The 235,568-nt window shown below is 28.7% G+C and overlaps 48 protein-coding genes across 48 annotated transcripts in view; 16 read left to right on the forward strand and 32 right to left on the reverse strand.

Annotated features, from left to right (window-relative positions):
- The window catches only part of OCT59_008537 (uncharacterized protein), a gene marked incomplete at both ends in the record, with an annotated part of 1,311 nt that extends 288 nt beyond the window's left edge, over window positions 1–1,023 (reverse strand). Inside the window, 6 exons of the mRNA XM_066142547.1 lie at window positions 1–132; window positions 213–349; window positions 427–511; window positions 585–677; window positions 759–872; window positions 943–1,023. The exon at window positions 1–132 is cut by the window's left edge and continues 115 nt beyond it. Coding sequence (XP_065999418.1) covers window positions 1–132; window positions 213–349; window positions 427–511; window positions 585–677; window positions 759–872; window positions 943–1,023 — 642 coding nt within the window. The remainder of the gene's footprint in view (window positions 133–212; window positions 350–426; window positions 512–584; window positions 678–758; window positions 873–942) is intronic.
- Window positions 1,024–6,749: 5,726 nt separating this feature from the next.
- On the reverse strand, window positions 6,750–7,580 carry OCT59_008538 (uncharacterized protein; the record flags this gene model as incomplete). Its single annotated transcript, XM_066142548.1, has 3 exons — window positions 6,750–7,117; window positions 7,203–7,302; window positions 7,383–7,580. 3 exons carry the CDS (start codon window positions 7,578–7,580, stop codon window positions 6,750–6,752), a joined length of 666 nt encoding a protein of 221 aa, XP_065999419.1.
- Window positions 7,581–8,776: 1,196 nt separating this feature from the next.
- OCT59_008539 (uncharacterized protein) lies at window positions 8,777–10,187 on the forward strand (the record flags this gene model as incomplete). The annotated part of the gene is made up of 4 exons (XM_066142549.1): window positions 8,777–8,964; window positions 9,105–9,298; window positions 9,377–9,955; window positions 10,036–10,187. The coding sequence occupies 4 exons, from the start codon at window positions 8,777–8,779 to the stop codon at window positions 10,185–10,187; spliced, it is 1,113 nt and encodes a 370-aa protein (XP_065999420.1).
- A 4,451-nt stretch (window positions 10,188–14,638) lies between these two features.
- Window positions 14,639–16,344, reverse strand: OCT59_008540 (uncharacterized protein; the record flags this gene model as incomplete). The annotated part of the gene is made up of 7 exons (XM_066142550.1): window positions 14,639–14,641; window positions 14,703–14,739; window positions 15,339–15,382; window positions 15,629–15,637; window positions 16,024–16,060; window positions 16,138–16,162; window positions 16,269–16,344. 7 exons carry the CDS (start codon window positions 16,342–16,344, stop codon window positions 14,639–14,641), a joined length of 231 nt encoding a protein of 76 aa, XP_065999421.1.
- Window positions 16,345–20,669: 4,325 nt separating this feature from the next.
- On the reverse strand, window positions 20,670–20,870 carry OCT59_008541 (uncharacterized protein; the record flags this gene model as incomplete). Its single annotated transcript, XM_066142551.1, has 1 exon — window positions 20,670–20,870. One exon carries the CDS (start codon window positions 20,868–20,870, stop codon window positions 20,670–20,672), a length of 201 nt encoding a protein of 66 aa, XP_065999422.1.
- A 1,037-nt stretch (window positions 20,871–21,907) lies between these two features.
- On the reverse strand, window positions 21,908–22,228 carry OCT59_008542 (uncharacterized protein; the record flags this gene model as incomplete). Its single annotated transcript, XM_066142552.1, has 2 exons — window positions 21,908–21,997; window positions 22,070–22,228. The coding sequence occupies 2 exons, from the start codon at window positions 22,226–22,228 to the stop codon at window positions 21,908–21,910; spliced, it is 249 nt and encodes an 82-aa protein (XP_065999423.1).
- A 7,764-nt stretch (window positions 22,229–29,992) lies between these two features.
- OCT59_008543 (uncharacterized protein) lies at window positions 29,993–30,753 on the forward strand. Its single transcript, XM_025317812.2, has 2 exons — window positions 29,993–30,200; window positions 30,280–30,753. The coding sequence occupies exons 1-2, from the start codon at window positions 30,106–30,108 to the stop codon at window positions 30,389–30,391; spliced, it is 207 nt and encodes a 68-aa protein (XP_025177595.2). The 5' UTR covers window positions 29,993–30,105; the 3' UTR covers window positions 30,392–30,753.
- A 2,977-nt stretch (window positions 30,754–33,730) lies between these two features.
- Window positions 33,731–35,164, forward strand: OCT59_008544 (uncharacterized protein; the record flags this gene model as incomplete). The annotated part of the gene is made up of 8 exons (XM_066142553.1): window positions 33,731–33,764; window positions 34,050–34,105; window positions 34,199–34,264; window positions 34,344–34,397; window positions 34,474–34,489; window positions 34,698–34,896; window positions 34,955–35,018; window positions 35,093–35,164. 8 exons carry the CDS (start codon window positions 33,731–33,733, stop codon window positions 35,162–35,164), a joined length of 561 nt encoding a protein of 186 aa, XP_065999424.1.
- A 55-nt stretch (window positions 35,165–35,219) lies between these two features.
- On the forward strand, window positions 35,220–35,624 carry OCT59_008545 (uncharacterized protein; the record flags this gene model as incomplete). The annotated part of the gene is made up of 3 exons (XM_066142554.1): window positions 35,220–35,272; window positions 35,343–35,371; window positions 35,437–35,624. The coding sequence occupies 3 exons, from the start codon at window positions 35,220–35,222 to the stop codon at window positions 35,622–35,624; spliced, it is 270 nt and encodes an 89-aa protein (XP_065999425.1).
- Window positions 35,625–38,586: 2,962 nt separating this feature from the next.
- Window positions 38,587–41,902, forward strand: OCT59_008546 (uncharacterized protein; the record flags this gene model as incomplete). The annotated part of the gene is made up of 7 exons (XM_066142555.1): window positions 38,587–39,062; window positions 39,134–39,256; window positions 39,343–40,037; window positions 40,184–40,555; window positions 40,641–41,018; window positions 41,097–41,307; window positions 41,395–41,902. The coding sequence occupies 7 exons, from the start codon at window positions 38,587–38,589 to the stop codon at window positions 41,900–41,902; spliced, it is 2,763 nt and encodes a 920-aa protein (XP_065999426.1).
- Window positions 41,903–45,308: 3,406 nt separating this feature from the next.
- OCT59_008547 (uncharacterized protein) lies at window positions 45,309–45,545 on the reverse strand (the record flags this gene model as incomplete). Its single annotated transcript, XM_066142556.1, has 1 exon — window positions 45,309–45,545. The coding sequence occupies one exon, from the start codon at window positions 45,543–45,545 to the stop codon at window positions 45,309–45,311; it is 237 nt and encodes a 78-aa protein (XP_065999427.1).
- A 1,717-nt stretch (window positions 45,546–47,262) lies between these two features.
- On the reverse strand, window positions 47,263–47,493 carry OCT59_008548 (uncharacterized protein; the record flags this gene model as incomplete). Its single annotated transcript, XM_066142557.1, has 1 exon — window positions 47,263–47,493. One exon carries the CDS (start codon window positions 47,491–47,493, stop codon window positions 47,263–47,265), a length of 231 nt encoding a protein of 76 aa, XP_065999428.1.
- Window positions 47,494–47,651: 158 nt separating this feature from the next.
- On the reverse strand, window positions 47,652–50,140 carry OCT59_008549 (uncharacterized protein; the record flags this gene model as incomplete). The annotated part of the gene is made up of 11 exons (XM_066142558.1): window positions 47,652–47,692; window positions 47,761–47,907; window positions 47,968–48,033; window positions 48,121–48,216; window positions 48,275–48,401; window positions 48,469–48,674; window positions 48,789–49,170; window positions 49,285–49,704; window positions 49,773–49,835; window positions 49,910–50,014; window positions 50,084–50,140. 11 exons carry the CDS (start codon window positions 50,138–50,140, stop codon window positions 47,652–47,654), a joined length of 1,710 nt encoding a protein of 569 aa, XP_065999429.1.
- Window positions 50,141–50,281: 141 nt separating this feature from the next.
- Window positions 50,282–50,995, reverse strand: OCT59_008550 (uncharacterized protein; the record flags this gene model as incomplete). Its single annotated transcript, XM_066142559.1, has 1 exon — window positions 50,282–50,995. One exon carries the CDS (start codon window positions 50,993–50,995, stop codon window positions 50,282–50,284), a length of 714 nt encoding a protein of 237 aa, XP_065999430.1.
- Window positions 50,996–54,692: 3,697 nt separating this feature from the next.
- Window positions 54,693–55,391, forward strand: OCT59_008551 (uncharacterized protein; the record flags this gene model as incomplete). The annotated part of the gene is made up of 3 exons (XM_066142560.1): window positions 54,693–54,728; window positions 54,884–54,901; window positions 55,149–55,391. The coding sequence occupies 3 exons, from the start codon at window positions 54,693–54,695 to the stop codon at window positions 55,389–55,391; spliced, it is 297 nt and encodes a 98-aa protein (XP_065999431.1).
- Window positions 55,392–55,421: 30 nt separating this feature from the next.
- Window positions 55,422–55,658, forward strand: OCT59_008552 (uncharacterized protein; the record flags this gene model as incomplete). Its single annotated transcript, XM_066142561.1, has 1 exon — window positions 55,422–55,658. One exon carries the CDS (start codon window positions 55,422–55,424, stop codon window positions 55,656–55,658), a length of 237 nt encoding a protein of 78 aa, XP_065999432.1.
- Window positions 55,659–59,062: 3,404 nt separating this feature from the next.
- On the reverse strand, window positions 59,063–62,377 carry OCT59_008553 (uncharacterized protein; the record flags this gene model as incomplete). Its single annotated transcript, XM_025323139.2, has 7 exons — window positions 59,063–59,570; window positions 59,658–59,868; window positions 59,947–60,324; window positions 60,410–60,781; window positions 60,928–61,622; window positions 61,708–61,830; window positions 61,902–62,377. The coding sequence occupies 7 exons, from the start codon at window positions 62,375–62,377 to the stop codon at window positions 59,063–59,065; spliced, it is 2,763 nt and encodes a 920-aa protein (XP_025164349.2).
- Window positions 62,378–65,339: 2,962 nt separating this feature from the next.
- Window positions 65,340–66,604, reverse strand: OCT59_008554 (uncharacterized protein; the record flags this gene model as incomplete). The annotated part of the gene is made up of 7 exons (XM_066142562.1): window positions 65,340–65,527; window positions 65,593–65,621; window positions 65,697–65,760; window positions 65,835–65,884; window positions 65,957–66,023; window positions 66,490–66,500; window positions 66,579–66,604. The coding sequence occupies 7 exons, from the start codon at window positions 66,602–66,604 to the stop codon at window positions 65,340–65,342; spliced, it is 435 nt and encodes a 144-aa protein (XP_065999433.1).
- Window positions 66,605–66,642: 38 nt separating this feature from the next.
- OCT59_008555 (uncharacterized protein) lies at window positions 66,643–67,296 on the reverse strand (the record flags this gene model as incomplete). Its single annotated transcript, XM_066142563.1, has 6 exons — window positions 66,643–66,647; window positions 66,726–66,780; window positions 66,866–66,872; window positions 66,951–67,021; window positions 67,105–67,189; window positions 67,280–67,296. 6 exons carry the CDS (start codon window positions 67,294–67,296, stop codon window positions 66,643–66,645), a joined length of 240 nt encoding a protein of 79 aa, XP_065999434.1.
- Window positions 67,297–76,375: 9,079 nt separating this feature from the next.
- OCT59_008556 (uncharacterized protein) lies at window positions 76,376–77,641 on the reverse strand (the record flags this gene model as incomplete). The annotated part of the gene is made up of 5 exons (XM_066142565.1): window positions 76,376–76,753; window positions 76,825–76,942; window positions 77,024–77,144; window positions 77,214–77,393; window positions 77,458–77,641. The coding sequence occupies 5 exons, from the start codon at window positions 77,639–77,641 to the stop codon at window positions 76,376–76,378; spliced, it is 981 nt and encodes a 326-aa protein (XP_065999435.1).
- A 687-nt stretch (window positions 77,642–78,328) lies between these two features.
- On the forward strand, window positions 78,329–79,318 carry OCT59_008557 (uncharacterized protein; the record flags this gene model as incomplete). The annotated part of the gene is made up of 10 exons (XM_066142566.1): window positions 78,329–78,331; window positions 78,429–78,459; window positions 78,527–78,561; window positions 78,656–78,698; window positions 78,775–78,789; window positions 78,853–78,900; window positions 78,971–79,021; window positions 79,092–79,130; window positions 79,213–79,243; window positions 79,315–79,318. 10 exons carry the CDS (start codon window positions 78,329–78,331, stop codon window positions 79,316–79,318), a joined length of 300 nt encoding a protein of 99 aa, XP_065999436.1.
- A 63-nt stretch (window positions 79,319–79,381) lies between these two features.
- On the forward strand, window positions 79,382–79,945 carry OCT59_008558 (uncharacterized protein; the record flags this gene model as incomplete). The annotated part of the gene is made up of 5 exons (XM_066142567.1): window positions 79,382–79,456; window positions 79,530–79,568; window positions 79,704–79,716; window positions 79,789–79,823; window positions 79,889–79,945. 5 exons carry the CDS (start codon window positions 79,382–79,384, stop codon window positions 79,943–79,945), a joined length of 219 nt encoding a protein of 72 aa, XP_065999437.1.
- A 5,148-nt stretch (window positions 79,946–85,093) lies between these two features.
- OCT59_008559 (uncharacterized protein) lies at window positions 85,094–87,275 on the forward strand (the record flags this gene model as incomplete). The annotated part of the gene is made up of 8 exons (XM_066142568.1): window positions 85,094–85,427; window positions 85,505–85,564; window positions 85,906–85,959; window positions 86,028–86,047; window positions 86,130–86,171; window positions 86,425–86,618; window positions 86,873–86,997; window positions 87,163–87,275. 8 exons carry the CDS (start codon window positions 85,094–85,096, stop codon window positions 87,273–87,275), a joined length of 942 nt encoding a protein of 313 aa, XP_065999438.1.
- A 1,843-nt stretch (window positions 87,276–89,118) lies between these two features.
- Window positions 89,119–92,498, reverse strand: OCT59_008560 (uncharacterized protein; the record flags this gene model as incomplete). Its single annotated transcript, XM_025311196.2, has 7 exons — window positions 89,119–89,626; window positions 89,725–89,935; window positions 90,014–90,388; window positions 90,461–90,829; window positions 91,030–91,730; window positions 91,821–91,943; window positions 92,017–92,498. The coding sequence occupies 7 exons, from the start codon at window positions 92,496–92,498 to the stop codon at window positions 89,119–89,121; spliced, it is 2,769 nt and encodes a 922-aa protein (XP_025174000.2).
- Window positions 92,499–95,359: 2,861 nt separating this feature from the next.
- Window positions 95,360–95,926, reverse strand: OCT59_008561 (uncharacterized protein; the record flags this gene model as incomplete). The annotated part of the gene is made up of 2 exons (XM_066142569.1): window positions 95,360–95,555; window positions 95,853–95,926. The coding sequence occupies 2 exons, from the start codon at window positions 95,924–95,926 to the stop codon at window positions 95,360–95,362; spliced, it is 270 nt and encodes an 89-aa protein (XP_065999439.1).
- A 1,388-nt stretch (window positions 95,927–97,314) lies between these two features.
- Window positions 97,315–97,572, forward strand: OCT59_008562 (uncharacterized protein; the record flags this gene model as incomplete). Its single annotated transcript, XM_066142570.1, has 1 exon — window positions 97,315–97,572. The coding sequence occupies one exon, from the start codon at window positions 97,315–97,317 to the stop codon at window positions 97,570–97,572; it is 258 nt and encodes an 85-aa protein (XP_065999440.1).
- A 279-nt stretch (window positions 97,573–97,851) lies between these two features.
- OCT59_008563 (uncharacterized protein) lies at window positions 97,852–98,169 on the reverse strand (the record flags this gene model as incomplete). The annotated part of the gene is made up of 1 exon (XM_066142571.1): window positions 97,852–98,169. The coding sequence occupies one exon, from the start codon at window positions 98,167–98,169 to the stop codon at window positions 97,852–97,854; it is 318 nt and encodes a 105-aa protein (XP_065999441.1).
- A 7,941-nt stretch (window positions 98,170–106,110) lies between these two features.
- Window positions 106,111–106,428, reverse strand: OCT59_008564 (uncharacterized protein; the record flags this gene model as incomplete). Its single annotated transcript, XM_066142572.1, has 1 exon — window positions 106,111–106,428. One exon carries the CDS (start codon window positions 106,426–106,428, stop codon window positions 106,111–106,113), a length of 318 nt encoding a protein of 105 aa, XP_065999442.1.
- Window positions 106,429–106,521: 93 nt separating this feature from the next.
- OCT59_008565 (uncharacterized protein) lies at window positions 106,522–106,992 on the reverse strand (the record flags this gene model as incomplete). The annotated part of the gene is made up of 1 exon (XM_066142573.1): window positions 106,522–106,992. The coding sequence occupies one exon, from the start codon at window positions 106,990–106,992 to the stop codon at window positions 106,522–106,524; it is 471 nt and encodes a 156-aa protein (XP_065999443.1).
- Window positions 106,993–112,175: 5,183 nt separating this feature from the next.
- Window positions 112,176–112,469, reverse strand: OCT59_008566 (uncharacterized protein; the record flags this gene model as incomplete). The annotated part of the gene is made up of 1 exon (XM_066142575.1): window positions 112,176–112,469. One exon carries the CDS (start codon window positions 112,467–112,469, stop codon window positions 112,176–112,178), a length of 294 nt encoding a protein of 97 aa, XP_065999444.1.
- A 3,401-nt stretch (window positions 112,470–115,870) lies between these two features.
- Window positions 115,871–116,503, reverse strand: OCT59_008567 (uncharacterized protein; the record flags this gene model as incomplete). Its single annotated transcript, XM_066142576.1, has 2 exons — window positions 115,871–116,062; window positions 116,375–116,503. The coding sequence occupies 2 exons, from the start codon at window positions 116,501–116,503 to the stop codon at window positions 115,871–115,873; spliced, it is 321 nt and encodes a 106-aa protein (XP_065999445.1).
- Window positions 116,504–116,771: 268 nt separating this feature from the next.
- On the reverse strand, window positions 116,772–117,077 carry OCT59_008568 (uncharacterized protein; the record flags this gene model as incomplete). Its single annotated transcript, XM_066142577.1, has 1 exon — window positions 116,772–117,077. One exon carries the CDS (start codon window positions 117,075–117,077, stop codon window positions 116,772–116,774), a length of 306 nt encoding a protein of 101 aa, XP_065999446.1.
- A 491-nt stretch (window positions 117,078–117,568) lies between these two features.
- OCT59_008569 (uncharacterized protein) lies at window positions 117,569–118,655 on the reverse strand (the record flags this gene model as incomplete). Its single annotated transcript, XM_066142578.1, has 4 exons — window positions 117,569–117,790; window positions 117,870–118,056; window positions 118,131–118,293; window positions 118,652–118,655. 4 exons carry the CDS (start codon window positions 118,653–118,655, stop codon window positions 117,569–117,571), a joined length of 576 nt encoding a protein of 191 aa, XP_065999447.1.
- A 1,107-nt stretch (window positions 118,656–119,762) lies between these two features.
- Window positions 119,763–120,569, reverse strand: OCT59_008570 (uncharacterized protein; the record flags this gene model as incomplete). The annotated part of the gene is made up of 2 exons (XM_066142579.1): window positions 119,763–120,032; window positions 120,555–120,569. 2 exons carry the CDS (start codon window positions 120,567–120,569, stop codon window positions 119,763–119,765), a joined length of 285 nt encoding a protein of 94 aa, XP_065999448.1.
- A 77-nt stretch (window positions 120,570–120,646) lies between these two features.
- Window positions 120,647–122,379, reverse strand: OCT59_008571 (uncharacterized protein; the record flags this gene model as incomplete). Its single annotated transcript, XM_066142580.1, has 4 exons — window positions 120,647–121,457; window positions 121,529–121,639; window positions 121,711–121,948; window positions 122,031–122,379. 4 exons carry the CDS (start codon window positions 122,377–122,379, stop codon window positions 120,647–120,649), a joined length of 1,509 nt encoding a protein of 502 aa, XP_065999449.1.
- A 2,065-nt stretch (window positions 122,380–124,444) lies between these two features.
- OCT59_008572 (uncharacterized protein) lies at window positions 124,445–124,917 on the forward strand (the record flags this gene model as incomplete). Its single annotated transcript, XM_066142581.1, has 2 exons — window positions 124,445–124,837; window positions 124,915–124,917. 2 exons carry the CDS (start codon window positions 124,445–124,447, stop codon window positions 124,915–124,917), a joined length of 396 nt encoding a protein of 131 aa, XP_065999450.1.
- A 778-nt stretch (window positions 124,918–125,695) lies between these two features.
- OCT59_008573 (uncharacterized protein) lies at window positions 125,696–126,894 on the reverse strand (the record flags this gene model as incomplete). The annotated part of the gene is made up of 4 exons (XM_066142582.1): window positions 125,696–126,002; window positions 126,180–126,307; window positions 126,419–126,597; window positions 126,663–126,894. The coding sequence occupies 4 exons, from the start codon at window positions 126,892–126,894 to the stop codon at window positions 125,696–125,698; spliced, it is 846 nt and encodes a 281-aa protein (XP_065999451.1).
- Window positions 126,895–126,941: 47 nt separating this feature from the next.
- On the reverse strand, window positions 126,942–127,283 carry OCT59_008574 (uncharacterized protein; the record flags this gene model as incomplete). The annotated part of the gene is made up of 2 exons (XM_066142583.1): window positions 126,942–127,177; window positions 127,253–127,283. 2 exons carry the CDS (start codon window positions 127,281–127,283, stop codon window positions 126,942–126,944), a joined length of 267 nt encoding a protein of 88 aa, XP_065999452.1.
- A 3,670-nt stretch (window positions 127,284–130,953) lies between these two features.
- On the forward strand, window positions 130,954–131,268 carry OCT59_008575 (uncharacterized protein; the record flags this gene model as incomplete). The annotated part of the gene is made up of 1 exon (XM_066142586.1): window positions 130,954–131,268. One exon carries the CDS (start codon window positions 130,954–130,956, stop codon window positions 131,266–131,268), a length of 315 nt encoding a protein of 104 aa, XP_065999453.1.
- Window positions 131,269–131,325: 57 nt separating this feature from the next.
- OCT59_008576 (uncharacterized protein) lies at window positions 131,326–133,503 on the forward strand (the record flags this gene model as incomplete). Its single annotated transcript, XM_066142587.1, has 3 exons — window positions 131,326–131,935; window positions 132,024–133,014; window positions 133,095–133,503. 3 exons carry the CDS (start codon window positions 131,326–131,328, stop codon window positions 133,501–133,503), a joined length of 2,010 nt encoding a protein of 669 aa, XP_065999454.1.
- Window positions 133,504–137,438: 3,935 nt separating this feature from the next.
- On the reverse strand, window positions 137,439–138,218 carry OCT59_008577 (uncharacterized protein; the record flags this gene model as incomplete). Its single annotated transcript, XM_025332989.2, has 1 exon — window positions 137,439–138,218. The coding sequence occupies one exon, from the start codon at window positions 138,216–138,218 to the stop codon at window positions 137,439–137,441; it is 780 nt and encodes a 259-aa protein (XP_025164369.2).
- A 1,944-nt stretch (window positions 138,219–140,162) lies between these two features.
- OCT59_008578 (uncharacterized protein) lies at window positions 140,163–140,443 on the reverse strand (the record flags this gene model as incomplete). Its single annotated transcript, XM_025323135.2, has 2 exons — window positions 140,163–140,271; window positions 140,349–140,443. The coding sequence occupies 2 exons, from the start codon at window positions 140,441–140,443 to the stop codon at window positions 140,163–140,165; spliced, it is 204 nt and encodes a 67-aa protein (XP_025164367.2).
- A 6,989-nt stretch (window positions 140,444–147,432) lies between these two features.
- On the reverse strand, window positions 147,433–148,677 carry OCT59_008579 (uncharacterized protein; the record flags this gene model as incomplete). Its single annotated transcript, XM_066142588.1, has 7 exons — window positions 147,433–147,445; window positions 147,514–147,548; window positions 147,622–147,639; window positions 148,096–148,134; window positions 148,240–148,271; window positions 148,515–148,600; window positions 148,667–148,677. The coding sequence occupies 7 exons, from the start codon at window positions 148,675–148,677 to the stop codon at window positions 147,433–147,435; spliced, it is 234 nt and encodes a 77-aa protein (XP_065999455.1).
- A 3,088-nt stretch (window positions 148,678–151,765) lies between these two features.
- OCT59_008580 (uncharacterized protein) lies at window positions 151,766–151,996 on the reverse strand (the record flags this gene model as incomplete). Its single annotated transcript, XM_066142589.1, has 1 exon — window positions 151,766–151,996. The coding sequence occupies one exon, from the start codon at window positions 151,994–151,996 to the stop codon at window positions 151,766–151,768; it is 231 nt and encodes a 76-aa protein (XP_065999456.1).
- A 23,145-nt stretch (window positions 151,997–175,141) lies between these two features.
- On the reverse strand, window positions 175,142–179,926 carry OCT59_008581 (uncharacterized protein; the record flags this gene model as incomplete). The annotated part of the gene is made up of 15 exons (XM_066142590.1): window positions 175,142–176,020; window positions 176,096–176,253; window positions 176,407–176,566; window positions 176,635–177,021; window positions 177,109–177,314; window positions 177,432–177,501; window positions 177,587–177,729; window positions 177,907–177,976; window positions 178,039–178,089; window positions 178,153–178,542; window positions 178,637–179,023; window positions 179,107–179,240; window positions 179,418–179,487; window positions 179,573–179,781; window positions 179,872–179,926. 15 exons carry the CDS (start codon window positions 179,924–179,926, stop codon window positions 175,142–175,144), a joined length of 3,369 nt encoding a protein of 1,122 aa, XP_065999457.1.
- A 12,136-nt stretch (window positions 179,927–192,062) lies between these two features.
- OCT59_008582 (uncharacterized protein) lies at window positions 192,063–192,530 on the forward strand (the record flags this gene model as incomplete). Its single annotated transcript, XM_066142591.1, has 2 exons — window positions 192,063–192,372; window positions 192,460–192,530. 2 exons carry the CDS (start codon window positions 192,063–192,065, stop codon window positions 192,528–192,530), a joined length of 381 nt encoding a protein of 126 aa, XP_065999458.1.
- Window positions 192,531–224,181: 31,651 nt separating this feature from the next.
- Window positions 224,182–225,685, forward strand: OCT59_008583 (uncharacterized protein; the record flags this gene model as incomplete). Its single annotated transcript, XM_066142592.1, has 13 exons — window positions 224,182–224,203; window positions 224,285–224,311; window positions 224,412–224,468; window positions 224,551–224,596; window positions 224,682–224,724; window positions 224,803–224,841; window positions 224,917–224,944; window positions 225,058–225,084; window positions 225,181–225,221; window positions 225,307–225,358; window positions 225,441–225,470; window positions 225,538–225,571; window positions 225,649–225,685. The coding sequence occupies 13 exons, from the start codon at window positions 224,182–224,184 to the stop codon at window positions 225,683–225,685; spliced, it is 483 nt and encodes a 160-aa protein (XP_065999459.1).
- Window positions 225,686–231,116: 5,431 nt separating this feature from the next.
- OCT59_008584 (uncharacterized protein) lies at window positions 231,117–232,359 on the reverse strand (the record flags this gene model as incomplete). The annotated part of the gene is made up of 5 exons (XM_066142593.1): window positions 231,117–231,308; window positions 231,374–231,562; window positions 231,635–231,913; window positions 231,978–232,263; window positions 232,331–232,359. 5 exons carry the CDS (start codon window positions 232,357–232,359, stop codon window positions 231,117–231,119), a joined length of 975 nt encoding a protein of 324 aa, XP_065999460.1.
- Between the last annotated feature and the right edge of the window lie 3,209 nt (window positions 232,360–235,568).

Below are 235,568 nucleotides of genomic sequence, written 5' to 3' on the forward strand. Positions count from 1 at the left end.
TCCGCTCTTTCCGCTGACATTTGTATTGGTATTGTCAACGTCTGTATTATTATCATTTTTTTTCTTTCTGCTCTTTCCGCTGACATTTGTATTGGTATCGTCAACGTCTGTATTATTATCGTTATTATCAGACTTCAAGAAAAGTTTAAAAGAGATATAACTGAAGTTAAAAATATGTTTTTAACAAAATGCTTATACTATATATATTATACCTTATCTGATAAATCATCTGCAGTTCCACTACTACTAATGACCACTTTGTTTTTAATTTTATCTCTAGTGATCACCGATTTATTCTTTTTTAAAATAACTTCCGTTTCCTTCTTCTTTAGTTTTTTTTGGTGGGCACCTTTTATAAAATTCAAAAATTAATACGTATTTATTTTTATAAATAAATATAATTCAAAAGATGAAATTATTATTTACGTTTATTGTTCATCGAGCGGCGAAATAATTCTTTGATAGCCCAATCTCCTGTTGTTTTGGGAAAATGACTATTATTCCCTTTGAACTGAAAAAAAAATTTTGTTAAATGTATTATAAATGTATTGATTTAAAGTATGATTAATTTACAATATACTCACCTTCTCGATAATTTTTAATATTGCTCTCCTCTCCTGCTTTTCCCAGGACGTTTCAACATCGATATACGCTTCAATTAGGTCACGTATACTTGACTAGTAAAATATATAAAAGTTAAATCCTAAAATGATAATACATGAATTATATCAACAATTACATATTTATATATTACAAACTTTGTAACCATTAAATTCCTCATTAGTCAGGTTTAAAATTTTTGCGATATTAATGTAAGCACCGGTTGGTTTGGAAATTGATACAGTTTCATCCACCACTTTTTCTAGAATTCTCTATATTTATAATTAAAACTTAATGTTAAAAAGAGATCAAACTGCAATATAAATGCTAAAATTAACTTACATTTTGTTGAACAGGAAGATCTGACGATTTTTTTGATTGATTAAGAACGGTTATTTTATTTAATTTTTTGTTAGTAGCCATAACAAAAAAATCCAAATGTAATGAAGAGAAATTCAGATAGAACGAAGAAAACGAAGAAAAAAAGAATGAATTAAATTTCTCTGAATTTATATTAACTTGACGAGGTTTTTTTTTTAAAAAAAAAGGTAGAAACATTAGCGATTTTTCCTAAAAAGGAAAGATAAACGAATAATTTTTTTTAAAAAAAAAAGGCAGAAACATCATCGACATTTCTTAAAAAAGAAAAATACAACGATCAAATTTTTTTTCTAAAAAAAATTGATAGCGATATTGTGTACAAAAAAGGAATATAAAAGGGTTTTTATAACATCTATTTTTAGCTATTTCAACAGTTACGGTAGAGTTTTTTAAATAAAGAATAATAAAATGAATAAATGATACAAATTATTATAACAAATTATTATAATCGTGCGTGACTTAATAAAAATATGAAGATTTCACACTAGATTTAGTATTAATATTTTTTGGGAAGTTGTTTCCTATTTTTTTTTTTTTTTTTTTAAAAAAAAAAAAGTAGAAACATTATCGATTTTCTTAAGATTTTTTAAAAAAAATTGACAATATTTGACAGCAATATTGTATACAAAAAAGGAATACAAAAGTGACAATATTTGACAGTAATATTGTATACAAAAAAAAAATACAAAAAGGGGTTTTTCATCATAAGACTTCAACCGAAGACCAAAGTTTCTTAAAGCGATCTTTTTTTTTTAAAAAAAAAAGAACAATCTTTTTTTTAAAAAATGACAGCATTCAAAGTACAAAAAAGGAATACAAAGGAGGTTTTCATATCTATTTTAAAATTACACAGCCATTTTATCATAAGATTTTAACCCCTATAAAAAATTTTTATCCGAATTTTTCCATTATTTCTCCGTGTCTTCCATGTCTTCCGTAAAAATTCCGTGAAAATGATACATTCACGGATATCGAGATGAAAATTTCCATGATTTAAAGCTATTATTAATTCTATTAAAATGATACATTCATAAAAAAAAACATGGAAAGATAAAATACGGATCATATTTTTACAGGAATGTAATACTTATTTAAAATAATAGTTATTTAATTTGATGAATAATTGTTGACGTAAAAATATATTTTTTTTGACGACAAAAAAATAGTGATAGTATTACTGTAGATTAAGTGTTAGATCCTCGAACGAGGATAATTTTTTTTAAGATGATTAATCCGTCGTTAATCGCAACAAAATAAATGGATGTGTAACACTGGTGTAAAGATGTATGTAAAGAGATATGTATAATGCTTTTTTTTTAAAAAAAAAATAGGCAGAAACATTATCAATTGTTCTTAAAAAAAAAAATCTTTTTTTTAATACAATATTCGAAGTACAAAAAAGGAATACAAAAGGAGTTTTCATCTATTTTTAAATTACACAGCCATCTTAAAACGACAGGAATATTTGTGTACAAATTATTCCGAATAAAGATAAATCAAAATTTTTTAGCTTATAAAATCTGAAACATAAATTTTATGCAGTGTGAAAAAAAAAAGTATTTTAGTTTTTAATTTTTATAAATCTTGTATAGTGTAAAAAAAAAGTGTTTATTTTTTATAAATTGTGAAAAAAAAGTATTGGAAAAAAAATGTCGAATAATAAAGTATTATGTATATGTTCCAAATGTAAAAAAAAAGGATCAGATAATATTGGTAAATATGTGCATCCTACTACCAAATGGAGACATATTAAAAATGCAAAAAAGAATTATAATTTTAGCGACAACGATGATGATAGCGACGACGACGATAGCGATAATGATGATAATAATAATAATAATAACGATCATGAGGACGATAATAACGATAACGATAATGATGATAATAATAACGACCACGACAAAGACCACGATGACGATAACGATCACGATGACGACCACGATAATGATGGCGATAATGATGATAATAATAACGACTACGATGATAATAATCATGATGATAATGATGTAGAATATAAACAGTAAGTATTAAGGAGAATATTTCTGTTATTCGTTAACTAATAATGATTATTAAATGTTTTATATTATATTTTAATTGTAATGATGATAGGAGGAATGAATTTGATAATAGATCTTCAAGATCTCCTACTCCCGTTCTCATGGTAATTGATGATGATTGCTATGATGACAATCAAGAACACCATGACAATCGTGACAATTCTGATGAAAAAACAAAATCATCCACTGCAACTGAATCTGAATCTTATGAAAGTTTATATGATTCTTTTGATGATAATAATACGTTTGAAGTATTACAAAAAGGACTATATAGTAGCGATAATGAATCATCTGATGACGGTATTAATTTAACAGAAGGTAATATACGCAATATTTATTTATTTATTTAAAATTATTTATTATTAATGCAAATACATATTATTTGTAGGGTCTAATATTGTAGGGTCTAATATTAATAGTATTAATGATGAAGTTGCTAGAGGTTTACGTCTTCTTGAAGTAAAAACTCGACGAAATATTACTGATGCAGCCTTTAAAGAAATTGTTACTGCAGCTAGTGGTAATTTTACAAGTCAATATACACTAATAAAAACACTTAAAAATATAGTTCCTATTAAACCAATTTGGGTTGATATGTGCATAAATTCATGCTGCGCTTTTACTGGTAATTTGGAAACATTAAATAAATGTACCTATTGTAAAGCTGAACGTTATCAAGAAGGAGGACGACCAAGAGCACAAGTAGCATATTTTTCAATTCAGAATCGATTTAAAATTCAATATCAAGATCCAACACGCGCAAAACAATTACGTTATCGTTCTGAATATATTACCAGAGAAGATAATGGTGCTATTGGCGATGTATTTGACGGCTCACAATATAAATATCTATCCCAAGAGGGATATTTTCAAGACGATCGTGATATTGCACTTTTAGGTTCTGTTGACGGTTATCAACTATTCAAACAAAAATGTGATGATTGTTGGATAGTTTTATTTATTAATGCTAATTTGCCACCCCATCAACGTGTAAAAAAAGAAAATTTACTTATTACTTCAATCATCCCGGGTCCTAAAGCTCCAAAAAATTTTAATTCTTTTATGAAACCAATAGTTGAAGAATTATGCTTATTAAATGGTAATTTTAATTACATACATTATGATAAAACTTAATGATAAAAAAAATATATTAAAAATAATTGTAAATTTGTAAATTTGTAGATGGTGTTGAATGCTATGATGGTGCTACAAATGAGAATTTCCTCTTAAAAGTTACGGTACTTTCCTGGTCTGGAGATACTCCCGGATTGTCAAAACTTGCTTGCTTAACTGGACATAATTCATACATGGCATGTCGTTACTGTGATCTTCGTGGGATATATAATAATCATGTATATTATCCTACAACACCACCACCATCAATTGAAACATATAAAACTTATAATCCATCAGATTTACCAAAAAGAACTCATAGAGATTATATGATAAGAATTGAACAAATAACGACAATACCGCCATCAAGAACACGCGATACATTAATTTCTGATTTAGGTAAATAATAAATCTATTGCAACATAATTTTTTTTACTATAAAATTAATAATTATTATTTTGAAATAGGTGTTACAGGACGTAGTGTTTTATTAGAAATAGAAACAACTCGATTTCCTACATGTTTTCCAATAGATATTATGCATTTGTTTTATGAAAACATCGCATTATATATGTTAAAACATTGGATGGGTTGTTTTTTTAAAGATTCTATTCTTAATGATCAGCCATATGTAATTAACAACAAACAATGGACTGAGATTGGGATTGAAATGGAAACCGTAAGAAAATCCATTCCAACTGATTTTGGTCGACCACCACGAAATATCTTACATCACCATAATGGTTACAAAGCAGAGGAGTGGGCTTCATGGATAACCTTATATTCTTTACCTTTATTAAAAGATCGTTTGCCGGCAAATTATCTTAAAGGTTGGTCCTTTTTTGTTAAAGCTGTTCAGCTTTGTCAAAAACGAGTATTATCTTTACATGATCAAGAAGAAATAAGGAAATTATTATTGCTATTTTATCAACATTATGAACGGTATATATATTACAACATTTATTTTATTTATTGAATTATTGTTCTTTTATTAAAATAATATTATTTTTAGTTATTATTATCAGTTTTTGGCTGCCCGACTAAGTGTAATGAAAGTATGCTTTCATTATATTTTACATGTTGCTGATAGTATTCAGGATACTGGACCATGTTGGTCAACATGGCAGTTTCCTATGGAACGTACTTGTGGAATGTTACAACCGCTAGCAAAATCACGCCTCCATCCATATAAAAATCTAACAAACAATGTATATTTGTTAGAATTATTTAATAATTTGTGTTATTTTAGAAAATTTTATGACCAGATCTTTCCTCCTATATCTGATAAAAAATATAAAGAGCACTTGGTTTATACAAATGAGAATTATGAAGAAGAATTTCAATGGCCTTCTAAACCATATACTCTTACATTCCAAGAAGTTAAAAAAATAAAAGATCATTTATGTGTAATAGATGATCGTGCATCAGAAATGCGATTAAATGTATGTATTATTTTATTTTTGTTATTTTATTTTCAATTTTAAAATTAAATATTGACTAATATTTACATTTTTTACATTTTTTAGGATTTTGAAACCAACGGAACAAAATTTGGTCGTTTAATAACTTCCGATGGTCGAGTAATTGGGTCAGAATGGATACGTAGAAATAAAGACTGGGCACGAATTAATTACACTGTTTTGGTTAGTATTTAATGCAATATAATCATTTATTAATTTTGTAAGTTTTATTTAATAATTTTCATTTTAGACCCGTTTAGAAATTGACAAATGGGCTCACTTACCAAGTGCAATCCCAGAATTCGTAACTAAATCATTTTACGCCCAGGTTAATTATTATTTTTTATACGGTATATGGATCAGAAAATAATGCTAGCGAACGTAACATGGACAAATGAAGTTAATGAAGATTCATTAGGTACAACTTCCTTTGTAGGTGATGGTTCTACACAATTTATTGATGTTACTGCAATCAATAGATGTGTAGGTTTTATGAAATTGGAACGTAAAACATATATTATTGATAAGGAATGTATGGAAGAATAGAAATAAACAATTTAATTAAAAATTGTCAAATAATCTGAAATTGTATTACGCGCGATGTGTATGTCGGATTTCTTAAATAAAACTTTCTTAAATAAAACTGTAGGGAAAATTCTTATTAGTTCTTTTTGTATTGTAAATTTTATAACGCCCTATATTATACGTAATTTCAATCTAATAAAATTAGAAATAAACGTCTGCCTTACTTGCCGTTAAAATCTGAATAAGTATTTGCAATAGTTCTCAAATAAGTATAGAATTCTTTACCGATATCTGGACTAATAACAGACGTATTTATTATAACAGACTGCATAGACGACGTATTGTAATGTATTATAATAACGTTTATAAATAAAATTGTTTATAGTTAAATATAACAATTAGGCAGGCATTCATTTGGCCAATTTAGCCTTTATAATAAAAATCAGCGTTAATATTATAGCAATGATAATAATATAAAAATTTTTTTTATTAAAATGAATAATATTAATTAATTAATTATTAAAACGTTAATATATACTAAGAAATAAGCAATAATTATAATAATATGAAATTAATTAATTAACATCAAGCCTCGCAATTTAATTAACATTAATTAATCATCGTCGATTTCCCAAATTGCGAGGCTTGCGAGGCTTGATTGAGAACCTCCTTCTTCTTCCTCAAATATTTGAACCACTTCCTGTTCCTGATCCTGCTGCTGCTGTTGCTGTTGCCTTTGTTGATCCTGCTGTTGCTGTTGCTGTTGCCTTTGTAATTTTTGATCCTGATCCTCCTGATTCTGATCTTGATCCTGCTGCTGTTGTTGTTGGCTAAGTAATTTTTTTTGATCCTGATCTTGATCCTGATTCTGATCCCGATCCCGATCCCGATACTGCCGATTCTGATCCCGCTGCTGTTGCTGTTGTTGTGTTTGTGACCATTGCCGTTGCAATTGTGTTTGTGACCGTTGGAATTGCAATCCTAAAAATATTATTTAGAATTTAATATTATTTAGAATTTAAAAAAGAAATTAAAACACTTTACAAGATGATTCAAAAGTTAATACTTGGTTTTTTCCAAAACTTATTTCTGAATTCTAAATAATATCTTTCCCCGTTTCTTGTTATTTTTCCCCTCGGATCCTTAATAATAGATAATTCCATACTCTAAAGATTATAAATTAGTAAATTAGCCTACATTTGAAGAGATAATGACAATATTGTATAATATTATATTGAATATTTACCCGGCAATCCTTTACAATACCATGGAATTTTTCGCTCGCTTGACGTCCAGTATAAACTGTTTTGAATCTTTGGTTGATTTTTCCAGCGGTTGAGATCCACCAAGCTCGCTTGCAATTACCACCGCCAAGCGAGTGGTAATGTGCATTACCTTCTTTCCTTTCATCGATGAGCATTCTTACTTCGTCGTCGGTCCACATAATGTTAATTGAAATTGAAATATATTTTTTTTTTTGAAGAAAAAAAAATTTTGAATTAATTTTTTTTTAAAAAAAAATGTAAAATGGAAACGAATGAATTTGATTTAATTTTTTTTTTCATAAATTAAATAATACTTACGTTTTAATGATGTAATAAATATCAATAAATTAAAAAAAGTCTAATAAATAATATTACTTATTAATGATGTAATGAATTACTACGCTGATTGATCAAATTGAATTACTTATGTTTATGTGTAATTCTGCAATTTTACCCGCGACTCACCCGTGACTCACCCGCAATAATATAATACTTATAATATACTGAACACCGCGACTCACCCGCGACTCACCCGTGACTCACCCCGTGACTCACTCGCAACATTACTAAACACTTTATAACCATCTCTCTATAAAAAAAATTACACAAATTTGAACCTTTTTATCAATTGAAAAAAAGAATTTAATCACTTATTACTTTATCAACAGCGGCCTCAATTTCGAATGGTATGTGATTACAAAATGATGATCTAATACTCAACAGCGGCCGCCTCAATTCAAATATATTCGAATGGTATGTGATAACAAAATGATGAATTTACCTTAAGTGCTCGCTAGACGTTTCAATGATTTTGGTTTAGTTTTTAACAAAATGTAATACTTCATAACTAAATGTACAAGCATTTGACCTGACCACTGGTCTACCATTATTTTTTTGCGTCATTGATTTTTTAAATGCGCCATTTATTATTTTTGCGCTACTATTTATTTCACAATTGGATTTCTTATATGACCGATATGCAAAATTGCATGTGATATTTTAATAAATGTTTTGCACTATATGTGTATTCTGCAGTTAGCCCATTATTTTATTTATATGGTTAAATTTATAATACTAGATTATCAATTATTACGCCAAAATTCTAAAAAATACTATGTACGTATATATATATAATGGAATATTCCTTAATTTAGAAATTTACCATGATTTTAAAATTTTTTCCGTACAAAAAAAATTTTTTTCCATGATTTTTTACTAAAAAAAAAATTCCCCTAATTCCATGATTTTTAATTTTTTTTTACCTCCTTAAAAAAAAAAAATAAAATAAAATAAAATGGATTTTATTTCAAGTCTCTCACCTTTCTCGCGTCTCTCACCTTCTTCGTATCTTTCACCTCGCTTCTAATTCTAAAAAATGAATACCAATAATTATAATAATAATAATAATAATAATAATAATAATAATAATAATAATAATAATAATAATAATAATAATAATAATAATAATATTCTATTTGCTCATCAAACAACAATGCAGGAGTTTAAAGAAGGAACTAACTCTATTCATAAAACGACGCTTAACGCGCTTATTAATAACTTGCAGTAAGTAAAATAATTAATAAAAGAAATAAATAAAGTAAAAAAATAGATAAATAAATAAATAAATAAAAGAAAAATCTTTAATTATAATCTTATAATCTTAAAATACATTTTTTGTTTTTTTGACGACTTGTAATAAACAGACCACCAGTATTTGGAAGTGGGAGAACTTCTACGTTTAGTTCGTTCGGAGTACCTTCATTTGGAGCACCCTCGTTCGGAGTGCCTTCGTTTGGAGCACCCTCGTTCGGAGTACCTTCGCCTTCGTTTGGAGCACCCTCGTTCGGAGTACCCTCGTTCGGAGTACCTTCGTTCGGAGTATCCTCGTTCGGAATTGGTAATAAAATTAATAAAATTTGTTTTTTTATATATATATATATTTAACTTTAAAACAACTTCTATTATATTATTATAGCTGCGGCAAGAGTAGCAACAATAGCAGCAACGACCACAGCAGTAACAACAACACCAACACCAACCGCACCAACAACAACAAGTGCACTAATACTAGCTGCACCAACACTACCAACCACATCAACAACCACATCAACAACCGCATCAACAACCGCATCAACAACACCACCAATACCAACCGCATTAACAACTACATCAACAACCGCATTAACAACCGCATCAACAACCGCATCAACAACACCACCAATACCAACCGCATTAACAACTACTGCTGCATCAACCGCAACAACAGCAGCTATTGCAACAACAACAATAGCAGCAGCAACAACAACAACATATCACCAGTCATCAATTCCATCATACTGGCCTTTACAGCAGCAGCAGCAGCAACAGCAGCAACAGCAACAGCAACAGCAGCAACAGCAACAGCAGCAGCAGCAACAGCAACAGCAACAGCAGCAACAGCAGCAACAGCAACAGCAACAGCAACAGCAGCAACAGCAGCAGCAGCAGCAGCAACGGCAGCAGCAACGCCAGCAGCGTATGCAGCGCCGACAGCGCGAATGTTTTGAATCAACGGGTAATAAAATTTATTAATTTAATGTAAAAGTAAATTTTATAAATTATTTAATAATAAAATTTTTAAATTAATAAAAATAGGAGCTGTTTGCTATTATTGTAATGATAATCATTACATCTTCGCTTGTACTCAAATACCGAAAGAGTACAAAGGCCATTGCGTTAATTGCTGGGCGGACGATCATATGGTTATGAGTTGTAATAATGTTAAAATAAGAGAGCCTTGGCTCTAAATTTTTTAATTTTTTAACTTTTTTCTAATCTTTTTAATTTTTTAAGTTAGATTAAAAATTATTTTCTGAATCATGTTATGTTCTCGAACATTTTTCCGATTGGGGTCGGATAATAAAAGATTAATTAAAATATTCGATTGGGGTCGAATATTTTTCTTTTTCCGATTGGGGTCGGATATTAATCTTTTAAAAAATGTTCGATTACTATTTTTTTTTTGTCCGATCGATTGGGGTCGAATTAATTTTTGATTACTATTTTTTTTTGTCCGAGTCGGATTAATTTTTTTTAAAAAACGTTCGATTGGGGTCGAACCAATATAATAAAAAAAAATTTTTTTATAAAATTATATATTTATTTTCATATATATTATTTTTAATATTTTTTATTTATTTTTAATATTTTTTATTTATTAATATTATTAATTCGCAATTCGTAAAAAAAGTAAACATGAAAAAATTTACATTACATTTATATAATGATCGGTAGGAATAGTAGTGATAATAAAATGCGTTAATATTCGTTAATACCAATAATTAAATGCGTTAATACTAAGAATCTCTAATCGTTTTAGATCTAAACATGAATAACGACGATACTTGATGTAAAACTTGTTTCTATTAGTTAGTAAATAGTATGTACATGAGAGGTAACAGCAATCCGAAAGGCGCGTTACTTTATAAACTGGTAAACTTTATAGAATAAAATAACAGCTAAAGGAAACGAAAATAATGAGATATTACTAAGGTATACAAGGTATAGGTATCATGTATCATTCAGCGATATTAAAACAGCACCAAGTTATGTATGATAAGTTTATACGAAGTTTATATCAACGACGAAGTTTAATTTTCTAGATCTTTTATTAAAAATTGGAATAATAATGAATTTCTAAGTATTTTTCTATTTATTATTTTATTTAAGAATTTTTTTTATAATAAAACTTGCTTAGTAATACAGTATATAATAAAATCAATAAAATCAATAAAATAAGTTTCATATTGCATAAAAAATTTTTTTATTTAATTAAATTTTTTTATTTAATTAATTATATTAATACAGTATATTTATTATAAAAGATTATTAAGGAAAGGTAAAAAAATTAAGTAAATTTAGAATGTGACGAAGGTGGATAAGGAAATAACGCGAGCGTGATGGTAGTTGCAGATGGTATGTGTATATGGTGGCGGCGGCGGTTATTGTGGTGGAGGAGGAAGTAATTGTAGTAAAGGAAGTGATCGAAAAAGTAATTATAGAGACGGAAAAGGTAATCGTGATGAAGCGATTATTGTGATGTTTGCAGATATTTTCGGTTTTACTATAATATAAAAACTTGATACACGATTATAATATGGTTGAATTACGGTTAAATGGGTTAAATGATATTAAATGTATATTATAGAAACGCGGTTCTGTTATAATAAAATAACTTGATCGCTAATATTATTATAAATTATAAGTTAATTTAAAATAAATACATTGTAGGTAAACAGTCATATATATTACTTTTTAAATACATTCACAATTCACAATTAAAGTAAAATGATCTCCCATCGTACAATTGTAACGATTGTACTAAAATAAACGTATATTTCGTATATTTTCAAATATTGTACAATAATCGCACAATTTTTATATCCTAAACTTTTATTGCACAAAAGTTGAACGTTTTCTGTATACTTAATTTAAGTTTATTTTCAATTGTACAAAGATCGCACATTTTCAATACACTATAAAATCGACATGGCCATTTTTATCCAAAAAACTGCAATAATTGTATGATTTCCGCACGGACTTGAACAAATATTGCACAAAAATTGGATGATCTTTTTTCATAGGGTTGTTGTCTATTGTTAGCCAAATTCTGTAAATTAACACTTATATATTTCTGTTACTACCCTTCCGAACAGCATAAATCGGTGGTAACAGTGGTGTTACTGAATATATTGGTAAATAAGAGTCATATAGCTAGAGGTACTATTAAATCGTATACAGTTCACCCTCGCTATAGTGAATTTTTATATAGTGAATAATTTGCTATAGTAAAGAAAAACTCAGGTACGGATTTTCTATATAAATAATAATTCTTAATACAGTTCACCTCCGCTATAGTGAATCCCTTACTATAGTGAATCTTAACCTTCAGCCCATGAGCTTCACTATAGTGAGGGTGAACTGTAATCACACAATTACCAACGGGATTTTTACTCAATACTACCTATCCTGGTATTCCAGTATTGTTAGTTAAGAATGACAAGGTAAACAACTACAAAATATGATTAATAATAATACACGACAGGTATAAGATGAATTTTATATTAATATGCAGAAATAACAGGTTAAGGTTAACCAAAGTACAACGATTTTATTGAATAAACGTAGGATTATGAGTTTACAACAAAATGATAAAAAGTGATAGAGGTATATTTCTTAGAGTAATATAACTTAATATGACTCGCTCTATAACTTCAATTTAACTTATTCTATCGATAAGTTGGCAGAAGGTATATTTATATCTATTATCCATCTCTTTTCTGACATCAAATGCGAAATATAATCTATTGGTATCTGTTTCATCGCAATATATCAATGTAATTACAATAGGGATAATTCTTACTTTTTAATAGAACACAAATGACAAATTTAAACGGTAAATTACTATTGAGCTAATTATCCTACAATGTCTCTTAATAAAAATCGTATACATATAAACAATACAAATACAGAAAATAAATAATATAATATAATATAAACAATAATAAAAATAACTATACTAATACTACATATGTAAATATGAAATCAATATCATTTATTAAGTTAATCCAGTGTACACAAATCAGCGGTTGTATATCGACGTATATTGGCATATAACATTAGAAATCGACATGTACACAAACATAAACATACGTAAATCCATCGGATTGTCATACAACACCAGAAATCATGTGCGCAAGATTTCGCATAACAGCCGCAACACTATTAATACTTCTGCTAATTTCATACCTAAATGCAGCATAAATAATACCTTTTATAGTCTCCGGGAAAAGTATAACAAAAGATCCAGCTTATAAATATGTTGACGAAATTTTGGATTTGCAACAACATTAATTGGTTGGAAATCATCGATTATCCAGTCAACAAGAAATTGACGAAATTCTTGTTGATTTTTCTCTGAATAATGATGCTTATGCACCTTCATATCTTGCTCTTCTTGATCGTTTGACTATATTTTTTGTTTAACTTTTCAATAAGAATATTCAACCAACCTTTACGATTTTACCATTTTTAGTAATATCATGCTTATTTCTTAAATGATTTATTGCATTACTAATAGATCCACTAGACTTAATATATGTTTTTTTACATGGAATCTGACTAGCAGTATCAATAACTTTGCAAACGATTACTTGACGTAGTACACCTTATACTTCCTAAATTTCTTCATCCCAGTACGCCCAAACCCAGCTAGTTTTAGGTTTCTTATTTACTAATTTAACAGAACTTTCGGTCTCATTATCACTAAGTAATACTAGTGCATAATCAGGACTTTCAATCTCACTATCCTCAGTAGTGGTGGCAATAGTGCATTATTAGGATGCATTCATTTTAGCTGAAAGTATTTCTAAATTTTAAGTTCATCAAGTTTGATTGATTTTAATGATAAATTAAATGACATGCTTCCTGATAAAAGAAAAAATCAAGAACTTTTATATAATTAGTTAACTTTATTAATTTGAACTAATCTTCGAGAGTATACCTTTATATAATATTATTAATTATTTTGTGCAAACATTTTACTGTAAGAACATAGACAATGTTCGTAGAATAAATTTTTTAGACATTTCCTAGCAACAATGTTTCCACATCCCACGTTATCAGTTAATTCACATAATTCACATTACTTAGTATTACACTTTCTTGATAACGAAACTTCTAGTCAGATTCTCGCAAAATAATTGATCTTTATTCTTAAGTAAAATATTGCATCAAATCTTTATACATATTTACAATTGAAGTAATTTATTCTTATTCAATTTAATAAAAGAAAGCAATTTCTAAAAATAAAATGGTCAATATTATTATTAAAAAGAAAGAACACCAAAAAGAGAAATCTTACTAAACTATTTTGAAAAAAAAGAAGGAATGTTTAATACCATATCTAAAGGAAAGGATACTAAAATGAATTTGGCGAGGAACTTCTTGTTTCTTTTCCATCTAAGAATCGCTTCCAAGAGTCTATAGCAATTCTGTAAAAACAAATAAATAGAAAATTAGTAAATGTTTTTTAAATAAAAAAAAATATCACCCCATCTAAGACTCACCTTCCAAGTTGAATCCACAATCCAAGAGTCCATTCTACAGAAAGAACCGACGTTTAGTAAATGCTTTTGTAAAAAGACCCAATTCCATTCACCTCAAGAAGCTATTCCAATACCAGTCTTCAAGGTGATTGTCACTAAAAGAAAATAAAATGAACGTTAGTAACGTTCTTGGGATGACTCCCCCTTTCCAATTACCTCAATATTTAAGAAGCCATTCCAATAGCGGTCATCTCTATAAAAAAAGATTGTGCCGTTTGTAAAATGTAAAGAGATACAGACTTTCTCTTTTTATTTACCTCAATTCTCATAGTTCTCAAAGTGTATTCTCTTAAAAAAAAAAAAGAACGTCAATAGCGTTATTGATACTCTCCCCTCAGTTTCCATTTACCTCAAGAAGTTTCAAGGTGATTATCCCAAAAGAAAAAAAAGAACATTAATAATATTCTTTTAAAGAGTCCAGAACTCTCATTCTCCCATTTACCTCAAAGAACAATTCTCGCGTCAAAGTAACGTTTTTCTTAAAAAAAAAGCGAACGTTAATAACGTTCCTGAAACCTTCAAGTGGTAGTCTCTAATGGTTGTACTTTAAATTCAATAAGGGAAATCTTATACAATATATATATGCGATTGAAAAAAAATATTTTTTTTTATTTATATTTTATAAAAAATATTTTATTTTTAATTAAGAAAGAAACTGAAATTTTTTTGTTTTGTTTATAAAGGATAAAAGGGGTTCCGGATCTGATGGATGATCCGACATCATCCGATCTCAATCCGTCACCCGATCCGTTAAAAAAATGCTCATCCGATCTGATTCATCCAACAAATGACGGATATCCGAATTTCAAACGGATGGCAGATGTACCAATTTTATGCTTTTTTTTACCAAAAGTTCATTAGAAAAAAAATAGAAAAATTTCGATAAAAAAAATATCTTTTAGAAAAAAAATTTATTGCAAAGAAATTTCGCTAAAACTTTTGGATAAAATAATGTGCTAATGACGTATTATATTTGTATTATTAAAGATTCCTTTTATTCTCATTACCCTCTAACTGATGGAAAATTTTGGTACTATGATAAAACGTAAAATATTCGCAAACTGTACATAAAACGTTCTCACCTTAATTAACTTTAAATAATAATGTTAGCTGAGATGGAACAACAAAATGTTTTCTCGGCAAAGCATTATTATATTCTTTATCGTTATAGTAAGGTATCGAAATCCATGAGAATTCAAATATAGTATATAATGATTTTATTTCATCAAAAAAAGAAAGTGATTAAATTATTCGTAATATCCTATTTTGATATTTTCGTTTGCGTTAATAATTTAGATTTTTTTTGGGCATCGCGTCCGTCATATATTACGTACAACAAGTTCTCTCATTTTTTATACCAAGGTATTTTACGTTAAAATATCGTTTGCCCTTTCCAATTTTTCTTTGATGTCCGCTGGTATTTCGATAATATTTAATCTTATTGGAAGGACATTTGATACACTATATTATAAAATACCTTTTTTCTGAAAGACAAAGTATAAAACATGAAGAACCTAGAACCTACAAATGTTATTGAATATCTGAGAAAGGATGATGATACTATAGAAATTACATAAAGATTTTTTCTTACATTATTGTTATATTTTTCTTTCTTTCTTTAGAAACAAGGAAATAGACATTTTAAGAGGTTTAAAAAATAAAATTTTGTTTCGACTATTGTTAAAAAGGTAATGGAAAAATTTTTCGCCCATTTTTATAAACCTTTTTGTATCCAAATTAGAGTTGGAATGAATAAGTGCCAAGCTATTTGTATGATTTGGGCGTTTTTTTTTTGCATATTTAAATTTTTGTTTTTTTTTTGTGCGCGCTTTGAATTATAACCAAATCTTCCGAAATAAATTATCTGATGCAATTTGAATTCATTGAAATGTCTTTGTTCACATAAAACTTTAATTAAATTGTATTAATTGATCAGGTGACAATCTCTTTACAATTAAAATTATTGTTACACAAAATTAAACCTTTAACAAGGACTAAAAAATTTCTTTGTTTTCTTTATTTTTCCTTTATTTTCCTTTTTTAGTTTAATCAATTACATATCTGCAAGACAAAATAAATTGTTTGTTTAAAAAAATTCGAATTTTTTATTTTCTTTATTTTCCTTTTTAAAGATAAAAAACTATTAAACAAGCTCAACCAATCACTCCTCTAAAGAACAAAGCTCGAATAAATTAATTGTTAAATTACGTCGTTATATTAAAGATGAAAGAAAGAAATGTTTGAAAGTTTTTTTCTAATTATTTAAAGATAAACTACAAAGAATACCAAATTTATTGTTTGTAAAATTAATTTCGTTTTGTTGATCATACAGCCTATTTAATAATATTGAAAAAAATCAATATATAAATGGCTTCCCACTTGTTAAGAATTTCACCAATTCACCAATTCAACTAATTCAGAAAATCAAATAAAAATTTTTTAAAGAATAATTCTTTTAAATAAGAAATTAAAAATATCAAAACACAAAAAGATCCAAACGCTATAAAAATGAATTCGCGTCAAATCTTCTTTGCTCTCTTGATTGTGCTTATGGCTACTATTGTAACAGCCTCTCCTTTGAATTTAGATCAGTTAATTAAGAGGTAAATACAAATACAATATTAATACTTTTTAAAAATCAACGAAAGAAATCTATTAATTTTATTAATTTAATCATTAAAGAAAAAATGCTCAAAAAGACGAAAGTCCATCGAAAGAAAAAGACGGCAAAGTCAAGGCTAGTACGTTTGCAACTCATGAAAAAGGCACAAGTCACAAATAAAGGTAGAATAGCAGGCGGCGCCTAGTTTATTCATCATCATATTTTGTATATTAGAAACTTTTTATCAAACATTATTTATTCATTCTCACTTATTTAGTATTATTTCAAAGCATGATATAATAATTTATCGCATTATTGTAGATTATAGAATATTTTATATAAAAAAAATTTTACATATATAGTTACTAGTCATAAAGTCCTAAATTATTAACCTCATTCCCCTTCAATTTCAATTTCATTTCTTTTCTTTTAGAAATCATAAGTTTTTGGAAAACTTCGATATTGTTTTCTTTAAATTTTGTACCAATTTCTCTTTTAAAAGAATTAAATAGAAATGTGCTTTACCTTTATATTCACAAATAAGTGATCTTTTATCTTCCGCAACTGGATAAGGATTTCGTCATTTCGAAATTTAGTAATAGTATGTAGTTTTTAATATTTGTCCAGATTAACATCCGTTCATAGTTGACTTTACGTGGAATTACATCGCTAGTATCTGTTATATAGGTATTATCTGAGTGATACGGAAAGGTATTGCCGTATTGGCATCTCTACTCAAGTGATAAAACATTCACCACTCGCTCCTTTTCGTCTCATTACTCGAGTTATCTAGCTATAGTTAAAAATTAAAAAATAAATTAATTAAGAAATAATTTTCTTTAAAAAAATATTTTGAAACTCATCATTATCATAACTATTTATATTCATTGCAGAAACTTCATATTTTTAAACAACGTTGACACTGCGCCATAATCACGTGATTCATCTGTCGTTTTGTGCGTCATTATTGAACGTCATACGACGCGTTGCTTTTTTAATTTACCGTAAAACCGATTTCATTGTACCTATTTTACTATTGTAAACGTATAGTCAAAACGTAGTAATTTATTTTTTACAATGTTGTAAACGCACTTTATTTGCATATATATTTAATAAAGCAAACAATGTTATATATTACATACTACGCCAGCTAACTATTAAATTATTCATTATTAAGTATTGATAATATAATTCTTTATATAAAATGTATAAAAGTATCTGAAAATAAAATTATTTAATAAACATGTATTGCTAAAGGTAATTTGAAAAAGTCTGTAAAAATGAAACTTTTTCCTTAAAACGAAATAATCCCAATAAAGGGAGCCTCTTACTGAAATTCTACACGTTTAAGGACTCCAAAAAATAATCTGTCCAATAACAAGAAGTTTTGAAGAAACTGAGATCTAAAAGAAAAATAAAAGTAACATTAAAAATTTTTCTAATTAAAGAAAACAAAAAAAAGTAAGTTTCGCAAATAAATTTACCGTCTCCAATCTCCCCAATCAAAACCCTTCTATAACTACAAAAAAAAAGTAAAAATAAGGATGTTTCCAATACTAAGGAAAAGGTAAATTTCGTTACGAAACTTATAGTTACTGTAAAGTTTCGAATATGGAATAGAGTATTGGAATCTTGAAATAATAAGTAAAACAAGTAAAATAATTTTTCGTGATGAGAGAGCATTTTAAGTTCTTGTATCTGTTCTTCTGTATCCAGAATCAAAGTCAAATTTTCATTTTGATTCATTATATGCCAATAGTAATACAATTCCTGTCAAAAATAGTTCCCACTGAAGTCTTACATGTCAAAAGGTCCGGACATCTGAAAGAGAAGTATTGAAACATAAAACCTAAAAAAAAGAAAAAAAAAAGATGAAAAATTAGTTTAACGTTTCGTTAAATAAAAATGAAAAAAATTTAATTTGAAAGAATTTAGAAAAGTAAAAAGAAACCAACCGTTGGAAATCTCATACATCCAAAGGGAAAGAAACAAGAAAATAAAATTTTAGTTAACCGCCAGTTAACGTTTTGTCAAATAAAAAAAATGAAAGAAAAAAAAATTTAACTTACTACAAGAAATACAAAAGAACCGCCTAAAAAGAGAAGAAATGAACTGTTAGGAACTGTTTGTTAAAAGATGGAAGAAATAAATAAAAAACTTTACCAAGATGTCTCCCAAAGTAAATTGAAAGAACCATCTAAAGAAAGAAAAAAATGAACAATTAGAACCGTTCATTAAAAAAATAAAGATGAAAAAAAAAGAAAAAAAATCTTACCGGAATTCTGATATCCCTTCCTCTACCAATTTCTTCTTCATCAATTTTAAATTCATCATATTTAAAATAATGAATATACTCATTCTCTAGCTTTTTCTCAATCCATTTTTTTACTGAAGTTATTGTCATTTAAGTTATAATAATATACTTATTTTTTTTTAAAAAAAATCGGTATGAACTCTTAATTTCCATTGCATAATGCAATGATTTTTGTCTAATAAAGAAAAATATCAAAATATTGCTAAACGTTCCGCTAAAGATTTATTTTATTAGAGAGGGTGAAACAAGAGGAAGAGAAAAAGACGGGGAAGGGAAAGGGTGAGACTATGAGAAAGGAAAAAGGTTTGTTAAAGTTTTAAAAAAAAAGTGGCTGATCTGTTAAAATTGTCACGTTAATCACGTGATACATAATTTCGGCCTTTTCCCCGAAATTTGAATTTTTTTTTCCTGCTTGACATAAAATAAATTTGATTTTTTTTTTCATAATTTTTTTAGATATGTATATCCATTATTGCCTTAGGGGAATATAAAATAATAAAAAAATAAATGGCATTCAGAAATATTTTAAGAAATTATTATTAAATTTTTTTTCTTACATTTAATAGCTGATACTTAAGTACAAATATCTGCGCATAAAACAATTGATTATTTCAGTATAATATAGTATCATCATCGTTACTATGCAATTATAAGCATTGTAGTCGCATTTTCAACATCAATATTATGAAAATGAAAAAAAATAATACTTAAAAAAATTTTAATATAAAAAAAGCTATATTTATGATATAGTCACAATGTATCAAACAACGCAATCACAGTATTGTAGATGTATTGCAATTTCGTATTAACGTACAATGCATTGTTACGTTACTAAAATAGCAACGTGATACTACTACAATGAAAAAAATCACAGGTTTCAACAATGTTTTTTCTACTCATTTGATAGTCCATTGTTGGTGAGTAGCAGTAATTGTAATTAACATGGCCCAAAGGCTGGAATTCATGTCTGCACTTTTTACTTTATAATATTTAAAACAAAATAATCCACAAGGTGGTATTATAATTAACACGCAATCACCGCCGCAATACATCCGGTGTTTACTTTTGGTGTTTACAGTGCTACTAAAGCTGAAGTGCGTAAAACGCAAAATTTAAATCTTATTTAAAAAAATTTTTTCTTTGCTTAAACAATTTCTTTTGGATCATTACTAGTAGTTTGACGAGATCCATGTCACAAGTTAGCGAATTACACAATATTACTATTAATGCTGTATGTCCAAGTGTCACCGGTACTAAGTATAATTTTAAATTTTATATTTAAATTTATAGATAATGAATTTACAGTATTTAATAAGTCTCTATCAGGAACTGAAATGACAGATGGTGCAATTGGAGTTCCTGAATCCTGATCATTGGTGGTCACCAATTGATGACGTTGTTGAAGCATATTTTAAATGTATTTATAATCCAAAATGTGAAGTATTCTTATTTTATCATATTTTACTTTTAAAAGACATACATTTTGATGCAATTTCTATCTCTTTTAGAAACTTTTTTCAGTTTGGAATAAAGAAACGAGAGAAGAAGAAATGATACAAGGAAATTATATGCTCTATTTTATATCAAGAAAAGAAAAATCAAGCTAAAATGTAAAAGAAAATATTCATTATGAAATTTATTTTATTAAAAAAAATAGATGAGAAATTATTAAAGACAAATTATCATATTTCAGAATCAATTTTTATTTATTACTATTCGCTAACTTCATGCTAAGTGCTAACCATGTTTAAATATGTTGTACGGACACAAAAAAAAAGTTAGCATCAAACGTGAAAAGTTACATTTAATCACCCCTATAAAAAAAAATCATTCGGATTATATCATGTTTTTAAATAACTAGAAATTATTATGTGTATAATAATTGTATAAAAATGCACAATATTATAATTTATCTGTAAATCTAGGTGTATAAAAACGTACAAAACTACAATTTATCTAATAATTATATGATATTTGATTTATTTTTATAAAAACTAAGAATTTAGTAATTGTAAATAAAATGCACGTTTATTATAATGTCTTTTAAATTGCATATTATTAAACGTTATTATTGTGTATTTTATGATTTTTATCCAATAATTGCACAATATTTGTAACATTATTATTATGTATTTTTATCCAATAATTACGCAGTATCAACCTCTTTGTCTACGATATAAAATAATTTATCAATTTCAATAAAACCTACACAATGGTCAATAGTTGAGCATCTACAAACTCGTATGCTCTCATTCGTCTAATGTTTTTACACTAACATCATCTTCATCATTAACAGGAGATGTCCACTGGATGTAAGCTAGCATTACCTTTGATCCTTCAAATTCATAAGTTAAGTAATACCAACTATGGCGTAAAAGTCTTGAACTTCAAATACTGATGGAAGGTTGCATAAATATCTACTTCTATTTTTTCATAACAATATAATTACTCAAACTCTTCAATAGTTTCCATAGATTCTTCTACTAAATTACTCACAAATTCTATAGACTCTTCTAAACCATATATATTCAAATTCTTGATAATTTATTAAATCAAATTCAGATTGTTGTTGATATAATTCATGTGGCGGAGATGTATTTATTATACTGGATTTTGAATATGATCATCTTGTAAATCATTGGGACCTTGTATATTTCGTCTATCACGTTGCCGGTGTCGTGTTCGAGCAATTTTCGATTCCCAAGAGCTACCTTCCTTTTCCAATGAGTAAATTTGGCAAGTACACCAGACCAAATTCTCAGGCATTATGTTTTAATAAAAGAAATAATAATTAATGCAATTTTAAGTAAAATTTAATTAAGTTTATGATTTTAAATTTTTTATATTTTATATTCTTTTTTAAAAAAAAGAAACACATGTTACTAACAAAAAAAAATTCCCCCTAGTATTTCATACAAAAGTCATAAAGATATATGTAAATTTTATATTTAATTTTATATACAATATTTCGCGTTATTAACAAAAAAAAAAAATTTATATATATGTCGGTGAAACGTTTGTCGGTGAAACGAAAAAAATCGAATAAAAATATCCTTTTTTTAAGTACAATTGAAAATTAAATATTGTTTGTGTAAAATCCTATAACAAACAATAATAATCTCATTAAATATTGGCTGCTAATATAACAATTAGATATTATATAAATGCTAACTGATTTTGAAGCGTAGCAATTGACAAAGTATATTTAAACTTTTTTTTGATTTAAGTCAAAATATATAAATTAACTTTTTTCTTTTAACTTATATTGTAAAATTTGTATCTCAAGTTTATATTTAAAACAAGATGGCTTATAATAAAATAAAATTAAACAAAAACAAATATAAGTGAAGAGGAAGCAAACCAGTCCGTTGTAGATATTGAAACAGAAATCAGTAAACAAATTTCAGATAATGAAGACGATACATGAAACACGTAAAATATTCGCAAACTGTACATAAAAAATCACACATCATAATAACGGTACCATTTTTTTTTAAAAAAAATATAGTTATTTGACGGATGGAATAACAAAATGTTTTTCTCGGACGAAGCATTATTATATTCTTTATAGTAAGGTATCAAAATCCACAGGTAAGAATTCAAATATAGTATATAATGATTTTTTTAAAAAAAACAGTAATTAAATTACCCGTAATATCCTATTTTGATATTTTCGTTTGTGTTAATAATTTAGATTTTGGACATTGCGTTCGTTATATATTACGCACAAGTTTTCTCATTTTTTATACCAAGGCATTTTACGTTAAAATATCGTTTGCCCTTTCCAAGTTTTCTTTAATGTCCGCTGGTGTTTCGATAATATTTAATCTTATTGGAAGAACATTTGATACGATATATTATAAAATACCTTTTTTCTGAAAGACAAAGTATAAAACATGAAGAACCTACAAATGTTATTGAATACCTGACGAGAAAGGTTGACGAGGACGAGATGATGATACTATAGAAATTACATAAAGATTTTTTCTTACATTATTATTATGTTTTTTTTCTTTTCTTACTTTCTTTAAAAACAAGGAAATAGACATTTAAGAGGTTTAAAAAATAAAATTTTGTTTCGACCATTTAAAAAGGTAGCGGAAAAAATTTTTCAACCATTTTTATAAACCTTTTTGTATGATTTGGGCGCTTTTTTTTTGCATCATATTTAAATTTTTGTTTTTTTTTGCGCGAGCTTTGAATTATAGCCAAATCTTCCGAAATAAATTATCTGATGCAATTTGAATTCATAATATTCGAAATATTTTTGTTCACATAAAACTTTAATTTCTTTGTTTTCTTTATTTTTCCTTTATTTTCCTTTTTTAGTTTAATCAATTACACATCTGCAAGAAAAATAAATTGTTTGTTTAGCTCAACCAATCACTCTTCTAAGGAACAAAGCTCGAATAAATTAATTGTTAAATTGTCGTTATATTAAAGACGAAAGAAATGTTTGAAAGTTTTTTCGATAAACAAAGAATACCAAATTTATTTGTAAAATTAATTTCGTTTTGTAGGGAATACAGCCTATTTAATAATGTTGAAAAAAATCAATATATAAATGGCTTTCCCACTTGTTAAGAATTTCACAAAATCACCAATTCAACAAATTCAGAAAATCAAATAAAAATTTTTTAAATAATAATTCTTTTAAATAAGAAATTAAAAATATCCAAACACAAAAAGATCCAAAACGCTATAAAATGAATTCGCGTCAAATCTTCTTTGCTCTCTTGATTGTGCTTATGGCTACTATCATAACAGCCTCTCCTTTGAATTTAGATCAATTAATTAAGAGGTAAATACAAATACATTATTAATACTTTTTAAAAATCAACGAAAGAAATCTATTAATTTTATTAATTTAATCATTAAAGAAAAAATGCTCAAAAAGTCGAAAGTCCATCAAAAGAAAAGGACGGCAAAGTCAAGGCCACGTTTACAACTGGTAGATATGGGGATCAGGAATAATAGAATATTTTATATTAAAAAAATTTTCATATATAGTTAGTCATAAAGTCCTAAATTATTAACCTCATTCCCCTTCAATTACAATTTTATTCTTTTCAATTTCATTTCTTTTCTTTTACAAATAAGTTTTTGAAAAACTTCGATATTGTTTTCTTTAAAATTTGTACCAATTTCTTTTTTGAAAGAATTAAATAGAAATGTGCTTTACAAAAGTATCTTTATATTCACAAATAAGTGATTTTTTGTCTTCCGCAACTGGATAAGGATTTCGTCATTTCGAAATTTAGTAATACCAAATTTGGTATGTAGTTTTGTGTAAATTTTAAATAATTGGACTAATATCTGTCCAGATTAACATCCGTTCATAGTTGACTTTACGCGGAATTACACCGCTAGTATCTGTTATATACAGTAGATATTATCTGAGTGATACGGGAAGGTATTGGCATCTATACTCAAGTGATAAACACCTTTCGTCTTAGTACCCAAGTTAGAATCTAGCTAGGATAGTTAAGAATTAAAAAATAATTTAATTAAGAAATAATTTTCTTTAAAAAAATATTTTGAAACTCATCATTATCATAACTATTTATATTTTTTTCTACTCATTTGATAGTCCATGATTGGTGATTAGCAATGAAATAGTACATAGAGGTAAACAAATAAAAATTGAATAACTCTATAGTAACTAACAAGTCTAATGTAAAAATCATTTGTAAAAGTTAACAAAGTTTTTGTCTAGTACTTATAAAATTTTGCTAATATTTTGTGTATATTTCAGTTTATATTAACTCTATCAACTAATAATTACAATATTATTCTATGTATAAAATTTTGTTAATCCGAATCCGATGCTATATCACCCTTGTAATCGCTTTCGTTTTTTTCTTATTCGTTTATTATCTTTTGTCTCGTCTGAATCGTCCGAACTTAAATTATCTTCTTTTGGTTTTGTTGAAAGTAATGGCCTTAAAGTAGTCTTTTACTGAAATCTTCGTTTAAATTTTGTAAATTCTACAACAACCTTCTTACAGTTTCCGATATGTGATGATGGTTTAGTCGACGGCGCAGGCGCTGGCGTTAACATTAATTCAGTTTCTAATTGGTCTGTCGCATTAAATATAACTCTTTATCCACTGGAAAGTCGTTCGACTGTTGTGTAGATGAAGTATTTGTTGACTCAAAACGAACTTTTTTCGTTTGTCCCTTAAACTTATATTTTTCATTTTAGCCAAATAGTAATTCTTGTTGACTCTTTATTTGAAGTCCACATCCAAATTCTTCTTCCATCGCCAATTTATAAATCGCCTCCATCATTTTTGATTCGTTGTTAAAGTATAACAAAATTTTTACTTTTTATAAAATGTGCAAATACAACCAAAATGAGCTTTTGTGTATGACTCGAAGTTACATTTAATCACGTGATTATTAATAATCTAAAAAATTGGGTCATATTTAGATTATCCCGTATAATATTTGAATTGGGTAACATTAAAAAGTGTGATATTCTTACGTCCGATCTATTTCGTAAAAAAATCTTTAAACTAATACATTTCCAGTTAATTGAAATTTTAACTGGAATTCTAATGGATTAATACTAACATAATTGTTTTTACCACAACTAACCATTTCTATTAGATAGACAATAATAATTTTTTTATTTTTCAGTTTTTACCGTAAAAACCGAAACTACCTTTTTAGTCTAATTTTTTTTTATCAATTTCAGTTAATGAAATTTTTTTTTTTTGATTATCAATTCGTTTTTTTTTCAAACCGAAAAAAAATCTTCTCCCTTTCTTCTTTTAGTTTAGTTTTTTTCAAACTGAAAAATTCGTTTTTTCTCATTCTTTTTGTTTTTTTTATTAATAATCCGATTTTTTCTATATTATTTTTTTTCGATCTTTTTTTTCAGACTGTATTGTCATTTGTTTTTAAAAAAGTTTTTTTTTCACTCTTTTTGGACCGAATTATTGTCCTTTTTTTTCGGAATTTTTTTCGGTACTTACTTTTTTTTCAGATTCCTTTTTTTTTTTCAGAAATTTCCCTTTTTTTGAACCAATTTCTTTCTTTATCCTTTTTCTTCCCCCATTTTTTTTTCTTTTTCTTTCAATTTTTTCTTATTATTAAATAAAGAAATAAAATATTATATTAAATAATTATATTTATAAATCAATATAACATGTAGGAAAATTGACCGACTGACGTTGATTGAAAGATGATTAAGATTTTTAATTATATTGAATAAATTCATAAAAATCAAAAAAAATTAATATTTTTACAATATTTTATAATTAATTAATTGAAGAAATTGTTGATTTAATAATAGACTATTATAACCAAATCCATATCCAAAATTCTCTAAGATTTTTGAATAAAAATTTTAATTCAAATGGTTTAGTTAAATTAATAATTTATCGAATAATTGAGTATCAAAATAATAATAATAAATGAAATGAACAGATTTTAATACATTTAATTAATAAAAATATTTGTAGTATTTTCATAATATTAAAATTTTTTCGAAAATACTTCTAAAAAATTAATCAATTTTTATTAACAAATTATTACCATATTAAATTCCTAATTATAAACAAAAAACTATTGTCACCATCTTTAAATTTACTTGCTATTACATTATAATACTAAATTGTTCTATTTAAACAAACTCATTGGTCCCGGGAAGCAACGGGTGACTGCTAGTATGGACTAATTAAAAACTAGTACTACGTTACTCAACAGCAGAAATCCTATATAAACATTAACCGCCCTTATTTCATGGCTCAATATCGAGCTCCTTACGAACGATCACCTTTTACTCCACCAGGCGGGTCCTCTTACTACCTATAGACAAGTGGCTATACTTCTGGTACTCCCACACAACGTGCAGCTTATATGACTCCTAGACCAGGTTATGGTATACCTTTAGGTGATATATCACCAATGGCAAAAATTGACAACTCTTTTCATTAGAGGGATATCACCGGGAGCAACTGATGATTGGAAAAAATTCTCAAGGTAGTGATCAATTATTTAATTTTTTGGTGGGCAAATGAATGCTATATATCGATTCTTGTCAAGCTGTCAATGATTTTCCAATCGAAGGATGGAGATTTTAATGTACACTATATTATCAAATTGGATTCTTATGAACCTTGGAGCTTTAAACGAAGGCGTAAATATTTTGAAGTGCATTAAGAAAAAACTTTTATATAATTTTTTTACGACCTAAAACGCATATTATTTTGGATGCTAAAAACTTTTTTCCCAGATAGCTTTCGAATTTATCTTAGTCTTGAAAGCTTTAATGCGCTTATTGCCGTTATTGGGCGCATGAACATCTTCAGGTGTGATTTTATCAAATACTTTAGCTGACAATTTATTTTTGGTTTTTTTTTTATTTGATTATCTGGCGATTGCAAAGACTTGTGGTACATTAAAATCTTGGAAACGAGTTAAAGACTGACCAATCCGAAAATCCAAAGGTTTTTGAATTTGCGGAATATGCTGATGCTGATAGTGTACTGCGTGCTTTGCGTGTGAAGGTTCGGGTGATGATAAAAAAGTTAATAGTAAGCAATCACTTCTTGATAAATTACTTTTTGATCCTAATTCTTCCGTCATCTAAATTATATATATATATATACCATTTATCCACATATATTATAAGTAAAGTAGCGTTTTACAAAGATTATCATATAATTTTATATGTTTTTCATATGAGGCTTCAGTTCTGTCCGATCACTGATCAGCCTGTGTAACCTTGAGTTGGCCCCCCGTTTATTTACCTATCCCCTAGTTACTGTCTGAAACCACATCGTCACGTGTTGGATACCAAATTTGTTGTAATTTGATGACGATCACTTAACCGCATAGTAACAAATCACGGGTTTCTGCAATGTACTAATTAGAACCAAGCATTATTATTTGATTTTGTTTGGTATGTTATTAATACTTTATATTTTGAATAAAGGAGAATTTTGTCAAGACTGCGGTGGCAACGTAGGCGTAGTCTTACACCATGTGACGCATTACTTATTTTTCTAAATACTTTAATAATTCTATTTTCGTATTCAGTCATAACTTTTTTTTATTAAAAAAAAAATAATGTTGCTGGCGGATGGAATATAACAAATGTTTTTCTCGGACGAAGCATTATTATATTCTTTATAGTAAGGTATCGAAATCCACAGGTAAGAATTCAAATATAGTATATAATGATTTTAAAAAAACAGTAATTAAATTATTCGTAATATCCTATTTTGATATTTCCGTTTGAGTTAATAATTTAGATTTTTTTTGGACATTGCGTTCGTTATACACTATTACGCAAAATAAGTTCTCTTATTTTTTATACCAAGGTATTTTACGTTAAAATATCGTTTGCCCTCTAGTTCTAAGATATACTAGGAATACATTTATTCATTTATTTAATTATAAGTATTCTTAAAGCATCTTGTTTAATTCAATTTTTCAGCTGCGGCGCACCTACTGTATATAGTACTAGTTAAATATGGTTTATTGAAAATGTACCATAATTTATAATTAGAGCACTTAAGCAATCCTTTATTTGTTTTTTTCGACGAATTTTGTTAATAATATTAATAAATTAATTATTCTGTTGGCCATGTATTTACAACGGAATAGTATTAATATATATGATCCAATTCCAATTTTTCTTTAATGTCCGCTGATGTTTCAATAATATTTAATTTTATTAGAAGAACATTTGATACGCTATATTATAAAATACCTTTTTTGAATATCCGAGAAAGGATGATAATACTATAGAAATTACATAAAGATTTTTTTCTTGCATTATTGTTATGTTTTTCATTCTTTCTTTAAAAACAAGGAAATAGACATTTAAGAGGTTTAAAAATAAAATTTTGTTAACGGAAAAAAATTTTCATAAACCTTTTTTGTATGATTTGGGCTTTTTTTGCATCATATTTACATTTTTGTTATTTTTTGCGCGCGCTTTGAATATGACCAAATCTTCCAAAATAAATTATCTGATGCAATCTGAATTCATAATATTTGAAACACAAATTGTATTAATTGATCAGGTGATAATCTTTTTATTATATGGGGATCAATTAAAATACATAATGCATTATTATTTGTCGTTACACAAAATTAACCTTTAACAAGGACCAAAATTTCTTTATTTTCTTTATTTTCCTTTGTTTTCCTTTTTAGTTTAACCAATAACACATATGCAAGACAAAATAAATTGGTTGTTTAAAAAAATTCGATTTTTTTATTTTCTTTATTTTCCTTTTTAAAAGATAAAAAACTATTAAACAAGCTCAACCAATCACTCCTCTACAGAACAAAGCTCGAAATTAATTGTTAAATTACGTCGTTATATTAAAGATGAAAGAAAGAAATGTTTGAAAGTTTTTTTCTAATTATTTAAAGATAAACTACAAAGAATACCAAATTTATTGTTTGTAAAATTAATTTCGTTTTGTTGATCATTCAAGGGAATACAGCCTATTTAATAATATTGAAAAAAATCAATATATAAATGGCTTTCCCACTTGTTAAGAATTTCACCAATTCACAATTCAACTAATTCAGAAAATAAAATAAAAATTTTTTAAAGAATAGTTCTTTTAAATAAGAAATTAAAAATATCCAAACACAAAAAGATACACGCTATAAAAATGAATTTGCGTCAAATCTTCTTTGCTCTCTTGATTGTACTTATGGCTACTATCGTAACAGCCTCTCCTTTGAATTTAGATCAATTAATTAAGAGGTAAATACAAATAGAATATTAATACTTTTTAAAAATCAACGAAAGAAATCTATTAATTTTATTAATTTAATTATTAAAGAAAAAATGCTCAAAAAGACGAAAGTCCATCGAAAGAAAAAGACGGCAAAGTCAGGGCTACGTTTGCACCTAAAAAAGGCGGAGGTAAAGGTGGAATAACAGGCAGCTCCTAGTTTATTCATCATCATATTTTGTATATTAGAAACTTTTTATCAAGCATTATTCATTCTCACTTATTTAGCATTGTTTCAAAGCATGATATCAATAATTGATCGCATTATTATAAATTATAGAATACTTCATATAAAAAAAAAAGTTTACATATATAGTTAGTCATAAAGTCCTAAATTATTACTATCTTTCAATTTCATTTCCTTTCTTTTAGAAATCATAAGTTTTTGAAAAACTTCGATATTGTTTTCTTTAAAATTTGTACCGATTTCTTTTTTAAAAGAATTAAATAGAAATGTGCTTTACAAAGTATCTTTAATTTTTAAAAAACGTTGACACTGCGCTAAAATCATATGATTCACACGTCGTTTTGTGCGTCGTTATTAAACGTCATACAACGCGTTGCAAAAGTGAAAAAATGCACCGCCACTACACTTTTTTAATTTACCGTAAAAACGATTTCACTGTATCTATTTTACTATTGTAAACATATAGTCAAAACGTAGTAATTTATTTTTTACAATGTTGTAAACACACTTTATTTGCATATATATTTAATAAAGTAAACAACTGAATGTTATATATTAGTGAAAGGTATTGGCATCCCTATTCCCTACTCAAGTGATAAACACCATTCACTCCTTTTCGTCTTACCAAGTTAGTATACTAGTTAAGAATTAAAAAATAAATTAATTAAGAAATTATTTTCTTTAAAAAAATATTTTGAAACTCATCATTATCATAACTATTTACTATACTTTTTTCTACTCATTTGATGGTCCATTGGTGAGTAGCAGTAATTGTAATTAACATGGCCCAAAGGCTGGAAATACATTGAGGTAAACAATTATAAAAATTGAATAACTCTAGTATGACTTTGCAGAAACCTGTGATTTGCTACCAAGCAGTTACTAGTACTCAATCGCATCAATTTTGAATCGATCACGTGACGATAAATTTTGTGATGATTTCGAATGAATTTAAGTAATAAATATTTTCAAATCAGCTATCTTTATTCGGTTGTGTTTTTAGATAGTTTTTTAGTCAGGGCTCGAATGTTTGAGCGATGATTCTACATTGTGTTTTTTTTATAATTTTTATTAGTTCAATTTATTATCAATGTATTCTCCTGACTAACCTTAAAATAAATAAATAAATAAATAAATATTTTCAAATCATGTTCTACCCTATAACACGTTACAGTGTTGCTAAGGTGGTCAATGGGGAGTAATCCCCTTGACACACTGCAGTTGGCCCCAAATACCAATAAATACCTACTGATGTAGGTGGTCCGGGGTGGGTTTAGGGTGGCCCTAGTTGGGTCAGGTAAGACGAAAAGTAGTAGAGTAGGGCCGGTGTGTTGAGTAGAGTATTGTGATGTTTAGCGGTGTGTAACATAAGAGTGATACGAATAGTAGTAGAGTATGGTGGAGGTGTTGAGTAGAGTATAACGTGGATGTGGCATTATACTCAAGTGATAAATAAACACCTCGGCCCAAGCTCAGCCCAGCGTTTTGGCCGGGTGTCTATTCATCACTTGAGTATAGTTCACACCCTTTATGTTACACACCGCTAAACATCACAATACTCTACTCAACACACCGGCCCTACTCTACTACTTTTCGTCTTACCTGTAACATAAAGGGTGTGAACTATACTCAAGTGATGAATAGACACCCGGCCAAAACGCTGGGCTGAGCTTGGGCCGAGGTGTTTATTTATCACTTGAGTATAATGCCACATCCACGTTATACTCTACTCAACACTTCCACCATACTCTACTACTATTCGTATCACTCAGTTGGGTCACCCTAAATCTCTGCACCAGGGTGGCGCTATCTTCGGGCAGTTTGATTATAGCGTAGTTTAGATAGCGTTTGACTTTTTATTTTAATTTGTTCTTGTCTATCTTTCTGTAATCTTGTTCACATGGATATTAAAAAAAAAAAAAAAAAAAATAAATAAATATTTTCAAATCATAAAAAAATTATCATATGGATCTTAAAAAAGTAGTAATAGTACGAATTGAAAATTTTTAATCTATTAAATAATATTTGATGGCAAATTTAAATTATTTAAATTCTCATATAAGGCCGGGCAAAAAAATAATTTAGATTCTCGTGACCCGGCCGGGTCAGTTTTTCGAAAAATGGAAATTTTTTTTTTTATAGTAAAAATTTTTTATCACATGATTTTAAGTTTTTGGCCAATGTGCGTAAAAAAATTTTTTACATATGAACAAATTTTACATATATAAAAAAAAATGCCGGCCAGCTGGGTTATTTTTAAAATTTTATGTCACAAGAATCTAAAAAATTTTTTTTGCTCGGCCTTATATGAGAATTTAAATAATTTAAATTTGCATACTATTCTTTTTAATGAACACTTATTACTTTACAGAGATAAAAATTTAAATAACTTAAATTTGCATATTTTTTAATGAATACTTAACTACTTTACGAGGGCGAAAATTTACTAAGTTTATGCTAAATTTACAATTTATCATTATTTGAAATGAATTTCGGCCTGTACTAAATTTACATACTACTTAGTATGTATAGTACTAGTAGTTCCACCCGATATTTGGTTTTTTTTATAAATTAAGATATTAAGATACTGTTATGCCAGTTCTTGAATGCTTATGAAAATAAGCGTATATGTATGGTAAGCAAATAAATGTTAATAAACGCGTAGTGAAATAAATTATATTAAAATACTAATAAGTGTATCACTGTCGATCAATTTACGAATGTAACACAATAAAATAAATGTAAACTCAATCAAATGCGAATACGGTAACTAGATGATGAAGTATTTGTTGACTCGAAACAAACTTTTTTCGTTGGTCCCTTAAACTTCATTATATTTTTCATTTTTGCCAAATATTTCTTGTTGACTTTTTATTGAAGTCCACATCCAAATTCTTCTTCCATCGCCGAATTATAAATCGCCTCCATAATTTTGATTCGTTGTTAAAGTATAGCTATTTTTACTTTACATCATGTTATTACAAATAGCTTTGTGTGTAACTCGAAGTTACATTTAATTACGTGATTATTAATAATATGGACTACTAATTAAAACATGTACTACGTTACTCAACAGAAATCCTATATAAGATTTAACCGCCCAGCAGGACATTACGGCAGAGTTCCCGTTCTGATTTCTTCATTTATATTTATATTTAAATAGTATTTTACTTGCTGTCATTTCATGGCTCAATATCGGGCTCCTTACGAACGACCACCCTTTACTCCACCAGGCGTCCTCTTACCTATGGACAAACCTCGCGGAATGGCTATACTTCTGGTACTCCCACACAACGTACAGCTTGCTACTATATGGCTCCTAGACCAGTTTATGGTATACCTTTAGGTAGTATATCACCAATGGCAGCTCCAGGTTCAGATATAGAAAAATTGACAACTCTTTTCATTGGAGGGATATCACCAGGAGTAACTGATGATTGGAAAAAATTCTCAATTATTTAATTTTTTGGTGGGCAAATGAATGCTATATATCGAAGGGATGGAAATTTTAACGTACACTATATTATCAAATTGGATTCTTATGAACCTTGGAGCTTTAAACGAAGGCGTAAATATTTTGAAGTGTATTAAGAAAAAACTTTATATAATTTTCTTACGACCTTTTTCCCAGATATCTTTCGAATTTATCTTAGTCTTGAAAACTTATTGGCGCATGAACATCTTCAGGTGTGATTTTATAGCTGACAATTTATTTTTGGTTTTTTTTTTGATTTGCTTATCTTGCGATTGTGAAATTGCGGAATATGCTGATGCTGATAGACAGTGTACTGCGTTCTTTGCGTGTACTTGGTGTCAAAGCTTTGGGTGATGATAAAAAAGTTAATAGTAAGCAATCACTTCTTGATAAATTACTTTTTGATCCTAATTCTTCATCTAAATACCATTTTATCCACATATATTATAGGTTAAAGCTGATGAAAATACAAGAAAATACCTTGCTCAATATGAGGCTTCAATGGTCTGTATTAAACTATAGAAATAATTTTTTTCTTTTTTTTTAGCTATCATAATTGATGTCAATTATTGTCTTTCAGCATGATACAGAGTTAGGTAAAAATGCCTTGTTATCACGTTGTTGAAGACATGACTAAGCCACAGGATAGAAGAGATCTGTCACCTTCAATAAATTCGCAGCATGAAAATAAACTAGCTCATTGAACATCACCAGCTACAGAAATAAAAACAGAACATAGAGGAAAGATTTACCGGTTGATCTTCCTCCAGATCAAAAGGATCTTCATTATTTACTGAGAAATAGCATTCTTTCGAGAACGTGCTGCAGCAAGAGAACGAGAGCGTCAGAGAGAAGGGGAAGAACGAGCAAATCGTAGAGCTAAAGCTGAAAAAGAAAGAGAACGGTCACATGGAAGGGAAAATAGAGAGAGAGAACGTGAGAGAGAAAGAGAGCGGGTTCGCGATAGAGATCGAGATCGGCAATATAGACATTATCATCAACAGTAAATTTTGTTCCTGCAAGAGAATCAATACGCGAATCTTATATTTTAGACGATAAAGAAGAGGAACAACGCAGACAACTGAAGTTAAAAGAAAAACTGAAATGGAAATTGCTTTTAAATGGGTATATTAAATTATTTTTAATATTTTGTTTTTGGATTATATATATTGATTTTAATAATAATTATCTTATATTAGAGAGAAAGAAGATGGCAACATAGAGAAGAAACAATGGCAACAAATCGTGAACGTGAAGCAGAACGAGATTAGATGTTAGAGAAAAACAAATTCGAGATCGGGAAATAATGGCGAGAAAGTTAGCGGAATGGGCGATGACATTGAAGTTGATAGCGGTCAAGAAGAATATTACAAAGACAGGTATATCACATTCATATTGTAATCAATTTAACGGAGAAATTATGAATTTTAACTTTTATAATTTATGTAGATCCCGCTGGTGGTTCCATCGACAACAGAGTACGTGAATTGGCTATGGATGAGGCAGATAGATAGGTTGAGAACAGCAAGAAATTGTGCTTGAGCAACATCGATTACAAACACTCGAGAAGCTATGGAAGCAGAATTAAATAATGAAAAAGATATTTTAACGCTTGCCACAATTGGTGCTTCACAAAATAATAGCGTTAAACCAGAACTAACTCTTAATCTTGCATCAAAACGTCGCGCGGCATTTATGGCCCTAGCTGAAGATGAGGAATTTGACGATTAATAAGGTATTGAATCAAAACGTAAATGTCGCCTTTGAAATATAGAGAGCCGAAGAAAGGAAAAAGAAAATTAGTTAAGAATTTAATAGTGGCAACTATATCAACGGAATGTTAAATAGGAAGAATTAGATGAGGTAAGTTTCATATGTGGTTCAAAATTTTCTTCCTTTTTTTAAAAAAATCTTTGTTTTTATTAACATAAATAATAATTATTTCACAACAGAATGTTCTTAGCAAAAAGTTACAGCCATTTGTAAATAAAAAAAATTGTTGAATATCTCGGCGTACAAGAAGATGAATTATTCTCTTTTGTTATTGATCATTTATGTAGTAATAAAAAGCCAGCTGAAGACTTAATCAAAGAAATGATGATGGTATGTTGATTACTATTTGCACTAAATATCAAAGAGTAATTAATAAGCCAAATCATTGATTTTTTATATTCTTTGATTCATATACAGACTTTAGATGAGGAATCCGAGCTATTTGTAAAGAAAGAAATTATGGCGTATGTTAATTTTTGAAACGGAAAGTAAGACAAGAAAAATATAAAATGAAGATACAGCTTTTGAAAGGTTTTTAGAATGGGCTAGATAATTCGAAGTAATTCGAAGCAGTGGTACCATATAACACGTAGCCGGAGTTTTTTACGTATAGTATTGTCTATCGGATTCTTTTTATTAAAATGTGATATTCAAAAAATTAAAAATTAAATATAATGAAAATTCATAATGTTATTCTTTTATCAGTGGCAAATTGTTAAAATAATTACTTAAGAGATCTATTTATATTTATTTATTTATTTTTTTTATTCTATCATTTTAATGTTATCATTGTTATCATTTCTTAATATCCCCTAGTAAATTATATAAAGATATAATGCAGAAAATCTCAAGAACAATAATTACCTTACAAGCTTATTATCAGTATCGTAAAAACTCAAATATTACATTAACTATACTAATAATCTAGTCAAACTGAAATTCACTTTGAATTCGTTGTTATCACGTTTAGATAATTGAGTAAATATTTCACATATATTTTAGTAGAAATAACGATAGTTTTTAACTGTTGATATTTCACATATATTTTAGTAGAAATAACATAACTTGATTTTTACTTTGGCGTGATTATGCTATCTTTCTCATATGAAATGCAAAGCACGTGCTAAGACGTCATACTCGAAAAATTTGGAATATAAAGTCTAAAAACATTTATGTTTTTATTAAAAAGTATGATAACCGCAGTAATTACAGTGATATTGCTAATTTGAATGCACGATTGACTAGTCGATTTCAAGTCACAGTATTAAGAGAATAATTTTCTTTTTCTCCTCTTCACTTTCTTTATCCTCATTTTCATATTCTTTCATGAAAGCGAGAGATTGTTCGGTATATAGATAATGGATTTTACATATTGTACTAATTGTAGTATATATATATATATAATATTTATTGCAGTTCATCAATTTTAATTATTAATATAATTATTTTATAAATTTTTTAAATACTAGTAATTAAATTCTTTTTGGACAGTAATAATAAAGTAATAGGAATAAAATATAATTAATTTTTAATAGTAATAGAAAATTAACTATTATTCATAATTATAAGTTAAATTGAAATACTAATTAAACTAACCTTTGTAAAACGTAATTTCTGAAAAACTCCGTGAAAATGATACATTTATGAGAAAATAATTTAAGTAACTTGGATAATTTTCATGTTTGAGGCTATAAACTCCGTGAATATGATACATTTACGGAAATAACATGGAATAAAAAAACACGGAAAAACAGGAATAAGTAAATTATTATATATTTATATTACCCTGTATAAGTTTAAGTGTATTGTAACGAATGTAACGACTGTAACATGTTACGTGTAGCATGTCATGTCTCCGTAGTACGGATTGTTATCTTAAAATAGATCGGTTTAACCGGTGATCATGACAATAGGAATGTATCGTGTTAAAATTGTTCTATTTTTTATGCTGTGTTACCTCGCTCCCATTGTTTTACGCTAAATTAAGACATAAACTTTATTTCATGAATATCCTTCCATTCCCTTGCAATACTGTTCTGCTTCACTAGAGTCGTCTCACAAATGGTAATGGTTTCATATCTCCAGGTACAATAGATGAGGAATAATATGTCAAAATGTCAGCAAATTGGCTTATTTATTGCACCATTTTGCATCCAATGATCATAGAGTAATACACCAAAATGTCAAAATTTTCTGCCAGCAGTGATATCATAATTTTATCACCAAAATTATGATAAATTTTAATAAATTTAATAAATTTAATATTTTATTACTATATGTTTAAGTTCATGCTTATGCTTTAATTGCTTCCAAAATTTATTTGTACAAGGCAATGGACGTTTTACAACTCCTTTGATACCAAATGCATGTGCAATACCAAATACTAGGTTTCAAATTACTTTTAAAGATAACAATTAATTTTTCCATTTAAATTACTAATTAACTACTAATTACTAACTATTAATGAACTAATTCAAATTTCTATAATATATTTTCACAGTTTTTATAGTTAAAATTAATGTATTATACTAATGAAAGCTTCTGTAAAAAAAATTCTTTGCGGATAAAAAAAATGAAGACCGTGTGATATTGATCACCACGTTTTTTTACATGTTAATAAAGCAACGCAGATCAGTTTTTGAAATACAAATTTGGTAGTATAGTAATAGAAATGCTTTTTTTTTGAAACACATTTGATTATAATTTTTTTTTTGAAACATGTTTGATAAAAAGAAAAGTTATTAATAGTTAATAAATAAATTTAGATTATAATGATGAGAAATATATATAAATGTTCTGTTGTTCTGCTGTAATCTCTCAAGTAAAAAAATTATCAATTATCATTATCATTTTTCAAGTCTATCTCCCAAATAAAAAATTTATCAATTATCATTATCATTTTTCAAGTCTCTTAGTAAAAATGTTCAATTCAAAGATGTTGATCACCTTTGTCTGTTTATTATCCATCTGTTGCTTTTTTGCTTCATCTCAAAACGTACTATCTTCTTCTCAAAATATTTCATCATCTCAAACTACATCCCTTCAAGATATATCAACCCAAGATATATCATTTATTTATGAAGAACCAATTAATGGGTTAAAATTATATAATACTTACTCCTATAGTTTAGATGGTTCTTTGATAATTTGGATGGCCTTTGAAGATAAAGATCCAGCATGCATGTTACCTTATTTACATTTACGATTGATGGATAAAACAGGAAAAATAGAATATATGGATTTTAATTACACTCTTCCTGTGGAAGCAATTTGTCCCATTAATATGGATATTTTATCCTTAACTGATAATCATGTAATGATAGTTTATGTTAAATCAAACAATGGTGTTAAGGGAAAATATGGCATAATAATTAATTACAGGAATGAGTCTATAAAGTAAGTTTGAATGATGGAAATTCTCATTAATGAAAGTCAATAATAGTGATTTAATAATAACATTTTTTTAGTGAAATATATTTAGGAAATGCTAATGGATTTGTTGAACGTAGCATAGTACCATATAAAGGGTTTATTAGTATTGAAAAACCAGATAAAGAAGGAATAGCAGCATGGCATTGGTTTAGCAATCCGTAAGTATTTTTATGAATGACAATTAGTTTTTTTTTTTTGAAAATATTTTATTGTTTAGTCAATTAACTTTTTCACCTTATTTTAGAGATATTATAACAGGAGAAGTAGTGGGACATAAAAATGGTGAATTTCATGCACCAAATCTATTATCATATACCTTAGTTGATAGTTTAAATTTTTTATTAATAGATGGAGGGTTTGGTTTTATATATATTTTAAAATATAATGAAGCAAAAGGATCAGATCCAAATCTTCAATACTGGAGAGTATATGTATCTTTTCTAAGAGAAGGTACAGATTCCCCCACAATACCTTATCTGGTTTACCAAACCACTAAAAGATTAAATAATATAACAATTAATTCATGTACTGTGACTTATAATGCCGAAGGATATGTATGTATTATGGCATTAAATAATACAGTCATAAATAAGAAGAATAGTAAATCCCGGACTGAGATAAATTACTATCAGTTGAGATTTTTATCAACTGGGGCCTTAGAACAATTAAATAGAATTTCTAATCCAACAAATAGTAATACGGACATTGATTTTGAAATTTTATATTATGGAGGATTTCTTATGGAGCATATTCACAGTACAATGGATTTTTATCTTTTAGATGATAATGGTAATTATACGCAATTATGGGAATCTTTTGGACCAGAGTTCTTTCATTTTAATACATTTCATATAAATAATACTATTGTTGGAATAAAGAATCAGAATAACAATAAACTAGAGTTTTTATTAAAATCTATACCAAGATTAAATAATCGAAGTAAGCTTTTCTTTCTTTACATTCTATAAAAAAATTTTCTAGTTTTTATTCCAAAGAAACTCAAATACAGGGTCATTTTTCTGAAAAATTTTTTATAGGGTATATATATATATATTTATTTAATATTTTCTTTTTAATATCTGTAGGTACTGAATATGGTTGTCCTGTAATTGAAACAACAAAGCCAGCTATTAATGAAGTTGTTGATCCTTTGATTAAAGAAATAATGATCAAATATACCATTCCAGTAAAGTTATCTACTGCGAATGTTTCAATATTTCAACAAAGTGATGATCCCAGTAAACCAGATCTATTAAGACAAACATTTTCGGGAGATCATAAACTATGTACTGTTGGAAGTGACAACTATACAGTGCATATCCCAATTTTCGAAAGTACATTTAGTCAACCAAACTCCTCCTATTATGTGTTGGTTGATAATAATTTTGTCATCTCTCAAGAGAGAGATGAACCTTTAATAGGAATTATCAAAAAGAATATTTGGACATTTTCAACAGGTAATATATACATCTTTTTTTTAAAATTTTTAAATAATCGAATTGAAAAATTTATATTCTATCTGTCTGTTACTTTATTTATTAGAACCACTTAATACGCCAGTACAACATTCAAATTCAGTTACTGGATTACTTCGGTTAAATGAAGAAGGAAGTTTGAAATTTCTCCAAACAAATCATTCAGTATTTTTTAAGAGTATGATTCGAGAATTTTCTAAAACAATTCCAGTAACTGAACAGAGGATATCGACAAGTGGTATATGGAAATATGACACTACTTCTCCAAAAAAAATATTATTAACATTTAAAATAAATGAAGCTAAAGATGATCATATAATTGAACCAAACTCCCAAACAATATTTGAAATTTTAAGAACCTTGATCAAACAAAAAAGGTTTACTGCACTTTCATCTAATGAATATACATCTTTAATTGATGAAAGTGCACCATTTATAATGACCCGTAAGTGTGTTCATTAAATATTTTTGACATTTGTATTTGATTAATATTTTATTAAATTTTAATTCTATTACTTTACAGGAAATTATTTTGAAGAATATCGTTCATTGATTATAATATTTATAGTAGGTTTAGTTGTATTAATAATATTATATATTTTGGCTCGTCTAAAAAATCCTGAGGCAAAAAACTCTGTAATATTTGATACCTGGTTTATAATACAAGATTTTGCTGTGGATTTAGCATTTGTATTATTAAAAGTTAATAATACACCACATTTAAAAATCCCAACGTAAGAAATTCATTAATGTTATTTTATTTATATTATTTTGAAGATTAATTTAATTGATTACTAATTTTCTTATTTATTATTATTTAGTATGATATTCTTTATTTTACCTATTGTAATAAATATTTTATTTGCCATAAATATTTTTGTATCTGAAATGGCAACAAATCCTTTGTTCTCTAAATGGATTAAAGAGTCTCTGGCATTATCATCAATGTGCACATTATTTTCAGCCATTGATATACAAATATTAAGCACTTTATCATCGGATTTATTTGGCCTTAAAATATTTTCGATTCCTTTGACTCAAAGATCAAAAAAAATAATGCTTTGGGGTAGTATCATAAACATCTTTATTGAAGATGTACCTCAAATCATTATCCAAGGGCTATATTACAATAGTGTGATAACATATGATCTTATTCCATCACTTGCGATTGCATCTGGTGGATTAGTTATATTAAATAAATTAATTTTAAGATCATATCATGCGTTGATAAGATGGAATCATCGACGCGATAAAATTGAAGAATATAATAAAAATCGACGTTTATCCGCCGCTTCCATAAGATCCATAAGGTCAAATGTTGGGAATTAAAACAGAGAAAAAAAGACCTTGCCTCTACTAATTAGACAAAAAAAAATATAGGGATTGTACACCGCAAAAATATCTTTCGCTAGTTATTATTATTACTGGTTTTAAAAGTAGCATTAAATCAGAAGTATGAAGTGTCAATTCATAGAATGATATGAATACTAGTAATGAACATTATTTTGTAAATAGATTGTAAATATTTCAATTTTTTAAGTATTATTAATCTAATAAAATACTTTAGACTGCGCCGTCTGCCATAACTGATAAGAATTGTATTCTTTTTTTTCGTTTCTCAAAAAAATTTTTTTTTTTTTAGCATCGTTTGGATGAATACAAACAAAATGATTGATTTTCTTTAATTTCTCTGACTCTCAATTTCTCAAATGTCAACAAAATGCTGTTGTAGCCCACTCTGAATTTAATTTGCGATTTTCCATCCTTCTGGTAAATTTGAGCCATAAGTTCAAGGCGATAATCAAATACTAAATATGTCTCCAAATTTGGTTTGGGATATGATCACATTTTGGAAATTGTACATTCAAATCGAAAATTTCAATTTGAAATTGAAATTCTAACTTGAACGTAATTGCGTATGGGTTACAATATTTTAAAAATGCCCAGGTTACGTGTTGAATGCGTGTGATGTAGAAAATCGTAATTCAATAATGACCGTCAGTTATTTCTCCGTGACGGATAAATTAAAGTGGCGTAACTAATTTTATATACATCGGGAAATTTTTTGGGGGGGATAAATATCGATAATTATCACTTTATCGATAATTATCACATTTTATCGTACTAAATAAATCGATAATTAACGTATTATGATGATCATCGATAAACAACTGGAAAAATATAACAATATTTAACATTAATGATATTTATTGATAATTATCTGAAAGATATTTAATCGTATTAAGTGTTAAAAATTTTATCGATGAATTTCTATAAGATATTTAACATTAATGATATTTATTGACAATAATCTGAAAAATAAATAATGATATTATTAAGTGTTAAAAGATTTTATCAATAAATTTCTGTAAGTTATTTAATGTTAATGATATTTATTGATAATTATCTGAAAGATAAATAATGATATTAAATTTTATCAATAAATTTCTGTAGTGATAATTTATCAATCCTGTATAGATTTGCGTTATGTAACATGATATTTTAAATTAATTAAAAATAAGTACGAGGTTATTTAATAATCACGTGTATTATATCATGTGACACGACTTTCCGTTAGTTAAACTACTAAGACCGTAAGACGTGACGATAAGTTTATTTTTTTAAACTTTTTTTTTAGTTTAATTAACCATTTTCTTATACTCTTCTACCCTTCTTTTTCCTTTCTCCTCTCACACTTTCCCTTCACCCACTTCACCCTTTTTTACGCTTTCTTTTTTCTTTTTTCTTCTTTTTCACCTTTCGTTTCATTTCATTTTTTTCCATTTTTTTCATTTTCCCCTTCATTTTATCTCGTTTATTTCATTATTGTCATTTATTTCTTTTTTCTTGTTCATTTTTTTTATTTTGCATTTTTTTTACTCATTTTTGGTTATTTATTTCCTTTTTTATCTCTTTCCGTTTTTCCGTCTTTCTAGCCACCTTTATTTTAAATGATACCGTCTTTCCCTTTCCCCTTTTTCATTCTTTCCTTTTTCCTATTTCCTCTATTTTTCCCTTTTCCTTTTTTTGTTTTACCTTTCTCTCCCTCTCTATCGTCTTTCTTCTCTTTCACACTTCTCTTTCACTTAAATTAAACGCTTTTCACAACATGAAAAAAATTATAAATTTGGTCACGTTTTTGTTTTGGTAGATCTCTTGTGAAAAATGTTTTTCGTCTATAGTACTAATCTTTTTTTTTAGGTTTTGTCTCATTTTGACCTTCGGATGCCTGGGAACTTGTTTCTTTTTAGATGGTCAAAAAACACGTTAAAATTCAGTAGGAAAGGAAGGGGAGAATGTATTCATTGATGAAATATTTTCTGGATTTCATTTTTGGATTTAGCTCAGGATTTAGGTAAAAGTTCATTTCTTTTACTTTTTTTAGTTCTTTCAGGTCAGACGTTAGTGAATTTTTTTTTAAATATTTATTTTAACGAAACTTCTTGTAGGTTCTAGTTTCAACTTTTGGCGTTAGACTGGTAAGTCTCAAAGTTGTAACTTTGAAACTTAATTTTTTTATTTTTATATAATGAGAAACGTCAACTCACGTTTTTCTTTATTTTTGTAGGTTGTGGACTTTTGATTGAATGGGAAAGTGAAAACAGTAATTTTCGCAATACCTATTACAGGACTTGATTTATTTTATTTTATTAGAAAGAAACGCTTTCTAACGCATCTTACATTTTCAGATATGGTAAATTCCATAATTTACAAGATTTGCTAATATATTTTTTTATTTGAAACGTTTTCTAACGTTTTTCCTTTTTCATTTTTGTAGGTGTTTGGATTTCATTGGGTACTGGCTGATATGATCAGTTTCGAAGGTACTATTCGAAACTTTTTTTAAATTTATCTCTTTTAGCAAACTTTAATTAATGTTTATTTTTATTTTATAGACTCTTAATTGCTTTTTGGATGGAAAGTTTTATTTTTTGTCTTTTATTATTAATGAAACATTACTCTGTTTTTATTTGGCTTTAGACGATAGGTTTGGATGGGAGTTTATTGTAGAATTTTTGATTTTTTTAGTCTTTTTTTCTTTCATATTATTAAGTACTAATAAAATGATGTATTTGCTAAATAAAAGTGATTAGTGACATTATAGTTAAAAATCAATATATCATATAATTATCAAATGAATATATTTTGATATTTATTGTTTAAGGTTATAGTCCGATAATTATTTGTTTGGTTAAATATCAATGATTATCATTTAAGTTTAAATATGATAATTTATCACTGTTTATCCCTATCGATATTACTCAACGAGTCCGATTAATATCGATGTATGTCATGTGACCTTTTCATCGACATATCCCCTAGAAAAATTTCCCGATGAAGTCATTAAATAGTGACAAAAAAAATTTTCTGGAAAAACTCCTAAAAAATCAGACCATGTGATAAGCGTAGGATAATATCTGCCAGTTAATAGGCAATGAAAACTACTATTTTTTAAACTCATTTTTTTGCACACATGACTTCATACAATTCTGGATAAATATAATTATCTTAATAATATCTTAATAATAGAATTAAAATAATAAAAGCCAGGTATTATCTGAGTGATACGAAAAGGTATTGCTGTATTGGCATCCCTACAGACCTATTCAATTTATAAAACACTCACCACTCGCTCACACATAAGAATAATTATCAGATGTTGATAATCTATTGGATATATTATTAACTGACATACACTTCATCAATATGATATTTATTATATTCATATATTAGACTAGTTTAGATCTTTTGGAATTATGAGTAATGACTGCAAAAACGTAGGTGGCATGATATTTTCAACAAGATTAATAATATTTTTTGTTAGTTTTACAATGTCTTTGTGAATTTTCTTTGATTTATTATTGGTGGTGGTGGTTGTGTTGTTTCTGCTAGTAGTGGTAGAAGTAGTGGCAGTGGTGGTGGTACTGCTTGTGCTGTTGTTGCTAGTAGTGGTAATGGTGGCACTGATCATGGTGATGTTATTTTTTAATTTTATATTTTATTAATTTAGAATTAATTCCTCCTCCAAATTCTGAACTTTGGAACTAAATTCTTTTAATTTATTAAAGGTCTCAAAGTCAACAACATCATCAATCTGATTTTGGCGAACAGATATCAGATCATTTTCACATCTTAAACTAGCACATTCTGATGAATCCTTATATAACTTAAAATCATCATCATTCAATTTTCTTGTATTCCCCTGGGTAAATAATGTCTCTCTTAATGTTCTGGAAATTGTAGGCTTTATATTATTATTAAGAAAAGAAATAATTAGTTACATTCAATTTAATTGTTTGATACTATTACATTAATCCATTTTTAAAAATATATTATGTTTTTGAATAATACTACTTGTCTATAAATAACTCGGACTTCAAAGTATTACTCTCCACACTGAGAAGATATAGGATACAAAGCTCCATGTATCTTCCCATAAATAGATTTTTAAAAATGATGTTAAAAACAATTAATTAAAAAAATATATATACCGTAAAGTTTGTTTGTTGCTGTTATCTCTAACAACAACTCTAGCAACTTGTGCACTTCTTGTTGTGCTTGGACTTACGAATTGTTATGATCTTGATAAGCAGCTCATTGTCATAAATTATAAAAATGTGAGAAAAGAAAAATCAAGAGGTATTTATAAGATTGATGATCAAACCACAAATTTTGCCTTATACAATATCGTTATTATCATATTAAATCAAACTAATCCATGTGATGATCTGATAATTAAGATTAACTAAGCCATACATATCTAAGCCTTATTTGTTATAATGTAAGCCTTTAGCTTGATTATTCATTATGGGGCTTAAAAAAAGTTGGGTATCGGAAAAACCCATAAAGGTATTGAGTATTGTGATCAAAGCCACAAATTTTACGATAGTATTTAGTAAAACTAAATTCATGTGATGATCTAGATTTAATAAGCCATAATATATAAGCCTTATTTGTAATTAATGTAAGCCTTTAGCTTGACTATTTTAAGAATTTTCATATGGCTTAAAAAAAGTGAAATATATAATGATTGTGTAATTTAAGTAGTTTGTGTAATTACAGTTTGTTCAAATTTTTTTAATACGAACTTTTTTAACTTTTTTTGTAATTATACTACATAATTATGACACTGTACATGTAATTATTTGCTTAACAATTTCATTATTTATTATACAAGAATTATAAAATAAGACAGTTTACTAAAATAAATAGTGAGAAAAAAGAAACATTCCTTAGTAAATGATAAAACATTTTGTTTTTTTAAACATATCAAAGATATGATGATATCATGATTAATTCGTGATTCGTGTAATAACCGGAGAAAATTACTATGCTAAATCGGGGTAAATTTTTGTAGATCAAATAGTCTATATGAAAAATTGGCATTTTTGACGCATTTATTAAAGGATCACTAGTCATAGTTACACAACCAATTTATTAATTGTTATAATCATCATGACGTAACATTATCTAATTTCTACTTTATCGATGTTTTGATGAATATTTCTAACGACTTTAGTTTGAGGGAAAGGCTGATTCCAAGCTAACTTGAACTTGCGATTTCAATAATGGCAAATTTTAGATTTTACAATTTTTTATAATATTTTTATATATTCTTTTACCAAACAGTTTTTTATATTATTATTTCATGTTATTTTATTATTTCTTTATAAATTTATTTATTTTTATTATGAACTCGGTCCCCTTCTAACGTACCAAAGACATTTCTGCCATTTTTGGCGATGTTGTGCTGAATAACGAGATATCCAGCCTTGAATAGTTTGTAGTTTTGGTATTTCTTCTTCATCCAACTCTCTTTCTTCAACTTTATTTCTGAGATTTTCTAGCATATTAGTAGCGGTAAATCTTTTACTTTTATCAACATCCCCTTCCAAAAAATATTCTTCTAAAGTTTCCATACTCTTTTAGATATACGTTTTCCACCTCCTTTTTTACCATATTTTTGCTTGCTTTTGAACGCCCATCCAGACTCCAAGGGAAACTCATAAGTAGAATTCCTATTGAACAGTAAGTCTCTAATTGGCAAATAACTAATACGTGTTCAGAATAAGTATACTTACCATATAATATTTTGATTTTCTTGATTTTCGGAAATATCTTTTTCCAAACAAATAGTAATTAGCATTTTGTTTCAATATTTTTTTTTTTATAAATTCTTTTCTTACCATCTTGTATCATTTCTGTTTCATTAGCCAAGCCAAGTTCTAATTCCTTAACCAACCCATCTCTTTTAGCGGTGTTGATGACATTAATATTTCGTTTTTTCAATTCAAATAATAATCGTTCTCTTGTTAATCTTTTAGGATCAATACCTAAATCGGAGACAAAATGTGGGATAGATAATATTCACAAAAGCTGAAGAGGTAACGCACCTGAAATATTTGGCATAGCAATCACCCATTCATTTTTGGGAGTCGTATGAGTTGATGACGTAGGTTCTGGAATCTCAATTTTTTTTTTCTGCAAATTAGATATCTGTGCCGGTGAAAAATTTGTCTATTCTCCAACATTAGGAATCTCTCGACCAAGAATATAACCCGCCATTGATCCTTCTCCCGGCCAAGTCCATTCAAATAAATTAGAATTACCAGGAAGAGTATTCTTGGCTCTCTTATTTTGGTCTAAAGTAAGTCAGAAAGATAAAATATTCTTTGATTATTTTGTTTGATTTAATCTCACCTTTTGTTCGATTTGGTTCTAAATGTGCAACAGACGTTCTGCAAATATCTCTAATTGCTGTTTCAATATCAGCACCTTCCATTATATCTAATCCAAGTCGTACTTGACGTTTGATTGCATGGGTAATCTAAAATGTTGACACTTATTATATAGGTAAATGGCAGATCACTTATTTTATTTTATTTTATTAGTACCTGTGCATGATGACTGTCAATGGTCGTTTTTGCTTTACCTGCCTCTAAGAATATCCATTTCTTTACATTTATTTGATACCATTCTAACCAATTTCCCAAAATCATCATTAGGTCAGCATTATGATAATGAGGACCATTATCTGAAATAATTGTGATCCACTTTGGCTTATTTTCCAGTGATTCAATGACAGCATGGAGGGATGAAGCTGTAAACCAAGAGTCCTGACGCGTATCCATTGACCAATGATCGTAAGCATGAATATCAAGTTCTTGATGTCTGGACTTTTTTGTATACATAAGAATTGTATGTAAAGTTCAACCTTTCTTTCCAAAAAATTCTGCTTTTGTTTCTCTGGCACTTTTTGGAAGTATTTTCATTTTGTAATCAACTACTAATACAGCGCCATTCTCATCCAAATCCAGTAGATTAGCATTAAATTGGGCATTCAAATAAACTTTACGGACTTGATGTGCAAGATAATATAACAAATGGTTTTGATATTCATCAAGATCTTCGTGTAAATCTGTTGATAGCTGATTTTTAAGACGATTAAAAAAGGTAAATAATTTGGCACATTCTTGAGATGCATGTGTATGTTGTTCTGTACAAACTCCAAATGCCCATAGTAAACAATAACTAATACAAGGATTATGCTCTGTTATTCCTTTATTATTAACAATCAGATTTTTTTCATAATCTCGCTTCAAAAATCATTGTAACTGTTCCAATTCATCAAGAAATTCTTTCTAAAAAAAAAATAAATGATATGTTTAAGCAAATTATCTTTAAAAACAAGAATTTTATTAGCTAAGTACCTTTTTTACGCTGTCTATAAACTTATTTTCAATAAGCTTTCTAATATCAACAAATATTTCATATCCATACCGGCTACAAGTTGAACAAAGTCTGCCTAGATCTTCTCGATATATATATTCATTTCCTTGTAATTTTGTCATAAAGGTTGTACGATGAATTCCGTTAGGAAATTTGGCATGAAATTTTTCCCAGAGGGCTTGTTTGGTATCACGAAGGTATTTTATTGGTGCACCAGTTTTACTATCTGTTTTATATGAACTTATAACTACATGTGCTTTGTCATTGATAAATTTTTCAAATTCTTGCAATTTTTCACTAGGTAGCTTTTCACGCGTAAAAGAAGGTTTTTTCATTGAAGAACCACCAGGCCCATTAAGATGACAGTGTATACGTGCCTTTGATATCAAATCATTTGAAACCTAGTAATATAGAATAATTTAGAAAAACAATTATAAGGTTAGAAATCAACTACTTTATTAATTAATACCGATAATTGCTTTTGAAGTTCTTCATATTTGAAATCATTTGCTATAATAGATACTGTAGTATCCTTTGTTTTCCATCATCTCCTTTTTTATTGGTTGTTAGGCTTTCTTGAAAGCAATTCCAAAATGTGTTGGATACGTCATAAAAGTTTACTGGTTGTGACATCAAAAAGCCAAATTCGTATAGCTGTTTCAATACATTTTTTTCAATATTATGATTCAATGATCTCGTCCAAAATTCATACTATAATAATTATATACAATAATTAGAATTTTTTTTTTTTTTTACAGATGAACTATTATTTATATTTACCTTTGAATCCTGTTTTGAAAAAGGTGTTACATCATGACATCCTATATTGCGAAGCATTATTCTCCATGCATTTAGTTCACGTTCGCTAAATTTATGATCTAAAGGATATAATTGTTTTAGATTACTATGCAATTCAATTATCGTTCCCTGCTCCTTCCACTTGTTTAGAAACTTGCGCCAATCAACATTACTAATAGTTCATCGCTTGAGATGATAAGAATAAACTTCTTCCATAAGCACATCATTATTCCAATCGCTCAATGAACAAGAAGGAATTTTTAGAGTCTGAATCAATCGTTGTGTTATAGTGTTTTCAATTCCAAATAGCATTCTTCCAGTAAATGTTTTTAATTTGGCAACTTTTGTTCCTTGTTCGCTAAAAATTCTTTCCCATACAAGATTAGGTGTGCTTGCACAATATATTTTTTCAACTTCCATTTTGTATATTATTGTTACTTTACATACATCTTCAAATTCTTGAAGAAATAAACAACGCTCCTTTGCCAAATAAAACAAAAAACTTGATATAAATCCAACTCCAGCATATCCCCATTGATCATTTTCAGATCTCGCAATCCCAAATACAAAAACGCGTACCAGCTCAAGATTAACAAAATATGGACGAAATAAAACTCCTTCTAATAATTTTTTACAAATATCTGGCTTGTCAAAGCCCATTATCATAGGACCTGAAAATCTGGTTTTAGTATGAAACATTTGTTGATAAACTGTAGATATCGCGTTGGAACTAGAAATACTCGGCTCAGTAGTATAAAAAGATCCACAAGTGCAAATGTACCCTGGCTGTTCAAAATGTTCCCTATTACCTTTCACCACTGTTAAAATAAAGTCATGTCCACTTAAATGGGTTACTACTTTCATATGCAGACGAATAGGAACCAGAAATTCCATTTCTTGATTGCAAACTATCCACCATTCATACGAAAAAGGTCCGAAGTGTAATTCTGAATCAATAGTTCCCACAGAAACTAACTAAGGAAACATCATAATTTTTATCTTTTGTCATATTTGTAGAGTAATAACAAGTAACGCGAAAGAGTTTACATGGTTGTATTGGGTAACGCGAGAGAGATCTAACGGTTTTCTGTTTATTATATAAAACGATATATGTTCTTATCTCCGATCGACACTAATTAAATCACATGATTTTCTCTGATTGTTACACGAATCACGAATTAAGTTTGGAAGTAAATTTATTTTTATTTTGCGATTTTTACGTTAATTTTGATTAAAAAATTAAAAGCAAATTCTACTGTACAGCGCTGTATGCATAATTACTTATGATCGGTAAATCAGTATCGTATTTTTATTGCTTCAAGTAAATAATAAATTTTGAGTAAACTTGTTATCTTTGTACATCGGATGATCAGAACTCAGTCAAACATCAGGGGTATCAAAGTCCATATTTGCAAATATATAATATCAGTAAATACAATACATAAAATAAACTAGATGCAAGAATATATTGGCAGTTGAACCATAGTCTCTAGAGTTAAACTATCAATAATGACCAGCCCTATAAAAATTTTTTAGAAAATTGATCACATGTCTGAGTTCTTCTAGAGTAAAAAACTAGAAAAATAATTATATTTTTATTTTAACGTTATTGTTTAATTCATAGTTTCAGAATGCTTTGATGTTAAATTTAAACGAATCAGGTAAAATAATTTATTTGAAGTAATTTATTATTTTATTAATAATGAATGGTTTTCTTGTCTAATTTTATTCAATAAAATTAATCGGTTTTTTCGAAAATAGTCAGAGTATTATTTAATAAATTTAAGTTAGTATTTAAAAATTTTATTAACTCAGGTTTAATATTATTCTTAGCGGAAATTTTATGGTAGGTTCTTGAGATTCGAGACATTTAAAGATTTTTTCCTAGAAATATTCCGTCTGTTGAAACAAGTAATATTTTAATTTAGGTAAACGCGGTAAGATAATATTATTTATTAATTAAAGCTTTAATTTGTCAACTGCAAACGATCTGCAGAAAATGGGAATCTGGCGTGACGTCAAATAAAAGTAAAAAATTATGTGAAAAAATTATTGTAAAAAACAAATTATTTGAAACTTTGGGATGAGTATTATTATGTAAAAAAATATGAAAAAATTACTAATGATCGACATAAATTTGCATAAATGAATTTTTTACAGTAGACTCACGGATCACGAATTAAAATAACAGTTAACGATAATTACTTTTTAAAGAATATGAAATGAAATTGGAATTTTGACCGTTCTTTATGTTGAATTCAGTTACATAGGCCTAATACAGTAGCATCTTCACTTAAATACTTCAAATATTATAAATACTTTAATATGAAAATTAAATGTAATCATAGAACAAAGAAAAATTATCATATCCCTTTAACTTATTCAAATTCATAATATACTACGGATTTCCTTTATTATAGTTATAAAGAATAAGAGAGTGGTAATTAACGATATTACACATAGTGAAAAGTGCCTTAGATCTATTCCGACAAAATATCTTCACGCGATTGTGACCTGAATATCATTAAAATTATAGAAAAGCCTGATTGCCGACGGAATCAGATGGACAATAGTGTTTCTGACCTTATTACTTTAACTAAAAAATGATTAAGCTCGTTTCATATCATATGAAAAAATATACCTAACCGAGATTAGATCGGTCCATCACATTTATTTGTCATCAATAACGCTGTGTGTCTTGCTACATTTAAAGCTTTTCGATTCTTTATACGAACGGATCAAATTGTTAATTGCCGATTAGGAAATAAAGTTAAATTATTCATATCAAGAGAGGGAAATAATGAAAGTGGAGAAATGTATCATATCTTTTCGGTTCATCACCATGCTGTTTTTACATCACTATACAAACATTATTAACAGTACACTTTAATACATCTATTTATTAAAATTTAATACATCAGGAAATTTTTTTAGAGGAAAAATATCGATAATTATCACTTCATCGATATTTATCACATTTTATTATACCGAATAAATCGATAATTAACACATATTGATAAATAACTAGGAATATATAATGATATTTAACTATAACATATTTTATCTGAAAAAATCATAAGGTTAATTACCAATAATTTGTGATGTAATAATTATTGATAATAATCTTTGTAATCTCATGGTTAATTTCTGATAATTTGTAATATTGATAATTTATTGATAATATTTAGTTGGATTTTATAATTAAAAAAAAAATATTAAAAGTAAGTTACGAAAAAGAGGTAACGGTTCTTTATTTAACAATCACGTGTATCATATCATGTGACACAACATCTCGTTGGTTAAACTACTAGTAAGACGCAAACTTTTTTTTTAACTAAACATTTTTTACGCCCTTTCCCATTTCCCTTCCCCTCTCACCTGTTTCTCTTTCGCACCACTTTATCCTTTTTTATACTTTTCTTTTTCTTTCGTTTTCACCATTTGTTTCATTTCATTTTTTTCCATTTTTTTCATTTTGGCTCTCCTCTGTTTTTCCCTTCCCTTTTTTCGTTCCGTTTAGTCCCCTCTCCCTCTTCCTCTCTTTCATTCTTCTCTTTCAACCTTCCCTTTAATTTAAACACTTTTCTTAAAAAATTATAAATTTTTTTTTGTTACGTTTTCATTTCAGCGGTTTCCTTGTAGAAATGTAAGTAAATTTTTGGGATTTTAAACTTATTTTTTTCGCATTTAGTACTAATCTTCCTTTTTTTTATAGATTTTATCTTCATTTCAGCTTTCAGACGTTTGGGAATTCGCGTTTCTGTTTAGAAGGCCAAAAAATGTGTTGAAATTCGGCATTTTTTTCTTTGGAATTTTTCTTTTTTTTTTAGACGATTTTCTGGATTTATTTGGACGCGTGAGTCTCTTCGGTTTTTTGACTCAGGATTTTGGTAAGACACTAATTTTTTTATTAATTTTTTTTATTTTTAACGAACTTTACTAAAAGTTCTTTTTTAGGCGGTTCTTCGGCTCTTCAACAAGGAGATTTTGGTAAGACTATTATGATGATATTTTTTCTTTCTTTATTTCTTTAACAAAAGTTAACATTCATTTTTTCTTCTTTCTTTAGGCGTTTCTTTCGGTCTTGAAAAGGAGATTAGTGTGTTTAATTTTTTTTCGACTTGGGATTTTGGTAGGCTAATTATTATTACATGTACAGTGTCATAATTATGTAGTATAATTACAAAAAAAGTTAAAAAAGTTCGTATTAAAAAAATTTGAACAAACTGTAGTAATTACACAAACTACTTAAATTACACAATCATTATATATTTCACTTTTTTTAAGCCATATGAAAATTCTTAAAATAGTCAAGCTAAAGGCTTACATTAATTACAAATAAGGCTTATATATTATGGCTTATTAAATCTAGATCATCACATGAATTTAGTTTTACTAAATACTATCGTAAAATTTGTGGCTTTGATCACAATACTCAATACCTTTATGGGTTTTTCCGATACCCAACTTTTTTTAAGCCCCATAATGAATAATCAAGCTAAAGGCTTACATTATAACAAATAAGGCTTAGATATGTATGGCTTAGTTAATCTTAATTATCAGATCATCACATGGATTAGTTTGATTTAATATGATAATAACGATATTGTATAAGGCAAAATTTGTGGTTTGATCATCAATCTTATAAATACCTCTTGATTTTTCTTTTCTCACATTTTTATAATTTATGACAATGAGCTGCTTATCAAGATCATAACAATTCGTAAGTCCAAGCACAACAAGAAGTGCACAAGTTGCTAGAGTTGTTGTTAGAGATAACAGCAACAAACAAACTTTACGGTATATATATTTTTTTAATTAATTGTTTTTAACATCATTTTTAAAAATCTATTTATGGGAAGATACATGGAGCTTTGTATCCTATATCTTCTCGGTGTGGAGAGTAATACTTTGAAGTCCGAGTTATTTATAGACAAGTAGTATTATTCAAAAACATAATATATTTTTAAAAATGGATTAATGTAATAGTATCAAACAATTAAATTGAATGTAACTAATTATTTCTTTTCTTAATAATAATATAAAGCCTACAATTTCCAGAACATTAAGAGAGACATTATTTACCCAGGGGAATACAAGAAAATTGAATGATGATGATTTTAAGTTATATAAGGATTCATCAGAATGTGCTAGTTTAAGATGTGAAAATGATCTGATATCTGTTCGCCAAAATCAGATTGATGATGTTGTTGACTTTGAGACCTTTAATAAATTAAAAGAATTTAGTTCCAAAGTTCAGAATTTGGAGGAGGAATTAATTCTAAATTAATAAAATATAAAATTAAAAAATAACATCACCATGATCAGTGCCACCATTACCACTACTAGCAACAACAGCACAAGCAGTACCACCACCACTGCCACTACTTCTACCACTACTAGCAGAAACAACACAACCACCACCACCAATAATAAATCAAAGAAAATTCACAAAGACATTGTAAAACTAACAAAAAATATTATTAATCTTGTTGAAAATATCATGCCACCTACGTTTTTGCAGTCATTACTCATAATTCCAAAAGATCTAAACTAGTCTAATATATGAATATAATAAATATCATATTGATGAAGTGTATGTCAGTTAATAATATATCCAATAGATTATCAACATCTGATAATTATTCTTATGTGTGAGCGAGTGGTGAGTGTTTTATAAATTGAATAGGTCTGTAGGGATGCCAATACAGCAATACCTTTTCGTATCACTCAGATAATACCTGGCTTTTATTATTTTAATTCTATTATTAAGATATTATTAAGATAATTATATTTATCCAGAATTGTATGAAGTCATGTGTGCAAAAAAATGAGTTTAAAAAATAGTAGTTTTCATTGCCTATTAACTGGCAGATATTATCCTACGCTTATCACATGGTCTGATTTTTTAGGAGTTTTTCCAGAAAATTTTTTTTGTCACTATTTAATGACTTCATCGGGAAATTTTTCTAGGGGATATGTCGATGAAAAGGTCACATGACATACATCGATATTAATCGGACTCGTTGAGTAATATCGATAGGGATAAACAGTGATAAATTATCATATTTAAACTTAAATGATAATCATTGATATTTAACCAAACAAATAATTATCGGACTATAACCTTAAACAATAAATATCAAAATATATTCATTTGATAATTATATGATATATTGATTTTTAACTATAATGTCACTAATCACTTTTATTTAGCAAATACATCATTTTATTAGTACTTAATAATATGAAAGAAAAAAAGACTAAAAAAATCAAAAATTCTACAATAAACTCCCATCCAAACCTATCGTCTAAAGCCAAATAAAAACAGAGTAATGTTTCATTAATAATAAAAGACAAAAAATAAAACTTTCCATCCAAAAAGCAATTAAGAGTCTATAAAATAAAAATAAACATTAATTAAAGTTTGCTAAAAGAGATAAATTTAAAAAAAGTTTCGAATAGTACCTTCGAAACTGATCATATCAGCCAGTACCCAATGAAATCCAAACACCTACAAAAATGAAAAAGGAAAAACGTTAGAAAACGTTTCAAATAAAAAAATATATTAGCAAATCTTGTAAATTATGGAATTTACCATATCTGAAAATGTAAGATGCGTTAGAAAGCGTTTCTTTCTAATAAAATAAAATAAATCAAGTCCTGTAATAGGTATTGCGAAAATTACTGTTTTCACTTTCCCATTCAATCAAAAGTCCACAACCTACAAAAATAAAGAAAAACGTGAGTTGACGTTTCTCATTATATAAAAATAAAAAAATTAAGTTTCAAAGTTACAACTTTGAGACTTACCAGTCTAACGCCAAAAGTTGAAACTAGAACCTACAAGAAGTTTCGTTAAAATAAATATTTAAAAAAAAATTCACTAACGTCTGACCTGAAAGAACTAAAAAAAGTAAAAGAAATGAACTTTTACCTAAATCCTGAGCTAAATCCAAAAATGAAATCCAGAAAATATTTCATCAATGAATACATTCTCCCCTTCCTTTCCTACTGAATTTTAACGTGTTTTTTGACCATCTAAAAAGAAACAAGTTCCCAGGCATCCGAAGGTCAAAATGAGACAAAACCTAAAAAAAAAGATTAGTACTATAGACGAAAAACATTTTTCACAAGAGATCTACCAAAACAAAAACGTGACCAAATTTATAATTTTTTTCATGTTGTGAAAAGCGTTTAATTTAAGTGAAAGAGAAGTGTGAAAGAGAAGAAAGACGATAGAGAGGGAGAGAAAGGTAAAACAAAAAAAGGGAAAAGGGAAAAATAGAGGAAATAGGAAAAAGGAAAGAATGAAAAAGGGGAAAGGGAAAGACGGTATCATTTAAAATAAAGGTGGCTAGAAAGACGGAAAAACGGAAAGAGATAAAAAAGGAAATAAATAACCAAAAATGAGTAAAAAAAATGCAAAATAAAAAAAATGAACAAGAAAAAAGAAATAAATGACAATAATGAAATAAACGAGATAAAATGAAGGGGAAAATGAAAAAAATGGAAAAAAATGAAATGAAACGAAAGGTGAAAAAGAAGAAAAAAGAAAAAAGAAAGCGTAAAAAAGGGTGAAGTGGGTGAAGGGAAAGTGTGAGAGGAGAAAGGAAAAAGAAGGGTAGAAGAGTATAAGAAAATGGTTAATTAAACTAAAAAAAAAGTTTAAAAAAATAAACTTATCGTCACGTCTTACGGTCTTAGTAGTTTAACTAACGGAAAGTCGTGTCACATGATATAATACACGTGATTATTAAATAACCTCGTACTTATTTTTAATTAATTTAAAATATCATGTTACATAACGCAAATCTATACAGGATTGATAAATTATCACTACAGAAATTTATTGATAAAATTTAATATCATTATTTATCTTTCAGATAATTATCAATAAATATCATTAACATTAAATAACTTACAGAAATTTATTGATAAAATCTTTTAACACTTAATAATATCATTATTTATTTTTCAGATTATTGTCAATAAATATCATTAATGTTAAATATCTTATAGAAATTCATCGATAAAATTTTTAACACTTAATACGATTAAATATCTTTCAGATAATTATCAATAAATATCATTAATGTTAAATATTGTTATATTTTTCCAGTTGTTTATCGATGATCATCATAATACGTTAATTATCGATTTATTTAGTACGATAAAATGTGATAATTATCGATAAAGTGATAATTATCGATATTTATCCCCCCAAAAAATTTCCCGATGTATATAAAATTAGTTACGCCACTTTAATTTATCCGTCACGGAGAAATAACTGACGGTCATTATTGAATTACGATTTTCTACATCACACGCATTCAACACGTAACCTGGGCATTTTTAAAATATTGTAACCCATACGCAATTACGTTCAAGTTAGAATTTCAATTTCAAATTGAAATTTTCGATTTGAATGTACAATTTCCAAAATGTGATCATATCCCAAACCAAATTTGGAGACATATTTAGTATTTGATTATCGCCTTGAACTTATGGCTCAAATTTACCAGAAGGATGGAAAATCGCAAATTAAATTCAGAGTGGGCTACAACAGCATTTTGTTGACATTTGAGAAATTGAGAGTCAGAGAAATTAAAGAAAATCAATCATTTTGTTTGTATTCATCCAAACGATGCTAAAAAAAAAAATTTTTTTGAGAAACGAAAAAAAAGAATACAATTCTTATCAGTTATGGCAGACGGCGCAGTCTAAAGTATTTTATTAGATTAATAATACTTAAAAAATTGAAATATTTACAATCTATTTACAAAATAATGTTCATTACTAGTATTCATATCATTCTATGAATTGACACTTCATACTTCTGATTTAATGCTACTTTTAAAACCAGTAATAATAATAACTAGCGAAAGATATTTTTGCGGTGTACAATCCCTATATTTTTTTTTGTCTAATTAGTAGAGGCAAGGTCTTTTTTTCTCTGTTTTAATTCCCAACATTTGACCTTATGGATCTTATGGAAGCGGCGGATAAACGTCGATTTTTATTATATTCTTCAATTTTATCGCGTCGATGATTCCATCTTATCAACGCATGATATGATCTTAAAATTAATTTATTTAATATAACTAATCCACCAGATGCAATCGCAAGTGATGGAATAAGATCATATGTTATCACACTATTGTAATATAGCCCTTGGATAATGATTTGAGGTACATCTTCAATAAAGATGTTTATGATACTACCCCAAAGCATTATTTTTTTTGATCTTTGAGTCAAAGGAATCGAAAATATTTTAAGGCCAAATAAATCCGATGATAAAGTGCTTAATATTTGTATATCAATGGCTGAAAATAATGTGCACATTGATGATAATGCCAGAGACTCTTTAATCCATTTAGAGAACAAAGGATTTGTTGCCATTTCAGATACAAAAATATTTATGGCAAATAAAATATTTATTACAATAGGTAAAATAAAGAATATCATACTAAATAATAATAAATAAGAAAATTAGTAATCAATTAAATTAATCTTCAAAATAATATAAATAAAATAACATTAATGAATTTCTTACGTTGGGATTTTTAAATGTGGTGTATTATTAACTTTTAATAATACAAATGCTAAATCCACAGCAAAATCTTGTATTATAAACCAGGTATCAAATATTACAGAGTTTTTTGCCTCAGGATTTTTTAGACGAGCCAAAATATATAATATTATTAATACAACTAAACCTACTATAAATATTATAATCAATGAACGATATTCTTCAAAATAATTTCCTGTAAAGTAATAGAATTAAAATTTAATAAAATATTAATCAAATACAAATGTCAAAAATATTTAATGAACACACTTACGGGTCATTATAAATGGTGCACTTTCATCAATTAAAGATGTATATTCATTAGATGAAAGTGCAGTAAACCTTTTTTGTTTGATCAAGGTTCTTAAAATTTCAAATATTGTTTGGGAGTTTGGTTCAATTATATGATCATCTTTAGCTTCATTTATTTTAAATGTTAATAATATTTTTTTTGGAGAAGTAGTGTCATATTTCCATATACCACTTGTCGATATCCTCTGTTCAGTTACTGGAATTGTTTTAGAAAATTCTCGAATCATACTCTTAAAAAATACTGAATGATTTGTTTGGAGAAATTTCAAACTTCCTTCTTCATTTAACCGAAGTAATCCAGTAACTGAATTTGAATGTTGTACTGGCGTATTAAGTGGTTCTAATAAATAAAGTAACAGACAGATAGAATATAAATTTTTCAATTCGATTATTTAAAAATTTTAAAAAAAAGATGTATATATTACCTGTTGAAAATGTCCAAATATTCTTTTTGATAATTCCTATTAAAGGTTCATCTCTCTCTTGAGAGATGACAAAATTATTATCAACCAACACATAATAGGAGGAGTTTGGTTGACTAAATGTACTTTCGAAAATTGGGATATGCACTGTATAGTTGTCACTTCCAACAGTACATAGTTTATGATCTCCCGAAAATGTTTGTCTTAATAGATCTGGTTTACTGGGATCATCACTTTGTTGAAATATTGAAACATTCGCAGTAGATAACTTTACTGGAATGGTATATTTGATCATTATTTCTTTAATCAAAGGATCAACAACTTCATTAATAGCTGGCTTTGTTGTTTCAATTACAGGACAACCATATTCAGTACCTACAGATATTAAAAAGAAAATATTAAATAAATATATATATATATACCCTATAAAAAATTTTTCAGAAAAATGACCCTGTATTTGAGTTTCTTTGGAATAAAAACTAGAAAATTTTTTTATAGAATGTAAAGAAAGAAAAGCTTACTTCGATTATTTAATCTTGGTATAGATTTTAATAAAAACTCTAGTTTATTGTTATTCTGATTCTTTATTCCAACAATAGTATTATTTATATGAAATGTATTAAAATGAAAGAACTCTGGTCCAAAAGATTCCCATAATTGCGTATAATTACCATTATCATCTAAAAGATAAAAATCCATTGTACTGTGAATATGCTCCATAAGAAATCCTCCATAATATAAAATTTCAAAATCAATGTCCGTATTACTATTTGTTGGATTAGAAATTCTATTTAATTGTTCTAAGGCCCCAGTTGATAAAAATCTCAACTGATAGTAATTTATCTCAGTCCGGGATTTACTATTCTTCTTATTTATGACTGTATTATTTAATGCCATAATACATACATATCCTTCGGCATTATAAGTCACAGTACATGAATTAATTGTTATATTATTTAATCTTTTAGTGGTTTGGTAAACCAGATAAGGTATTGTGGGGGAATCTGTACCTTCTCTTAGAAAAGATACATATACTCTCCAGTATTGAAGATTTGGATCTGATCCTTTTGCTTCATTATATTTTAAAATATATATAAAACCAAACCCTCCATCTATTAATAAAAAATTTAAACTATCAACTAAGGTATATGATAATAGATTTGGTGCATGAAATTCACCATTTTTATGTCCCACTACTTCTCCTGTTATAATATCTCTAAAATAAGGTGAAAAAGTTAATTGACTAAACAATAAAATATTTTCAAAAAAAAAAACTAATTGTCATTCATAAAAATACTTACGGATTGCTAAACCAATGCCATGCTGCTATTCCTTCTTTATCTGGTTTTTCAATACTAATAAACCCTTTATATGGTACTATGCTACGTTCAACAAATCCATTAGCATTTCCTAAATATATTTCACTAAAAAAATGTTATTATTAAATCACTATTATTGACTTTCATTAATGAGAATTTCCATCATTCAAACTTACTTTATAGACTCATTCCTGTAATTAATTATTATGCCATATTTTCCCTTAACACCATTGTTTGATTTAACATAAACTATCATTACATGATTATCAGTTAAGGATAAAATATCCATATTAATGGGACAAATTGCTTCCACAGGAAGAGTGTAATTAAAATCCATATATTCTATTTTTCCTGTTTTATCCATCAATCGTAAATGTAAATAAGGTAACATGCATGCTGGATCTTTATCTTCAAAGGCCATCCAAATTATCAAAGAACCATCTAAACTATAGGAGTAAGTATTATATAATTTTAACCCATTAATTGGTTCTTCATAAATAAATGATATATCTTGGGTTGATATATCTTGAAGGGATGTAGTTTGAGATGATGAAATATTTTGAGAAGAAGATAGTACGTTTTGAGATGAAGCAAAAAAGCAACAGATGGATAATAAACAGACAAAGGTGATCAACATCTTTGAATTGAACATTTTTACTAAGAGACTTGAAAAATGATAATGATAATTGATAAATTTTTTATTTGGGAGATAGACTTGAAAAATGATAATGATAATTGATAATTTTTTTACTTGAGAGATTACAGCAGAACAACAGAACATTTATATATATTTCTCATCATTATAATCTAAATTTATTTATTAACTATTAATAACTTTTCTTTTTATCAAACATGTTTCAAAAAAAAAATTATAATCAAATGTGTTTCAAAAAAAAAGCATTTCTATTACTATACTACCAAATTTGTATTTCAAAAACTGATCTGCGTTGCTTTATTAACATGTAAAAAAACGTGGTGATCAATATCACACGGTCTTCATTTTTTTTATCCGCAAAGAATTTTTTTTACAGAAGCTTTCATTAGTATAATACATTAATTTTAACTATAAAAACTGTGAAAATATATTATAGAAATTTGAATTAGTTCATTAATAGTTAGTAATTAGTAGTTAATTAGTAATTTAAATGGAAAAATTAATTGTTATCTTTAAAAGTAATTTGAAACCTAGTATTTGGTATTGCACATGCATTTGGTATCAAAGGAGTTGTAAAACGTCCATTGCCTTGTACAAATAAATTTTGGAAGCAATTAAAGCATAAGCATGAACTTAAACATATAGTAATAAAATATTAAATTTATTAAATTTATTAAAATTTATCATAATTTTGGTGATAAAATTATGATATCACTGCTGGCAGAAAATTTTGACATTTTGGTGTATTACTCTATGATCATTGGATGCAAAATGGTGCAATAAATAAGCCAATTTGCTGACATTTTGACATATTATTCCTCATCTATTGTACCTGGAGATATGAAACCATTACCATTTGTGAGACGACTCTAGTGAAGCAGAACAGTATTGCAAGGGAATGGAAGGATATTCATGAAATAAAGTTTATGTCTTAATTTAGCGTAAAACAATGGGAGCGAGGTAACACAGCATAAAAAATAGAACAATTTTAACACGATACATTCCTATTGTCATGATCACCGGTTAAACCGATCTATTTTAAGATAACAATCCGTACTACGGAGACATGACATGCTACACGTAACATGTTACAGTCGTTACATTCGTTACAATACACTTAAACTTATACAGGGTAATATAAATATATAATAATTTACTTATTCCTGTTTTTCCGTGTTTTTTTATTCCATGTTATTTCCGTAAATGTATCATATTCACGGAGTTTATAGCCTCAAACATGAAAATTATCCAAGTTACTTAAATTATTTTCTCATAAATGTATCATTTTCACGGAGTTTTTCAGAAATTACGTTTTACAAAGGTTAGTTTAATTAGTATTTCAATTTAACTTATAATTATGAATAATAGTTAATTTTCTATTACTATTAAAAATTAATTATATTTTATTCCTATTACTTTATTATTACTGTCCAAAAAGAATTTAATTACTAGTATTTAAAAAATTTATAAAATAATTATATTAATAATTAAAATTGATGAACTGCAATAAATATTATATATATATATATACTACAATTAGTACAATATGTAAAATCCATTATCTATATACCGAACAATCTCTCGCTTTCATGAAAGAATATGAAAATGAGGATAAAGAAAGTGAAGAGGAGAAAAAGAAAATTATTCTCTTAATACTGTGACTTGAAATCGACTAGTCAATCGTGCATTCAAATTAGCAATATCACTGTAATTACTGCGGTTATCATACTTTTTAATAAAAACATAAATGTTTTTAGACTTTATATTCCAAATTTTTCGAGTATGACGTCTTAGCACGTGCTTTGCATTTCATATGAGAAAGATAGCATAATCACGCCAAAGTAAAAATCAAGTTATGTTATTTCTACTAAAATATATGTGAAATATCAACAGTTAAAAACTATCGTTATTTCTACTAAAATATATGTGAAATATTTACTCAATTATCTAAACGTGATAACAACGAATTCAAAGTGAATTTCAGTTTGACTAGATTATTAGTATAGTTAATGTAATATTTGAGTTTTTACGATACTGATAATAAGCTTGTAAGGTAATTATTGTTCTTGAGATTTTCTGCATTATATCTTTATATAATTTACTAGGGGATATTAAGAAATGATAACAATGATAACATTAAAATGATAGAATAAAAAAAATAAATAAATAAATATAAATAGATCTCTTAAGTAATTATTTTAACAATTTGCCACTGATAAAAGAATAACATTATGAATTTTCATTATATTTAATTTTTAATTTTTTGAATATCACATTTTAATAAAAAGAATCCGATAGACAATACTATACGTAAAAAACTCCGGCTACGTGTTATATGGTACCACTGCTTCGAATTACTTCGAATTATCTAGCCCATTCTAAAAACCTTTCAAAAGCTGTATCTTCATTTTATATTTTTCTTGTCTTACTTTCCGTTTCAAAAATTAACATACGCCATAATTTCTTTCTTTACAAATAGCTCGGATTCCTCATCTAAAGTCTGTATATGAATCAAAGAATATAAAAAATCAATGATTTGGCTTATTAATTACTCTTTGATATTTAGTGCAAATAGTAATCAACATACCATCATCATTTCTTTGATTAAGTCTTCAGCTGGCTTTTTATTACTACATAAATGATCAATAACAAAAGAGAATAATTCATCTTCTTGTACGCCGAGATATTCAACAATTTTTTTTATTTACAAATGGCTGTAACTTTTTGCTAAGAACATTCTGTTGTGAAATAATTATTATTTATGTTAATAAAAACAAAGATTTTTTTAAAAAAAGGAAGAAAATTTTGAACCACATATGAAACTTACCTCATCTAATTCTTCCTATTTAACATTCCGTTGATATAGTTGCCACTATTAAATTCTTAACTAATTTTCTTTTTCCTTTCTTCGGCTCTCTATATTTCAAAGGCGACATTTACGTTTTGATTCAATACCTTATTAATCGTCAAATTCCTCATCTTCAGCTAGGGCCATAAATGCCGCGCGACGTTTTGATGCAAGATTAAGAGTTAGTTCTGGTTTAACGCTATTATTTTGTGAAGCACCAATTGTGGCAAGCGTTAAAATATCTTTTTCATTATTTAATTCTGCTTCCATAGCTTCTCGAGTGTTTGTAATCGATGTTGCTCAAGCACAATTTCTTGCTGTTCTCAACCTATCTATCTGCCTCATCCATAGCCAATTCACGTACTCTGTTGTCGATGGAACCACCAACAAGATCTACATAAATTATAAAAAAGTTAAAATTCATAATTTCTCCGTTAAATTGATTACAAGATGAAATGTAGAATAAACCTCCTGTATTTGTAATAATATTCTTCTTGACCGCTATCAGCTTCAATGTCATCGCCCCATTCCGCTAAACTTTCTCGTCCATTATTTGCCGATCTCGAATTTGTTTTTCTCTAACATCTAAATCTCGTTCTGCTTCACGTTCACGATTTGTTGCCATTGTTTCTTCTCTATGTTGCCATCTTCTTTCTCTAATATAAGATAATTATTATTAAAATCAGTATATAAAATCCAAAAACAAAATATTAAATAATTTAATATACCCCTTTAAAAGCAATTTCCATTTCAGTTTTTCTTTTAGCTTGTCTGCGTTGTTCCTCTTCTTTATCTCTAAAATATAAGATTTGCGTCTTGATTCTCTTGCAGGAACAAAATTTACTGGTTGATGATAATGTCCATATTACTGATCTCGATCTCTATAGCGTTAGCGATCCCGCTCTCTCTCTCACACGTTCCTTCTCTCTATTTTCCCTTCCATGTGAACGTTCTCTTTCTTTTTCAGCTTTAGCTCTACGATTTGCTCGTTCTTCCTCTTCTCTCTAACGCTCTCGCAGCACGTTCTCGAAAGAATACTATTTCTCGGTAAATAACGAAGATCCTTTTGATCTGGAGAGAAGATCAGCCGGTAAATCTGTGTCATCATCCTTTTCTCCATGTTCTGTTTATTTCTGTAGCTGGTGATGTTCAATGAGCTAGTTTATTTTCATGCTGTGAATTTATTGAAGGTTGTAGATCTCTTCTATCCTGTGGCTTAGTCATGTCTTCAACAACGTGATAACAAGGCATTTTATCTAACTCTGTATCATGCTGAAAGACAATAATTGACATCAATTATGATAGTAAAAAAAAGAAAGAAAAAAATTATTTCTATAGTTTAATACAGACCACCGTTCCCGGTCTTGAAGCCTCATATTGAGCAATATATCATTTTCTTGTAGTTTCATCGGCTTTAACCTATAATTGTGTGGATAAAATGGTATTTAGTAGATGAAAAATTAGGATCAAAAGTAAATCAAGAAGTTGATTACTTACTATTAACTTTTTTATCCTTCACCACCAAGTACACGCAAAGCACGTAGTACACTGTCTATCAGCATCAGCATATTCCGCAAATTCAAAAACCTTTGGATTTCCGGATTGGTCTTTAACTCGTTTCGAAGATTTTAATGTACCACAAGTCTTTGCAATCGCCAGATAAGCAAATCAAAAAAAAAAACAAAAATAAATTGTCAGCTAAAGTATTTGATAAAATCATACCGGAAGATGTTCATGAGTGCGCCCAATAAGCGCATTAAAGCTTTCAAGACTAAGATAAATTCGAAAGCTATCTGAGAAAAAAAATTTTAGCATCCAAAATAATATGCGTTTTAGGTCGTAAGAAAATTATACAAAAGTTTTTTCTTAATCGCACCTCCAAATATTTACGCCTTCTTTTAAAGCTCCAGGGTTCATAAAAATCCAATTTGATAATATAGTGTTCATTAAAATCTTCATCCCTTCGATTGGAAAATCATCGTCAACTTATTGACAAGTATCGATATATAGCATTCATTTGCCCACCATAAAATTAAATAATTGATCACTACCTTGAGAATTTTTTCATCAGTTACTCCCGGTGATATCTCTCCAATGAAAAGAGTTGTCAATTTTGCCATTGGTGATATACCGCCCAAAGGTATACCATAACCTGGTCTAGATAAGCTGTGCGTTGTGTGGGAGTACCAGAAGTATAGCCACCCCGCGAGGTTTGTCCATTAAATTAGATTATATCAAATAATTAAATTAAGAGGTTGTTTAAATATTATCTATAATGGTATTAATTTTTTACTATCCTTAATTCTTATTATATAATTTTAGGTAAGAGGACCGCCTGGTGAAGTAAAAGGTGGTCGTTCGTAAGGTCGATATTGAGCTGTGAAATAACAGTAAGTAAAATGTTTTAAATATAAATTTTTTTTTTGAAAATTATTCTCGTATAAAATTATCTCTTCATCATCAGAATCTCTATTTTTATCCTTTGTTGTATAACTAACTCTTTTACGTTTATCCAATTACTGATACCTTGTGATTTCTCGAAATCTACTACTGCGTCACATCTCAGTTTCCATATTTTGTTGTAAACAAGCGTCATATTTATAGATCACTGATCATCAACAACCTTGTATCTTCAACCTTACAATGTTTGTACTTCCAAATTTTAAAATTAATTATTCCATGCGTAATCTCATATAATAAATTTTCCAACGGAAACAATCTTGATTTTAGCGTGATCAAATCATAATATTGCCTCCGTTCATCCCCATTTTCTATAAAGACGTTAACTGCTTCTTTCCATAGATCAAATAAAACACATGTTCCACTTCTTCATTGCATCTTACACATTTATTTGATGAAACCTCATAAACTCTCCTTTGATACAAAACATCGTAAGTTGGTCGATTGAATGAAATTTTTAATTCTAAAAGCTCTAGTTTGAGGATCCATCGCACTAGTTGATGAATTTATTACTTTAATTTCGTTACGAATTAGCATGAACGAAATTGGCCAATTAATATCGAAACTTATGTTAATAACAATTAATTGTTCTAATTGCTTTAATAGCATCATTTCTGCCTTCAGTTATTGTTAAGATAACTAACGAAGATCTTTGGCCCATTTTCTATAGTAACCTTCAATTATAAAATTATTCCAACGCAGATTATAATATATTACTCCAGATAATTCCAATGTCTAACATCGAAGATGCATTGTTCATAAGTTCCTTTTTCACTCCTTCAATTTTCACATTAAAATCTGATATATCTTAGAATTCATCATGACTCCAAATAACTTGTAATTTTTTTCCGATATTATTTGATATAAAAACTTTAATAAAGTATAGTTTTGTAATCTATTTCTCCTATTACTTGTCTCATTCTTAAATTTTTCTAATTCTATAATAAATTTTTTATTATTAATTTCGATGTTGACGTACTTATAGCAATAATCCTATAGTGATAATTAATGTGATTAAAATTCTTTTCATTTCGTTAACATTAATACTAAATTTTAAATTTGTATTAAAAATTTTCTTATATATCGTCGTAATTCTAAATTCAACGTTCCCCATTGTTTGTCTGTTTCCTTCTATATTGTTATTATATTTAAATATGTTTAAATATAATATAAATGAAGAAAACAGGACGGGAACTCTACCATAATGTCCCATTGAGTTATATTTTTAAATCTTTATATAAGATTTCTGTTGAGTAACGTAGTACAAGTTTTAATTAGTCCATATTATTAATAATCACGTGATTAAATGTAACTTCAAAAGTTTACTTTTTTTTTGTGTCCGTACAACATATTTAAACATGGTTAGCATTTAGTAAATATATAAGAATCGATAATTTGTGAAAATCATATCATTAAAATTGATTCATCCGCAAATTTAATAATTTGACGTGCTTTCTCATCTATTTTAAAAGAATAGGGAATAAACTAAATTTCATAATGAAATATTTAATATAATTTCCTTGTATCATTTCTTCAATTACTGGCGTGGGGTTTTCGAATTTTTCTTCTCTCATTTCTTTATTCCAAACTGAAAAAATAGTCCCTAAAAGAGATAGAAATTGCATCAAAATTGTATGTCTTTTTTTAAAAGTAAAATATGATAAAATAAGAATACTTCACATACCATTTAACTTTGGATTATAAATACATTTAAAATATGATGACATCAATTGGTGACCACCAATGATCAGGAACTTCAATTTCCTGATAGAGAGTATTAAATACTGTAAATAAATTTAATATCCTAAAACAAAAGAAATTGTCTAAGCAAAGAAAATAAATTTTTTTAAATTAAATTTAAAATTTGCGTTTTACGCACTCCAGCTTTAGTGGCACTGTAAACACCAAAAGTAAACACCGGACGTATTGCAGTGATTGAAGCCGTGTTAATTATACTAATACCACCTTGCGGATTATTTTGTTTTAAATACTATGATTGGAATGCAAGTTTCGTTCCTATAATAAAAGAAATCGTTATAATTATCTAATTGTTTCAGGGATAAATAATTGAATTTTTTTACCGTAAATTACACCAATAAGATTGATTTCTATAAGTTTTCTAAAGTGTGTTGGTTCTTTTAGTGAATCTTTCAACATTCCATTTTCAATATCCGTAATAGCAGCATTATTAATTACGATTTTAAAATAAAGTAGATAAAGTTAAATTCATTAAAAACTTTTTATTCACAATAAAATAAAGATTTCTTATAAATCAGCATAAACTTACATCAATTTGTCCAAATGTTTGTTTAGTTTTATCAAATAAGCTTATTAGTTCATTCCACTTGCTTACATCCGTCGGTTTTATGAAAAATCGCAATCATTTCTGACTTACTAATAAAAAAAAAGATATTATTAATTACTGATAAATAGATATGATATTACTTTTTTTTCTTACTTTACGTTAAATTCTTTGGCAATTTTCTCGCTGGCATCTTCATTAACATCAGCGATAACATTTTCCTCTAAAAATAAGTTTCATGATTTATATTTATAATTTTGTAGAATCGAAATTTATAATAAAAGTAAGCATATTACATTTACCCTTCATCGCTCGACTAAACGTGTCGCAATTGCTAAATAGTTTATCAGATAGATATATAACAAGATTATAAAAACATGATGAGATTCATAATCCTTTTTTTTTTTATTTTTTTTAAGAATACATACGACCAATTCCCGAGGACTTACCTGAATTAACCAAACTTCTTAATAAATTTAAAAATGTCATGAAAATTATATAGGGATCACAATTTTGGAATAAATTAAATAAATTACCAGTAAATAATAGCAACTTTCAGTTTCCTTTGACTTGTTGAGTAGTCATTACGAAAAAAAATAGGAAAAAAAAATATTATCGCAATGATATAATTCCGATGTTTGTTTATTTGTTCCTTTTAAAGTTCGCAAGTTCATGCACAAAAAAATTACAAAATTGGGCAAGATTTTGTTTTATGATACTTGAATTGTGCACCCTCAAAACGCGCATTAATGAAATAATAAATTGTAAAATTTTGTTTACAATGTATTTTACATTTTTAAACACTATATTATACATTTTTATATATTGTATTGTACGATTTTAAGTATTATATTACATATTTTGATCGGATACCATACATTGTATTTTTAAGTACATTGTATTAAAACATTAAACTATACGAAATTCTCTTTTCCACTACGTCGATTTTACTATTTTTAGTAGACGACAAAATTTGATGAACATTCTTAACGTCCTTATGTGTCTTATTTCCTATTACACTTATTACTAAAAAAGTTTAAAAAAATTTTAATACATGCTCGGGAACTTTTGTACATAAAAGATGCTTAATATTCAGTAAATTATATTTATTATATGTACATCTAATTTTTAAGTATTATCTTGAAAATAAAGTTTGAAAAAATTATATTTTAAATATCAATTATGAAAATTATACTGTATCAGATATAATATAAAGTTCTTATTGGAGATGCAGACAAAAATAAATCAAGCTTCTTAGATCCCCATAACCGTATTTAATATTACTAGGTATTATAAATATTGATAAAAATATGAATATATTTTTGTGTCTAGAATTAAAAATTGGATGGAAAAAATATATCTTCGCAAGTCAATATATACATTTCGTACTATCTCAAATAGATTCTATCACTCGAGGCTCTCTCATATCGCCGTGATTTTATCATCTAAGCAAGAAGTTATCAAGAAATTTCTCACAATCAGAGTAATACAAATATAGTAAGTAACTAGTCACAAGATTTTATTCAATAATAAATTTTTAAATAAAAAAAAATCTGATTACTAGTATATTTCATTTTACTACTATATAATTATAATATTGTAAATAATTGTTGAACTATATTTTCTAACCTTTTTTTTCTCTGAGGAATATTAATAGATTCGTGACTAACCTTGCCATGCTATATATGAGATTTATGCAACAAAATATAATAGAAATCGACAACGTATTATGGAATGATTTTAACCTAATATTGAAATGCCTTACCTTATACTTTATAATTTTGGTAATTCGCGAGAGATGGGAAGATTTTCATTAGATCGCGTAACACAAAAAATATTGGCGGTACGACGGTACGTCGGTACGTCGGTACGTTATAATTATTTTAAAGGAAAAAATTAAATAAATAGATCATCCAACTGAATAAAATTATAATTTCTTCACTAAGATCACAACGAATAAAAGACACAACGCTAGAATCACACAACAACTACAGTACATTAACCAAAGTATTCTGGGAAGCAGTAAAATGGTATTTTAAGACACTACATTACATATTTATATGAAAATACTCATATAAAGTTTATCTATTTATTATTATGTCGTATTATGGGATTTTTTTATAAAATTTATCTTAGACGCTATTTAAGTGAAATTTATATAAGAAACTATACTTGGGGTGAACAAATCTAAGATTCTTTATCAACTTAGATTATCTACCCTGCATAAAACTTTTTTAAATTTTTATAAAAACAATAAAAGACGAACGTGTCAACTTTTCAATAGTCGCAAAGAAACTTGAGATTTTGTGTCGTTGATCTCGTATTACATGACTTTTTGATAATTGAAACTAAAGACGTATGCTGGGTATAAATCATTTAAAGTATTGAAACCGATCATTGTTTTTTTGGATTTAACATAGTTTCTCTAGTTAAACTCCATCATATCCTATATCCTGCATATTATCAATAATAATAATAATATTTGAGATAATATTTATATAATCCTTAATTAAAATATATTTGACTATGTTACAGAATACACTTTGAAAAATTCATCACCAATTCTTTTAAATCTATCAAATGTTATATACATGTTATTCATTACAACTTTTTATATGAATTTACAGTATACTGACAGTATTAAATTTTAATAAACAGACGCTGTCAGCGTTATTGGTGACTATATTTCACGTCATTTTTTAGTGGTCAGAAACACTATTGCTTTTCTATAATTTTAAATATTTTAATGATATTCGGAATTTTTTTCGGTCACAATCGCGTGAAGATTGATATTCCGTCGGAATAGATCTAAAGCACTTTTCACTATATGTAATATCATTAATTACCGCTCCCTTATTATTTATAACTATAAAATTCGTAGTAATCTCCCGTTTGGAAAAAGTGAAATCTTTAATATTTGAATAAGTTAAAGGGATATGATGACTTTTCTTTGTTCTATGATGATTACATTTAATTTTAATACTAAAGTATTTATAATATTAGAAATATTTAAGTGAAGATGCTACTATATTACTACTGTATTACGCCTACAGTATATAACTGAATTCAATATAAAGAACGGTCAAATTTCCAATTTCATTTCAGATTCTTTAAAAATTACATTATCGTTAACATTAACTGTTAAGTATATTCATATTATAATGGTATGATAGTTAACTCAAATATTAAAAAACATTTTAAAGCTTCTTATCGCGTTTACCTAGTTTGAACCGACGGAATGTTTCTAGAAAAAAATCTTTAAATGTCTCGAATCTCGAGAACAGTGCGAGAACCTATATAATATTAATTCGTAATCCGCCTGATAAGCGGTGATCGACATATAGTATATACATTTTAAACGTTTTTCAGAATCCTTCTAATCTTACTTATTAAACAACTTCTAAAGTAATACTAAAGCAATGTCAAAGCAAAAAGAATACTCAGTTTCACTTATTTCTGCAGGAGAATTTATAGACAACTTGCATTATGGACCACTCAAATCCAAGAACACATACAATCCGATTTTCATACCGAATTGGAAGAGTTGAAAGGGTATTTGTTGTATTATTTAGTTTTTGTGTAGGCTATTATATTTTTGATCTGATTTCTACTTGGATATTTTTTTTTATAGGTTTGATTTCGACTTTTGATTTATTTCTTATAGGTAGTACGTTTTAGGATTTTATTTTGCGGACATCTTTTCGGTTCAGAATTTCTTTTCTTGTAGGTTTCTTTCTTTCGAATTTTTTTTTATTGTGTAGAATTCTTCATTCTGCTCGGACTTGATTTTTTTTCTTTTTTTTTTTGTAGGTAGCCTCGGTCCTTGGATTTTTCTTTTGTAGGTTCCTTCGATTCGAGCCTTTGAACCTTTCTTCTTGGTCCCGAGGGCTCGATGGTAAAGTATACAATTCAATCATAAGCCAGGTGTAGGCTCGACTCCTGCTTGGAGAACTTTGATCGTTTGTTGCTCTGACTTTAATTAGAACTTGGGCTTTGGGTTTTCTTTTGTAGTACTTCGATTCGAACTTGGGCTTTGGATTTTCTTTAAATTTTTTTTTTTATTTTAACGAAACGTTAACTAACGTTTCATTTTCTTTCTTTTTTTTCTAGACGGTCAGGCAGAACGCGAAGAGTTCGGTAGGGGTTTCGGCAAACTTTTATTACTTTTATTAAATCTTGCAATGAAACATTTTTAACATTTCGTTTTTTGTCTTGTAGGTAGTAGGTACTCCAATTTTTTTTCGGTTTCAATTTATGGACAGAATAGATGATTTTCGATCGAAATGAAACTCTATTTGATTTTGTTATTAACATTTCACAATTTTTTTGTAGATTATTTGGCTGGTAAATGAAACTCAATATTAAAATTTTTTTGTAGATCTTTCGGCTTAGTTTATGTTTAGACGGATTCGAATTTTGGAAATTATAGGTTTTGAAGTGAAGTCTTCGAAACTTTTTACTAACGTTTCTTTTTTTTTAAGTCTTGGTGTCGATCTAGGGGTTTGAGTTCGGTAAGAACGTTGTGAAACAATTTTTTGGGGTTTTTTTTTGACATTAGAAACATTTTTTAACGTTTCTTTTCTTTTCATGGACACTAGCCTAGCCTTAGAAATGACCTGCTGGTAAGTCCATTGGGAAGGGTTTTTTTGACATTGGCTTGAAGAAACGTACTAACGTTTCTTTTTTCTTTATTTTTTTCCTTCACCGTTCTCAACCTTCTCTCTCGCTCTTCCCACCTTACCCTTCTCACCTTTCCTCTCACTCTTCTTTCTCTCTTCCTCTTTACCCCTTCCTCTCTCTCTCTTATTTTCCCCGACCTTTCTTCTCTTACTTTTGTAGGGCGGAATTTCTTCATAAGTTTATTTATTATTATTAATTTTGGTTTTTTAATTTTTTTTTTATTTATCTTTCATTTTGTACAGTTATCGACAGATTTGTACTTCCTAGATCGTATTGGTAGGTTTTGTAGCGTTTCACTTCGAAACTTTTTTAAAGTTTTTTTTTTATATTACTATTCAGTTTAATTTTTTTTATTAATTTGTTTTTAACATTTTTGTAGGTTTCTACTTCATTGAACTTACTAGATCTTGAATGATAAGTAAGTTAAGAAACGGTTCGGGTTGAAACTTTTTTTCAAAGTTTTTTTTTTAACACCTCTTTTCTATTTTGTAGATATATTTTTCATTTTTAGGTCGGACTTGGACGAATTTGACTCGGAAATTTTTTATAGATTTCGTGAATTTTGGGAAGATAATCTTTAAGAAACATTTCATTAATGTTTCTTTTTATTTTTAGGTTTCGGCATCTTTTGGAACGGATGATGATATTTTTATATCAAAGACGATTTTTAACGTGCGTGTGGACCGAATTTTGATTATATTAGATAGTTGCTATAAACATGCAGATATTTAAAGTGTTTAATAAATTCAGATTTGTAACTAATATTAAAGCCAAATTAATAAATACTGAAACTAAATTTGGGTCGTCTTTAGACCATAATTTGACATAAAGTTTTGTGTCGAATATATTACTAATATTAGGTTGAATAAAAGAACGAATAATGACCAAATAATTAGTTTGAATATCAGTCATTATAAATTTTTTAAAAAAATTAAAAAATTGTTGTGATTCCAACTAATTTACTGCCACCACATCACGCGAAGCTTCAGATTTTAGAAAAGTTGAAAGTTTGAATTTGTGGAATAATGAAAAAAAAGCAATTAATATAAATATTTCATAACTGAAACTAACTTTTTATTAATTGGATAATTGCTATTGATGCTAATGTTGATCCAAAATTCTTTCAAGAAACTATTTTTTTTTATTCAATTTACAATGATTGGATGCACATTCGTTGTAATAAGTCACGTGATCAAACAACACATGACTATTCGATTAAAAAATTTTTTTGTTTAAATATTACCTACAAAAAAATACAAATAAAAAAAAGTTAAAACCGTTTTTAATAAAGAAAAAAAATAAAAAAATAAAAATAAAATTTTCGAAGTTTTTATTATATTAAAGAAATAGATCATTATACCTTCATGTCTAAGGGATTTGAGGGACCGACCACCTAAAAAAAAAGGAAACGTTAATGATCATTTCGTTAAAAAAAGATGAATTTTTTTTTAAAAAAAACCTGATATCTACCTTGAGATCCATTGTTAACGCAACTACGCGACTTTCTAATGATTACATTGTTAACATACAATAAAATCATGTGGTTATACGACCTTTTATTGTCTCTTTAGTAAATAATTAGATTAGATTTGCTTTTTTGTTACTTTATTTCTATAACTTGTCATTATATTAAAAATTTTAAAAAATAAATTTTTACATGAATAATATACAATTTGCAAGATATTTTGATAATAAAATTTTATTTTTATTTTTTCTTTTTCTTTTTATTTTTTTGATTAACATTTGATTTTCTTTTTTTTTGATTATTATTATTGTTGTTATTTATATGAATAAAAGATTCAGGAAATAAATCATTATGTGTGAAAAATACTAATGAATGCCTAACACCAGAACATGGAAGATTTCCATGTACTAATAAATTAGACCTAAATGCTAAAATATTTCCAGGTTTTAATTTTATACGTATATTAAGTTGTGGAAATATTAAATCACCACCTTTCCATTCACCTAATGGTACAAGCCAACAAAAACCATATTTATCATCATCACGATCTATATGACATCCACAGATAGTATTGAAATTTACAGCACACATTCCGAATACCTTAAATAATTTTTTAACCTAGGAATTTATAATAAACCAAAAATTAAGTATTTAATTTATGAAAATAATGATATTTTTTAATTATTTACCTGCGGTGGAAAGCAAAGATTACTTAAATTTCTATACATTGATGGATAATAAAATTCCATTATATTTGCGATATAATCTGCCACCTCATTAATTTCATATAGCATTTTGTCAACGCAACTATTAAATATTATAAAATAGTAATGTTTAAAATGCCAAATTATTATAAAAAAAATCAAATAAAAATGAATAAAAACATACCAAGAATGATTAAAATATTCATCATTCTTAACTTTACACATATAATCCTGGGATTGGTATACAAATTTATTATTGCTTCGAAAAATCCCAAAGTGCTGTGTAAAGGGTTGTGTTCCTGAATCTGATAGAACTTTTGATTAGTTTAATTAATTTAACGAAATAAAACATAAGTAATAATCATGTATTTTACCTTGAGATTCGTAATTAAAACCTTTAAATTTTGGTGGAGCATGGTTGAAATCATTGTGAATATGAGTCCAATATGTTTGAACAGCATGATCTGCATTTACAATCAGCTGCTCTTTTTCTTTTGGAACTTCAAATAGACGAAATAAAGTTGCTTTGTTCTCATCTATACAATGATAATTACCTAAATAGTATGATGGTTAATTTAATATAACAAATTCAAATACAAATTTAATTAATATATATACCTTCAATTGTTTTAAAATTAGATAAATCATAATGCATAGAAATAGAATCCACCGTTTTAAGATCTTTATTTTTTTCTCCAATCTGATTTATAACAACTGGTGGATATTCTTTTAAATCCAAATTGATATCATTTGGATTGTTTTCTTTATATTCTTTATATTCTTTATATAACAGGTTATGCATACCCAGTAAATAGTTTTCGTATAAATTTATACAATATATCATTATTTTGTATTAAATTTATGCCGATCCAAATCACATTAATAAAATGATTTTACTAAATCGCGTTAAATTTGTACTAAAATCGATATTTAAAAATGAAATCATACCAAATTTATAATACATATTTATTTAAAATATTTTCAAAAATAAATTCCATATAAATTTACATATATTTCAATTATATATTCCGTATAAAATCATTTGACCATAATTTATACAAATTTTGTATAAAATTTGTATTACTCCTTCTCTGCACTTAAGAAACTTCCTTGTTCTTTTTTACATGATTGACATTTACATTTTACTTTTATTTTTATTTTTATTTTTACATTATTTAAAATTTTTACATTATTCATATTAATTTAAAAATATAAAAAAAAAAATTTCGGGCCCCCCATTTATATATAAAATTATGTATCACGTATCACGTGATATTACATTAATAATTACCGCAGCTTCAGCTGCGGTATAGCGAAAAAAAAAATTAAGCTTTTTTGGCAAAGCTTAATTTTTTTTCTCTCTTTCACCTTTTGCTTCCCCTCTCTTTCCTTTCGCCTCCCCTCTCTTTCACCCTTTCCCCTTCCCTCACTCCTATCCCTTCTTCCTCTTTTTTCCACCCCTTCCCCTTCCCTTCTTTCAGAAAATAAAATGGTAAGTTTTGAAGCATTCACTTCAAAACTTTTATTTTTTAAAAAAATTAACTTTTTAGGAAACATTTACTAACGTTTCCTTTGTTTTTTTTTTGTAGTGGAAGCTAGTTTGGGAGCTTGAAATGGTGAGTTTAACTTAAATTATATATTTTTTTATTAGAAACGTTCTAACTGAACATTTCTTTCTTTTTTGTAGGTTTGGTTTCTGGGAATTTAGAAATTCAGAAAACAGTAAGTTTTGTACATTTCACTACAAAACTTCCATTTTTTCTTTTTCTTTTCTTTAAGAAACGTTCTAACTGAACGTTTCCTTTCTTTTTTGTAGGTCTTTTTAGGCGGTTCTCTTGGTCTCCTTAAACACGAATTTGGTAAAGTATTCAATTTTTTTTTACTATTTTTGTTTTAACGAAAAATTTCTAACAGTTCGTTATTTCTTTTATCTAGGCGGTTTTCTTTCTGGTGGGTAATTTTTTTTCATTAATTAATTTAATGAACTCTATTAATGGTTCATTTTTATCTTAGATTTTGCCGATTCTTATCTTTCTTTTTTAGGTATTGCCGATTTTCTGGGTGAGTGTGCAATTTTATTTTCATTTTATCTATTTGTCTTCACTACTAACAATCAATCTTTCTTCTTTAGGTTTCATTATTTCTTTTTTTATATTTCAATGTCTCTTTTATGGAAATAAAGGTGGGTTTTTTATTGTTCGTTTTTTTTTTTGTCATCTTTGATACTAAACTATTAAACTTTCTTTTTTTAGATTTGTCTTCGTTCCACCCTTCAAATGCATGGGATTTTGGTAAGAAATCGGACAATATTTTTGTTTCTATATATTTCTTTAATGAAACATATACTAACGTTTCAGTTTTTTCTTCTTTTAGAAGACCAAGTCTTTGAACGCGTAAAAACTCGGTAGGGTGGAGGGATTTTTTTTGAACTATTCTTTGAGAAACATTTATTAACGTTTCTTTCTCCTTTTTTAGGTAACCTATTCTTTGAACTTCCGAATGTGGATTTTGGTGGGCATTTTTTTCTTAACTATTTATTTTAATGAAACGTTTTCTAACGTTTCAATTTTTTCTTCTTTTAGATGGTTCTTCTGGTCTCTCTGGATGCGGCATTTTGGTAAGATTGTCATTTTTTTCTTGAAACTTTTATTTTGACGAACATTTTCTAACTGTTCTCTTTTGCTTTTTAGACAGTTCTCCAACTCTTTGGACGCGGAACTTTGGTGGGAGTAATATTTTTTTGTTTTATTCCGTCTTTTATTCTGTCTTTTATTCTGTCTTTTAAAAACAGTTGCTAATTTATTTATTTTCTTTTTTTTAGCAGCTTAGAAACATATCTTAGTGAGAAATCGACTTTCAGTTAGACACATGAGATAGGTAAGTTTGGAAAAAAAGGAATTCGAAACTTTGAAAAAGGTTTTTTTTAATATTTTTCTTTTTTTTTTGTAGAGAAGTTAGTTCCAGCTTGGAAACCAAAATCCCAAGTAAGTTTCGAAAAAGGAATTCGAAACTTTAGAAATAAGATTTTTTTTAACCTTTTTTTTTTTAGGCATCAAATGCTTCTTTAGATGGATTTATACAGGATGTGAACTTTCGTATAGATTAAATATTGATACAAAATCGATTTAATATAGATTTAGATAGTTGATACAATGAAGCTGAGTTAAACTGTATTATTATTTAAATAAACAATATTTTTAATTATATAGTATTAAATAAATATAAATAAATTTGGTACATTTATTGGCAAATATTTGGCTTATAGATGGCTCAACTTCAGAATGGTTTTGTAAAGTATTTGGCATAAATATAGTTAATATTAGAATGAATTTGGAATTAATTCAGAACAAATTAATTCAAATTTCGTGCCAAACGGGCTCATCCTTATATATTGTATATTTTAATATATATTCGGTACAAATTTATACAAAAACTATTTACTGGGATATATCTTATTTTTTTTTTATTGACTTTTTTTAATAGTTTTTTTGTATATATGTTCCTGGTGTAATGATAATGCTGGCTGTGAGGGCTGTGATGATGATGACGATGCTTCTGGGTGATACTGCTCCTGATAATCGACAAATCCAAATTTATCTGCATGTTTTAATAATATATCATTTAATTTATTTTTAAAGGAGGAAAATAAATTTCTACTTTTCCTTTCCTTATTTTTCACATAAGAATAATTCTCAGATGTTGATAATCTATTGGATATATTATTAACTGATACATACACTTCATCAATATATTTATTATATTCATATAGGACTACTTTATGTAATTTGGAATTATGAGTAATGACTGCAAAAACGTAGGCGGTATGATATTTTCAACAAGATCAACAATATTTTTTGTTAGTTTATCAATGTCTTTGTGGAATTTTTTTGATTTATTATTGATGGTGGTAGTGGTGGTTGTGCTGTTGCTGCTAGTGGTGGTAGTAGTGGTGGCAGTGGTGGTACTGCTTGTACTGTTGCTGCTAGTGGTGGTGGTGGTGGTGGCAGTGGTGGTACTGCTTGTGCTGTTGCTGCTTGTGGTGATGTTATTTTTTAATTTTATTAATTTAGAATTAATTTCCTCCTCCAAATTCTGAACTTTGGAGCTAAATTCTTTTAATTTATTAAAGGTCTCAAAGTCAACAACATCATCAATCTGGAAATTGTAGCTAAAAACGTCCGGAAAATGTTTATTTGTCTGGAATATGTCCGGAATATTGCAATATTCCGGACGTTGGAAAATTTCCATTTTCCGGAAAATGTCCAGAAAATGTCTAGGAGGGTTCAGACCCAGCGTCCAGAAAGTGTCCGGAATATTGCAATTTTCTGGACGTTTTCCGGACACACGGACATTTTCCGGATGTTTTAGCTACAATTTCCGGACATTTTTTTTTACAGGGCTGATGAATCCTTATATAACTTAAAATCATCATCATTTAATTTTCTTGTATTCCCCTGGGTAAATAATGTCTCTCTCAATGTTCTAGAAATTGTAGGCTTTATATTATTAAGAAAAGAAATAATTAGTTACATTCAATTTAATTGTTTGATACTATTACATTAATCCATTTTTAAAAATATATTATGTTTTTGAATAATACTACTTGTCTATAAATAACTTGGACTTCAAAGTATTACTCTCCACACCGAGAAAATATAGGATACAAAGCTCCATGTATCTTCCCATAAATAGATTTTTAAAAATGATGTTAAAAACAATGAATTAAAAAATATAAATACTGTAAAAGTTTGTTCATTGCTGTTATCTCTAACAACAACTCTAGCAACTTGTGCACTTCTTGTTGTGCTTGGACTTACGAATTGTTGTGATCTAGATAAGCAGCTCATTATCATAAATTATAAAAATGTGATTAAAAAAAAAAGAAAAAAAAAGAAAAATCAAGAGATCAGTGAAAGTATTTATATACAATATCGTATTAAATCAAACTAATTCATGTGATGATCTTGATAATTAAGAAATAACTAAGCCATACATATCTAAGCCTTATTTGCGATTAATGTAAGCCTTTAACTTGATTATTCATTATGGGGCTTAAAAAAAGTTGGGTATTGGAAAAACTCATAAAAGTATTGAGTATTGTGATCAAAGCCACAAATTTTACAATAGTAATAAAACTAATTCATGTGATGATCCAGATTTAATAAGCCATATATAAGCCTTATTTGTAATTAATGTAAGCCTTTAGCTTGACTATTTTAAGAATTTTCGTATGGCTTAAAAAAGTGAAATATACAGTATAATGATTGTGTAATTTAAGTAGTTTGTGTAAATTTCAGTTTGTTCAGATTTTTTTTAATACGAACTTTTTTAACTTTTTTGTAATTATACTACATAATTATGACACTGTACATGTAATTATTTGCTTAACAATTTCATTATTTATTTATTATACAAGTATTATTATAAAATAAGACAGTTTACTAAAAGAAAATATAAAAAAAGTAACATTTCTTAGTAAATGATATTTTTTAAACATATCAAAGATATGATGATATCATGATTAAGTTTGGAAGTAAATTTGCGATTTTTACGTTAATTTTGATTAAAAAATTAACGTAAAAAAAATTAAAAGCAAATTCTACCGTACATCGGATGATCAGAAACCAACATATAATCATAATATCAGTAAATACAATATATAAAATAAACTAGGATGCAAGAATTTATATTGGCAGTTGAACCATAGTCTCTAGAGTTAAACTATCAATAATGACCGCCTACACGGATCATTTCAGCTCCATAAAAATTTTTTAGAAAATTGATCATATGTCTGAGTTCTTCTAGTAGAGTAAAAAACTAGAAAAATAATTATATTTTTTATTGCTTAGTTCATAGTTTGAGAATGCTTTGATGTTAAATTTAAACGAATCAGGTAAAATAATTTATTTGAAGTAGTTTATTATTTTATTAATAATGAATGGTTTTCTTGTCTAATTTTATTCAATAAAATTAATCAGTTTTTTCGAAAATAGTCAGAGTATTATTTAATAAATTTAAGTTAGTATTTAAAAAATTTTATTAACTCAGGTTTAATATTATTCTTGTTCTTGAGATTCGAGACATTTAAAGATTTTTTTCTAGAAATATTCCGTCTGTTGCCCTATAAAAAAGGAATGTTTAGAATATATACGTAAAATATACAATATACATAAAATGTCTATAGAATGTCCATAAAATACTGTATATAAAAAATATACAAAATGGGCTCACTGTATATAAAATGTACAAAAAAGTATATGAGTCCCCTTTGCATATATCCTATGTATTCTATGGACATTCTATAGACATTTTATGTATAATGTACATTTTATGTTTATTTTATGTATGTTTTCTGAACATTCCTTTTTTATAGGGTTGAAACAAGTAATATTTTAATTTAAGTAAACGCGGTAAGATAATATTATTTATTAATTAAAGCTTTAATTTGTCAACTGCAAACGATCGGCAGAAAATGGGAATCTGGCGTGGCGTCAAATAAAAGTAAAAAATTATGTGAAAAAATTATTGTAAAAAACAAATTATTTGAAACTTTGGAATAAATATTATGTATTAAAAAAATATGAAAAAATTACATAAATTTGCAGAAATGAATTTTTTACAGTTGACTCACAAATCACGAATTAAAATGTTTTTTAATATTGTTAAAAAAAAAAATGAATTAACTATCATACCATTAGTATATCATATGAATACTTAACAGTTAATGAATGTTAACGATCCCTATAAAAAAAGAAAATTCGGAATTTGTCCTGAAAAGTATGGAAAATGTCCGGAAACTTTCCGTGCGTCTGGAAAATATTCGGAAACGGTCATGTTTTGGAACATTTTCCGGACGCTCGATTAAAATTTCCGGACATTTTCCATACTTTTCAGGACAAATTCCGAATTTTCTCTTTTTATAGAGGCGATAATTACTTTTTAAAGAATATGAAATGAAATTGGAATTTTGACCGTTCTTTTATGTTGAATTCAGTTACTTAAGCTGATAGGCCTAATACATTAGCATCTTCACTTAAATATTTCAAATATTATAAATACAATGTAATTACAGAACAAAGAAAAATCATCATATCCCTTTAACTTATTCAAATTCACCATATACTACGGATTTCCTTTCAGTTATTATAGTTATAAAGAATAAGAGAGTGATAATTAACGATATTACACATAGTGAAAAGTGCTTTAGATCTATTCCGACAGAATATCTTCACGCGATTGTGACCCGAATATCATTAAAATTATAGAAAAGCCTGATTGCCGACGGAATCAGAAGGACAATAGTGTTTCTGACCTTATTACCTTAACTAAAAAATGATTAAGCTCGTTTCATATCATACGAAAAAATATTCCTAACCGAGATTAGATCGGTCCATCACATTTATTTGTCATCAATAACGCTGTTAAAATAGTGTGTCCTGCTACATTTAAAGCTTTTCGATTCTTTATACATCAATGAAATTGTTAATTACCGATTAGGAAATAAAGTTAAATTATTCATACCAAGAGAGGAGAATAATGAAAGTGGAAAAATGTATCATATATTTTCAGTTCATCACCGTGCTGTTTTTACATCACTATACAACCATGATTATTAACAGTACACTTTAATACGTTTCATTTGATAATTAGCGTCTATTTATTAAAATTTAATACTGTAACATACTACAAATTAACGAATAAATTTTTTATAAATATAAAAAGTTATAATGAATAACACGTATAAGTTATACATAGTAATTATTGCTATACCCTATTATTTATATTATATCATAGAATAAAATAATAATACTTTTTTTTTTAAAAAAATATTTATATTGATATGTATATAATGTTAAAATATTTTTATAAAATATTCCCTATAGGATCACACTGGTTCTGTTTGACTGATAATTTCATATATTAGTTTAGAAGATAATCAAATATCAACTTGTATATAATCTGACTAATTTAATAGCAAGATAAAATAATAAAAAATCGACGTAACCGCTTATTGTGTTATATCAGTATGAGCCAATAATAATACATGTTGAATTGAGCCTGAGATAAACATTATTACTATTTTGGAGTGACTAATCCGACTGCTGCCCTCTATAAAAAATTTTCTGAAAAAAAACTCCGATGCACAAAAAAAAGTTAGCATCAAACGTGAAAACTGAAAAGTCACATTTAATCACGTGATTATTAATAATATGGACTAATTAAACTTGTACTACTGACGTTACTCAACAGAAAAATGGATCCCTATTCCCTACCAGGACATTATGGTAGAGTTCCCGTTCTGATTTCTTCATTTATATTTATACCTAATATTTTACTTACTGTTATTCATAGCTCAATATCGAGTTTCTTACGTTTTACTCCACCAGGCGGTCTTCTTACCTATGGACAAACCTCGCGAGGTGGCTATACTTCTGGTATTCCCACACAATCATGTACAGCTAATATGGCTCCTAGACCAGGTTATGGTATACCTTTGGATAGTATATCACCAATGGCAGCTCCAGGTTCAGAAATAGAAAGATTGCCAACTCTTTTCATTGGTGGGATATCATGGAAAAATTCTCAAGGTAGTGATCAATTATTTAATTTTTGGTGGGCAATGAATGCTACTTGTCAACAAATTGACGATGATTTCCAATCGAAGGGATGGAGATTTTACTGAACACTATATTATCAAATGAACCTTGGAGCTTTAAAAGAAGGCGTAAATATTTGGAGATGCGATCAAGAAAAAACTTTGTATAATTTTCTTACGACCTACAACGCATATTATTTTGGATGCTAAAATTTTTTTTCCCAGATAGCTTTCGAATTTATCTTAGTCTTGAAAGCTTTAACATGAACATCTTCCGATGTGATTTTGTCAAATACTTTAGCTGACAATTTATTTTTGTTTTTTTTTGATTTACTTATCTGGCGATTACAAAGACTTGTGGTACATTAAAATCTTGGAAACGAGTTAAAGACCAATACGAAATCCAAAGGGGTTTTGAATTTGCGGAATATGCTGTGTACTGCGTTCTTTGCGTGTACTTGGTGGTGAAGGTTCGGGTGATGATAAAAAAGATAAGGGAGTTGTTCCTCCTACTTTGGAGGAAGGTGTTAATGGAAATCTTTTGAATTGGAACAAAAAAATGATGATGCTGAGAAGAAATTTCATGAATTAGAAAATGGCAAAAAATTAATAGTAAGCAATCATTTCTTGGTAAATTACTTTTTGACCTAATTCTTCATCTAAATACCATTTTATCCACGCATATATATTATAGGTTAAAGCCGATGAAAATACAAGAAAATATCTTGGCTTCAAGGTCAAGAACGGTGGTCTATATTAAACTATAGAAATAATTTTTTTTTTTTAGCTATCATATTTGATGTAAATTATTGTCTTTCAGAATTACTATACAAAGTTAGATAAAAGTGCCTTGTTATCAGTTATAATCGTTGTTGAAGACATGATGACTACTAAGTCACAGGATAGAAGAGTTCTGTCACCTTCAATAAATTCGCAGCATGAAAATAAACTAGCTCTTCGAGCATCACCAGCTACAGAAATAAAAACAGAAGGATGATGACACAGATTTACCGGCTGATTTTCCTCTAGATCAAAAGGATCTTATTTATCGAGAAATAGAATACTTTCGAGAACGTGCTGCAGCAAGAGAACGAGAGCGTCAGAGAGAAGAGGAAGAACGAGCAAATCGTAGAGATAAAGCTGAAAAAGAAAGAAAACGTTCACATGGAAGGGTAATTAGAGAGTAAGAACGGGAGAGAGAAAGAGAGCGGGATCGCGATAAAGATCGAGATCGGCAATATGGACATTATCATCAACCAGTAAAATTTATTCCTGCAAGAGAATCAAGACGCGAAACTTATATTTAGACGATAAAGAAGAGGAACAACGCAGACAAGCTAAAAGAAAAACTGAAACGGAAATGGCTTTTAAATCGGTATATTAAATTATTTAAAATTTTGTTTTTGGATTATATATACTGATTTTATCTTATATTAGAGAAAGACGATGGCAACATCATAGAGAAGAAACAATAGCAACAAATCGTGAACGTGAAGCAGAACGAGATCTAGATGTCAGAGAAAAACAAATTCGAAATCGGGAAATAATGGCGATAACTGAAAGTTAGCGGAATGGGACGATGACATTGAAGCTGGTAGAGGTCAAGAAGAATATCACAAAGACAGAGGCATATATCACATTCATCTTGTATCAATTTAACGGAGAAATTATGAATTTTAACTTTTTTTATAATTTATGTAGATCTTGTTGCAGAGCACGTAAATTAGCTATCGTGGATGAAGCAGATAGGTTGCGTGAACAGCAAGAAATTGAGCTTGAACAACATCGATTACAGACGCTTAAGAAGAAAGAAAGCAGCGTGAAGATGCTATGGAAGTAGAATTAAATAATGAAAAAGAAATTTTAACGCTTGCCACAAATGGTACTTCACAAAATAATAGCGTTAAACCAAAACTAACTCTTAATCACGTCGCGCGGCATTAATGGCCTCAGCTGGAATTTGACGATGAAGAAGTGAAGGGATTGAATCAAAACGTAAACGTCGGATTTTAATTCCTTTAGAATATAGTGATAATGAGGACAATGAAAACAAAACCGAAGAAAGGAAAAAGAAAATTAGTTAAAGAATTAGTGGTAACTATACCAACGGTTTAGTCTTCAGAAAGTTAACCGTAATTAATAACTAATAATATGGTTTTGAGAGTTAATATTAAAGAATCTTTATCATGCTAAACGATAAAAATTAAAATTTGCGTGATTTATTAATTAATATACTTATGATAAGATCATAAAATTGTTCGTGAAAGCCTGAAAGGCTTTTAAAAATCAAGATTGTATGAAAATTTATTTGTTAAGATAAATTAATCTAAATAAATTAATAATTCAAGTCTCGATAAAAAAAGGCTCGAAAATAGTAACATTATTTGGTAATAATCCGATAAAATGCAATATATAAAATTAGTCACAATGATGTCACATTAACTAGACGACTTAGGTTGATATTTAATTTTTCAGTTGTCTGACAGGTCAATACAAGCATTGTCTTCCAAGAAGGATACATATTATACTTTCCAATACTGAAGATTTGGATCTACTGGATTTTATGATCATGATCCTTTTCGAATTGACACGCCACTTTAATTTATCTGTCACGGAGAAATAACGATTATGTACGTTCCTTATTCGGTTAAACGATGATATTGAGTATTATAGTATAGTTGACGAAAATCTATACAGTATAGTTTTTTCTATACAGTATAATTTTTTATTTATACAGTATAGTTTTTATCTAGTATACAAGTATAACTGAATACATCACATCCGATCAATACGTAACCTGGATATTTTTAAAATATTGTAACCCACACGCGATTACGTTCAAGTTAAAACTCTAAAGTCAGAATTTCAATTTCAAATTGGAATTTTTGATTTGAATGTACAATTTCCGAAATGTGATCATAACCCGAACCAAATTTAGAGACATATTTAGTGTTTGATTATCGTCTTGAACTTATGGCTTAAATTTACCAGAAGTATTGAAAATTGCAAATTAAATTCGGAGTTGGGCTACAACAGCATTTTAGTTTTGTAAAACTGAAGGAGACCCTTGTTTGATTCTTTATATAAAATTATATACGCATATCAGCAGATTAAAAATGGAAAGAGAAGAAAGGAAGAGGCATGTTGTACAAATTGAAATAAATGCAAAGTAGTATAACAATAGATTTTTCATAATCAAAAATTTTTTATTTCTTTTAAAATAAATTCAATAAAACTCCTGGTTACATTATGTTATTTTCATGTGTGTAATAAATTTCATGTGTAAGATACTACTATTCAGTTATTGTTAGTACACAAAAAGAAAAACATTTATTGGAGTCAAAGAAATTGAAGACAATAATCTTGTTCGTGTTCATCCAATAAATGATGCTCCAAAAAAAAAATTTTTTTGAGAAACGAAAAGAAAAAGAATACAATTCTTATGGTGCAGATGGCGCAGTCTAAAATATTTTATTAAATTAATAATACTTAAAAAATTAAAATATTTACAATCTATTTACTAAAATAATGTTGTTCATTATTCATATTCTATGAATTGACGCTCCATACTTCTGATTTAATGCTACTTCTAAAACCTGTAATAATAATAACTAGTAAAAGAGATTTTTGCAGTGTACAATTCCTATATATTTTTTTGGGAGGCAAGATCTTTTTCCTCTGCTTTAATTCGCAACATTCGACCTTATGGATCTTATGGAAGCGGCGGATAAATGTCGATTTTTATTATATTCTTTAATTTTATCTAGTCGATGATTCCATCTTATCAACGCATGATATGATCTTAAAATTAATTTATTTAATATAACTAATCCACCAGATGCAATTGCAAGAGATGGAATAAGATCATATGTTATCACACTATTGTAATATAACCCTTGGATAATGATTTGAGGTATATCTTCAATAAAGATGCTTATGATACTACCACAAAGCATTATTTTTCTTGATCTTTGAGTCAAAGGAATCGAAAATACTTTAAGGCCAAATAAATCCGATGATAAGGTGTTTAATATTTGTATATCAATGGCTGAAAATAATGTGCACATTGATGATATTACCGTAGATCCTTTAACCCAATTAGAAAATGATTTATTCGTTGCCATTTCAGATACAAAAATATTTATGGCAAATAAAATATTTATTACAATAGGTAAAATAAAGAATATCATACTAAATAATAATAAATAAGAAAATTAGTAATCAATTAAATTAATTAAATTAATCTTCAAAATAATATAAATAAAATAATATTAAATGAAATTTCTTACGTTGGAATTTTTAAATGTGGTGTATTTTTAACTTTTAATAATACAAATACTAGATCTACAGCAAAATCTTGTATTATAAAATAGGTCTCAAATATTACAGAGTTTTTGGCTTCAGGATTTTTTCGACGAGCCAAAATATATAATATTATTAATACAATTAAACCTACTGTAAATATTATAATCAACAAACGAAATTCTTCAAAATAATTTCCTGTAAAGTAATAGAATTAAAATTTAATAAAATATTAATCAAATACAAATGTCAAAAATATTTAATGAACACACTTACGGGTCATTATAAGAGGTGCACTTTCATCAATTAAAGATGTATATTCATTAGATGAAAGTGCAGTAAACCTTTTTTGTTTGATCAAGGTTCTTAAAATTTCAAATACTGTTTGGGAGTTTGGTTCAATTGCATGATCATCTTTAGCTTCCTTTATGTTAAATGACAATAATATTTTTTTTGGAGAAGTAGGGTCATATTGCCATCTACCACTTGTCGATAATCTCTGTTCAGCTACTGGAATTGTTTTAGAAAATTCTCGAATCATATTCTTGAAAAATACTGAATGATTCATTTGGAGAAATTTTAAACTTCCTTCCTCATTTAATCGAAGTAATCCAGTAACTGAATCTGAATATCGTACCGTTTTAAGTGGTTCTAAATATAGTAATGGAATATTAATTTTTCTATTTGATCATTAAAAAATATTAAAAAAAATGTGTATATTACCAGTTGAAAGCATCCAAATCTTATTACCAATTCCCATTAAAGGTTCATCTCTCTCTTGAGAGATAACAAAATTATTATCAACCAACACATAATAGGAGGAATTGGGTTGACTAAATGTACTTTCAAAAATCGGGATATGCACTGTGTAATTGTCACTTCCAACAGTACATAGTTTATAATCTCCCGAAAATGTTTGTCTTAATAGAGCTTGTTTACTTGGATCATCACTTTGTTGAAATATCGAAACATTCGCAGTTGATAACTTCACTGGAATGGTATATTTGATTATTATTTCTTTAATTGAAGGATCAACAACTTCATTAATAGCTGGATTTGTTGTTTCAATTACGGGACTATAATAATCAGTACCTACAGATAAAAAAAAATATTAAATAAATATAAATAAATAAATATATATATATACCCTATAAAAAATTTTTCAGTAAAATGATCATATATTTAAATTTCTTCAAAATAAAAACTAGAAAAATGATTATTTATCAGAGTTTTTTCCAGAAATTTTTTATAGGGTTGTAAAGAAAGAAAAGAAATTAAAATTAAAAGCTTACTACGATTATTCAATATTGGTAAAGATTTTAATAAAAATTCTAATTTATTGTTACTCTGATTCTTTATTCCAACAATAGTGTTATTTAGAGTAAACATATTAAAATGAAAGAACTCTGGCCCAAAATATCCCTGTGATTGCACATAATTGCCACTATTATCTAAAAGATAAAAATCCATTGCATCATAAATATTTTCCACAAGAAATCCTCCATAATATAAAATTTCCAAATCAATGTCTGTATTATTTGTTGGATTGGAAATTCTATTTAATTGTTCTAAGGCTCCAGTTGATAAAAATCTCAACTGATAATAATTTATCTCAGTCTGTGATTTATTCTTCTTAATATTTGTAATTGTATTATTTAATGTCATAATACATACATATCCTTCAGCATTATAAGTCACAGAGCATGATTTACTTGTTAAATTATTTAATTTTTGGGTAGTTTGATAAACAAGAGAAGGTATTGTGGGGGAATCTGCACTTTCCCTTAGGAATGATACATAAACTCTCCAGTATTGAAGATTTGGATCTATTACTGATGATTCTTTTGTTTCATCATATTTTAAAATATACATAAAACCAAAACCTCCATCTGTTAATAAAAAGTTTAAACTATCTACTAAGGTATAGGATAATAGATTTGGTGCATGAAATTCACCATTTTTACGTTCCACAACTTCTCCTGTTGTAATATCTCTAAAATAAGGTAAAAAAGTTAATCAACTAAACAACTAATAAAATATTTTCAAAAAAAAACTAATTGTTACTATTCATAAAAATACTTACGGAAGACTAAACAAACGCCATGTTGCTATTCCTTCTTTATTTGGTTTTTCAATACTAATGAGACCTTTATTTGGTACAAAGCTACGTTCAACAAATCCATTAGCATTTCCTAAATATATTTCACTAAAAAAAAATATTATTATTAAATCATTATTATTAATTTTCATTAATGAGGATTTCCATCATTTAAACTTACTTTATAGTAGACTCATTGCTGTAATTAATTATTATGCCATATTTTCCCTCAACACCATTGTTTAATTTAATATAAGTTATCATTATATAATTTTTAGTTAAGGGTAAAATATCCGCAGTAATGGGACAAACTGCTTCCACAGGAAGAGTGTAATTAAAATCCATATATTTTATTCTTCCTGTTTTATCCATTAATCGTAGATGTAGATAAGGCAACATGCATTCTGGTTTCTCATCTTCAAAGGCCATCCAAATCAGCAAAGAATTATCTAAAGTAAGGGTGAAGGTATTATAAAGTTGTAACCCATTAATTGGTTCTTTATAAATAAATGATATATCTTGGATTGATATACTATCTTGGAGGGATGTAGTTTGAGATGATGAAATGTTTTGAGAAGAAGATAGTACGTTTTGAGATAAAGCAAAAAAGCAACAGATGGATAATAAACAGACAAAGGTGATCAACATCTTTGAATTGAACATTTTTACTAAGAGACTTGAAAAATGATAATGATAATTGATAAATTTTTTACTTGGAAGATAGACTTGAAAAATGATAATGATAATTGATAAATTTTTTACTTGGGAGATTACAGCAGAATAACAGGACATTTATATATGTTTCTCATCATTATAATCTTGATTTATTTATTAACTATTAATAACTTTTCTTTTTATCAAACATGTTTCAAAAAAAAAATTATAATCAAATGTGTTTCAAAAAAAAAATTCAAAGCATTTTTATTATTATACTACCAAATTTGTATTTCAAAAACTGATCTGCATTACTTTATTATGTGTAAAAAAATGTGGTGATCAATGTAACATACACGGTCTTTGTTTTTTACTAAAGCTTTCATTAGAATAATATGTCAATTTTTAACTATAAAAACTGTGAAAGCATGTTATAGAAATTTGAACTATTCTATTAATAGATGTTAATTTAATGGAAAAATTAATTGTTTACATTTGAAAGTAATAATTTGGAACCTAGTATTTGGTATGCACATGTGTTTGGTATCAACTTTAGAAGCAATTAAAGCATAACTGGAATCATTGAACTTAAACATATAGTAAATTATGCACACAAGTAATATTCTAAAAATAGAATAAAATATTAAATTTTTTAAATTTAATAAAATTTATCATGATTTTAATGATAAAATTATGATATCACTGCTGGCAGAAAATTTTGACATTTTGGTGTATTATTCTATGATCATTGGGTGCAAAATGCCAAAATGGTGCAATAAACAACCCAATTTGCTGACATTTTGACATATTATTTGTACCAGGAGATATGAAACCATTACCATTTGTAAGACAACTCTGATGAAGCAGAACAGTATTCATAAAGTTTATGTCTTAATTTAGCGTAAACAATGATAGGTAACACAGCATAAAAAATGGACAATTTTTAACTTTTTAACATGAGACATTCCTATTGTTTAATTGTCATCATGATCACCGGTTAAACCGATCTATTTTAAGATAACAATCCGTACTATGGTAAGTTGGAGCATGCTACACGTTACAATACACTTAACTTATATAGGGTAATATAAATAATATAATAATTTACTTATTCCGTGTTTTTATTCCATTGTTATTTCCGTAAATGTATCATATTCACGGAGTTTATAGCCTCAAACATGAAAATTATCCAAGTTATTTAAATTATTTTCTCACAAATGTATCATATTCACGGAGTTTTTCAGAAATTACATTTTATTAGGTTAGTTTAATTAGTATTTCTATTTAACTTATAATTATGAATAATAGTTACTAATTATTCTATTACTATTAAAAATTAAAGTAATTATATTTTATTCCTATTACCATATTATTACTGTCCAAAAGAATTTAATAACCAGTATTTAAAAAATTTATAAAATATTTAAATAGTATATATACTTAAGTTTAGTCGTGCGATCAAATTAGCAATATCTATAATTACTGCGGTTATCGAACACTACTGTAGTAGTACCTTACCATACTTTTTATAAAAACATAACGAATGATAAGTGTTTTTTGACTTTATATTCAAACAAATTTTTCGAGTATGACGTCTTAGCACGTGCTTTGCATTCATATTTCATATGAGAAAGATATCGGCAAAATGCATAACCACGCCAAAGTAATAATGAAGTTAAGTTTATTCACAGTAAAAGTAACTTATCGATAATTTATTAAAATTCTCTCAATTATCTAAACATAACAACGAATTCTAATTAAAATATAAAGTGAATTTTGACCTGATTACTAGTATAGTTAATGTAAATATTTGGGTTTATTAGTACGATATTGATGATAACTGAAGCTTGTAAAGTAATTATTGTTCTTCAGATTTTTTGCATTATATCTTTATATAATTTACTAGGGGATATTAAAAGATGATACTGAACAATGATTCCCTATAAAAAATGTTTGTTTGATAAATATTCGGAATGAGGTCAATTTTCTGCTATTATACAATATTTGTTACAATTTAATACAAGATGCGGAGATTGAGAATTTTTAACCACATAAAAACATACAATATCATGATGAATGTCCAATAAATGTCAAATAAATGTTCGGAATGGGGTCGATTTTCCGAACAAAAAACCGAACAGTGTTTGGACAATATTTTTTATAGGGATAACATTAAAATGATAGGATTAAAAAAAAAAAATAGATCTCTTAAGTAATTATTTTATCAATTTGCTATTGATAAAAAGAATTATGAAGTTTTATTATATTTAATTTTTAATTTTTGAATATCACATTTTAATGAAAAGAATCTGATAGACAATATATATAAATTAAAAAACTCTGGCTACGTGTTATATGCCATTGCCTCAAATTACTTCGAATTATCTAGCCCATTCTAGAAACCTTTCAAAAGCTGTATCTTCATTTTATATTTTTCTTACTTTCCGTTTCAAAAATTAACATAAATAGCTCGGATTCCTCATCTAAAGTCTGTATCATATAAATCAAAGGATATAAAAAATCAATGATTTAGCTTGTTAATTACTCTTTGATATTTAGTGCAAACAGTAATCAACATACAATCATCATTCTTTAGTTAAGTCTTCAGCTGGCTTTTTATTACGTAAATGATCAATAACAAACTAATTCATCTTCTTGTACGCTGAGATATTCAACAATTCTTTTACTTACAAATGGCTGTAACTTTTTGCTAAGAATATTCTGTTGTGAAATTTTAATTATTATTTATGTTAATAAAAACAAAGATTTTTTTAAAAAAAGGAAGAAAATTATGAACCACATATGAAACTTACCTCACCTAATTCCTCCAAAGTCCTCCTTTATCCGTTGGTATAGTTGCCACTAATTCTTTAACTAATTTTCTTTTTCCTTTCTTCGGTTTTGTTTTCATCGTCCTCATTATCACTATATTTCAAAGGAACTAAAATTCGACGTTTACGTTTTGACTTAATACCTCCTTCATCATCAAATTCCTCATCTTCAGCTAGGGCCACTAATGCCGCGCGACGTTTTGATGCAAGATTAAGAGTTAGTTTTGGTTTAACGCTATTAAATTTGTGAAGCACACTGTGGCAAGCGTTCAAATTTCCTTTTCATTGTTTAATTCTGCTTCCATAGCTTCTTCACGCTGCTTTCTTTATTCCTCGAGTGTCTGTAATCGATGTTGCTCAAGCTCAATTTCTTGCTGTTCTCGCAACCTATCTGCCTCATATATAGTCAATTCACGTGCTCTGAACTGTTGTCGATGGAATCACCAACGAGATTTACATAAATTATAAAAAAAGTTAAAATTCATAATTTCTCCGTTAAATTGATTACAAGATGAATGTGATATATACCTACCTGTCTTTGTAATATTCTTCTTGACCGCTATCAGCTTCAATGTCATCGCCCCATTCCACTAACTTCCTCGCCATTATTTCTCGATCTCGAATTTGTTTTTCTCTAACATCTAGATCTCGTTCTGCTTCACGTTCACGATTTGTTGCCGTTGTTTCTTCTCTATGTTGCCATCATCTTTCTCTCTAATATAAGATAATTAGGGATCACCCAAAAATCCTGACGCTTATAATATCGACAGTCTATAATCCCGACACCAAAATCCCGATAAATGCAAATCCCGATTGAATCAAAATCCTAACAGTCAAGAATCCCGATAATCTAAAATCTTGACAGCCAAAATCCTGGCTGAGATTCGATCAGTAAAATTTGAGATTAGTTAATTTTTTTGATGCAATTGTTTCTAATTTTAGAAGATAAAGAATAGTTTCAGTTAGTAATCTAATAATATACTGTACATAATCCTTTTAACTAAGATAAAAATTTTTTTCTTTTGATTTCATTAATAATATAGTAACGTTAGTTAATTTGCATTAATATTAATAAAATTTGCAAACAATTTACCCGTTACTGCACCATTACATTTTTAAAATCATTATATTTTAAAAAAAACTTTTGGATTTTGATTGTCAAGATTTTTAACTGTCGGAATTTGTGACTATCAGGATTTGGATTTGGGTTTGTCGGGATCTTGGTATCGGGATTGTAGACCGTCGATTTTATGGTTGTCGGGATTTTGTGGTAATCCCGATAATTATTATTAAAATCATCAGTATATATAATCCAAAAATAAAATTTTAAATAATTTAATATACCTCTATAAAAGCCATTTCCATTTCAGTTTTTCTTTTAGCTTGTCTGCGTTGTTCCTATTCTTTATCGTCTAAAATATAAGATTCGCATCATGATTCACTTGCAGGAACAAAATTTACCAGTTGATGATAATGTCCATATTGCCGATCTCGATCTCTCTCTCTATTTTCCTTTCCATGTGAACGTTCTCTTTCTTTTTCAGCTTTAGCTCTACGATTTGCTCGTTCTCCCTATTCTCTCTGACGCTCTCGTTCTCTTGCTGCAGCACGTTCTCGAAAGAATGCTATTTCTCAATAAATAATGAAGATCCTTTTGATCTAGAGAAAGATCAGCCGGTAAATCTGTGTCATCATCCCTTTATCCATGTTCTGTTTTTATTTCTGTAGCTGGTGATTTTCAATGAGCTAGTTTATTTTCATGCTGCGAATTTACAGATCTTTTCTATCCTGTGGCTTAGTCATGTCTTCAACAAGGCACTTTTATCTAACTTTGTATAGTAATTCTGAAAGACAATAATTTACATCAAATATGATAGCTAAAAAAAAAAAAAAAGTTATTTCTATGGTTTAATACAAACCACCGTTCCTGGCCTTGAAGCCTCATATTGAGCAAGATATTTTCTTGTATTTTCATCGGCTTTAACTTATAATATATGTGGACAAATGGCGATATATATATATATAATTTAGGTGAAGAATTAGGATCAAAAAGTAATTTATCAAGAAGTGATTGCTTACTATTAACTTTTTTATCATCACCCGAACCTTCACCACCAAGTACACGCAAAGAACGCAGTACATTATCAGCATCAGCATATTCCACAAATTCAAAAACTTTTGGATTTCTGGATTGGTCTTTAACTCGTTTTCAAGAGTTTAATGTACCACAAGTCTTTGCAATCGCCAGATAATCAAATAAAAAAAAACCAAGAATAAATTGTTAGCTAAAATATTTGATAAAATCACACCTGAAGATATTCATGCGCCCAATAAGCGCATTAAAGCTTTCAAGACTAAGATAAATTCGAAAGCTATCTGGGAAAAAAGTTTTTAGCATCCAAAATAATATGCGTTTTAGGTCGTAAAAAAATTATATAAAAGTTTTTTCTTACAAATGCACTTCAAAATATTTACGCTTTCGTTTAAAGCTCCAAGGTTCATAAGAATCCAATTTGATAATATAGTGTACATTAAAATCTCATCCCTTCGATTGGAAAATCATCGACAACTTGACTTGTTGACAAGTATCGATATATAATAGCATTCATTTGCCCACCAAAAAAATTAAATAATTGATCACTACCTTTGAGAATTTTTTCCATACAATCATCAGTTACTCCCGGTGATATCCCTCCAATGAAAAGAGTTGTCAATTTTTGCCATTGGTGATATACCAAAGGTGTACCATGTCGTCGGGCTGGATGTGGGAGGTGCAAGCACCACCCACCTCCGGGTCTACGACCCGTCGCAGTACCTATATGGCCCCTACGGGGCTCAGGAATCCCCATATATCCGCCACAATCTGGGACAACATCTGGAACAAATATATATATCAAATAACTAGAAAACAATAGAAAAGGAAGCAATAACGGATATAATGAGAGGGTTGTCCCGGATGTGGCAGATGTGGCAGATGTTTCAGAAAAATTATGAGAGGACATCCCCCCAGAAAAAGTTTTATTTTTACCCCCCAGATCCGCCACATCCGGAACATCTGGAACAAGTCAGGATTCCGTCTAATAATCTGTTGGAAGCAGTGAGATAGCAAACCAGGTAAGTTAGCAGGTAAGCCCCTAGAAGGTCTATAGAGCCAGTAAGACCAACCCCGTCCCGCCCCCGTCAGAAAAAATAAGTAATTGAACAATGGGTATTGGGAATAGAGCATATTCAGATAAGTTTAGAAGACAGTACTAATCCGTTTTCCTCTTTTTTGCTTCCTTAAGGCATTTATCAATACACTGTTTACACGCGTCATCAGAATCTAAGATTTTCTGTCCAAGTTTTTTGCATTGCCGATTGTAAACCGTCTGATGTCTCTTAGCAGCGGTTTCTTTCTTTTTCTCCTTAGTCTTCTTTTTGATAACCCAGTCTACTCCAGTAAAAGTATTCTTATGCATACCACAAATTGTGCAGTCACCATGTAGCCGATAACGCCCATTTGTAGTCATATCTTGTATTTCACTAGCAGTCTCAGTTTCCTTCTTGCACTTTAGACAGTAAAATCGTGTCATCTTGAGATTTGAAGTCTGAAATCTTTCCTTTAATTTGTCGTAATATGTCACAATTAGAGAATTACTACAAGTACTACAGTCTATCCAGAGTACCAGCATGAATTTTAAAAGGTGAAGAGCATTACAACCTATACAAAAAGCCCCTAAAGGAAAAGTCAACAGAACGCCCAAAGGTAATTGTATGGAAACCAAATGCAACACATCAGGCAGATCTTGCAGAGATGCCAGTTGACCCCAAAGGATTCCACTATTTTCTCGTAGTGGTGGAAGTTGCAGGAAAGAGAGTCGATGCAGAACTCCTAAAGGATAAGACTGCAAATAGAGTTCTAAACGGGTTTGTCAAAATCTACAGAAGAAATCGTATCAAGCCTCCAACACACCGACTGGAGACGGACTCCAGATCAGAATTCACTAACGACCAGGTACGTGATTTTTTCCTGAACAGCCTAGGGGTAATGATGAGGTTCGGCGAACCAGGAAGGCATAAACAGCAATCTTATGCTGAAAGAGCTATCCAAGCCATCCAAGAACCCCTTCTTAAACGAATGGTAGCACAGGAGTTGAAAACTGGGGTGACATCCGTGGAATGGTCAGAAGATTTCCATAATATAGTGAGTAAAGTAAATGAACTCTGGCAGAGAAATCCCCCAGACATTCCGACAGGATCACCCAAAGTGTCAAAAAAGACAGACCTCCTCTCTGAAGGAACACGTGTCAGAGTCAAGTTAGATGAACCTATTTCTGTACTTGGTAACAAACTTCACGGAAAATTCCGTACAGGAGACATAAGATGGAACCCAAACATTTGTGTAATCAAAAAAATGATACTCTCACCTGAACAGCCTCCTACATATCTCCTTAATGGACCACATGGTCGATTAGGTGTATCCAAATGTGCATATATCCGAAAGGAATTGCAAGTAGTTCCTATTAATGAAAAGCCTCCACCTGACTCTGTGATAAGAGGACAACCTGAAAGATTTGTACCTGAGCAGATACTTCGGCATCGCATTAGAAAAGGTCAAGACCAGTATTTGGTTAAGTGGGAGCGATACCCAGATACAGAAGCCACTTGGGAACCTGCTGACCAGTTGAAGGAAGATATCCCTGACTTAATTCGCAAATTTTGGAAATAAAAAAAAATAGAAGAATTAAAGGGTCTTATTTTTTGTCTCCTCGATTCACGTCAGGAACTATTGGGATAAAAACATTCTTCCCATCACAGGTAAGGGCGACATGTTCACGTGATTCATGGACATCATAATTGTAACGTTTCAGACACGTCCGGCTCAATCCAATTTCCCTATGCTTGTATCCATCTAAAACTGCAAGATCCTCAGTGATAGCATAATCAGGGGTAAGTTTGATTGACACTCCCTTTACCATGCCGAATGTCCTACCTGTTCCTGGAGCACCAGATATGTTGTATGTAATACTCTTGTCGATATTCAACCCTAATTCTTCAGCAGCTTCTCTCTGAATAAAAGACGCATTAGCACAAGTGTCTGCTAAACACTGAATTGCTATCCCATTAACCTCTCCATCCAGTGCTAAAAGATCTTTAGTATTCTCCAAACGAGCTATATCAATATCCATAGGATCGTATTCCCTGATATCCTCTTCTTGTTCCTCCTCAGCTAAGTCATCTGAAATCTCTGTGACTTTTCTAGCAGACATCATCTCCTCCTGAAGAATCTCACGGAGTAATTTCCTAAAGTCTGCAGACCTTAACAGGCTTAATAAGTCATTCTTAGTAACAGCTTTTGCAGGTGTAGACTTACTACCAGTAACTTTTACAGGAATCTTAACAGGGGTTGCTTTGCCTTTCAAGGGTACACTAGAAGAGCTAACTGCTGTCTTATTTGGAGACGACTTAAGAAGTTTTGAGATACTCGAACCTACTTTTTTTTTGACCCAACACGAACCATATAGACATCACCATCTTTTTCTCTCAATTCTACCTTTTCACCAAAACTCACAGTATCAATGTCCATAGCATCATCGTTAAGATCGAGGTTTCTCATTGCTCGGGCCAAATCCAGATCATCACGTCTATCTTTAGCCTTCTGAAGTTGATTTGTAAGTATTTTAGACGTCCCACGTTTATATCCCATAATAAGATCAATAGCATATTGATGATCATCCAAAGTCCACTCAGGAGCATCAGGGTCATCACCAACATCAGGTTCTACATAACCATCATCCCAATCAGGATCCTGATGATCCTGAATAACACGTCTCTGTGGTTTTTGTCGAACAGGTTTAATCTGCTGTCTATAGACTGGTGGATTACGAACTGGCCGAGCCTGTAATTGTTTAAATTGCACCTGAAAATTCTTGGTAAGTTCTTCAGCCTGAGCCTTAAGCAACTCTTGTAATTGTTCTTGAGTAACCCCAGATGACTTTGATGTCAGTACGACAGGTTCCTGTTTTCCTAATGGAGGTTGAGTTACATCACTGTAATCTGCTCGAAGTCGCCGATTTCTATCTTGTAACCCCAAGTGCATTTCAGCCCTTCTCCGTTCTAAATTTCTCAGATGTTTAACCAAGTCATCAGGATTAAGATTGTGAAACCTTTCTGCTTCAAAAATATTATCAGCCGAAAGACCTCTAAAGAACTGGTCGATAATAAGATCATCAGTTAGTCTTAGTAATTTTCCAGCCCTCTTTACAGTTCTATAAAATGCATCAACTGGCTCATTTTCCTGGTAAAGACTGTTAAAACGGATACGTTTCTTTTCATCTAAAACAGTTGGAAATTGTGTTCTAAGCCAATAAAGCGCCTGATTAGGTTTAATACCTGGAAAAACTATAGGATGATTATTATTAACAGCAACACCAGCATCTGCAGTAGCCGGAGCAGCTCTATCTGTGGGACGAGCACCAGCTCTTTTCTAAGCTTCATCTCCACCCATTAAATCATGAGTAGGAATAAATGCTGCTCTAATAGTTACTAATGCATTAACTGGATCTCTTGAATAGATTTGTGCTTCAGACCCATTTACATAGGTACCTACATTTGGTCCTCCTACACCTTCTGGTATCACTAATGCTACAAAAGCAGCTAAATTAGCTCCACCAGCTGAAGTGATACCAGAAAGTTCCCAATTTTTTCCTGTAATTTCTCGATCAAACCATTCAGCTGCTTCACCAGCCATGCAGCTTCTAAGTATACCCATAGCTCTTTTCCAAGACTCTGGTGGCCCTCCAGCAGCATATGGGTTAAGATTAATAGTATCAAGATAACCCATATAAAGCCTAACAAATGTATCAATATCATCAGTAGCTTTACCCTCAAAAATCGGCAATCCTATCGCAGTGGTAGCCATATCGTCTCTAGTGGATTGTTTAAAAGAGGTGGAGGAGGGTTCAATTGTCTAATTCGAAACCATTGTACCTGAATTCTAAGAGCAGCTATCTGTTGGAAAAGTCTATTCCTAAGTCTCCCTAATGTCTGAATTCCAAAACGCACCCTATTATTAGCATGTGCTAGCTGTGCATTAACCTGTCCAAGTTGCGCATTAGCCAATACAAGTTGTCCTCCAGTCCGAGTAGCCCTCAGCCGCCAATGATTTAGAAGGATATTACCACGATTCACAGCATTTTGAGTCTCATTACGATCCATTACTGCTTGAGTATAATCTGCTTGTAATACATTACGTTCATGTCGTGCCTGATTACATTCACCTATAGCCCATCGACGAGACTCTACCATAGTATCATAATCTCTTTGCAGGTTATGGTTTTCTTCTATGAAATTATCATTGGCAGCACGTATAATAACTAATTGACGTTCTAAATTAGTAAACGTTTCATCAAATGCATTTATCTTACCTTGTGCAAAAACTAACAAATCTTTTGTAATACCAAGTTCTTCATGTTTTGCTTTACAGCGATACATTAATATATTAATAATATGTTTGATTTGATTATTTGCCTCCTGTATCTCTGAATCAACAGTTAAACGACCCCTAGTAGTCAATAAATTTGCATGAGCCTTTAGTATTCTAACTAATTCATCATCGTCTTCTTCATTAGCCAAGTGTGCAAGAGGCGGTCCAGTAGGTTCTGAAGGAGTATAAACTGGAATTGGTGTTGATGTCGACATAGTATTTAAACTAAGTAAGAATAAAATTCAAATGGATCTTTATGTATACAATTTGGACGAGTACACGACTGACTCAAGACAAGGCAATGAGTTTGCTCCATCATGGCCCTTTCGATTAGCCGTAGCAGGTAGCTCAGACTCAGGTAAGACAACTATGATCATTAACTTGTTAATGGGTGACAAGAAGGCAAAGGAGGATGGTAATCGGTATGTACTATGTGATGCAGTACTTTTAGTTGGCAGATATCTTGACGAGCCGAAGTGGGCAGTTGTACATGATTTTTTCGAAGAGGAGAAGATCCCATTCACTGCAGTAACCCATAGTGAGATTCCAGAGATTGACTCCTTTGACCCTACTCAAGCTACTGTGGTAATCTTCGAGGATCTGATGGATGCACCTAAAAAAATCCAGGATCTCATCACTGGTTACTTTACACATGGACGACACAAAAATATTTCATGTATTTATGTAGCTCAAAGATTCTTTGCCATTCCTAAGGCTATTCGAGAAAATGTTAACTACATCTCACTGCATGGAGGTCATGGGAGCTTTACAGATACTAAGAGAATCATTCGCCTATATACAGAAGAATCAGAGTCATTAGCACCAGTAATTGATGATCTTACTTTGCAACGTGAATTTGTAGTGTTTGATCTTAGACGGTCTAAAAGTGATCCACTGTCCATTCGAGTAAGATGGGATACTAGTCTCAGTTCGATCACAGAGCAATCTCAGTTCAATCCTAGTTCAATCTCAGTTCAATCTCAGTTTGATCCAAGTTTGAACCCAGTTCGATCTCAGTCTGAACCCAGTTCAATCACAGTTCGATCCAAGTTTAGTCCCTATGGTCAGAAAGCTGTATCTGAAGCAAAAAAAGGTGGACACTTGATTGAATTTGCTCGGGTATTTCCATCCCCTAAAGAGCGTCAACATTTACTTGTACCTGGTGTCTTAGCCAAGAATACAGATACCTGGATTAAATTTGTCTTTCGGGAAGCTTATGGACTCTCTGGTAAGACCCTAGGAGCTGACTTTCAGGACTTCTTAGCAAAAGTACAGGGTAGGACTGACTGCAAAGACTGAAACTCTGAAAACTGAGAATGTGAAGGAGTTATTCTCCCGATATGAAGCCCTGAAGTCTAGTCGCCCTCTGGATAATAAAAAAATAATAGAAGGTATTGAAGTCCTTCTACAGATCTTTTCTAAGAGCCACATGGACCGTCGAGCATTACAAGTAGGGATTAATAGTATCTTGTGAGAATATCAAGTAATTCGTCTGCAGAAACTCTAAGAATCATAGCACTTTTTTTACGGCCTCCAAAGTCAATCCTTAACATCTTAGCCTTCAACCCTATTGCTCCTAAGGCACGAGAAGCAAAGTTCTTAGTCATTGAATTACTTATATGATTTACATAGTTCTCATAGAATGTATTGAAAGGCTCGTCGATACCATCTGGATATGTATCCCTTAGAAATTGATATAAGGCAATTTCTCCACTATCACAACCTATGGCTATAAGCTGTTCGAGAAGCCACTTCCTAATATCTTCATATGGCTCTCCATCCATAATTTTCATATCCAGTCTTTGTGTAAATAATTGTGTAAAGTCCACATTACTTGCCCGACGAATGATCTGAACTAACTTATCCCTAGCAAGTCCCAAGGCTTGTAGAGGGTCATTCTCATCACTAATCTTCTTTATAATCTGTCTGTATAATACACTGGATAATCCTCTATGTGCTGTTTTTGGAGTGATTACTCCATAGTTTTGGCACTGGTTTATTACGATTGATGTTGACATGGCTATCTTTCTTTATGTAAAAAAGAATTATTCAAAATTAAGTAACTATTCGGAGCAGTCCTTGCACAACTTGTCCGTTAAGTCACTTGGGCTTACAGGCATGAGACATTCCCTACACAACTCAATATTAAGCTCTGCAAGTCTCGGGGTATGGTCCTCCAAAGTTCGTGGATGAACGGAAGGACCAGAGGAAGGTGTCCCATTAGTCGTATCTTGTTGTAAGATAAAATCATCATATTCATCTTGGTCAGCCTGAATAGCGGCCCTGATTTGTTGTATATCATTGAAAGTTAACCGCTGCCCATCAAGATTTTCCTCATTATAGCGTGTTTCATTGATGATTTCCTCTATAAGCGCCTCTTCTTCATAATGGACAAGGTAGTAATCCTCAACTACCTCATAGTCACTCTCAATCAGTCTATGATATGTTCTAGTACCACGTCGAACATAACGTCCTGTATCTGTATTTAAATATACAGGTTGCTCTTCAGGTGGAGGTGCAGTTTGTCTACGGACAAGCCTTCCATCAATATAATCATGGGATTCCATAACTATTCGATTAAAGGTATCTCCACCGATAATAATTGGACGTCCAGTTATAGGGTAAGCTATATAAGGGTAAGACATGTCTTTTTTTCTGTATGTGTCTACATACCTAATAGTTTTCTACAATTTATAATAACCAAGTGACATGGTCATCAGTCCTTATCAAAAAATACAAGAATACCTGATGATGAGGTTACATGGTCATCAGTCCTTATCAAAAATGCAAGGATACCTGATGATAAGGTTACATGGTCATCAATCCTTGTCGAAAAAATGCAAGGATACCTGATGATAAGGTTACATGGTCATCAATCCTTGTCGAAAAAATGCAAGGATACCTGATAAATAAGTTACTGGGTTATTGGCCTAGAATGCATTCATGGAAAAACTATGGATTATATTACAGAAAATGTGAACGGAGTTCATGTCACGTGATACCCTGAACAAATGTGTAGAGTGTCACTAATTTCATGCGGTACGTAGATCATTTCCTTTTTGGGCGATACCCGTTCCACAAAAAATCGATTTGGTAAGAATGCGTTTGGAACCTTGTGTAACATAAATTTCTTTTTTCGGTAATTCGGGATTACGCGGTAATGCCGGCCGGATCTAAAAAATATGACTCTGCAGGGTAATTCCTATGAAAGTCAAGTACAAAATGCTTACTCCTGTTGAGTCCAATCATTCCACTTCCAGTCCAATCTCCAAGGATCGCCTCCCCATCTATGTTCACTTAATGCATGCTCTATGGTTTCCCTTTCCTAGGGGTCCACAACCATCCCATTCCTAAGCATTTTCTCCATAATATAAAGCTGATCCTTGGTGAGGCGGTCTATCCATCTTTTATAGAAGTCGTTTACATCTTCAAATGATATCCAGTCAATATTCCCTTTTTCAAATGGCTTTCCAAGAGCTTGGACATGCCCAATTGTAGTAGCGTAATTTTTCCATCTCTTATATGCTTCTTGACGAACCTCCTGCCACCACACACTATCTACTTTACTTGCTGCAATAAGGTCAGTATCTGGGATCTTTGCAACAATGCGTTCGACTATTTCTACTGGTAATCGGTCCAACATGATGTTATGTTACTTATACTATAGCCATCTTCAATTACTGTATGCCCATTACAAATGGATAAAAAATATAAACTAAATTCGTACAGGAGCCGCTTATGCAAGAAGTTCTGCTAAGGTTTTCTCAGCCTCATTCATAGTGACAGCTCGCTTTGGAAGACCTGTTAATGAGTCCTTAGTTACATTATAATACAACTCGAAGAGGGCCTCAAGTTTGTCTAAAAGAGCTTGTTTATTCTTGTATGATTCACGAATCTTTGCTATCTTAGCAGTATATGCTGCATTATCTGGGAAGAGTTTTCTGGCCACGAACTTCACATATGATACAGGAGACTTTGCTGTCTGGATTCTCTTGATATACTTCACATGATCCTGGACAAGGTAGCTGGTTTTGCTAAACCCAGATACTAATGCGACTACTATAGTGTCTTTTAATGCACGGATAATCTTGAGGACAGTTTCATCAGAGACAATGGTGAACTGATTGCATGATGCATTATAAATAACTTCATCACTAATGCTGTCAGTGCGGTTAATAATGCTTGCTAATTCGGTATATGTTGACATGATTCCTTATACTTTTTTGTACTTTGTAATAAATAGGAATCTTCAAATTGACTTTACATTCAAGCAAGAAAAAATATATATACCTACTGTAAATCCAACTGCATTCTTGGCAATCATGTCCAGATAACCTTGTTTGCATTTTTTACATGGCAGTATCCTGCGGTTTCAAACTTGAGAGCTTTCAATGCTTTGGATGCATTTTCTGGACAAGTGATAAGTGTAGGACTACTCGGCTGTTCCTCTAGAATAAATCCATCTGTATGGATGCGTCGTACTTTATCCTTATATGGTTCTAATAACTCTGAAGTCATCTTCCGTCCATGTGCTAATAAGAATGGAGCAATCCTAGGATACTCACCCTTGAAGGGACTACCTGGGTTTGTGAATTGGAATCGCCACTGGTCAGATCCTACTGGTATGATGGAGTCAAGTGTGTGGCCTTCCGGAAACTTGAATGGATCTGTTTGATCTGTGGTGAGTGTCTTGTAATTGCGTTTCCTCTGGCAGAGTGCTCCCCATAATGTATTGAGAACTCTCTTTGCAACACGACCAGCCACACCACCCTGGTTCTTTATATTGAAGAGAAAGTGAACATACTCACCAAATATTACAGTTCCAGGAATTCTTGCTTCTCTGTCATATATCAAGGCATTTGGCTTTCCATCCTGGATTAACTGTATATCAAGACCAAGTTTCTTTGCTCGTTGTAAGTCAATGAATGTATAGACTCCCCTCTTATTCTGTCGGAAGAGAATGTCATTACCACTTACCTTAGCATGAAATAATCCATACAAGGCATAACCTCTGTGGTCTACAAAGTCTTTGAGTATTTGAAACTTACCTTGTTGGATTGGAAAGTTAGCATTCGATTGCTGAATACTTGGATACAAACTTGTCACGTCATATTGTCTTCCATAGCCCTTCCATTCATTATCTGCCCAGATAAGACCTCCCATCATTGCATCACTTATCCACTCTGCTTCGACTGGATCAAGAGGATCATTAGCTGGAACTCCTACACTAAACCGTTCAAAAAGCCAGAGAGCAGTTCTCTTGTACGACCAGTTGTGGTAAGATAAGTCGATTCCTAGACCGAACTTCTTTGTAGCCTGTAGAAAGGAATCCCGCTCTTCATGGATCCTCTGGTATGTTTCCTCAAGTGTTTCATATATTCCAGTTTTACGATTCTTCTCAATAGGGATGAAGGAGTAACTATCAGAGTTCTTACCTTTCTGAAACTGTCCAACTGTAAGAGACTTAACTGTCTTACCATTGTATATTGTTACTACATTATTAACCCCATCTTCACGATAAACAAAGGGAGACTTTTGTTTTCTATCTAATTTACTAGGGTGAAGTCTTCCAGGATTCAGTGCAAGAGAGTAGTGGCCTTCAGACAGGATGAGGGTTGCACGTCTGTCAGATTTGCTCTTAGAAATTCGAGTGGAATCCCCTACAATATTAAGTGCAAGGCTTCCTGCAAGTTGTTCAACCTTATCCATATATGAGACTGGAACTGGAGCATCACGATTGAGACCTAATGCCTTTTTGATATATTCAGGCTTTTTTATAGTCTCGGGTATTTTAGAGAATATACCATAGATATGCTTCAGGCATTCATACAGGCAATCATTTAGCTCCCCATTGCATCCCCTGCAACCGGTGGAGCATCTCTTACATAAATTATGAATCGTTCAAAGTAATCAGGATCTGCATCATCCGGTAGTTGTGCTTCATCATAGTGGTCCAAGAGTGAGAAGAGGCTGGCTGGTTGGTTTCCTGATGTCCATCCACCGGGTTTCCAGTTTTCATAGGGAAGTAGGATCTGGAACTTTCTATCTGGAAATCGCGCCTGGAGAGTCTGACCGAGTCTGGCGATAGCTCCTCTGGAAAAGCAGGCACCGGAATACTGAAGTTCCTTGATGTCAGGTCGTGTTGGTAAAGTGCGGGCGATTCTTGAGTATTGCATTTTTATGTATATGATTTGTCTTCAACTATAAATAATATCTTTTTATATATATACGAAAAAAAAAGAAATAATCTCAAATAGCACTTACAATATGTCGTTGATAGCGCCCTCAGTATCATCTTCGTCCCAGTCATCGATGATTCCATTGGCGGCCTCCCATTCACGTTCCATATCAGTTTTTGGACGTTCCTCTGGAATTTCTCGTGCCTTACCTTTATTCATCTTCATAGTTTCATAACCAGAGGTAGTAGGGATAATCTCAGCATCACGATCCTCCTTGTATACTCTTATTAGATTTGCGAGTTCTTTACGGCTAGGTGTTTTAGGTGAGTTCCCATTATATTCGATCCAGTCCTTGAAGTGGTCTACTACCTCCCTAAAGTAGTACTGGTACTCGTTCTCAATACGCGTTGTGGGTAGGGATGGCAACGGTCGGTTATGGTCGGTTATGGTCGGTTATAATCAGTTATAGAAATTTAAACAGTCGGTTATGGTCGGTTAAAAAATCGGTTAAACGGTCGGTTAAACGGTCGGTTATACCATTTTACTTAAATAATTAGTCAAATGGTCGGTTAAACGGTTAAAAATGGTCGGTCAAATGTTTAAATGGTCGGTCAAACGGTCAGTTAAATGTGGTTAAACGGTCGGTTAAACGGTTATGATTATAACCGTTGCCATCCCTAGTTGTGGGACATTCCTCTACTTCAAACGCAAGTATTTCCCAGTCATACTCGTCTGACGCATTTTAGTACTTAGCCCATAAATCCTTACCTGTATTGTAGAGATCATTGAAGACCTGGTCCTTTGAATTCTTGACCCATGGCTTATGATCCCATCGGTGCCTTTCATGCCAAGCCCAGTGTGCTCGAGTACCTTCCTTTGGTTCAGGGTCCCAGTCAACTTCTAGTTCTGTGTCAGGTTCTGGGATAGGTTGCTCTTTGAGAGTCAGTTCTACTACAGGTTCTGTAGAAGATTTGGAATCTACGAGAAATTCGGATTTTGCAGAAGATTCTGCAGGAGACTCGGGTTGTTGCTCAGGAACTTGGTCTGCAGTTGTAGGATCTGAGTCAGATAGCAAGTCATCTAAAACGTCGTAGTCATCATCAGCTTCAAATGCAGGTTCCTCAGCAGGCGGCTCATTTTCTTGATCAGGTTCCTCATCAGATAGATAACAGTCTGAAAAACTGTCTATAATTTCATCAGTATCTGACTCTATGGGAGCTGGAGATTCCTCAGGAATAGGATCCTCTTTGATGACAAGTGCAGGTTTTACCTTCAAGCAATCAGGTTTAGGTGGTACTGGTGGAGGAGCCTTTTTGGCAACTGGTTGCTCTTCAGTAGGTTTTTCTTCAACAGGTTTCTCAACAACTAGCTCCACTTCCTCTTGATCTACTTGCGATTTACTAGCTGGATTATATATATTTGCTAAGAACTTCACCAAGGCATTTGGATCAGATGCGGGCTTCTCAGGAGTTTCTACATCTATTCCTTCTATATTGATTTCATCTGTTTCGTGGATCCATTTTTTGGTGAAAAACTTCTTGTAAAGGTCCTCCCTGGATATGCTGTAAACTCGTGGTGTTGCCTTACCTACACGTATTTTTCTGCTATTTATACCCAACTCATTTGATAGGATTCTAGAAGCGTTTATCTTTGATAGGGGTGTAATGCAATGAGTTTCACAGTATGAAGTATATACCCTATAAAATTCTTGAACAGGTAGGTCGGTTATATGATTTTTTACTATGAGGTAAGTGTCCTTTATGAATTGAAATAGGGGTGGGAGAGTCGATATGATGTGATCCTGCTTAGATGTTGTCATAGGTGGTGGATTCCCATTGAAGTCTGGGTAAGCATCTGCAATGGCTCTCAAGTAAGCATAGAATGCCTCACTGGCGCCTGGGTATTTCATAGCGTCACTGAGTTTCTTAAAGTAGTTGAGGTCTCCCTTGCGGGATGGTGACACATCCAAGAACACTGTGCGCCTATCGTCATTCTCCACTCTGAGAGCATTTTCATTAGTGAGTACAATGGTGGATATAAAGTTTTTGTAATGTGTTGGCGTCTTGTATTTTTCATGGATTTCCATTATGTCACCTGTTACCTTATCCTTCAACGATCGATACAGACTATTCCACTGGCTTTTTTCTGTAGGCATTTCCTCAAGGAGGAGAAGAACCTTACCTTGTAATTGCCCATTGAAACTTCCAAGAATTGTTTGAGGATCGCTGGTCTTATAAACAAGTTGAGTACCTAAGACACTACGTTGAATAAAATCTGTTATAATACTCTTACCCCAACCCTGTCCAGATTTCAGGTAGAGAATCGAATACATTTTCCTTCCGGCTGCCACACCGGCCAACCACTTTATGATATACTCAGTAAGATTCCAATCACCTGAACACCAGATATTCTGAATGTGAGAGAAGATAAATTTAACCGCGAGGTGGGTTGTAGATTCAAAAGTGGATATCGGACGCAGGATATGAAGGAATCCTGGAAAGATATTGAAATAAAGTTGGCCACCTAGTTTAAAGATACGGGATTTTTGAGGGTCACAGGTAGCTACACATACAGTACTATATTCGATCATAAACCATTTGTTGATATTAAATTCAACCTTTTGTGAAGGACCCTGTTCAGATTGTGTGTAAAAGACTTTGGTAATTGGACGGATAAGTTTATTAATATTTTTATCAGGGATGTGCTCGAGGTTTTTGATTTCTGATCGCCACATGAAGACTCCATGCGGGTTGGAGCAGGGGATAAAGTAACTGCAAAGATAACCTTTAGCTTGATTGAGATCCCTCATATTCTTTGCAGCGTTAATGAGCCGTTTAAGCTCATCAATACTAAAAGCCTTCTTCTGTTCACCGAACTTGGGGATAACTTGAGCTTGAGTGCTAGTTTGGGCAGTCATTTTTTGTTCTATCAAATCGAGTACTAATTTATAGTTACCTAATCTTCAATTGCCGAATATTTTTTCCAAAGATCTGCACTCCTACCAGGTTACCCTCCTGTAGTCCTGTGGTCCTGCGATTCTGCGGTCCTCCGGTTATATCTGGTTATCTTCTAGGGGTAAAAAAAAAACTATAAACCACGAACCTTTACGACTGCTCTAAATCTTCCCTTCCCCTTTTTCAAACTACATATATCTGAAATCCAAACCGTTCAAGAGCTCCTTTTACTATAGTTAGCTCTTTTCTAGTGTCCGTTAACTCTTTACAAGCCTTTTGATACGCCTTCCATTCAAGTTCACGGAGGTCACGATTTCTATTATCCTCCTCCTCCGATCGACCAAGAGCATCATTTGCTTTTTCCTTCTTTCTACTGCCCTGTCGTATGCCTCCTCGGATTTTTTATGCCACTTCCAGAGTACTCGTTCAGCTTCGGCTTTCCAGATTGGGCTGACTTCTAAAAGATGTGGCCCAAAATTGCTACTTGGAATGAGTTCCAGGATATGGCCTACAAGTTCGGGGATTACTGATACTGCGTGCGGGGTATACATGTTATCTGTCCTTATAGGTTACTTATGGTATACCCATTGTTCAATTACTTATTTTTTCTGATGGGGGCGGGACGGGTTGGTCTTACTGGCTCTATAGACCTTCTAGGGGCTTACCTGCTAACTTACCTGGTTTGCTATCTCACTGCTTCCAACAGATTATTAGACGGAATCCTGACTTGTTCCAGATGTTCCGGATGTGGCGGATCTGGGGGGTAAAAATAAAACTTTTTCTGGGGGGATGTCCTCTCATAATTTTTCTGAAACATCTGCCACATCTGCCACATCCGGGACAACCCTCTCATTATATCCGTTATTGCTTCCTTTTCTATTGTTTTCTAGTTATTTGATATATATATTTGTTCCAGATGTTGTCCCAGATTGTGGCAGATATATGGGGATTCCTGAGCCCCGTAGGGGCCATATAGGTACTGCGACGGGTCGTAGACCCGGAGGTGGGTGGTGCTTGCACCTCCCACATCCAGCCCGATGACACCATAACCTAGGAGCCATATAAGCTGTACGTTGTGTGGAAGTACTACCAGAAATATAGTCACCCCGCGAGGTTTGTCCATAGGTAAGAGGACTGCCTGGTGGAGGTCATTCGTAAGGAGCTCGATATTGAGCTATGAAATAACAGTAAGTAAAATATTTAAATATAAATATAAATGAAGAAATCAGAACGGTAATTAGGCGACACAAAGTGGTAAAAATGCAGTTTTTGTTAAGTCTTAAAAAAATTTTTTTATATTATTACTATACCGGGTGAGAACTTTTTAAAAATTGAAAATAATTTTGCATATAAAATTTTCGAAAAAAAATTAAAAGTCGAGTTGCCGAGTTATTGATGAAATTTTTATATTATGAAAACCATTATATAAAACTTTTATGATTTCTGTTGAGTAACGTTTTATTTTTATTTTTATTTTTAAAATCCACGTGAACTAGATTACAGAAAGATAGACAAGAACAAAAAATAAAACAAAAGTCAAACGCTATCTAATACTAAGCTACTTTACAGAAACCTTGAAAATTTGAGCGATGTTGAATTGATATGGATACGATATAAATTTCATGTCATAATGGTATCAATTTCCGTGATGATATTGTTATAATGTTGATTCGATATCGTTACTTCATCACCATAATTTATCGCAAAAATATCGTGGCGATATCTATTTAAAAGAATATCAAATCGGCACAGTCTTGATATCATTACGATGTCAGTAATTTCAAAAAAAAAAGATGTAGTATTTTCGATATTGATTTGATATCGTCACTTCATCACCATAATTTATCGCGAAAATATCGGGACAACATTTATTTAAAAGAATATCTGATCGGTATAGTCTTGATATCGTTACGATATTGTTAATTTCAGGGAGAAAAAAGATGTATTTACGATATTGATATGATATCGTCACATTATCACCATAATTTATCGCGAAAATATCGTGACGATATCTATTCAAAAGAATATCAAATCGGCACAGTCTTGATATCATTACGATGTCAGTAATTTCAAAAAAAAAAGATGTAGTATTTGCGATATTGATTTGATATCGTCACTTCATCCCCCAATTTATCGCCGAGATATCATGACAATATCTATTCAAAAATATCTAATCGGCACAGTCTTGATATCATTACGATGTCGGTAATTTCAAATAAAAAAAAAAAGTATTTACGATATTGATTTGATATTGTCACTTCATTGCCGCAACTCATTTGTGGTATCGCAACTCATCCGCAATACCGTAAATATTAAACTTTATTTTTTTACAAATTAATAAAAAACTTTTAAATGTATAACGTGCTGTCATATTAATAAAATAAAATTCTGATATTTTATGCGATTTTGAGAAGCTATTACTGATAGAGTTGCGTTTTACCTTCTAATTTTAACATTGCATCCTTAAAACATACGAATATCGTCAAAAAATCCATGATTTCTCAATATTGATTTTATTTGTGATTATCTAGAATTCAATTAAGTAATATTTTTAAGTAATATACATTAGTTATCTCAAAAAGTAACTTCTTCTTAATAGACTTAGAGAATATAATGTTGCAAAGCATCTTTTAACGCCAGATTGAGCTTGTGCATTCATACACCGTCATCCACCTTGTCTCCACGTACGATTTTAGACCTCCTCCTTGTATATTTTTTAATTGAATAGCGCTTTAAGTAATGCCGCGCCTATAGCCGAATTTTTGAAAAATCTTGTGAGATTACATTTGCGCATTTAATCATGTCAGAACTGATTAAATTAACGCAGCGCGCAATGCACCGTATATCGAGAATTGATGGATGATTTTGAGAGATAATTCGGCGGTGTGGTCCCATAGAGCTGATAAAATGATCATGTGAATCTTAGAATAGATAACAAATAGAAGAAACAAAATTAAAATCAGAATATTAATAAAGAAATAATAATGAAATTTACCAATCGTACAATTAGTTTCCTTAGCTAATTCATTATAGATTCGTAAATTTACACGAGCCAATTCAGCTTGTAATAACGTTCCACTTAAAATTTGTCGAGTTGGTAGTAGGTTGTACGCTGGTTGTAAAGTTTTAATCATATCAATAAACCAAGGTTTTCAATAACACTAAATGGGATGCTACTCAATACTCATATCAAAAGCTTTAGTAACCGAACGGTCAATAGCATCAAAATATCTCTTTTCCAATTTGTTGTTTTTTTTGTTAAAATTTTGAATTGATGTATGTTCGTAATTTTGTCTTTGCTTTTATTTGGTGATTACCTCCAGTTTAATTAATCACGATATTGCAAATTAACTGTGATTAATTATGGTATTGCGGAATAATTGTAACGTTGCAGAATAAATGCGGTTGCGAAATTGCGAAAATTTAGACATCATAATTCGTAATGTTCGCAATATCATAACCGTCATCCTTAATTATAACAAAAAAAAAATTAATTTGCAAAAAATTAGACTTTTGTTTATTTTATTACTAAAAGCATCATGTGGTATATTACAAAATTTCCTTGAATATTGAACTTCACGTGATACAAACCTACAATTAATCAAAAAAAATCTTGATATCGCTAATATCGAAGCGGTATATCACGAAGACATCCCCATGGTTTTTTTTTTTGCTTTCCCTCCTACGTTCAAAAAAGATTTTTCAGAAAAATTATAGATATTAAAAAATTGTTACGATGTGAAAACTGATAATTCCACGTGTATAAATATATATAATAATAAAAACATATAATACACAATATACCTTATTTCGCAATCGTGATTTTCTTTCATCATTACTACTCTCTTCATTATCAACGGAACGTCAGCGCCTATGTAATAACGAGATAAGTCCAATGATCTTGCAACATTTATTTTTTCAGCTACGAGCTGTCTTATCGTCTTTTTTTTAATTAAACATATAATCCAACAACATTTCGAAGAGCTTTTTTCATTTCTTCAGGTAATTCATTTGAAACACACGTTAACCACTGACGAAATATAGCCAAAACTTCAAGGGGAAGATTGCGAAAATTAGCGCCAATACTACTACTATTTTGATATGCGCTACCTATATTCGGCCACAATTCACTCCTCTTAAATTCCTAGCAGAATGGTCAAGATGCTGTACGAAGAAATAATGCTCTTAATTCAACGTATATGATGTTTGATCCCCATTTGGGAGGGAACTATAACGTTGCTTTCTAATAATTCGCTCATCTATTTCTGACTTTATTCACTAGATCTTTGCTCTTGGGAAGGACTTCTGGGTAGTGACGGTCTTTAACAAAGTAACTCCAATTATTAATTAATAGTAGTTGTTCAAATTCGTCTCTATAATAAAAATTAAAATAGGTTCGAAATATATGGATTATAAATATTACAGATTTATTATAATGATACGTAAATATATTTACCTTGGGAGTACGTGTTTGTGCATTTTCCAAACGCGGAGAACAATATGGAGAACTAGCCGGAGAAGATTCCATCGGAGTTGTTGATAATATAGGACTTTGGCTTTTCTTATATTGCCTTCCGGCAACCATATTGACGTATTCAGGAAAACAAGCCCAAACCGACTACTTAATTGCAAGATGATCTGACGCTTTACTCGTTATGTTCTCAATTCTTTCTTTTTTAACATTTCGTCTACAATTATTAGATAGATATCAAGGTAAGTGAATTATTCATATCATAAAAAGAAAGAATACTGAATATCAACTATAAGTCACCTATTTCTTCTTGACCAATTTGAGGCGATGATAGACGATAGAGCGATGATTGAGGTAGCGGCGACGATTGATACTCTTATAGCTATTGAGGTGTTGCGACCATTAAGGTTGAGATTGTTGAAGTTGTTGCGACCATTGAAGGTTGTTGAGGTTGTTGAGGTTGTTGAGGCCATTGAGATTGAGGTGGTTGCGGCCATTGAAATTGTTGAGGTTGAGATTGTTGAAATTGTTGAGGTTGTCGCGGCCACTGAAATAGAGTTTGGGGTTGAGATTGTTGCGGTTGTTGAGACTGAGGTTGTTGATATTGCAGTTGCGATGGCTGCCAATGTTTAATAAGCGAGCCTTTTTTACGAATTCCTTGTTCTTTATCAAAATCTTGAGAAGACATTTTAATGATAGTTAAAAAATGCAAGTCAAAAAAAAAACAAATATCTAAATATAAAAAAAAAAGAAATAATTAATTGAATAAAAAAAAAAAAATTTTTTTTATCCCTTTTTTTTTGCGTTGATCTTACCACATCATGATCGAAAAAAATTAATTATTAGTTTTTAAATTATAAATTAAATTACAATTTTACTAATTTAATATATAAACTTGCCTTTTGGGTAATTCCAGATTTAGAATAACTTCCTTGTCCGGAAAAACTGCTTCTCTTAATAGGCAATTGGATCCCTCAGGATCTTTTGGCAAATCGTACTCAAATTTGACAAATATGAGTTTCGTATTATTAATATTTACATCAACAGAGAGATTTTTCACATTAAAAATAAAAATATCTACAATTAAACAGCTTTACCAAAAAAAAGTAAATAAAATATTAATAAAAACAATTAATATTAATATAAATAAACTAATATTAATACCTATTAATTTCGACTTCAAAAATATTGTAAGCTGGTAATTGTGATATTAATTTCGACTTCAAAAATATTGTAAGCTGGTAATTGTGATTGTGATGGTTGTGGTGATTGTGGTGGTGGGAGTTGTACCGGTGATGATTGTGGTGATTGTGGTGGTGGGAGTTGTAACGGTGATGATTGTGGTGATGGTTGTGATAGGGGCGGCTGTACCGGGGATTGTAGTGATTGGTTTTGTGTATTCTAATTTTTTATAAAAAATTTTAATAAGTAATAATTCCTTCATTAATTTATATTTCATTAATGTAATAATAGTGCTTACAGATCGTCCATCATCATCGTCGTTATCATCATCATCATCATCATCATAATCATCATCATCTCCTCCTTTTGGACGTGCTTCTGCGAACATGATTGTTTTACTTAGAGGTCCGATAAATTTTTTGTTTCTCACATAATTGTAAAATCTAGTTTTATCATCATCATTTTCGAAGTGCACAAATCCATGCCTAAATATAACAAATGTTCATTTAATTAAATTATTAATTAAAAATTGTATATATTAATTATTTTATTTCATTACCCCCAATCAGGATCCTTTCTGATATGTACAAAATTGTAAGAAAATCTATTCTTTAACCATCCCTTAACGTCTTTCGATTTTATCCCTTTTAACTCTTTCGTGTTCTTACCACCGAAGAAAACTGATAATTTATGATCACGACAACCTTCATGTCTTTTCTTACCTATATTATTATTAAATAAAATTAAAAATAATAAATTAATACTTTATATTAAAAAAAAGAAAAATGATTCATTCTTGATATATACTTTTTCATATAATATATTTGATTTCAATAAAGGAATATTAAATATCATATTTTAACAAAGGAATGGGAATGTTAAAGATGAAAGGAAACATATTTTAGCCTTTCGGGACGAAAGGAATCTTATTTTAGCCTTTCGTGACGAAAGGAATCTTATTTTAGCCTTTCGTGACAAAAGGAATATCGATTATTTTAACCAAGGATTTAGCCTTTCATGACGAAAGGAATATTTTAATTCAGCCTTTGTGACAAAGGAATAGCAAGCAAATTTACTTACCCATTTTTCTTTGTTTACTAAATCTTACGAAACCCACATTCTTATTGTAATTCGAATGCAAAATTCGATAAATTTTATTGGTCAGTTAATGTTAATCATCATGTGAAATCAAATATTTTTTTTTTAGTCATACTCAAGTTTCACAAACCCAATTATATTGCACTATACGTCATAATTACACATCTTAATTACAAAAAAACTTTTCGTGTCACTTATCAGTCCAATCAAAAATAAATAAACCGGATTTTGAACAGGCGTAACACGAGATTATATTTAAACGGTACGGTAACACTATTGGCTTTAGCCTTTAAGCAATGTGACGAAAATTATACCCTACCTCCCGCTGTCAACACCTTCTTCACCAAGAATATTATATTCTTCGAGAGATGTGTTAATATCTATGACGAACAACAACTGGCTAATTCCTTACAACCATCCAGTATAAAGAGGCCTGTAAAATTTGTATGTATTTTGGCCATTCTGTAAAAAGTTGCCCCAATTTAAAATCGCAGTTTTGATGGGGTAATTATTGTATACGCTGCTGGAAAGCTGGGCACAACAGTAGTGAATGTAAAAATGAACTGGAGGTCGTGCCGTTCAACGAAGAGTTTCGTTCTCCAGAAGAAATTGTAAATTTTTTGATTTATAAATAGTTTATTTTTTTTAAAAAAAAATTTTGAAATTTTTTTTTTCTTACGAAATTTACCATGAGTTGCTGGTAGCAGTGGCAAATTTCGAAAGTTTATCTGGGCCGTGGTGGCAGGGTGAACTTTTTTTTTTATACTTTTATTGTATGAAATATTTTTCAATTTTTACAACCTAATAAAGAGTTAACGGACATTTTTTGAATATCATCTTGAATGCCAAATTGATATGGTGATAATGTTAAATTCATATTGCAGAAAATATAAAAAAAAATTGTTCAATATGGAAGTCAGTAATTTGATGGATCAGTGATGTCAGAATCAACATCGGAAGTACATATTGAAATATCACGTCGTATTTTGATAAATTTATTGATGTCGCGACGTTATAACCAGAAGTACTTGGAAAATCACAGTTAACTGTGTAGAGGCTTCCATTAAACGAGAAAAATTTTTCATGTGCTGCGTCATTGCTCCTCTTCCAAATTAATGATTTCTGCTTGTCTGGTTGATTGAGATTGTTGTCTCCTCTTCAAAATGTGGACACCTGGGCAATATTGTAAACGAGGTAGTTGTTCATCCTCATAAGGATATTGCAATCGAAATGGTCTGTAATTACGTCCAAATTCAGGATAATATTGTGATTGAGGTTTATAAATGGATTGTTGTTGCCGTTGATATTGCTGATGATGTTGTTGTAGATGTTGTTGGTGAAGTTGATGTTGATGTTGCTGTTGCTGTTTTTAAAAATAACCTTTACGATTAACTCAATTTAATATTTTATTATTGTATTATAAAATCCAATATACTAATAAAAATGATTTGATTTATTTTAAAAAAACACTGCATGATATCTTCGTGATATCGGTTTGTAATTGTAAAAAAATTATCTAAATGATATCGCCGTGATGTTTCATAATTGTACCAAAAAAAATCTAAATGATATCGCCGTGTTCGATTCAGTTAAAGAATGTGAATGAATGTTCGTTAATTTTGGTTGCAAATTTGAAGTTTTATTTTGGCAATAATGTTATACAATAGAAATAAAAATGATAAAGAATATACTATCTACCCGTCTTCTTTTAGATTGTGAAAGTAAAAAAATATATATATATATATATATATAGATACAAAGAAAAAAATTATTGTTGTAGTAACAATGATAATTATAATCATTTGACCTGGTTTTTAAAATGATGGTTTTTTACATAGAATTTTTTTTTTTAAAAAAAAAAGAAAAATTTGTTTTATAAATTTACATACGAACCTCTCATCAAACTTCAACACACGACCAGATACTTTACTTTTCTACGCTAAAAATTTAAATTGAAAAAAATCTACATAATATATATTATTTTTTTCGCTTTTTAGTAGATTTCTTTGATTTCGGCTTTGGTTCATCCTCAGAGCTGGAATTTGAATCATCATCATCATTATTTTCAATTTCATACTTTGATAAATCAATCGAAGAACCAATATTATATCCAGATAAATTGTTAAAAATATTATTAACCGTATAAAGGTTTCCGGTGTGAGTAAAAAAACGGTCACGTGCATCACTGTTATAAATTTCTAAACAGTGGAATCCAAAAAGAATTAAATTTTTAAGCGAATTTTCGTTTTCTTGAGATATCGGCTTGTCCAAAAATTTCAACCAAAGGTTGAATATTTCTTCAATATGACGACCTTTTAAGTACGGCTTGAAATCAAGACTTTCGTCTTTTTCTTTACGTTTTTGATAAGTTTCGTATCTAAGCTTGATGTTATCCCATAATGTATTTCTCCAGTACGACCAGGTTTTACGAAAACTTTTTGCTACATTATGTAATATGTCAGGATGATCGTTCATAAAAGTTGGTAACAATGACGCTAAGAAATCTTCTATAATTTGATTATTGTTGCTTTTATCTAAGTTTCTTGTTCTTAGGAATAATGATTTTAATTCGTTAATCACTATTATTCTTAACCACTTTGGGATAGAGTTTTGCAACGATATAATATTAGAAATTCTCTTCTGGTTATATGATATATTTGTATCACGATCTGTGAACTTTTCAGGAGAATTTGCATAAGGGCGAATCGATGTTGGATATCTTCGATTCTTGAGATAGAATTTTGGCAGCTGTAAGCCTGAGCTTAAGAGTTCTTCTTCCATATCATCCCTAATTTTTAAAGAAAACATTGTTATATGAAGATTACAAGATGATAAATATGAAAAAAATATATTTGTTACATTGGATTCATCCGAGGGAGAGTTAAAGATGTAACAGAAGGTATAGCAATACCAAGAGAAGAAGTACTAGTACTACTTTGAGTTATAAGAGGAATTTCTTCCAAGGTATCCCTAATTTTAAAAAACATTATGTTAATATGAAGATTATAAGATTATAAATATGAAAAAATCATATTCGTTACATTGAATCCGTCCGTGTGAGAGTTGGGGTTGTCATAATAGGTGTAGACGATGAGGAAGTGCGGCTTCGTTCTTCACTAGAACGCTTGCCTCTGTGGATCATCTGCTCGATTTGATCATGTAAATGTTCAGGGAGCGTCATGGCAAAGCGTTCTGCAATAGATTGTCGGACATAAACAGGATTAACGGCTCTGGACATGATGTCCTCGATTTGTAGAAATAGTGTAGCGAGTAAATTATCTATATGATAGAAATAACGTTACAAGTTATTGTTCTGTTATTGAAGATTTCTTCAAATACCGAATATTATAATAATACAGACCAATTTCTTCATCAGAAAGTAATTGTGTTGAAGGATGCTGCAAGTGTTGTGAGGAATACGAGGGGTATGGAAGCTGTTGTTGTGACGAGGGGTATGGGTACAAGGGGTATGGAGAATGTTGCCGTGACGAAAAACGTTGAGAGGGATATGGATACTGTTGCTGTGACGAACGTAAGGAAGGTAAAAGTTGAGATGATTGAGATAAATATTGTTGTGACCATTGAGGTTGAGATTGCGATTGCGAAGGCGATTGCGAAGGCGGTTGCGAAGGTTCCCAATGCTTAATAAGAGAGCTCCGTCTATGACTTTCTTTTTCTTGTACAGGCTTATTACGATCTTGAGAAGACATTTTTTGATAATGGTTTCTATGAGTTAAAAAATGTGGGTCAAAAAATTTTTTCAATTGAATTTTTTTTTTATTTAAATAATTTTAATCTTACCACATCATGATCGAGTAAAAATACGGTTAATTTCGAAAATAAAAATTATTTTTTGCCATTGATCTATTACATCGTGTAATACAGATTTTTTTAAGGGAAAAAAAATCTGATTAATTATTTAATATAATGATGGATATTGTGATTAAATCATGAACAAGTAATTTTTTCATATCGTGATTATATTACTTTTTTTCCTTAAAAAAATCATACGGTACAATAAAAACAATGGAAAAAAGAATTTTTTTTTCTTTTTCGAAATTAAATAGATTAGATTGAGTCAATAATTAGACTTTTCTTTTTTTCGAAATTAATCTCATCATATGATTACGGATATTGTAATTAAATCATGATCGAGTAGAATCTTTTTTCAATTTTTCTTTTTTTTCTTTGTGATCGAATAAAATTCCATATCGTGTTTATACACCTATTAGCAAAAAAAACTTTTTTTTGCAAAAAAAAATTGTATTGATATTGGTTTCCTAATAACACTACGGGTTCCTTGAACCCTCTCAAGCATCTAAAGTTAAACTCTCTCATAAACACAGAGAGCGCAACTTACCTTAATATGACATGAATACTAAATATGCTTAGTAGTGAGAACGAAAAATTAAATTTTGGGGATCAACAAACTGAAATGGATTTTAACACATGAATCCTTCAGATGAAATTACTATGTTAGTAGAAAATTCAGGAGGTGGAAATAAACAGTATAATTATAATTTTGCTTCGCCACAATAACTTTTTATGATGGTAACAATCGTTATATAATTTTGATTATTTTCTACATGACCAAAATAAGTATATTGTCTTTTTAACAAAATTTTTTAAGATCATCAAAATATTATTTTGATATTAGCAACTGAATGTTGGAACACATGATCGGAAATCTGATTCTTCAATAATTTAAGTATAATACTTATACGAAAATTTATAGCATATTTTTTTTATTTTATATTATAGTGTATTATAAGTTTATTATATTATTATTATCATAAAAAAAAATTGTGACCCGTCTTGCATAATTGCGCTTCTTCACTCCAATGTAAATAAAATGTGATAAAAGATAATTTTTTTATTATAGTACCTAATATCATAAAAACGCTAACATTTTATTTATTAGGGATGATATTGAAAAAAGCTTGTTGAAGCTGGATTATCGTTACCATTAAAATATCTGGAAATTTGATCATTTTTCAAAATTTGATTTGACGAATCGTTCAAGTACATCGTTCCTAAATAATGGCTTCAATTCGCCGAAAATTATCTTTCTAATCCACTTCGGTAGTGATTTGTACGACTCAAAAAGCAAACGTGCCATTTGAGCTTGAGTAATGCTGCCTGAATTGTGTGGATCGATGAATTCTTTTTAAGGATACGCTGACGTGTTACAAATTTATAATAATTTGCGTAATGTCCTTTGGAAGAAATTAGTAGAAAGGTACATTAAATATAAAAATAGTAAAGAGAAGATTAAGCCGAATGTAAATCTAAAGAATCGACAAATTAAGGAAAATACTAACGGAGGAGAATGAGAGCGCACTTAAAATCTCATCATCTTTGGGTTTTATTGTATTGAGAATTTATAAGATGCGCACGACAAATTTTTCTCATTTTACGGAAGCCTTTTCACAGTTACTTGTGATTTTCCAAGCTCTTCGAGATATAATATTGCGGCTTCTATGGATTTATCAAATTTTTATGTAGTCTTTAAATAATAATAATCATACACGTGATAATACAGTGGCCATAAGTCACACGCTCCTGGGTATAATTTCATGGGATGGTTTTTTCCCGAAGGGAAAAAACCCTGAACTACTGTAGTTACTGAAACAGGAATTATACACGAGATCTTTACGTTGTACTAAACTAATTTTGACGACAGTACAATTGGACAATTTCCAAAATTGTTGAATCCTAATAATAAATAACATCTTTTTTCGATAAAAAAAAAGGTAATTTTCTTTTCATTTAATAATGGGAAAACCATCATTACATTCTAGGAAAACGGCCTGGCGTAGACAAAAAAAACGACAATATAAAAAATTTAAACAAAAAGAAATTGAAATATCTGATCTCCAGATACAGCTCCAGGATTTCCAAAAAGCTGTTGAGACAGCCGGTGAACAAGTGATTTCCAAGCTAGACAAAACTGAGCGTGAAAACGCAAATCTATTGAAGTGGATCGATATTTTTTCAAATCAAATCTCAAGTCAGGAAGAAGAGATATATAAGCTTGAATTAAAGAGTTATTTAGCACAATCATCATCGTCTCTGTCATCTCCACCACAGCCACCATCATCATCATCATCATCACAATTGTCACCGACATCTTTTAAAAGCATGGATGAGTACTTTAAACATAATCAAGTTAGTAATTTTTTAGGTATTGTGCAATTTTTAATGATTTTTATTTTTATAATTAATGAATTGTTCTCATTTTTTAGTAAAAGAAATCTAGTAGTTCATTATTTTTTTTTACTATTCTCATTTTTTTTAAATAAAAGAAATTTTTGTAATATTGAAATAAATACATAAAATAATCAAATTCGTATTAATAATATATCGTGTAAAATATGTTTTATTTGCCAGTAAATAATAAAAAAAAATATTTGTAAAGGTTTAACTGGGAAATTTTCGCCTATCAGGAGGATATGGGGAAATTTTCGCCCGCTAGAACTCTACGATAATAATCGCCATAAGGTATACATAGTAATCGAACCAGAGACCCACTGCGATGCGGATTTCCTATCTCAAACTACTCTACCACATGCGATTATCTGTTTAAGGGATATTTATTGATTACTCTTTATTACTAAATTACTGGATTATTGATTGTGCTATTCCCTAATAAGGTTTGTACGATCACTGTAAGACCTGTTATGTATGTATATATACATGTTAATTGTTACTGCGTTAAGAGATTGTTAATTTTTTTTTTTATCAAAAATTAAATGAGAAAACGATTACAGTTATGATAATTGATGATTATAAGGTCAAGGTTACGATAAAAAAATAATTTTTAGAGAATGACATAAATAACAGATTAATAGTTATATTTTAGCGTCAAATTGTGTTAGTGAAGTTATTACGACATTAACTTATTAACTTGTGAAGTCACATTCTATAAACTTTTAAAACAATATGATATATTGTAATCTTTATTATAATAAAGGAATAAAAAACATATCAATGTTATCACGGTCTTTTATGTGATATGTACTGTATTTATGAAAAAAGATGGAGTTTTAAAGAGCTAGCAATGTTTCTTCCGCTACGGGAAGGAATTTCTAGATCTTCTGTAATAACATCTAACTCCTTAACCTTTTCTTTGATATTTGCGCTTTCAGTTTCAACCCAGACTATTTTGAAGCATTTTCTGGAGAATTCTATTAATTTATCTAGTGAAGTTTCCGATAATTTTGTAAAATCGATGGCTGAAACGTATCGGCTTAAGATTCTCTTTAAAACCACCTCACGTGATATGAAGTTGTTTACTTCCTCGTCGGTAGGATCTGAACTTTCCGTATATTCACTTTAATAGAAAAAAATTTTAAATCATTAAATCATTGTAGTAAAAACAACATAACGATATGAACGTATCGATCACCTTTCTACAATTTGTCGAAATTCTTTTACTAATGTTGAAAGTACATTTTTCAATTGATATCGATAGTCGGAAAATGATTTATGATATCATTCGTTAATTGACTTCGCCATGCTTTGATAAGCATCATGCCCAAAAATTTTTTGTGTTATTTTATCAAACGCATGATCGGGCGGATTTCTAGTTCGCAAAAAAAGACATTTCATTTCTTCGTCAATAAGACGATAATTATCCTAAATAGTAATAATATCAATAATACATAATACATCAGTAATTCTGCTGTGTAATAACGATTGTTCTTAATTGGTAAGAATGTAACAACCAAAATAAGAAATGGACTTTACGTTGTCAGATGATGACGAAGTCGAGGTGGTTAGTGGCAAATTTGTTGATGGCTGCTTCGTCGAGGCATCAAGCATTTTGTTTGCCAAATGTAGCACACTTGGATGTAAGACCAACCAATTGCAAATTTGCAATTGATTGGTCATTGCGCCAAACTGAACCGGAATTTCTTCTTCACTCTCTAGAAGTAATATTAAATGAGAATAAAATTATATTCATTAATTATGTTCAGATTTTATGTTTTACCGCTTTCATCATTTTCATTTTCTTCTTGTTCTTTATCTTGCTCTCTCCTATCCCTCTCTCTTCTCTCTTTCTCTCTTCTTTCTTTTTCTCTTCTTTCTTTTTCTCTTCTTTCTTTTTCTCTTCTTTCTTTTTCTCTTCTTCTCTTTATCTCTCCTCTCCATCTCTTTCTTCTCATTTTCTCTTCTTTCTTTTTCAATATTTCTTTCTTCTTGCTCTGGAAGCATATCTTCATTATAACGAAGTAAATTTATTTTTAAATAAATTCGCAGAAATATCATTTCAATTGAATAATAAAACAATTATTATAAGGTATTTACCCAAAATAATTCTTTCAATATCATCATCTTGTCTATTATTACCTTCTCCAATATCTACATCTTGTCCATGTAAATTATCTTGTTCATGTTCACTTCCTTCCTCTCTCCTTTCATCTCTTTCCTTATTATAATCACGTGAAGAGTTGGCAACATATGTACGAATAGTTTTTGTAGTCTTTGCAGCTTTTGTTGCCTTGTCTTTTAGGTATCATTATAATAGTATTAGGCGCAATTACTATATAAAATTTCAAATCAAAAATATAATTTTATTACCTTTTCCTGTTACTCCTCTGCGTTTAGTCATGATAAACAAACAAGATGGTACTTATTGGTATTGTGCTAGTAGCAACGTAAAGAAATAGGTGATTCCTGACGAAACGAATACAGCATTATCTTTATTTATTTATAGAGATTTCTCCTAATATTAAGAAAAAATTACATCGTGACCGCAGCACATAAAAGGAAATTGGGTTAGCATTCTCGAAAAAAACGTTCATGGTTACATTAAATCTTGGATAGTTGATCGGAAGAATTTGTTAATGGTTACATTGATTCTTTATGAAGAAAATTTTGGGAAAATTTGATGTCTTAACGGTTACATGTAAAGAAATTATATATGAGTATCGTAACCGTAGGACATAAACGGAAATTTGGCCAACAAAATTTTCAAATTATTGGAATAATTGATCGGGAAAATCCTTAATGGGTATATTAGCTCTTTGTCCGCAGAACATTAATGGTAATTTCGAGCAATATTAATGGTTACAAGTAAAGAAGCTATATATGAATATCGTGATCGCAGGACATAAACGGATTTTCGGGATAATTGATCAGGAGAAAAAATTTGTTAATGGTTACATAATCAGGGTTGAAGAATTATACTGTACGTACTATATTATGCTGTCCTAATACTTAAATAGAGTACATTTTTTATATGTTTAATATATTATATATTTATTTTAATAATTAGGATTGATAATAAATTATTAACTATTCTTTTAATCTTAATAGAAAAAATATTATATTAAATATTTAACAGTGCAATATTAATGGGCAATGGAAAAATTGCGGTTACATGTAAGGTGATCGCAGGACATAAAAGGAAATTTAGATTCAGATTTGGGGATAATAAAAATTATTAATGGTTACACATTGATTTTTTATCTGCAGCGCATTGATAGAATTCAGGGGTAATCTGAAAAATTTGACAGAAATATCGTGATCGCAGGACATAAACAGAAATTTAGATCAAAAAATTGATCGGAAAAATATTTGTCAACAGTTCTGTTGATTCTTTATCTGCAAAAGATCTTTATCTGCAGCACATTGGTGGAATCTAGGGTAATGATCTGAAAAATTTGACATGAATATCGTAGTCGCAATAAATAAATAGAACTTTAGGTCAATAATTGATCGGAAAAAATTATTAATGGTTACATTGATTTTTTATCTGCAGCGCATTGATAGAATTCGGGGGTAATCTGAAAAATTTGACAGAAATATCGTGATCGCAGGACATAAACGGATTTTCGGGATAATTGATCAGGAGAAAAAATTTGTTAATGGTTACATAATCAGGGTTGAAGAATTATACTGTACGTACTATATTATGCTGTCCTAATACTTAAATAGAGTACATTTTTTATATGTTTAATATATTATATATTTATTTTAATAATTAGGATTGATAATAAATTATTAACTATTCTTTTAATCTTAATAGAAAAAATATTATATTAAATATTTAACAGTGCAATATTAGTGCAATGTATACAGTAAATTGATGAATTTTGGGCAATGGAAAAATTGCGGTTACATGTAAGGTGATCGCAGGACATGAACAGAAATTTAGATCAAAAAACTGATCGGAAAAAAATTTTGTCAACAGTTCTGTTGATTCTTTATCTGCAAAAGATCTTTATCTGCAGCACATTGGTGGAATCTAGGTAATGATCTGAAAAATTTGGCATGAATATCGTGGTCGCAATAAATAAATAGAAATTTAGATCAATAATTGATCGGAAAAAATTGTTAATGATTACATTGATTTTTATTTGCAGCGCATTGACAGAATTTGTTACATTAATTCTCTATCTCGGAATTATTTTAAAAAAAAACTTTTACAAGTTGTTGACCCAAATTTCCTTTTATGTAGTGCAGTCATGATATCACAGTCGTAATATTATAAAAAAAATTACTTTGTACTTTTTTCCCAAAGAATTCAATTGATATTTTTTTAAAGTTTGACTGTCCATATCTTATCAGTTACATATAAAAATACCACATCTCAGATCAGAGTTTTTAGATTTCTAATAAAAAAAAGTTAGAAAGAAAATGTCCTCTCCCAAACCTAGTAGAGAAGAAACAGGTATAAAAAAAAAATACCTCATATTAATTCATTAAATAACGTATGATAATATTCATATAATTTCTTTCATATATAGATAATACGATATTGATCTCGCTAGACGATCTAATAAAAGAACAAACCCGATTGAACGATCTTCGCCAAACCAACATTAAAAAGAAACGGCAACGTCCGTCTCGTAACAACCGAACGAAGACCATGGGAGACTGGGCTCAGATGGTGAAAAAAGTATGATCATTTGATTCTTTAATATTTTGTGATAATTTGAAATATTTAACACTTTAAAATTATTTGTTAGAATTGATATTGCCATTATATGAAGTTATATCTCATTACAATACCGCACAATATTACTATATTCACCTTCTTTTCAATTTATTTCAATAAAAAAATAAATCTTATGTAATTTTATAATTGTATATATCCGTAAAGCTCACCACTAGTGATTTTATCATAATAATTGATCGTAATAATTTAAAATCATAAAAATCAAAATTTCATATAAACCGGAACATGAATTGCTAACAATTTTTTTCTGATCATTTGTCTTGTCTAAATGTGCTGCGATCACGATATTCTTAAAATGTAATGTCAATTTTTCAGAAAAGCTTTGTTAACCCAATTTCCGTTATGTCCAGCAGCCTATATAAATTTCTTTACATGTAATCGTCAAAACATCAATCAAGAGCTTTGTTAACCCAAATTTCTATAGTTACGATGTTGTTCATTATATAATTCATTAACAGTTAATGTAACTAACTATTAACGAATTTTTTTTCCGATCAATTATCCCAAAATTTGATGATCTAAATTTCCGCTTATATCTTGCGGTCACAATATTCATATAAATTCCTTTATATATAACCGTTAAAGAAGTCAACTCATCAGATCATTGCCTCAAAATTTCGTCAATGCATTGTAAGTAAAGAACCAATGTAGCCATTAAGAAAATTTCCCGATCAATTCAAATTTCCGTTTATGTCCCGCGGTCACAATATTCATACAAAATTTCTTTGCACGTCAATTTTAGATCATTTTACCAAAATGTACTGTGGACAAAGAACTAACGAATGTAACCATTGACATTTTTTTCTGATTGATTTTCCCAAAATTTAAGAAATTAGTAATCTAAATTTCCGTTTATGTTCTGCAGTCACGCACGATATTCATACAAAATTTCTTTGCATGTAACTGTTGTTAACACGTCAATTTTAGATCATTTTCCCCAAGATTTCCATTAATGTACTGTGATCCAAGAACTAATGTAACCATTGACATTTTTTTTTCTCGAAATTTCATGAAATTCGTAATATAAATTTCCGTTTATGTCCTGCGGTCACGATTTCATACAAAATTTCTTTACATGTAACCAGATCATTGCCCAAAATTTCCGTTAATGCACCACGGACAAGGAACTAATGTAACCGTTAAGAAATTTGTTAACCCAAAATTTCCGTTTATGTGCTGCGGTCACGATACTATGATATCCAATTGAAAATATTATAAAAGCAGTTAATGAATTAAATACACAAACGCGCATGGACATTTTTTAAATTTATGATTTTATTTCATTTTATTATTCCTTATTATAATTATTGTCATAGCCATGTTACGAAATAAACCTCGAAAAGTGAATATTGCTGCAATACCTTTTCGTATCCGTAATAATTTTAGAAGGTTGCCCAACAGATTTTTATTATCGGATAATGATGACAATGAAAAAATGGTACAAAAAGATTTTGAAGATGATAATATTAGTGGCGAAGAGTATAATGAATATGGCGACGGAGATGATGATTTAGAACAACGAAGTGATGATGATCATATAGAACAGCGAAGCGATAATGGTGATGATTTAGAACAACGAAGCAATGATGATCATTTAGAACAACGAAGCGATAATGATCATTTAGAACAATGAAACGATAATGATGATGATTTAGAACAACGAAGCAATAATGAAGAAGGTGATACCAACATGATTTCAACATCATCAGAGAATGAAACAGAAAGCGATTATATAATGTCCTTAGAAAGTGATGAAGATTATGAAACAATGTCATCAGATAATAAAGAAAGACATGATTCTGATATCTCAGAAGAAAAGCTATTCGTTGATGAAGCATTGGCTAAAGATAAGTTACCATCTTTTGATGGTGATTTTGCTCCATATTTTCAAAATTTAACTACTGCTGCCTTATTTTGTTGGATTTATAAACATAATATTTCAACAAATGCATATGAAGATCTTGTTGACATTATCATGAGACCAGAATTTAATAGAGATCATATTGTAAAGAATATTTGGAGATTTCGATCATGGAGGGAGCGTCTTCCTCTTCCCTCAATATCAGCAAAATCTATCTCAATTTCATCAAAAAAAACACCATCAACTTTAAAGGATTCAAAGATGGCATATCAACTTTCAATAAGTGATATCATTTGGAATGTTCTTAACAACCCATCACTATTAAAGGAAATGTATTTTGGTGCTGGTGTCGATTCAAAAACAAAATCCGAGTACTGGCATGGTACCTTATGGGCAGAGTCACCTCTTTTCGGTCAAGAACAATTAATGATATCAGGGGGTAATTATTTATTAAATGCAAGCTGATGGTAGAGAGGCGAAGCAATAAAGTACAAGAGACTAACACTTTTTTCATATGTATATAATAGAGATATACCAATGCGGCGATTTTGTTTACTATTACGATAATGAGCGAAAACTTGGCAGATTGAGAGCGATATTATTAAATGAAGAGAACCAACAGTATCGGCTGAGAATCCAAAAAGTTCTAGATTATAGTGACTTGCCTGGAAATTTTAAGGGAGAATTAAGACAAAATCGCTCTCTTTCCGGAGAAGTTTGGTTACAAGATGAACCATTCTTGACAATAACAACATCACAAATTTCCGAAAAGGTTGCTGCAGATACACTACGAATTACCGAAATACTTTATAAACATCATACACACTGGCGCATTCGTGATGCAACGTTCTCTTATCAACATCCTTCAGAATATATTTCCATAAGGCAGCCACCATCTCCAACAATTCCGGTTTATAAGCTGTTTTTGGACATATACTACGATGATTTTGGAACATTTAGGAATGTTTATCATTCGTTAGGAGGTGTTTATGTGCAGTTTGGAAATATGCCTGCCCGTCAAAGAAAGTTGCTCAAAAATCACTTTGTTCTCGGGTTTGTTCCTTTCGGTGGTAATTTCAATGAATTCATGTTGCCATTCATTTCTGAAATGAAAGAATTCGAACAAGGAAAATTAATGGAAGTGAATGGCCAAGATGCTTGGGTGATAGCCGGTTTAGGTGTCGTAACTGCTGATTTACCACAAGGGAATGACATGTGTGGTGTATTACGACATAATGCCAATAAAGGTTGCCGCACTTGTACAGCCTCTCGAGAATCACTTACCAACTTCTCTCAGGATGTACCAGCAACATCAAGATATCATCACATCACTGACGATCAATTTAAAGAGATATTTGATGAACCTGCTACCACAAGGCAAAGACGACTTTGTACTGAGTTCGGACTAAGAACAAGGCCTAGCATTTTGGATAGGCTGCTAAGAGAAAGGCATCTACAGACACCTCAAGATGTATATCATGCAACTGCTGGGAAGATTGGACGACTTCTTAAATTAACGTATGATCTTAGAATTTAATTAACTTTAGCTAGATATGTAACGAACAAAATCTTTTAATAAAGCTTTTTGATTTCCACAGGTGCGAATTATTTTCACAAAAAGGAGAGGACGAGTTTATCAAAGCCTGGAAGAACTTAGAGAAACCAAAAAAATGGTCTCGTTTGCCAAATCCAATTAGCCACAATGCTAGTTTCATGATGTCTGACTATCTTAGGCTCGCTATGATAATGCCTTTTATACTTAATAGTTTTTTAGAATCATCAAGCTTAAAGGAAAATAAATCCAGAAGCATTCTGCGACGAATTCAAGAATCACGCATTAACATGGCGAAAAATGTAATAATTGCTTGTTGGGTATATGTAGCAAAAACAATGAGGATAGTTTTTGAAAGCAAGTTTACATTAGATTCGTATGACGAATTACAAAAATGCCTTGAAGAAGAAATGAAAATTCTTCCAAAGGTACAATTATTCATAATTCTTATATAATTTTTTATTTTTTATTTATCAATATATAAAATATTATTTAATAATGTGGCTTTAGGTTTTCCCTGAATTTGCTAACTTACCAAACCTGCATATCAATATCCACTTGCTGGTGCATGCAAGGACTTATGGTACTCTTATAAACACTCAAGTTGGTATCAAAGAGATGGTGCATCGGATCTTTAAAGCAATGGTACCACGAACAAATTGCAAGAATGTCGAGCTAGACTTGTTAAAGCGGTATACTACGCTCTTTGCAATTCGTCATTTAGTAGATGGAGGCGCAGATCAAAGATTATCACAACCTTGTAGAGGTTTCGCTACTATGTCCTCAAATTTTAGAAATTTATTGACTAATTGGTATATTACTGAAGACAAGGTATCAAATGAACAAGAACCGGAAGGAAATGAAGAAGGTTTGTATTACAATTTTATAATAATAATATTTCCGCAATTATTAACGTATTTTTATTTTATATAGCGATTTCATCTCCAGTGGATTTTATTACAAATATTATCTTAAAGAGGAGCTTATCCCGTCAGGATCGCGAAAATATCATGAAAAATTTGCCAAATTTCAAATCTGAGCTGCTTCTTTCATTTATGGACATTGGACAAAAGTCAGCTCTTATATATTCTCAAATGAGCTGGTATGAATTGGCGACATACACTATGGAAGAAAGCGATGGCGTATTTTCCAAAGTACATCTTCATATTGGTGACGTCGTAACAATACACGAGGAAGACAGTGGTGAATGTTATGCGATTATAAAAGGGATCTTCAAATACAAAGGCAATGATGATAAATATTATGCCTTTATTACTATTGATTGGTTTGACAATATTAACAGAATTCACAACGTATTGAAATGTCCTCTTTTTCGCATTCAGACAAGCCAAGACATTCGCTGGAGAAGAATCTTCCCGATATCAATAATTGACCACGTACAGAAAGTTCACTTTGTCTATGATACGAAAATTGATTTGTGGATAAAAAATAATTATTATTTTACGGCTATATAGCTTTATTATGCAGTACAATGATTCTTTTCGGTATATTTATTTATGATAACGTGATTTATTAAATAAATAAAGATAACAATATCGTTACGATATCGTTTGATATCGTATTCATGAATTTATTAGGCACGTGACTTTGCAATTTTTATCCAATCAAATCATTGTTTGTTAGACATGTTAAACATTCGCACGATTATGTTTACGTCTACATCTCTCTATTCAATTTTTTTTAATACCGAAAAACATTTTGACAGTTTTTGTTATTAACAGTATAATTTATTCAAAAAAATATATTCATATTAACAATTACAGTCAGACCACTGTATATGCGCGTCTATTTTTATTCCGGCGTACGACAGGTACATATTCTGCTCTCGCTGGGTTATGTTAAACTATCTTTGACATTTATATAACGCGTCAAAAATAATTACGCGTTCAGTTTTAATAGTTTTTACCTTTTTATAATAATTTTTTTTTCATATCAATACCCAAAGAAAAAGAATAAAGGGAAAGAAGAAGAAAAAAGAAAAAAACCATTGTGAAAAAACGAAAAAGAGAAAACAAAGGAACGAAAAGAAAGAGAGATTATCCTGAAATTTTTTCACAAAAGGTACTACTGTACTTGGGGGATCATTCGAGGGTTTTTTTTTGGCCGCTGATGAAATGCACCATTTTTAAGACCTCTATATGGTAGGCCGTATCATGGAGGCAGGGTATGCACATAGCGAAAGCGCCGTGCTCCTATGTAATACTTGGGATCTTGTGGTATCAGAAGGTAGTGGTGATGTATCATTGGTCATAGGCAGTTGGGTGCTAATGGCTGACGACCTAAGGGACACTCTAATGAGGTAGGCCCCGCCGGATGAGCTCAACCCACTTATTGCATTTTTTGATTCTTAAGGTTGAAAATCTTGGTCAAGTGTTCTGAGACCAATTTTTATTTTAAAAAAAAATTTCGTTTGATTTCTATAAATGCAGTACTTTAATTTATGCATCTTTTTTAGGATTAACAACCAGCATTTGCAATGACTTTAATAAATCTTAAGAACTATCATTTAATTAGGTTGGTTTGTATCTTCAACTCCTGTATTTTCTCATGGACAACTATATGTTGCATGTTCAAGAATAACATCAAGAAAAAATTTAAATAATTAAATTTTTACTTTATTTCAAGTTTAGGTTTTAACCATTAACTGCTAATGTAGTTAACAGGTGAATCCTAGTAGTATTTAATATTTGTGACGAAATCCGATAATGTTGTGCGTAACTACTCCATTATGTTATAACGATATCGTCACGTTGGTTTATGTTAACCATCCGGGGAGAGAGAGATGTGTCTAATTTACCAGGTACGATCATATCTTTAATTTCGCAGAAACTTGCACCATAATCCGTGTACTTATTAATTTAACAATTGTCACAAAGTTTCGATACAATATTAGTGTCATAACAGTTAACCATCTGGAGAGAGAGAGATGTCTAATTTACCAGGTACTTATCTTTAATTTTGCAGAAACTTGCGTTGTATGTAATACAGACTCTTGTCAATTCAGTATTTGGTATAATATTAGTGTCTTATGTTAACCGTCGGAGAGAGAAGTAATTTACCAGGTGCGTCGTAATCAGGAAACTTACATCAATTCAACATTTATAATATTATTGTCATACCGATATTGTCGCATTGTTTTATGTTACTAGAGAGGGATGCGCCTACATAATTTACCAAGTACGATTAAACTTCGCAATACTTATCAATTCAACAATTGTGAATCAATAATGACGGAACGTGACTACTTCAAGCTGTAATAACAATGATATCGATACGTTGTTTTTATTTTTCATTTTGACCATCATAATTGCATATTAATAATATATACGGCATTATCAATTAATAAAAATTATTGAATGTACTAGTACCTACGGTTCACAATTTTTTCATGACCCAAAATTCTTGTCAAATATCATCTTGATACTGTGTAAATGTCGTCCTGATATCTTAATAATATTTTTAAATGAAATAATATTTTTAAATGATATCGTAACAGTACGGTTTGATAATTATATCGATACATTTTCAACATCATCGCAACATCTTCACGATAACATCACGATTTTTAAATGATATCGTAACAGTACGGTTTGATAATTATATCGATACATTTTCAACATCATCGCAACATCTTCACGATAACATCACGATTTTTAAATGATATCGTAACAATACGGTTTGATAATCATAACGATACATTTTCAACATCATCGTAACATCTTCACGACGACATCACGATTTTTTTGAAGATATCGCGACGATATAGTTATGATAGTCTTAACGATACCTTTCCAACATCTTCGCGATATTAAATTACGAAATCAATATGATATCATTCTGATATCAAAATGTTACCGATTTTAATATCGCGAAGATGTTGGAAAGGTATCGTTAAGACTATCATAACTATATCGTCGCGATATCTTCAAAAAAATCGTGATGTCGTCGTGAAGATGTTGAAAATGTATCATTAAAATATTGTGGCAAATTTGAAGATTTCAGCAAAGTATAATTAAACCGCCTGAGGACGGCGCCACTCTGGTATATAAAACGAAACAAGGGTGGGTCCCAATTACGACACCAATCCCGAAAAAAACCAAAGACAATCAAATCTAAAAAAAGAAACGATCTGTATTTTTCTTTCGGCCATTAAAGGCCGCCACCTGTAAATACTGTAATAGGTGGAATGGTTCACACTATTCTAATTGTTGTACGTTGGTATAAAATTTTGTACGTGGGGGTTACCCAAAAAAAAAGATGTAATAAATTACAAGTCAATAGTAAAAATGTGGCTGAAATAATGTAAATCTATAACTATCAGCGTGCCACTAAAATAAGAAAATAAGCTGATAGTGGTAACCGAATGGGGTTAAGGTGAAGCGAAGACTTTAGAGTCTTCAGGAGACGGAATATCTAGTCTCAATTTTTTGACCTCAGTGTTGTGCCTATCTGTATTTGTAATTGGGATAGGGGGACGTTTGTGTGGTCTGAGTTCAAGTTGTTTCGTATCATCTGATGTGTGTCCTTTGTAACGGTAATGGGGTGCATTGTCATCCATGACTGAGAAATAGTCGATATTGAAAAAACCTAATTCGCGCTCCAGTTGGAGCAACTGTTTGTTAGTTTTGTAAACATTTTTTCCTTGTGTAATTCTGTTCTGTAGAACGGAACGGCGGTCAGTTAAAGGGGTGATTTTCTTGTGAAAATGATCTTGAAATTTAGTGAGATCTTTGGTCATATCTTCACGATATTCTATACGGTTGGAGGAGGTACCCCAGAGCTTAGCTCTAGTAGAAAGTTCTTCTTCATAAGCAAGACGTTTAACTTCCCTTGCTTCATGTTCTTTTTGTAGTCGCACAGCTAGTTCATGAGCTTTTTTGCGTTTTCTAATACCATTTAACCAGTATATACATCCTGGTTCGTATTGTTGACCTTTAATTTTAGCCTGTCTATTGGAAGTATAAACAGGTTCATCAGTTACATAAGGGAAGAGGTCGTTAGGAATCCAGATGCCCAACGTCTCATGCCACGTTTTCTCTTCTTTGAGGAGAATGGGTTGTGAGGTGGTGGCAGGTGAGTGAGTATTTGAAGTACTAATTGAATTATTCCCTGGACATGATCGAAGCGCTTGGTCAAAAGTGCGGTTCATAACGGCTATTGCGCCTAGAGGTCTGGGTGATGCAGGGGGTATAGGAAAATTGTAATGTTCCTCATCTCTGAGCACTAGTCTTTTGTGATATTTTAAATGTTGTATAGGTTTATTAATATATTGTGAAGGTAAAAATAGGAAACGGTGTTGTCTAGCACGGTGAAGCTTTCTGTCAAGAGTATTCACGCGTCTATAAGATTTTTGGTTGTTACCACGATTGTAGAAAACAGATCTACATGCCCGTTGAAAGCGGGATTTTTGTTTTTTACTTTGTTTACTACTGTCGGAGTGGTGTGAACGGAAATTGTCCAATCGTTTTCAGTACATACGACGGTTGTTGTATGTGGAAAGAAATTTATGTCCATTAGCTAAGTATGAAACATCGTAGGAAATTCCAAGACGATTTGAATAAATGTGTTTTTTGACACGACGTTGCCATTGTTTATGAATAAGGGTTGCATGGAACCGTTTGTTGTTGATAATGTTATTATTCGATACCGGCGTGTGTTTCTTGATATTATGAAAAATATCTAAATTTTTTTGATGAGAAACACAAGCTCGTCTATTATGAGACATGATGTAAGGGGAGGGGACACAACACAACTGTGTGTGTTCAGTTCCAAGATTGTAAGTGGTGAAAAAATTACATGGTGTAAAAATACCAAAATGAAAACGATAACGTTTATAAGAAAAGTTAAAGAAAGTTTTTGTGCGGGAATTTCTTTGTGTGACACTGTCAGCACGTGATTTGATAACGAAGTATCTATCGAGTAATTTAGAACGAATAAGATTAAAATATCTCTTTTGAATGGAGCGTGGGATGACTTTTTGATGAGAAAAAAAATGTTGTAACATCTTACTAATCTGATATTTCAGATTAGGAAAGCTACAGGTGGAAGAGTAGCTAATAGGGGTTGATTTCATGTGATAATCATTTGTGTGTATTTTAAGATGAATATCATTGGTGTTTGCTGAAAAATCAGCTAACTCAAAAAAGAAACTTTTTGATCTTCTGATTTCATAAATCTTGTTACATCCAGCCCGATTGGGTCTAGTCACGTGAAATTTATGGAATGAGATGTCGAAAGAAAATTTTCCCAAGGGGATAGGTTTTTGAAAAGTAAAAACCATATTTTTAATATGTTTTGTAAAAATAAGGTAAAATATAATAAAAACTTCTTTCAGAGGTCGGGTAATAAGGAGAAGAACCTTTCCATAAGAAGCCACCCAGTGGTCTTCTTCTTCTCGAACGTTGAAAACGTAAAAGGGGTGTAAATAAAAAAACAGTATTTAACTGCGGATTTCTATGTGAAAAAATGGAAAGGGGAAAGAGTTTTTTTTTTCTAATAACTTGTTCTGTTGAGTAACGTATTACAAGTTTAGCAAATTAGTCATATTATTAATAATCACGTGATTAAATTTTTTGTGTCCGTACACAACATATTTAATCATAGTATAAAGTAATCATATAGCGTGAGTTAGTAATCTGAACAGCCAATTATTTAAATTTACACAAAACTACATACTAAATTTGGTATTACTTAATTTCGAAATGACGAAATCCTTATCCAGTTGCGGAAGATAAAAGATCACTTATTTGTGAATATAAAAGTTTGTAAAGCACATTTCTATTTAATTCTTTTAAAAAGAAATTGGTACAAGTTATAAAGAAAACAATATCGAAGTTTTTCAAAAACTTATGATTTCTAAAAGAAAAAAGAAAAGAAATAAAAAAAAAATTGAAATTGAAGGAGGATGAGGTTAATAATTTAGGACTTTATGACTAGTAACAATATATGTAAAATTTTTTTTTTTATATAAAATATTCTATAATCTATAATAATGCGATCAATTATCATGCTTTGAATAATGCTAAATAACTAAGTGAGAATGAATAATGCTTGATAAAAAGTTTCTAATATACAAAACATGATGATGAATAAACTACGGTCCGTCCGAATCAGGAAACGAGCCATGTCCAGAAGATGTAAACATAGCCTTGACTTTGCCGTCTTTTTCTTTCGATGGACTTTCGTCTTTTTGAGCATTTTTTCTTTAATGATACAATTAATAAATTAATAGATTTCTTTCGTTGATTTTAAAAAGTATTAATATTGTATTTGTATTTACCTCTTAATTAATTGATCTAAATTCAAAGGAGAGGCTGTTACGATAGTAGCCATAAGTACAATCAAGAGAGCAAATAAGATTTGACGCAAATTCATTTTTATAGCATTTAGATCTTTTTGTATTTGTGTTTAGATATTTTTAATTTCTTATTTAAAAGAATTATTCTTTGAAAAATTTTTATTTGATTTCTGAATTAGTTGAATTGGAACAAGTGGGGAAAGCCATTTATTTATTGATTTTTTTCAATATTATTAAATGGGGCCTGTGTTCCCTTGAATGATCAACAAAACGAAAATTGATTTTTACAAATAATAACTGAAATTTGGTAGTTTATCTTTAAATAATTAGAAAAAAACTTTCAAACATTTCTTTCTTTCATCTTTAATATAACGACGTAATTTAACAATTAATTTATTCGAGCTTTGTTCTTTAGAAGAGTGATTGGTTGAAGCTTGTTTAATAGTATTTTTTATCCTTTAAAAAGGAAAATAAAAAAAATAAAAAATCGAATTTTTTTAAAACAATAAAGAAATTTTAGTCCTTGTTAAAGTGTGTAACGATAAATAATAATGCATTATATTATCAGTCATATATTGATCCCCCATATACATAATAAAATTTACCGTAGTAACACCACCAATTTTATAATTAAAATTTCACCCCCACGTGACCGGTGACAGTTAAGGGGTTGTGAAAAAAATAATTTTGGCAAAAAAAAACTGTGTCCTCAGATAAATATAAACAGTGAAAACGCGGTGGGGTGTGATGCCGGTGATGAATATTATTAGGTCACGTGGGGGTGAAAAATTTAGTGGTGTTACTATAATAAAGAGATTATCACCTGATCAATTAATACAATTTAATTAGTTTTGTGTTTCAAATATTATGAATTCAAATTGCATCAGATAATTTATTTTGGAAGTAATGGTCATAATTCAAAGTGCGCGCAAAAAAAAATGTAAATATGATGCAAAAAAAAACACCCAAATCATACAAAAAAGGTTTTTGAAAATTTTTTTCCGTTAGCAAAATTTTATTTTTTCTTAAATGTCTATTTCCTTGTTTTTAAAGAAAGAAAGAAAAACATAACGGATAACAATAATGCAAGAATGTAATTTCTATAGTACTGTATCATCATCGTTTCTCGGATATTCAATAATATTTGTAGGTTTCTTCATGTTTTATACTTTGTCTTTCAGCAGAAAAAGGAAATTTATAATATAGTAGCATATCAAATATTCAATGTTCTTCCAATAAGATTAAATATTATTGAAACACGAGCGGACATTAAAGAAAAATTGGAATTGGATCATATATAACTAATACTATTTCGTTGTAAATACATAACCTACAGAATAATTAATTCATTAATATTATTAACAAAATTCGTCGAAAAAAAAATTAAGGATTGCTTACTCTAATTATAAATTGTGGTACATCTTCAGTAAACCATATTTAACTACTATATACAGTGTTTTAAATATAATTCTGGCCAAAATTATGTTAATTTTTGGCCAGAATTATGATATACAAATATAAGAAATTTTTTATATAGGTGCGCGATGGCTACGTCAGCCGAAAAATTGAATTAAACAAGATGTTTTAAGAATAATAATTAAATAAATGAATAAATCTATTCCTATATCTTAGAACTAAAGGAACTTGTTGTGCGTAATATATAATGAACGCAATATCCAAAAAATCTAAATTATTAATGCAAATGAAAATATCAAAATAGGACATGAATAATTTAATTAAAAATCATTATATACTATATTTGAATTCTTTGCAGAAATCCGTGATTTGTTACCATGCAGTTAAGAAATCTCCATCAAATCACAACGATCTATTAACCAACATGTGATGACGTGATATCAAACAATCTTGCGATAACATATCTTTACGAAGTTGCAAAATGCTATTAAATAGGTGGTAAATAGGTGGTGAATAGATGGTAATTGTCATCAAATTTAACTGAAAAAATCAATTCAAGAAAATTTTTCAATGCATTAAATACTACTTGACGATGAATCTCAATTTTAATTTTTTTTTTATTTAATCAATTTAACCTTAATAAAATTAATAAAAAACTAATTACATTTTAATAGAACGTCATAAATCATAATAGGCCAGTTCATTTCTGATTGTTCAGGTTTTTGATCGCAAAATCCGTTAGCCAAACTGAACATATGATCAAAATCAAAATTGAGTACACTGATCATTGGTTGCAAAAAAATTACAAATAACCAATCAGCCCATTTGTTTTTGTTGTGCTTTGCCTATTTTAAAATATGATCACCTTTTTTTAGTTCAGGTCACTGATCGAGTTACACCAATTTATTAACCAATATTATTCAACTAAAAACCGATCAAAATTCCGAATGATCAGAAATGAACTGGCCTAATATGATCGCATTTTATTGTATTTTTATAAGTAAAATCTCATAATAAAACTGAACACTAATATAATTAGTAGATGAAGTACTTGTTGACTCGAAACGAACTTTTTTCGTTAGTCCCTTAAACTTACTATTTTTTTCATTTTTGTCAAATAATTCTTGTTGACTCTTTATTGAAGTCCACATCCAAATTCTTCTCTTGCTTCCATCGCTGATTTATAAATCGCCTTCATTATTATTGATTCGTTGTTAAAGTATAACAAAGTATAACAATATTTTTAAAATGTGCTCATGTTATTACAAATACCACTTTTATGTGTGACTTGAAGATACATTTAATCACGTGATTATTAATAATATGGACTAATTAAAACTTGCTCTACGTTACTCAACAGAAATAAAAAAAAAACTCTTTCCCCTTTTTTTATTTTTGTTAGTTTTCCGCTGAGATCCCCCAATTCCCTCTGTCATCAATTTACAGAGTTGCCACATCGAACGGGCATTCTCATGGTCGAACGAACGAATGAACGAACGAACGAACAATTGAACAAACGAACAAATTATCAACAACATAATTAACAATAACATAATCAACGAACAACATATAACAACAATATACGACAACATTCTTGGTTCACAACATAAATAGCGTTAGTAATATAAAACGTCGAACGATATAAAATTTAACTTCTCTAAATTTTCCCCAAATTATATCCACTTTTACCTTTAATTTCAAACTTCGATAGCTCTCGCTACGAATTATTACTTTCCAAAAGTGTATATTTAATTCATCTTAAAATTTCCATTTATTCAATTAAAATTAATTAAGCAAACATTAATTAAAGTTTAGGGCGAACCTATTACCTTTAATTAACATTAAACTTTACTAACAAATAATTAAAAAATAAAACTTATATTTTTATTGAGTTCTGTGGATGAGAACTGTGGAATTATTTTGAATTCCGTTCTCTTTTTATACAAATTTTATGCTACTTTCTATTCTATCTATATACTATCTTTTATGTTCTTTTTACATATTATCTTTGAACTATCTTTCTAATATATATTTTAAATACACTATCTTTTAATATGCTATCTTTTATATATATATATTATCTTTTATAACATCTTTGTATTATCTTTTTATATTATCTTTTATATTATTTTATGTTCTTTAATCTTTCCGACATTATTTTATATGTTCTTTCAATCCGCTTCATGTGTTTTGCTTATAATCTATCTTTTGTGGCTTATAATTATTCTTTCTAATCGTTCTTATTGTTAAAGATTGCTAAGCCGCAATTGATCGACTCTATTTATCCTATTGGTTCTTTGTCAATCATTTGATAAATATTACATCATGTAGATCATTACTCTTCCTAAATGTTTATCCTTTTCGGCTAATTATTTATCCATCTATGCCAATTCATAATCAATTTGTTCGTTCTTAATATTTGGCAATTACATTTGGTGATTGAATTTTATCATCTTTTCATGCTTGATATTTGACCGTTTACACTGCAGTAAATAGCGTAGGTTTCGTTTTTAGTTTTATTTTATAAACACTTCTAAGGGGAAGAGGCCCTGAAGGGCGCCTCGGGTATAAGATGAGGTTTTATTATTCTTACCATACCCAAACCCAAGGGAACATGTCCTCTTTTCCTCACATAGACGAGTATGAACGTTACGAAAAAATAAGTAATGGTTTTACTAACCTAAACCAACACTCTAATAATAGAGTATTAGACAAAGTTTTTACTCCTAAAGATATTATATCTCACGCTCTTTCAACTCCTTCTTACACCTCTCATAGTAAAAAACCTTTTAATGAACCTTCTTCTTCTTTTTCTTCGCTGGTGGGAAAATTTCTGTTGAAAGTTTCTTTTTCCAAATTTCACGTGACCCGTCCAAATCGGGCTGGATACAATAAGATTTATGAAATCAGATGATCAAGAAGTTACTTTTTCGAGTTATATGATCTACCTAAAGACACCAATGATATTCATCTTAAAATTTACACAAATGATTATCATATGAAAAGTACCCCTATTTTTTACCGCAATATGAGCTCAACGCCGAATGACAAATATAAAATTAGTTGTATGCTTACACACTTTTTTTCCTCACAAAGAGTATTACCTCGCAAAATACAACAAAAATTTTTCCCTTTATACGAGATAGATTATTGGCTCGAAAAGAAATGATTTCATCATGTGCTAATAGTTCACGTGAATGTAATATTATGACTAGAACCTTTTTTAATTTTACATACAAAAAATACCGTTTTCACTTCGGAATATATATCCCTTGTTCCCAAGTACCTTCGCCCTCACAGTTCTACACTCCTTGTGAAAAATGTCACGTTCCTAGCCCCTTTGTTATATCTCAATGTAGACGCGCATGTGTTATGCATCAACAGTCTTTCTTTCAAAAGGAAAACTTTAATCATGTCCGAAAACAAGGACGTCAGGACCGTACCTCATCCGTTACAATTTCGGTTAATGACAAGCGCTTACATGCTAATCTATTACATGACAGATGGAATTGCAGATGGAAAAAAGATGTTATATCCCAACGATTGGAAATCAGTTATAAGGAATCTTATCTTGCACTGGTCGAAATAGTCCAAATCGGCTAGAAATCGGATGTCCGATTTTAGGCTGAATTTGGTGATAAATATGGCCGATTTATTAATTTAGGCAAAGTTCTGATTGGCAGGCCGATCGATGCCGATCAGAATGTCTGAATTGTATCTGAATTGCTTAGTATTTTTAATCCGAATTGTTTAAAAAATATTATTCATAAATTTACCGAATTGCAGTGAATTTATTCTGAATTATGGTAAATTTGTGACAAAATTTTCTGAATTGTACAGTCGCACCTCCATAAGTGCACGCACCTGGGGACCGGCCATGCACGTGCACTTAGGGAGGGTGTGCACTTAAGGAATAGCCAATAGAAAATTGATATTGTTACACGATTAGCAATCCGAAAGAACTTTATTTATTTAGTTATTTATTTAAACTCAATTTTATTTTACATTTGAATACTTCAATTAAAGTATGCGTTAATATCAGTTTGCCGCAATAAACTGGTTTTTTTGACCCTAAAAAATTTTTCAATCTTTCCCACTAACTTTAAATATTCTTCCGTATTGTCCTGTTGAAGTAGAAACGTACGTACAGTTTCTAAGCTAGTAATTGCAGCGCTAGTACTAATGATAGGGATTTCGTCGCTATCATCCATTTCTTCTACATCCATTTCTTCTAAATCCATATCCTCCTTGTCAGTATTCTCCCTATAAGAAATAAGTATACGGAAAGGATACGTTTTGTATACATTTTATGTACGTTTCTATAGATTCCGTATACAAATTCCGTATATTTAATAAGCAATTCATTTTTGAACATTTTTTAAAAAAACTAATGTATACGGAAAAAATTAATCATACGGAATGTATACGGAATTTTTAAACTTAATATTTTTAGAAAATAATTTTACAAAAATCTCGTATCATAACACGAGATCACGTGATTGTTGATTGTTTTGTTATGATACTTTTAAATATATGATTTTAAGTAATCTACACATAAAAATAATAAAAATAGGTAGTTTCGAAGTTTTACATTTTAAAATAATTTGTTAAATATACGATATTAAGTAATTTACACATAAAGTAGTTTGTTTATTATAGCATGTAGAAAAATATTTGGAACTGTCATGTCAATTATTAACTTGAATATAATATATATCAAATAGTATGTATCTATCTATGAAAATTGGAATACTAATAAGTAAAATTAATCAACTGTAGTATGATGTTTACATTAACACATATATTAAACGAAAATGTAAATACTTAGAAATCTTAGTATAATATGAACAACTTGTTCTATGGATTCTAATGGCACCACATCATATTCTTTTAATAATGTTAGCCTAGGACATTATCCATTTAACCATTGCAAAGATAAAGTTTGTAGTGTTATGTAAGCTTTTAGAAAATATTTCTCCCAACAGCAATACTACCTAGTACTTTACAGAAACTTTTAAAATTGAAACCATTATCGTAGACCACATAACCAAGATTTGGTCACGATATGGTTTCACATCATAACGATAAATTTAAGTGGATCGTATGTATAAAGTTACTGGATATTAAGGAAACCGAATCGTACAGAAATTGTATCGAAATTGTAAAACAATAGTTAATGTATATTTAAGTTATAGTAAATGTATATTTACGTTATATAAATTTCATTTAAGAATAATTAAAGTGTTCTAATCTATTATTATTCAAATGTCCTATTAATATAAATTGTCTTATAAATATAAATGTTCAAATAAACGTTTTGACTATGATTCTGTTATTTCCGTTTCCCTGTAAAAAAATAAAAAAAATAAAAAAAATAAACAAAAAATAAATAAGGTTATTAAAATCATTTTCTAAAAGAAAGTTTTTAAATTGTTTTGAAAACTTACTACTTCCAGGATTCTGGCAAAGTTCTATACATCAAAGTCTGAGCCGAAGAACATTGTCCATAAAAAAATCATTTTTTAGGTTTCTGAGATTCTATAATGAAGCTGAAGTTCTATAAAATTAAAAAAAACCCATTATTAACTGTCCATTTTTATAAAGAAAGTTTTCGATAGTCTTATCAAAACTTACAACTTGCCTACCAAAATTAGAACCAGAGACTACAAAATTTAAAAAGAAGGTAAATAAAAAATTATTTTATTTTTTTAAAGTAATTTTCGAAACTTACCTAGGATTCCAGTACTTCAAATCAGAACTGGCTGCCTAAAAAAAAAAGTAAAATAAAAAAAAAATGAATATTTAGCAACTAGTAGTAACTGTTCGCTAAAATCTTTACCGAAATGTCTAAAATCTTCTAAAAAGTCATAAAAAAAACTGTTAGCAAACAGTTCGTTAAAAAAGTAAAACCAAATCCTACACACCTAAGAAATCTGAAAATCTTCTAAAAAAAGAATGAAATCATTAACATTTTGTTAATAAAAAAAATTTTAAGAAGAAAAAGGTCACACGTCTTAAGAATCTTCAAAAACAAGCAGTCAGAAACTTAAAAGAAAAATAAACAAACATTAGTAAAACGAAATAAACAAAATTGGACCCCTAACATTCATTTCCACTCATCAAAACCTAAAAAAAGAGAAAATCGCCAGATCTAAAAAGAGGAGCCGAAGACCTAAAAATGAAAAATAAAAGTTAATAAAGAAAATGACAGAAACAAAAAAAAAGTGAACACCAATAATATTTCCAAAAAAAAGGTTCTTTCGTTTAGGCAAGATTCTCGTCAAAATAAAGTCCTGAGTTATTCTGACAATACCCTCACTGAATTTCCCTTCTTATAGTCCAAGCTGGCGCTCTACAAAAAATACGAAAAGAAAATGTTAGTTCATTTCCCATATTTAAAATAAAAAAATCCTCTTCCTCCTTCCTCCTTCCTCCTTCCCCCTTCCCCATTTCTTACCTTAAAGTCCGGTTTGTATCCAAGCCGGCGTCCTACAAAAAAAAACAATGAAAAAAGAAATGTTAGTTCGTTTCTTAAATTTAAAATAACAAAAAATCCCCCTTTCCTCCGTCATTTCTTACCTTAAAGTCCAGTTTCGTGTTTAAGCTGGCGTCCTCCTACGCGTTTTACCAAAAAAAAAAAAATAATGAAAAGGAAACATTAGTTTGTTAAAAAAAAAAGATCTAATTTAAAAAGCTTTGAAGCAAAGATTTGCTTCAAAATCATTCCAAGACGTTGATCTACAGCAAGGTACCGTCCTACAAAAAAGAAGTGATGTCCAACGTCAAGAAATCCAACCAATGCTGAAGGAACCGGATACCTACAAAAAAAAAGAAAAAATTTAAAAAACAAATTTAAAAAAAATTATTAGAGAATAAAAACTTACCATATTGGCATATTCAAATCAAGCTGAAGGAATCAATACCTACAAAAAAAAAGATAAAATTTAAAAAAATAAATTAACAAAAAAAAATATATAGTATATATAAGTTTCGAAATGAAACTTACAGTATTTCCAAGAAAAAAAAAGTTTATTTATGTGATTGCCATTGTTCAAAAACGTGATGATTCACATGACCAATCGGCGAATAATTAATTTTGGCAGAATATAGGACGAATTTTTATAAGGTTTTATTAAGGTTAAATTGACTTAATAAATAAAAAAAAAAAATTAAAATTGAGATTCATCGTCAAGTAATATTTAATGCATCGAAAAATTATCTTGAATTGATTTTTTTTTGGCTAAATTTTGATGACAATTACCGTCTATTCACCATCTATTTACCACCTATTTAACAACATTTTACAATTTCGTAAAGATATGTTATCGACAATTTACGAGATCATTTGATACCACGTCGTCTCAGAAATCAGAATGTTGGTTAATAGATCGTTGTGATTCGATGGCGATTTCTTAATTGCATGGTTACAAATCACGGGTTTCTGCAAAGTATACCCAACACAAATTTATTTTAAAAAAAAAATATTATATAAATTTATTTATTAAAAAAAAATTATATGAATTTATTTAATTATACAAATTTAATTATTAAAAAAAATTATATGAATTTACTTATTAAATATATATTACATGAATTGATTTATTAAGAAAAATTATATACCCGAATTTATTAAATTTATTTATTAAAAAAATATTATATGAATTTATTTATTAAAAAAAGCATTATATATTAAAAAAAAATTATTTATTAAAAAACATTATATGAGCTTATTTATTAAATAAAAGCAATTATACGATACAAATTTAGTAATTATTAAAAAACATTATACAAATTTAATTGATTTATTAAAAAAAATTATTATGTATACTATTACACAAATTGCAAATTTGAACATGAATCTTATTGAATAATTTATTTTGGATATGAATATAAATTTATAATATGTTCGTATATAAAATTTTTAAAAAGTTTACTATGGTATGATTAGAAACCAATAAATTTTTTTAAAAAAAATTTGTTAAATGTTTTTTATAAATTAAAAAAATTCATAGTATTTCTTCTTTTAAAGCCAATTACAAGATTATTAAATCAAAATGCAAAAAAACAATAAATTAAATTATTTATTTTATTTCAAATGAAAATTAAATTATATATTACCAATACTTTTGTTTCTGCAAATAAGTGTTAAAATTTATGGTATATATCATACTCTTAGTAAGGGCTGGCCACTGGCCGGTCCTAGGGTATGACTCTAGTTGTAATTATTAATATAAACCTTTAACTTGATTATTTTATGAATTTTTCATATAGCTTTAAAAAGGTAAATCAGATTGGATAACCAACCATCTTAAAATTTTTTTTATAGCAGTTTATTCAAATTTTTTAGTATAAACTTTTTATCTTTTTTGTAATTTTATTTTTATATATAATTATGATACTGTAATTATAAAAAATACCTTGTAATATTACATTGTAATTTTTAAAATAAAATGCTTTTATTTAATATGTAATAAATTAGGTTAAAAAAAATCTACCAATTATATTAGCGTAGAAGAGAGGTTGAATTGATCAGATCATTTCCAAATTTATCCATTTTTCCGCTTAATTTGGATAGTGTTGTAAATGATCGTCAAGAGTTGATATGTTTTTTGATCAATTTTGGAAAAGCTCAGATAAAAATTTGAGTTGCGTTTTATAAATAATACTTAATGCATTATGCTTTATGATTAGATCACGAGTACAAGTACGAGTTGGTGTAGACAATTCATAATCATAATCATAATGCATATGCATATGCTTATGCTTCTTTGACATCAAAAGAATAAAATTGCGATTTAGGGCTTCCTGTGCCACTTTTGTTGTAAGTTAAGTTGAACCATCAAAAAATAAGACACACGGCAAATTTCAATTTTTGATGATCTGCGTACATAAAATTTTTTTTTCTTTTGTTTTTTTTCAAGTTAATTTTAACAAAAATAAATGTATATATTTTTTTTTTCGTATAATGATTATTTTTATTAATCAATAAATTAAATATTATTGTTAAAGTTTCAAGAACAAAAAATTAAATTTATTTTTTTACTTTTTTTTTAAAAAAAAGAAATTTACTTTTAATAGATATATTTTTTAATTTTTGTTGTACAATAGATGCAATAAATAATTTTTATTAAATTAAACATAAATTTTTGACTGTAATTTTATTAAAAAAAATTAATAAAAGGTCTTTAATTTTATTTTTTTCGTAAGTAAATTGAAATTTTTAATGATCTACGTTGTCACCCCGTCTGCCACCCGGCGGTAAACAAGCTTTCCTGCTTTAATGTATATTCGTTCTCCACGAAACATTAATATTCTTGCTTGGTTTAGTTTTATTACTACTTAACTTTCAAATTGCGATAGCTCTCGCCACGATATTTCATCTATTATCTTCTTTCAAAATACGATAGTTCTCTTTACAAAAGTTTATATTTTATTCATTTCATAATTCTTGTTATGACATTAAATTCACCATGAATTTGTCCAATTAAAATTAATTAAGCGAACATTACAGTAAAGTTTAGGGCGAACCTATTACCTTTAAAATAACATTACGCTTTACTAACAATTAATTAAACAAAATTACTTTTTCATCATAAGAAAATAGTAACAAAAACAATCGAAACAATTAATTTTCATATAAAGGGTATTTTATTTATTCTTCATAAAATTCACAATTAACTAATTTACTTAAAGTTTTACATCGTATCTGACGACTGTGGAATTCACTTCCCATTCCGCTCCTATTTAAACCAACTTTCTTATTCTTTCTTTTCCTACTTCTTATTTCTTTCTAATATTTTATATGTTATCTTTTATGCGCTATCTTATATGCTATTTTATATGTTATCTTTTCTAATATGTTATACTATTTTAATATGCTATCTTTTCTTTAAAATAATCTTTCGCATATTATGTCGTAAAGATATAATCCATCTTTTGTGGCTGTGCTATCTTTTCTTTAAAATAAAATAATCTTTCAAATATTATGTCGTAAAGATATAATCCATCTTTTGTGGCTGTGCTATCTTTTCTCTAAAATAAAATAATCTTTCAAATATTATATCGTAAAGATCCATCTTTTGTGGCTGTGCTATCTTTTCTTTAAAATAAAATAATCTTTCAAATATTATATCGTAAAGATCCATCTTTTGTGGCTGTGCTATCTTTTCTTTAAAATAAAATAATCTTTCAAATATTATATCGTAAAGATCCATCTTTTGTGGCTGTGCTATCTTTTCTACTGCGTCTCGTTAGCTATTCTTCTACTGCGGCTGCAGTTCATCAATATTTTACATGTTCCTATTTTTTTGTTCCTTTAATTCGCTATCCTTCCTTTTTATATGATTTATCATTTGTGGCTTATGATTACTCCTCCTAATTGTTCCTATTGTTGAACTTGATAAACTGGTTGCTAAGCCACATCGATCAACTCCCCACTTGATCTATTGGTTCTCCGTTAATCATTTAATAAACATTACATCATGTAGATCATTCCTTCTCCTAAAAGTTTATCCTTTCCGGTTAATTTTATCCAATCATGTGACTTTCTATCGTTTGATCTTTTATTCCATATTATTCCTCCATATTATGCGATTACTTCAGTATCTATGGCTACAGTTTGCCCCCCACCTAAAATTTGAGTCCCATCAAATTCGAACTATTACTTCAAAATTTGTCCTATCCATATATTCTTTCAGTAATTCACCATTTACTGGTGTTTTCAATATCTTCCCTTCCATAGTTTTAATTCTGTATGATCCTTTAGAAATTATCTCATGTACATAATAAGGTCCTTTCCATTTTTCTTCTAACTTTCCAGACCATTGTTTTTCTTTTGCTGCATCATAATATAGTACTTTATCTCCGATTTGTAATTTCTGCTTTATTCTATTCTTTTTATCATGGTACGATTTTTGTTTTTCCTGAGATTTCCTGACATTTTCTTTAGCTTGATTCCTAATGTTTGGTAATCCTTCGATCAACCCATTAACTCTCTCTGCCATGGTAATTTCCTTATCTTCTAAATCTAATAATGTCTTCATTTGTCTCCCATATATTAAATATCCTGATTCCATTTTCGTTGAATCATTCCTTTTAGTTCGATACGCGAACAATACTCCTGGTACTTTCAAATCCCAATCTTCGATATTACTTAGCTTTGCTAACGATTCACATAATGTCTTATTAAAACTTTCAATTAACCCATTAGTTTTTGGATGATAAGGCGTCGAAAAGTTATGTTTTATCTGAAATTCCTCCATTAATGATTTCACTAATTTATTATTGAAATGACTCCCTTTATCACTCAATATCTTCTTTGGACATCCATGCCTACATATTATATCTTCATAAATAAATCTTGCAATCTCCTTAGCATCTGCTGTTTCCAATGCCTTTGCTTCAGGCCATTTTGTAAAATAATCCATCGCTGTAACTATATATCTATTATTTCTCTTTGTTACTGGTAATGGTCCCACTACATCAATCCCAATTTGATAAAATGGTTCTATAACTTTGATTACATTCAGTTCATGTTTTCCTATTGGTTTTCCTCTTCTCTGACAATTATTACATGATTTGACATAAGCTTCCACATCTTTTCTCATCCCTTTCCAATAATACCCATCCTTGATCCTATTATACGTTGCATCTATTCCAAAATGTCCTGATAATTCATGATCGTGAGCTATGTACATTAATCCTTCAAATTCGTATTTTCTTATCACTCTTAGTCTTTTCCCATCTTTTATTTTGTAAATTAATCCTCCTATAATTTCATATTCCCGTTCGTTGTTGATATTTCTCGCTATCTTATTATATTCTTTCTCTTCCATGTCTATGTTGTAATTCTAAAAGCTAAAGTGTTGTAAAAGGTTGAAATGTTGTAAAGGGTTGAAGTGTTGTAAAAAAAAAAAAAATTAAGGTATTGTAAAAATAAAGCGTCGTGATAACTGTTCCATATATATTTTTTTAATTTTTATCTCTCGATCTATTTTTGATCCTTGGTATTTCTATCCTTCTTATATATTTTTTATTTCCTATAATCAATTTAGATCGTACCCATCCTAATCCTTTTTCCATTAATCTTTCTTCTATTATCATATTGTCTTTATCTTCCATAATTAATTTCACCTTTTTCTCTTTTAGTCTTATTATAATGTGTACATCTACTAGTATGAAGTTTTCTCCCTCTTCAATCCTTAAACGGATAATTGTTTTGTTCCCTTCTTCTTTTATAGTTACTTTCCATATCTTGTCGACCTTTACTCGATAGGTAAGAAACCAATTCTCATAATGATCTACTAATACCATTTTGGAAATATAATTCTAAGCTCCCTGGTGTTTTTCTATCTCCTTATATATTTTTCTCCAACTACCATTGTCGTTCCCAACTTCAATTTGACTGTATCTTTTGGTATCTTTGTATACATCCTGGTTTTCCTTAAACATTTTAACCATGTCCAAATATTCGTTTTTCTTTACTGTTGGGTATGACGATTTCTCCATTTTCTTCGTTTCTCTTCCAATATAATTTTCCCAACATACATCGCCATCTTTTTCCAAAAATATCACTATTGATTCATCTATTGTTTCTTTTAATCTGAATATTTCTTTTTCCATCTCATGGTTCCCATGTGGAGTAATTAATCCTCTGTTGAAACTTTTCGTCTTCTGATAATAATATTCGCAATATGGCGATTTGTCTAGAATTATTATATCCGTATCTTCATCATATTCTAACATTCTTCTGTTTATTTGTTCTACTACTTCCTTTCTAAATTTCCATTCTGTTTCTAATTTTGATTCGTGAAATTCACCTTTGTCTTTTCTTCTCCTTTTGAATGTATTAAATCTTACTTTTAATCCTTGCTTTTCCCACTCTTTAATCAAATTTTGTACTATACTTGTTTTTCCTAATCCATCCACTCCGTCGATTATAATAACTTGTGGCTTATTTTCTCTTCCCAATTTCTTTAATAATTCTTTTTCTGTCTTTTCCTCCAAATTCAAAAGTATTGCTTCTTTATCGGTAAAATATTTTTCATCATCCCATCTTCCTTTAAATCTTTTAGCATTATACCATTTATTCCTAAATTTGATATATCTCAATTTCCCCTTATTACTTTCTATTTTTGTTATTTCTTGATTCTCGTTTCTTTCTGTTTCTTTTTCTTTAAATCTCAGTCTTGATAATCCATCTGCATTTTTAATTTTCTTTCCACTTCTATGTACTATTTTAAAGTCAAATTGTTGTAATTTCATTACCCATCTTGCTCTCCTTCCCGTTTGTTCCTTTCCATCTGTTAATCCTTTTAATGCTGCGTGATCTGTTATCACTATAAATTTCCTTCCTACTAAATATTTCTGAAAATGTTGTATTCCCCAAAATACCGCTAAGCATTCCAATTCTGTTGGTGGATAATTCTTTTCTGCTCCAACTGTACTCCTACTTGCGTAAGCTATTACAACCTCTTTATTTTCTTCATTCATTTGAGCTAACACTGCTCCTAATCCTATCTTAGATCCATCAGTTATCAATATAAATTCTCTGCCGAAATCCGGATATACTAAAATTGGATTTTCTGTCAATTTTGTCCTTAATACGTCAAATGCTTCTTGTTGTTCTTCTTTCCATTCAAACTTTTCATTCTTTCTTGTTAAGTTAAGCAAAGGTTTTGCTATCTTCGAAAAACCTTTTATAAATCTCCTATAATATGAACATAATCCTAAAAATGATCTTACTTCTGTGACAGTTTTCGGCCTCCTCATATTTTCTATTTTCTCAACTTTCTCTTTATCCGGTCGCAATCCATCTCTTCCTACTATATGCCCTAAGAAATTTATATTTCTCAATCCAAACTGACATTTCTTCAATTTCACAATCATATTATTCTCTCTCAATTTACTCAATACTTTATCTACATGTTCTATATGTTCCTCAAAATCTTCTGAATAAATCATTATATCATCTAAATACACTGTAACAAATTCTCCTATATATTCTTTTAATATTTTATCCATTAATCTCTGAAATGTTCCTGGTGCATTCTTCAATCCAAATGGCATAACATTGTATTCATATAATCCTTGTGAACAAATGAATGCTGTTTTCTCTTTATCTTCTTCTGCCATTTCTACTTGACGATATCCTGCTGCTAAGTCCAAACTTGTGAACCAACTTCCCTTTCTAAATTTTTCTAACAATTCGTCTATCCGGGGTAAAGGATATTCATCTGACTTTGTCACATTATTCAGCTTTCTATAATCTATACAAAATCTATAATTTCCAGTTTTCTTTCCTGCTAACGTTACTGGAGATGCCCAATTACTCCATGATTCTCTTATCTTCCCCATCTTTAACAATTGTTCAATTTCTTTCTTTATAAACTTTCCTTTTTCATCAGTTTCTTTATATCTCTTTTGTGCTATTGGTCCTTGATTTTCTTCAATTATTATTTCATGTTTAACTGTATTTATCCTTCCCAGTTTCTCTTCGTCATATTCGAATATATCTTCATATTCCCTTATCAATTTTTTAAATGCTATTCTCTCCTCATCGCTCATTTCTCCCAGATGTGTTTTCTTTTCAAATTTTTCTTCTTTGCTCTCATTTAGCATCTTTACCGTCTCTCCTTCATTCAGAAAGCCAAGACCATTCATTTTTCCTCATCCCTCTTTTCTCTATCAGTTTTTACAGTCGATAACAACTCTTCTTTTTCCATCTTCTCATATTCATCTTCACCCTCTGACTCTTCACTAGAATTGCCATCTATATCATCTATATTCTTTGGATCTCCATTAAATTCACCCTTATTCCCTGACTCCTCAAATTCAACATTTTTCTTTCCTCTAAAATCAATTGGTATTTCATATATTCCATTATCCCATTCTATTGTTAACAAACCTTCTTTCATATTTATTATCCCATATCTTAATAAATCAGTTCCTAATATTAAATCTTTTCTTCTCGAGTCGATTACTTCGAACTCCAAAGGTATTTCTAAATTTTCGTCAATTTCTATTCTAATTTCCACTCTTCCTAATGAAGCTATGTTATTTCCATCCGCTATTGTCAATACAACATCACTTTTCTTCATTATTGGTATATTTAATTCCTTTCTCAATTCATTCGTTATTACTGAAGGTCCTGCTCCTGTATCAACTAATGCTCTGATCATTTTTCCCTCAATTATTATATTACATCTTGTTGCTTGTAATTTTTCTTCTTTCTGATTAATATTCTTTAATTCCCCCGAGTGTAGTCAATATCTCAAACCATTTAATAATTTCTTCCTTACTTCTGGTCTTTCATTCATCATTTGTCCCCAATTAATTGGTACGCTTGAATTTACAAATTGCTCAAATGGATCAAAATCTCCAACATTTGGTATATTTCGATTTAACTTCACTTTCTCGTTTGTACATTCTCTAGCAAAATGTCCTTGTTGTCCACAATTGTGACACCTATTATTATTCTTTCTAGTTTCATATCCTTTCTGTAATTGTTCTTTTGTAAAACCCCTCTTATTATTCCCCTGTGCTTTTTGCTGTTGTCCTTGCCATTGTGCATTTCTTCTTCTATCTCTTTCATCATTCATAACCTTGTCTTTATTTCTTTCACTCTTTCTAGGTGGTACTGGGAACATATCGTATCTCTCCTCATCTTCATAGTTATTCACTTCGTATCCATCGAATCCATTATTATAGTTATCATCTCCATTACCCTCATTATATCCATCATATTCATCATTATATTCCATATTATACACATTATATCCTTCACCATAATATTCTTCATCAAGGTAATTAACTTGATTATTTTGGCTATATGACCCTTTATTATTTCCTCCATATGATCTTCTTTGACCTTCCCTACAAACTCTAGAAGTATGTCCTTTTCTTCCACATGTATAGCAAGTCATTCTATCCCAGTTCATATTATTTCTTTGGACATTATTATTTCCGATCGGTCTCCTATCATTCCTATTCCTTTGCATTACATATGCTTCATTTCTTTGCATTACATGTGCTTCCAACCTTTTCATTCCATTAATTAACTCATCCCATTCATCACTTTTAACTTCTTTATTTTGTAATTTTTTCGCAATTGGATTCATTCCTTTATATTTATTTGTCTCTTCTTTCAAAATTTCTTCCATGTTTTTCTCTTGTCCTACTCGTTTCATATCTAACCCCGTTGTTTTCATTAACAACTCATCTTTCGCTTCCTCTTCTCTTTTTGCTTCGTTAACTGCATCATTCAGATTCGTCGGATTACTTCTCCTAACATGATAACCTAGCATGGCATCTAACCCTTGAATAAAATAATTCACTTGATATAAATCATCTAACGCATGACCTCTAGTTGCAACTCTTAATATTGACCTAAATCTTCTAGTATATTCTTCAACACTTTCATTTATTCCCTGTTTAATTCTTGTTAATTCTAACATTTTTCTTCTTTGAACATCATTCCTAGTAAATCTGTCGATTAATCTTCTTTTCAAATTTCTGTCCTCATTATGATCACACCAATTCACTAAATTAGCTGCTATCTTTTCTTTTTCTTCATTATACCATTGTAATGCGATTCCTCTCAAACAAGTTATGGCTATATTTGCCTTATTCTGTCTACATACACCTCCTCCAACATTTCCTTCTGGTCGTCCGCTTACTGTAAATGCTATCTCAAATTGTCTAATCCAATCATTAATATCTTCATCTTCTTTTCCACTAAAAGTTGGCATACCTACTATTCCTCCCATTCCTGCGGTCTGAATCCTATCCGCCAAAGTCTGTCCTGCTCCTAACGCATTATCTAATGCATTTGGTGCCAATCCCATAGCATTTTCCATTATTCTTCTTATTTGTGCTTCATTTGCCATATTTACTATATTCTCTTGAAATAATTCTTGTAAATTGTAATCAGATATTTCACTTTCTGTGTCAGAATTTTTAAAATTTAATGAACTATTCGAATCTGAATTTTGATTCAGACCAAAACCTCCTGTATTTATAACATTTTCGATTTCATTTTCAGATTCTTCTTCTTCAAAATCTTCATCACTTCCGTCCCATATTTCATATTCTTCTGGACTTAATATTTCTCCAATCTTTTCTGAATCATCTGTATTTTCTTCTTCTGATTCTTCATTATCACTCTTTTCACCACTTTCTTCACTATCTATCACTCCTGCTTGTTCTTTCAACAACTTATCTAACTTCTTCTTTAGTTCTTTTTCTGACTCATTTTTATTTTCTTGAAAGATTTCAATAAATTCTTTATCCAAAATTTCTCCATCTGTATATCCCATACTAGTTAATCTTAACAATTCCTCTTCAATTATCATTATTCCAATATCCTCAAAAATCTTCTGTAATCTTTTTACCCGATCATCAATTTCATTAATATCTTCTTCTTCACAATCTCTGCATACAGTTCCTCCTAATCTAAACATATCATTCATCCATCTTATTTCGCATCTTTCACACCAAGTTGTATTCTCATTTAACCACTTATGAATCTCTTTTCTTAATTCTTTATCTTCCAAATTTATCATTTCCATATATTCTTCCACAAATTCTTTAGTTATTATTATTCGATTATTTACTCCAAAACTTTTTATCCTTTGAATTTCTGATACATCTATTTCGTATCCCAATTTTTCTAAATCATCTTTTAATTCTGCTAACTCATCTTGTTCATCTTTCTGCATTTCTTTAATACATTCCTTACATTCATTATCTGTTCTGTCCATTTCGAATCTCCTAATACCACATCTTTTACATATTACTGTTTCTTTTTCTAACCATTCTCTCATCTCCAATTCTTTTTCCCTTTCATCCATTTCCTCTACCTCTTGGACTTTATCTATAAATATTTTCGTTACCAATATATCCATTTCTATCATCAACTTTATTCCTATCTTCCAAATGTATCTCAATTGATCTTCATCTATAGAACTTGTCCTTCTCTTTAATTCACTAAATTTCCATGATTTGTCTCCTATTATTATCTCTAATTCTTCCTCAGAACTATTTTCTAATTCGTAACTCGCTGGACTACCTTCACTCTCTGAATCCTCTGGTTCTTTTGTAAAGCCCCTAGTGTCTATAAATATTCTTATTATCTTTTGTATCATATTCTTATGATGTTCTTGAACATTATCTATTTCTATATTTTTATATATTATTCCTTGCATTAATTCCTTCACTTTTTCTTCACTTTCCGCTATCTTTTCTTCTTCATATAATAATTCTTTGAACTTCTCTATTGCTCCTACTTCTGCTTTTACAGCTCTAATTTCTCCTAATGCGACTCTATACCATTGCCAAAATTTCTCAAATCTTCTTTCGACATCCCAACCTTCCAAGATATATTTATGTTCTACTAATTCAGGATTCCCAATTAATCTGTCAAATACTTCATTCTCTAAATTTCTTTCGATATAATCCCTTACAATTACTAGTATAATTGTCTGTAATCCTTTTTCTTTCATTTTCGGTTGTATCCTATATCTTATTGATTCCGTTATTCTATCCATTATGTCTCTACATTTTCCCTTGTGTATTGTATCTTCTCTTTCTGAATTATCCATACTTAATAAATCTATTACTCCCTTGATCGTTACATTATTATATATTATTATTGTATCTTCGAACTTAAATAATGCATCCCAAAATTTCTTGAATACCATTGGTTCATTTCCTATCGGATGACATAATTCACAATTTAAACATTCATCTAATTCTCCCGTTCTTAACTCATGTTCTTCTTTATGTGTCCTATATTCACTTTCCCATTGATGGTACCATTCCATCGTATACTCCAATTAAATTATTATAAATATTCATCCAGAATTCAAATTGAAATTCCACTCTCTTATATATCATTTTTATCGCTTCTATTTTGATCTTCTAACCATCCTTTACTATATTGTCCTTTCCTATTACCTATATTGAATGTATAATCTTTCTTTCATTATGAATATTCATTTAACAACTTATTTTTTTTTTAAATCTTTTACTTATTCATAATATTCTTATATTAATCTTTCAATCTTTAAATCCTCTTTTTTTTGATTTTCACAAGTTTCTTCTGCTATTCTTATCTTTCATAATTTCATGTACAGTCACGTCCGAAAGTGACGCCCGATTTAAAATTAATGCCAAAAATGGCAAAACTTTATTGATTTTCATTAAAATTCACATAAAAAATAATTACTAAAAATGGTTAATAATGTGTTGGCCCTCCCCTTGCTTCTAGTACTGCATTTATTCTTTGTGGCATTGAAGCAACAACCTCTTCAAAAATGGAGCAATCCAAATTTTCCCATTCTTCACTTAGTGCAACTTTAAGTTCATCCACAGTTCTTGGAAAGACTTTACAACTCTGGATATTGTCCTTTAACTGCTTCCAGATGTTTTCTATTGGATTTAGATCGGGAGAATTTGCCGGCCAATCAATAACCACAATTTTATTCTTCTTCAACCAATCCTTGGTTATTTTCGCGGTATGTATGGGTGCATTATCCTGTTGAAAAATTGCAGCCCTTCCTGTTAACTCATGAACTGTATGCTGAAATGGATACAGATATGAATTTAGGATTCTAATGTAAGTATTTGAATTGATTTTTTCATTTCCTTCTTTATTTTCATCACAAAAAATTAATGGCCCTTTTATCCCTCCTGCAAAACATCCCCAAACCATGACTGATTTTCGACCACTTTTAAAGATAGGTGTCAAGCATTCAGTGTTAAACCTTTCCCCTGTGTGTCTCCAAACTCTTATTTGTCGTGACTGCTTGCCAATCTCAACACTTGATTCATCTGAGAAAATAACTTGTGCCCAATCATAAGCTGTTTTTTCTTTATATTTTTCACACCAACTAATACGAGCTAATGCATGCTTTTCTGAGATAAAGGGTTTTTTTGCAGCAACATGGGAATAAATTCCAACACTATGTAATGCTCTTTTAGCAGTTGTAAGGCTGCAATTTAAATCTAATGTATTAATGACTTCATGTAAAGGTTCGCGTCGATCTTGTGTAACTTTGTTTATGAGTGCATTTTTCTCATTATTATTGAGAGCAGGTGGACGCCCCGATCTAGGTAAATTTTCAGTTTTCCCTGTCTTCTTGTATCTGTCAATAATTCTTCTTATTGTGGTGGGGTCACGACCAATTTTTCTTGCTATTTGTGCAGGGTTAAAATTCTCCATATATGCTAGTATTTTTCCTTTATCTTGAGAAGTTAACTCAGTTCTATGTGACATTATTTTTTTAACTTTGCAACGCGTTTATTAGGTTATGAAATTGTGAGAAAAACATTTAAAAATAAAAAAAAGGGGGTATAAATAATGTAAATTTTGTGTATCGTAACACCGTACAAAATCGGGCGTCACTTTCGGACCCGACTGTATATATTTTACTGCGCCATTAATTCAAAAATTATTCTAAGTCCACAATCTCCTCAGACTGCGGAGGTTTTTATTGCGCATTCTAAAAATTTCAAAAATTTTCTAAGTTTTTACTGCGCCTCAAAATTTTCTTTTATCATCAAAATTTATAATTTTCACATTTCACGAACTTCAAAATTCTCATAACTTCTAAAGTTTGTGAATTTTTAGTTCTTTTTCATTATATATGTAATCTTTACATCTATATATTCAATATTACGCAAAATATCTTCTTTGTTTAATCTTGTACTAATTCTTATTATAACCATTATGTCAACACACAACATATTATACTTTATGCGACACACGCATTTACACTTATGCGACACACGCATTTACACTTATACGACACACGCATTTATACTTATTTAACGGTGTTTCTTCTTATTTATTATCTTTTACAATTTAATAACCTATACTCGGCTTGCCTTTACCTTCACAATGAAGTATAGTAGTTTCGAGGTTTGCTATTCACATTTTATCATTTGACCAGCAAATATTCCTAAATTTCGCATTATTCCATAATATTCATCTTCTTTTCGTGAGTTCAGTTGCGCATTTTCCTAAATGCTTTCAGTTTTATCTGAAGTAGTTATACTCACGATGGTTTCTCTTTTTGCCTTGTGAATTCAATTACGCATTTTCAAAATGCTTTCAGTAGGGAGATGTTCCACTCACGTCTGAGTCCAGTTATTTCGATTCCCATCTGAAGAAGTTATATTCACAGCCGGTGTTTTTGTAATAGGTCCCCACGTAACCCTTGTGTTTTAAATAGGTTCCCACGCAACCCTTGTGTTTTGGTAATAGGTTCCCACGTAATCCTTGAGTTTATAGCTTACTCGTCAACTTTTCGTTACAACATTGTATCCCCAGGAACTTCTGGCATCTGCAAATTACAATGGTGCCCCTCCCAGAATACCACATCTTACGAGGGCTTCCTTAATTTCTCGGTTTTACAATTATTAGCGCGAAAACTTCAAAGACGACAACTTTTGTGACTTACTACAATACTTTCCGGATTTTCCTGTAATAAATCTATTATTTTGAAACGAGTTCATTATATTCCATCATATCACCGCATCCTTCTTTTTATAATTCCTAAGGTAGGTGTACAATATCGCTATTTTGCCCGTTTCCATTTTAAAGTTTTTCAGGTACTTACAACCTTTTTCCCCAATATTATATTTTAATTCTAACACCACTTTTTCTGAGTTCAGATTCTTCAGAATACCACGTCGGTACCATGATCGGAACGATCCTTCCCTTCGCGAGTGATCAATTCACTTAGTTGTTAACCGTTTCCTTCTTAATACCGCATAGGTACTTGACTATAAGAAGATAGTCAAAATGTCGACGCAAAGTCAACATTTCCTTTCTCGGAGCATGCACCAAATTGTCACCCCCGTCTGCCACCCGGTGATAAACAAGCTTTTCTGCTTTAATGTATATTCGTTCTCCACGAAACATTAATATTCTTGCTTGGTTTAGTTTTATTACTACTTAACTTTCAAATTGCGATAGCTCTCGCCACGATATTTCATCTATTATCTTCTTTCAAAATACGATAGTTCTCTTTACAAAAGTTTATATTTTATTCATTTCATAATTCTTGTTATGACATTAAATTCACCATGAATTTGTCCAATTAAAATTAATTAAGCGAACATTACAGTAAAGTTTAGGGCGAACCTATTACCTTTAAAATAACATTACGCTTTACTAACAATTAATTAAACAAAATTACTTTTTCATCATAAGAAAATAGTAACAAAAACAATCGAAACAATTAATTTTCATATAAAGGGTATTTTATTTATTCTTCATAAAATTCACAATTAACTAATTTACTTAAAGTTTTACATCGTATCTGACGACTGTGGAATTCACTTCCCATTCCGCTTTTATTTAAACCAACTTTCTTATTCTTTCTTTTCCTACTTCTTATTTCTTTCTAATATTTTATATGTTATCTTTTATGCGCTATCTTATATGCTATTTTATATGTTATCTTTTCTAATATGTTATACTATTTTAATATGCTATCTTTTCTTTAAAATAATCTTTCGCATATTATGTCGTAAAGATATAATCCATCTTTTGTGGCTGTGCTATCTTTTCTTTAAAATAAAATAATCTTTCAAATATTATGTCGTAAAGATATAATCCATCTTTTGTGGCTGTGCTATCTTTTCTCTAAAATAAAATAATCTTTCAAATATTATATTGTAAAGATCCATCTTTTGTGGCTGTGCTATCTTTTCTACTGCGTCTCGTTAGCTATTCTTCTACTGCGGCTGCAGTTCATCAATATTTTACATGTTCCTATTTTTTTGTTCCTTTAATTCGCTATCCTTCCTTTTTATATGATTTATCATTTGTGGCTTATGATTACTCCTCCTAATTGTTCCTATTGTTGAACTTGATAAACTGGTTGCTAAGCCACATCGATCAACTCCCCACTTGATCTATTGGTTCTCCGTTAATCATTTAATAAACATTACATCATGTAGATCATTTCTTCTCCTAAAAGTTTATCCTTTCCGGTTAATTTTATCCAATCATGTGACTTTCTATCGTTTGATCTTTTATTCCATATTATTCCTCCATATTATGCGATTACTTCAGTATCTATGGCTACAACGTAAGAAACTTTCACTTCATTTATTAATTTTAGTTTCTATTTAAAAAAAGAAAATTACTTTCAATAAGTATATTTTTTAATTTTTTTTGTATAATAAATATAATAAATTATTTTTATTAAGAGTGAATTTATTTACCGCACCCTGCGTTACAAAGCATCCTTCCTTTTTTGTAAATTATTTATGTCAATCTTTAGTTTATACGCCGCACCCCCCTTAAAATGGCAAATGATAAACATAAAAATATATATAAATTTGTAACGCAGGGTGCGGTAAATACATTATTTCTTTTATTAAATTAACAAAATTTTGACAATAATTTTAAAAAAATTTAATAGAAGATTTTTAATATTTTTTTTTTTTCGTAAATTGAAATTTTTAATGATCTACGTAAAAATGTCACTTGATTTATTAATTTGGGGGTTTTTTATTTAAAAAGAAAATTATTTTCAATAGATATATTTTTTAATTTTTTTGTACAATAGATATAATAAATTATTTTTATTAAATTAACATAAAATTTTAAATGATTTTAAAAAAAATTTAAATAAATGATCTTTAAATTTTATTTTTTTCGTAAGTAAATTGAAATGATGATCTACGTAAGAAATTTTTAAAATGTCACTTGATTTATCAATTTTGTGGGTTTTTTTTAAAAAAAAATTACTTTACCGAATAAAGTATTTTTATTTTTTGTTATACAATATACAATAAATTATTATTAAATATTTACCATAGTATCAATAAACTATTATTAAATATTTACCATAGAATAACAACTATTTTAAATTAACCAATTAAAATTTAGATTTTTACGGCAATAAATTGAATTTGATGATTTACGTAAACAAAAGTTTCAATCTTATTCAATTATTATTTATCTATCAATTTTTTTGTTAATCTTTATGAAAAAACGTATCATACAGTATTATTCAATATTTTTTTATTTTTTATTTAATAAAAAAAAATTATTTTATTTTATTTTATTTTTATTTATATAATAATTAAATGATGAAAAATTTACAAATATTTTTTGTCATTTGAAAATTCATTAGCTAATCAACAAAATCCCAAAACAATTACTAATAAATTTATTATATATTTGTCTAATTTAACTTTTAAACAATTAAACAAAATTTTATTATACATAAACATTTCACATATTAAAAAAATTCCCAAAAAAATTTCTCATAAAATTTAAATATTTTTACGTACAATAAAATAAAATTTCCCAACTATTTCAATAAAAAAAAACTTATATAAAGGCTATAAAAAAAAACGTTTGTGTTAATTTTTTTTTATCTATAACAAAAATGCCAGCTCAACTTTCCACAATCTTATATATTTCAAATTATAAAGAATCTACTGCACCAAATTTCTTTATTGGTTCTGCAACTGGCATAACAAGATTAAATGAAAATGATTCAATACAAACGTTTAACATAACTATTTTTTATCCAATTGATCCTTCAATACCATGTTATATTCCAAAACTAACAAATGGCCAAGTTCTATCAGTAAATAATTGTAAATTTTCATTGGGAAATAATAATGAAATTGATGTAAATATTTTTTCTTTTTTTTTAATCCACTTTTTATTTATTAAAAAACTAAATATTTAAAATATTTGTTATACATAAAAATAAATAGCTCATTATAACTGCAGCAAGAATTCTTGATATAAAACCAACTGATTTACCTGTTCATCCTATCTATATTACAGCAGTTGGGTTAGCAGCTGATGTTCCTATAATTTCTAACCATGGAGTAAAAATTGATTGTCTTATTAGTGATTATTTATCTAAGGATAAAATTGTTGAAATACCTATTACAATTTTTCATCCCCTTGAATCCCGTCTTAAAAATCAAACCACAAACATAAGACGTGGATCTAGTCTATTTTTTTCAGGGGAAATAACTTTAGTTGACAATAAATTATATCTTGAATTACATAATTTTTCTTTTTTAAAAGGTCAATCTCAAGTACCTTCTAATAAATCAACGTCTTTACCATGGTTAAATACTACAACATCTGAATTCTCAACAACACAAACAAACAATGCACACCTTATTCATCAAGAACAGAGAATACCAGAATTAACTAAACGTAATATTCAAAAGCCATTTGAACCAAATAAAGTAATGAAATTAGCAGATATTGCTACTAATATACTTGATGATCAAAATGAAAATATTGAAAAAACTAATGATCATGATGATGACAGATCATCTGAAAATGATAGTGATGTTACTAATGTTACACATGATGACAAAACGGTAATAAAAAATTTTAACTTTATTTAACATATATTTCAAAATTAATTACTAATGATTATACCATTTTCAGCCAACTCGAGGAAAAAAAAGAGGCAGAAAACCTTCCCATTCAAAATGTAAATCCAAATAAAAATAATTTAATAATATATTATAACATTTTAAAAAACATTATATTACTTTATATTCTATTATTTTTTATTCATCTATTCATAAAGAAATTTACTATTTTTCTATTAACTATAATACTTTTTTTTAATATTTTGTATATCTCTTATTATTGTTTTACGTTCAAATAAATAAAATTTCTATTTTATATAATAATTGTTAAATCATCTATTATTTACTATGTGTACGACAATCATTAAATCATTTATTTTTTATGTGTGACAATCATTAAATCATTTATTATGTAACACTGATTAACAATATACATCTGTTACTTTATACAAATTATAACACTAACCTATTTTAGTTAATATATTTGATAAACCAAAATTTGAAAAATATTATCACGAGATTATTAAAAAAATGTAGTCATAATAAAAGTGATAAATTATAAAACAATCAATTATTATTAAATTGTATAAAGAATTATCAAAAATACGTAGCAGTATGGAAAAAAATTAGTCAAAATAAAGTAAATAAATAAAATGTTATAAATATTTAAATAAATCACTTTTTCATAAATTTTCTTTTACGAACAATTTATCATTATTTTACAATAAAAAAATAAAAAACCAACTTTTAATTATGTCTTATCATATTTTTCAACATTATATTTTTGATATTAATCTATCATCTCAACCACAATTAAATTATCAAGATGATTCTGAGAATATGCTAAGACAATTACAAAATCAATTACAAGCTCTTCAAAATGGTAATATATTAAATACTTCATACACTTCAAGATTTTCTACCATTGATAACCAAAGGTACATACCAACCAATCCTTGGATACCAAGTCAAAAGTTTAATAAACTATTAAATACATTTGAAACAAATATATTAAATCAATTTATTTGTGCTCCTTGTGCATTTTGTGGACGCCTCATGTATCCTGAAAAATGTGAATGGCTCCCTTATAATGAAAATTTTCCTTATCCCCTTTTACAAGCATATCCTGAAAAACCATTTGATTCACTATTAACATTTCATTCTAGACCTCCAAATCGTATTGCTGTATGTTTATCTTGTAAAAAACCTTCAACTAGATATGCATTTCCTTTCCTTTACCCTGTTCCTAATGAAATAAAAGCTGTACCTTTAGGCAGAAGAATGTATTTATCTCCAGTATTTATGCATTGTTCTTTAGGCAGAAATTCTGCAAACAGTGCTATATATTCAGAATATAGAACCTTAACTGGTACAATGAATTTTTCAAAAAATACACGTTCTTTAATATTATATTCTGGAATGGTTGGCCCATATCTTGAAGATAACATGGATTTAAATTCAAATAATACTTGGTTAGATAACACATTAGTTACAGCAGCAAACTGGTTAAAATTGCATAACCCCTTTTTAAGACCTTATTCACGTCTCTTAGATTTACCTGGCACAGATATGGCAAATCCTTTCCCTAGAGCATTTCACATACCAAATGATAATTCAGCTCCACCATTTTTACATAATGATATTATAGTCCCAAATACTAATTTTAATAATGAAGTTCATAATGAGGACTTTCATTATACACATTTAATGGCAGGTTTTGTAAGAACACCTGAAAATACATTACTTCCTCTATCTGTGAATGATTCAAATTTAGAACCATTGTTATTTCCTGACCTTTTTCCTGATGGCAAAGGACATTATCATGATATTATATCTAATAACAATACAGTACGTGAAGAAACATATTCTAAGTACATTAAACAAAGAGTACTTAATATTGATTCCCGATTCAGACTTCATCATAAATGGTTAGCTTGGTCATACTTACAACTTGAAAAGATTCGAAATCACCAAAATAACCAAAGACTATGGAAACAAAAACAAACTGATAGAATACATCGCCCACCAACTGCTGCTGAACTTATTCAAAGATCCTCCTATACAAATGGACATATCATTAATGAATCTATAACTACAACATTACCTACTTTCATTCGTACTGGTGACACATACTTTCATGAAAAAGAATTACATGTAAATACAATGATATCAGAATATGGATTACCATCGCTATTTGTTACTCTTACCATGGCAGAAAGCCATTGGACGCACTTACATAAAATCCTAAGAGTAACAGACAATCATGATACAATTCCAACCAACAGACCATTGCACACTACATTACATTTTATTCATTGTTTACAACAATTAAAAAAACATGTTTGGAAAAGTCCTGAACATTCAAGATGGGCTGAATTGATTCACTTTTTTGAAAGAATTGAATTCCAAAATCGGGGTGCTGCACATATGCATGGCATATATTGGGTTTCAAAAACTATACAACAAATGATTTCTGAAAATCTCATAAGATCTGATTTGCCAGATCCAAATACTGAATTTGATTTATATACAAAAGTAAAAAAACATCAAATCCATGTCTGTAGTGCAAAATGTGGAGGTCAAGCTGCGCCTGGACATACTTGTAAAAAGGGATTTCCCCGCCCTTTCTCTTTGACTACATATTATGATGAAAATACTCACAGGTATATATATAAATGTATTAAGCCTGAAGATCAATGGGTTGTTCCATATCATCCTGAAACTTTAATGATATGGGATGCCCATATGAACATTCAGTATGTAAGTTCACGTGGATTAGCTAGATATTTATCAAAATATATATCTAAATCTGAGCCAACTCACGTTTTTAATATAAAAGAAGGTGATAAATTCAGGGAACATATAATAGCTAGAAGGCTAGGTTCAATGGAATTAATGTTTCTGATATTAGGTGAAGTGATATGTAATTCTTCATGTGCTGTTGAATATCTCACAACTGATCCACCTACAAGTAGGCAAAAAGCAATTCGTCCAATTTATTTAATTGATAATAATGATGATCCTTATTGGAAGGATCATATAGAAAAATATTTTAATCGACCATTGGGAGATGAATTTAATAATTTAACATATCCAAATTATTTTAAACATTATGAAATAACAAAATCCCGACCAAAGACAACAATACGTCAAATTCACTCAGATTTATTAAATAATTTTGTTGTTAAAAGAACTACTCCCAGATTAGTTAGATTTCGTTATTTAAAATTACAAGATGGTGAATACTATTTTTATCAAAAATTATTGCTTGAACTTTCTTGTAGAAGTGAGGAAGAATTACTTAGCACATTTCAAACATATAGAGAACATTGGTTATTTCTCCATCCTGAATTACATGAAACAATTCAAGAAATCACACAAGAGTATTTACGAACACAACAATTAAAATTAGATGCTCAATTCAGTCAAACATTAGACACATTATTAAATAATTTACAAGATATCATTCCACCTTCAACTTCAGAACTAATTAATATACAACTTACTTCTTTACGAATCAATCCACCAATTCTTCCACAATGCTCTACTCTTAATCTTCCTAATGATCAACTACATGTACTTTCTACTATTAAAAACATTCTAGGTCCTAAAACACAAAGAAATAAATACCCATACTTTTTTATTACAGGACCTGGTGGAACAGGAAAGTCTTTTATTATTAATTTAATTGTTAATGATCTTAAAAATAAAAGATCAAAATACTTATTATTAGCCCCAACTGGTGTGGCGTCACAGAATATTGGAGGTCAGACAATCCATTCAGCATTGAGAATTCGTGAAATGCAAAATGGATTTCAAACCTTAGCATTTCATGATTATGAATTTTTCAAAAATTTGCAACAGATTGACACTTTAATCATAGATGAAATTTCAATGGTATCTGCCGCACTTCTTAGTTTTATTTCAGAAATGTTTTCTGTTATACAACAAACAACAATTGCATTTGGAGGATTAAATGTAATTATAGTTGGAGATTTGGCACAATTACCTCCAGTAACTGGATTGCCTGTATACAAGTCATCAGAATGGAAATTGTTCTATCCATTATTCTTGAAAGAGCCACAACGTCAAGGTCAAGATCCACGATATTTCAATGCATTACAAGAGATTAGAATGGACAAAATGACTCTAAACACTTGGAATTTCTTATATCAAAAAGCTGCAGAGTTTGACCAGAAATCACTTCACACAACACTTGATATAACAAATATTGTAGGATACAAAGAAACAGCAAACCGAATTAATAATATGATTTGCAACATGCTTCCAATTAACCAAAATAAGTTTTTAATTAATTCCGCAGTTGACTTTATTAATGGTGAATCATATAATCCTGATGAATCAAAAAAATTATTTAAAACAAAACCAATTATCCTAATTATGTACGTTTACAACAAGGAATTCGAGTAATGTACCTCAAAAATGATTTAGCAGAGCATAAAATTTGTAATGGTACAATAGGTATAATAACTGATGTTGACTTGGAAAATTAGAAGTTAGAGTAGCATTTAGTGTAGTAGGTGGTATTGTGGATATAATCATTAAAAGAGATACTGCAACATTTTTTGTTGATGGTAAACCTTCAAGTAGATGCCAATTTCCCCTACAAAATTCATATGCTCTTACCGTTCACAAAACACAGGGTTTAACCTTATATAAAGTATCCTTATTCTTAGATAATCAAATATTCTCAGCAGGTCAAGCATATGTCGCATTAAGTAGGTGTCCAAACTGGTCAAATGTTTATATTGCAGCTTTAAATCCTTCTGCATTTATTACAGATCAATCAATGATTGAAGAATATGAGCGACTAGAACAAATAGCATCAACTCCATTACCTTTGTAAATGAATTCAATCATTGTTTTAATAAAAATTGATAACACCAAATTAAAACTAATATATAATTAATGCCCCATGTTATTTTTGTACCAAAATATATACAAATCCTATCTCTCAAAAATTCCTCTTTTATAAAGGTTAAAATCGCTAAAAATACATAAAAAATTTTTTTCTGGGGGTGACCGAGTCACCCCCAGACCCCCTTCTTAGCCTTTTTTTTTTTTTTTTTATCATTTTTTATTTTTCACTTTTTATTTTATTTATTTCATTTTTATTTAATTTTCTTTCACTTCACTTTTGATTTTATTATCATTATATCATATTTCAATTAAACAAATGATAATTGCACATTAAATTATCAGTAGATTATCAGCATTACTGGCAAGGTTGTCCAGGGACAGAGTCCCTGGTGTTAGACGCATTTCTAGTTATTAATTATTATATATTTAACTGTCATATCCGCCGATCTGTGAAATTAACAAAATTCGTCTAAATTAAGGAATTTGACAATAATTTAATAAAAATTAGGTAAATTAAGTTTTGCAAAAATGATCACACTTGTGCTACATGATCATATGACAGATATTAAGAAATTACTTCAACAAAAAGTAGCGTTAAAAAAATTTTTTTCTTTCGTAAACTTCCTATTAAACTCCCCATCAACTCCCCCATCAACTTTTCAAACAGTTTTTACATCAAGTAAGTTGAGAATTTTTGCAAGTATATTTGTAATTATTTTATATTAGATACAACTTGGAGTTGTTTTTTTATTTTTTTTTTTATAAAATTTATTTAGAAAGCAAAATTATTCAAAAAAAATCTTTTCAATAAATAAATAACTCTAAATATTTATAACGATGTTTTAGCGAATTTAGATTATGTATTGATTAGTTGTTTAATTAAAATCTATTTGATATTTATTATTACAGTATTAATTATTTTTCAGTTAATTTTTTTTCGTTAAATCATTAAATATTCTGAATTTTGTAAAGTTTTCTTTTGTTTTTTCTAATAAACTAACTTTATAATATTTTTTTCCTTTTTTTTCTAGAAACTCCTTCTACTGGTTTTGGGTTAAAGAGGTAAATATTTTGGGAGAGGTCTTAAAAGTTTTTTTATATATTTTTTGACATTTTTTCTTATGTAGGAACGGGTTTTGATCGATTTTAATCGGTACTGCGCCACATAACTGATGAGCAAATTCTGCAAATCGGCGGATATGTTAATAGAATAAAACTCCTTTAAAGAGATCTTCTATCAAAATGAATCACCCATTAAAGAAACCTGTGAATTATCAATTGCAATCACTTAATGACAATGGGATCAGCTATAAAAATAGATCATCCATTAAAGAGACTCATTCTTGAGACCAGTCTTCATGGTCTTCAGTTTGAGATTTGAGGACCAGTTCAGAATAGAGGCCTGCATTGACCCTATTTTACAACCCGACCTGGACTTAATATATTAAAAACCTGATCCAGACATGACTAAAGATGGCAATGGTTGGTTATGGTCAGTTATGGTCAGTTATAATTGGTTGTAATAATTTAAATGATCAGTTATGGTCAGTTGAAAATTGTCGGTTAAATGGTTGGTCAAATGGTCAGTTAAATGGCAGTTAAACGAGTTAATTAAACAGTCAGTTAAATGTTTATGATCATAACCGTTGCCATCCCTAGACCGGATCCAGACTATTATTATATCATTTTGTTGTAAAAACAAAAAAATTGGCCAACTTTATTTTGGCCAGTTTAATTTCGGCCAGAATTAAGACGATTTTGGCTAGAATTATGAAAATCCAGGTTTAACGAAAATCATGTGCTGGCCCGGACCCAGCCTGGGTGAATTTTAAAGAAATTTTGTTGGCCCAAATCAGGATCCAGGTCCAGGCCAGGTTAGGGTTTCCAGGTTCTGGTCCCACTTGCAGACCTCTAGTCCAGACTGCAGGACTGGGACCAATTATATAATATTATTATCTAATATAAAAATGATAAATTATATATTATTAATAAAGTTTTCATTTTGAAATACAAATATTTCAAATTTTGGTATTTTGTAATCAATATCATTTAATTTCTCATTGATGCTTTAAAAATGTTGAAGTATAAGAATAAAAATTTTTCATATATGCAATTATTATGTGTTATATGATTATTTTTATTTTTTTATTTTCATTACAATTTTTTTTTTCATATTTCAACAGTTGTATAAGGATTTAAAATTCTATCCAGTATTTTTACTCTTAAACTTCATTTTAGATTTTATTTGGGCTATACTTAATTTATAATGAAAACAATGATAATAAATAATAAATTAATGTCATAATTTTTAGTGCAACCTGCATTTCATTATCAATCCAAGAATACCACTGTTATACTGTAAATAAGATAATTTAAAAACTTTAAGGTTGGTCAAAAGACTGGACTGGTCTGGACCTAGCTGAAAGACCAGTCTTTTTGGGACCAGACCAGACCAGACTAATCCAACCCTATCTACTGAATCATTCAATGACAAGAGACCTGTTATAGAAATAGTTCATCAGAATCACCTATTATAATTGATTAATTAAACAAGTCTTTGCAGAAACTACTGAAGAAAATAATTCATGAATTCGTTATTCAATAAGACTGTGCCGAAATTTGAGAATTGTTAGAACTAAGATCATTAAAATAACTAATGTAACCAAATATACAATTGCATCAAGGCATTTATTTGGCTGTTTAAATAATCGTGATTAGATAACTCACTTTATTTTACATGTCAGGTTAAATGATGTTTAGTATAATCATTTACAATTAACATTTATGCATCTTAAAAATATCAAGAAATTGCTCAATTACAAACTGATTTATTTATGTAAATAAAAATTACAAATACTCCATAATCAGTGTTAAACAATAACTAACTATAATTAAATATGATTCCTATATATTTATATATTCCAAAAAATTATCAATAATATTGCAAGTATAATTATGAAGAAAAAAGGCTGATTACTTATAGAATATTAAAGGGCAAGCATAAATGCATGTTATTATTAAATAAACTTTGTGGAAGACAAAAAAAATATTAAAGTTACTAGTTAAACTTCTGACGGTATTTTAAGTTTCATCATGGTAAGATATCATCAATCAGCAATAATTGCACAACTTAAACATTCAGAATTATTATTATCATACTTAGGAAGATCTTTTGTAAAAGGGTTAAGTAATCGAGATGTATAAATAGCTCCTGGATGTTGTTTGTTTTCCTTAAAAGAAGAGAGATGTAATTTTCTGTAAGCTTCTGCTTCTTTAAATTGCTTTCTAATTTCAGTTGCATTTAAATTGCCTTTTTTATATGAGCTATAAAAATCATAAAATGACTTAATCTCAATATTTAATTCAGTAGCATTTGGTCTATTATCTGGATTTGAATCCCAACATCTTTTCATTAAGTCAATATAACATTTTGGTACTTCCAGCTCATTTATTTCAGGTCTAATTCCATTGCATATCTCTAATGTTAAATGATGGTCATGTGCACAATCGTCAAAAGGTTGCTTTCCAGTTGCTGTAAAATACATAATCATACCAAAGCTATATATATCTGCTGCTTGACTATAAGGTTTTCTTCTTAATACTTCAGGCGCTATATAAGGGATAACTCCATAAGTTTTTATATCACTTGTGCTATTCACATCTTCACATAATCCCATATCTGATATAAATAATGATTTCCTATTAAGATTATTTAAGTTTTTTGTTAAAAACAATATGTTCCCTGTATGAAAATCATGATGAACCTTCTGTTTTTTATGAATTCCTTTGAGACCTTCAATGATACTAAGTAGTGTTTGTATTTTATTTCTCCAATTAAAATCTTTGTAATTTATGCTTATCCAATTATTATAACTTCCGCCATCTGCATATTCAACAACTATAATATAATCTTTTGTATTTGGATTCTGAGATATTCCATATACATTAAGAATATCATCTATTTTACTAATTGAATATGCTCTAACCTATTATAATAAAAATTATTAATTAAAAAAAAGCATTCCGATTAATTAAAATTAACTTATTGAGAAATTTCATACCTCATTGAAAAATTCATCAATCATATTTTGTGAATTATTTAAACACTTTAAAGCAACTTTTTTATTTGTAATTCTAGTACACATTTCTTTATTAACATCATACTTTAATGGACCATCTTTCCATATTGTTGAATAAACTGTAGCAAATCCACCTTTACCTATTTCTTTAATGTAATTAAATTGATTATATGGTATCCATTCAAATATTATATTAAAATGAGAATTGATCTTTAATCGCATTTCTTCAATTAAATCATCAATTTTTTCATTTCCACTATTAATGGAAGTTGCAGTTACTAGACATTGTTTACACCATGTATGATCAATATGACCATATTTTCCACCACAATTTTTGCAATATGTTTTACCATATTCTGTACAATATTCATTTTGAAGAACCAAAATGAAATCCCCTTTATCCGGGTTTTGAGATATCCCATATATTTCAAAATTATTATCAGATTCTTTGACCTGTAAATTATAGAAATATATCACTAAATTAAAAGAAAATTTAAATTTAAATTAAAAATATTTCATACCTTATTTAGAAATTTTTGTGAATCATTAAAACATACTAAAGCAATTTCATATTCCCATGTCGCTGAATATACTGTAACAAAATGGCTCTTGTCTATATTTCTAATTTTACTAAACTGATTGTATGGTATCCATTCAAGTCTTATATCATTTGGTTCATTAATTTTTAATTGAATTAAACTATCAATTTTATCATTTCCGCTTTTCCAGCCTATAAAATTACACGACTTACACCATTTATACTGGATGTCCATGTATATTTTATCACATAAGCTACAATATGTTTCAAAACTTTGACTGCTAAAAATCAAAATATAGTCCTTGGTATCTGGATTTTGAGATATTCCATACAATTGAAAAAAATAGCTATTTATTGAATATTTTTTAGCCTAAGACAATAAATTAGAAATTAATATATTAAAAAAAAAAATGTAATAATAAATAAATGCAATGATATAATATGTAGAAATTTATACCTCATTTATTAGAGAATCAACAGGATTTTGCAAGTTATGCAAACATTTTAAAACAACTTCTTTATTTAAATCTCTTGTATATTTAAGATAATCATAATTATAATGTATTGGGCCATTTTTCCATATTGCTGAATATATAGTTATAGCATTTTTGCCTGTTTCTTTAATTTCATTAAACTGATTGTATGGTATCCATTCAAATACTACTTCATTATAGGAATAAATATTTAATTGCCTTTCTTGAATGAAATTATCAATTTTTTCATTTCCACTAATCCAATTTACTAAGTTTATAGAATTATTTTGAACTAAAATATAATCACTTGTATCTGGATTTTGAGATATTCCAATCAATACAAAAAAGTTGTCATTTTTTGTTGAATATTTTTTAGCCTGAAACCAACCATCATTAACAGGAAATTAACATCATATTAAAAAATGTAATAAGAAATGTAATAATATTTATAGAAATATATACCTCATTTATTAGAGAATCAACAGGATTTTGCAAGGTATGAAAAGTATGAAAACATTTTAAAGCAACTACTTTATTTGAATCTCTTGTATAGTAGTTTGAACCCTGCTGAGATTTTTTATATAATGGGCCATTTTTCCATATTGCTGAATATACAGTTATTGAACCATTTTTGCTTGTTTCTTCAATTTCATTAAACTGATTGTATGGTATCCATTCAAATACTATGTTATTGTAAGAATTAATATTTAATTGCCTTTCTTGAATGAAGTTATCAATTTTTTCATTTCCACTAGTCCAAGTAAGAACTAAAATATAATCACTTGTATCTGGATTTTGTGATATTCCAAACGATACAAGTAACTTGTCATTTTTTGTTGAATTTTTTTTAGCCTAAAACCAACCATAATTAACAGGAAATTAATATCATATAGGGCGTATGCTAGGAAAATTACCAAATAAACAATGAAATTCCATTGTCTAATTGGTCTTAGACACTCATTTTCCTAGAAAACGCCTTATATTAAAAATGTAATAAGAAATGTAATAATATTTATAGAAATTTATACCTCATTTATTAGAGAATCAACAGGATTTTTCAAGTTATGCAAACATTTTAAAGCAACTTCTTTATTTGAATCTCTTGTATAGTAGTATGAACCCTGCTGAGATTTTTTGTATAATGGGCCATTTTTCCATATTGCTGAATATACAGTTATAGAACCATTTTTGCTTGTTTCTTCAATTTCATTAAACTGATTGTATGGTATCCATTCAAATACTACATTGTTATAGGAATCAATATTTAATTGCCTATCTTGAATGAAATTATCAATTTTTTCATTTCCACTAATCCAGGTAAGATATTTTTGAACTAAAATATAATCACTTGTATCTGGATTTTGAGATATTCCAAACAATACAAGAAACTTGTCATTTTTTGTTGAGTATTTTTTAGCCTAAAACCAACCATTATTAACAGAAAATTAACATCATATTAAAAAATGTAATAAGAAATGTAATAATATTAATAATATTTATAGAAATTTATACCTCGTTTATTAGAGAATCAACAGGATTTTGCAAGTTATGCAAACATTTTAAAGCAACTTCTTTATTTGAATCTCTTGTATAGTAGTATGGACCGTACTCATACTTTTTGTATAATGGGCCATTTTTCCATATTGCTGAATATACAGTTATAGCATTTTTGCCTGTTTCTTCAATTTCATTAAACTGATTGTATGGTATCCATTCAAATACTACATCGTTATAGGAATCAATATTTAATTGCCTTTCTTGAATGAAATTATCAATTTTTTCATTTCCACTAATCCAGGTAAGATATTTTTGAACTAAAATATAATCACTTGTATCTGGATTTTGAGATATTCCAAACAATACAAGAAACTTGTCATTTTTTGTTGAGTATTTTTTAGCCTAAACCAACCATCATTAACAGAAAATTAATATTATATTAAAAGTGTAATAAGAAATGTAATAATATTTATAGAAATTTATACCTCATTTATTAGAGAATCAACAGGATTTTTCAAGTTATGTAAACATTTTAAAGCAACTTTTTTATTTGAATCTCTTGTATAGTAGTATGAACCCTGCTGAGATTTTTTGTATAATGGGCCATTTTTCCATATTGCTGAATATACAGTTATAGAACCATTTTTGCTTGTTTCTTCAATTTCATTAAACTGATTGTATGGTATCCATTCAAATACTATGTCATTATAAGAATTAATATTTAATTGCCTTTCTTGAATGAAGTTATCAATTTTTTCATTTCCACTAGTCCAAGTAAGAACTAAAATATAATCACTTGTATCTGGATTTTGTGATATTCCAAACGATACAAGTAACTTGTCACTTTTTGTTGAATATTTTTTAGCCTAAAACCAACCATCATTAACAGAAAATTAGCATCATATTAAAAAATGTAATAATAAATGCAATAATATATGTAGAAATTTATACCTCATTTATTAGAGAATCAACAGGATTTTGCAAGGTATGAAAACATTTTAAAGCAACTTCTTTATTTGAATATCTTCTATAATATAAACTATGCTGATACTCCTTACGTATTGGGCCATTCCTCCATGTTGCTAAATATACAGTTATAGAACCATTTTTGTATGTTTTTTCAATATGATCAAACTGATTGTATGGTATCCATTCAAATACTACGTCATTATAAGAATTGATATTTAATTGCCTTTCTTGAATGAATTTATCAATTTTTTCATTTCCGCTGGTCGAATATATAAAACTACTTTTTAAATATTTTGAAATTTCTGAATGTTCAATAGCTTTATTTTGGGAAGACATTTTTCAAAGGTCAAAAAATGTTTGTATGAAAAAATATAGTATTTATAAATATATTAATATAATGATTATCATGATCATTGTACAAGCAATTCATGCATAATAATGCGTAGCAACTGAATATGAATGCAACGCTATGGTTTAACAAACTATTTTTATGGTTTAACAAACTATTTTTATGCACGAGGGCGGGCATAGGTTTTACGCATAACAATATGAATGTGAAAATCATTGTTTCAACAGTTGTTTCTTTTGTTAGGCCACTCCTGCCGTCCTGCGTATTTCACATGACAAAAACTGTTGAGTAATATTTTCAAGGGTAACACAAATAATAAAAGTGCGCAAAAAATTAATAAATGTAATAAATGTATGCAATTTTTTTGTAAAGCGAATTACCTAAGCAGCTATTGTAGCTTAGTATATTTTATAAACAAATATATAAAATTTATTTATTATTCATAAATTATTTTAGTTTAGGTAATATTAAAATTAATAGAATAAAAATCCGAGAAAAATAATATTAAGCTTTAAGCTATCTGATATAATTCATTAATGTATTTGATGTTATATGCTTCAAAATATACATGTATGTTATACTCATTTTTTCCCCACTCGTCAAGAAGCCGTTTATTGTTTCTTGTTTTTAAAAAATAAATTAAAGCGTTAATTAAAACAAACCAAAATATAGCAATCCAAAATAACTATCCACACGACGAAATTTCATAACTAAACCGTTCTTTTTTTGAAAATGTGACACGTAATCTATTTACGTTATTGAAAAACTGTTAATGAATATCATTGTAAATTTGTATATCAATGATTTAGCTGAACATACTATAACAAATCAGGAAATGAGATTGTATTGATAGTATCATGCATCAGTGTAACAAATATAATACAGTATTCTCGTATTACACAAACGTAATTTATGTGCTGTCTTCTATTGAGTTCTTATTTTAAAGATTAAAGTTGGAAGAATTTTATTTGACTTTGATACAGTTGTATAGTAACGATAAATATACATATATTTATGCCAACTTCCATTTTTGTTTTAATTAAAATTTCTTTGGTAAAGCACAATTCATGCTCCCTTTTAATAATCTCGATGTTAAATAGTTAAAAGCGTTCTCTTGATAAGTGGAATTGATAAATTCAACAGAGAAAATCCAACAAAAATTCTCGATATTTAAACAATTAGTATATGAAATTTATCCGACAAAAGAAGCGAATTCGTAAAAAAAAAAATTATTACATATGAGGAGCACATAATGATTACAACATAGTAGAATTTTTCGTATCCAAATGTTGGGCGTTTTTCTTGTTTCACAATTTTAGTTTCACAATTTTGGTTCACAATTTAGTTTCATGTTGGGTTTCACAATTTTGACGCAGAAATTTCTATACATTTTTTTTTTATTATTTTATTTTTAATAAAAACAATATACATTTTTTTATCAAAGAAAATAAAAAAAACTACGTACAAGAATTTTATTTTATTTTTTCTTTTTTAGATTGAAAAAACTAATAAAAAAAAATTTGTAAATTACAATAAGAATTTGACGGTAGAGCCCTAATTAATTTTTTTTCCTTGCCGATTAAAAAATATATAGGATAAAATATGAAATGAAATAAAATATAATATATATATATACAGTTCTCGAAAAAAGTAATCGGAATAACAAAAAGTGCAAAAAATAAAAATCCAATGATAAAAATTGCTTCAAAATTTCAAAATTTATTGTTAAATGTATAAATATTATGTATATAAAATTTCAGCCCTTTATCTCTTTTCCTCGTCTCTCAATCAATTTTTTAATTGAGAAAAAAAAAGTCGTTAAAAATTTAAGCTATAAATCCTAAAACTTCTGGTACAGCATTCAAATAGTAGTTTATTAAGGATTGGATGATTAATAAAATAAAGCTTACATAATGTTGATTCTAATAAAAAAAATTTCACACTTTATCCTGTTGAAAAATTTGAAATCAAAGTTTATTTTCCGTATTGATCGGCAACCGGCCCTAACCCTTAATATTAGTTGAAAGGCAAAATTGGATTTAAAATATAATAATTATAAAGGATTATAATAAAATCTAATTAATATTAGATAAATAATATTTAATTTATTTGAAAAAATATCAATCCAAATAAGCTTAATGCTTTTAAAATTGAGTTTTATTAATGATTTTTGAGTCAACTTTAATCCAAATTTACTGAAAAACTGATTAATTAAATGGCAAAAAAAAATTTTAATAAATTAATAAAAGATATTCTTTTATGTTTATAATATTTTATTACAAATATACATGCTGATTATTAAATGTCTGAGAACACTATCAAATCTTTATAAAATTTACACCCTGCTTAAATTTTTAACGATATTTTTTTTCAAATTAAAAAATCGATTGTGAAACAAAGAAATAAGAAATAAGGCTGAAATTTTATATTTATAACCATTACACATTTAGCAACAAATCTACGAAATTTGAAGTTATTATAATCACTGGTTTTTATTTTTTTGCATTTTTTGCAATTCCGATTACTTTTTTCGAGAACTGTATATTGTATGTATATATAATATATGATATAAAAACATTAAAAAAAAAATTAAACGCACTTAAATTAAAAATTAAATTTTTATATAAAAACTTGGAATATTATATGTGTATTAAACCATAATTTAACCTTCCCTTCCGATAATAAAAGGTAGGGAAAATATAAAGGAAAGGAAAGGGAAAAAAAAAAAAAAACTGACGAAAACTAGGGGAAATTGGTGAAAATTGGAAAGGCAAAAATGTAAATGTAATATATTTAATTGCCAATATATTTTTCGTACTGTATTTCTCTATTAGTTTCTCTCGTTAGTTCGTTATTAAAAAGGATATTCTAATTTAAATTTGGAGTCAGAAAAGAATCTTTCATATCGGTCGTGGATTTATCATTATTTCTCTCGTGATCGTTCAAATGTGACTTTAATTTGGATTTGCTTTCTAATTTAGTTGTTTTGCTGACAGGAGGAACACTTGAAAGAATCCTTATCAAAGTATTTGCCTCAACTATTGCATTAGCACCCAAGGGAGTCATCAAAACATCATTACTAGTTATAATATTTTGGGTGAAGCGATAACGGAACCAACACTCCTCCTTTTGGTTTATGTTAATTGTTGCTCTTAGAGTATATTATACTTTTTCAAATTGTGTATATAATTGATTGACCAATAATTTTTTCCGCACGAATTTTTTTTAGATCAACAATGAAATTCAATGTGATATTTTTAGTAGTAATCGCGTATAGAAATCTTATATGAAGTGTACCAAATATTATTGTTATTTCTATTCCTAAATATCCTCTTTGAAATGAAATGTTTTCCAGATATGAAAAAAGCATTAGTATTATTTAAGTTAATTTATTGGTAAAGGTGATGAAGCCGCAAATGCTGATATCATTTTTTGCCATGGTTATGATTTAGAGAAAAGAAATAATGGAAAATAATGAATTTTTTTCCTAAAAGTGTAAATTATTTTTGTTGTTTATAGTTTTTTTTGAGATGAAATTTTTGTAATAAACTTAAAGGGGAAATATTTTCACCTTGAAAGACAAGAAATGAACAAACGGTATAATGAACAACTATAATGAACGGATAATTTTGTCATTTCTTATTATATTTTTTAAATAATATAAAAAAGAATAGTACAGTCTTTTAAAATGAAAATATTTCCTTTACGACAGTTATTAATTCCTTGATCTATGCGTCCTCAAACCATTCCAATCATAGAATTTGTACCTTGTCTTTATGCGTAAATTTTGTTAGGGGACATAGTTTTTGATTTTTTTCATTAAACATCCCAAATTGTAAAATTTAAAAAATGCTCTATTTTAAATCTCGATTTAGTTAATTTTTCTACTGAAATAATCGCTTTTGTCTAACGAAAAGAACACTTAGAATGAGAGAAAAAAAGTATAAAAAATTTTATTTATCTTATGACGTATGAATTTGAGAGCAACTTAATGTAAAAAAATATATTTTAATGTTATTACTAAGCAATTATTACTTATATATATCACTACAAATAGTATCATACATATCACACTTAAAGATGCTCAACAGTCTTTTCGGTCTTGCCGGTCTTTGGGAAAATATCAGTGATCTGCGCCTGAAATTTTTGTGACGCAGCTAAGACCGATAAATAGAAAATTTTGGCTTCTGTCCTACTTTTCTAAGGCCAGCATAGCTAAAAGACCGAAAAAATGCAGTTTTTAGTCAAATAGGCCTATAAAATCCTATTTATTTCAAAATTGCTGATTGGATTAGTACAAAATTTTGCCATTTACCAGTCTGCTGCGCCACAAATTTTGAGTGCGCAACCTTGTTACTTTTCCGAAAATTTTCCAAAGACCGGTCAGGATTGGGTAAGACCGAAAAGACCGTTGAGCATCCTTAATATCACTGCAAATAGACATATTATATGAATTTATTATTAGATCTAGAAACTCTCTTACACAAAATATAGAAATCATTTATTTTTTCTTAAAGTATTAAATTAACTTAATCGTTGTCACAATATTTAATATCTTGAATATACTGTTTTTAAATAATTCATATTGATAATCTGTTTTATCACAGTTGTATTAAAATAAGTAATTGAAGCCAAAAATTATTGGTTTGGATTGTTTTCAATCAAAAAGGAATGAAAATTTATAATTAATTCCTAAAGATTAAGCTCGCTGTCAGCATACGTTACGATTTTGTATTTAAAAGGGGAAGAAAAGAATAAGTATAAGAGATGTCAAAATCAAGATAAGAAATACATGGACCATCGTGGATAAAATTTGAATTAGTCCATTGTATCAATGCAGTATATTGTCTGATGCAACTGCTCGGAAGTTCAAAAATGGCTTTGAGTACCGAGTACGACCAAATTTTTTGTCATTATATATATGATCCCATGATGAAGGTTGAAGCATTTTGATTTATGGCGAATTTACAGAGGCGTTTATAATAACAAAAGGAACTTTGGGATCTGTGTTTCTTTCCATTCTTTGAATTGAAATGTAAGTTGTAAATAAAGGGCAAGAAGAGGGCACTGGTGAAGTTATATGGCAAGAAATAGACAAAATAATTGACCTTACTATCATATAGAGTAGTGCTTCGATCCATGCATGGATAAAACCGTGGTATCCGGATATCCGAAAAAAATAGCTATCCAGATACCGCGGTTTTATCCAGATAAATATCAGAAAATATCCGGTTTGACCCGTTATCTGGATAAAAAAAATTATAAAAAATTTTTTTTAATCATTTAAATTACTTATTTATTAAAATTATTATCTATTAAATTACCATTTATTAAAATCATAATCTATCTTACTAAAATTACTAGTAGTAGAACATTCAATGGTCGGAAGTAATTCAAGCCATCTATAATGCCAGCCCGAATTTTGCGAAATTGCTTGATATTTGTCAAGAGACAGCAGTATCCGGCCCACCTAAACAAAATTTGGGATTTTTGTAATTTTGGCCGCCATTATATGTTTGGCCCAAATTACTGTCGATCCATGATTTAAAAAAAATATTTTTTCTAATAGATAGGTTGAATTGATTAATTTTAAGTTATACAATAGTATATAAATATAATAAAAATAATTAATTTATGCCTAATCTTCCATTATTTTACGATTTTAGTGTGTTTTTTATTTTTATAATAACTAGAATATGCAATTTGCCGGGGGACTTCATCCCCCAAATATAACATTTATAATTAAAAAAATTCTTTGATATAAATAAATTGAATTGTATGTAAAATCACTAAAATATTACTGAATAATAAAATTTATTATAATTAGATCCTATAAAAATCATGTTTTTAATAAGGTTTTATACAATTTTTTCTTAAAAATAATATTTCTAATCTATATAGGAATACAGAAAATGCACAATTCCATATTACAAAATGCATCATTTGCATGATTTGACCATAATTTATGCTGAATTTATATTGATTTGATCACAGAAATTACATACTTTAAGCATAGAATTTACATGATTTGGTTAATGAATTTACTACTTAAATTACAATTATTAATATTAGTTGCATTTATATGAATTTGATTTTAATAATATTTTATTAAATTGTTAAATCAAATATAAAAATAAAAAAAAATCCTTAGTATGGTCCGGTGCAAAAATGTTGATACACGAATATCATTACCTAAATTGGTAGTATTACACAAAAATCGTCAATCAAGTCATAGGAGCATAACAATTATATAATAGGTAAGAAACGTTCCCACCTTCAACTTTATCAACAAAAACACACCTTTTTTACTCCATGGATAACACAGAACACGACTAAATCTTTTTAACTAGTAATGAAAAAAAAGTGATTATTCACGCCCACCAATAATTTTTAGATATTTGACAATGCCAGAGACAACATCAAGACTTATCACTACGCAAGGAGGTTGCTACAGTTCTTGTTATTAGGGAGGCAACAATTGCGCGCATGGTTGCTGAATATAATAAAAATGAGATCTTATCACAAAAAAACCATGGCCAACCAAAAAAAGAGCTTAAACTGCGATGTTGTTGAGCTTATACGCGGCCTTGTTATTTCTGCAAATATTTCCGATGCCCACTTTCAACACATGTATTATGACAAAAACTTGAAGAAAATGGCCATATATTTCACAATAGACATTAGTACTTCATATATCCCACCTTACCATTGTGAACTACAACCAATCAAGAGAGTTTAGTCTACTGTAAAAGGTGTAGTTGCTAGAGCCAGTCCTCATCCTAATCTTCTCGCTATTAGAGACAAATTATTGTATGCTTTTAAGAAAAAAGTTACCATTAAAGTTACAATTGGGTTTTGGAAAATGTGTCTTAATAAGGCGAAAAAATATAAATATTTATGTGATGATATGAAAATGAAAATGAAGATTCCGAAGTTGAAGAATTTGATGAATAATAAAAAATTTTATTTAAATTGAAAACTTTAATGAATTTACATTTAAATATGTCTTAAAACTGAAGTTATAAATAAAATAATTTAAAAAATTTACTTTAATTTTAAGAAAAAATTTTTTTATTAATAGCATATTGGTGTATCAACTTTTTTGCACCAGACCATATCAATGTGATTATAAGTAGCCAATAATATAAATTAATTCTTATGATTTAAAATAATGATGTAAGTTGTAATAAGTGTTTTAAAGTTAATACAGCTACAAAAAAAATGAAATCTTATAAAAATTAATATTCAAGTAGAATCAACCCACCTGAACAACTTTCAATTAATAAATGAAGTTGATTTCATTTGTCCAAAGTGGAGATATTACGCTCTAAATTAAAAAAAACAGAAAAGAGAGTTAATATCATCAAGAAAAATGCAATCTTCTCTAAGCACTACACCTATATTCATGAAAATTAATATTCAAGTAGAATCAACCCGCCTGAACAACTTTCAATTAATAAATGAAGTTGATTTCATTTGTCCAAAGTGGAGATATTACGCTCTAAATTAAAAAAAACAGAAAAGAGAGTTAATATCATCAAGAAAAATGCAATCTTCTCTAAGCACTACACCTATATTCATGAAAATTAATATTCAAGTAGAATCAACCCGCCTGAACAACTTTCAATTAATAAATGAAGTTGATTTCATTTGTCCAAAGTGGAGATATTACGCTCTAAATTAAAAAAAACAGAAAAGAGAGTTAATATCATCAAGAAAAATGCAATCTTCTCTAAGCACTACACCTATATTCATGAAAATTAATATTCAAGTAGAATCAACCCGCCTGAACAACTTTCAATTAATAAATGAAGTTGATTTCATTTGTCCAAAGTGGAGATATTACGCTCTAAATTAAAAAAAAACAGAAAAGAGAGTTAATATCATCAAGAAAAATGCAATCTTCTCTAAGCACTACATCTACATTCATGAAAATTAATATTCAAGTGCTTTTAACCCGCCTGAACAACTTTCAATTAATAAATAAAGTTGATTTCATTTGTCCAAAGTGGAGATTATAGTGTGTTTGGAAAAAGAAGTTTAATTTAAAAAAATTTTATATAAAAAAAATGTAATATAAAAATTAAGAACTGAGTTGACAAAAATTTGAAATAACATGAATTTTAAATTAATTCTTTCATTAATTATAAATTCAAGTAGTTTAAAAATAAAAATAGTAAAAAAAAATATTTTTTATGAAATATCACAGTATTTTTTAAAAGAAATACACTTATAATTTTAATTTGTAATTATGTAATATCCAAATATTTAATCTTACAAATAGAAAAAAATGTAAAAAAAATTTTATGATGTTTTTATAAAAAAAGAAAAAATTTTTAAATTTTTGAAAAAAAATTTCGTCTAACACTTTTTTAATTGATTATCACAAGATCTGCATGATCATCTATACATTTTTAATTTTTTTAACTTTATTTATTTCTTAAATAAGGGGGACTTCGTCCCCTAAGCATATCATTTGTTCATATATGCCAATTTTTGGAATTAGCACTTTTTGATTCTAAAAAACAAACTTTACCAAATTACCAGTTGCACAAAATAATAATCTATGAATAAAATTGTTAATCATATTTTTTTTAATACACCATTATTAAAATTTAAATAATCATTATAAAATTCTTGGAACAAAATTGCAAATAACTTGATGTCTATGTAAGATAAATGGATGAATTTATATTCATCCAAAAGAGAAAATTAAGACCTATCTAATGAATCCAAAAACAAATGAATTGATTCACTGGTTGCTGAGCAAATGCATTCAATATATTTTTTTTTTAATTTTTAACTTTGATTGTTGATATCACCATGCCTAGTAATGCTAAAATAAAGTACATTCTTACCTTTCAAATGAGTTTAAAATTATTTGATTAGCATATGTGAATGCCAAAATATTAATGAACTTGTTAATTGCATAAACTGACATAAACTTTACAGAAACTTACCATTTTTAATCAATATAGAATCGATATCGTTAAGTTTATCTTAACGGTATCATTTTGATATCATTTCAATATCATTTTAATATCAATTTAATATCGATACGATATCGAAATAAAGTATTATCACTTCGATATTATTTCGATATTAAATCGATATTGAAATGATATCGAAATGATAATTAAAATGATATCGAAATGACATCTTTAAATTAAACTTAATTGCCGATCCATGAATGAATCGGACCTAGTGATCGGCAAAATCAAATCTCCACTTCCAAAAAAAGTAAAGTCGGTCAATTTTTAGCTAAACCAATTAAATTTTTTTTTTAAAGAAAACTTAGAGATTAAATCTATTTTGTAAAAATATAAATTTAAGTATTTCAAAACTCAAAATTTTGCAAATTGCTTTTAAATATCATCAATTAGCAAAATTTTAGTAAAAATTATTTATCATTTTTTTATCTAATAAAAGTACTAGCAAGAAGTCTCAAAATTCACACATATATACTTTGGACATATATTAATAGAATATTAAAAAGAAAAATGATATAATAAATGTAAAAATATTTCCTATTTTAAGGTTAACTAACAATAATCCATTTTCCCATTTTTAATGCCTATATGAAACTTTTATAAATCAATCTTTAGGAATTTAAAAATGGTAATTTTATCTTAAAATATTAGTTCTAAACATATTTAAAGCATTTATTTTCAAATTATTAAGTGAAAAAATTTTCAGTTTTGTGTCGATGATTACACAAATTACGATTTGAAGAAATTTAAAGTTTATTGGTGAAAGTTTGACTTTTTTAAGAGTTATTTTTGATACTTTAATAAAATAAAGCAAATGTCAAAGTTTTTTCATTAAAAATTTCAATTTATTCGATTAAAAATTGGTGGATATTCCTATATTGGAAATGCAGATTTAAGGGGTGGTCCGATTGGTACATGGATTACGAATTAAAGATATTATTTTGATATCATTTTTATTATCATTTCGATATCATTTCAATATCGATTTAATATCGAAATGATATCGAAGTGATAATACTTTATTTTGATATCGTATCGATATTAAATCGATATTGAAATGATATTGAAATGATATCAAAATGATATCACTTGAAAACTTAAAGTTTCTGTAAAGAAGTTATCATTTCTTATCAAAAAAAAAATTTTAGAATCTTAACTTAAAAAAAATAAAAAATCTTATATTATAGCTTATATTTTTAATATTTTATATAAAAAAAAGTAGGGAACTGAAGTTAAAACAAATAAAAAATAATTTTTTCTTATGAATAATAATTTTTTTTTACTTACTGTTTAAAATAACCACTTTATATATTTATTAATTTTTTTTAACAAAAAAGTAATTGAAAAGTGATTGAAAAAAAGAATTGGTTATTATCTTTGTTTTTGAATATAATAAAAAAAATTTTTTTATTTTCTGATAAATTTGGATTATCTGAATATATAACACATATTTAATTTAGGTTTATAAAAGTTAAATGGATAAAATTTTATGAAAAATTTAATTTTGGGTTAACTTTACTAACTGAAAGTTTCTTGAAGTTAAATCAGATGACCTTTGATTAAATATGTATTAAATTTTTTGTGAAGTTTAAAAATTGATAAGTATTGAATAAAAAGTAAAATAATTCTACAAAAAATAATATAGCATTGAACAATACAATGAGCAATTCTTGAGTGAATAATGTTCAGTAAATGTCAATAATCAGTACATAATATTATTTTGCGTATTGTTTAAAGCTCCTGGCCAAATGGTTCTAATTTTTATTTTTTTTGATAATGTGTCAAAATAACTCGCCATCTATCGATGCTAAAATGATGATTTTGGCATCATTTGAAAGCTCTCAATAAGAGGATTCTAATGAGCTCTTAATCGTCTTTCTACGATCACTGGATGGTGAATTATTACGTGAAAACGATTCTGACCAATTAAAAAAGAATTGAAAATTGGAACTGTTTGGAGCTTTTTTATTATTCAATGTTTTGATCATTGAAATGATCAACGCACTAGTATTATTGGTTTAATTTTTAATATAAAAATTATATTGTAATGGATAAAATAATTAAAACAATATATTATTTTTATTTAATAAATTTTAGTAAAAACTTCATTATTTAATTAAATGTTAATTAAATTTAATTGTTTTTTCATTTTTTAATTTTTTTTTAATTTTTTTTTATTTATCTCTTTGACGATGATCAAAGAAAAAAGATGATCAACAAAATTTTTTTTTTACAAAAGTTTATTATTTGATAATTAAACTTAACAAGCAATAAGAGTATCACAGAAGTGCCCAATTTATGATTTTATTCTAATGATGTCAAAAGAAGCAATATTTGCATATAGCAATATTTTTTGAAATATTAGCATTAAATAATGTATTACTATTGAAATTGCGAATATGCATATGCATATGCAATATGCAATATGCATATTTATATATATATAAATTTGAACTCTAAAGTTCACGTTGCACACTTCCAAATTTCTGAAAAAATACTTGAAGATCACACAACAAATACCAAATTAAGCGAAAAAGTACATTTATTTGGAAAGTGATCATCAATAACTATCACATTAAAAGTATACTATTGCGAATGTATTTATTGCAAAATATGGAGAGCAGTGGGAATTATTTCAGAAGGATCTTAATAAATACATTTCAAATTCAGAAATTTTAAAATTTAATTTTAACAATAAAAATAATATTAATCATATATGGGATAAGATCAAAAAAGGTCTTGTTTAAGCTAGTAAAAATTGTATTCCAATAGAAAAAATCAAATTAACTAAAAGTCGAGTCAACCCAATGAAAATATCTAATGCATATAAAGTAATGAAATTTTTAATAAATTTCAGACGTTCAATTAAAGATTCAAGAAAAAGAAATCATGTGATCAGAAATTGGATTACATATAGAAAAAAATTATTGGAAATTGGAAGAGAAAAAAGTGATTATTGTTGGAATAAAATTCCTAAGGATGATAAAAGTGTCAAGGAAATTTTTGAAGAAATAAAAAATTATATCAAATTTATTTAATCCTATATAATCATAATCTTTTACAATTCAAAGAAGAAAAAATCAAACTAGCAATTGACTAACGCTGTGAAGATTTATTAGAAAATCAAAAACGTATGATTAATAGTATAATGGAACGTGAAATTAAATCTATTGTATTAGACAAAGTTCTAATTAAAGAAAATAATGAAGATAAATTAATCACTGATGAAGAAAAAATAAAAGATATTGTAAATGATCATTTTCAAAATATTGCAGGATCAACAAACCAACGTAAGATTTTATCAGAATATTGGGCAAAATTTTATTTTCTGCAAGATGAAATTAATGATATAATTTATAAAGATTTGATGGTAGAGCCTACAAATAATGAATTGAATGAAGCTTTAAATAAATTATCAAATAATAAAGCTTCTGGACCTACAGGTATTAGTAATGAAATGTTGAAACACGCATCTTCAGAATTTAAAGAAATTATTAGAAAATTAATTATTTTAATTTTTAATAATCAAGAGATACCATTAGAATGGAAATATGCTAATGTTTATCCTATACCGAAACCAAAGTCATGGGTTGTCAATTAGTTAATACACGCCCAATAACTTTGTTGGAAACGGCTAGAAAATTAATGGTATCAATAATGAATGCAAGATTATCAACAATTCTTCAGAAAAACAAAATTCTTAAAGGTTTACAATTTGCTGGATTGCCTTTCAGTTCAACTTTTGAACCATTAAGGATTATTAATGAAATAATTCAAGATGCTAATGAGAATGATAAGGAACTGTGGATTTTATCATTAGACATGTCAAAAGCATATGATCGGGTTAATATTTTTATGTTAGAAAAAGCTATGCAATGTCTTAAAATACCAAGTTCTTTTATTAATTTAACAAAAGAGTTATTTTAGGACGGAAAAATAGTGTATTTACAGCAGGAGGATTAAGTAATCCATATGATGTAATGGGAATCGATCAAGGGGAAATAATCTCACCACTTTTGTGGTGTATATATTATGATCCACTACTTACTGCCATATAGCAAGAACACTTTGGATATCGTGTAAAGGCAAAAAAGAAAATCAATTTATATGAAAATATAGAGGTAGAAGTAAACCAAAACATTACCAGCATGACATATATGGATGATACTAATATGTTAGCTGGCAATAAAGAAGAATTAGAAAAAATATTAAAAACAGCTGATGACTTCTATACTCTTAACGATATTCAAATAAATAAAGAAAAATCTGAATTGTTACTTAAGAAAAAGAATTTTAATTTTAATGAAAAAATAGAGTTAGAATTTGGCAATCAGAAAATCAAAATCAAACCTAAAGGAAAAACAGAAAGTCTTAGAATCTTGGGTGTTTGGTTCAATATATATAATGATAACAATTTTATCAAACAACAAGCCTTTGATGAAGTCAAAAATTTAAGTAATAACCTGCTGAAGAACAAATGCATAACAGACAAAATTAGTTCCTATATTTTTAATGCTGTAATATTACCACGTATTGAATATAGGACACAAACGATAATACTATCAGAAAAAGATTGTGAAAAAATCATGGTTCTTTATAGAAAAAATTTTAAAAATAAATTAAAGTTAGCTTCAACTGCACCAAATATAATTATGGAATTGAATTTATTATATAATATTTGTTCAATTTTTGATAATCAATTGCAAGCTAAGGTTAATAATTTTATAATTCAAATTAATGATCAAGGAATTCTAGGAAAAATAATGGAGATTCGTTTAGTAGATATTCAAAATAAACTACTTTTACCTCTCAATCCTTTAATTAATTTTCCTTTTTCTAATAAAGATTTAATCTTTATGGGTCAACATTTGCAAAATAATTTTATTATTAATAATTTATTATTAATGAAAAGTTATAATTTTAGTATAGAATTTAATAAACACAATATTGGAAAAAATAGTACTGTATTAGGAAGGGGTCGTCATATTATGGAAATTGTTGGAACTGAAAGTTTTTTGAAAAATATAAAAATTTTACATATGAATAATTTATACTTTTTGGACCAATTTTTATCTCCTGATAACAAAACTCTTCTGACATGGTGGAATATAAAAAATAAGATATTTGCTCTTAGTAATAATAGAAATAGTAATGTAGTTAATACGCCAAATATATATAAAAAAATTCAGTCTTTAGTTACAACTAATGGAAAAATTATAATGTTAAAGAGGAATATATAGATAATAATGTAGTCACAAATTTGGGTGGTTATGAATTTTTACCAATTAATATTCATATTAATAATATTATAACATCTTTTAATATGTTTCATTTTGAAAATATTTATGGAAAAATAATTGAAGAAAAGCCCTTTACATATATTTTTGAACATTTTAAAAGAATATCGAACACAAGTGAAATTAATTTGTTTATTAAAGTATGTAATGGTTGTGAATATAATATTGGTCAAATAGAGGGTAAATGTATAATAGAATCAATGAAAACTGAAATATATGAAGTGAGATATCACTGGTCAAAATTGAGGTTATCGGGTACATATCAGGTATCCGATATATACCTGATATATATATGATATGTGTACGATATTTAATACTTATTTAACAATCCTACACATATCGGGTACCCGATATCTGTAGTACAAATGTAGAAAATCGGATACATATATTATACATATCAGATATATATTGGGTACATATCGGTAGTGTTTGGATCCGAATCCGGTTTGACCCGGGTCAATCCGGATAAAGTGCGATTATCCGGGTAAAAACCGCGGTTTTATCCGGATTTCGTCGGATTTTATCCGGATTGCAGATTTCGGATAAACTGTTGTATTTCATGAACTAATGATCAGAACTTTATGATTTATGGCTTGTTTGAAAGCTCTTAGTGTTACAAATACGATCATAGTACTCAAATTTGTTGATAATTGGATTTAATTCCACCATTTACAAAATTAAAGTTTTTATCCGGATTGAGTAATTATTTTATCCGGATAACGGTTTTTATCCGGATCCAAACACTACATATCGGGTAGTAAAATATCGGGTATATATAGTAAGCATATCTGATACCCGATAGATTTTAATAAATATCAGACAGATATCACACATTTATCAGACATACTGATAGGTATCCGATATGTGTCCAAAATTTTTATAATTTAAGCTGAATTTATTTATTTTAAAATATGCTAATAAAATTATAATTTAAATTTAATTATAATATTAACAGTTAATTCATTTAATTGTATTAAAAGTTTTATTTTATTTTTATTAATTAATATTAAAGAATATTACAAAAAAATATAAAAACATTATTCTAGATATATAAACTCAATTAAAATTATGTGAAATGCATATATAAACCTCCTTTTATACGTTGGTAGGTTAAAAGCCATTTATCTGTTATCTACAAATAATGTGTTCACTCATTTGCTGCTTATTTTCATTTCATTATTTATGTCTATTTAATTTGATATTTAAAAGAAAGAAATAGAAACATTAAAAGTATTTTAGTATTAGAAATATTAGTATGAATATTGTTAAAAAGAAAAGGAATAGTATTAAGAAATGTTAGTATAAATGGTAGTAGAAGTGTTAGTACTTGCCGTCAGAATTAATTACGGTATATGAAGCTTATATAAAAGAAAAGAAACATTATAAAAATAGTTAGTAATAGAATATGTTAGTATGAACGTTATGTTAGTATGTATAATTGTTAATAAAAAATGTTTAGTACGAAGTAAAATATATTAGTAAAAACATACGTTAGTAGGAAGATACATATCTGATATTAGAAATAATATATTAGGAAAAGAAAAGAAGTGTTAAAAATATTAATAATATAATAAAGGAAGAAAAATATCAGTAAAAAATGTACCTTTGTATTTATTTTACATAAAACGATAAAATAAAAATTTTAAGAGAAAGGGTTTAAGAAAAAAAAAAATAAACGCGAAAGATAAATAAATAAAAAATCGCATTATCCCGTGATTAACAATAACTATTAATTTTTATTGGCTATTTAGGTAATTATTGATTTTAAATTGGCCAGTGTTTAATATAAATGCATTTATACTAGAATTATTACACTCAATTGCACTCAATTGCAAGTTAAATTCTTTATTGCTTTAAATAATACAAAGTTATGCATTTCTACCTGTATATACCTAAGGTTGCTTGTCTAAACCTCTTCAAAATCCTACGATTAGTTTCGTCAAAATTTTACTATAGATTTATTATAGTTTCGGCAGAGTTTTGGCAGTTTCGGCATTTATAATAAGTTTCGGCAGTTTCGCCTTTCTCCAAAGTTTCGCCAGTTTTTTAATATAACTTTAATATAGTTTCGGCAGAATTTCACTTTTCGGCGAAACACCATCTTGCCTAAACCCCTAGGTTTCGGCAAGCAACCTTATATATACCTATTAGTCACCTATCAGTTACTTATCAGTCACCTATCAGTCACACATACCTGATACCCAATTCATTAAAAATTCATAATAAAAAGAAACATTATTTACGTTTCTTCAATATATTAAAAAATTTCCCAAGCTTGCAATTTCAAGTCCGGGTTCATCCAAAAGTCTAGCAACCTAAAAAAAGAAGAAAGAAACGTTTAGTAACGTTTCTTAAAGAATAAATAAAAAAAATCCACTCCCGACCTATTTTTTACCTAAATTCCAAAGTCCGGATTTATTTAAAAGTCTAGCAATCTAAAAAAAAGAAGAAAGAACGTTAGAAACGTTCTATAATTCACATGCCACCTCTATTTATCTATCCAATTCGTCCAAGATACTGGAGTTCTTACAAAAAGAAATCAAGAAATCTGGCGACCTATAGAAAAGAAAGAGAGCCAGCATACTGCGAGGAAGACAGTTCTGACATTTTTCTTAAAAAATTCTGGAGTCCTACAGAAAAGAAAGCTCAGTCCCGGCATTCTATTAACGCTTGCCAAATAAATTTAAAAAAAATAAAAAAATTTCGAAGGTCTACCTTCAAAATGGGAGTCCAGAACTTGTCTTTCAGCTTCCATAATCAAAAAAAAGGATGTTAGTAACGTTTCGCTAAAACTAAACAAAAAATAAAAAAATAAATAAAAAATTCAGTGTTACCTTGAGTCCGGAACTTATCTTTCGGCTTCCAGAACCTAAAAATAAAATTTAAAATGTTAGTAACGTTTCGCTAACACTGGTAAAAAAATGGTCTATTCTACACATATCTTACACATATCTTACATATATCGGGTACTCAAAATGTAGAAAATCATACACAAATAATACACATATCATACACATATCGGGTACTTATATATATAGTATACCTATCAGGTACCTGATATATGTATGATATATATATTAGTACCCGATATGTGTATGATATGTGTATTATTTGTGTATGATTTTCTACATTTTGAGTACCCAATATGTGTAAGATATGTGTAGGATAAATCATTTTTTTACCAGTGTAAAATTAAACAAAAAAAAACAAAATAAAAAAATTTCCAAGTGTTACCTTTGAAATGGGAAGTCCAGAACTGTACCTTCAGCATACTGGCCTTAAAAAAAAAAAATAAAAGAAACGAACTTAAGTTAATGTTCGTTAAATAAAATTTAAAAAAAAAAAGTAATTAAGATAAATTACTTTGAAATGGGACTATGGGAGTCACTTCTGCCCAGACCTAAATAAAGAAAAATAAACATTAGTTAATGTTCATTAAATAAGATAATAGAAACAAGAGTTGTATTACAGAAAAAGGTCTGATGTTCTACAAAAAAAAATTAAGTGATATTTATATTCTGAGATAAAATCTGCATGTTGCAGATTATGTGACGCAAGTAGAATGTACACAGATTAATATATAATTAATTATTACAAGAAAATGTTAACCAATCAGGCACCTACCCGATTGGTAATTTTTTTTTGATCGGTCACCTGATTTATTTAATAATATTGATTGATAACTATTATTTAGTTTAATTTACCGATTGATTTCTGGCTAGGAAGAACAATATTGTATAAACATAAATTTTAACCTTATATAGAATACTGATCTACCGATGATTAATTCGCGATTAATATTTAATTATGCAGACTTCAATTTTTACAATAGTTTTACAATTAAAATAAATTATATGCAATTCTGTACGAAATATATTAACATTGTTAAATAACAATCATTGGTATCATACCACACCGATAATCGGTGTTAGTTTGACTTTTTTTTATTTTATATTTCCAACTTTATCGTCGTCTTTTTATTCTTTTATTCCCCTTTAAATTTATTTTTCTAACTTCACTAATAAATTTACATATATTAAAAACATTATTATATTTATTTTATTGTTTTATTGTAATATTTTTATTTTATCGAAATAACAATATTTTTGTTGAACATAAATTAAACCAGTGATAATATATCTAAGTTCGCGTCCTAAAAGTAAAAATATATATATATATGTTAATGTATTTCTTTGAAGCAATTAAATAAAACTCCACCCATACATACTACCTTCAAGTCCAAAGTCCTATAACCTAAAAAATAAAGCAAAGAAAAATGGTATTCATGTTGTTACGTAACACCCCTACATGACCCACCCACCCAAATAACACCCACTGAAATAACACCCACCACATATCCTGCTTCAAGAGAAAGTTAGGAATCTAAATAAAAGAATGGTGTTAGTGTTGTTGCTTTGTAACATTATTATACAACCATACACCCATCCAAATAACACCTACCACTTATTCCACTTCAATAAAAAGCCGGAGATCTAAAAAATAAAAGAAAAATGGTGTTAGTGTTATTTTATAATGCCATTCATAATTATACACTCACCCAAGCTTCACTTAGCGCATATTTCACTCTAGAAATCTAAAAAAATAAAAAAAAAATAGTGTTAATGTTGTTTCATAACGTCATTCATAACCATACATGATATACCCACCAAATGTTCGCTTAACGCATATTTCACTTCAGAAATCTAATAAATAAAAGAAAATAGCGTTAGTGTTGTTTCATAATGCCATTATACAACCACCCACCCACTCAAACAACGCTTACCGTATATTCCACTCCAAAAGAATTCCAGAAACTAAAAAATAAAAAAAAAATGGCGTTAGTATTATTTCATAATGCCATTTCATAACCATACATTCACCTAAGCTCATATTTCACTACTCTGAGGGGCCAAACCCTAAAAATATAAAAAAAAGGAACGTCAATAACGGTTGTGGATAAAAACAATAAAGAACAGATTCAGCTTACCTAATTTCGCTGAATTCAAAGTCCAGAAGGCCGTCTTTACTTCATTCTAACAGGAATCCATAACCAGAAGAATATCCTTAAGAAAAAAAAAGATCCTGGTTTTTACCAATGAGAACTTTTACTATAAATGTAAAAAATTAACCGTTTATTAAGTTTATTTTTCTAATTATTAGGAAACGTTGGCGGTTGTACATCTTTTAATATTAAAAAATAATTTTTTTTTAAAATTATTCAGTCTAAAATCTAAACCGTAAAAGAATAATTTAAAAAAAAAAAATTATCAAATTTATCAACCGATCAGTAGATCAGTATCATAAATAGTAAATATGAAAATTATAATATCATATGATATACTACGCTGAAAACGCCGCAGTTTCAGTTTCAGCATTTCAGCATTTTAGGCCGATTTTGCGAAACTAATTTCACACGCCATTCTGCCGAAATTCCCTAGTTTCAGCAAGCAATCTTAAGTGTAGAGAACAAGTATTTTTATTAAAAACATTAACTAATGTTCTTTTTTTGTTTTTTTTGGACATTTGCAAATGATAAAAATAACAAATTAATAGTAATTCAGCATCATAAATTATTATTTATTTTTAATTACATGTCAGTTTTTTAAGTGTTACGAACTTGTAGGCATAAAAATACATGTTATAATCATTTTTTTTTTATTAATATACATATTTGATAATAATAAAATAAATTAATAGTGTAAATATAAAATTATTTCAGGTTATACAGGTTGGATTAGGTCAAATGGGTTACCCGACCTGTCCTGACCCATTCAAAATATTATGTGTGCCAGTCCATCTATGAACTCAAGAAAAATCACTTTAAAGTGTGACAAAAAAATCATACAGATATCGGTGCCCGATATTTATTAGATAACAGATCGGTGACTAATAGTATGGATATCGGGCACCTAGTAATTTATATTTTTTGAGATTTACGCATTAGGTGACAAATCGGATACCCGATATGTTATTGATATGTAAAAATGCCCGATATGTGCCTAATTAGTCACCGATATATAAGTACCCAATATGTGTAGGATAGATCATTTTTTGACCTGTATATAAAAGACTTATTAAATGGAAGGGATATAAGGCATATCTTCTAAAGGAAGCACAACATAATTATATGGAAAATATTATAAGATATGATTAATTTTTTAAACGAAACCCTTTATATTACTCTTCATATGATAATTATCAATTACGTTTTGATGAAAATAGTTTAGATATTATTGAAAAATATATAGATTTATCATTAGATAAACAGAAATTATTTGATTCAAGAAAAATTTTATATGATTCAAATGTTAAAGATTTTGTTTACTATACAGATGGTTCAATTAAAGATATTACCAAAGAATATGTATCAGCTACTTTTGGAACAACTTTTTATAATTTGTCCTTGCAAAAAATTTTGGAATTAATATCATCTTATAATAATTGGATTTCATCAACACGTGCAGAAATTTTTGCTTTATTAATTACTTTGCTAATAGCACCTTCTAATAGTAATTTAACAGTTTATACAGATAGTGCTAGTGTTATTAGTAATTTTGAAAAATTTAAATTTTATAATTTTACTTTAGTTACTAGACAAATTTTTAAAATTAGTAATAACAACATTCTTTGGAAAATAATTATGGATATTATTAAAGAAAATAATTTATCTGTTAATATATTTAAAGTTAATGCTCATACAGATGATTCTTTAAATAATTATGTTGACAATATTGTTTTTTTGGCACATAATGATCAAAATTTAGGAATTAATTTAAATTATAATAATTTTTATGATCTTCCTTGGATTCCCAAATGGAATGGCATATTTATAGAAAAATCTTTAAGAAAGTTAATTACATTAACAACCAATATGAAAAATTTGGAAAGGTTTTTAAATTTAAATAGAAATGATAAGTATAGAAAATGTGAAATAGATTGGTCAATTTTTTTTAATAATTTTTTGGGAGAAAAACAAAAATTATACACTGATTTCAAAGAATCAAAAATTAGAAGACGCAAAATTCAGTTGATGATTGAAGAACTTCCTTGCATTGAACAAATTAAAAGAACTTTATTTTCATTATATAAAGAAAGGTTTTGTCCTATGTGTGAAGAGGATGAAGAAGATTTCAATCATATCTGATTTTGTGAAGAAAGACGAGAGGATATGGATGATTTAATTTCAGGAGTACAAAATTGGCTTCTTTTAGAAATTAATAAAATTTTAGATCCTATTAATCATATTACTCTTGAACATATTAAAAATCTCAATGATATTTGGAAACTTGAAGTATCAGAGGATCACATAACTTTCATAGATTTAATTAAAGGTTTCTTTCCTTGTTCGTTAATTAATTTTTTTAAACAATTATTATCTACAAAATCAAAAGTTGAAATTTTGTCATATAATTTTAGGAATAAAATTTTGGATAAATCTATGATTTTTTGGAAAGTGAGGTGTAATAAACTTAATGAAATTGATAAAGGTTTGGGAATTGATAAAAATGTTAAAAAACAACATTTTGGTAAAGAGCAGTTTATTGACAAAACGCGTAAATCAAAAAATACGAAATACTTTAATCTACAAAGTCTTCAAAGTCATATTTATTTTGGGGTAATACAATAGATTACTATAATATTGTTGATTACGGTAGTGTTTCGTAGTATTATTTTTATTATCTTTGATGTTGTAGTAGTAATTAAAGGAGTTGTGGTGAGTTTTTATATAATATTACTGAAGTCCATACGAATAGTAGTAGTTATGCGGATAGTTTAGTGAACCTATTTGGGTGAGCAGGATGGTAGATAGTTCTTTTGAACATAAAATCTTAAATCCCTAATAATATTATAGTATTAGTTCGATCGTGTTCTTTGCTAAATGTTATATAATGTAGATCTTTTCCTTTTTTGTAATTTTTCTTATTTCTAAATAAAGTTGACTTCATTAAAAAAAAAAAATGTATTTATTGCAAAATTTTGCATTTCTCAAATTTTCAAAAAATTGACATAATTCAGGCAAAATTCGTAGTGCCGGCCGAAATTAAAATTTTATTTAAAATTAATAAAATATCACTAATTTAGTTAAAAATATTAAGTCAAAATTTAATTAAGTTAATGCTACTGATATTATTTGTTAAAATTGATCAATGAAAAAAAATTTTTATAAATCTTATCCAGGTTTCAGTTTCTATCCGGATATATCTGAATTTATATCCGAACTTAATTTATCCAGATAATGGTTTCTATCCAGATCAAAGCACTAATATAGAGAGATGGATTATAATTTGTATCTCGCATGATATTAAGATAGTGTTATAAAGTTTTGTCATGAAATGATGCAAAAATCTAAAATAGAGGTAATAAAAAACAAAGTTCTAATGATTATTTTTTTGGAAACATTTTACTGATTAAAAAAAAGATATGGCAAATTGTAGAATTACCAATTTTATTTTTATATATTGAAAGCCCTATTTTGTGGCGCTCTAATAATCTTACGTATTTCATTGATTTATTTGTAAAGTTTGTCCTAAAAAAATACTTAAAAAGTAACGATAATTTAGCTTAGAACTAGTATTTCAGCAAGGAGTATACATATAAACTGTACTGTACGAAGTGAGAACTCACCAATCAGATTTTATTGTACGATAAATAAAAAAAATTTGAAAAGTATACAATGAGTTATGATTAGCTAAAATATTTTCATACAGTACAGTTTAGCTGACCATACAGTACAGTTTATCTATTTACCTTTCAGCAAGTTGAACATTGACCATGGATTTCTCACTATAGATTGATAAATTTCATTATAATTATCAAATAAATTTTATATGTGTGGTGTTCAACAAATTTACGCTAAAAGAAGAAAAAGAAGAACTATGTTTAGAATGGCCAGAAATGACGTCATTTAAATTTCAGAATTGTTGACTCGGGTCATCATCCATTTTAGGAAATGCAAAATTATAAGTATAATTCTGGCCAGAATTATATTTTCTTATATAACATCATTATTGAAGCGCTGTACTAATCAAAAATCCTGGGTAGTTACCCTGGAGGCATCCCTAGTTTACCCTGGATTTATCCAGGGTAGTTGGTTAGTTTCTTGTTATATTTAATAATTGTATTTTCAAAAAATCTGCACTTAACATTAAAATAGATAATAAGTGTCAGGATAATAAATGTAAGGAATGTAGGGAATATGAATGTCGGGACTCGGGAATAATATAATTACGGGATTATGAGCGTCAGATTTGTGTTGTAGCGGGATTCTAATCCTAGTAAATCCGTAGAACTGCAAAAAAAATTAAAAATAAAATGAATTTTTTGAAATAATAGAAAAATTAAATTTTATGTTTATTATATTTATTAATTTACTTTTTGCGTAATATTTTCTAAATGAAAAATGAATTTATTATTATACAATTATTATATTTATCACGTAGTAATTTATCTTTAATTGAGACAATTGTTTTTTTTTTAAACACAATTTCACATATTAAACATATTAAACTAAAAAGAAAGAGCTGATTAGGGATGGGGTCAGTTCGATTATGTAATTTTGAGCGGTTTTTAGAACTGATCAAAATCTCGTGAGTTTCGAACTTATATGAGCCAAAAATCTTATTGGAAATAGAGAAACACTAATATTTTAACACCCAGATAATCATTTGTCATGAATTTACAACAATTGTGGATATTTTTTATGTTGATCATTTGTTGATCATTGTCAAAAATTTTAACTCCGGCAAGAAATTTTTGAATTTCAAGAAATTCTCTGTTGCCAATCATTCCCTCATTTATTATTGATCTAGCCATTTTGGTAAAAAAAGGTCCATTTAATCTTTAAGTACTTAGTACTTAGTACAGTACAGTACATTGAACAATCATTATGGAAACTTTTTGCGCTGAGTTCTTCTGTGGTACTAAAAATCATTATTGACTTGATAGATCATGAAGAAATTTACATTTCTTACTTTTATGTTGATCATCAAAAAATTTTTTTACACGAACAAAAAAAATTTCTAATATTTTCTAGTGAAATTAATTAAATTATTTTATTAGAAAAAAAATCAAAAAAAAATGGGAACTATTTAAATTTAAGCAAAGATATTATTTATTTTAGCAATAAATTAAAAAAAAATTTTTTTATTTTACGGAATAAAAAAATATGAACATTTTTAATTTTAATTTAATGTGGTGACACAGGCAATTAATTGATTTACGTTTTCGCATTTTTTTTTATGAAAATTATTAATAAAAAACGTTTTTACAACATTTTTGTTAAAACAATTAAAAAACATTTACCTACTTTTTTTAAATAGGTCACTTTTTTATAATTTTTTAATAATAGAATAAATTGAGCAATTTTTATTAAAATAATAAAAATTTTTTTAATTTAGAAAAAGAAATTGGCCAATTTTCTATTGAAAAATAAAAATTTTTTTTTTCAATTTTTATAAAAAAATTGCCCAATTTTTATCATAAAAAAACTAGCAGCTACTTACTGTTAATTTGCATTATATACCAATATATTATTATTAAAAAAAAATCACCAAAAAATTTTATCATATCTATTACCCTATAAAAAATTTTCTGGGTAATTCCAATAAATGATCATTTTTCTAGTTTTCATTTCAAAAAAACTCCAATATGTGATCAATTTTCTAAAAATTTTTTATAGGGTTGTTATTAAAAAAAAAAGAAACTTTTTTACAAATCTCATTAAATATAATCTATAGATATAAAAAATTTTTATTAATGGTAACTAAAAAGAATCTTACTGAAACATTAATTATCTATTATTAATCTATCATTAATTAAATAGAAAAAAATCTTGGAAAATATTTTTCATAATGATCTATTACTAAAAAAAATCCAAAGATTTTTTTATATGCATCTATTAGCAATATCAATCAATTATTATTAAAAAAAATCTCAAATAAATTTATTATATCTGTCTATTATACTACCAATAAATTTGTCATTAAAAAAATCTCTAAATAATTAAAACAAATAAAAATATTAAATAAATTAGCATATTTTATATTATTTATATATAACTAAAAATAATAACAATTACTCCTTCTTTTAATTAATAGCATTATTTAACATTTTTCTATATGCAATTTTACTATTACTAGTATTTAAACAAAGGATATAAATTCATAATGATGGCATGTAAACAATTTACTCTAATCTAGTATTTAAAATATCATCAACTATGTCAATAGGATTAAATTCTATATTTCTTTATAGTATTAGGTATATTTAGTTCTTCACACAATCCATTTTCTCCATCCTGAAAGATTGGATTTTGTAAATCTATAAATCTTAGTAGTAGTATATGGCGATATGTTAAATTTCGAATTTAAAAAATTTAAAAGCAGTTTTCAAATAAAAAAAAAAAGTTTATATTATTTATATTAATGTTAAGTATATTAAGTTTAAAAGTAGTTACAATTATATAAAGTCTAAAAAATATAAAAGTAATTACATAAAAAGTTCATGTAAAGTCTAAAAGTCTAAAAATTCCATATGACAAAAGTCATTTATAGCACCATACAACAATGTGACAAGATGGTCAGGATGTTGAAAAAAATGACATAACTACCTAAGGTTCAAAAGTCTGCACCACTACTAAAAAACAATCATTAACTTAATAAGTTAATAATAGTCTATTACCAATCTACTGTTATTAAAAAAGGGTCTCAAGAATTTTTATTATATCTATTTATTGTCTACTGGTATTAAAAAAAAATTACCAAAACTTTTATCATATCTATTGTTATTAAATAAAAAAAAATCACAGAAAATTCTATATCTATATATTGTACTATACTGATCTATTGTTATTAAAAAAAACCCCAGAAAATTTTTTTATATCTATCTATTGTATTATACTGATCCATTGTTATTAAAAAATGATTCCAAAAATTTTTTATACTTATTGTTACAATATTGTTACTAAAAAAAATATCAGAACAAAGAATTTTCCATCTATTATATTCTGATAGAAAACTTATTTTACCAAACTATTTTTTTTTTACCAACCTATTATATTAAAAAATTCCAGAAAATTCTTTTTTATACCATACTGATCTATTGTATAAAAAAAATCCCAGAAATTTTTTTTGTATCCATTATACTATATTGATCTATTGACTCTAGTCTACTCCAGAATTAATTGATTGGCATTTTGATCACTAAAAACTAACCAAAATTTGCAATTAAAGTTCAATTTTGAGCAGATGATTGATTGATCGTGATAAACTATTAACCAACCAATTAATTAATAGTTTGTTGTTTTTGTTTATTTCTGTCAGTATTATCTACTTGATCAAAACGATCTATGTTTTTGGTGGTTCACGTTGAACGGTCAGTTGGTCATTTTACAGTTAAATTTATTGGTCATAATTTTTAGTGTAACCGATCAAAATCACGATCAAAAGTAGAAAAAAAAATTCAGAAAATTTCTTTAATATATCTATCTATTATATATACTATACTGATCTATTATTAAAAAAATCACAGGAAATTTTTTTATATCTATTTATTGTATTATCCTAATCTATTGTTATTAAGAAAAGATTCCAAAAATCATTTATACCTATCTATTCTACTATACTCATCTATTTTTACTAAAAAAAAACACAAAGAATTTTCTCTCTATTATGCTATACCAATCAATTTGTCACAAATCTCAGAAATTATTTTTTTACCAACTTATTGTATTAAAAAAATTCCAGCAAACTTTTTATATCTATCCATTATTCTATTGACTCTATTGTTAAAAAAAATCTCAAAATATATTTATACCAATCTATTATTATTAAAAAAAAAATTCCAAAAAATTTTTTATATCTATTCATTATACTATACCAATCTAATATAAAAAAATCCTAGAAAAATTTTTTTATATCTATCTATTGTATACACTGATCTATTCTTATTAAAAAATGATTTCAAAACTTTATCAGTAAGTTTCAAAGCAAAAAAGTGCTTTGAGCTTTTTTTAAAAAATTAAATTAATATTTTTTTTGTTGTTTATTTGAATTAATAAATACCACTTTCCTATACTAAACATATGAGTAAAAAAATTTTAATATTTTTTTTTTTATATTAACTAAATTAATAAATCAGTTATGATCAGTAAGATTATTAATATTATTATTGAATCAACCTCTAATTTTTAGCATAAATTTTATTTTCAGCATTAAAACTCACAGATCCAAATGTACACTAGTTTACAATAAATAAAAAAAAAGAAAATTTATAAGTCAAAACAATTTTTAATAGCTTTTAAAAATTGAACCAAACCGGTTCCAAACTGGTTCTAAAAACCGGTTCAAAATATGATCAATATCAAAATTATGATGATCATAAACCAACTATTGATTGTTAACCAATCAAAATTTTTTTAATTCATAATCAATATATGTTTGACTTGTGTCTTTAATTTGACACATGTAGCTCATATTTTTCTTAATGGGAACCGATGTGGAACCGACGGGAAACTGAAATGGAATCGAACGAACCGTCCCCATCCCTAGAGCTGATGAAACAAAATAACAATTCATGATTATATTGTTTCATATTATTATCAATGAAAGGCGAAGTAAAGGAGGCGTAGACAAGTTTAATGTAAGAATGCGAGATTTTGATGTCAATAATTATTTTGAGCCACAATCATCTGTAAAATTGTCATAGTTTGCCACGTTTTTTTACATTGCGCCTTCAAATCCAGGAAAAAGACCAACCGTTGAAGTGGAAGAATTGATTGTACTATTAATTATTCATATTGTTATTTAGATGGAGATGAGGAAATTACAAAGCAATTTTATGGATCAGAAGAGTATAGGAAGAGCAAATCTTTTATCCACTGAAATAACTAGTTAATTGCTTATCTAGAAGATTATTATATAACTCGATTATTGGACTTTACAAGGTATGATTATATTCATTTAAATTTTTTTTTTTTGGATTAGTAAGTTGCTTTAAATTAATGTAGTAATGAATAATGAAAAGGAAATTCTGATTTATGTTTAGAAATTTTAAGTATTATTCTTGTTCATAATTAGAAATTTAAAGGAATGTAAATAATAAAAATATAAAATATTAAAAACATTACTAACAATTGAATTTTAAAACATCATGCAATACAAAATATTTAGTAAATTATACTTACAATATTAAATACTTTGAAATATTTCATTATATACAATGTTTAATTTAGTCTGAAAGTGATGCATATGCTAAAAGGTTGTTATAACCTCATATATTTTTGCGAAATGAATTTGCATCAGAACTTGATGAAATATACAAATTTAGTAAATATAATGGTGGCTTAAGTAAAGGTGGTAAACTGATTTTGCCACCAGTACAGCATACAGCAAAAGATGGTGAGGGTTTGCAACTATCACGATCTTTGTCTTCTATCCAAAACTTGGCATCACAATGGATACAGATCTGACCCATTCTACCAAATTCATGACGCTTTATGTAAATGATATTTAGTCTGGTTTTTTGTCTTTTTCTGTAATGGGTGGCTTGACATTCATTATTTAATCTTCTTTTTCCGTTGTTTAGGTGTTTCACTTTGAAAAGTTCTCTGAGAAGAAACTATATTAATTTCAGTATACTGTATATAAGTAGATGTGTTATATTGATGAAAATTTGATGCGAATCTTATTATTACACGAAGGTGGTGTTGCAGTATTGTAGAATTTATGATTTATTTATGTGTTTACAAATGCATTACAAAGGCAATTTTAATATTTTATTGATATAATAACAAGAATATTATCATAGCGTTTTATTGTTAAAAAATCTTTATAATCTATAATATCTATAATAATCTATATAATTAAAAAAAATATATTGCAAAAAAAACACCCGTTATAGGGATCTATCATTATTGCTAAAGATAGTTAATTCTTAATTGTCTATCACTTATCAATATTAGAGAAATGCCAGTTACCGATCTATTATTACAAAAAAATTTATTTATTATATAGATTATTCCTAAAATAATTTATCTATTATATAGATTATATTGATCTATTGTTATTCCTATAAAAGTTAATTACCTATCACTTATAAATATTAGCGAAAGGGAAATTACTGAGAACCAAAACTATTAAGCATAGATTAGGCATGAACACATTTTTATTTTTATTAATGGGTTCTAGTTAGAAACCTAACATGGACACGATTATAAGTAGAAAATTACATATAAGTCAAAATTGACAAAAATACTAACTAAACTACACGCAAAAATAATCTACTCAAACCGGTGGGCAATTAACAGGAAGAAGGTACAATGTGAAGATACTAAAATTAGACCCCACGACACAAAAACCCAGATAATGCCACTGCCTCCCATACTCTCGCTTAGGTGAACCTAAGTTTTGGTAAGTTTAAGCCCGTACCCTGCAGATTATCAGACCAAAACTGCCAGCCCCTGATTGATAAAAATCCCCCACACTGGTCGATAAAAATAAATTCTCCAAGTGACTATATTACCAGAGTTAATAAACTATGCAAACCTAAACTAATAGATATCATAACACAATCTCACCATCAAAGGAAGCCTAAACTAATAGATGAACTGCGAAACTTTGAGCTTAAGTAAAAAACCCATGATAGTCCAAACATGTGCCACCTTGATCTCACCTGACCAAAAACTGATCACCAAGATCTGCACCCTTTAAATTACACCCAACTTTCTCAAAAGAAAAGATCTACAAACCACCTGATGTCGATCAATTTTGGGATACCCTCTACCCCCAGAAAAACTCCAAAAAGCAGAAGGCAAAAAAGAAAGATGAGAAAAATTCACCAAAAAAATAAGAAAAATTCATAACCCTAGAAAAACCAACCTGAAGGAGTAAAAACCTAGGTAAAGAAGGAAACTTCACCAAACTATCACCAGGAACAACACCTTATTATTAAGAAAATGAACTTTCACCACTGAGCGAAATGGAAATTTCTTCCTTTCAGCTTGGAATCTTCAACCTTATAACCAAAGTCATTCAAACTATATGAATAAGTGCCGCTGTCACCCCCGTCTGCCACTTAGCGTTAAACAAAGTTCCCTGCTTCTATTATATGTATTCTCAGCGAAACATTAATATTTTTGCTTGGTTTAGTTTTACATCTTTAACTTAATTTTCACCATTTTCTAAGTCACACATGGACTTCTTAATATACATTAGTCACACTTGGGCTCTAAAGTCACTGGTCTCAGACTTTCTTAATATACAAGCCACACTTGAGCTTCTCAATAAACCACACTTGGGTTTCTCAAAATAATACGAGTCACACTTGGGACTCCTTAATTCTTTATATTCATATTCATTCCATCATTTTAATACTTATTTAACATTAATTAAAACTTAGGCGAACCATAAGTATATTCGGAATAACTTTTAATAATTAACGTTTTTACAAACATTTATGAACCCTTCACCCATATGATTGTATACATTCTGACTAACTGAACTATTATGTTAGTGTGTTTCTCATATATCAAATGGCAAAGGAATTTATTATTTAACGTACTTTTTCATCATAAGAAAACAGTATAAAGAGTTGATAATTATTAATTAATAGGTAAAAAGTACTTTATTTATATTTTGATCTTCATAAAATTCACAACTAACTAAATTTTCCTAAAATTCAAAATCCTCCCTGACGACTGTGAAACTCACTTCCCATTCCACTCCTATTTAAACAAACTTTGTTATTCTTTCTTTTTCTTACTTCTTATCTAATATTTTATGTTATGTGTTATCTTTTACGTACTATCTTTTATGTACTATCCTTTATATGCTATCTTTCTAATATACTATTTTCAATATGCTATATTTTTAATATACTATGTTTAATATGCTATTTTATATACTATTATCTTTTCTATCTTTCAAATATTACATCGTAAAGAAATAATTTATAACCCATTTTTTGTGACTGTGCTATCTTTTCTTTAAAATAACATAATTTTTCAAATATTATATCATAAGAAAATAATCACTCTTTTGTGGCTGTGCTATCTTTTTGTATCATCTTTTCATATTTTCTTTTATATTATCTTTTCATATTGTCCCATAATCTATCTTTTGTGGCTTATAGTTACTCCTCCTAATTATTCCTGTTGATGAACTTAATAAACTGGTTGCTAAGCCATATCGATCGACCTCCTGATTGATCTATTGGTTCGTCATTAATCATTTAATAAACATTATATCATGTAGATTATTTCTTCTCCTAAACGTTTATCCTTTCCAGCTAATTATTTATCTGATCATGTGACTTTCCACCATGTAATCTTTTATTTGATATATTATTTATCTATTCCATTAAGTTCGATATCCATGGTTACACCGCTGGACCCAATAGAGACAAGTAGCAGAAACAAAGTTGGTGTTTAACCTAAGGTTGCTGGGTGAAACTAAGTAGTTTAGACAATTGTTGAAATTGAAACTAGTTGAAACATTTTATTAAAAAATTAAAAATTTGCGAAACTGCGAAACTGACGAAACTGGTAAAACTGTAAAAGGTTTAGACATATTTTTACATAGTAATTAATAAAGTTTACCATTTATTATAATAAATTATATGATTTAATATAAATTTAACCAGTTTTGCAATTATAAAATTTAATATACATTATATTAATTATTTAAATCATTATATATAAATATTAAATTATATAGTAAGTTTAATTAATAATCAGTTTTATAATTTTACTTTTTATATATTATTATTAGTACAGTCAGATCTTTATATAGTTATCTAATCGATTCTGCAAAAATTGGTAACTATATAGAGGCTTTTACTATGATGTAATTATATAAAGATTTGTTTATATATATAATAAGTACAGTCAACTCCCTCTATAGTCACTCCCGTTATAGTCACATTCTACTATATAGTCACACCAGTTGAATGTTCAAAACACTTTATTATTAAAAACTATCCTATATAGTCACAATCTATCTATAGTCACTATCACACCTATCCTCAAAAATCTTATATTAAAAAGAACCGTTTATAATCACAGTTATATAAAGAATATATTAAATAACTTGGCATCTAATAATCGTACAAAGATGTATCATAGCTTGTTAGAATCGTCTCACTGAGATGAATCGAATGGTGGTAGTTTTATCCTTTTGCGATCACTGGCTGATGAGTTATTCAACAAAATGTTAAGCATCGGCATTATTATATTTCTTGATTTACGTTTACTGCGCCATTTAACATTTTGCTAAATTTCTCAGTACCTAGTGATTGTAAAATGACGATTAATAACTCGTTGGAATCGCCTCATCAAGACGAATCGAATGGTGGTAAGCTCATCTCTCTGTGATCAATATTGACGGAGTTACTACTTAAAAACCATTTAATATTTTTTAATTTCGGAAAATGATCTAGTGATTGGATTTCGATGTATTTTATACCATTAGATTCGTCGCATTAAGACGAATCAAATGGTAGTAAGATTGTCTCTCTAGGATCAATATTGGCAGAGTTATTACACAAAAACCATTAATATTTTTTAATTTCGGAAATTAATCTAGTGATTGGATTTCGATGTATTTTATGCCATTAGAACCGTCTCATCAAGACGAATCGAATGGCGGTAAGATCGTCTCTCTAGGATCAATATTGACAGAGTTATTACACAAAAACCATTAATATTTTTTAATTTCGGAAATTAATCTAGTGATTGGATTTCGATGTATTTTATACCATTAGAACCGTCTCATCAAGACGAATCGAATGGCGGTAAGATCGTCTCTCTAGGATCAATATTGGCAGAGTTATTACACAAAAACCATTAATATTTTTTTAATTTCGGAAATTAATCTAGTGATTGGATTTCGATGTATTTTATACCATTAGATTCGTCGCATTAAGACGAATCGAATGGTAGTAAGATTGTCTCTCTAGGATCAATATTGGCAGAGTTATTACACAAAAACCATTAATATTTTTTAATTTCGGAAATTAATCTAGTGATTGGATTTCGATGTATTTTATGCCATTAGAACCGTCTCATCAAGACGAATCGAATGGCGGTAAGATCGTCTCTCTAGGATCAATATTGACAGAGTTATTACACAAAAACCATTAATATTTTTTTAATTTCGGAAATTAATCTAGTGATTGGATTTCGATGTATTTTATACCATTAGAACCGTCTCATCAAGACGAATCGAATGGCGGTAAGATCATCTCTCTACGATTAATATTGGCGGAGTTACGATACAATAAAGTTTTGAGTATAATTTTAGCTAAAATTATGTTAATTTTTGGCCGGAATTATGATATACTAATATAAGAAATTTTTTATATAGTCACATCTCTTTATAATCACCAAATATGGACTGTCCCAAATGTGTGACTATAAAGAGAGTTGACTGTATATAAATTAGTTTTTCCCAAAGGTATGATTATATAAAGAAATTTTATATAATGTAACTATATGGAATGTTACTATATGGAAGTCTAATTATATTTATTAATAATTATTAATTAATATATAATATTTAATTTATTTAAATATATATAATAATGTATTAATAATTATTTATTTTAAATTTTATTAATTAGAAAGTTTAGACATAGTTTAGGCATTTAGCTATTGTCGAAACCTTTTGTCATAGTTTAAACTATTACTAATTAAAGTTTAGACTTTTGTCAAAAGTTAAAATGAGTTTAGCCAAGCAACCTTAGTTTAACTGAGTATTTATGGCAAACTTCTTTAAATACATTTATGAAAAAATGAGCAAAATATTATTTCAATAATGAAAAGTGAGAGAAAGGAGAGAGAGTTCATTTCAGGCACGAACACATTTTTTTATTTTTATTAATGGGTTCCAGTTAGAAATAAATCTAACATGAATGCGATTATAAGTAGAAAATTACATATAAGTCAAAATTGACAAAAATACTAACTAAACTACACGCAAAAATAATCTACTCAAACCAGTGGGCAATTAACAGGAAGAAGGTACAATGTGAAGATACTAAAATTAGACCCCACAATACAAAAACCCAGATAACGCCACTGCCTCCTATACTTTTGCTTAGGTAAACCTAAGTTTTGGTAAGTTAAAGCCTGTACCCGCAGATTATCAGACCAAAACCACCAGCCCCTGGTTGATAAAAATCTCCCACACTGGTCGATAAAAATAAATTCTCCAAGTGACTATATTACCAGAGTTAATAAACTATGCAAACCTAAACTAATAGATATCATAACACAATCCCACCATTAAAGCCTAAACTAATAGACGAACTGCGAAACTTTGAGCCTAAGTAAAAAACCATGATAGTCCAAACATGTTCCACCTTGATCTCACCTGACCAAAAACTGATCACCAAGATCTGCACCCCCTTAAATTACGCCCAACTCTCTCAAAAGAAAAGATCTACAAACCACCTGATGTCGATCAATTTTGGGATACCTCCTACCCCCCAGAAAAACTTCAAAAAGCAGAAGGCAAAAAAGAAAGACAAGAAAAATTCACCAAAAAAATAAAAAAAATTCATAACCCTAGGAAAACCAACCTGAAGGAGTAAAAACCTAGGTAAAGAGGGAAACTTCACCAAACTATCACCAGGAACAACACCTTATTATTAAGAAACGAACTTTCACTACTAAGCGAAATGGAAATTTCTTCCTTCCAGCTTGGAATCTTCAACCTTATAACCAAAGTCATTCAAACTATTTGAGTAAGTGCCGCTAGACCCAATAGAGACAAGTAGCGGAAACCAAGTTGGTATTTTAACCAGGTATTTAGGGCAACTTCTTTAAATTCGAGTATTTTAAAATGAGTGAAATATTATTTCCATTAAGAAAAGTGAGAGAAAGGGGAGAGAGTTCTATATATCAGATAAAATTCCTTCAGGCACGAACACATTTTTATTTTTATTTTTATTTAACAGTAATAGTTAGTGGATACAAATTTTATAAACATATCAAAAATGAAAAAGTAAAATAAAAAAAATGAACTAAACTATCAGAAGAATTTACTTTGACGGTGGGCAATTAAACACGAAACTATTAAAGATATAACCAACTACACCTAAAAACCATTTCTTTAATTAACCCACTACCTCCCATACACTAGCCGAAACTTGGTAAGTTGAAGCCCGCCCTGCAGAAGAAAGTAAAATTGATCCTATAAAATTATATAAATCAAACTACTAAAATCTACGATGGTGCTACGAAGTAAGATTAGTATAAAATTCTATTATATTTTTGCCAAAATAAATATAATTCCTAACACTATCTAGAGAATCATAATGAATAATATTATTATTACTACTGTTATTATTAGGTAACGAACAAACGTTTTTGAATTCTAATTTTTTCTTTTTAGTCAATCCCAAAGAACGTTCAAATTCCTTCAAATGCAAACACCTTGGAATCCAAACCTCTTCAAATATTTCATTAAAAATAAACTGTCTCATTTGAATTAAAATATCAACAACATTTTTCTTTATAGTCCAAGAACTCAACAATTCTGAAAGTAACATAGGAATAATTCCTTTAATAAGATCGATAAAAGTAAATACGTCAGGATCATAAGATATATCCTATATATTAAGCGCCATGAGAGCATTAAAGTCTTGTATATTATCATTATAATCTAATATCCAAGTCAAGAGATGATTAATAGTTTTATCTCTAATATTGTTAATGATATCATAATGACCACTGCACGTCCATACGTGATTAAAGGTTTCGTCTTGCAATCCACATATAAGGCACATCCAACCATCATATAAGGCAAGCAATGACTTCTTCATCTGTTCAATTGTAGGAATTTCTTCAATTAATAAATGAACTTTTTGAGCTTTCATTTTAGAAGAAGAAACAGAAGTTTCATTGTTATTTATATCACAATTTAAACAACTAAATGTGGATGTCCAGTCAACTTCTAGCGTGCGATATTTAGAATTTCTAGTTAAATTAATAAATTTCTCTAATCCTTTGTAATTGCAAATATTTTTCAAAAATGAGCGCAGCTTATTTTCAATAACAATCCCATTCCAACAAGGAAGAACTTTCATCATACAAGCATTCTGTTGAAAAACTATATAGCGATCCTGATCAGTATGCGCAATTTTCGCCAAATTATCTACATAATTATTACCCATATCATCACCATGAGCAACAACCTTAAACATTTTCACATGTAAGTTCAATGTTAATATAATTCTACATAAAATAGCCCATAAGAAATTATTATTAGCCTTAAAGTATTCACGTGAGGTTTGAGAAAATCTTGATTTCTTTAATTTTTCAAATTGAGTAATCACGTTAAGCGAATCTGTGTTAATTCTAACTTTACTATTTTTTGGAATGACGCTTAATGCTAAAAGAACAGCTAATAATTCTCCTCTATATGCAGAAGGCCATTTATCAATAGTAGAATAAAATTCAACATGAGGTATATCAAACAAATCACTAATCTGGGCGAAAGCGCAACTAATACTACATTGTTCAGTCCCTAATTCTATTAATTATCTGTCAGTGTAAAATTCAAAAATATAATAATTGTTGTTGTCAAAAGGAGCTAATGTTCGTTGTATGGTTAATAAGTCGTTTCTTGAAGTTGAAGAATCTAATAATTCCAAAATTATATCATCTTGTATTTGTGGAGAAATCACGTGATTTTGCATTAACGCTCGATGTATAAGTTCATATTTCTTTTTCGCAAAATCAAAAATGTCAAAAATATTAAATTCTATTAAATTTGTAGGTTGAATAGACACAAATTGAGAATCTGTTAATAATGGTATTAAACATTCCCATTTAACAGAAAAAGTACAAGGTGATCGTGATGATAATGATGCATTAGCAGCACATCTATATTCCATACATTGATATACATAAGTATGTGTATCGGTACATTGAGACATATCAATATGAAAATGTTTAATAACAGGTCGTTGTGTTTCATCTATTCCTTGAATTTTTCCAATAACTACAGAGTTAAATTGTGAATTATAACATGCTATTAAGGATCTATTTTTTTTAGTAATATCATATGATCGAGTTTCTTTCACATTATCAACAAGAGCGCCTAATAATTGTGTTATACTATAATTCAAATGAACACTATCAGAAGTAATTAAAGTTCTAATATCTGTATACCATTTAGCTACTTTTTGTCATGAAGAGATGGGAATATAAGCCTTAATAAGTACACAGGCAATCTCAATAAATCGGATCAGTTGGTTCCAGTAAAAATATCCGATATATCAAGACATCCGATATATCGAAAAAATCTTGCCAAACCGGATTTATATAAAAATATATGAAAAATCCGAAATACCAAGAAATCACGTGATTTTTCGTTCAAAATTTTCAAAATTTTATTCAAAAATGAATATAATTTTATTATTATAAAAGAACTATCTGTCATACATTAAAATCAAAATATTCATTTAGTTTACTTTGCTTTTTTTCATTTATATTATCAAAAAAGATCCTTTTTTTCAATTTAATTAAATTTTTCATTTCTAAATTACCAATTTCTAAATCTTTTTGTTGAATATATTTAATTACATTTTCAATGCTATTTAACGCAACTATTGTAGAGATTTCATCTTGCTCCTCTTTCTCTTCAATTTCCCTTTTATTTGTTCTCTTTACAACGTCAACAATTTCTTGTAATGATAATTCCTCTTCAGCAGATGCTCTATTATCAATATTAATATAGTCATTCACAGCTAAAGGATCTACGAATCCTAACTCATCAATTAATGATTGTAATTCATGTCCAATATTATCTTCTTCATAATCGGAATTGTCTGAACATTCAGAATCTTCCATATTATTATTGGGAAGGATTCCAGCTCTAGCCCAACTGTTAAGAATTGTTTTTTTAGATACTTTTTTCCAGGCATCAGCAATTAAATTGATTGAATCAAAAATATCAATTGGGGGTGGAATGGGGTCTCCCTCTTCATAAAAATCATAAGCTTGAATACGATTTTGACATAGCAATTTGCGATATTGTGCTTTTAAACTATAAATAATGCCTTGATCTAATGGTTGAAAAAATGATGTTGTATTTGGTGGTAAAAAATGAACCTTAACATTTGAAAGACTATTGATGTTCTCAGATTCATGACATCTAGCATTATCTATTAGTAAAATAATATGCTGATTTTCTCTAAGCATTTTGGAATTTAATCTTTCAAGATAATGTTTGAAAATACTTCTTTGCATCCAAGCTTTAGAGTTCCAATAATACCAAACAGGGAGAGATCTTTTTTCAATTCCCTTTAATGCACGTGGTGTTTCATATTTATGAATAAAAACTAAAGGCAATCTTTCATCACCAGAAGCATTACAAGTTGCCAAAATACTAACACGTTCTTTAGGACATTTTTTACCAAGTACAGGATCATGTGCTATTGTTTTGGATGGTTCTAAACGCCAAAAAAGAGCAGTTTCATCACAGTTCCAGATATCTTTTAGTTTATATGCTTGAAGAATTTCTCGTAATTCAGCTCTCATTTGTGGAAGTTCATCAATAGGAGCACTGCCAGCTTCTCCTTTTTTTTTATATGTATGCAAATTATTTCTCTGTTTAAAGTTGCTTAACCATCCTGCAGATGCTGAAAAGTTGGTGATATCAAGTAAGTTAGCACACTCTACTGCTTTTTGTTGGATAATAGGCCCATTTATAGTTAAATTTCTTGAAATTTGTTGATCAACCCAAATGCTCATTACTTCTTCTAGTTGTGGATAAACACTAGATTTTTCACGAAAATTATTTGCATTTGGTAAAGTGGTATCAATGGAAAGCCAATGTTCTGATCTTTTTAAAATATCGGAAACTGTGCTAGTGGAAATTCCATATTGTGCTGCTAATTGAACACCACTAAGTTTTTGATCTCTTTGTTTTTCGCAGAGTTCTTTCTTTTGAGCTAATGTTAAAGATTCTTCTTTTTATTATTCGTATCTTTGTTTTCTCTCATGCTAAAGTATATTTTGAAAAAAAACAGTGAGAAAAATTGTTTGCCTAATTAATAAATGATTGACATAATTATTTCGGACTCCGAAAAAATTAATACGTCATATCAAGATTTTTTAACTATAGTTGATCTAGAATAAAATCCAATTTATGAAATATCGAGATTTTACTAATAAAGTCTGATATATCAAGACTGTTTTAATATAGATGATTTGGTTCCAGAAGAAAAATCTGAAATAGTGCCAAATCCGGTTTATCGAGGATCCAATTTATCGAGATTGCCTGTGTATTTCTTTCCATAATAATAAACGAGATTTATCACCCAAAATAATTTGATCTAAAAATAAAATATTCTTTTCACGAAGTCTCTCCCTATGTTTAGAATAATATGCATTAACTACAACGTCTTCTAAAGGAATTTTACCTCCTTTAATTGATGGAAAAATATTATTATCTAAATTTTCTAATGAAATATTATTATCGTAACATAATAAAAGCATATTAAGGATATAATTATTTTTTCGTGTATGCAGAATACGATTATAAGGAAGTTTTTCTATCAATGGACGTGATGTCCATAATTGATCCTGTAAGGATTTTAAACGAATTTCAGTAATTTTTCCCAATAGACCATTGTCGTTAAGTTGAATACAAAAATCAGTAATTTTGGCTTGAAGTTGATTGTCGTAAAAATCTCGATATCCATATATATAAGGATTATCAAGTATAGCGTTAGGTGCTGAACGAGCAAATTTTAATGTGTTTTTAAACATCCTTCTAAAAGGAATAATTAAAGCTTCTGTTTGAATTTTTGATAAAGCCATAACTTGCGACCAGTATTCAACTCTAGGGATGATAATTCTATTAAATATATATAAAATATATTTATCAGTAATCTTTTTTTTATACATAAGATTAACTAAATGGTCTATTTCATTCTTAATCTTGAACATCAAATAGTTTCCATCGAGTTCAATATTGAAATACACTCCCAGGATACGCATAGGTTCGTGTGGATGTTTGGCTTTAATATTAATTTCTTCACGACCAAACTTGATTGAGATTTTATCATTATAATTATGAGAATATTTACGCTTCTCAGTTGTAGTCATCATCATAAGCTCAGACTTTTCTTTGTTGATTTGAATATCATTAAGACGATAAAATGTATCAGCGATGTATAACATTTTTTCCAATTTTGATTTTTCGTCAGTAATCCATTGAGTATCATCCATATACGCCATAATGGAAACATTTTGTTGATTAAGAACACCTTCTTCTTGAACAACTGATTTTGATATACAAGAAATATTATATCCCAATTGTTGTTTATCAATTTCTGCTAAAAGAGGATCATAATAAATACACCAAAGCAACGGTGAAATCACTTCTCCTTGATCTATTCTGGTAAGAACATTATAAGGTGCAGTTTTACCATACGCAGTGATTACTTGATTTTTTCTATCTTTAAAAAGTTCTAAAATAAAGGACGAAAAATCATTAGGAATTTTAATTCTATCCATCGCTTTTTTGAGTTGAAAGATATTCACACGATCATAAGCCTTTCCCATATCCTGAGAGAGTATCCATAATTCATTATTATTATCGATTGAATCTTGAATAACTTCGTTCATAATTCTTATCAGTTCAAATGTTGATTGTTTAGGCAGACCAGCGAATTGGTTTGCCATTAATACATTATTATCTTTTAAAATAATTGCTAAATGACGATTTAGCAAAGAAATGAGTGCTTTCCGAGTGGTTTCTAAAAGAGTAATAGGGCGAGAGTTTGATAATTCACAATTAAAGGCTTTAGGTTTAGCAATAGGAAAGACCATTGCTTCTTTCCATTGTTTCAGTAAATAGCCCAATTCTATAATTTTACAAATTAAATAATATAAAATATGATTACAATCATCACTTAGATGTTTCAACATTTCATTTGACATGCCAGAAGGTCCTGTTGCTTTTCCATTAGATAATTGTCAAATAATATCTAACCATTCATCATAAGATGAAGCATCCATAATGCTAGAATATATATTTTCGTTGATATGAGGCTGTGGTTTATACTGTTCCTTCCATCTTCCTTGTATTGGTTTCTTTCTATTAACAGATCCCGCCACTGTCTGAAAATGACGATTTGTTTCTTCTATCACCTGATTCTCATCTGTAATTAAAACTTCGTTACCATTATGATCTTTCTTATAAATTTTTTCAATTGAAATAGAAACCATTTCTTTTTCTGTAATAGATTGAATCATTCTTCCTTGATCATCTTTATAATTATCACAACGCTTCTTGATGTTAGAGATAATTTGTTCTTGTTCCATAATATTAAGTTCAAGTTTAAAAACAATTCTCAATTGTTTTCTAATTTCATTAAGTTCATCAAGATAACTATGGAACTGTTCATTATTTAAAAAGGTAAAAATAGTATCAGAAGTAACTAACTCATACTTGTCTTTTAATTTAATTATCGTGTTTTGATAATTAATCCATTTGTCGATCATTTCCTGATTTGGATAGTTTCTTAATCCTGTGATACATGAACGGATTTCTTGAATACGATTAATGATATATCTTAAATCAAAATAAACTGACAACTTTTTCTCAGGAGCACATTTGATTTTCTGTTTTATAACCTTTTTGTTTTTTATATTTTCATTAGCAGATTTCATGATAAGTTGTCTAAGAGAATCCCACATATGATCAACATGTTTTCTTTTCGTAATCGATTTATCCTTTAATTTTAGTCTTTCGATTTCATGATCCAAACCAGCACGGAAATTGTCCCATGTGAATTCATCATCATCCTGATCCATTTCCTCATATAAAAAGACAGTACGAGTTATTTTCTTTTTACTTTTGTTAATCTTAGGTAATGTTTTTCCTATAAACAATTGTGTATCAAGCGATAAAGTAAGGTTGCTGGGCGAAACTAAGTAGTTTAGACAATTGTTGAAATTGAAACTAGTTGAAACATTTTATTAAAAAATTAAAAATTTGCGAAACTGTGAAACTGACGAAACTGGTAAAACTGTGAAAGGTTTAGACATATTTTTATATAGTAATTAATAAAGTTTACCATTTATTATAATAAATTATATGATTTAATATAAATTTAATCAGTTTTGCAATTATAAAATTTAATATACATTATATTAATTATTTAAATCATTATATATAAATATTAAAATATATAGTAAGTTTAATTAATAATTAGTTTTATAATTTTACTTTTTATATATTATTATTAGTACAGTCAGATCTTTATATAGTTATCTAATCGATTCTGACTATATAGAGGCTTTTACTATGATGTAATTATATAAAGATTTTTCTATATAATAAGTATATAAATTAGTTTTTCCCAAAGATATGATTATATAAAGAAATTTTATATGATGTAACTATATGGAATGTTACTATATGGAAGTCTAACTATATTTATTAATAATTATTAATTAATATATAATATTTATTTATAAAAAATTTATTTAAATATATATAATAATGTATTAATAATTATTTATTTTAAATTTTATTAATTAGAAAGTTTAGACATAGTTTAGACATTTAGCTATTGTCGAAACCTTTTGTCATAGTTTAAACTATTACTAATTAAAGTTTAGACTTTTATCAAAAGTTAAAGTGAGTTTAGCCAAGCAACCTTATGATAAAGTGACAGTATTATGATCCGTTGTAAAATGATCATTTTCTATTACAGTACTATTCAAACTTTGGCCAAGTATTGGTAATGAAGCCCAAATATAATCTATTCTTGATTTTTCATTAGAATTATTAGGTGGAATATAAGTATATATATTTTCATCGTCTTCATTAAATATTGGAATTGTATCCAAGAGGTGTCTGTTTTCTAGCATTTTAAACAATTTGAAGTACCATCTATTAGAAATAAACGCCATCAAGTATTTTCTATAATTAATATTGAAATCACCCATAATGATTATTTCCATATTCTTGTTTTTCACTTCATCGATAATATTTTCTATGTATTGATATAGCTCTTCGATTTGTGTTCTTTCTTTTTTATTAGCGTTAATGTACACCTGAATCAACCTAACATTTTTCTTTTGACTAAAATTTAAGTCTAAATATAAAACACGGCCTTTGTGACCAACCGCTTTATGAACAAATATATCGTATTTATCGCTAACGATAATTCCTACGCCTTGACACTAGTCAAAAAAGGAATATTCGGCCTTAATACAATTTGGCCTATATTCGACTAGAATTAATAAAATTTAACTTCAATTAGTAAAGATCTACGATTAGACATATATTCAACCTAGTTGAATTATGTTAATCAAACGTTACGCATTACGCGATACGCGTATTAAAATAAAAGTTTAAAAAAGGATGATCCTTTTTTAAACTTTTTTAATTTCTTCTTTCCCTCCTCGCCCTTTCCCTTCTTTCGTTCCCCTTTTTTTTCGTCCCAGTTTTTCTTCTTTTCCTTTCCCTCCCTTCGTTCTCCTTTCCCTTCCTTCGCTTTTCCCTTCCTTACCCTTTTCCCTTTCCTTTCGTCACTTATCTCTTTTGAAGGTATACATATACCTTCGAATTTTTACTTTTTTTAATGAAACGTTTCACTAACGTTTTCGTTTTTTTCTTTTTTAGATTCAAGACGCCCATTTAAAAGGCTCGGGTGGGCTTCCGAAGTATGGAAAAACCAAGTTTCGTAAGTACGAAACTTGGTTTATTTATTTATTTTTTTAATTTAGTATGAACGGTTACTAACCGTTCTTTTATTACTTTTTTTTTAGATTTGGCCGTTTGGGTGGGCTTCCGAAGTATGGAAAAACCAAGTTTCGTAAATACGAAACTTGGTTTATTTATTTATTTTTTTTAATTTAGTATATGAACAGTTACTAACCGTTTTTTTATTACTTTTTTTTTAGATTTGGCCGTTCGGGTGGGCTTCCGAAGTATGGAAAAACCAAGTTTCGCAAGTACGAAACTTGGTTTATTTATTATTTTTTTTAATTTAGTATGAACGATTACTAACCATTCTTTTATTACTTTTTTTTTAGATTCGGCCGTTCGGGTGGGCTTCCGAAGTATGTAAAAACCAAGTTTCGTAAGTACGAAACTTGGTTTATTATTTTTTTTTTAAATTTAATATGAATGATTACTAACCGTTCTTTTTTTACTTTTTAGGTTCGGCCGTTCGGGTGGGCTTCCGTGTTCTGAAGAATGGGAAAATTCCAAAGATTCGTAAGAATCTTGGATTTTTTTTTTATTTTTTTAAAAAAATATTATGAACGGTTACTAATAACCGTTCTTTTCTATTTTTTAGGATCGGGTGGGCTTCCAAAGAACGGAAAACCAAGAAACCAAGATTCGTAAGTAAGTACGAATCTTGGTTTAATTTTTTTATTTTTTTTTAATATATGAACGGTTACTAATAACCGTTCTTTTTTTTTATAGGTTTGGGTGGGCTTCTGAAGAACGAAAACCCAAAGATTCATTCGTAAGTACGAATCTTCAATCTTTTTTTATTTTTGATTATTACGAATGGTTTACTAACCATTCTTTCTTTTTTTTATAGGTTTGTGAGCTTCCGAGGATCAGGAAAAGGAGAACTAAGGTTCATTACGAACCTTGGATTTTTTTTTAATATTATAAACGGTTTCTAACCATTCTTTTTCTTTTATTTTTATAGGTTCGGTTGGCTTCTGAAACCAAGATTCGTAAGTACGAGTACGAATCTTGATTTTTGTTTTTTTTTATCATTTTGGAATGGTTTACTAACCGTTCCTTTCTTTTTTTTTATAGGTTCGTCCATTTGGGTGAGTTTCCGAAGAACGAAGAACGGAAAAAACTAAGATTCGTAAGTATTCCGTATTATGAATCTTAGTTTTTTTTTCTTTTTTTTTATTCTTATTATTATAAACGGTTACTAACTGTTCTTATTCTTTTTTTATAGGTTTCGGTGGGCTTCTGAAGAACGAAAAAGAACTAAGATTTGTAAGTATTACGAATCTTAGTAGTTCTTTTTTTGAAAAAAAGAAACGTTATACTGTATTAACGTTTCTATTTCTTTATTTTGTAGGAACTCTGGGGCTTTCTTTCTCTCTTCCCTCTCACCTTCCCTCTCCTCTTTCGTTATTTTCCGCCATTCCTCTATCTCTTACTTTTGTAGGACGCTTTCTTGGAATTTTCTTCAGCTTCAGTAGATTTCTTTAGTAGAACGTATAAATCAACGTCTTGGAATTGGTAAGTTTTTTTTTTTATTATTAATTTTGATTTTTTTTATTGATTTTTTTTATCTTATAATTTGTAGAAATCAACAGTTTCGCACTTCCTGAATCGAATTGGTAAGTTTTCACTTAAAAACTTTTTTTAAAAATTTTTTTTTATTATTAATTAATTTTTTTATTATCTTATTTTGTAGTTTCGGCTTCCTTATCCCGGATGATAGGATCGATTAGTAAGTTCCAAAACGGTTCGTTTTGAAACTTTTTTTTTAAAGTTTTGTTTTTCTGAATTTTTATTTCAGATCAGACTTGGACTTTATTTTTTTTCTTTAGTTATAGTGAGATGACTTTTAATATTCGTTCTTTTCAAGATGTGATCATGTGATTGTGAAATTATGTATAATTATTTTATTTATACATTAGATAGATACTAATATATATGTACTGTATATTTAAGTTGTTTTAATAAATTAATAAATTTGAAATTGAACTAAATTAATAAATAAATATTGAGACAAAATTTTGTGACAAATAATCATCCGAACTGCGCCTCAATTTGACGCCACTATTAGACCTAAATTCAACCTAAATTCAACCTAAATTCAATCTAGTCAAATTTAGGTCGAATGGTAGTGTAGTGATGGCCAAATTTTCTTTCCGAATTTGAGACGATTGGCACCCTAAATGCGCCAAAAATTTGACCTCAATTTGACACAGGTTAGATCATCATTCGACTTATATTCGACCTGGTCAAATTTAGGCCGAATTGTCTTTTTTTGACTAGTGTGACCTTTACCCCTTGTTGTGAATAATCAAAATAACCATGGAAACTGAATTGTCGTTGCCAAATTTTCGATTGTCTATAAGAAAGATTAGTCTCGACTAATCCATATATGTTGATATCATTATTTTTCATAGCATCTAACGTGAAAATTAATTTGTCTTCACTAAGAGTACGAATATTCGTAGTAGCTATTTTCGTTATTGAAGAATTTTTCAAAGAATTTTTTGTGATTAACACAGGTCGAAAGATGCCAAATCAGTCACCAACCAGTCAACAATCGGATACCCGATTGATGCCTGGTTGGTGACTGATTTTTTCAATTTGATACCAATCGGGCTGTCCGATTGATAGTTGATTTCCGCCAAAATCTGACAACAACCGGCTATCATCCAGGCTGCCCGATTGGTGTCACATTGAGAGTCAATTGATGGCTGAACGATGGTCAATTGATGGTCAATTGATGGTCAATTGATAACCTTATTTGATTTGCTTAATCCGACAGCAATCAGACAGTATCTGATTAATGACCGATTGGTAGCGTATTGATGACTGATTGATAATGTATTGATGACTGATTAATAGCTGATTTGTAATAGCCGATTGGTAAATGGACTAATAATTGGTTTTATAAAATATTTATAATGCACCTATTTTATTTATTATATATTTATTTACGCATTATTAATTACAAATTATTAAGAACAATGGTTTTAATTCCAGCCTACATGCGCTTTATTAATTACAATTTACAATATATTCAAAAATTTGATTGTACAATCATAGTTGTAAATATAATTTATTATTTCAAATGGGACTTATATCAATGTTTACAATCATAATAAAAAGTAATATGATTAAGCAAAAATCGGTATGTTTTTGTTTCTGATTGTTCTGATTGCTAAGAACAGGAACGAATTTAAAAATAAAGAATTGATAAATGTTATACATTAAACGAACAAACAAGTTATTAGTAATAAATGGTGATGAAATCTTGCTTACCAAACTTCTAACAAATGTCCGTTAGAAATCGAGTTTTCCGATTACTGAAAGTAGGAACAGCTTAAAGACCATCATGTTAATCATCGAATGAAGATCAGTTTCACTCACCTCTAATGAAATTCGTCAAAATCGATAGATATACAATTCGTTTCTAAAAATGAAATAAAATACGGTTCATTTCTGATTTTTTGAGAAATCTTGCGAATTAGAATATGAATAAGGGCGTACATTAATTGATCAATCAACATGAGCAACTATTTAATAAAGAACTGCTGACAAATGCAATAATTAATTTTTGCTCCTCGGCACAGTACTTCAACGTGTAATTTAGCTACTGATATCACCTTGATTACATTTCGTCAGAAATTGAGTTATCCAATTGCTGAAAGTAGGAGCAATTTAAATCTGACTGAAACGTTAATTATTGACATGTTAATTATCTCAACGAATTGTGCTAAGAATGAACTCACCTTTAATAAAGTTTGTCAAAATCGGTAGATACACAATTCGCTATTGATCGCAGAAAATATGTCGGTAGGGTGAGAATCGGCAGTGTTTTTGATTTTTCAAGAAATCTCACGTATTAGCTAATCCTACAAAATATGAGTAGTAAAGTGCACGTTAATCAATCAATCAACGCAACCATCAAATGGCATGACTACTACATCTCCACCGCTAACAAACAGTAGACTTTTCGCTCTTTTTGATATACATGAAAAAATACACATAACTATGTTATATATCAAAAAAAAGCACTCCATTAGCCACTATAAAACTGGTCATAGTTACTGATATCAGAAATCGAGTTTGCCGATTGCTGAAAGTAGGAGCAATTTAAAGATACCGTCACGTTAATTATCTAAACGAATTGTGCTAGGAATGAACTCACCTTTAAAGTTCGTCAAACCCGGTAGTTACACTTTGCTTCTGATTGAAGAAAATGAATTTAAAATATATGTCGGTAGGGTGAAAATCGGCAGTGTTTATTTCCGATTTTTGAGAAATCTCATGTATTAGCTAATCCTACAAAATATGAGTAAGGCATACGTTAATCAATCAATCAACGCAACAATTAAATGGCACGATCATTACATATACCACCATAAAAATGGTCATAGCTACTGATATCAGAGATCGAGTTTGCCGATTGCTGAAAGTAGGAACAATTTAAAGATACTGTCACGTTAATTATCTAAACGAATTGTGCTAGAAATGAACTCACCTTTAAAGTTCGTCAAAACCGGTAGATACACTTCGTTTCTGATTGCAGAAAATGAATTTAAAAATATATGTCGGTAGGGTGAAAATCGGCAGTGTTTCATTTCTGATTTTCAAGAAATCTCATGTATTAGCTAATCCTACAAAATATGACCCACGATCGGTTAATATTTCTTTTGGGCAGTAAGGCATACGTATCAATCAATCAACACAACCATTAAAAAACTGAAGGCTTTTCGCTCCTTCGTTACGAGATAGTATTCCCAACATGTGATTTTACAAAAAATGTCTGCTCTTAATGTGGAAGGTACTTAGGAACCACCTTGTCTCCCGATTAATGAGACCCTAGATCAGAGGAGGCTAGCCTATCAGGTACAAGTACCTTACAACTTCATCCCTAGGTAGTCAAAAATCTCGGGTGGTTCCAGACCACAGCGTACTATATGTAAAAATATGCATGAAAAAAAATACATAACTAGAATGTTATATCAAAAAAAAAGTATACCTATTATTACTTACCATAATACCATTAGACCCATCAGTCAGGCTTGCCTCTAAATGAAGTTTATCAAAATCGGTATATACACATTTCATTTCTGATCGCTGAAAACAAATAAAGTTTATTTCGTTAGAAGTGAAAATCAGTACAAATATTCGCTTACCATTTTTAAAGTTATACTCAGTAAAATGAAAATTGAAAGAAATATGCATCGTCATTCTATATTTCACTTCGATTGAGTGTGAGGAGCAAAGAAGCATTAAATTCATCAAAAAATCGGCACGTTCTCGCACCTATAAAAACAGGAGGATATTTGAAACACAACTCAATGAAACCTGTTTTACAAAAAGAAAATAGTGAAGGTTAGCGATAAATAACAGATTCCGTATCTGTCTCCAGAATAAAATTAGAATATTCCCGTTCTCGATTGTTGAATGTGAAAGTGCTTATTATTATTAATTTGTTATAAACTCGTACAGCTGAGTAACTGACATACCAGTATGTCAACCATTGTCAGTGAACGAGTCCAATAATTTCACACCATATATATGGGCGTAGAAAGTAAACGGTGATATAATAAGCAAAAATAGACAAAAAATAGGCAACGCTTTCGTAAGATGGTATAAGAAAAATTCGCAAATAGGCAAAACGGCAAAAAGAAGAAAAATTCGCAAATAGGCAAACGGCAAAAATAAGAAATTCGCAAATAGGCAAAATGGTAAAAAAAAATATTTGTAAACAAAATGTGCTTATTTTCATATTTATCGTAATCAAACAGAGATCTGACCAATCAGATTAAATTTCAATGATCCAGATCACTAATAAAATTGGACTATTTGCGTATTATAACAATATATTTGCAAATAGCGGCATATTTGAAAGAGTATCTTGTAAATTTATGCTGATGAGGCAAAAGTTTATTTATAAATAATAGTCTAATGCGGCACTACGTGCCGCATTAGACTATTATATAGTTTAAATCATCCAACAATAATTTATGCAATTTTTAATGAGGATAACTGAATATTTATTATTTATTAAGCAAACAAAAAAATTTAAAAGAAAGAAATATGTATATATATACAGTATATATATACTGTATAACTGAAAAACAAATCCCTACATGAATTTACAAATTAAAAATATTAAAAAAACTAAAAGGAAACCCCACTAAACATCAAAACAGAAAATTATTCAATGATGAATTTAATCTTGTGTCTTCCTGACTTTTCGCAAACTGCAAGTTTCGCATTAAGGTTATCCACCAACCGAAAGTTATTTGCAGTCCAGCTTAGGTCTAGCTTCGTGACATATACAGCGATTAATTTATTTGCTTTATAATTTTTACCTATATCTGTGTTCAGCCAGTTGTTATATAATTCAATAAACGTATTGGACACGAATACTTCCCCAATTGACGTAATTCCTAGCCTAGAGTCATTGTTCATACTTCTTTTGAAGATACCCCATTCTGCATAAATAGAATCGGATTTATTTAATGGCATATTTTTGTTGAATCTACAACAATTGCAATGATAAAATTATTGTTTTTCTTTTTCGATATGTAGGGTGTTTTCATACAAATTTAAATTATTTTGATATTCGTTGAGATTCTGTTCTTTCAATAACAGCGACTGTTGCCAGTCATTTAAATTTTTCTCTCTATGATCTATGATTAAGTTTACGCCATTTTTTCGAAATATTAAAAGCTTTTAAAGAAACTAATTATTGCAATCGGATGCTGATTTATTAGTTAGCTCAACTCGTGAAATTTACAAAATTTAGCAATAACCTACGCTTTGCGTATTTATTTCAGAAACAAGTTTATATGTCAATTTCTAAATTAATGTCAAAAATAATCTGGCTGGTAATCCGCAGCTAGATTAGCTTGATATATCGGTATGATTGTCAGTTGATGAAATAAAATAAAAAAATTAGGTATTGTGAAAATTGAACCAAAAAGGTTGTGGGTTGGGGGTTGTGGGTTATAGGTAGAAGGTCGTGCAGCACTACCACTATACTAGGCATTACCACACATTTAATATATCTTAGATATATTTTTTTGTGCATTTATAAATCTGTTAATGTTCCTTCAATCTGTTTGACTCAAAATCATTAAATTTACTGATATATTTATTTATATTTATTAAATTTACTGACATATTTTATTTATTTTGTAATTTACTAATCGCCTTGATAACTGGATTTTTTAATGGCCCATCATAGCCTGATTTCGTCCAACTAGGCGTGCTATTTGGCACCGTTTCTTCAACGTACTCACTAGGCTTGTACATCCGTTCACGCTTTTTGTCGCCTTTTGTTGTATTACTGTCAACATAGTACAAAAATCTGCGCAGCTTTGTTTTTAAAATGAATTAGCATATGCCAGTTATATGTAACCCATTTCAATAAATTCACTTACAGTACTGGAGCACCATTGCAGGTTACACACGACGATTATGTTTTGCCCATCCTCGCTTTCTGAAATTTCCAGGCTATGATATCCATTTTCTGTGATTATTGGCCGCAATTCTTCGTTACTGAACTTTTGAATCAACGGATCATTAAGGTTTCTTAAATTGTTGATGGTCTTTGATCTTTTTTTTCTTTTCTATTTTATAAAAAACTCGTAAATAAATAATGATGATTAGGATGATTAGTAAAATATAACATTTATATTTACCTCTGATCGTCGTAAATTTTGGTGTTTCCGTCCTGTTTCTTTTTTTATATCATTTTCTGATTTATTTTTGACCCGAAGATTGTCCCTTTTGTGGCGGTGCCGCTGATAAATCATCTCGTATATAACACCTTCCCCTATGGGGTAGGTGTCAAGATCCAATGTTTTCATTAAATTTGGCACAATCGTTTTAACTACAAGATCCTTTTGAGACTCAAACGTTTTTTCGATATCTAATTGAGTTTCCTGAGGCATTCTTGCCAGATTCCAGAATAGATCTCTCTAAAAATATATTATTATCAGTAAATTTATAAAAAATAAAAAATACAGCGAAAGTTTTATTTACCCTTAATGCTTCTCTCAAATCTTTGGTCATTTCAGATACATATTGGTATCGTCGTTCATTTGACCTTTTTCTTTTCTTGTCATCTCTTGGCCTAGAATCAGAATCAAGAATTTGAGTGCCTTCCGGGTTTAATTCTATCAATTGTATATTGACCATTAAGCAGTGAATCAGAATGTTTAGAACACAATAAGCAGAATTATACGACATACTAAATGTACCTATTTTCGATTCCGATTTTGATTCTGATTCCGAACTAGATTCGTATAAGATTTCTGATTCCGGGCTGCTTTTTGTATAAATTTATAAATATATATCAATTTTTGATAAGTTAACTGACATGAAGGGTTACTTACTTTTCCTTATGAAGCTTTTTATTTCCCATTTTGTAACTCTATTGAAAGTTATATTGAAAAAAAAAGAGAAAGTTATGTATCGGTTAGCCTCCGAAGTTCATAAAAAAGGTCTGGTTCTTTATCTATTAGGAAGCCTTGTTGGTAGAGGGCTCGGAAGCCTTCGGGCTTTTGACTTTGGTCGTTGCAGCCATCCAACGATAAGATTTTATAACTTTACTTACTATAAAGGACTGAAAGAACTGAAAATTTTGACCAAAAAAAAAGACTTTTATAATATGGTAAAAAAGAAACACTGGTCAAATGATGAAATATCGGGTAATAACGTATTGGTCAAATATCAGGAAATAATCAGAAACCCGATATGGCATGATAGGCAATATTAAACATTTACAAGTATCGGTAATCCAAAATGTTTAATAATATTTTATGAAAAAAATCTGATTTTTTAAAGACATATCATTAAAATATCAGAAAATTTTATTATACCTATCAGTAGTCTGATAGGTCATTGGAATAATTTACGGCATGTAATTATTTCTATTCCCACAAAAATCTTCGATCTTTTTTTTAATTGATAAACTTTTTTTTTTTTACACTTTAAAGTTAATTTTTTTTAACTTTTTTCTTACAATACTTTAAATAAATAAATTTTTATCACACCTTTTGAAGAACCAAATATTTAACTCGAAATTAAATTTCTAACTTCTGGCAAGCTCGTCCAACGTTCAGAATATAATCTGCAACATGCAGAAACGGATTAAAAAGTTTCACTTTAGTAGTCTCCGGACTTCTTTTCTTTTGAAGGAAACGCCAGACTCTTGGAGACTTTAAGGAAGCCGAAGACATATACCAGTATCTAAATTAGTTCCAGTCTTCCGGAGTAAGCAAAAAATTTTTTTTATTTATTTTAATGAACGTTAGCACTAATATTCTTTTTTATTTTTTAGGTCCAGAACGCCGAAGGTATAGGTTCAGAATTTGACATTTCGAAGGTATACTTCTTTGAAATAATTTTTTTTTTTATTTTTTCAACTAGCGAAACGTTTATTAACGCTTCGTTTTTTTTGCTTTTTTAGGTTCGACTTCTTTAGGCGGCTCCTTAGACGGATGTAACTCGACATTTTAAAGGTATACTTGAAGTATACTTTGAAATATATTTTTTTTTATTTTTTTTCAACGAAACGTTTATTAATGTTTCATTTTTTTTTTCTTTTAGGTTCGGTTTCTTTTGGGTGGCTTTTTAGACGGATAAAATTAAACTCAACATTTCGAAGATATACTTCAAGTATACTTCGAAATATCTTTTTTCATTTTTCAACGAAATGAACAGTAAGTTTCGCAACACGTTGCGAAACTTACAATTTTTTTTTTCTTTGAGAGTTTGAGAAACGTTATTCTGACATTTCTCTTTTTTTTTTGTAGGTTCAAGTGGGGAGCTTCAAAATGGCAAACCTTGAATGGTAAGTTTTACAACGCGAAACTTATTTTTTATTTATTTTTTTTGTAAGAAACATTATATTAACGTTTCTCTCTTTTTTTTTGTAGGTTCAAGTGTTCGGCTCAGTGTTTCAAAACGGTAAGTTTAAACGTTGCGAAACAATCTTTTTTTTTATTCTTTTTTTTGTAAGAAACGTTATATTAACGTTTCTTCTTTTTTTGTAGATACTCTCTGGATATTGGATTTCGGTTAGGTTTTGAAGTTTCGTTTTGAAACTTCGATTCTTTTTTTTTTATTTTTTTTTAAAGAAACGTTACTAATGTTTCTTTATATATTTTTGTAAGCTCCCTTCGACTTTTATACCGGACTGGGATGCTAAGGCCTAAGAAAGGGTAAGTTTCAAAACTTTCAATATTTTTTTTATTTTTTTTTTGTAGAATCTGTAGGCTCCGCTGCTCCGGTACTCTAAGGTTGAAATGGTAAGTTTCGTAATGATTTTTGTTATGAAACTTTATTTTTTTTATTAAGAAACATTTTAACGTTTCTTTTTCTTTTTTTTGTAGGATTTGTTGAGCTCGGTATTTAAATTCGGTAAGTTTTTTTGTCGAAACTAAATATTTTTTTTTTCAATAAATCAGATTTAGATATATGGGGGCTGTTAAAGAAATGTATCAACGTTCTTTTTTTCAATTTTTTTGGGTTACCGGACTCCTAGGAACTTGGAAGTCTCGGTATAATATATGGGTGGCGTATGACGTTTGATTGTGTTAAAGAAATGTACTAACGTTTCTTTTTTCATTTTCTTAGGTTACCGGACTTGGAAGAATCCGGTAAAATATATGGGAGGAGTTTATGGTGTTAATTGTATTAAAGAAACGTATTAACGTTTCTTTTTTTTCATTTTTTTAGGTTACCGGACTCCTAGGAATTTGGAAGAACCCGGTAAAGTATATGGGGAAGTGTATAGCGTTGGTGTTTAATTATGTTAAAGAAACGTATTAACGTTTCTTTTTTTGTTTTTTTAGATTACCGGACTCCTAGAAATTTGGGAGAACCTGGACTTAGGTATATGGGATAATGCGGTGTATGGTGTTTAATTGTTTTAAAAAAACGTACTAACATTTCTTTCTTTTTTAGTAGGAACGCCAGACAAGATTATGAACTGGACTTTGGACGAAAGGTAAATAGAAGGGTTTTTCTATTTTTTTTTTGTAACATTTTTAACGTTACTTTTTTCATTTTCTTGTAGATAATTCGCTCAAGATGAAATTGACACAAGGTACCAGAACTTATTTTTTTTAATATTTTTCGTTAAGAACGTTTACTAAACGTTCTTTTTTTTTTATAGAGAACGAAATAATATTTCACTCACAATTTTACCAAGTCAAAATCAACCTAATCTACCACAATCTAATATTCATCTTCTGCTTAATTCGTTTGGTATTAGTAGGCAATAGTTCGGAAGAGTTAGCATAAAAACTTTGGGAAAAATAGTTGTTTGTTGGAATCGAACCAACTGGAATAATATTCCAAACCATTAACAACATAATGTAGATAGATAGAATAGGATAAATTAACGAATATAATTTTTAAAAATATAATAATAAAATAAATATATATATATATATGTTATTATGTTAAATAAATAAATAAATGAATAATATATAGTATATATAAATGAATAAATAATAAGTTTCAGGTTTCGATGTAGCAAATATACATCTAATATTATAAATAGTTCGGAGAAATATCAGATTGCTGAAATTCTCCCGATATTCATATAGCACTTTACCGTTATGT

The sequence above is a fragment of the Rhizophagus irregularis genome, chromosome 16, assembly GCF_026210795.1.
Source record: "Rhizophagus irregularis chromosome 16, complete sequence".
NCBI classification, from domain to species: Eukaryota; Fungi; Glomeromycota; class Glomeromycetes; order Glomerales; family Glomeraceae; genus Rhizophagus; species Rhizophagus irregularis.

Bases quoted from the DNA above. Each gene is read 5' to 3' on its own strand.
- OCT59_008543 (XM_025317812.2), top strand. From the start codon at position 30,106: ATGAATTTGCGTCAAATCTTCTTTGCTCTCTTGATTGTACTTATGGCT. The intron at 30,201-30,279 runs GTAAATACAAAT...TAATTATTAAAG, and splicing joins TTAGATCAATTAATTAAGAG to AAAAAATGCTCAAAAAGACG.